At 43.2% G+C, this 288,358-nt stretch overlaps 1 protein-coding gene across 2 annotated transcripts; it reads right to left on the bottom strand.

Moving 5' to 3' along the window:
• Positions 1-110,430: 110,430 nt before the first annotated feature.
• Positions 110,431-238,005, bottom strand: gabrg2 (gamma-aminobutyric acid type A receptor subunit gamma2). 2 transcript variants are annotated; one of them, XM_078231573.1, is made up of 10 exons: positions 237,786-238,005; positions 230,678-230,826; positions 230,479-230,546; positions 218,232-218,452; positions 213,476-213,558; positions 210,105-210,245; positions 148,713-148,865; positions 131,054-131,259; positions 129,867-129,890; positions 110,431-110,942 (listed from the first exon to the last, which is right to left on the bottom strand). In XM_078231573.1, exons 1-10 carry the CDS (start codon positions 237,890-237,892, stop codon positions 110,667-110,669), a joined length of 1,428 nt encoding a protein of 475 aa, XP_078087699.1. In that variant the 5' UTR covers positions 237,893-238,005; the 3' UTR covers positions 110,431-110,666. The 2 variants fall into 2 exon arrangements, with proteins under 2 accessions (XP_078087699.1, XP_078087700.1); XM_078231574.1 differs by lacking the exon at positions 129,867-129,890 and having other exon boundaries at positions 110,667-110,942.
• Between the last annotated feature and the right edge of the window lie 50,353 nt (positions 238,006-288,358).

The raw sequence follows: 288,358 nt of genomic DNA on the forward strand, positions 1-288,358 counted from the left end.
AGGAGCTTGGACATCCCAGAGGCATTTGAGGTGGAGCCCAGGCTGTGGGGGTGGCTCATGGGTGATATGGGTTACCCACTTTGGACATGGCTGATGACACCTGTGCGGAGGCCTGTGACTGAGACGGAGACCCGCTATAATGAGGCCCATGTAGCCACCCGCAGGATAGTGGAGAAGTGCATTGGGCTCCTCAAAATGAGATTCCGGTGCCTGGACCAATCTAGCAGGGCCCTCCAATACAACCTAGTGATCTCTTCCGGCATTGTGGTCGTGTGCTGTGCCTTGCACAATCTGGCTCTGCAGAGAGGTGACATATTGGAGGTGGAAGAGGACATGGAGGCTGACCAGCCGGATGTTGCTGGGGAGGATGACCAGCAGGAGGAGCTGGAAGAGGAGGAGGAAGAAGAGGAAGAGCACGGCGAGGAACACCACTCAGGTTCTGGAGGGCTGGCAGCTCAAATGAGGCATGTGAGGGCAGCAAGGGAGGCCCTGATCACCAGGTGGTTCAGTCACTAGGGGCTTGTGGGTTCCATCCGCCTCCCCTCCCCCAAAATTCCTTCTATATTCTGCACATTGTCACACCAGAGTGGTGGGCCTGGGTACTCTGTGTTAGTGAATTTTTTGGCAGGCAGGAGGGTGATGATGACTCACTAAGCACCATTATGATGATGCCCTGGTGCAAACTAGTCTGACTCCTACCTGAGCTCTGCATGCATGCTGGCACCTGGGCCCACATCTGTGTAATGGGCAAGGGATCTGAAACCCCCATACAGGGCCCTGGGATGGGTGAGGTGGGGGATGGGAGGGAATCGCTCGTGGGATCTGGGGAACCAGTGCCTTCCTTTTCTCAGTGACACAGCATTGAGGGGCCTCCCCAACTGACATCAACATGAAGCATCCCTCCAGCGATCATCAATGGAAGAAGATTCCTATTCGAGACAAATCTGAGCCAAATTAGTCACAGGTGGGTGGTGAAAAACATTTAATTTCAATAAAGGCGTTTAAATAAGATGGTCGAACATAAAAACTCGTGAGTAGAAAACATTAAGGTGCTTCGATATCTTTCTAACTAGTGCAGCTCTTCACACGTGCCATCTCAGTGCAACTACAACTACCTAATCTTATGTGGCCTACCATTACGTCTCAGTGACTCCCCAGAATGTACATCGGAGGTGGAGGGGGCCAGCTGCCTACCTCGCCCCATGGCCTGTGATGCTCATGGCGGGTGTCCTCTGGAGGCCCTGGACCTTGAGGGCCCTGGCCTGCTTCCACGTGTCTGGGATATTTCCATGACACCCTCTTCATCCCGTTGCTCCTGAGATGCCCCGGTGTCAGGAATGGGGGAGTCAGAGGATGTTGCCGCAGCCACAGTCTCCAGCTGGTAGGGCTCGAGCCCTTCCTCCTCCCTTGGGGTTCCTGTGGGCCCCTGGGTCACTCCATGGGATGGTGATGCCGGAGCTCCAGAAGCTCCGACATCACCTGGCACTGCCAGTTCTGGGGGATCACCTGCGTCCTACCCATGCGCTGGCCACTTGATTCAGGGGCCATCCCTCAATGGCCGCAGCATGTGCCCTCTGATACTGGGCCGCACTCTGCAAGCCCTCAGCCATGGCCCTCTGGGACTGGGCCACGGTCTGCAACCCCTCAGCCATGACCCTCTGTGACTGGGCCACGTTTCAAGGGCTGCTCCCATAATCCGCTGTGCCTCAACGCTGTCACACTGGGTCTCCTGCAAGCTCTCGAGCCTTTCAGCCATGGGCTGCAGAACCTCGAGAATCCTGTTCAATCCCTCAGCTGTGGCCTGTTGTGACTTGGCCACGGCCCTCTGGGACTCTATTGTGGCCTGCTGTGACTCGGCCATCACTTGGAGCCTGCCACTCATGGTGAGGCTCCCCTGCCCCAGGCTTTCCACTGCATTGTTGGCCTGGGAAGAACACAAGACAGACAATAGTTGGTTCACCTGAAAGCTTTGGGACTCCTGCCAACAACCTCGCAGTCAGCCCAGTGTGGCCATCAGCCCCTCCTGCATTCCCTGGCTCTCTTGCTGCATCTCCAGCAGCTGAAGGGGAAGTGATCTCAGAGGCCCAGCATGTAGCCTGGGACAAGCTGAGTCCTCACCTCTGACAGGCCCCCACGTGCCAGAGGCCTCGGACGTTCCCTCCTCCACCCGATGTACATTATTAGATGCGTCGTGCTCACCATAGAGTCAAAGAGTCATAGAGGTTTACAGCATGGAAACAAGCCCTTCGGCCCAACTTGTCCATGCCGCCTCTTTTTTAACCCCTAAGCTAGTCCCAATTGTCTGCATTTATCCCTCTATACCCATCTTACCCATGTAACTGTCTAAATGCTTTTTAAAAGACAAAATTGTACCCGCCTCTACCACTAAGTCTGGTAGCTTGCTCCAGACACTCATCACCCTCTGCGTGAAAAGATTGCCTGTTTAGACCCTTTTGCATCTCTCCCCTCTCACCTTAAACCTATGCCCTCTAGTTTTAGACTCCCCTACTCTTGGGAAAAGATATTGGCCAACTGGCTGATCTACGCCCCTCATTATTTTATAGACCTCTATAAGATCAGCCCTAAGCCTCTGACGCTCCAGAGAAAAAAGTCCCAGCCTATTCAGCCTCTCCTTATAAAGTCCCGGTAGCATCGTAGTAAATCTTTTCTGCACCCTTTCTAGTTTAATAATATCCTTTCTATAATAGGGTGACCAGAACTGTACACAGTATTCCAAGTGTGATCTTACCAATGTCTTGAACAACTTCAACAAGACATCCCAACTCCTATATTCAGAGAGTGACCCAGTAGCATCACCACTAATTGGACCCACTGATGTGTCAGTATCCGGGATGGTGAGTTGTGAGGTGGAAGCTGACATAAAAATGGTGCCACCCTCGGAGGTCCCTTCACCCATATTCTCCGAGGACTCATCCGAGCCATCTGGACAAGGATAGGCGGGAGCTGCAGTACAGTCCTGAAGTCCAGAAGGCCCCAGGGCATCCGGATCTGTCCCTGCAACACAGGACACAAGGTTAAGTGCAAGGAAGGGAGAGGAATTTGGGATGCCAAACGCGTGATTCATATTTCTCCATTGAACATAGAACGAAGCACCAAGAAAATTACATCACAGAAACAGGCCCTTTGGCCCTCCAAGCCTATAGCGACCAGGCTGCCCATCTGATTTGTAACCCCCTACCCTTCCATGGACCATATGCCTCTATTCCCATCACTTTCACATAGCTGTAAAGACGCCTCTTAAAGGTCACGACCGTATCTGCCTCTGTGGTCTCCCCCGGCAGTGATTTCCAGGCACCCACTACCCTCTCTGTGCAAATAAACATGCCTCGTACATCTCCTTTAAACCTTGTACCTCGCACCCGAAACTCGCGCCCCCAAGAGATTGCCTCAAAGTGAGTGGAGGAATGACAGATGCTCACGTCTTGATGGCAGCTCGACCATGCTGTCGCTGACAACCCGCATCTCCCCTTCTCTTGAGAACTCCAGTGCCCGCTCCTCCAATGGGGTGAGGACCCAGAGGTCTGGCTCACCATCCTCTGCCTTCGCCCTCTCACGGGTGTTATGCTCGCTGTTCTCCTGTGGAGACAGAAAGAGCCATGAAAGAAATGATGGCGTGACTCCTGCAGAATATCAGGTGGTGACCCTTAGAGGGCAAGCACAGCGGGGCTCAATGGGGGGGATAGGAAGGAGCTGCTTGGGGGTCAGGAGCTGGAAGCATGTAGGGTACTGGGGATGGGAGGATCTGGGGGAGATTTGGGGGAAGATGCAAAATAGGGTTCAGCACTCACCCTTGCTGCCCGGGTGAGGTCATTGATTTTTTTTCCGGCACTGCTTCCCGGTTCGGGGGGGTTAGTGCCCAGGCACTGACCAAAGCGGCGACTGCCTCCCAGGCCGTATTTCCATCAGAACCCCTGGGTCTTCGTCATCCTGGGGGGAAGAGGGTGTCCCACCGCGCCTCTGCTGCATCCAGTAGCCTGCCCAGATCACCCTCAGAAAAAGGGGGGGGAAGGGCTGGTCTTGCGCATATTGTCCTGTACTGCCTGCCTGTCCATTCTTGAGTTTTTAATGGAGTTGCCCCTCATTAGGGCAGATCAACTGCAGGCAGTTTGGCAGAACATTCCAGAAAGTTCCATGCAGTTTGCTTGTTAGCATTGAGGGGAAGGCAAGTGAGCACTTGCAGGTCTGCTAATGGTGGGGGGGGGGGAAAGGGGGGGGGGGGGGCGGTTGGCAGGGTGGGGGGGGGGGGGAGTGCCTCAATGATTGGGGACAGGGGAGAGAGAAGGAGGTGTTACACAGCCATCGGAGTCCGGAGGAGATGGGGGCATTGTGCGGGAGGGTCCAGAGTGGGAGTGAAGGGGATCACTCTACCTGATGTCTGTAGGGTGGAGGGTGGATCGCTCTTCCTGAGATGAGTGAGAGGGGAGGGAAATCTGCTGCCACTCTACCTCAGTTCAGTGGGGAGAAGGGGGTGGGGGGATAAGGGGGTCAGTAATGTTGTGGGGGTGGGGCAATGTCTGTGGGGGCCAGGAGGAGGCATTATTTGGCCTGGGAGGAATGTGGCAGGGGAGCGTTATTCTATCATTCTTTTTCTGCACATGCGCAGTTGGAGGTGCCGATCGGAGCTGCATGATTTTGGGTGCGTTAAACCCCACCCACAGGCTTATGCAGCACGATTCGGGCTCGCTGATATTTTGGCAGGCAGAGTACGTATGGGGGCGCCTGAGAACGGGTCTAAAAGTCGGATCTGAAACACTCCCAGTTTCAAGACCGCTCAGCATTTAGAATCAAAATGGTAAAATAGGGCCTGATGTATTCCAATGCTTGCTGTTATCAGGGATTATGCACTTGAATGAAGTATTTGTTGTTATGCCACTTTCTCTTGAAGGACCGTAATAATTATTTTTCAATAGTTTAAAGTCAGCAATAGGTAGTTTATTTTACATTATTTTATTTTATTTTATGGGCCCTGAAGCCAATGTGGCTTCCATGGGGCTGAGGAGAACCAGGTGTTGTCAGAACACAGAAGCAAACTTGTCCAGTGGGCACAGAGCATGACTTGGATTTTAACTCAATCTATCTGGTGGAGCTAAGCCGTCAAAATTGTAAAAGTTGAAATGTTGCCACATTTCTGTTGGAAACCCACCACCTGCCATCCGAACACAGATCATGATGTAGGTGAAAAATTCACCAGTTAGAAATAAGCCGGTACTTCATTAATAAATGCAAATTTGGGTTATATGATAGTAAGAGGACTCCAATGGGACTACAGTTTTAACCACATGCATTAGAAGACTCCCCTAGCTGTAAATCTGCTGAACCAAACCAGCAAACTGACTGACATGGCTGGAAGAAATGTTTAAAAGTACTATTCTGCACTCAGGTCAGCAGGGACCATGTGCTGTAGTGATTAATGGATTTCCAAGGCAGCTCTGAACTTGCGTGCTTCCTGAAAATACCGTTTGAAGAATCGTATTTCACCGCGGGAGTGCATGGGTTGTGAGTTATAGAATTCTAAATTCACTATCAGCAGTTACATGACTATCCTCCAAATTGAGAAGGTGAAAGCCCTCACTCTGTCATGAAATGACGTTAGGTCGAATAATCTCTTATCCCAGATGGGCATGAATCAACATCACAAAACTGCATCAGGATCTCAGTTCAAATTGACACTAATTTGTCTATAACATTGGTAGAGTGGTGGCATTGAGAAGTGGGTATACATCACTGGTGTATGGAGGATACTCTTTTGCAGTTTGTGTTAGGCACATTTATGGTCCAATTTACCATGCATTTCAGCCAAACCAATTTATTTATTAGTCTCACTTTACCGCTGCAATTAAGTTACTGTGAAAATCCCCTAGTTGCCACACTCCGGCACCTGTTCGGGTACACCGAGGGAGGATTTAGCACAGCCAAGGCACTTAACCAGCACATCTTTCGGACTGTTAAAGGAAAATGGAGGAAACCCATGCAGACACGGGGAGAACGTGCAGACTCCACACAGACAGTGACCCGAGCCAGGAATCGAACCCGGGTCCCTGGCACTGTGAGGCAGCAGTGCTAACCATTGTGCCACTGTGTGGCCCCCAATCAGTTTTGGGAGAGCCTGATATGAACAATAAATAGAAAAAGTTTTCAAACACTCCACTTCCCGGTATTCTTTTCACCTTGATCAGTATGGATCAAAAAAGAAAAAAATTTAAAAATACGTATGCAAATGGAAAAGATAACCTTTAAATATTATGATTTTGTTCATGTGTGCAATCACAGCGAAACATAATTAGATGTGACTCCTACATAACAATTAGCTTATTGGCTGACTGGATTGCAGGAACAGAATACTTATTCTGATCATATTTTTTGTTCATTGTGTCCTTGAAATGAAATGATGTAATGGCCAGAAGTACTGAACATGTTCATCTGAAATGTCTCTATCTGTTATTTTAATCAATATGTTAATCCACATACTTTAAACATTTCAATTGTGGAAAAACCAGCTGAAAGAAAGCAGCTGTCCAAAATGGAACACGTTTAAGGATGTTGTTGATTGTATTCCAGTTGAATTAACAACACATTTCAAAACAACACTTGAATCAATTTTGCCCTTTATCCCACCGTCCCATTTTTGAGTATGGCAATTTAGAAACTACAAAGAGTAATGTTGCAGATAATCACTTAACTTTAATTACTTCACCAATGGCAGACTTTGATTAAGCATCTAGCTTAAAAAAGGAGTGAAGGAGATGAATTTACAATCTTGTTTCTTTTAAGTCTACTGTCACCTCTCTACCTCTTTTCTGAGAAGAAAGGAAGACTTGAATTTACATTGCCTCTTTTAATGAACGTAGATGTCCCAAAGTGCTTTACAGCCAGTATACTTTTTTTTTTAAGCATAACCACTGTTGTAATGTAGGAAATACAGCTGTCAACTTGCATGTGGCAATTTCTTTCAATTCCAGCTTATCATTTGAATTTAAGATGTGGTGGGATTTGAACCTCAGATCTTTGGCCTGTGCCTCTGGGTTACTAGTTCGCCAATGTTACCACTACACCTTCATCATGGGATGTTTTGCACCCACCTGAGAAGGCAGACAGGTGGTGGGATTTTCCAGCCCCACTCATCCTAAAACTGGAAAATCCCACCCGAAGTCAAGGGGCCTTGGCATGGTCCATCCCCTGCCCGCTATGATTCCCATGGCAGCTGGGATGGGAAAATTCCCTCCCGGGTCTCAGTTTAACATTTCATCCTTAAGGCAGCCCCTCTGTCAGTGCAGCACTTCAGGTGAATGTCATTTTTTTTTCCCCACATCCTGAAGTGGGACTTGAACCCACAACCCTCGCGACACAGAGACAAGAGTTCTACCAATTGAACCACAGCTGACAAAAGACAAATGGGTGTTTAAATTACAGATACCGTTATCACAAAGAAATAACTGCTCAACATGCAAGAATCGAATTACATTTTGTTTAAATATTGTACCTCTGTTATTCACCCACTACCTGTCTCTTCAGGTCAGCCTACTTATTACTGCTTATTTTGTTTTGTAGGCGGTAACAGTTTGAGTGGTATAGACAGCTGTTTTATGTTTCAACTCCTTCATCTCCCAAACTCTGAACATTATTAATGATAAACTGCTCGTCAAAAAATTTGTACCTCCAATGTCTTCGATCGGCCTCCTCAGAGCCATCCCTGCTGGTGACATGACAGATAAGGAATGGAGAATGTTATTGCGAGAGGAGAAATGCATACCCTCTGAGGATACTTCCAAATTCAACACTGTGCTGATGAATTCTGTTTGCTGGCGACTGAGTTTTGTTCTTCTTTAATGAAAATCATGGTACCCACATTTCCTTGATGACATCTTTATTGCTTTTTAATTGCATTCATTACAAATCTAATTAGCTTAACTGTGCACATTAATTATTTTTTTCTCAGGCTCCTGTTTAATATATGCGATGTGCATTGAGTCTATCACATCAAGCAATGGCCACATTGTTGAAAAATGTCATTTCTAATGTGCTGAGTCCCATAGTCAGGATAATATCAGCATCTCAGCCACAAAGTCATTGTGGTCAGCAACAAGGCAACAGCACTCACTGTTGACCTCAGTCGATGTCTAAAGCTCTGCTACAAGAGCATAAGCAACTGAAATATGAAGATTGATACGGATAATTGGGAGCTAAGTTTAAAGTTTATTTATTACTGTAACAAACAGGCTTACATTAACACTGCAATGAAGTTACTGTGAAAATCCCCTAGGCGCCACACACTGGCGCCTGTTCGGGTAACACTGAGGGAGAACTTAGCATGGCCAATGCACCTAACCCGCACACCTTTCGGACTGTGGGAGGAAACCGGAGCACCCGGAGGAAACCCGCGCAGACACGGTGAGAATGTGCAGACTCCGCACAGACGGTGACCTAAGCCAGGAATTGAACCTGGGTCCCTGGCGCTGTGAGGCAGCTTTGTACTCTAGAGGCTGACTGTCTGGAGGAGCATTGGAAGAGGCAAAGCAAAACAGAGAGCTTAGCCAGCTGAGAAATAGGGCTCAGAGAAAACAGAAGTGAGAAAATCCTGCACCTCCTCAGCCCACTCTCAGGGTGGAAATATCCCATGCTTCCTTGGCCCTGCTGTCGTGTTCAATGGCAGGCGGGGGGGTTGGGGATGGGGGGGGGGGGGGGGGAGAGAATTTGATGGGAGTGAAAAATCAGTTTCACACCAACATGAATTTCTCATAGTATCTTCCGCTGGTGCCAACCATGGCAAATCGGGAAACCCGCTGGAGGCTGGCATTAAACTGATTTGCATCCAGCTAAAGGGATGCAGATGAAGGCCCAACCAGAATTTTCCATCCCACGCCTGTTTGGGGTGGCATGGTGGTACAGTGCTTAGCACTGCTGCCTCACAATGTCAGGGACCCGGGTCTGATTCCCGGCTTGGGTCACTGTCTGTGCGGAGTCTGCACGTTCTCCCCGTGTCTACTTGGGTTTCCTCTGGATGATCCAGTTTCCTCCCACAGTCCAAAGATGCGCTGGTTAGGTGCATTAGCCATGCTAAATTCTCCCTCAGTGTACCCGAACAAGCACCAGAGGATGGCGGCTAGAGGATTTTCGCAGTAACTTCATTGCAGTGTTAATGTAATCCTACTTGTGACACTAATAAATAAACTTTAAAAACTTAAACTCCTCCACGATGCCAGTGGGAAAACGTGCTGATGCTAAACACGTCTGGCCTCCGCAGTGGGAAAGACTCTGCGTCCCTGCCCTCTCCACAGGATTTAGTCCCAGATGGAAGAATTCCACCCGGATTACCTGGAATAAATGCAGTGAAGACTTCCTTGCCAGAGTGGGATTTCTGGGCCACAGCAGCTGATGTTTAACATGGGGTGGGATTTTCTAACATTTCCTGACATCAGGATTTTTCAGTCCCACTGAGGGCGGCCCTTTTAAGCATACCCTGGATGAAGGCCGGGCGAGTCACGCAAGACGCCACAGACATCAGTGGGACCAGAAGATCACGCCAGCAGCCAATGGGTGAGCTCCCTCACTGCTGGAAATATGCTGCGAGAGGCCAGTTGACCACTAAGGAGCAAACCATTGTCTGACGAGATAGAAGGCGGTCAAAGAATGTCAATTTGAGTCTGGCAGCTTTCAGCAGCTCTTCCGGTAACAGTGATGTCATCAAGCGGAGTAAGCAGCCAATCACCTCAAATTATTCTCACAGACAGCAAACCAGGAAGTAACTCACACCAATTATCTTTCACCTTTTTATAAATTTTAGCGAGAGCTATAGGTTATCTTCGAAAGCTGTGATAAAGTGCCCCTTTAGGGAGCAAGCTCTTGGAGGGAAATGTGACCCATTCGGCCAAATTGTTCAGAGTGCATGAATCCTGGAGCTGAGCATGGGTTTTACTCACCACTTGGGAGTCTGAAGTCATGAAGTACGGTAGCCTTTATAACATTCTCTGTACATCGCTACTTACCTTAACAAACTGTTCATTCATTAATCTGTTTGGTGGCCACCCATCTTTGCAAGAACAATGGAATATTTTTATCATAATGAAAAGATTTAACAATTATAAAAATTGTACAATTATAAAGAGGTTGTTCAGAAGCCGTCGTGGTTTAGTATGTAATTTAAAAACCTACTTGCGCCTTGTTTACACGGTGTAACTTTTTCAGGGCATTCTAAAGACAAATGGGTAGTTCTCGTTCGTTCAGTAAAGATGCTTCAGATTTTTTTCGAACTGCGCATGCGCAGTTCAGAGCTCTGATCATTCCGGCAGCGATAAGCCCCGCCCACAGCACGAATCGCACTGGAGCTGGCAAAACGCATATGGGCGCGCTGGAAAGAGGATTGCGGGCTCAGATCCGTATTACCCCTGGATCCCACCCTTAGGCTCCAATTGGTAAAATTAGGCCCATTGTTTTACCAATTGTTCCAAAATTCTCATTATCAGATGTAAAGATGAATAGGAAGACCTTCAATATTATTGTCCTCCCAGTAATATCCATTATATTGATTATGGATGGGATTCTCCAGCCACGCTTCCCCCAAAACCGGAGAGTTTTGCCCGAGGTCAATGGATCTTTGCGTGGTCCACCCCCCATCTCCCCCCCCCCCCCCCCCCCCCACCCCGTCCTGTTATGATTCCCGTGGCGGGAGTGATGGGAGAATTCCCCTCGTTGTGGAATTAAGTGTGAGGAATGCACAGTTCTCATGCTCATAATGTTAGACATCACTTTAACATGTCTCGTGTTCTAACTCTGTAATCGGCAGGAAAGGAAAGTTGAAAGCAGAGCACAGGCAATGCTGAAATGGTAGCCCCTGCAGTGCTGTATCTTATCATCATAACTCATGGTGCTAACGTGTCTTTAATAAATAGTCTCTCTCTTGGCTTCTACTTCTAGACAGGTAGCGAATTACATCTGCAACGACAAAGTTGACCTACAAGTTTGCAGCATCAAACTGAATAATGAACAGAGAAAATATTTCTGGAAGTAAAAAAGAAGTCTATGTATTGCTGTCCAATATACAATCTTTATCACGTACATTTTTTAATTGACAAGGTCACATATTCCTGGTTTCCAATTTTGGGCTTGACTTGACTCCCAGGCCTCCCGATGGAGTTTTGCTCATTGTAAGCACATACCTGGTGCATAAATAAGCAGGTACCATTGGAGTTTTGATCCATTTATTTGACAGAATATGCTCCTCCCTAAGGTTTACTTTTGTACATTCTGCTAGTAGAAAGTCCTCTTCTTCTATCAGTTAACCAGTCTGCAATTTCCTTATTAAATCTGTCCTGATTTGAGTCGTAAAGCTTCAATTTTTATGAAAAGATTCTATTTTCTCATTTTGACAATTTCTTCCCAATGCACAGCTTTCCACAAATCCTCCATGTTTCCAACGCTGACCAACCTTTCAGTTCTCACTCCCTCCATGACACCACCAGCTGCTACTGTTTGAGCCTTTATTCCCTGAACTCTCTGAAAAGCCATCCCTCAGTATGTTCCCTCTCCATCTTTCCAAAGGTCACACAAAGACACTTAATTTTAACAGTACCTTCCCTTCCCTCCTGTCTTTGTCATGCACTGCTCTTTAAATTGCCTCTGAAATGTCTCTCTGTATTTGAGGCCTGCAGTGGAAATAAGAACATAAGAACTAGGAGCAGGAGTAGGCCATCTGGCCCCTCGAGCCTGTTCCGCCATTCAATAAGATCATGGCTGATCTTTTTGTGGACTCAGCTCCACTTACCCGCCCGCTCACCATCACCCTTAATTCCTTTACTGTTCAAAAATGTATCCATCCTTGCCTTAAAAACATTCAAGGAGGTAGCCTCAATTGCTTCACTGGGCAGGGAATTCCACAAATTCACAACCCTTTGTGTGAAGAAGTTCCTGCTCAACTCAGTCCTAAATCTGCTTCCCCTTATTTTGAGGCCATGCCTCCTAGTTCTAGTTTCACCTGCCAGTGGAAACAACTTCCCTGCTTCTATCTTATCTATTCCCTTCATAATCTTATATGTTTCTGGAAGATCTCCCCTCATTCTTCTGAATTCCAGTGAGTATAGCCCCAGTCTACTCAGTCTCTCCTCATAAGCCAACCCGCTCAAATCTGGAATCAACCTAGTGAATCTCCTCTGCACCCCCTCCAATGCCAGTATATCCTTTCTCAAGTAAGGAGATCAAAACTGTACACAGTACTCCAGGTGTGGCCTCACCAGCACCTTATACAGCTGCAACAGGACCTCGCTGTTTTTAAACTCCATCCCTCCAGCAAAACAAAATTCCATTTGCTTTCTTAATTACTTTCTGCACCTGCAAACCAACTCCTTGAGATTCCTGCACAAGGACACCCTGGTCCCTCTGCACAGTAGCATGCTGCAGTTTTTTACCATTTAAATAATAGTCCATTTTGCTGTTATTCCTACCAAAATGGATGACCTCACATTTACCAACATTGTACTCCATCTGCCAGACCCTCGCCCACTCACTTAGACTATCTATATCCCTTTTCAGACTTTCAGCATCCTCTGCACACTTTGCTCTGCCACTCGTCTTAGTGTCACCTGTGAATTTTGACACACTACACTTGGCACCCAACTCCAAATCATCTATGTAAATCATAAACGATTGCGGTCCCAACACTGATCCCTGAGGCACACCACCAGTCACTAATCGTCAACCAGAAAAACACCCATTTACCCCTACACTTTGCTTTCTGTTAGTTAACCAATCCTCTATCCATGCTAATACATTACCCATAACACTGTGCACCGTTATCTTATGTAGCAGCCTTTGGTGCGGCACCTTGTCAAGTGCCTTCTGGAAATTAGGATACACCACATCCACAGGTTCCCATTGTCCACTGCACAAGTAATGTTCTCAAAGAATTCCACCAAATTAGTCAAACATGACCTTCCCTTTATGAACCCATGCTGCGTCTTACCAATGGGACAATTTATATCCAGATGTCTCGCTATTGCTTCCTTGATGATAGATTCAAGCATTTTCCCTACTACAGAAGTTAAGCTAACTGGTCTATAGTTACCACCTTTTGTCTACCTTGTTTTTTAAACAGTGGCGTCACATTTGCTGTTTTCCAATCAGCGGGAACCAACTCAGAGTCCAGCGAATTTTGGTAAATTACCACCAGTGCATTTGCTATTTCTCCCGCCATCTCTTTTAGGACCCTGGGATGCATTCCAGGAGACTTGTCTACTTTTAGCCCTATTAACTTGCCCAACACTACCTCTTTTGTGATAATGATAGTTCCTAGGTCCTCACCTGCCATAGCCTTCCTGTCATCAATTTTTGGCATGTTATTTGTGTCTTCCACTGTGAAGACCGACACAAAATACCTGTTCAATGCGTCAGCCATTTTCTCATTTCCAATTATTACACGCCCCTTCTCATCCTCTAAAGGACCAACGTTTACTTTAGCCACTCTTTTTTGTTTGATATATTTGTAGAAACCTTTGCTATCTGATTTTATATTCTGAGCTAGTTTACTCTCATAATCCATTTTATAGAGTCATCGAGGTTTACAGCATGGAAACAGGCCCTTCTGCCCAACCTGTCCATACTGCCCTTTATTTTTTAAACCACTACGCTAATCCCAATTGCCCGCATTTGGCCCATATCCCTCTATACCCATCATACCCATGTAACTATCTAAATGCTTTTTAAATGATAAAATTGTACCTGCCTCTACTACTACCTCTGGCAGCTTGTTCCAGACACTCACCACCCTCTGTGTGAAAAGATTGCCCCTCTGGACACTTTTGTATTTCTCCCCTCTCACTTTAAACCTATGCCCTCTCGTTTTACACTCCCCTACCTTTGGGAAAAGATATTGACTATCTAGCTGATCTCTGCCCTTCATTATTTTATAGACCTCTATATGATCACCCCTCAGCCTCCTACGCTCCAGAGAAAAATGTCCCAGTCTATCCACCCTCTAGTCCCGGTAGCATCCTAGTAAATCTTTTCTGCACTCTTTCTAGTTTAATAATATCCTTTCTATAATAGGGTGACCAGATTTGCACACAGTATTCCAAGTGTGGCCTTGTCTTGTACAATGTCTTGTATAACTTCAACAAGGCATTCCAACTCCTGTATTCAATGTTCTGACCGATGAAACCAAGCATGCCGAATGCCTTCTTCACCACTCTGTCCACTTGTGACTCCATTTTCAAGGAGCTATGAACATGTCCCCCTAGATTCCTTTCTTCTGTAACTCTCCCCAATGCCCTACCATTAACTGAGTAAGTCTTGCCCTGGTTCCATCTAACAAAATGCATCACCTCGCGTTTGTGTAAATTAAACTCCATCTGCCATTCGTCAGCCCACTGGCCCAATTGATCAAGATCCCATTGCAATTGGAGATAACTTTCTTCACTGTCCACTATGCCACCAAACTTAGTGTCATCTGCGAACTTACTAACCATGCCTCCTATATTCTCATCCAAATCATTAATATAAATGACAAATAACGGTGGAACCAGCACTGATCCCTGAGGCACACCGCTGGTCACAGGCCTCCAGTTCGAAAAACAACACTCTAGAACCACCCTCTGGCTTCTGTCAAGAAGCCAATTTTGTATCCATTTAGATACCTCACCCTGGATCCCGTGAGATTGCTTACAACCTTATGCAACAACCTACCATGCGGTACCTTGTCAAAGGCCTTGCTAAAATCCATGTAGACAACATCAACTGCACTGCCCTCATTTACCTTCTTGGTTAACCCCTTCAAAAAACTCAATCAAATTTGTGAGACATGATTTTCCACTCACAAAGCCATGCTGACTGTCCCTAATCAGTCCTTGCATCTCTAAATGCCTGTAGATCCTGTCTCTCAAAATACTTTTCAACAATTTACCCACCATAGATGTGAGGCTCACTGGTCTGTAGTTCCCCGGCTTTTCCCTGCAGCCCTTTTTAAACAAAGGCACAACATTTGCCACTCTCCAATCTTTAGGCACCTCACCCGTGACTATTGATGATTCAAATATCTCGGCTAGGGAACCCGCAATTTCCTCCCTAGCCTCCCACAATGTCCTGGGATACACTTTATCAGGTCCCGGGGATTTATCTACCTTGATGCGCTTAAAGACTTCCAGCACCTCCTTCTCTGTAATATGTACACTCCTCAAGACATCCCTATTTATTTCCCCAAGTTTCCGAACATCCATGCTTTTCTCAACAGTAAATACTGATGAGAAATATTCAACTTACTTTAAGATGTGAAAGAATTTCATTCTAACCAGCTGCAGATGTGATTAAATTGGTGACCGTCTGAAAAGGGAAGAGTCAATTAATTGGTTCATATTCATATGTCCTGAGAATTTGTTTTTTCCTTCCTGCTGGGGAAGCTATGGCAAGCTTGGTGATTTAATTGATACTGCCTGAAAAATCATTCTAATACAGTGACATGTGGCAGTCCACATGAACAGCGTTGCAGCTGTTGTAGCCAAAATATTTGAACATCAGCAGCAGGGGTTTAATCAATTGAAAATGGTTGAATTGATATTTTGCTGATCAGTAGCAAATGTGCTGCAACTCAGAGAAAAAAAAGACAAACATTACAGTAATTAGCGACAAGAGGGATTAGAGCTTTACTTAAAACTGTGATCCCATAATTATTGCAATTTTATAACCCTCACCCCAAATATAATTGGCTGCACGAAGAAATGACTCATTTGAGATATAAAAATAGATAAGTCAATTCAATTGAATTTAATCTTCTGCCCAGCACTGCGTCTCCTGTATGGCTTCATTATTTAATTTAGGATAATGTGACAAATACTATTGTTAAGAATGGAACATACCTCCATGTTTAGAGTACAGCAATAGTGGCAGTTCATTTTTTTATTCATTCGCAGGACATGGACGTCGCTGGCTGCCCAATATCCCTAGTTGCCCGAGGATAGTTGAGAGTCAACCACATTGCTGTGGGTCTGGAGTCACATTAGGCCAGATGAAGTAAGGATGGCAAATTTCCTTCCTTAAAGGGTGCGAGTGAACCAGATGGGTTTTTCTGACAATTGACAATGGTTTTATGGTCATCAGTCGATTCTTAATTCCAGATATTTTTTATTGAATTCAAATTCCACCATCTGCCGTGGCGGGATTCAAATCTGGGTCCCCAGAACATTAGCTGAATTTCTGGATTAATAGTCTAGTGATAACACCACTAGGCCATCACCTAGTGGTGTTATTGACATGATGGACTTGACTGTAAAGAAGGGCAACATTCATAAGTGGTCTAAGTTCCACATTTTAACTGAATGAAGAAGTTTTTCCTGAATTCCTTCTTGGATTCAATGGTGACTATCTTGTTTCTGTGTCCTTTAGTTTTGGACTCCTCCATATGGAAACATTTACCCTAACCCCACTCTCTCAAACACCTTTATTATTTTAAAGAGCTCTATTAGGCCACCCCTCTTTTTGACAGAAGAGAGTCTCATGCTGTTCAATATCTCTTGGTAGTTATAGACAGGAATTCTCCGGTCTCATACACTCTGCCACCACTGCCAACGAGAATGGAGAATTTGGCGCTCAGCCAAATCTCCAGTCACTACAGTGGGGCCAGAGAATCCCAGCCACGGGCGAGGTTTGAAAATTCTGCTATAATCTCAGTGCCAGTATCATCCTTGTAGTTTTCTTTTTCAACATCTTCTCCAGTTCCTTCATTTCCTTTTTGCAATATGGAGACCAGCGCTATGCATGGTACTCTAAACGCAGTCCAGCTGAAATTCTATACAAGTTCAACACAGCCTCTCGAAATGAACCCCAAGGTAAAAGGTCCAGTTCGTCCTTCCAGTCTTTCCAGTTTGAGAGAAGTGTCCTTTTGTTTTGAATGCTTTCTGTTAAGCTTGCAGTTGTTGTGCCAGGTGCCAGTCTATTTCAGATCTTGATCATTAACAATAGGAAATAGTAGTTGCTTAAGCTTTGCCAAGAGTTGAAAGGGAAGATTATTGTCAGGGAAATTCTTTCAATGTAAAATGTGATTTTAAATCCCCTTATCTATCAGCTAGGAGCATTCGAACATCTTAGTACACCATTGGAACTATATTAAAACCTGACATTTTATGCCTACAGTTAGCAATGAATCATGAAGCTCTCATGAGTGAGATGTCATTAATTTTAACATTTATTTCCAGCTAGGTACAACTTTAACCATTAAACTTGTTCCCCTAATACCAATGTTCCTGTCCTCTTTGAGTTATAATTTATTTGACTTTTTTTCCCCAATAATGATTACCCTTCTTCTTTTGACTTTTCACACACAAAATCTGCCCACGACCATCCCACCATGACTATCCAGTGCGACTCATCAAATCAGAGCCAATGGTACAAAAAGGCACCTGTACTTAGAGTGCACATTTAAACAAAAACCTTTTAAAGGGTGTCCATTAGTGCTTTTTTCTTTAAGAAAAAGTTTCATGCTGATAGTAACTGTTGTGTGGATTTAGTGGGCTTCTAGCAGAATGATTCTTAAACCAGCACAACAGATCACAAAGGAACTTTGCATTGAGCTAATTACACTTATGATTCTGTTATAAGAAGATAAGAACATAAGAAATAGGAGCAGGAGTAGGCCATCTAGCTCCTCGAGCCTGCCCCGCCATTCAATAAGATCATGGCTGATCTGAAGTGGATCAGTTCCACTTACCCGCCTGATCCCTGTAACCCCTAATTCCCTTACCGATCAGGAATCCATCTATCCGTGATTTAAACATATTCAACGAGGTAGCCTCCACCACTTCAGTGGGCAGAGAATTCCAGAGATTCACCACTGAGAGAAGAAGTTCCTCCTCAACTATGTCCTAAACTGACCCCCGTTTATTTTGAGGCTGTGCCCTCTAGTTCCAGCTTCCTTTCTAAGTGGAAAGAATCTCTCCACCTCTACCCTATCCAGCCCCGTCATTATCTTATAGGTCTCTATAAGATCCCCCTTCAGTCTTCTAAATTCCAACGAGTACAAACCCAATCTGCTCAGTCTCTCCTCATAATCAACACCCCTCATCTCTGGTATCAACCTGGTGAACCTTTGGCTTATCCTTTGGCTGATTTTTGGGAGAATAGTGCTGAAAATAGTAATGCAACTTAGTGAGCACCTTACAATTCAAATCATCTATAGATTTATTATAATAAGAACAAAATCAGGCCTCATTCTTTCTTTCCTGTTTTTGTCCAATGTCAACAAAACTAATTTACTTAAGTTGTTTTCTGTTTTACAATTTTATTCATGCTATTAGATTTTCTCATTTCAGATGCGTTCAATTTTCCTAACAAGTCTCTTGTGAGAAAATTCTGAAAATCAATACATTACAAATATTGTATTCCCGTATATTTAATCAGCCAGTTCTTCAAAAGAAATTTAGTCTATTTAATTTGTCAAACATGACCTACTTTTAACAAATTCTTGCTAATTAACCCTGATATACTCATGCAGATGGCCATGGATTTTTTTTTCTCATAGCCTAAGCTGTATTATTGTTGAATCAGTCACCATCAACACCAAAGATTCAAAGGTTAACGTGAATGAACACTACTAGAGCAAAAACTGGCACAATTCCTGACCCTTTCCTAAGCTTCTCTGCTATCTACAAGGTTTAAGTCAAAGGTATGGTGCAATATTCACCAGTGATAACAAAATGTAAGAAGCTTGACTCCACCAAGGGGAAAGTCGTCCACTTGATCAGTGCAAGTGCCACTATATCTACCCCAATCACCAATGGCATACTGTATCTCAGCGTGGTATACACCGAGCAATTCGCCCAGATGACTTTTCCTTTCCTAAAACCATTACCATTAAGAAGGATCAAAATAGCAATTTCATGAGAACGCCATCCTTGTTCCGTCCAAGTCACCCACAATTCTTGCTTCAATGTATAATGTCATCCCCTGATCATCACAACATATAAATCCTGGAATTCCTTATCTAACACCATCATGGGTCTACCATCACCACAAGGACTACAGTAGTTCAAAAGGTAGTTCTTTAATCATCTGGAAAATAAAAATGCAACCTTGCCAGTGGTTGCCCACAACCTGACAACAAAATTTTTGGAAGCAACAGCTCTTTAAAAGTAATTGATTATCTGAGGCATTTTGAGACATTTTAATGCGATGAACACAAAAAGTACAATTACTATTATTAGGAAACCACAGGTATAGATCTCCAACCTACTGTTTCTTGGCTTAGTATTGTGGTAAATTAATAGACTGTGCTGGCTTGCTGCCAGTTTACTGAATTCATAAAATTCCCGGGTATATTGGTTTTCTGTAAAAAGCTTCTTTCAAACTCCAATTATTGACTAAATAGATACTTTCATTTCCAGTGAGGTTACTTGGAAAGAGGATTAGTAATCATCTGGCATGTATCTGCGTGTGGGTTGACCAACTGTTGTGAACATAAAAAGTGTGAATTGTAAAAACGCAGTAAGACAAACTCCGTGGAGGAGTAATTGTTGGAACACAGATGGTTTTATTTAAGTACAGTATGATTTAAGAAAGTACCTTTCAAGTTTGAAATGTTTTGAACTTTTTCTGTACATTGGACAAATTGTTTGGACAAACTGCTTCGGCTCTGTGAAAAACATTTACCACCAGTCAACCAGTTAACGAGACTGTTTTCTCTGTGTCCCTGAATAAGGAAAATTGTGCATATGTTTACTGCATGTGTCAGGGTATGGTACTTTGGCTATGCGGGCGGCGCAGTGGCACAGTGCCGCCCGCATAGCCTCACAGCGCCAGGGACCTGGGTTCGATTCCCGGCGTGGGTCTCTATCTGTGAGGAGTTTGCACATTCTCCCCATGTCTGCATGGGTTTCCTCCAGGTGCTCCGGTTTCCTCCCACATTCTGAAAGATGTGCTGGTTAGACACATTGACCCGAACAGGCGCCAGACTGTGGCCTCTAGGGGAATTTCACAGTAACTTCATTGCAGTGTTATTGTAAGCCTTACTTGTGACTAATAAATAAACTCTAACAAAAGTTTAAAAGAGACTCTGGTGGTAATCTCTAAGTACAGCTGGTTGTATGGGCATGTCCCACCTCCTTTGTCGAATAGAAGGTGATAGTTTGACTCTTCAAAAAATGGAATCCAATGCCTTCATTATACTAATACTTCAATGCTCGATATTAGGATTTACAAGGCAGTGTCTGCTTGATTTTAATGGTCAGACTCACTGTCAGCAGGGGTGCCTGAGTACATGAGTGAAATCTGGAAGTATGTAAAATAATGGTTTTTAACCCAACATTGCTTTGCAAAGTGGTACTATCATAGTTTACGAGGACTAACCGGGGTGTAGTTACTCCTTTTTGAAGCTTTCCCATTAATATATCATTTCCAGATTTCTGGGCCAATTAACATCAGCAGGCATGGTGGCACCCCAGAGGATATGATTTCTACTGTAGTATTTAAAATGATATTCCAAACAGACACTTTAAAGGAGTTGGGAGCCAAGGGAAGGAAGTGGAATATTGATGTCACACGCATATTGGAGAATTACACATTCTCAATATATTAAGTTTTCCCTGTGTATGTGAGTCACATAAATATGATTGTCTTTTTTTTATTCATTCGTGGGACATGGGCGTCACTGGCTGGCCAGCATTTATTGCCCATCCCTAGTTGTTCGAGGACAATTGAGAGTCAACCACATTGCTGTGGCTCTGGAGTCATATATAGGTCAGACCAGATAAGGGTGGCAGATTTCCTTCCTTAAAGGACATTAGTGACCCAGATGGGTTTTTCCGACAATCAGCAATGGTTTCATGGTCATCAGTGGATTCTTATTTCCAGATTTATTTTTTGAATTCAAATTTCACCATCTGCCGTGGCAGGATTCGAACCCAGGTCCCCGGAACAGAGTTTCTGGATTAATAGTCAAGCGATAATACCATGAGGCCATCGCCTCCAACTTGCACTACTTTCATAGCTTGCCCATTCTTACTTGCTGGCAGGTGACAGTTTTAGCTGAGAATGGGAACCCATATGAATGGTTATTGAGCAATGGGCAATTTTTTAAAAATTCATTCATGGGATGTGGGCATCACTGGCTGGGCCCACATTTATTTCTCATCTCTGACAGTATTTAAGAGTCAACCACATTGCTGTGGCTCTGGAGTCACATATAGGGCAGACAGACCTGGTAAGGATTCCTTCCCTGATGGACATTAGTGAACCAGATAGGTTTTTATAGACAATCGACAATGGTTTCATGGTCATCACTTCACTTTATTTTCACTTATCTGCTTACTCCAATTCAGGGTCATGGGGTGTCGGAGCCTACTCCGAAAGACACTGGGCACTCAGCAGCATACACCGAGGAAGGGATGCCAGTCCATCACAGGACACACACTCACACACTCACAAACAAACTGAGGGGCAATATACCATGGCCAATCCATTTAACCTGCATGTCTTTGGATTGTGGGAGGAAACTTGAGCACCCGGAGGAAACCCACGCAGACGTGGGGAGACAGACACCCAAGGCTAGAATTGAACCCAGGTCCCCAGAGCTGTAATGCAGCAGTGTTAATCATGATCCTTTCATAATAATCATTTGAGTTTTAATTCCGGATTTCACCATCTACCGTGATGGGATTCGAACCCTGGCCCACAGATCATTACCCTGGGTCTCTGGATTACTAGTCTGCTATGCCACTGCCTCCCCCTAAATTGAATTACTTGTCTGAAGCATTGCTTTATCTTAGTGGCATTGGAGTGAGGAGGGTGATGGTTCGGGGCACAGTGTTGGCAAATGGGGGCTTTGTATGTGGTGATTAGATGGATGGGCCGGTAGAATGAAATGAAACGCATCATAGTAAAGGCCTCCAAAGCATTCTTCGCAACAATACGTGCCACTGGTGGTGCACTGCCAGAGTACTATCTGTCTTTCTCCTCCTCCCCCTATTCCTTCTCTCCCTATCCAGCACCTTCTTCCTCCCCCTCGAAATCATTTGAAGAGGTTCTGTCCTCTTCGTCTTCTTCCTCCTGCAAGTCCAAACCTCGCTGCTGCACCACGCAGTGTGCAGAAAATCACAATCTTTCTGATTAACCTAGGGTATGGATTAAAGGACACCTCCAAATCTGTCCAGGCACCTGAAGCGCATCTTCAGCATGCCGATAGTTTGGCCAGTGACACATCTGGTGGTCATATGTCTTTCGTTGTATCGCTTCTGTTCCCCGGTGATCAGTTTCTAACGTATATCACCGGCCAGTCAGTAACTCTCTGCTTTCCAGGTGTGAATATGTTTGGGAGAATGAAACCCAACATGATGAAAGCATGGTGGCAGCTGGTGTTGCTGTGGTCATTCTGATCTTCAGCTGAGGTTCAAAGTAAATGGTACTTCAAAGCTTGCTGTGTGCCATTGGCTATAAAGTGTTGTGTAACATTCTGTAGTCTGCAAAGGCGTTATATCAATGCAAATGCTTTGTTTTTAAAAAAATCCTTTTTCTCTTGTCTATGAGATTTTGGTGTGGGTGGCAAATGACATTTCTCTCTGCTCCTTCCTCATTGACAAGTCCCTATCAATGTCAAAAGTGTATTTGACTGTCATTCTTCCGCTGCTAAAGACTGCTGTGATTTTTAGTGAATAGAAGTTTCAGACAACCAACAAAAAACAAAGCCCCAACTCACCGAGGGACAACTGACTTTCAAAAGCCATCATCCAACACAGAGTTAGACAAATATTGAACAGTCATCAGCTGTGACATCTGCCCTTTCAACTGTTTGAAGAGAAAAATTATAATCATTATCTCAAAGTCTTAACTTGACAAATAATTTCAACTGGCATTTATTCACCATGACAAGTAAGATTAGTACTTTTGTGCTCACTCGGGGGTTGGGAGTTTGCTTTGAACCATTTCAGCTATTCTCTCTTTTTATATTAATGATTTCAATAGCATTTTATTGTGGTGAATTTGCATTATATTTGTGCAGACAATGCAACTTTGAGGAAAAGTCACAAAATAATTTGGATCCGTATAAAAGCATAACAGGATTAGAACAAAATCGTATGCTCAAAGCAATATTATGCTGAGATCAGGAAGTTTTAAAAACTGCACACGGAGACAACAAATTCAAGAACTCTGTTTTGTAGCCCATTTAAACATTCCTTTGGTTGCACATTTATTCAGAAGAGCTAGCAGAAGTCCAATGATAATCATGGAGTGATTAATGACAAATCTCCACATTTGCAGAGCTGGATAACAGAAGCACTTCAACTTACTATATAAAACAAAAAGTTAAAAAATCTATCGTAACAATATTGAGTCAATTGAGGATGCCCCCAGGGAAAGAAATGGGAACATGCCTTTGTTGCAGAACCAATGTGACTAGCACTGCAAAATACTGAGCACTTTTGTAAATTGTTGTTTTGCCTGACACATTAAGGCTCCAAAACCTTGTAGTTTGTAAAGGCAACAGATGCTTTAGATGTACTATATGTGAGTGAAAATTTCACTATCTTTGGTTACAGCAACTTCTTGATGGTGAAATTTTGATATTCCATCTTCTTGTAAATTATGGTAACGTGAGCCAAATAGGCAACTTTTCCACTTTTTCTCCTACGTGCTGAACCAGGCGGGAAAAGTGGTGCGCAGCTCACCAGCTGCACAGCTAGCTTTTCTCGCCATATTGTCCAGCATTTTGAAGAACAAAATTCTGGAAGCATGTCCCACTCCATCAAGCTGACAGGGCCTGCAAGAGCCAGCAGCGTTGGCTCTCTGGAGATCAGGGAACCATATTTGAAGGGTGCCCCGATCCAGGGAACAAAACAGAATGAAGAACCACCACACACCCAGACCCCACCTCTCCCCTCCCACGAGACCTCTTCCACGAGACCCCTCTCATGAGACCCCTCTCTGCATACATAGGGACCTCCTATGGAGCACCCCAGAGTAACTGCCCCAGAACTTGTCCTCTGGCACCCTTACACTGCTTTCTAGAACTCTGGCACTGCCTCATGGCACTGCATCCTGACACTGCCATTTGGCATCTGGTTATTATTTTGCAGTCTATGCCTGAGGGTTAAAAGTTCAGGAGATATCCGTGGAACTACCAGGAACTTGTGTCACTTGAGTGGGCATAATTGCCACAGAAGCCAGACTCCAAGCATGTCAATGGAGCTGATGCTGAACAATCTCAGCTGCGGAGAATGCTCAGTCTCAACATGCTTTTCAAAGTATATGGCCAATTTCTTCAATACCACCCCTACATCATGTGCTTGTGTACTTCCTTCAGTGTGTGCCACCTCTGGTCTTCCCCCTGCACTAGAGCACTTGCCCTGGCACTGCACTTAAAGTTTGCGGTGTCGATGGTAGTCATGATGTGGAGATGCCGGCGTTGGACTGGGGTAAACACAGTACGAGTTTTAACAACACCAGGTTAAAGTCCAACAGGTTTATTTGGTAGCAAATGCCATTTGCTTTCAGAGCGCTGCTCCTTCGTCAGATGGAGTGGAAATCTGGTGTTGTTAAAACTCTTACTGCACTTAAAGCCAGCCACTATGAAGATTTGCCACTGGCCCCCATCCCTACCCCTGAATCCGCAATGCCACCTCTTGATATCCCTGTGGGGGATCCTTGCAAGCGCTGTGCTAAGTTGTGTGCACTCACTTCTAAGTTCTCCTTGACGTTCATGCCACTGGATGCATGCCTTTTTAATGATAGTTGTAAATCATGCTGTTCTGAAGGCATACTGACATGTGATTTAAATTTGATGTGGGTGGATGATTCCAGCATGTGCCCACAATAATGAGATGCAAAATTATTAAAATTAAATTCTAGACATTTGATGGCGGGAATCTCAGACCAGCATTGACGGGGGGAGGGGACAATTGCGTCTTGGGTTTACATCAATGGGAAGTGTGACTGGGGCCTTCTGCTGTGTTCAATCACCCCATTGAACATGCCCGACCCAATCAGACATGGAAAATCCCAGCCTAAGGTCTCACTCTTTCTTTCTCTATAGCTCTTGTATAGAGATATAGAGTGACACTGATAATTTTAAATTCCCGTGGTTAAGGCAAATAATTATATCAGGGGCGGTGGAATCTATCGCTGTGATGCCACCTTCTTATTTGTGAATCTGGCATTAAGTCTGTTCTTGGGGACTACAGCCACTCACTGGAAAGTTTTTAATTTTCCATTTATGCATCTAATATCAACATCTGGCATGGTTTGTGCTCTTGTGGTTCAGATGTGCTTTTTTGGAAAATTAAAACCAGGGAACTTCTGCATTGGTTTTTCACAAGCTGCTTGTTTGTGATCTCTTGTGAGTTCTATTTGGAGATCCAAGCTTCTACAAAGTTGAATTTGCATCATTAAAGGTTAAGATTGTGAGCCCAAAATGTTCGCGCAACTTCAAATAGTTTTGAGAGATATTGGTGGGATTTTCCAGCTGCGCTCACCCCAAAACTGGATAATCCCACCCAAGGTCAATGGACCTTTGCGTGGTCCACCACCTGCCCGCTACAATTCTCGTGGCGGGCGGGACAGGAAAATTCCCCCCATTTTTGAGAACCTGATGGACAAGGGGAATTTTGTGGTTTTTCTAGATCTACTGGAGTTCAGAAGAGTAAGAGGTGACTTAATTGAAACCTGAGGGGTCTTGACAGGGTAGATGTGGAGACAGTGGTTTCTCTTGTGGGAGAGTCTAGAAGCAGGGGTCACTGTTTAAAATAAGGGATCACCGATTTAAAACAGATGAGAAAAACGATTTCTGCAGAGTAACACGAATCTTTGGAACTCTCTTCCTCAAAAGGCAATGGAAGCAGAGTCTTTGAATGTTTTTGAAGCAGAGCTAGATAGATTCTTGATTAACAAGGGAGTGAAGGGCTATCGGGGGTAGGCAGGAATGTGGCTTAAGGTTACAATCAGACCAGCCTTGATCTTATTGAATGGCAGAATAGGCTCAAAGGTCTGAGTAGCCTACTTCTGCTCCCAATTGATATATTTGTATGTATGTCCTCTTCCTGGAAAGTATCAATCTCCATTGAATCAGCACTCATTTCGATTCAGCAATCGTCAAAGAATTCTGGAAAAAATCCCAGTTATTGCAACCCAGTATTTGACCTTACAACACATGTCAAGGTTGAATTCCAGAAGAAACCAAGACCTGTGCAGTATTTTTAGACCTATTATATGTCTACAACTTAGTCTGAATTAAAGGACAGGTGTAGCCAATTGGCCTCTCCAACCTCCATTCAATAAGATCATGGCTGATGTGATTGGAACTTCAACCCCACATTTCTGCCTATGCCCAATGATCTTTCACCCCCTTGTTAATCAACAATCTATTTAGTTCTGCCATAAAATATTTAAATATTCTGCTTCTACAGTTTTTTAAAAGAGAGTTCCATAGATCCTCTGAGAGAAAAAAAATTCTCCTCATCTCTGTCTTAAATGGGTGACCCCCATTATTTGTCATTTATATTAATGATTTGGATGAGAATTTAGGGGGCATGGTTAGTAAGTTTGCAGATGACACCAAGATTGGTGGCATAGTGGACAGTGAAGAAAGTCATCTCGAATTGCAACGGGATCTTGATCAATTGGGCCAGTGGGCTGACGAATGGCAGATGGAGTTTAATTTAGTCAAATGCGAGGTGATGCATTTTGGTATATTGAACCAGGGCAGGACTTACTCAGTTAATGGTAGGGCATTGGGGAGAGTTACAGAACAAAGAGATCTAGGAGGACATGTTCATAGCTCCTTGAAAGTGGAGTCATAGGTGGACAGAGTGGTGAAGAAGGCATTCGGCATGCTTGGTTTCATCGGTCAGAACGTTGAATACAGGAGTTGGGACGTCTTGTTGAAGTTGTACAAGACATTGGTAAGGCCACACTTGGAATACTGTGTGCAAATCTGGTCACCCTATTATAGAAAGGATATTATTAAACTAGAAAGAGTGCAGAAAAGATTTACTAGGATGCTACTGGGACTTGATGGATTGAGTTATAAGGAGAGGCTGAATAGACTGGGACTTTTTTCTCTGGAGCGTAGGAGGCTGAGGGGTGACGTTATAGAGGTCTATAAAATAATGAGGGACATAGATCAGCTAGATAGTCAATATCTTTTCCCAAAGGTAGGGGAGTCTAAAATTAGAGGATATAGGTTTAAGGTGAGAGGGGAGAGATACAAAAGTGTCCAGAGGGGCAATTTTTTCACACAGAGGGTGGTGAGTGTCTGGAACAAGCTGCCAGACATAGTACTAGAGGCGGGTACAATTTTATCTTTTAAAAAGCATTTAGATAGTTACATGGGTACGATGGGTATAGAGGGATATGGGCCAATTGCGGGCAATTGGGATTAGCTTAGGGGTTTTTTAAAAAAAGGCGGCATGGACAAGTTGGGCCAAAGGTCCTGTTTCTATGCTGTAAACCTCTCTATGACCCCTTTTTGTTAAACATTGACCCCCCCTAGTTCTAGATTCTCTAACAAGAGGAAGCACCCTCTCCACATCCACCCTGTCAATGCTCCTCAGCATCTAATTGGTTTCAATCAAGGCACCACTTACTGTTCTCAACTCCAATGAAGACAAACCTAACCTGTTCAACCTTTCCTCATAAAACAACCTGCCCATTCCTGGTATTAGTCTAGTAAACTTTTACTGAGCTGTTTCTAACATATTTCCATCTTTCCTAAATAAGGAGACCAATACTGTACACAATACTCCAGTGCCGGAATTTTACCGCCTCACCTGCCCCAAGACTCATAAGATCCCACCCGAGGCCAACGGAGAATATCGTTCTGTGAGCCACAATAAAATTCTGGCCATGGTCTCACCAGTACCCTGTAAAACTGAAGCATAACCTCCCAACTTTTGAATTAATTCCTCTCACAATAAACAATAAAGCCTCCACCCCCAATCCAAACATCCCGTTCCCCCCTCCTGGTTCAACCTCTGACACCTTTCTCCTGGTCTGACTCTCAATCCACCCCCACCCCCAGTCCAACAAACCCCACCTCCTTGTCAGTCTGACCTTTTGAACCCTGCCCCTCCTCACTTCCCCTCGCCCAGTCTGACGGCCTCCCTCATCACCAGGTCTCCTCCACTCCCCACTGGGTCATGGGAGTTGGATCAGATAGCCCGGTGGAGTTAAAGAGGAGGAGCGGAGACAGTAGGAAGTTCTGGTTGATGAAATCGAATGGAACTGGAGGTTACCCACCCGTCACTCCCTTTACCTCGACCAGCGGATGCTGTGCTTATGGCACATTGTCATAGCACTGAGGAGACTGAGGCTGAGGCTAACTTTGATAATCACAGTCCACATCAATCATTTGCTGCCCCTGAAAGCATGCTGTGCCATCCTTGTGGCATTGCTAGCAGCAGTTACCGTCACCATGTCCTAATTGTTAATACTAATGGTACCTCATGTTTCCCACTGGCAATATCTGCACTTCAGTCAATGCTGCATCAGGGAAATTTCTGTCACACGATTCAGTTGGTCAGCCACATCTGCCAACGGTTTCCTCTTTGACAAACAGACGCAGCAACACTGGAAGGACTATTTCTGCCACATGTCTGGGTTCTCCGAGGTGCAGTCAATCATTTATTGCATCCACACGCCCATTCAGACACCAGCCACAGTTCCAGAGCCAATCCACTCTCCCAAATTACAAAAGGTTTATGCAATGATTATGATTAGGTTTATTAGTGTTACCAGTCGGCTTACTGCAATGAAATTACTGTGAAAACCCCCTAGTTCGGGTACACTGAGGGAGAGTTGAGCATGGGTAATGCATGTCTTTCGGACTGTGGGAGGAAACCGGAGCACCCGGAGGAAACATATGCAGGCACAGGGAGAACATGCAGACTCTACACAGACAATGACCCAAGCCGGGAATCGAACTGGGGTCTCTGGCGCTGTGATGCAGCAGTGCTAACCACTGTGCCGCCCTTCCACCCCTGGAGTGCTGGGACTCTTTTAGGAACTGGATTTGTGCTCCGACCAAGTCCAGAATGGTGAATAAATTCCTCTTTCTCGCTCCTGAGGCTGGCTATTTGAATTTTTAAAAAGCTGTGATTTCTTTTCCAAATCAGAATATATTTGACCGTATGCAAAACTATATGAATAAACAGGCCAGCCAGATATTCTGAGTTCACAAGTAAGCAGTTAGTTTTATTATTAAAAACTCACTCAGGTAAAAATATAAGAAGGTAAGTACAAAATTATAAAAAGATGAAAAGCTCCTGAGTACTGCAACGTACATGCACAGATACATTAGCATGCCAAACAGAGCAAGTTACAGGGTGGAATTGATGAATTAAAAACAATAAGAAAAGAAAAATATGCGTTTCAATGTTACTTTGCTTGTCCTGAAATTCCACTTATTGTGGTTGATGTATGTTCATTATTTTTTCTTGGGCCATAACTTCCAGCCCGAATCGCAACTCAAGTCGCTTATGCTTCACACATGCGCATTGGGATTTCTTTTGGGACAATAACAGAAATCCCAGCACAAGGACATGCATGCCAAGTTTAAACTTCCGATTCTGCTTTCTAAAGATGCCGGTATTGAAGTACTGAGCTACAATCTCTCCCTAACTTCCGCCACTTGCGCTGATGATAGGTGAGTGTTTACACTTACTTATTCGCACACTTTTAGTTTAGTCTAACTGCGAGTTGAGGCAGCAGACGTTCTTTGGGTGGGTTAATTTTTTTGTCAATGCTTTAAAAAGATGTTTAACATATATGTAATGAACAGAAGGTGAAAGAAAGGTGTTTATTAAAAAAATTTACAACTTTATCATGACAACTAATTCCAGTAAAAAGCATATTCGTATATAACAAGGTGGATATCAGTTTCTGGATTAAGTTTCAGCTAATGGCCTTTTGGATTTTGCTATATATTTTAAGCAGTGTTTATCCCAATTTTAACAGTCTCCCTGATGCAATGTTGATCCTTCCAAGTCTACATTTACAGTGGGAAGTATGCAACTTGGCTAATTTAAATGCTCCAGGAAAGTGTATTCCTTAATATGAGAAGTGCAAGCCTCCTATAAGATGATGTGGACTATCTGTCTGATAGGCCATTGGGTTGCATTTAAGCTTCATTTTCATATGAAGCAATTTTTAAAAGCGGCATCTCGGCCTTTTGGCTAAGATGCAAATGAGATCAAGCCTTGGGGGTGGAGACATCTGCCTACTCCAATCAGCTTGGCTCATGTAGATCAGGCCCAGGACAGGGTACAGGGTCGCATACCTTGTCTTGTCAGCTTGGATCGGAGATGTCTCAACTTGTTGAGACTCTGAATTGGACTTGACTTGATTGAATTGGAAAAGTAAATTTAAAAAATGTTAATTTATACATTAAATAATACTCATCCTCAATCATTAAAATAAATAAAAATTACTCTTTAAATGAGCCAACAACAATAGGATGAACTACTTAAAATAAATAGCATTTAGAGTATTGCGTGCAGTTCTGGTCACCACCAGAAGGACATGGAAGCTTTGGAAAGAGTGCAAAGAAGCTTCATCAAGATGTTGCCTCATCTCGAGGGCATTGGCAATGAGGAGAGGTTGAATAAACTCGGGTGGTTTTCACTGGAAAGACAGAGGCTGAGGGGAAACCTGATAGATATCTACAAAATTATGAGAGGCATAGACAGGGTGGATAGTCAGAGGCTTTTTTCCAGGGTGGAAGTGTCAAATACAAGGGGGCACAGGTTCAAGGTGAGAGGGGGAAAGTTTAAGGGAGATGTGCAGGGGAAGTTTTTCTCAGCGAGTAGTAGGTGCCTGGAACACGCTGCCAGAGGAGGTGGTGGAAGCAGGCACATTAGCAACTTCTAAAAGGCATCTGGATGGGTCCTTAAATAGGAAGGGAATAGAGGGATATGGTCTGATTAAGGACAGAAGGGTATTTTTGGTTTAGTTAGGGCATCATGATTGGCACAGGCTTGGAGGGCCGAAGGGCCTGTTCCTGTGCTATACTTTTCTTTCTTCTTTGTTCTCTTTGTTCTTTACTTTGATTGAAATGACCCGGGTGGAATCGTGATGAGTAAGAAATATAGTTAAACTGATCATTTATTTTCCTGTCACACTGTCATTTGGGTTAATTATGTGGTGATAAGTTTAATTTGATCTTTAAGTAAGGCTGCTGTAATATTACTGTTTATTTCAGTCCCCTAATGTCTTTTTAACAACATTAGACATTTTAGAAAAAAATCCTATGATAAGGAAAGGCTTTGACATGTGTCCACCTAATAGTATCACTTCATCCTTGCACAGATCTCCAGCTGTCTCAAACCTATTTATTTGACTGAGTTTAATTGAATCGCGGTTTAAATAATTGATCTGATTGGTTTCCACTTGTGTTTCATTGGGTCATTACATTGATTTTTTTTCCTTTTAAATTCTGCTCTCAGTTGCATCCCACTGTTTCTTCAGTCGAACAGCAGTCAGCTTGCCCAGTATCACTGGCGGGAGTGGGTAATGTGACTGAAGGAGGAGGAAATGAAATATTCATGACTTATCCTGATTCTTTGTGAGGAGACGGAGTCTTGCAAAAAAATACTTTCTTCATCATTTCAGTAAACCTGCTTAGCTCACTCCATATCCGCCTCCTCCTCGGTGTATATTAGGTGATGTTGTGTTTGTTTTATGAGCTTGTGAGCCCAATGAATGGTCCTGGCAGGTTGTGCTGCTAACGAAAGGGCGGCACAGTGGTTAGCACTACTGCCTCACAGCACCAGGGACCCAGATTCGATTTCCGGGTTGGGTCACTGTCAGTGTGGAGTCCGCATGTTCTCCCCGCATCTGCGTGAGTTTCCTACAAGTTCTCCGGTTTCCTCCCATGGTCTGAAAGACGTGTAGGTTAGGTGAATTGGCCATGCTAAATCCTCCCTCAGTGTACCCGAACAGGTGCCGGAGTGTGGCAACTGGCGGATTTTCACAGTAACTTCATTGCAGTAATGTAAGCCTACTTGTGACTAATAAATAAACTTTACTTACTTTAATATGATGAATAAAGACCATTGTGACCATCAACTCACTAACATGAAGCAAAGGGTTAGCAGCAGAGAAGGAGAATTGTTCGTCCCTATGAATCAATGCAATTACCACCCGAGGGAGGGTGGGGAGGAGATAGAAGCTGGAAGTGTCTTGAGATGGATCGAAAGCTAGTTGGCAGATAGGAAGCAAAGAGTTGGCATAGATGGGTATTTTTCTAATTGGCAGGCAATGACAAGTGGGGTACTGCAGGGATCAATACAGTGCTGGAAAATGATCAACCCCGAATCCACTATTTCTAGGGCCATTTCCTTGAGTACTCTGGAATACAGAATCAGGCCCTGGGGACTTATTGGGTTTTAATCCCAGCAATTTCCCCAATACAATTTCCTGACTAATAAGGATTTCCTTCAGTTCCTCCTTTATGCTAGACCCCCTGTCCTGTAGTATTTCTGGAAGGTTATCTGTGTCTCCCTTAGTGAAGAAAGATCCAAAGTATTTGTTCAGTTGGTCTGCAATCTCTTTGTTGCCCATTATGAATTCACCTGATTCCAACTGTAAGAGACCCCCATTTGTCTTCATCAGTCTTTTTCTCTTCACATATCTATAGAAGCTTTCACAGTCAGTTTATATGTTTTCTGCAAGCCAACTCTTATATTCTAATTTCCCCTTTCGAATTAAACCCTTTGTCCTCCTCGGCTGGATTTTAAATTTCTCCCGCTCCTCAGGTTTGCTGCTTTTTCTGGCCAATTTATATGCCTCCGCTTTGGCTTTAACACTGTCCCTGATTTCCCTTGTTAGCCATGGATGAGCCACCTTCCCCATTTTACTCTGATGCCAGACAGGGGTGTACAGTTGTTGAAGTTCATCCATGTGTTCTTTAAATATCTGTCATTGCCTATCTACTGTCAACAAAGAACAAAGAAAAGTACAGCACAGGAACAGGGCCTTTGGCCCTCCAAGCCTGCGCCGATCATGGTGCCTGCCGAAGCTAAAATCATCTGCACTTAAGGAGTCCATATCCTTCCATTCCCATCCTATTCACGTATTCGTCTAGTTGCCCCTTAAATGCCGCTATCATTCCTGCTTCCACCACCTCCCCAGGCAGCGTGTTCCAGACATTCACCACCCTCTGTGTAAAACATTTGCTTTGCACATCCCCTCTAAACTTTTCCTCATGCACCTATGTCCCCTAGTACTTGACTTTTTCTACCCGAGGAAAGAGCATCTGACTATCCACTCCGTCCATGCCACTCATAGGCTCAAAATGGTAAAATTCCCCCCCTAAGTACCGAATCTGGGCATCAAATAGATCCGCGCCTGGAATCCTCTTTGCAGCGTGCCCATACCCGTTTTGCCGGCTCCGGTCCGATCCACGCTGTGGGCGGGGCTTAGCACTGGCGGGCCGATCGGAGCTCTGAACTGCGCATGCGTAGTTTGAAAGAAATCTGACAGCGCGCCCGGGCGCGGGAAAAAAAAGCAGAAAGCGGAGTGAGCGGCTCTCTGACGTTCATCCTCTGGTCGGGGGGCGGGAGGGGTGGGCAGGGGTGGGGGGGGGGGGCAGGGGTGTGACCGATCATCCCCTGGAGGGCGGGGAGGGGAGGGGGTGTGACCGATCATTCCCTGGGGGGGGGGAAGAGAGAGAGGGAGTATGACGTATCATCCTCTGGTCGGGGGGGCGGGGGGGTGGGAAGGGAGGGAGTGTGACCGATCATCCCCTGGGGTGGGGGGAGAGGGGATGTGACGTATCATCCTCTTGTCGGGGCAGCGGGGGGGGGGGAGAGGGGGTGTGACGTATCATCCTCGGGTTGGGGGGGTTCCACTACAAGCCACAGATTACTCTTCCCTGTAGGTGTGAGAGAGCAGGAGAGATGGCTGTGGCTGGTAGTGTACCAGTGATGGTGCCAGGAGGGATCGGCCGCAGACAGGCAGCGGAATCCCCCCAACCAGAGGATAATACGTCACACCCCCTCTCCTCCTCCCACCCCCCTCCCGTCCTGACCAGAGGATGACCTGGGTCAGAGAGCTGTTGCAGTCTCTGACCCCGCTCTCCGGAGGCTGCAGCGGAGACTTCAGACTTTTATTTTGCAGGTCGGTAACAGCGCGGACGCGGATCGGGCCAGAAGACGGTAAAGTGGGATTTGGCGGTAGAGTTGGGCGCGCAGTTCATTAAGTCGATTTAAATGCATGCAAATGCATTTAAATCGTCGCGCCGCCTGATTCGGTTGCACGCCGGACCCGCGCCCAAATCGGGTGTCGGCAAAGGCGCGATCTGCTCGGATTCGGGTGCAGATCGCGTTAAAGGCCCGACGCCCAACTTTATCGCGATTTCGCGCCCGAAAACAGGCGCAAAGTTTTGGTAAAATCAGGCCCATAATCTTGTAAACCTCTATCAGGTCATCCCTCAACCTCTGTCGTTCCAGTGAGAACAAACCAAGTTTATTCAACCTCTCCTCATAGCCTCTCCTCATACCCTCCAGACCAGGTAACGTCGTGGTAAACCTCTTTTGTACCCTCTCCAAAGCATCCACATTCTTCTGGTAGTGTGGCGACCAGAATTGTACACAATATTCTAAATGAGGCCTAACTAAGGTTCTGTACAGCTGCAGCATGACCTGCCAATTTTTATATTGGCAACCCCTTAAGTATCCTTTGCCAGCTTATCCGAGACAATGCCTGTCTCATACCATCCAAGTTAGCTTTCCCCGAGTTCAGGATCCTAGTTTCAGACTGAGCAGTGTCACTCCATATTAATGAAGAATTCTGCCATATTATGGTCACTCTTCCCCAAAGGATCTTGCACCACAACGTTGCTAATTAATCCTCTCTCATTACACAATAAGGAGAGGCACTGGCCAAGTGGTATTATCACTAGACTATTAATCCAGAAATGTTCAGCTAATGTTCTGGGGACCCAGGTTCAAATCCCACCACCCCAGATGGTGGAATTTGAATTCAATAAAACAAAATCTGGAATTAAGAGTCGACCAATGACTGTGAAACCATTGTCAATTGTTGGAAAAACCCATCCGGTTCACTACTATCTTTTAGGGAGGAAATCTGCTGTCCTTACTTGGTCTGGTCTACTTGTCACTCCAGAGCCATAGCAATATGGTTGACTTTCAACTGCCCTCGGGCAACTAAGAATGGAGAATAAATGCTGGACAGCCAGTGACGCCCATGTCTCATGAACGAATAAAAAAAATTAAGGTGCAGTTCTTTGAGGCTCTAACGAAGCACTTATCTCCATTTTATACCCCAATCTGCTCCAAAATGGTGATAAAGCGTGGAGAATTCAGCCCAACTAAAGAACAACAGGCACACATTTAAAGGAGAAAGAATTCTGTGTCATTTTCATGGCACCTCTAGCTATCATACTTCCCATTGCAAAATATGCATTGTGCATTGTGCAGTAACATCTGTATGGAGCTTAAGGAATTGTAACATTTTTTTGCCACTGAACTGCATTTCATTTGATTAATGTTTTCTGCGTCAGGACCAAGAACTACTTTCTTATATTACCCAACCTACAAAAGCCACCTCTGTCGAAAGGAGTGTGATTCAATGATTGATGAGATAGAATTAAATATCTATTTGCAGCTGCACTTTAGAAATACAAATTAAAATAGATCAGAGTAAGAACTGAAAGGTGGGTATACTTTTATTCTAACATTTGGTGTTTAGATGAGTCATGGGGTTAGAAGTTCAAACTACAACTATGCATGATTCTAGCAGTATGGTTTATCAATGTATTTTTTTTACTGTGTTAATGTACGTGATGGCATGATGCCTCTGTCAATTCAAATGCATCAATATGACAAATGCACTTTATATGAAGCTTCTTCCGTCTTTCTTCAAAATGCTTTGCTATGCATCTTAAGCATTAGCCAACCCTGCCAGGACTTTAGCTCCAATCAGTGAAATGTGCATTTTAAATACCCCAGGCAAAACACCGGGGAGAAGGATGAACCTTTTCATACAACGGCAGTGCATCTCTCTTCTTGGTTCACCGACGGAGATGTTGGGGGCTATTTCACTGTTATTGAAGGATAGACACTGAGTGACAGTGAATTAGCAAGCTGTTGTACATCTCATCCAACCTCTTCCAGTTAAAACTCCCCCGTTGTGCCACCCTCTGAACCTAACTGGAACAAGTATTGATTTGTGGCAATAAAATTATACTGCTGAAACTTCATTTTGAAATATTTTGTTCCACACTTGAGGGATAAACAAGATTTTCTAAACTAATTGTTATGTATGGATTTAATTTTATTCACAGACTTGAACAACATATCTCACCTGCAGTTTATGACCATTATGTATGAGCTGAAGTTTAGTGAATATTCAGTGGTTTGGCATCATAAAGTTCTATATTGATTTGTTGTGATATTGGATGAGAAAAGCCAATTACTCAAAACTGCAAGTTCCTGAGGGAGGGAAAGGTGCGGGCTTTCTCGTTATACTTGTGAGTGTTTTTATTATTCACCACACATAACAGAACAGGAATTTTCTCCTTTTGTGTTCATAGAAAATATAAATGTTGACCCTCACCTTAGAGATGTTAAAGTAAATACATGTTGCATGTTGCACAGAAAACAAATTCATGTTGCACAGAAAAATTAATTGCAAAGAAAAACAGCGTACCTCTAGCGCATTAGGATATGTTAATGTGAATGGTGCACTGACTTAACCCTTGTATGTCAACAAATTAGTAATTAGCCTTTTGGCCAGGAACAAGTAAAGTGTTTTGAAGATCATTAATATACATTACATTCAGTCCCAACAGTATCAGAGGAGGTAGATGTTATGCCTTGGGTGGCTCCCAGCCTATGAGTTTTCAATTGCAGTTTCCCTTCTGGGATGGAGAGACAAACCAGAGGTGAGGCCTGTCCTCAAATAGAAAAAGTGAAGTTAAAATCAGAAGACATTTCATGCTATAAGGTGCAATGTACTTCTTAACGTCCGGTTCCGATTAACACTGCCAGGAAGTTAGGTAAAGGGAATGCATTAGGGGTTAGTGCATATCTAAAAATGATAATAGTGTAGAAGGCCTTATAAAATATCAGGTTGCATAAAAATAGTCTTACAGTGTCAGCCTTTTCTTTTCAAAATGATGGATTGAACCAATTGGTTCTGTCACATTTCAAAATAAGGGCAGTATTCATGATTGTATCATTAAAAAGTTAATTTGGTAACTTTATGATTACATCTCTCCCTTGTTAAGGCCCAGACCAGAAACTCCAAGGTATGTTATGACATTAGCCTAGACCTCAACTTTTGCATTCGATTTTGGCATTGGTTCACTCCAGGTATGATTCAAGTAATCCACTCGGAACGTTTTATCAAAATAAATTTTATTTAAGTACACAGTTAGAATAAAACAAAAAGAATTAGCATATTTTTACCAATTAAGATACTTAGACATGGCAAAATATAATCCTTAACAGCTAGCTATCTCTGTTGTTCCAATTTAAAGCAATGCCCCATATACATGCCCCTTCTTCAGAATTAGTTAGCACAAAAACAAGTATGCTCACGTGATGCTGCATTTTCAGCATTTTAACACTTCTGGACAGAGATCCAGGCAGCAGTTTCCAGAGAAGGATATATCCTCAAAAGAGCAAAACATCAGAAAACTAAGCTTAGTCTCTGGCAGCTCCCTGACTCCAGACTTCAGAGACAGTAAGGGATACCTCTCTCTCTGCAGCTCCAAAAGCAGCTGCTCTCAGAGTAAGATCCACTCTCATATAGCAGAATCTCCAAAAAAGAGATTTATCTCCTGACAGATTCTGGTCTCCAACTTCAGAGAGGGAAAAAGAGAGGCACTGCTCTCTCTCAACTTAAAAACAGCATCTAAAACAAAACACTCAAAGCGGGAATTCTCTGTATAGGCTCAACTGTACCCAGTCATATGACCATGCATGTCAATCAACCCAATCAAGCCCCACTCTGCAAAATCCCGGGAGAAAACCATTAATTCAGATTAAGCAATTATACTGCTGTAGTAGCAATACAGGATAATGGTTATAGACAGAACAGCACCAAATATAAAATGGAAGTGACTGCTAGAAACATCCTGCACAGAAACATGACTAAAATACTTGACTTAAAGGCACAGTATCGCCACACCCTTATATTGTTTGTTATTTTTTTTGTATATTAGGTGCTATTTTATGTCACAATTTGTACATTAAGTTTTTTTGGCTGATCAAACCAGTTGAATTTGGATTTTGAAGTTTTATTAAAAGAAAATGAAGGTTATAACTGAACTGCAAGTTGAATACTAGAGAGAATCAATAAAATGATATAATGACAATGAAATCCATTATAAAGGGACACATATAGTTGTCTTGGAATGTAAGGGTTAATACTCATACTTTTTCCTGGTTGGATTCAGAATATGGTGACAGCATTTCATGTAACAGCTCTTGCCAGACATTGCATCAGACTATCAATGAACCTATTTATACAAGCTAGAATGTATAAACAGCTTTCTCAAATAATGCCTTCTCCTGCCTGGGACATGGTTCAAAATCAGATTATCTCATTGAATTAATTTTTACAATGTTTATATGGAGAAATATCAGCTGAACTAAAATCTTTCCAGCTTTTGGTACGACATTACAATGACAAATTGAAACAATCAGTTAGTTTCCTCTGTAGACTACAAAGCAAATACCAAACGTAATTGAAAATATGCAACAGCTATAAATAGAATGCATCATGGCCTGTGGTGAAAGATAAATAGTTCCTCTTTTGAGGCCAACCATAGCCATTTTGTGAAAGTTATATAGACAAGCTTTCCTTATGTCAGGAAATTTACTCTATGCCGCAGTTACCCAGGATTAAGAGAGGTAGCAAGCCTGCCACTGAGTCTGAAATTCAAAGGTCAGAGCCAAACTTCAGAGAGTCCTGGTGAGTGGAGACGAGAATATGGGGCAAGATTTTCAGAGGGTAATGGAGAGGGAACTGAGCTGGGCAAGCTGGCAGTTGACACTGAGGCAAATTGCTGCGGATGCTGGAATCTGAAACAAAAACAGAAAATGCTGGAGAAACTCAGGTGGTCATCCAGACTCGAAACGTTGTCTCTATTCTCTCTCCACAGATGCTGTCAGACCTGCTGAGTTTCTCCAGCATTTTCTGTTTTTGTTGCTGGCAGTTAACATGCTGGTTTGCAAGTCCCAACTCGCCATTCCCCCATTCTGTATGTCCACCACCACAACTCCCCCTCGCCCTTCCCCTGCCCCCCCTTCCCCAACCCTCGCCAGCCATTTTTGGGAAGTCCAGATCAGGAATAGTTTCCCACCCACCAATGTCAGGTAGTATGTTAAGGTCATTTAAAGGCCAATTAAGACCATTGATCAGAAGCCTACTGATATTTTAGAATCACTACAGTGTAGAAGGAGGCCATTTGGCCCATCGAGTTTGTACCCACCGCAATACCACCCAGGCCCTATCCCCGTAACCCCACAAATTTACCCTGCTAATCCCTCTGACAGTAAGGGGCAATTTAGCATGGCTAATCAACCTAACCTGCACATCTCTGGAGCATGGGAAGAAACTGGAGAACCCAGAAGAAACCCATGCAGACACAGGGAGAATGTGCAGACTCCACACAGACAGTGACCCGAGGCGTGAATTGAACCCCTGGCGCTCTGAGGCAGCAATGCTAACCACTGTGCCACCATGGCACCCGTTCTAGTTCACCTACGGATTCCCTGTGGCACCTGCATCATTGCAGCTACCTGAAGGTGGCCTCCCTGCAGCAGCCAGGGTGCCAGCAATCTAAAATGACTTTGAGGCCCTTACCACCCCTTTCTGGTCACAGTTGTAGGCACCAAGCATCCAGAGGAATTGTTTGCCCTCTACAATGGTGGTCCAACTGCCGTGACCATTTCTTTATTTGCAATATTTCCAAAGTGTACAGAGGGCACCACAAGATGGAGGCATCCTCTCTCTCTCTCTCTCTCTCTCTCACTCTGCTACCTGGAATGACAGGTTGCAGCTCTTTAAGTGCTAGTGTGCCTCCAATTGGCCCTCAAGCTTTGCAGGCCTGCCAACAATACTTAATTGGATGGCAAGCATGTCATCAACTAGCCAGTTCAGGCAATGTCAATATCAGGTGACTGCTCGCGATGCAGCAAGAGCTTGGCACCTGCATTTGACTTCGACATCAGGATCCCAACACAGAACAGAAAACCCTACCTCTAGTTTCTAAATACTGTTTTGATACAAGCAGAGTGCTTGTGTACAGAAGCAATGACCACAGTTCAGTGCTGATATTCCCATCTCTGAGTCAGATGGTTAGGTTTAGGGCCCTAGTCCATGAGGTTCTGGCTAGAAAAGACCATAACACTGGTTCCGAATGCTGGGTAGGCAACTAGCAGATATACTTGCATTCAATAGGTGTGAGTGTCTCCCAGTGTAAAGGATAGGTGCAGCTCCTTAGCCTTAGTCACAGCTAATATAGAAGAAATTCCATAGATATAAACTTTGAAAAAAAAACAACTTGAGTTGGGATCTGCCTTGGGGAAGAACACAATAGACAGCTCGAATGTTGTCCAAGACAATGGGTTGGATGTTCATTGACGCGGGATGACTTGGAAGTCCTTTGAAAATGGTGGGCGGGACAGGATTCCAAAATTGGTGACCCCATTACCGGGGTTTCTGATTTTCAAGACTACCTTTTTAAGGGTGCTGTTTCGTTCAAGTCGCAAGCCTACCCCCCTACTCTCTGCATGGCTGGCTCCATTGTGGGGATAGGCATGATCCAGTCCTCCCCAATTTTTATGCAATCAGGCTATCCTTTCAAAGAGTTATGATCTGTGGCACCTCAGATGTGTCATGAACCATAGATTGCAAGAGGAACCTTTTTAAAGATGAGTTCAAAATGGTCCCCATATGACCCCATGCCAAGGTGTGCTCCACCTCCCCCCCCCCCACACCCCGTTTGATCCCCCATGTCAAATGATGCTCCCACAACCAAACCCTATGGCCCCTCATGATCCCAGCCAAATGATGGCACTTCCATGCACACTAACCCACTGTACACTGTATAGCAGCAATTAAGCAATGAAGGGTTTGTCATATGAGGAGCGGTTGAGGAGTCTGAGTCTATACTTGATGGAGTTTAGAAAGATGAGGGGGCATCCAATTGAAACTTACAGAACACTGAGAGGCCTAGATCAAGGGGACATGGAGAGGATGTTTCAACTGGGGGGAGAGGGCACAAGCTCAGAGTGAAGGGACGCTCCTTTGAAACTGAGATGAGGAGGAATTTCTTCAGCCAGAGGGTGATGAATCTGTGGAACTCATTGTCATGGAAGGCTGTGGAGCCAGGTCATTGAGTGTCTTTAAGACAGAGATAGATAGGTTCTTGATCAATAAGGGGATCGAGGCTTACGGGGAGAAGGCAGGAGAATGGGGATGAGAATCATATCAGCCATGATTGAATGGTGGAGGAGACTTGATGGGTCAAATGGTCTAATTCTGCTCCTACATCTTATGGTCTTGTAACCCTTTTGTGCCAGTGGGATGCATAACAAAAGCTTAAAATAATCATTCATTGTTAAGTTACCACTTCCTTAAAAAAAATCTTTTTACTGCAACCCAATAAAAGTAACAATCATCTATACCCTTCAAAGTATAAATAGTTGTAACTGCAAGCAGAAATAAGCATTATGAAGTTGACAGCATAAATCAGAGAGCCAGAGCAGTCAGTCAAGCAATGTTTTCCCTGGGCATAGGCTTTTCAGCAGATTAGTGGAATTCTGGGCTCTCAGCTAAGCTACATTATGTATTCTTGGCTGTTGTTAACCCAGTCTTCTGCTCCACAAGTGCTACCAGACCTTCTGAGTACAAGCAGTTTTCTGCTAACTTTTGACCAATTTCCGAAAAGGGTTGCAATGAAAGGCAACACTGGTCTCTTGCAAGTCCTTTTCCCAGTTACAAGGTATGCCCCAGTAAGGGGGAGCTATACAATAAATGGCAGAACCATCCGGAGTGTAGACACACAGAGGGACCTGGGTGTACAAGTCCACAGATCCTTAAAGGTGGCAACACAGGTGGAGAGGGTGGTGAAGAAGGCATATAGCATGCTAGCCTTTATTGGACGGGGCATAGAATATAAAAGTTGGCATATGATGTTGCAGCTGTATAGAACGATGGTTAGGCCACATTTGGAATACTGCATCCAGTTCTGGTCGCCACACTACCAGAAGGACGTGGAGGCTTTGGAGAGAGTACAGAGAAGATTTACCAGGATGTTGCCTGGCATGGAGGGTCTTAGCTATGAGGAGAGATTGGGTAAACTGGGATTGTTCTCCCTGGAAAGACGGAGGATGAGGGGCGACCTAATAGAGGTGTATAAAATTATGAAGGGCATAGATAGGGTGAACAGTGGGAAGCTTTTTCCAAGGTCGGAGGTGACGAACACAAGGGGTCACAGGTTCAAGGTGAGGGGGGCAATGTTCAACACAGATGTCAGGAGGATGTATTTTACACAGAGGGTGGTGGGGGCCTGGAAATGCACTGCCAAGCAAGGTGATTGAGGCGGACACGCTGGGATCGTTTAAGACTTATCTAGATAGCCACATGAACAGACTGGGAATAGAGGGATACAAAAGAATGGTCTAGTGGGCACATGAGCAGCGCAGGCTTGGAGGGCCGAAGGGCCTGTTTCTGTGCTGTATTGTTCTTTGTTTGTTCTACACAGAAGAGCAGATTAAAATCGGTGACAGTGGGATATTGATGGGTAAGTTATCCTGTCAGTTTTAACTGCTTATTTCTGCTGGGTCAGTAAGTTTCAATTCACCACTCTAGTTATTTATCTTATTTCTGTTTTTGAGACCTTGCTGTGCACAAGTTGCCTGTTTGCTTTTCACGTACATTACAACGTGACTCACTTCAACAGTACTTAATTGACTGTAAAGTCATTAAGGCACACTGTGATTGAGAAAGATGCTATATAAATTTAAGTTCTCTCTTTCAGTCAGTTGAACAATAATAGCTGTGTGCCATCATGCAAGAGCAAAAAATTGGATACAACACAAGAATCTGAATATTCTCATTTGGAAGATGGAAACAGCAAGACTTCACATAACAGTACATTGCCTTGGGCTATGTTTTGTAAGCAAACATTTGAACTTTTTTGTTAAAGATCTGCCTTGTGCGACATGTTTCATTCTCCTACATTAAATTATCTTTGTATCAACTAAAATTCAGGAGGGTAAGTTCCAGTGACCCCTGATCGGGATGAAACCATGATCAGGCGGGGGACGAGGCTAGCCCATTGCACGGGGGTGTGCTGACGCCTGCGATGGTGGTTTGCCTCAGCTAGGGTAGAGTAAAGGATCAGGGTAACCAATGAGGTTAAACCGAGGCTTTACCTGATGCAATCTTTCAAAGCCATCCTGGCCTTTCGGCTAAGATAAAGTGTTAGATCAAGCCTGGGAATGGGTGCAATGCCTCATCCTGTCAGCTTGGAGCGTATTTGATCGAGCTCAAGATGAGATGCAATATCCTTGTCTTGTCAGCTTGGATCAGGTTTGTCCCTCAAGTGGGGGCCATGATTGGACTTAATTTGAATTGGCTTTTTTGATTAGAAATAAAGTACTGAAAAATATCCCAAAGTTCCACCTAGACCAGAGAACCTTTACTCTGCACGCTAAAACTTGGGAATGCTGAACAATGACAATGGAGTTTCAAAATAGAATAAAAAAACAACTCCTTAACATCAATCACCACTGAGCACAAATTCCAAAAACAGACATGGGTGAAATGTGGAATGTGAGAAAGGAGACTTCTCTCTGAAACTGTTACATTGTGTTCTGTATGCTTATACTTGTATGATTGCTAAATAATGAAAATTCCTGCAGGAAAGACATCAAACCTACAAAAGAATAAACAACTCACTCATATTCCGTTTTAAATCTCTGGAGAAGGTGTCAAGACGAAGCAATTATTGTAAAAAGATATCAGGAAGTAATGAGACCAACAAGTTTTCCAAAAAAAAATCTAAAGGGGGCAACAGATCCTAAAGTGAATGGGTTTTGCAAGCAGCTGTGGAAAATGAAAATAGTAAATGATCTGTACTAAATTATATTACATTTCATACAATGTGTGATGCATCATTGAGTACAGTTTATAAGATATCCAGTCAGAAGTGGATGTGATACATAATTCAAATCATAATACATAAAGATGTATTACAAAATAATTTCAATTCCTTGTCATGGTAATTAAAAACCAATAAATTAGTATTGCTTATTAATTTTTATAAGCCAGACTAAAAACATAATTCTCAAAATGTTTGCAGCATTTATTGATGTCCTTTGGAATGATATACTAGCATTGTATTATTTTGTTTAGTATACAAAAGTTCATGGAAATGTATATCGCAGAAGGAGGCCATTTGCTTTGTTGTGCATGTACTGACCTATTTAAAGAGTATGTAAGTAGTCCCACTGTGCAAATATATTTCCCTTCAAGTATCTCTTTTGAAGATTATTGTTGATTCTGTTTCTACCATTCTTTCCAGCAACGCACTCCAAACCAAGGTATGGGATGTATTCAACATATTCCACACTCTCTCCTTCAACATATTTGAGTGGAAGAGGCGGTGCAATATTTGGCTGACTAGATGTGGAAGCCAACCTTGGAGTCTTTGAAAAATACCTTCAAAGACGAGAGTCGACTTACACTCTGAGTATAAAGGTGAACTACCAATGTGCACAATTCATTTTTTAAAATTCATTCCCAGGACATGCGCGTCACTGGTTGGCCAGCATTCATTGCCCATCCCTAAGTTGCCCTTGGAGGACAGCTGAGAGTCCCATTGCTGTGGCTCTGGAGTCACATGTAAGCCAGACCAGGTCAGGGTTTTTCCGACAATCGGCAATGGTTTCATGGCCATCAGCAGATTCTTAATTCCAGATATTTGTTATTGAATTCAAATTCCACCAGCTGCCTGAACAGGATTCGAACTCAGGTCCCCAGAACATTGGCTGAGTTTCTGGATTAATAGTCTAGCGATAATACTACTAGGCCATCGCCTCCCCCGGGAGCATGTGGATAGTCACCATCTTTGTCATTCAACATGCAGAGTCTGCTGTGTGTGGATGTGTCTTAAACTCCTGCACATCTTCGCAACCAGCCAGTATCACCTTTTTCAACCCTCACATCCAGTTATAAGGTATTGGGAAGTGCAGTAATTAAAACATCCACTTGTGGGATGAAAGAGTGAGGCTGACTGCTGATGCGAGGACAGAATGTCATGGCTCAAAAGGACCAGTTATATGCTAAGCATATGCAAGAACATGAATTTTGGGTCTAAAAGGTGAGGTAATTTTATACGTTGGGTTGACTTATACACAGTGATCTATGGTATATGAGTTTTGCTTTGGCAACATTCAAGGACAAACCGAGTTTCTTGCACGCAGAATTGAAAGAGATCAGAACAGGCACAAAAGCCTGTGCACTCTTACCCCTGGATAAACGCAAAACACTGCAGATGCTGGAACCTGAAACAAAAGCAGAAAAATGCTGGAAAACCTCAGTAGGTCTGACAGCACCTGTGGAGAGAGAGCAGTGCCAACGTTTCGAGTCTAGATGACCCTTTGTCAGAGCTCTGATGGAGGGTCATCAAGACTCGAAACGTTGGCTCCGCTCTCTCTCCACAGATGCTGTCACACTCTTACCCCTCTTCAGTTCTGAAGAAGAGTCATATTGCGCTCAGAATGTTAACTCTGTTTCTCTCTCCATAGATGCTGCCAGACCTGCAGAGTTTATGTCGAACTCCTGTTTTTATTTCAGATGTCCAGTATCCGTAATATTTTGCTTTTATTGAAGAGATCGGAAGTGGCTTGCTAATCTGGTGCAGAGAGGGCAACAACATTGCAGTCATCTGAAAACTGCAGATCATGTATATCTATGTTGGCAGTTTAATTTTGGCATGGAGGTAACTGAGGTTAAAGGGTTTTCCACCTGGATGGTATTTAATACCTACACCCGGGGGAGTTGATCTTTGAAGAGGTGAATAACCACTGTCAAGTAGATTGTAAATGGTACAGGCACTATAACACGGCCTGGTCTGGAATTTTAAGGCACCTGTTTCAGATCTTCCAGTCAATCATGTCATCCTGAAGCAGTTGCGGGATTGTCACCTAGTCAGCCAAATCTTTGGAGTACAATCTACGGACCGTCATGATTTACTGAGTCAAATACTTTCATCAGGTTGATGAATACAATGAAGAATTTCTGATGTTGTTCACAACATTTTTATTGGAATTGTTTGGCAACAGGGACTATTTCAAAGGTTCCAAAGTCATATTGTGGAGAGTTTCTTCAGGCACATTCAGGAGAATGGCTCTCAGCATTTTCCCTGCTATGGAGAATCGGGAAATGCCTCAATGGTTCCCACAGTGTGATTTATCTCCTTTCTTGCAGATAGTTACAACTGTAGCATTTCCCCAGGGGGAGTTATTTTTTTCGCCCAAATCCATTAGATGAGTGCACAGAAACTTAATGTGAGCAACAGTCCTCCAACCTTGAAGACTCTGAGCTGGAATGCCAGGTGGGCCAGAGGCTTCATTGCTTTTCATCTGGTTGATTGCTTGTTGCAGCTCTCCTACTGATGTTTGTTCACTGGTGGATTCTACCACAGGGTGCAGGGTTGGGGGGATAACCTGGAGAATATTAGCTGTGTAGGGTGGAATTTAATGTTGGTGGCAAGGGTCGCGCCCACTGGCTGGAGAGCCGGTGTGAACTCTGTGTTGTCTCTTTTCAGGAAGGCCCGCAATAATATTATGTATATATATGAAGGAGGCAGTGGCACAGTGGAATTATCACTGGACTAGCAATCCAGAGATCTAGGGTCATGCTCTGGGGACTTGAGTTTGAATCACACCATGGCAGAAATTTGAATTCAATAAAAATCTGGAATTGTAAGTCTAATGATGACCATGAATTGTTTGTCGTAAAAATCTGGTTCACTAATGTCCTTTAGAGAAAGAAATCTGCTGTCTTTAACCAGTCTGACCTACCTGTGACTCCAGACCGCAGCAATGTGGTTGACTCTCAAATGCCCTCTTAAATGGAGGGCAGTTAGGCATGGGCAATTAGTGCTGGCCCAGCCAACAATGCCCACATCCTGTAAAAATGAAAATATGAATAAATTATGTTGGGGTTTGGGGTGTGGACTGCCCCTTTAAGAGTGTGGGTCAGGTGACCCCTGGGCAATTAGCTCCTCCCAGTTTGGTACTACATTGGGCAGTCTTAGACCTGACTGTAAATCATTGCACACCTTAAATAAAGAGCTCCCAGTGGTCAAATTATGAAGCCTACCTTGTGATTCTTTATGCATCCTTAGTCCACAGGGCGTACATAATAGACAATTTATTGATTGCTTAGTGATTGCATTCTGGAGGGAATTCAATAGTGCCCCTCTGGAGAAGCTTTGAATATCTGACAATAACTTCTATATTCCTACATTGAACTGAGCTTGTGCAGGCTCCAGGAGTTGCAGTCGGTTTCATTAAAGTAACGATGGTGAAGATTGACAGCTTTGTCGTCATTATTAGCGCAAAATCCATGGTGATGTTAAATTTTAAACATCTTCGGATCTGTTGACCCAAAAGAAGACAGAGAGCTGGCATGCTTTCAACATTAATATGATATGAATAGCTCAGTCCCCCAAGTGTTCTTTCAAGATATAGTGGAATATACAGAGTCATAGAGTCACAGAGGTTTACAGCATAAAAACAGGCCCTTCGGCCCAACTTGTCCATGCCGCCCTTTTTTTTAACCACTAAGCTAATCCCATATCACTCTATACCCATCTTACCCATGTAACTGTCTAATTGCTTTTTAAAAGACAAAATTGTACCCGCCTCTACTACTACCTCTGGCAGCCTGTTCCAGACACCACACTCTGTGTGAAAACATTGCCCCTCTGGACTCTTTTGTATCTCTCCCCTCTCACCTTAAACCAATGCCTTCTAGTTTTAAACTCCCCTACCTTTGCCAAAAGATGTTGACTATCTAACAGATCTGTGCCCCTCATTATTTTATAAACCTCTATAAGATCACCACTAAGCCTCCTACGCTGCAGGGAAAAAAGTCCCAGTCTATCTGGTAGTCTGGTGTGCTGGCCTTTATCAATCGAGGGATTGAGTTTAGGAGTCCGGGGATAATGATGCAGCTATATAAGACCCTCGTCAGACCCCACTTGGAGTACTGTGCTCAGTTCTGGTCACCTCACCATAGGAAGGATGTGGAAAAGATTGAAAGGGTGCAGAGGAGATTTACAAGGATGTTGCCTGGATTGAGTGGCATGCCTTATGAGGATAGGCTGAGGGAGCTCGGTCTTTTCTCCTTGGAGAGACGAAGGATGAGAGGAGACCTAGTAGAGGTGTATAAGATGTTGAGAGGCATAGATCGGGTGGACTCTCAGAGGCTTTTTCCCAGGGTGGAAATGTCTGCTACAAGAGGACACAGGTTTAGGGTGCTGGGGGGTAGGTACAGGGGAGATGTTAGGGATAAGTTTTTCACACAGAGGGTGGTGGGTGAGTGGAATCGGTTGCCGTCAGTGGTGGTGGAGGTGAACTCAATAGGGTCCTTTAAGAGACTCCTGGATGAGTACGTGGAGCTTAATAGGATGGAGGGTTATAGGTAGGTCTAGAAGGTAGGGATGTGTTCGGCACAACTTGTGGGCCGAAGAGCCTGTTTGTGCTGTAGTTTTTCTATGTTTCTATCCAGTCTCTCCTTATAACTCAAACCATCAAGTCCCAGAAGCATCCTAGTAAAGCTCTTCTGCACTCTTTCTAGTTTAATAATATCGTTTCTATAATAGGGTGACCAGAACTGTACACAGTATTCCAAGTGTGGCCTTACCAATCTCTTGTACAAGTTCAACAAGACGTCCCAACTCCTGTATTCAATGGGCCTGATTTTACCATTTTGAGTCTAAGTGCCAAATCTGGGTGTCAAATAGATCCGAGCCTGGAATCCCCTTTGCAGCGCGCCCATACGCGTTTTGCCGGCTCCAGTCCGAACCGCGCTGTGGGCGGGGCTTAGCACTGGTGGACCGATCGGGCAGTTCAAAAAAAATCCGACAGAGCGCACCCGGGCGCGAAAGAAAAAAAAAGCAGAAAGCGGAGAGAGCAGCTCTCTGACGGTCATCCTCTGGGGGAGGGGGGGCGGGGGGGGGTTGCGGTGGGGAGGGGGGGGCGGTGGTGGGACCCAGATCATCCTCTGGGGGTGGGGATGGGACCCAGATCATCCTCTGGTCCCGGGGGGGGGTTTGGGAGGGGTGGGGGGCCGCCACTCTGTGGGCGATCCCTCCTCCCCACCGGAGGAATGAATCCCTTCTGCCGGAGTGGACGTGCGGCCACGCCATCCCACAAAACCTTCAGGATGAAGCGATTCCTCGCTAAGAAGATGAAGCAGAACCGGCCGATTCCACAGTGGATCCGCATGAAAACCGGCTACAAAATCAGTACAACTCCAAGAGGAGACACTGGAGAAGGACCAAGCTGGGCCTGTAAAGGGATGCACCATCACTGGTACACTACCAGCCACAGAATACTCTTCCCTGCAGGGGCAAGAGAGCGGGAGGGATGGCTGTGGCTGGTAGTGTACCAGTGTACCCCCTCCTCCCACCGCCCCCCCCCCCCCCGCCACCCCCCCCCCCCCCTTCCCCCCACCCCCAAACCAGAGGATGACCTGGGTCAGAGAGCCGTTGCAGGCTCTGACCCCGCTCTTCGGAAGCTGCAGCGACGACTTCAGACTTTTATTTTGCAGGTCGCTTACAGCGCGGATGCGGAACGGGCCAGAAGACGGTAAAGTGGGATTTGGCGGTAGAGTTGGGCGCGCAGTTCATTCAGTCGATTTAAATGCATGCAAGTGCATTTAAATCGTCAGGCCGCCTGATTCAGGCATGGGCCGGACCCGCGCCCGAATCGGGTGTTGGTAAAGCCGCGATCTGCTCTGAATCGGGTGCAGATCGCGGTTTAGGCCCAGCGCCCAACTTTACCGTGATTTCACGTCCAAAACGGGCGCGAAGTTTTGGTAAAATCGGGCCCAATGTTTTGACCAATGAAACCAAGCATGCTGAATGCCTTCTTCACCACTCTATCCACCTGTGACTCCAATTTCAAGGAGTTATGAAGCTGTACCCCTAGATCTCTTTGTTCTATAACTCTCCCCAGTGCCCTACCATTAACTGAGTAAGTCCTGCCCTGGTTTGATCTGCCAAAATGCATCACCTCGCATTTATCTAAATTAAACTCCATCTGCCATTCATCGGCTCAGTGGCCTAATTGATCAAGATCTTGTTGCAATTCTATATAACCTTCTTCACTGTCCACTATGCCACCAACCTGTGGCAAGAATCAAAAATGGTGAGTGGCAATCTCAACATAATTGCCAAATGAAAGTTTTTCGATGCAAAGTTGTCCATTTGGGCTCTTGTGGAATCTGTCCTGAATTATAAACAGAGCAGTCCATAGTACAATTGACCTGAAGCACTATTGCAGAACTTCCTGAAGTAATTCCAATGAACACAGAGGAACATAGGCCGGCAACTTCTTTTGTTTAAGATTTTCAGAATGATGTTGAAAAATCTCCAACAATAACTAAACTGTCACGTGAATGTAATACTTTCCTGATTTGATGAAGCCTCAAACATTATTAACTAAAATAATCTTCTTTCTCATTTCTGTAAAGTTTCTACAATATGATTGATGATTGATGAGAGTAGGGCAGTAGATGTTGTCTACATGGACTTCAGTAAGGCCTTTGACAAGGTCCCTCATGGCAGACTGGTGCAGAAGGTGAAGTTGCATGGGATCAGAGGTGAGCTGGCAAGATGGATACAAAACTGGCTCGGTCAAAGAAGACAGAGGGTAGCAGTGGAAGGGTGTGTTTCTGAATGGAGGGCTGTGACAAGTGGTGTTCCTCAGGGATCAGTGCTGGGACCTTTGCTGTTTGTAATATATATAATTGATTTGGAGGAAAATGTAACTGGATTGATTAGTAAGTTTGTGGACGACACAAAGGTTGGTGGATTTGCGGATAGCAATGAGGACCATCAGAGGATACAGCAGGATATAGATCAGTTGGAGACTTGGGCGGAGAGATGGCAGATGGAGTTTAATCCGGACAAATGTGAGGTAATGCATTTTGGAAGGTCTAATACAGATAGGAAATATACAGTAAATGGCAGAACCCTTAAGAGTATTGAGAGACAAAGGGATCTGGGTGTACAGGTACACACGTCACTGAAAGTGGCAATGCAGGTGGAGAAAGTAGTCAAGAAGGCATACGGCATGCTTGCCTTCATCGGCCGGGGTATTGATTTTAAAAATTTGCAAGTCATGTTGCAACTTTATAGAACCTTAGTTAGGCCGCACTTAGAATATAATGTTCAATTCTGGTCGCCACACTACCAGAAGGATGTGGCGGCTTTGGAGAGGGTACAGAAAAGATTTACCAGGATGTTGCCTGGTATGGAGGGCATTAACTATGAGGAGAGGTTGGAGAAACTTGGTTTGTTCTCACTGGAGCGACGGAGGTTGAGGGGAGACCTGATAGAAGTCTCCAAGGTTATGAGAGGCATGGACAGAGTGGATAATCAGAAGCTTTTTCCCAGGGTGGAAGAGTCAATTACTAGGGGGCATAGGTTTAAGGTGCGAGGGGCAAGGTTTAAAGGTGATGTATGAGGCAGATATTTTACACAGAGAGTAGTGGGTGACTGGAACTCGTTGCCAGGGGAGGTAGTGGAAGCAGATACGGTAGTGACTTTTAAGGGGCGTCTTGACAAGTACATGAATAGGATGGGAATAGAGGGATATGGTCCCCGGAAGGGTAGGGGGTTTTAGTTAAGTCGGGCAGCATGGTCGGTGCAGGCTTGGAGGGCCAAAGGGCCTGTTCCTGTGCTGTAATTTTCTATGTTCTTTGTTCTAATATATCTTATCTGATCCAGTTGTACTGTGAACGCTTATAGATCTATTTGTCTGCATTTGTTAATTTTATCAAATAATTGGATGTGAACTATAAAGTGCTATTGCTGCTTTAAATTTTTGTCCATCTTTTCACTAAAATTAGTGGACAGAAATAACTCTTTAAAGCGTTCAGTCTATTCATACCATATAATGATGCCTACCTGTCTTTCTGAGCCAAAATAACTGGAGCCGTAATTTGGTCGCTGCCTTTATTCATCAAGATGGATGTGCACAATCTATTTAATGGATCTGCCATTTGCAGAATCTCTTTCTAATGTATCCCTTAAGGATCTATTTGCTCTTTAGCACACAGACTAATACTAACACAGCAAAGAAACATTTCTTGCTGCTAATTAGTCTTCCGATCCCCTTGTATCCAAACTGGCAGTCAGTTATTCCTCACTATATTTGACTGAGTATCAGTCTTCTTAGCATGTATTCTTTCCTTCTAATTTGAAATATTTCTATTTGATATTTGGGTTAATTTTGAGTTCTCTGTTTGTTGAATCTGTGCAATATTTTAACGTTATTCAAAATGGCCCTAATATTTCTTTTTCTTGTTTTACTTCCTAATTCTCAACTTATTCTCCTCTGAAGCTTTCTTATAGTTACAAAGCCTGTGTTCCTAAAGCCATAGATTCAGTGGTAAGTTTTGACCTCGGCCTTTAATAAAGTATTGAATCTAACCAAGCAATAATGCCTAAAAGTCGCACACCAACACACATTCTGTTATCCATTAATTGGTTGATTGCCAATCACAAACATGGGGTGATATTTTCCGGCCGGGCTCACCCCAAGACTGGAAAATCCCGCCTGAGGTCAATCGACCTTTGCATGGTCCGCCCCCGCCCACTACAATTCCCGTCAAAAGAGGCCAACAGCTTCCCAGTGTGACTGGGGCAGAGGGAGATTTAGCTTGGGTCAGATTTTCCCCTTTTCCAGAGGAGATTCCAGGTCATACACTTCCAATGACTGTGTTGTACCAGTTCTGAGAATACATGCTGCAGTCAATTTGTGCACAGGAATAGCGATAAAAGAGTGCTGGATTTACTGGACATGGAGGTCTTGCAGGAGAGTCAGCAAAAGCCCTGCATTTTTAGGGAAGGTCTGTCGTGTTAAGTGTCACTGATGTCCTGCCATTGAGAACTGTTGGCCAATCAGAAACAAGCAGTTTGAATGGCAGCACAAAGGCAGATGTGGCTGCTTCCAGTACTGCACCCACCCAATGCCTAGCATCATCGCCAGACCCCGGTGAGTGATGGCAGTAGGAAGGTCATGAGGTGGAGGTCACAGAAGAGGGGGGTGGTGGGTGCTGTCGGCAGCAAAGGTATGGGTTGGCTCTAAGCAAGCCTGCTTCCTGATGCTGGGTCCCTCAATCAGTTGCGGACCTTTGAACAAGGGACTGCCCTCCCCACCCCCACCCCACAGGAGCCCCCAAGCAACTCTGCACATGTTTGTTCTTATGCTTCTTGCATGGCAAGCTCCCATGCCTGCTGTTGGGTTAATGCCAGCAGTGGAGGGATGAGAACCTGAAGTGGGCATTGATCATCCACTTATGGAGAAAGTGATGTTGGGACAGGAAGACCAGCCAACATCCACAAACTTTCCCATCATCGGACAGAGGCAGGAAGGTGATGGGGCCCTCCTCCCCACCACCAAACCTATCCTGGGGTAGGGTTCTAAATTCCACCCGAAATAAACAACAATTTTTACCGCATGAGAAAAGGGTGGTTGGCAAGTGAATTCTGATTTTGGTCAAGGTGTTGCTTCGGAGAATGCAGCAAGAAACTGTTATTCCCTTTTTTTAAATTCAAATAGTTTTTAAGTTTATTTATTAGTGTCACAAGTAGGTTTACATTAACACTGCAATTAAGTTACTGTGATAATAAGGCAAGTTGACTCTGGTTGAGGCTTGGCCATGGGGAATGCACCAGTTGTTCCCCCATACTCTTGTTTAATTGATAAAGGTGTAATGCCTGAACATGTTCTTCCTGCTTGCAGAGGACAAGGCCCTGATTATGAGTATATATAGCCACTAGTAACTGTGATGAGATGGTGGTGTAGTGATGGTGTCACTGGACCATAATTCAGAAGCCCCAGCTAATGCTCTGGGGCATATGTTTTAAGCCCACCATGGCAGCTGCCAGTGAGAACGGAGAATTTGGCACTCAACCAAATCTCCATTCACTGCATGGGGAACCAGAGAATCCCAGCCGCAGCCAGGGCAGAGAATCCCAACCATTGCCTCTTTTAGGGGTGGCCTGTCATGTTAAATGCCACTCAGGCATTTCACTGGACAGTGGCGAGCCTTCTTCAGGATAAAGGATCCTGGCAGCAGAAGTCCAGCTAGTTTCACTAATAGCAACCATGGAACTATCATCAACTGTGGTAAAGACCAGTTGGGTGTTCACCAATGATCTTTTGGAGAAGAAATCTAACAAACTTACCCAGTCTGGCCTGCATGTGATTCCAGGCCCACTGAAATATGGTTGACTATCAACTGCCCTCTGTAATAACCTAGCAAACCATTCAGTTCAAGGACAATTAGGGATGGGCAACAAATGCTGGTCTTGCCAGTGATGCCCAAGTCCCATGAAAAAATTAAAAAGGTGCAAGTGAGCCACAATGGAAGCTGAACTGACAATCTTAAATTGGTAACAGTGCAATTCTGGGTACTCTGGGGATTGTTCAACTAGCTGCTCTTCCATTGCAGAATCATATCTAATATTGGACACAATGAGTGGAATTTTCTACAGAGTGCTGGAGTAGGCGAGAGAAACTGTGAAACTCGCTGGTTTCCCAGCTGCCTTTTCTAGCCTAATCGAGCTCTGTACAATTTCAAAGTGCTGGCGAGAATTACACAGCCAGCTGGGGGTGGCGGAGCTTAAACTCATCAACAAATCTGACATTCAGAGACCTGGCTGCGAATCGCAGAGTAAAGTGAAAAGCCACCCTCCCCTCACGGACATCAGAACACCTCCTCCCACCAAGAGCATCGGGAACCCCCACCACCCACCCCCTCCCCACCCCCTGCACATGGGGACCACCCCAAACTCTTGCATTTGGAGGGGCAACACCCCCACAACCACTGAAAAACTGGGACACCACCCCCTCTCACACATAAAGGACCCCATCCAATGGGGTGACACACAGGACCCACCCATGGCAATGCCAAACTGGCAGTGCCAATTTGGAAGTGCAAATTGCCAGAGTGCCGGGGCACTGCCATGCCATGTCCCTCACCACCGGGGGCTATACTTACCTCCGCGTGCCCCAGCATGGTCATCACAACTGATTTTCAGTCTTGAAAACCAGTAGTAATTCCTGCCGGTATGATGCCGTGTCGGTGGGTGGAGTATTCAATGCTCCAAGAAACCGTTTAATTATATTGAAATCATTTCAAATCAGGAGATCAGGTTTACTTCCCTGATTATGCCACCGGCGAAGGGGGGGATTGGGGAAGATTTCAAACTGAGTTCTCCCCACTATAAATCCTGTTATGCCTCTTACGAGAGTCAGCAGCCATGAGAGGATTTGGGCCAGGGTGAATGGACCCTGAGAATTGCCCCCTGTTCTGAGTTTTGCAAGCATTCAATAGTTGAGTACACTTCTGATGAGCACAAAAAGACATGTTGCTTTTTTTAGCAATATTAAAGTCTGGTACTTTTTAAAAAATATACCACACCCCAGTATAATTTCCTACTGAAGAGTGGAATAAAAAGCTCACACCAGTAGCTTGCTAATAACTACCACATAGCCATTTACGAATAATTTGAGGGAGAAAACCTTAATGTTTACAATCTGAGTTAGCATTTCAAATGGCAATAATGGTTCCTGTAATAATAGTAATTAAAAGTTTTCCTCCGTTTCATTAGTGAAATATGTTCAGAGTTTAATTTTAATGTTGCAGATTTTATGATGTCCTAAAAATTATGAAAATTAAAAGTTGGTAAAGCACTAAAATGTGGGATGCTTAATATAAATAGCATCATAAAAATGCTATTACAGAATAAATAAAAGGCACGACATGTACAATGTTTTTGAAGAATAAGCAATGGATCCTTTTACTGCAAAGCATTTTGAACTTGCAGATACAGGCCTCTGAGGATTAGCAATATATAGAAAATGAGCTTCCAGTGTCTCTGCGATTATGATCCAGTTTTATGTTTAACCAACTGCCCCAATCCAAAAAAATCTGTTTCATCTTGTATTCAGAAGATAAGAATACTGTTGGCATCAGGTTCCAAGCGCTGGAGTGCCAAAATCTTGATCTTTTTCCCATTGGCAGGCAGTAAATACTCAATCCCTTCCTGCAAACCTGTCTTTGAGATTAACGGGGTCAAAGTGAATACATTATTTCTTGTGAGAGTTCCTTTCAGTTTTATATTATCAAGTTCCAAAGTGATAGTCATAAATGCCTGAGTCCCAATATTTATTTTCTCAAAACTTTTTTTTTAAGGTCACGGTGGTTTAAAAAAAAAGTTTCAGCAGAAAATGTTGGGAAAGCTCAGCAGATCTGTCAGCAACTGTGAAGAGAGAAACGGTGTTAACGTTTTAGTCCGTATGACTCTTCTTCGGAACTGAAGAAAAGTAGAAACATGGTGGGTGTGATGTAGAACCCATACATTTTTACCTCGGAGTCGGACAGGTTCGCAATGTTAACTCTGTGTATTCCTCCACTGATGCTGATATACTCTCCGAGTTTTTCCAACACTTTCTGTTTTTATTTCAGATTTCCAACATCCGCAGTATTTTGCTTTTACGACAAAGGACAAAGAAAATCATAGCACAGGAACAGGCCCTTCGGATAATTTAGACAATGTTTCACCCTGCTGTCTTCCTACCCTGTGCCTTAACGTTTATATTTCATTTTGGAATCCACTTTATTTCAACTTCCGGGTCCCCTGCATGGTATAACGTTGGCAGATTGAAAAGATGGAAAAACTGGTTGTTTCCACTTCTCTATTATTGTTAAGCTGGCTAATTGGTAAGAGTTGTGTAAGAATAATGCTACAAACAAATGTAGTTGTGATTCATAGAGCTTCTGTCATGAAAATCTAATCTTCCATTTAATTGGACACAAGAAGCCTTAAGGATGACTGCCAAAGTCATGTGACTTTTTTAAGCTGTAATGTGGTCAATCTCTGGAAGGCTCCAATTGCTCTGTAAATAGGCACATCAAGACATGTCAAGATATTTGAAATCCAATTGCATTTCCATAGAAAGTCATAGAAACCCTACAGTGCAGAAGGAGGCCATTCGGCCCATCGAGTCTGCACCGACCACAATCCCACCCAGGCCCTACCCCTAAATATTTTACCCGCTAATCCCTCTAACCTACACATCCCAGGACACTAAGGGGCAATTTAACATGGCCAATCAAGCTAACCCGCACATCTTTGGACTGTGGGAGGAAACCGGAGCACCCGGAGGAAACCCACGCAGACACGAGGAGAATGTGCAAACTCCACACAGACAGTGACCCGAGCCGGGAATCGAACCCGGGACCCTGGAGCTGTGAAGCAGCAGTGCTAACCACTGTGCTACCGTGCCGCCCCATGGAAACTCATTGTGGCTTCCCTGGAGGTGTGAATAGCTGTTACTTATCTGTTCAAATCTGGGAGAATGGGAATATTCAAGTTGATCGCTGAAACTGTTAAAAGGTTAGTTATCTCTGCTAAAAAGGCAATGGATGGGACTATCCTCTCCAGACTGGGACTAATCCAGCACCTAATATTTAAGCATGATTCCACAGTGATGGATAGCAGCCAACTTAAGTTGTGGAATTGGATAAAATCTGTTTGAGAACAGCCATTTTGTGTGCAAAACCCCAGGAAGAACTCTGAGAAACAACAACTGTAAGAGTTCTTGGCCAAGGGAAGACAAAGAGTGTTAAGAAATCAACTGCAATTCCACTGAAAGACCCCAGCCAATCTGCAAGTGCCGTAAGTTCAGAACTAGTGAGATTCAGGAAAGCTTCTTTCTCCCCAAAAACTGTGTTGACCTGCTGAGCCTACCTGAAAAGGCAAACATCTGAACAGTTGATGGAAAAGGCCATCTCAGCTGCTTAAGAGAACCTCAAATTTCAACCTTTTCACTTTGGAAAAAAAGGAATTCAAGCAATGGACCTGTAATGATATATCCCAGAGACTGATTTAACATCTCGGCCGGGATTCCCAAATGTGTGGGAAAATGGGAGTAAGTCCTGCTAGTTTTTTAGTGTGATTTACAGAATGAATCTCTGACGCTCTTTACATCACAGAGTGCCCTGGCGCGATTCACTCTGAAAATCAGTGGACAGGGCCTATTCCCGCCCGACAGGCCGGCAGCATAGCGCTGAGCAGGCCACCGTGCATGCACCGATTTTTCAGTGTGGAGATTGGCACATGTGCAATGACACCTCATTGCCAGCCTCCAGATCGCTGGCCAGCCCCATCATCGGCCAACTGACCTTGCTCCACGCCCACCCCACCCCCGATCACTGGCCTCCCAGACTTCCATGGGCCAGTCCCTCCGACCCCCACCTGGACAGTCCTGGCTGCCCAGCCCTTGATCTCTGGCCTCCTGGACATCCCCGGGCCAGCCCCTATGTCCCCCTACCCTGGCCAGCCCCAACCACCATCCTTCCTCCCTCTGCCAGTGACCCTAGTGCAGAGTGGCAGCAGGATGCCGACCCCCATGATCTCACCCTATAGGCCCATCCCCCAATAAGCTCTGGCCCAGCCCCCTTGGCAGTGCCTAATGCCCAGTGAGCAGTGCCAAGGTGCCCAGTGGACATGCCTGTTTGCGCCTTGGGCAGCGCCAGTGGGCCAAGCTGGCATTGCCAGGCTGGCACTGCCCAAGGGGCATTCCCCCCTTACCACCGACCTCCTGTGGGGGCCTGAATGGCTAATCTTCACTCCAGCAGGATCGGGCCACCTGTTCCCCATTAGTGGGGAGCAGGAGTAGATCCCACGGGAGTGAACCACTCCCTTCAGGGGGAAGGGGGTGTGTACGGGGGAGGGAGATGGTGTGATGCTCGAGGGCCTTGAGACTTCAGTCCTGGGCTCGCTAATGAATGTAAATTTCAATATCGAAATCAGCTCTGCGTCAATCTCTGGCATCCGCTGATGTCTCAAGTTTCGCTACGCTGTTCGGGCAGCGGAACGGATGGGGGAATCTCCCCCTCATGTTTCCTTACATTTTTCAATCATCTGCCTTTTTATCTTTGTATCTGTATTTTAGGTGCAAGTTTTATCAGCAGTAGTGTTATCAGCAGTAGTGTTATCAGCAGTAGTGTTTTGTGATAATCTGACCTTTATCTTATTTAAATTCGACTACACATGAATTGTAAGGGGGCTACACACACACATACAAATCCTTAGCTCATAGACCACTTTAAGAAAATACGTTTTACCTGACCGTGACAATAGTCTAAGATTGAAGGTAGATTTGTCTGTTGATTATTTCTCCTTCCTCGTTTGAGAGAATTGCTCACCCGCTGAGTTCCTATTCCACTCTCTGGCTATCTAATGTATAGTCATGATGTGGAGATGCCGGCGTTGGACTGGGGTAAACACAGTAAGAAGTTTAACAACACCAGGTTAAAGTCCAACAGGTTTATTTGGTAGCAAAAGCCACACAAGCTTTCGAGGCTCTAAGCCCCTTCTTCAGGTGAGTGGGAATTCTGTTCACAAACAGAATTTATAAAGACACAGACTCAATTTACATGAATAATGGTTGGAATGCGAATACTTATTCGCATTCCAACCATTATTCATGTAAATTGAGTCTGTGTCTTTATAAATTCTGTTTGTGAACAGAATTCCCACTCACCTGAAGAAGGGGCTTAGAGCCTCGAAAGCTTGTGTGGCTTTTGCTACCAAATAAACCTGTTGGACTTTAACCTGGTGTTGTTAAACTTCTTACTGTATCTAATGTATAATCAGGAACCCACTGTGTTGAAACCATGACTGCCTATTGTAGGGTTATCTCATAATGTGTTTGGAAGGATTTATTTTACGTTTACACTCTGCGTAGGGACCCATCCACACAGAGTATGTTGGAAATTTGTTTTACCCTGCAAATGAGGAAAAGGCCTCGCAGCAGCCCTAACTCAGATTGCCAGAATCTACAAAAGGTTGTGAATGTAGCCCAATCCATCACGCAAACCAGCCTCTCATCTATTGACTCTGTCTACACTTCTTGCTGCCTCGGCAAAGCAGCCAGCATAATTAAGGACCCCACGCACCCCGGACATTCTCTCTTCCACCTTCTTCCGTCAGGAAAAAAGATACAAAAGTTTGAGGTTGCGCACCAACCGACTCAAGAACAGCTTCTGCCCTGCTTCCATCAGACTTCTAAATGGACCTACCTCGCATTAAGTTGATCTTTCTCTACACCCTAGCTATGACTGTAACACTACATTCTGCACTCTCTTGTTTCCTTCTCTATGAACTGTATGCTCTTTCTGTATAGCGTGCAAGAAACAATTTCACTGTATACTAATACATGTGACAACAATAATTCAAATCAAATACGTTCAGTCAATAGTAGTCTGTCAAAATCACTGTGACCATCCACCATTATTTAAATATGCCAGCTCCAACTGCATTAGCAGTGGGGAAATCTGCAGCGTTGTTTAATTTGCTGTCTGCAGATGCCACAAATTTACTGATCAGCAAGGCCAATAACTTTATCTCTTCTTGAGCTGAACCATGTGAAATGGCAATGTAATTCTAAAGAACAGGTAGTTTTTTACCTAGAGACCTCAGCCACCTTGTTAACAATGTTATGCTCTGCTTGATGGCAACAATGTCAACTTGTATTTACATTGTGCATTTTATGTATTAAAATATCCCTCGCTGTTGCACGTTGACGTGTAATATTTGACCCCAACCAACTTGAAGTGATGTTAGGATTGATGACCAAAAGCTTGTCCAAAGAAGTAAATTTGTTACAAATATCTAAGGTGGTATTTTCCACCCCCTCCGCAGTGTGTTATGTGGCGGGAGGTGGTGCGCCACTCACTGGCAGCAGGATTTTATAGTCCCACCATTGAATGCACCCCTTGCCATCAGGAAACCTGTGGCGGAGTTGCACTGTTGGTGAGACCAAAAGGCAGAGAATTTCTTTCTTCCACAGGGTCATGAGTCTTCAGAACTTTCTTCCTCTCTTCCTCAGTGGCAGCAGTGTCTTAGAATATTTTTTATGCGACCCCCACCCCCACTTCCACATACGCAATGGGAAACCCCCCACATGCACATGGGAACCCCCAATGGAACACCCCAGAGGGACCACACAGCACTGTTCCCTGGCACTGCCTCCTGGAACTTCATTCTGGCATGACTACCTGGCACCCTGGTACTGCCATTTTGGCACTGCCTTTTGGCATTGCCTCCTTGCACTGTCCCCTGGCACTTTGGCAGTGTTCCCTGGCACTGCCCCGACACTCATAGGGGGCAGCAAGAAGCAGGGAGAATCAGGAAATGAGATCTCACCGGTGACATTCTCTTTTTCCAAGTCTCGCAATTTGTTGCACCCACATCACCATTTGCACTCATAACAAATGCAGGAGCAATATTGAGGCCAGAGTATAATATCCATCTCTGTTTAGGAGCATTTTATTGAGATTATTAACTGCATTGTTAATATTAAATGATTGCTTATTTGTTTCTTATGCTTTGCAAATCAAGCAAAATTACTACTATTCCAAATATGACAAGGTGCATTTATATAGTAGTTTTAATCTGGTAAAATGTTTCATGCACATCACATGAACGTGGTTCAACAAAAATTAACAACAAAGGAGATATTTAAATAGGTGACCAAAGTTTAGCTGTACATACAGCACCTAAAATGCCTACTATGCAGAGGAAGGCCATTTGGCCCATCGAGCCTGTACTGACAACAATCCCATCCGGGCTCTATCCCCGTAAACCCAACTGCTAATCCCCCTAACACTAGGGGCAATTTAGCATGGCCAATCAATGTAACCTGCACATTTTTGGACTGTGGGAGGAAATCGGAGAACACAGGGGAAACCCACGTGGACACGGAAAACGTGCAAACTACACAGTGACCCGAAGCTGGACAGAGAAAAATGGAGAGCATTAAGGAGGACATTCCAGGACCTAAACAGCTGAAGCTACATTTTTTCCTCCTTTAAGACACTCCTTAAAATCTATCCCTTTGACCAAAACATTGGTAATCAGTCCAAATAGCTCCTTTGTGGTTTATTGTCAATTATTGTGCTAATGACGTGGCAAAGGAAGTGGGGGGAATGCTTGGAAGGCTACATTTGAGAGAGCACTGAGATCTTAGATAGTTGTAGAGTTGGGAGATGTTATCAAACAAGGGATCAGCAAGGCCATGGAGAGATTGGAGTATGAGGATGAGAATTTTAAATTAAAGCCATGAGTGAACCTGGAGCCAATGTAGGACAATGAGCATGAGGGAGATGGGTTGATGGGACATGATGAGGATGGGGGGTCAGAAACTTCACTGAGGGTAAACAATATTGGTCAAATGGCAAGACTAAAAATAATCTGATTCAACCTCAGGCAGTGGTCAGGGAGCGGGCTGGAATTGATGGTGTCTGCATCAATGGAAGAAGGCTGAACAGGTGTTTTATTTTCCAGATAGCCTCATTATGAATGCTTGGCTGAGTTTTAAGCATGGCCTCATGCTGGCAGGGGATTGTTCACTCAGCCTCAAAGGAGATGTTAACTTTGTTTCATTGACAGTTTTATGAGCTTATAAGAACTTATCTTTCTTTGAAGAATGTTTTTAATGCTTGTGTCTGTTTTATCGGACAAGGTTAAGAGGTCTTCTATAGGTGAAAGGTTTCTGCAATGGACATTGATTGGCTGTGTTTGATAGTTTTAAGAGAGGATAAGAGATGGATTTTTCTTCAAAAGGAATGCTGAATGTCTGATCATTTGTTGTTTGTAATTTAAGGAGCATCTCAAAGACTTGCCAGTTATATGGCTCAGGGGTTCTGTACCTCATCAATTGTGAATGACTGAGCATGAAGTGTGGATGGGAGAGGGGAAAGTGGGCAAAGAGGAAGAAGAGGAAATATGAGGGAGCATGGAGGGGAGATGGGAGATATGTGGGGGCATGGATTAGGCATAGAGAAATGGAGAGTTCATGGGTGATTGGTGGAGGTGAGGTGGAGTGACGTCTAGACAGCCTAACAACCATGAATTGATTTGGAGACAAGGAAGGGAGATGGGAGATATGTGGAGGCTTGGAATGGGCATAGAGAAATGGAGAGTTCACGGGTGGTGGATGGGGGGTGAGGTGGAGTGAGGAGTGAGGACTAGACAGGCTAACAGCCAGAAATTGAATTGGGAAAGTGTCCCAGTAAATGAAGGTGGGCCATCTCACCTTATGTCCTCGTCAACCACCACCCCCCCACCACCAACTCACACCCACCACCCCCCAGCTCCATTACTATCTTGGGCCTGCCTTGGAAGGAAGCAACTCTGACTCTAGCCTGTATCTAAACTCCCAGAGACCAAAATACTCGGTGAAGGCACAACGTTTTAGAAGTCAGGAATCTGATGTCAGGAAATGTGATTCCCAAACTGAGGTTGTAAATCAGGTCCTTCAGCTCATCAGTCCTTGGCTCCACAGTTTGATGGAAAACAATACGATGGTGAGGCCTTCCATTTGATAGACAGGAAGGTGAGTGAACAGAACCTGAGAGGCCAGAGTGTAACTTCCAAGGACTTTGCTGATCTACTGAAATGTGTTTTCAACATTGAACCTAAAGAGACTTAGTTGGAGATTGTTTTCTTCCATTAATTGCAGAATTCTTTTCAGTAAAAGCTTTCTGAGTGGGAGGGCTAATTGAAATGCCTCCCTTATCTAGCCATAAATCTATGGAGAGCTTTGCTGTCCAGAGGATCCTACTCACCTGTTGAATGATAACAGTTCCTTGTTAGAGAGGAAAGGGTGAATAATGCGGCTTACATGCGAGAAATGGACCCTTTGTCAAGAATCTATAGTCAACAGCAAAATTAAGCAATCTGTTTACAAATGTTAAGTCCTCCTCGTGGTGGGTTTTCTGCCTACCTTCTTTACAGAACATGTGCACATTTGTAGACTATCAAGCCCTGATTTTAAGTCACAACAGAAGTTTTATAATTCATTCATGGGATGTGGGCTTTTCTCATTTGTCTAACTCACTTGCACATTGGAGCTAATGATCACAGAGGCAGCACTGTAATATGATGCCTCCAGAAAGGCTGGAATTCTCTGGCCGTTGATGCCCCACTGTCACTGGCAGCCAGAAGAGGGAATTTGGTACTTAGGTGCGGTCAAGGTTGGAAAATCCGGCCCTTGCTTTAAGCAGTGGTAATAAACTCCAATTCCAGCATCACTGGCTAGGCCAGCACTTATTGCCCATCCCTTTGGGCAAGTGGAGAGCAGGATGAATTCCCTAACATTGCATGCATGAGGAGTCAGTGATGTTCCAACAATGAAGAGCTCTTCACAGTCATTTCAATAATTCTGTAAAGGCCCATTATAGTCTCCAGTGATGCCCGGATCTCCCACAATAGAATTCAAACCATGTACAGACCTTTGACAGTAGCACTCAAATCATGTAGATCTATCCCAATATTCTGAAATCAGATGAGGAGCTTATTTCGGAAGTGAAATTTATTATCGCTCTTAAATCAAACCTCTGTATGCATCATATTACGATGCTGCCTCTGTGACCATTAGATCCAATGTGTAGGTGAGTTATACGGTGTGGGTGACAGCTGTGATGCCTCCTCAGGAGGCTGAGAAGTCTCCCTCGGAGCTGCTTGATTCCTGTGAGACTGGAGGACGTGAGGATGGTCCGGCCTGTTCAGCTGCTTTGCCTGCAAGAGAAGGGAGATGACATTGGTGCATTACAGTGGATAAAGAGGGGGAACATTAACCATTCACTTGAGACTTAAGGAATGACAGTATGTCTTGAGGATTCTCATTTTTGTCTGCTGCCCCCACTTCATCATCAGCACAGGCGCGCTCTTCCTTCTCCCTGGCCAGCTCAAGGGCTCTCTGCTCAGATGGAGTGAGGGTTCTGAACTCTGGCATTACCCTGGCTGAGCGTGTTTGCTGATGCTTATTGTGTTTGAGTTTGTCCTGCAATGACACAGACAGGGAGAGTGTAGGCAGTGGTCTGGATATTTAAGATGGTGATGAGGTTGAGCGAGATCTGCTGAGCATTTCTGGCACTTTCTGTTTTCATGTCAGATTTCCAGGATCTGCAGTGCCATAAGGCCATGAGACATAGGAGCAGAATTAGGCCACTCAGCCCATTGAGTCTGCTTCACCATTCAATCATGACTGATATTTTTCTCATCTCCATTCCCCATAACCCCTGATCCCCTTATTGATCAAGAACCTATCTATCTCTGTCTTAAAGACGCTCAATGACCTGGCCTCCACAGCCTTCTGCGGCAAAGAGTCCCACAGATTCACCACTCTCTGGCTGAAGAAATTCCTCCTCATCTCTGTTTTAAAGGATCATCCCTTTTGCCTGAAGTTGTGCACTCTGGTTCTAGTTTTTCCTACTAGTGGAAACATCCTCTCCACATCCACTGAATCCAGGCCTCGCAGTAGCCTGTAAGTTTCAATAAGATCCTCCTTCATCCTTCTAAACTCCAAAGCAAGTACCTTGCTACTGTCTTAGCCGGTGCTGTTTTGAATCCAAATGTATCGTAGAGTTGAATATATCAAAATGATTAATGAGAGTGAAACATCAATCTGCCAGAGACGTCCAGCTGGTATTAATGATGTCATATTTTGTTGCTAAATTATGTTAACAATGGAATTTAGCACCTCTGTTCATGACTTGTCTCACATTAAAATTAATTAACACTATCAAAAGAAGTAATTATTTATGGACATTTTGACTATTTTTTATTCTTTCTTTGGGATGCAGGCATTGCTGGCAAGGCCAGCATTTTTGTTGCTCATTTCTTCAGCCAGAGAGTGGTGAATCTGTGGTGAACTGAGTGGGTTTCCAGGCCATTTCAAGGGGCACTTTTGAATCAACCACATAGCTGTGGATCTGGAGTCACTTATCGGGTAAATTCAGCAGAGTTTCTTTTCCAAACAAGACTAGTGAGCTGGATGGGTTTTTACCGAGAATTAATGCTAGTAGTCATATTCACCATTACTAGAACCAGTTTTCAGTTTAGATTTATGAATCAAATTTAAATTACACCCACTTAGTATGGCAGGATTTGAACCCACGTCCCCCAGAGGATTAGTTCCTAGCCTTTGAGTTACCAATCCAGTGAAATCACCATTATGCCACCATCCCTGATGAGTGGTATCACTACCTTTTCTTAAAGCTGCAGTTTACAATCGATGGCTGGCTCAAAGGGATTAAATGCCTCAGGAGCAGATTTAAAGACATTATCCAAAATGCAAAGGAGAATGCCAGGCTCATTTTCAGCCTTCTATGTTTTTATTCACTTGAAAGAAAGAAGCCTGGATGGCAGAGTAACACCCCAGTGATCTATCATTCTCTGCCATAGTGGAGATTATCTGAGGAGTATTCATTGATCAGAATATCAGAGCGATGAGCATTACTGTAGCATTAACCTCTCAAGCTTGATGGTGCTCACAGACTGTATCCAAGTGCTGACATCCCAGTCAAACAAGATGGATGCCATCTTACCGCCTCGTCCCACCCATCGACCAGCATGGTGAGGTGGGAAGATGACATGCGATGTTAAAAATCAGATTCACACCAGTCAAACAGTTTGCTATCTTCCCAACTCCTTTTTACAGGCACGAGACTTATTAGCATGAATTTGAATGCATTTCAATATCATTAGTGAGGTCGGCACACTATTGTTCCCCCCTCATGGAATCTCCCCACTTCACCATTGTGCCGTTATGCTAGCGGGGAGCAGTATTGGGCTGTTAAAATCTGGTTCAGGCACAACAGTGACGATGGGAAGCAAGGAGGTGAGTACCACTGAGCACCAGTCCCCGGGGTGTGGGGGTGGGGGGATCTCAGCGGCTGCCATGGTGCGGGATGGGATGGGGGGGCTTCATGGGTGCAGGGGTTTGTGTGGGGGAGGTTGTCACAGTCTGGATGTCTTCAGGTTAGGAGTCAGTGCTGGCTTGCGGTTTGTGTTGTGCACATTCCCCCCTTGCTGCTGCGCGACCACTGAAGGGTTGCTAATGAGGGCAGCTCCCAATCCCACTGATGTCACCATGGTCACCCTGCCATTTGTCTGCTGGGCAGACTGTGCAGTTTGGATATTCCATCCCAGGCCCACTAACAGGAACAAGCAGCAACTCTGTCAGTCAAGGGACCTCTGGAGGTGTTAACACGGCTCCTCACATTGTGTGGACTCTGTCTTTGATTGGGAACACATCCCATGAGCACCAGACATACAGGTGGGTGCACTCATGTCTGATGCAGGAGGTCCTTAGTGTCAAGGGGATTTGCAGGGTAAATATGTGGGGGTATGGAGAAAGGGCTTGGGTGGGATTGTTGTCGATGTAGGCTCAATGGGCCGAATGGCCTCTTTCTGCACTGTAGGGATTCTATGATTCTGTCCTGACCCACTGTTCCCAGCTTTTGTGCACAACGCCTCGGAAGACAATCGTCGAAACTCTACCGCCTTGCCCACCACGGATTCAAAGCAGGTGGAGGATGGACAACGGAAATGTCAATTGACCTCGGGTGGGAATTTCCATCTTGCTCAGGCGAGGCTGTAAAATCCTAGCCAATGTGCCTTCAGGGAATGCGACCTGGAGTTTAGAGGGACATCCCTACTTTAGATAGTCTTCAGGAGGGCATCCAGAAATCCAGAGGGCAGGCTGTTCACTTCCTGGCCTGACAAGGTGGGGAGTCTGTCAATTATAGTGGAACGAGCCTAGGTCCTCAAGTTGACAACATCCCCTTCTTGCTCGCCAGAGGTTTGACTGGTGATAAAAGTTTCAAAAATACTTTGCATGACAATATGACTGAATTAGTTACAATTTTACTTTGGTTTATTTAATGTACTGCAGCATTAGCGAGAGTTTGTCCTCCATCTTCATATAACCTCTCTCCAGAGCAGTTGTTGTGATGTAATTATGGGACTTTTAATCAGTAAACCAAAGGAACTCAAAAGCATATCATCTTTTGCATTGTCTCTAGTCTTGTTCAGTAGTCCCTACTGTCTTTCCATTAAGTACATATTGATCAATAGTCTGCGGTTTCCAAGTGGATTGAATGCACTCTCACAGGGCTTGTAAATCACATTAACTATCCAAAACAATTAGAGCCATGACCAAAACAGCTTACTTTCAGATATATCTTGTTTTGAGTTCCAAGTTATTTGAATGGGATTGTATTCTAAAAAAAATAGCCTGGAAGAGATATTGTAACTGTTTTGTATTCAATAATGTGGAGTGGTTGTTCTTGATGAAATATTTACTCCTCGTATGGGCTTCAATATGAATACATCCCATGTAAAATGTTCTGCGAGTTCTGCGCAGAGGGCAGTTTTGCATTCTGCCACAACAATACCCTCAGGAAATATTTCCAATTGCATCTACATAACATTTCTGTTTAGCAAATCTTGTCAGCTCTCAAAGTAAAGTTAAGTTAAAGTTTATTTATTAGTCACAAGTAAGTTTACATTAACACTGCAATGAAGTTACTGTGAAAATCCCCTAGTCGCCACATTCCGGCATCTGTTTGGGTACACTGAGGAAGAATTTAGCATGGCCTATGCACCTAACCAGCATGTCTTTGGCTCTCTTGATGGAACTAGCAATTTTGTACCAATGAATGTCAATTTATTAACAGTTTTGTGCAATAAACCTATACCTATTAAGAGCTGAATAAGGAACATCTCAAAATTATTTCACAGAAGTGCCAAATAATTGTGGGGAGAAGTATTTCTATCCCACTGGATTCAACCATATTTCCCAGTCGTGGGAGGATAATATTTCAGCCTAGTCCTTCTTGTTTTAAATAAATCATGAAAATAATTGGGTGTACATGACTGTCAAGCAATGACAAGATCAAGCTGAGTTTTGATGACTTCTATCAACAGTCGCTTTGGTGGTATATACATGATGGGTAATCACTGAGGCAACATACCAGAAGGAAAGCAAAGCAGCAGTTGTAGAAATATTTATAAGGGGTCAATGTCTTCTGTGCGAGGAGATGGGTTTGGTAATAGGAGACAATTTGTGGTATTAAAATGGCAATACAGTCTTTATCACTAGATATATCAAAACCAATGTACCTTATGCTTAAAGCTTATTCCATTATTAATTTTAATATTTTTCCTGCTTTTGATTATTAGCTCTTCACATTCTGTTCCCTTCAAATCATGCTCTTTACTTCACTTGGATGGAAAAGCAGATGTTTGTATGCTCAAATGATATTGTCCAATTCAGCTCACTGTCGCTACCTCAGGGATCAAGCTGAAAGTGTTAGGTCTATCTGAATTCCACCATTATATTTGCAATATTTTTTCTACCAAATCAGTTGATAACAATAATTATTACATTGCACAGGTTAGTTTTAGGAATTGAACATGTTTGAAGTACTTTCAGCAGTAATTAATCAGACAAATTTATGACCCACCAAGTTTTTTAATTAACGCTTTTTATTCCTTGCATGAAAACTACAATGGTTGCAAAGTCAGAACAAAATTGAACCCTCACTTCTTCATCATAGAACTAGGTAACCTTCGTATTGTATAACCCTGTTTTTTCATTACACGCTGTGGCAGTTACTGGGGAATAGATTGAGCAAAGTAGGTCATTCGGATGAAAAGAAGGCAAACTCCCTCGAGATCAAATCAACCCCTCTTCACTCCACTTAATCTTCACTTGATTTTATCTCGTTTCCAAATAACTCACCTTAAAGGATGGGAGGTGCCCGTTTTAGTTCAATCAGAGGCAAGTTAGTATTTGTTGTCTTGAACAAACAGGAGATTTAAGTCACCTCAATGGACATTTTGGGACTGATGTTAATGCAGTAACAATCATCTTTAACATAGAAAAAAATGGCCCATGGATGTCAAAGGAAAGTATCAGCTAAAAAAACACTTTAAGGAAGAAAATGGATATGGAGCAGCGCAGTTTAATTTTAAATTCATTCTTGGAATGGCAGTATGTGTACAAGGCAAAGGGGCGTGTAACTTGGAAGTGATAATGTCCCCTGCAACTGCTCCCTCGTCCTTCTAGGTGCCAGAGGATGCAGGTATGGAAGATGCGTTGCAAGTGTTTTCTGGGGATAATGCACACTGCAGCCACGATATGACATGGCTGTGAATGTTTAGACTAGTGCACGATGCTGGACACCATAGAGTTTTATGTTCGCCACCTTGGAGAGTTTATAAGAATTAAGATTCAAATTTCCTATATTAGGTTTCTTAGGAAAATAAGTTGAAGCATGTCGTGTGAAAAAAGCATGGTTTATATTCTGCCTTGTGCAAGGAAATAATCGACTCTTCATAAAACTCTTCAAAGGATTCAAGCACAGGTAGGCCTGAAAGCCTTGTCGCAGAGAAGTGTCTTTGAAGGGAACAACTATGGCTGTTTACAGAAAAAGGTCATTTGCGATGGATCCAGGAACAGAAACACCATGGGGACTGAAGTCTCCAGGCCCTCTAGCCCCTCTGCCCCCACCTGGAGTGTTTCACACTGGAGTGAAGGGGGGCCATGGAGGCCCTCCAGGGGGACGGAACTGCAGGGGTAGGGGGTGGTTGAGACTGGAGGGGGGGGTGGTGGGCGGGTGGTTTGGGGCTGCCGTGGGGCGGTTTTTGAGGCTGGCTCAGACACATTTGGGGGGCCAGCAAAAGTGGGGGGGGGGAGGTTCTGCAAACCAGCAATCCAGAGTTGCTGTGCTGGCCAGTGATCGAGCTGGCCAGAGAAGGAGCAATGGGAGGCTACTGCACATGCGCCGATCTGTCAGAGCGGAGGTCGTCGCATGTGCAATGGCCCCCTTAGCGCTATGCTGCCAGCCTCTTCAGCGGGAATAGGCTACGTCCACTGATTTTTAATGAGATTCATGCTGACCCATACTGAACTTCCTGTGACCTCTGCCACCACCCAATATGGTGTAATCTCCGGGAGGGACAAAGCGAAACAATGGTAATGTGCAAGCAAAAATCTGGAAACTTCCTCTCCACCCTCAACAGACATATACATTAACTGTTAATCCACTTGAGTGGGTAAAAATCTGGCAAATGGAACATTTTGTGGGCAAATGTCCAACTGTCGATTTTGGCAGGAAGAATGCAAAAGCAACTTATTATCTAAATGGTGAGACATTGCAGAGCTCTTATGGTACAGAGGGATCTGGGTTTCTGTGTGAATGAATGTCACAAGGCTAGCATACAGGTAGAGCAAGTAATTAGAAAAAGCTAAAAGAATGTTTTTGCTTATTATGATGGGAATTGATTACAGAAGTAGCAAGGTTACTCTTAAGTTGTGCAGGCACTCGTGAGACCACGGGTGAGATTCTTCCCAAAAAAATTCTAACTGTCGAATTTGTGTGAAAACTGAAATAAATCCCGCTGTTTTTTTTCAGTGGGACTTACAAAATGAATCTCCCACACTCTGTGAACTGTAGAGTGCACTGGCGTGAATCTCCTTAAAAAGTTGCGGGGAGGCCTATTCCCGCTGGAGAGGCCAGCAGCATAGCGCTGAGCAGGCCACTGAGCATGTGCCGATCTGTCAGAGCGGAGATTGGCGCATGCACAGTAGCCTCCCTTTGCCTGGCCTCCCGATCGCTGGCCAACTCAATCACTGGTCAGCACAACAACCCTGCATCGCTGGCTGGCAGAACTAGATAGAATGTTGATTAACAAGGGGGCGAAAGGTTATTGGGGGTAGGCATGAATGTGGGTTGACAACAGATTAGCCATGGTCTTATTGAATGGCGGAGCAGGCGCGAAGGGTCGAGTGGCCTACTCCTACTCTTCATTTGTTTGTTTGTACATGATGTGATCTCTTTCACAGCCAAGAACTTGTCCAGCTCATCCCTTGGAAGTATGCAGGGCCAACACGCACTATGTGCACCGCAAATCATCCCAGTGGTTCATCAATCTCTGCAATATGAAAGAAAAAACTGTGCGACATCTAGCCGTGTCCTACTTTTGTGATGTTTAAATACATGTCTCTGGTCCTCCCTAATCTGTTAAACTGAGATAATCTATCAACAGTCAGATAAAATAATCCTTTAAGTTTATATATTTCATATATCTATTTGTATCATTGTCATGTCATTTCTAATTATATGCTGCTGTAATGTATTTACATTACAGATCCAAGTCTTTAAGCTGTGATTCACTTGACAACTTGACAGTTGTCATCCAATCTTTGCATGCTCATACAGCAACAATGGGTGAGACAAGGCGAGATGACCCACACTGAACTTCCTATGACCTCTGCCTCCATAAAAGTTAAAATTAACCTGCTGTCCATTCTGCTGTTTGAATTACCAAGTAATAAAATATTCATCTTATTTCATTTTCAATCAAAAATCACAAGATTTTAAAGTCCATTTGCTATATCAATTTGCAGGTATAATTAACGATTCGGCAATTGACCTCTAATTGACCTTTCTCCTAAAAACCAAAACTTGGCAAAGTTGAACGAAGACGATGGGTGGAATCTTCCGAGAATTTGGCAGAGTGTTAGTTCCGGTGAGAAAACCAGCGTGGAAATCTCCAGGTCCACTGCCAGTTTCCTCTCCAGATCTTGTCTCTTTAACAGTTGAAATAAAGAGTGGAGAAGCGAGGAATCTTGAAGCGGGGAACATGCTCCACTGAGATTGGGGTGCCTTTTTTAAAGGTTCCCCCGATAACTAACTAAAACAAATATTAATTCCAACCCTCACTACCATGGAGATATCTGTGGCCGTCCCCGCACCCCCTCCGATCAACCCGGAATCCACCCCATCTCCCCCGGTGATCATCGCCAGCATCACCTTCACTCAGTGTCTGCTCGCCACCACAAATAGATTATTCCCCACACGTGAAACTCCCCCGAGGGCCCGCCCTGGTACTGCGCCCTGGCACAGATTGGCATTGCCATGTTGGCATTGCCAACCAAGGGGTATTGCCATGGCTGTGCCAGGAGGCATTGCTAGGGCAATGCCTGACCAGGTCCCTCTCCTCGGGGGCTAAACTCACCTTTACACCTCCAGGGGGGCTCCCCACAACAGGTTCAGATCTGGGTGAACCTGTCATAAGCAGCACTGATGTAACCTCACTTTGGCGTGGTTTGAATACAGGGCAGGGGGTTAATATACGTTGGGGGGGGGGGGTGGGAGGAGGGGGGGGAAGATTAATGAAATGTAAATACATGTGATGCGCGATATAACTCACGAGGCTAGAGGTACTCGGGGAAATAAAGGCTTTTATTGACTACAACAATAGAGCTACCATATATAATACACGATCCCAGACTAAAGGGTCCCAGACAGAGCAGTGACCTTTATACCTCTCCCAGGAGGCTGAGCCCGACTGGGATGTACCATAAGAACTATATTACAGGTAGAACAGCCCAACCCTAACCCCAACAGTAACATGTAGAACAGCCCAACCCTAACCCCAACAGTAACATATATACAGACTCATAGTACTGGCCAGACCCTGGTGGGAACCAACAATGGTTCACCACAACATGAAAATGAAGAAGGCAAATCATGCACCCTCTCCCCCCATTGTCTTCCTCTGAAACGAATGTGGCAGAAACTGCCTTTCCACTATGAACCTCCTGATCCACACCAGGCAATGCTTGCTGTTGACCATCACGTGCGAAACAATGTCTAACAAGATGGAAGGATGCCATTGAGAGCAACTTGTATATCTATACAAAGTGAAGAATTTCATTCAAAAAGCATCTCTAAATTATGAAAGTAAGTAACATATGGCATCTATGATAGTTGCAAACCCTGCTCCCAAAGTGGAAAGCTATTTTTAATAGTTGGACTTTGTTTTCTCTCACTATGAAAGAGGTTCTCTCTTCATTTAAAATGTGGCTGGCCAATCTTTTCACAGGAATGGAAAACAAATTTTAATTTTCAACATGAGTGGGTGATGTGTCCAATCCAATTTAATTCACGGTGATAGGTGTTTGGAGGAAAATGAAGAAAAGATTTGCATTTTTTCTGTGAAAGTGTTGACCTAAAAGAGGATAATTGAACCCTGCTAGGACCTTTCAGGTGGGATCTTACCCGCTCGCCATGCCGGTCGATTAGCGTGGAAAGCCGGTACGATAGGAAAAAAGGTGAAAAATCAGGTTTGGGCAATCTTTCCGGCCCCATTCAGCTGTTGAAATCAACCTCGCACCCGGGAATGGGGGAAGTGCAGGGGTGAGAGGGATTGCTAGGGATGGGAGGAAGGGGTGATCGGCTGGGGCTGGGGGAGGGGGGGCCATCAGCCGGTGTGGGGGGAGGGGGGCGGCAATGTTTGGGGTGACGACCAGGGGGGTGGGGAATTGATGTTTGAGTGATCATGCAATGCAGCAACTTTTCAAAGTGTTTTTTTCTCTTTCCTTACTGAGTATACATTAAATATAAGACATCCAGTTCAACAAAATACCACCTATGATATTTTCAGAACAGTTTTAACTACTTAGACTTGAATATAGGGCGCACGGTGGTACAGTGGTTAGCACTGCTGCCTCACAGCGCCAGGGACCCGGGTTTGATTCCCGGCTTGGGTCACTGTCTGTGTGGAGTTTGCACATTCTCCCCTTCTCTGCGTGGGTTTCCTCCAGGTGCTCCGGTTTCCTCCTACGAGTTGGGTGGATTGGCCATGTTAAATTGCCCCTTAGTGTCAGGGGGACTAGCTAGGATAAATGCATGGGGTTATGGGGATATGGCCTTGGTGGGATTGTGGTTGGTGCAGAATCAATGGACCGAATGGCCTCCTTCTGCACTGTTGGATTCTATGATAGATGTTAGAAAATTAACCTGGAACTTTTATACAGTTATATCTAAAGTACAATCAGAACAGGATGTTAAATTAAACAAATGCTACATGTTATTATTCATTTTTAATACTTCATATTTTCACACAAGTTTAATTAATGGCATTAAGTTAACCTGCTTGCAGATTAACTTACAGATTACATTTAATGTAGCTATTATACTTTTCCATATGCTGATTCCCTTTGAAATTTCTCTGCGTATCCTAAAATGGACTCTAATATATTCATTAATTTATTCACCCTGTGCTCCTGTTTAACATATTGCCTTATATCTAATCTCTCTTGGCATTTGGCATTTCTGCAATTCTCCCTTTATGTCATCTCCGCATATAGATAATATATAAACGTTGTTTCTCCTGGTTAATAGTGCGTGGCTCTGTAATCAAAATAATAATGCCAGTCATAATTTCACTTGAAGGATTTCAGTAATAACATACTTTCATGGAGGTGTTTGTGTTTATGAGCCAACAAGCCAACTGTGTTAAATCCCCTCTGCAATCTGCTTTGAACAGAGATCAAACAAATTTGGGAGAAAGGCTGAAGATGAAATCTAAAATGACTGATTTTAGGAATGTTCTAGAATGTTTTAAACACTGCGCAGCTTGACTGGTTAATAATGTTGTAATGGTGGTATGGTAAAAATGACAAGATTGTTCAGAAGGGGGATTTTCCAGTCACCCAGTGGTATGTTGTCCAGCGGTGGAGACAGCTCACCATTGGCCACCTGAGGGATTTTCCAGTCCCGCCGATATCTACGGTCTTGTGCATGGCTCGCCCATCCCACCACCAGGGAACCTGCTGCACGGGGTTGCCATCGGCAGGACCAGAAGATTCTACCCCCCGGGAAGGGCCAGAGAATCCTGTCCAATATTGTGAATACTCTTGAGACGATGTTCTCCATCCACAGGCATGGTGGCAGGGTCTCAAGATCCAACTAAACGCAGAATTCACAAATCTCGCTGGAGAGATTGCAATTTCTGATTTTCGCTCCTCCTCGCCAATGACATAATTAAGTTCAAGCCCATAAAGAACGAGAACCTCATTTTAATGTATTTTACTAACATCCCCCACCTCCTCACTCCCCACACCCCACCACATATTGACCCCTGCTGTATTTTCAAACCTCACCAATGTGGCGCAGTTTACAACAGGTTCACCCAGACGTGAACCTGTCGTGGGTGTCTCGCCAGGAGCATAAAGGTGATTATAGCAGGGGAAAGGGACATGGCTAGGCATTGCCCTAGCACTGCCCCCTGGCACAAGTCAGCACTGCCAGGTGGGCACCATGCCCATACCAACCTGGCAGTAACAAACTGGCAATGCCAGCCTGGCAGTGCCAACCTGTGCCAAGGGGTGGCCCCCAGTGGGAGCCTCTTGGGACAGGAGGGGACTTATTTGAACTTGCTTGTGGGCCAGGAGCAGACAGAGGAGCAAGGGATGTCAGTGATGGCTGTTGTGGGGTGGGGGGCCCTCTGACTGTGTGGGGGTGGGGGAAGGGGCTGATGATTGGGGGTTGGGGTGGGCTGAGAAGGGGTCGATTATAGGGGGAAGGCGGGCGGAGGGGGCTGATAATCAGATAAGGGACTAATGATTGGGAGCAAGGGGAGGAGAGAAGTGCTGAATCCAAACAGGGGTGGGGAGTGGAGCCTCTGAGACCTCCACGGTGGGCTCGGAGGGGGTGCTGGGGGAGGGGAGGGTTTATTCCAGTTATAATTGCGGCGCCCTTTAAGGATGGCATCTTAATCTCAGTGGAACCTGGTTTTGATGGCCCCCACCTCCTGTCCTGTATGATAGCGAAAAACACGCCCCCTTAATTTTTTTTAGGCAGTGTGTCATAAGATCTGGAGAGAAACACCGGTTTTCTTGCCGGAAACAACACTCCGCATTTTCTGGTACGATTCCGCCATCTGTAATGTTGGTGAAGCTTAAAAATAGATCAATTTATTTTTATTGTGTAATCCACCAATATTCATGTTATCAGGGAAGATTAACCGCTGTGTCCCAAAACTGAAAACTATGCAACTGTTATACATTATCTGGCATAAGCCATATTATTCCATGAGCAAGGCTGAAGAGTTGATTTGTGTTTTGTTTTTGTACATCAACATTCATTGGTAGTTGAACTGGAAAATAATGAGCACTTTTCTGAGCAGATTTCACAATATAGAACATAGAACATAGAACATAGAACATTACAGCGCAGAACAGGCCCTTCGGCCCACGATGTTGCACCGACCAGTTAAAAAAAAAAACTGTGACCCTCCAACCTAAACCAATTTCTTTTCGTCCATGAACCTATCTACGGATCTCTTAAACGCCCCCAAACTAGGCGCATTTACTACTGATGCTGGCAGGGCATTCCAATCCCTCACCACCCTCTGGGTAAAGAACCTACCCCTGACATCGGTTCTATAACTACCCCCCCTCAATTTAAAGCCATGCCCCCTCGTGCTGGATTTCTCCATCAGAGGAAAAAGGCTATCACTATCCACCCTATCTAAACCTCTAATCATCTTATATGTTTCAATAAGATCCCCTCTTAGCCGCCGCCTTTCCAGCGAAAACAATCCCAAATCCCTCAGCCTCTCCTCATAGGATCTCCCCTCCATACCAGGCAACATCCTGGTAAACCTCCTCTGCACCCTCTCCAAAGCCTCCACATCCTTCCTGTAATGTGGGGACCAGAACTGCACACAGTACTCCAAGTGCGGCCGCACCAGAGTTGTGTACAATTGCAACATAACGCTACGACTCCTAAATTCAATCCCCCTACCAATAAACGCCAAGACACCATATGCCTTCTTAACAACCTTATCTACTTGATTTCCAACTTTCAGGGATCTATGCACACATACACCTAGATCCCTCTGCTCCTCCACACTATTCAAAGTCCTCCCGTTAGCCCTATACTCAACACATCTGTTATTCCTACCAAAGTGAATTACCTCACACTTCTCCGCATTAAACTCCATCCGCCACCTCTCGGCCCAACTTTGCAACCTGTCTAAGTCTTCCTGCAAACTACGACACCCTTCCTCACTGTCTACCACACCACCGACTTTGGTGTCATCAGCAAATTTGCTAATCCACCCAACTATACCCTCATCCAGATCATTAATAAATATTACAAACAGCAGTGGCCCCAAAACAGATCCCTGAGGTACACCACTTGTAACCGCACTCCATGATGAATATTTACTATCAACCACCACCCTCTGTTTCCTATCCGCTAGCCAATTCCTGATCCAATTTCCTAGATCACCCCCAATCCCATACATCTGCATTTTCTGCAGAAGCCTACCATGGTGAACCTTATCAATAGTCTGTTGCAGCTCCAAAGCTGTCTCTCCGCATGATAAATCAACATTGGTCCAACATATATAAGATTTTAAAAATTGGAAAAATATCTTTCTTTGTTTTTCCATGAACATGATACATACTTTACTTTCTAATGTGATTCTAATGTCCACGTGGTTGACTTCATTTTCTCCCACTTGCGAAGAAATAACAATGAAAATGATATTGGATTTTTATAGATTACAATTACAATGACAGAGTGCATTACAAAGCAGCTTCAACTGATTTTGGAGTACAAACTATTCAATTTAATTATTTTGTTACTGTAAACATATTACAAGCATTATAAACATAATATTTTTGAAATTGCAATGGCTCATAATAACAGACAACTGCTTAACACCTTCATGTCAAATGGACTTGTCTGCTATTTTAACTTAATGTTTGTGGGTTTAAGAGGCCTTAGGCATACACAGGCATTAAGGTTAAGATAAGTGCAGGAATGCAACTAGACACATTCACAATTTTGTTTTTTGGCTAACTGAGGGAGGAATATTGAGCAAGTCAATCTGTTTGGGTGAGTTAGAATAGGGAACAGGATTAAAAGCAGCTGAGATAGGCTAAACCATGTTAACAAATGAATTTTCTATATGGTTCACACCATGAGAAATAAGAAAGCTTGATGGTAATGGTAAAACACTGGGGTGAAAAGCTGTTGAATAACTTACTTGAGTTGTCTCCACTTTGAGTGTAAATGTCAGGATATTTCAATAGTTGCGGGTGGCTCCAACTGAAGGAGGTCAAGCTCAGGGTATAGTAGGTTCATCCAAAGGGCTTTATGTATATAAATATATGTAACCTTCTTGCCTATTATGACCACTAATACTCTAAAATAAAATATTTGACCTGCTGGTTTGAATGTATTAATGAATAAAATTGCCAGATGCTAAAACCTAATAGCATTAATACATTTATTTATTGTAAATGGGCTACAGCTTTAACTGAGGTAGTGGTCAGAGGAATATCACATAAATATGCTAAACTTTCCTCAATAATTGTCAGCAAGTACCATGGACCTGTTACTCATCGCTGAGAGATTCTTATCAATGAAGAAAACCTCTCCGGGCACTGGATTACTGAGGGTCAAGGGCAATTATCTCTCTCTCTCAGAATGAATTCCTTATCTCCTTCAGATCCGGGGCAAACATTGGCAGGTCAAACGCAACAACTTAGGTTTGGTATAGCTGGAGGCCTGAGCAAAAGGAGTCATGGATTATGAAGAGTCAGCAACAAGAACATTATTCTGAGAGCAATTATGCAGCAATAGCTGTGTGACTATTCTAAAACATTTTTTATGGAGAAGAGCAGATAAGCCATCGGCTGGTCAGTTTAAATTCATGAGCAGTCAGAAAACAAGTTATTGGGACTGATGTAAATAATTTTCAGGACTCTGATAACTCTGCCTTCTTAAATATTTTTCTTCTGCTTCTGTGTGCCCATCAGTTCTGCACTATGCACAGGCTGCTGTTGAGAGGTTGCTCCCTGAGCATAATATCAAGGCATCAACCTTTATGTTCCTTTGTGGTTTAGTTCTACTGTGCTGGAGGCAGTATGAATGCCACGGCCCCTACGAATGTGTCTTTTGAATTTGAAATGTTCATTACTTTAAATATTCCTCCTACTTGGCCATGTGACATTATCATCCCTATGATATTTGAAAAATAATGTGGTAGAAATTATCCTTTTGGTATTTGTGTTTCTTAAAGAATAACACTTTGATCATTCATCTTCATTTAAGGGATGGGGTTTTTTTTTGTAATAGACCGTTGGTTAAGACTTTATTTGTTTGAGAAAAGAACTGGAGGAAACATGAATCAATTCTGTCATAAAGTCCTTAAATACAGGGGATGTATTAATGCATTTTGACATGACTTATCATCCTATAAAATGATTATAAACTAGCCTGAAATAAATGATGCACAGAATGTTTTTGGGTGAGCACAGTGTGGCTTTAAAAATAAAAGATGGCTGCCAGGGTGGGATTCAAACCAAGGTCCCCAGAACATTAGCTGAGTTTCTAGATTAATAGTCTAACGATAATACCACTATTAGTAGTCTCACAACACCAGGTTAAAGTCCAACAGATCTATTTGGTAGCACGAGGGTTTGGAGCATTGCCCCTTCATCAGGTGACTACTTACTGTGCCTACCCCAGTCCAACGCCACATCACAGATGTAAGAATCACATCACTGTAAGAAATCTCACAACACCCCGTTAAAGTCCACCAAGTTTATTTGGTAACATGAGCTTTCGGAGCACTGCTCCTTCAATGATCCTTCGATAATACCACCAGACCATTGCCTCCCCATCTGATTTTCTTTCCCCTGCCTCACTCAGCACTGAAGTGCTCATTAGAGATATGGCCTAGACCTTTGGAGGCTTCTTCTCCCTGCAATCAGGCTTCCACTGCTTCCATAAGGATGGTAATAGAAGAAGTAGTGAAGGGAAAGAAATATGTCAGTGGTCTTTGGATGAGGGAATGAGGCCTTAAGCGAAGGCCTTTGTGTGATAGCCTCCTCTCCCTCTCCCTGTCCATTCTGGCCTCATTCAATGTGCTTTTCAGACATCAGCCTCTGCGAATCTGACTCGAATATCAAGCTTCTACTCTGTGGGACGCTCCTGCCCATTTAACTTGCCAACTGGATGATGGTGGGCTCCACCTTGGCAACAGGAATTGTGTCTGGAGCCTGCCGGGTATCCTTCAGGAAACCCAACCCAAGAAATGAGGTCATGTTGCAGCAATGTTCAAGGGGCAGGCTGAATGATTGTCTCACCAGATTACCGTCACTGGAGGAGAGTCCCAGCCTATAATTGTTAGCTAGTCTAACACTTGAGTAACTTTGTGAGCTGCATTACAGTTGCAGCATTTAGTCATTGAGAACATTTCTTTGTACACATATTTGTGAGTATTGAGCAAATATTGGTAACTGATGTTATTTAGGAGATGATGTGGAGTTGCCGGCATTGGATTGGGGTAGGCACAGTAAGTAGCCTCACAACACCAGGTTAAAGTCCAATAGGTTTATTTGGTAGCACAAGCTTTCAGAGCGCTGCCCCTTCATCAGGTGAGTGATGAAGGAGCAGTGGTCCGAAAGCTCGTGCTACCAAATAAACCTGTTGGACTTTAACCTGATTTAGGAGATGACATCTATCAGAAAAACATAGCATCTTTAACTTTAATAAAAACAGGAAATGCTGGAAAAACTCAGCAGATCTGGCAGCATCTGTGAGAGAGAAATGACTCTGCTTATGTGATAGAAGAGATGCTTTCTTCTAAAGATTTAAATCATTGTTATCGGGATGTGGATGGCTGTATTGCAAAAACACTCAACAAGCTCATTGCTGTTCAAGACAAAGCAGCCTGCTTGACAGACAGCCAACCTAACGCCTTAAGCAGTCGCTCCCTACAACACTGGTGGAGCGTGGCTGCAATGTTGACTGCTGCAGAATGCATTGCAGTAATTTACCAAGACTTCTTTCACCACATTGCTTACATCTGTGACTTCCACCACCTCAAAGTCAGAAAAAAGGCAGCAAGTGCCTAAGAACACCATCATCTCGGCACGGTGGCACAATGGTTAGCACTGTTGTCTCACAGCGCTAGGGACCTGGTTTCAGATTCCTGGTGTAGGCCACTGTCTGTGTGGAGTCTACCTGTGTCTGCGTGGGTTTCAAAGAACAAAGATCAAAGAAAATTACAGCACAGGAACAGGCCCTTCAGCCCACCAAGCCTGCACCGACCATGCTGCCCGACTTAACTAAAGCCCCCTACCCTTCCGGGGACCATATCCCTCTATTCCCATCTCATTCATGTATTTGTCAAGACGTCCCTTAAAAGCCACTACCTTATCCGCTTCCACTACCTCCCCCGACAACAAGTTCCAGGCATCCATTACTCTCTGTGTAAAAAATCTGCCTCGTACATCTCCTTTAAACCTTGCCCCTCTCACCTTAAACCTATGCCCCCTAGTAATTGACGCTTCCACCTTGGGAAAAAGCTTCTGACTATCCTCTCTGTCCATACCTCTCGCAATCTTGTAGACTTCTATTAGGTCTCCCCTCAACCTCTGTCGCTCCAGTGAGAACAAACCAAGTTTCTCCAACCTCTCCTCATAGCTAATGCCCTCCATACCAGACAACAACCTGGTAAATCTTTTCTGTACCCTCTCCAAAGCCTCCACATCCTTCTAGTAGTGTGGCGACCAGAATTTCCTCCAGATGTGCTGGTTTCCTCCGAAAGAGGTGCTGGTTAGGTGAATTGGCCATACTAAATTCTCCTTCAGTGTACCCGAACAGGCGCCGGAATGTGGCGTCTAGGGATTTTCACAGTAACTTCATTGCAGTGTTAATGTAAGCCTACTTGTGATAAATACATAAATAAAACTTTAAACTTTATCTCCTAGTTCCATACCATTCCTACTTGGGCATATACCGCTATGCCTTCATCAGCACTGGGTCAAAATCCTCTTGCAACCTAACAGCATTGTGGATGTACCTTCAACAGAAGGACAGCATCTGTTGAAGAGTAAAGCTCACCAGTACCTTTTCACTGGCAATTAGGGATGAGCAATAGATACGAGAATCAATGTGTTGGTAGCTTTACGCTCCAGCCTGCATAAAGTGTAAACTGTAGTGATGTTATTAATGGGACAGAAGACTGATGGCAGTAATCTTCATTGATGATATAATTAAATCAGAATTTGATTGATGGAGAGCACATTCCATCATGATACGTGTGTACAGCACTCTTACTCTTCCACTCTCACACACATTCCCCTGCAACAGGTTTTCTTTTCATTCCTACACTGTTATCTTCGGAATCTCAAATTATTTATCTTTCTGTGTCTACATACTAGCTTCTGGCGGCATCATCCATAGATATGCGGCCAGCTTCTACAAGTATTGTGAAGACTCCAGCTCTGTCTCTTCACCACTTTTCTTGAAGATTCCAGTATCTCCGTATTGTCTGACTGCTTATCCAAAATCCAACTTTGGATGGACTGCAATTTTTTTCATTAGAAAATTGGGAAGACTGTCGTCATGATCTTCAGCCTCTACCTCAACTTCTGTGCATTTGTCACCAATTCGGATACCTTTGTCTGCCACTGCCTTAGATTGAACCGGACTGTTTGCAACCGCGACATCCTATTCTTTCCATTACAAAGGTCAGCCACTTTTAACTCCACAATGGAGAGGTGGAGTTCAAAGTATTCAAAGTAGGCAGATTTTAATGTCAGTCAGAGTCTAACACTGATTTGACACCATCTGCCATTTTGGACCATTCCAATTAAATTAGCGCTCTCTCTTAAAAATGCTAAGCTGAATGCACATTCAGCAGAAAAGAACCTCTCCCCCATCCCCCCTCCCCCCACCCTGCCACCCTCTCCCACAAGTGTTCATCAACAATTGCAGGTTAGTTGCTGATCATTTTCTACCTGCTCCAGTTTGAGTTTGTGGAAGGACTGCGTGTTTGGAGGAGTAGCTTACATTTGGTGAAGTAGGCAGGGAGTGGAACAGCACATTGCAAAGGTATTGCTTGTGACTGCAAGGCCGCTGACCACCCTAGTTGGTTCCAGATAGAGGGGATTTCACAGTAACTTCATTGAAGTGTTAATGTAAACCTTACTTGTGACTAATAAATAAACTTTACTTTACTTTAAGAAGTCACCTTTAGATTGCAACATGAGGTGGAGGGAGGAAGATGGGTGCAGAGGCAGGCAAGCTGCTGAAAGGGGGAAGAGGCGATGGGGAGAAATCTCGCAGACTAGGGTGGTCAGCGGCCTTGCAGTCACAAGCAATGCCTTTGCAATGTGCTGTTCCACTCCCTGCCTACTTCACCAAATGTAAGCTACTCCTCCAAACACGAGATTTCTCGCCAGAGGCTTTACACACATAGGGTCTTCCAGAACGGTGTCTTCTACTTCTACCTAAGCCAAGAGCAGTGTGTTTGGCATCTATGGTTTGTGTGTGTGGCGCTCACAGTACTCTGCCAGTTATTAGAAACAGGCCTGCAGTTAATATATAGGGCAACAACTGCACAGTCAGTGACTGAAAGCAACTGTGGCCTGTGCTCTGACAAATGGTCACCCAGACTTGAAACGTTGGCTCTATTCTCTCTCCACAGATGCTGTTGGACCTGCTGAGATTTTCCAGCATTCTCTATTTTTGTTTCAGATTCCAGCATCTGCAGTGTTTTGCTTTTGCTTTTAATTTTTTTGAAACCAGATCCCTCCACACTGGAACAGGTGACATGTCTAATATTTCTCAATGTGCCACCCACTGAATCAGAGAGATGGTGGGTGTTCTTCATGTCAGATAAGAGGCTTTATTGTGCTCTCCCTAAACAGACAGAAACACATGGAGCTTTGCTCGGATAGCAGGATTTCCCATGGTGCAGGATGCCACTGTAAGAGCAAATAGATTTAGTCAAAGGGGGAATAGATCAAACACCCCTGCATTAGATTAAAATGATGTGGAGATGTGCAGAGTTTCACTGGCTGTCTTGTCTGGAGACAATACACATCTTTTTAGCCTGTCTTGATGCTCTCTCCACTCCCATTGTTTTGTTTCTTAAAGACTGGATTAGTTGTAAGTATTCGCATTCCAACCATTATTCATGTAAATTGAGTCTGTGTCTTTATAAGTTCTGTTTGTGAACAGAATTCCCACTCACCTGAAGAAGGGGCTTAGAGCTTCGAAAGCTTGTGTGGCTTTTGCTACCAAATAAACCTGTTGGACTTTAACCTGGTGTTGTTAAACTTCTTACTTAGATTAAAATTACATGGATGGCATGGTGGCACAGTGGTTAGCACTGCTGCCTCACAACGCAAGGGACCCAGATTCAATTCTGGCCTTGGGTGACTCTGTGGAGTTTATGCGTTCTCCTTGTGTTTGCATGGATTTCCTTCGGGTGCTCCGGTTTCCTCCCACAGACTAAAGATCTGCAAGTTAGGTGGATTTGCCATGCTAAATTGCCCCTTGGTGTCCAACAATGTGCAGGTTAGATGGATTAGCCATGGTAAATGTGTGGAGTAATGGGAATAGGCACGGTGGCACTGTGGTTAGCACTGCTGCCTCACAGCGCCAGGGACTTGGTTTCAATTCCCAGCTTGGGTCACTGTCTGTGTGGAGTTTGCACGTTCTTCCCGTGTCTGTGTGGGTTTCCTCCAGGTGCTCCGGTTTCCTTCCTCAGTCTGAAAGATGTGCTGGTTACATGCATTGAACCGAACAGGCGTCGGAGTGTGGCGATTAGGGGAATTTCACAGGAACTTCATTGCAGTGTTAATGTAAGCCTATTTGTGACTAATAAATAAACTACTTTACTTTACTGGGAGTGGGCATGGGTAAGTTGCTCTTCTGGAGAATAGGTGCAGACATGATGGGCTGAATGGCCACCTTCTGCACTATCGGGATTCTATAGATTCAATGCTAGGTAAATGCTATTCGTTAAGGACCTGATGTGGAGATACCGGTTTTGAACAGGGGTGGGCACAGTAAGAAGACTCACAACACCAGATTAAAGTCCAACAGGTTTATGTGGTAGCACGAGCTTTCGGAGTGTTGCTCCTTCATCAGGTCACCTGATGAAGGAGCAGCGCTCTGAAAGCTTATGATTCCAAATAAACCTGTTGGACTTTAACCTGGTGTTGTGAGACTTCTTATTAAGGACTTGAGATCAGCAAAACTCGCCAGCAAGCTTGCTTGAAGAATAAACAGCCTTCCAGCTAACAGATTACAAACAAGCTTTTCGGTGAAGGTTTGATAATAAATCTACATTGGCAAAATTGGAATTTTAAAACAATGTTCTGTGTGCTGACTGACTGTATGGCAGTCTGTTTCTGTGACTTGGTAAGAGTTTTAACAACACCAGGTTAAAGTCCAACAGGTTTATTTGGTAGCAAATACCATTAGCTTTCGGAGTGCTGCTCCTTCGTCAGATGGAGTGGAACTCCATCTGATGAAGGAGCAGCGCTCCGAAAGCTAATGGTATTTGCTACCAAATAAACCTGTTGGACTTTAACCTGGTATTGTTAAAACTCTTACTATGTTCACCCCAGTCCAACGCCGGCATCTCCACATCATGACTATCTGTGACTTGGAGCAGAGAGCTGTATTTGAATGCTGTTTCTGTGATCACTGTATTAGAGCTGTATCAGAGGAGGGTGTTCTTCTAGAGGTTTCTCTGGGGAAGTATCCTGTCCCCACACTACCACCCCTCCCCCATGCTTGAATAATGAATAAACTATTGTAACCTATCCCTCAGTCTCCTGTGGTTAGTTGGAAGAAGTCTACCACAACATCATTGACAATACACACATGTTGCTTTACAGCTGGAGCATCTCAATGCTAAGGTGTACCAAAACCACAATCATTATCATTCGGCGAATGAACAGTTGGTGAACATGTGAGGGTTAATCGTGTATTGCAAACCATGCACCCTACTTCAGTGTTGATCTAATTTTGCCAACCTGTAGTATGGAACACATGGGCACTGAGGCAAAGTGCCGTGGGTGCGGCATGGTGGCACAGTAGCTCGTACTGCTGCTTCACAGCGCCAGGGACCCATGTTCGATTCCTGGCTTGGGGTCACTGTCTGTGTGGAGTTTGCACGTTCTCCCTGTGTCTGCGTGGGTTTCTCAGGGTGCTCAGGTTTCCTCCCACAGTCTAAAGATGCGCGGGTTAGGTGGATTGGCCATGCTAAATAGCCCCTTAGTGTCGGGGGATGAGCGAGGGTAAATGCATGGGGTTATGGGGATAGGGCCTGGGTGGGATTCTGGTCGGTGCAGACTCGATGGGCCAAATGGCCTCTTTCTGCATTGTAGGATTCTATGAATTAAGGATCAGAGGAAATCCTCCAATTATTACTGGTACACATCGAGCATGGCAGGAGATGGCCAATTGTTTGGCCACTGTCTTTATAGTAGTCATTCATACTGTCAAGATAAAGAAGACTAATAGGTACCCACTAAATGCAAGGATATGGCAAAATAACACAGACATCAAACACTCAATGTACGGAAATATTTTCATATCCACATGACAATCCACTTCTCACTTTCTTCTGAACTTTCTTCAAACGCAGAAGCTGGGCTTTGCTTGGCAGCTGCCAAAGTAAAAGGCTCCCTCACACTGACAAAACTTTGCCATACTTTTTTGCCAAGTGTCGATATGGATTTTAGAACTGCTACATAGATCCTGCTGACCATTTAATGTCAAATGTAATGTCAGCTGTTCATTTAGTATCCCTTCTTTGAAAGAGGGCAATTTCAGTATGAGAAGGCAACAAGTGGGTTATTTGCAACAAAAACAGAAAATGCTGGAAAATCGCAGCAGGTCTGACAGCACCTGTGGAGAGAGAACTGAGCTAATGTTTAGAGTCTAAATGACCCTTCGTCAGAATGGGTATTTGCCCTGTTTAGCTAACATCAGCTAAACTGAAAGCTTAAGGTGAATTCAAATGAAATGTTTTGAATTCAAGAAAGTATGAAAGTCTCTCTATTCCTGCTGTTTACAACATGTTAGGAAAAAGAAGTCAAAGAACCAGGTAAACGTTGACTTGATAACAACATGCCTACAGCAATATTATCCTGGGCAGCTCATAAAAAGAAATAGAGTGTTGATTGACAGTCAGAGATGCTCATCAGCTACTGATTCAATGCCCCTCAATTTATTTCAGCGGAAAATAAAACTGAACTGGCATGAGAGATTAAAAACAAATCTCATTTTCAGTCATTCATCAAAAAAAAATTCGACATTATTGCGCATTGATTGGGAATCAACAGTCTATGGGCACTTGGTAAACATACATCAACTCGACTGCAATTCATAACTCTTCATGTCATCCTATATTAGTGACTCTGAGTACACTGGCTGTCAGAAAGGGCCATAGGGCCAAATTTCTGTCAGGGTTTGGAAGCCTGTCTCAATGCACGAAAGAACACCTTCAGTTTATTTTTGGAGGAAATCTAATTGATCGCCGCATTCCCAACCTTGCAACCTGGGCATTTGTGGATCCGGAATATTGAGTGCACCAAACGCACACCATGCATCGCCGATGTTGAATTCCTAATTTTAAATATATTACAAAATTCAGATTTCCACCACCACACCATTATCATCTGGTGGTGTGGAGATTTGAAGTCGATGACTCGCGAAGCAAATGGAAAGCTTGCTGAGGATTCTGGAACATTCTGAAAGATAAGTGTAAAATGTTTTCACACCTTCAGATGTCACTATTAGCAGCGGTATTGTATTATCTAAATGGTGGGAGATTGTAGAGCTCTGAGGTGCAGAGGGATCTGGATGTCCTGGTGCATGAATCACAAAAGGCTGGTATGCAGGTACAGCAAATAATTAGGAAAGCTAATAAAAAGTCATCATTTATTGTGAGAGGAATTGATTACAAAAGTAGGGAGGTTATGCTTTAGTTGTACGGGGCACTGGTGAGATCATATCCACCACGCAAACCAGCCTCCCATCCATTGACCCTGTCTACACTTCCTGCTGCCGCGGCAAAGCAGCCAGCATAATTAAAGACCCCACGCTCCCCGGACATTCCACCTTCTTACGTCGGGAAAAAGATACGAAAGTCTGAGGTCACGTACCAACTGACTCAAGAACAGCTTCTTCCCTGCTGCTGTCAGACTTTTGAATGGACCTACCTTGCATTAAGTTGATCTTTCTCTACACCCTGGCTATGACTGTAACACTACATTCCTCTCGTTTCCTTCTCCATGAACGGTATGCTTTGTATGTGTAGTGTGCCAGAAACAATACTTTTCACTGTATGTTAATACATGTGACGATAATAAATCAAATCAAATCAAACACTTGGAGTATTGTGTAAACTATTGGTCTCCTTATTTAAGGAGATGTGAATGTGTTAGGAACAGTTCAGGGAAGGTTTGCCAGGAATGCGCCGGTTGTCTTGTGAGGAAAGTTTGGACAGGTTAGGCTTATTTGCACTGGAATTTAGAAGATTAAGAGGTGACTTGATTGAAACATTTAAGATACTGAGGGGTCTTGATAGAATGGATGTGGTGAGGATGTTTCTTCTTGTGGGAGATTCTAGAACTAGTGGGTCATAGTTTAAAAATAAGGGGTGACTCAATAAAGACAGAGGGGTCATGCATCTTTTGGAACTTTTCTTCAAAAGGCAGTAGAAACAGAAGGCCGGATTTGCCAGCCCTTCCCACTGATGGGATCTACTGGTCCTGCTGAAGGCAAACTCCTGTGACAGGTTCTCTGGCAGTGGGATGCGCGAACCATGCAGAATGCCACAGGCATCGCTGGGACCAGAAAATCCTGCTGGTAGACAGGAAGATGGGTTGAAGTGTGTCTACTTCAATGCAAGGAGCATCCGGAACAAGGTGGATGAACTTGGGGCGTGGATTGCTACTTGGGACTACGATGTTGTGGCCATTACGGAGACGTGGGTAGAACAAGGACAGGAATGGTTGTTGGACGTTCCGGGGTATAGATGTTTCAGTAAGTGTAGGGAAGCTGGTAAAAGAGGTGGAGAAGTAGCATTGTTAATCAAGGATAGTTTAACGGCTGCGGAAAAGCACTTTGAGGGGGATATGCACACTGAGGTAATATGGGCTGCAGTTAGAAACAGGAAAGGAGCGGTCACGTTGCTAGGAGTTTACTATAGGCCCCCAAATAGTAATAGAGATGTGGAGGAAGAAATTGCTAAGCAGATTATGGATACGTGTGGGGGTCACAGGGTAGTTGTCATGGGGGACTTTAACTTTCCAAATATTGATTGGAACCTTTGTAGGTCGAATAGTTTGGATGGGGCACTTTTTGTGTAGTGTGTGCAGGAGGGTTTCCTGACACAATATGTGGATAGGCCGACAAGGGGTGAGGCCACATTGGATTTGGTACTGGGAAATGAACCGGGCCAAGTGTTAGATTTGGTTGTGGGAGAGAACTTTGGAGATAGTGACCACAATTCGGTGTCTTTTGTTATTGCAATGGAGAGGGATAGGGCCGGACGGCAGGGCAAGGCTTACAATTGGGGGAGAGGTAATTATGATGCGATTAGGCAAGAATTAGGGGGCATAAGATGGGAACAGAAACTGTCAGGGAAAGGCACTGATGAAAAGTGGAACTTTTTCAAGGAACAAATACTGGGTGTCCTTGATAGGTATGTCCCTGTCAGGCAGGGAGGAAATAGCCGAGTGAGGGAACCGTGGTTCACAAAAGAGGTGGAATGTCTTGTGAAAAGGAAGAGGGAAGCTTATGTAGGGATGAGGAAACAAGGTTCAGATGGCTCGATTGAGGGTTACAAGTTAGCAAGGAATGAGCTGAAAAAGGGGCTGAGGAGAGCTAGGAGGGGACATGAGAAGTCCTTGGCGGGTCGGATCAAGGAAAACCCCAAGGCTTTTTACTCTTATGTGAGGAATAAAAGAATGACCAGGGTGAGGTTAGGGCCGGTCAAGGACAGTGGTGGGAACTTGTGTATGGAATCAGTAGAGATAGGCGAGGTGATGAATGAATACTTTTCTTCAGTGTTCACCAAGGAGAGGGGCCATGTTTTTCAGGAAGAGAAGGTGTTACAGGCTAATAGGCTGGAGGAAATAGATGTTCGGAGGGAGGATGTATTGGCAGTTTTGAATAAACTGAAGGTCGATAAGTCCCCTGGGCCTGATGAAATGTATCCTAGGATTCTTTGGGAGGCGAGGGATGAGATTGCAGAGCCTTTGGCTTTGATCTTTGGGTCCTCGCTGTCCACGGGGATGGTGCCAGAGGACTGGAGAGTGGCAAATGTTGTTCCTCTGTTTAAGAAAGGGAATAGAAATGACCCTGGTAATTATAGACCGGTTAGTCTGACTTCGGTGGTTGGTAAATTGATGGAAAAGGTCCTTAGGGATGGGATTTACGACCATTTAGAAAGATGCGGATTAATCCGGGATAGTCAGCACGGATTTGTGAAGGGCAAATCGTGCCTCACAAATTTGATAGAATTTTTTGAGGAGGTAACTAGGTGTGTTGATGAAGGTAGGGCGGTTGATGTCATATACATGGATTTTAGTAAGGCGTTTGATAAGGTCCCCCATGGTCGGCTTATGATGAAAGTAAGGAGGTGTGGGATAGAGGGAAAGTTGGCCGATTGGATAGGTAACTGGCTATCTGATTGAAGACAGAGGGTGGTGGTGGATGGAAAATTTTCGGACTGGAGGCAGGTTGCTAGCGGAGTGCCGCAGGGATCGGTGCTTGGTCCTCTGCTCTTTGTGATTTTTATTAATGACTTAGAGGAGGGGGCTGAAGGGTGGATCAGTAAATTTGCTGATGACACCAAGATTGGTGGAGTAGTGGATGAGGTGGAGGGGTGTTGTAGGCTGCAAAGAGACATAGATAGGATGCAAAGCTGGGCTGAAAAATGGCAAATGGAGTTTAACCCTGATAAATGTGAGGTGATTCATTTTGGTAGGACAAATTTAAATGTGGATTACAGGGTCAAAGGTAGGGTTCTGAAGACTGTGGAGGAACAGAGAGATCTTGGGGTCCATATCCACAGATCTCTAAATGTTGCCACTCAAGTGGATAGAGCTGTGAAGAAGGCATATAGTGTGTTAGCTTTTATTAACAGGGGGTTGGAGTTTAAGAGCCGTGGGGTTATGCTGCAACTGTACAGGACCTTGGTGAGACCGCATTTGGAATATTGCGTGCAGTTCTGGTCACCTCACTATAAGAAGGATGTGGAAGCGCTGGAAAGAGTGCAGAGGAGATTTACCAGGATGCTGCCTGGTTTGGAGTGTCGGTCTTATGAGGAAAGGTTGAGGGAGCTGGGGCTGTTCTCTCTGGAGCAGAGGAGATTGAGGGGAGACTTAATAGAGGTTTATAAAATGATGAAGGGGATAGATCGAGTGAACGTTCAAAGACTATTTCCTCGGGTGGATGGAGCTATTACAAGGGGGCATAACTATAGGGTTCATGGTGGGAGATATAGGAAGGATATCAGAGGTAGGTTCTTCACGCAGAGAGTGGTTGGGGTGTGGAATGGACTGCCTGCAGTGATAGTGGAGTCAGACACTTTAGGAACATTTAAGCGGTTATTGGATAGGCACATGGAGCACACCAGGATGGTAGGGAGTGGGATAGCTTGATCTTGGTTTCAGATGAAGGTCGGCACAACATCGTGGGCCGAAGGGCCTGTTCTGTGCTGTACTGTTCTATGTTCTATGTTCTATGTGACCAATGGTGAGCTCCTTCAGTCACTGGAAGATCTCACCAGGGTCTTTGAATATCTTTAAGACAGAGCTAGATAGAAAAAAGAAATAGGTTCTTGATTAATAGGAGGGTGAAAAGTTATCAGGGATAGCCAGGAATGTGGAATGGAGGTTATAATCAGATCAGCCATGATCTTATTGAATGATACAGCAGGCTTGAAGAGCCGAGTGACCTACGCACGCTCCTTATTTGCATGTTCACATGAAAATGTGCACTTACTACTGTGAGTCATCATAGAGATCTGTCCTTTAAAGGTGAGTTGATCCTTACATTAAACAGCCTTGTGTATTTGCTCAGATGCATTACAGCACTTTTCCAATGGAGAAAGGACCATAATGCAGTGAAAAATATTATAAAATGTCCTGTCGGCCCATGCTGTCATCTTTTTGACTTTAATTTAAATGGCCCTGGCTGATTACAAATAATTAAAATGTTTAAAAATTAGCCTGGTTTTGAGTGATATGGAGAATTCCTTACTACTACATATTGCAAAAAATGTATAGCTTTTATTCTAACATGTTTTAAATGACTACGTATGTTCATTGGGCATTAGTCATCCAGGTAAAATTGTAGAACAACTGTTATTCCTGAAAAAGTCATGGCACTATTTTTCAGGTTAGATCATAAAGAGCAATTGCTTGTTAACATCATTGAACATGTTGGATGAATAGAAGTGGCAATAGATGCTGCAAAAGGTCATTTTCCTTGTCATAATGTGTTCGCTTTGATGAGATTTCATCTTCCAGTCCAAAGGTTAGCTTCGACATCAGAGGGAATGGCCAATGCAAAAGCAAGGTTTGAAGTCAAGCAAGAACAGTTACTGCGAACAGTGCTTTGTTAAATGGTGCATTCTAATAAATTGCCACCTAAATGTCGAGACTTTCAAAGTGAGAGATATTTGTTCTTGAATGTTAAGTATTGCAAAGGGTAAAACTGCAGCAATATTGCAATGAGATGCAGCGGCCCAAACATCGGAAGCATCTACAGGACCAATTCCCGCACTAGTCTTTTTAAAATCTCTTTGAGTGAGAGACTACCGAATTACACACATTCTTCTGACAAATGTATTCCCTTTGAAACTTATGTAGGCATCCGACTGAAAGAAAGCTTTTCTCCATCAGTCTTGACTGGTTTCTGAACGGAGGTCGTGTAGAATGAAGAACGGATTCACCTAGTTTCTGTACAATGAACTTTGATTATGTAAGTGCTTTAAGTAGGATCCATTGTGACAGATGATAGATGATCAAACGCGGGCAATATTACATGCTTGAGAGTTTTTTTGGTCTCTTTCAATTGCTATGAAGAAAAAATCAGTAAAATCAGAAACTATTGCGTGTCGACTATTAATGCAGCAAAAGTTCAACGACAGCATTTCACTTTCCTCAGAATACGTTGAATGAGGTTAACTAAAGGTTGATAGAATAACTAGTCAGCAGATAGCAAAGGTGAAAAGAATGAAATTGTAAATCTGAACATTCGAAAAAGAAGCAGAAAATGTTTAGCTGATTTATCAGCAACCGCGAAGAGAAATTCAACGTTTGAGTATTTATTCTGATGACATTCTGTTGAAGTAATTATCATTGAGACAAAGGCTCAGAGATAAGGCTGGAGGTGAGTTATATGTGGGGCTGAAGGGGAGGGGGAAGGTGGGGGGGGGGGGTGCTTGGTGGCTGCTGTACATTCGCCAAATGTGGAAGAATATATTTCCTGCATATCGTGCACAATTTAACTTTAAGCTCCTTTAGGTGGGGTTCGTGCCTGAAAAACATTAAGCCTTTTCAACAAGAACTTCCATCAGCAGACTAAAACCTATCAGAGTAGAGAGGGTATTGTAGCGGTGAGAGAGATCATTGAAATGCTGCAGGTCCAGATTGGGGGTATCTGAATCGTGGAGGGGGGATGGGAATCCCAGTCGTAGAAAAGGATTCACCTGAAGGCCCTGGAGGCCTCAATCCTAGGGTTTCAATGGTAGTCAAGGGGGTCCAGATCATGGAGAGAGGGTCCAATGATGTGGGTGTCCCACTTGTAGAAGGAAGGATCTGAAAATATCCTGGGGCCTAGAATGTGGAGGGGAGATAGGGTGGGATCCTGATTGTTGGGGAAGTGTCTGAAGATGGTTGGGGTGGTTATCCCGAGGTCTGTGTGCTCCAATTTCAGGAGGAGTGTCACATGGCAATCTGAGTGGGGTCCCAATTAGGGGGTGGGGGAGCCAACATTGGTTGGGATGAGCAGATAGTAGTCGGGTTCAATGGTAGTGGGGAGGGTTGGGGGAGGGAAGGGGTGGAGGGTGGAAGATTTACAATGTAGCTTGTTGAGCCTGGAGGAAGCACCCCTGCTGTAAAGCTACTCACCCCCTGGATTCAGTCACTTTGCCTCCTTTAAGCTGAGTCTCCCAGGGCCCAGACAACCTGATTGTGTGTGATTAAACATAGAATGAATGTTAAAATGAAGGCAGAAGCCTAATTGTAATATTTAAATTTGCAAAATGATGTGGGGTGTTGGTTCCAGCCTCTTTGGTTCTTGTTCCAGATTTTCTGTACCTTAACCTTTGACCCGACACCAACCCATCACTTTTTAAAAGTGCACCAAACCAATGGGCTTGCTGTGGCATTTCTGTTCTCAGCGAAGTTTGAAGTTTGATTAGAATAAAGGGGTTATAGAAGATTACTGCAGGATCAAGCACAGAATTTCAAATAAAGCTGCACAATTAGGGATTAGTATTGCTTCCTACTGAGAACGATGCCAAGCTGGTGATAGGGAGTATGTAGGGTAATAGGCTGCAGTATGTGGCACCTTTGACGCTTGGGAAATGGGCAATGAGGTGAAGCCCACTGCTTTCCCATTCTGTTCTCTGAGGAATGCGATGCAGCTGTCCGTCCTGGTTTAACGAGTCCTCCTGACACAACAGTGGACAACAAACTAGGTGGTGTCATTGATGACACTTGCAGCAAGCTGGGACAAACCTGTGGCGTAAAAGTTAAATATCACGGTGACCTTGACAAACCTGATTTGGGGAACCAGCTGTGACTCCAACAAGTGACATCCAACAGCTATTTTGGCCCTGTGGAAATAGAAGTGGAAATGGAAAATAGCGAGAGGAGAGATTGGCCTTGGCAGCGTAAGCATCCCCTTAGGGAGGTCATTCCTTCATAATGCAAAGAAAGTTACTCCAGGGCAGAAATTTTACCTTTATATATTTTATGATTGCTCAATAATATATACTGCATAGATGCTGCATAGTTCTATTGCAAAGACATTATGTGGCTGTTACATAATGCTTAGAATGATGGGTAGCCTGGATTGATTCGAAATTGGCACCGTGACAAAATTATTGTCCTGAAAATTTATGAGTTGCACGTTTTGTCAAAGGCAGTGTCATCAGTGCAATATGTAACTACTGAATTCAAAACAAGTGTGAATTCCTACCCAAACGGACACCCAGAAACTAATGTGCATTAGACATTTTGCATAATTTACTTAGGAACAGAAGTCACTGACTTTTGGGCAAGGCAGTTTGTGCAGTTAATTGGAATTCCTTTATGCACTTATTTCTGTTGGCATGGCACATGGGAGTGAATACCAAGTCCCACCTTCAAGTGAAGCAAGGTTAAGGGGTAAGGATTAATTGGACCAAGGACCACCAATATAATATAATCTTCATTTCAAAGTAATTCATCCTGTTCTTATGTTTCTGTAATACTTTGATTATTGTTGTAAAACGCAGAGAAGCAGTATAGTACAGCTGGTAAGAGGATAGGAACTTTTCTAGATTATGACGTAGGGTAGGTGAGAACCACAGAACCTAAACACTAGAAATAACTCCACTGATGAGAGGTTCTAATGCTTACATAAGTAAATTTATTTTGATGAGTGTTCTGATTTTCTTTGAAAAATAGAACACCATTGTTTACTGGCAGGTGTGCATTATTTTGTGCATCACTTTGCTTCACACGTTATGGCGTTTCAAGAGGAAATCAAAGGGCAAATTTGTCTGGGCTATAACCTGGCTGAGTAAAATGCAGAACTAATATTTAATATCTTATTTGTGTTGGTACCAATGGTTTCAAAAGAACCCACATGAGAGATTTACATAATGCTGTAAATCTTAAATGTTTATTTATTAGTGTCACAAGTAGGCTTACATTAACACTGCAATGAAGTGACTGTGAAAATCCCCTCATCGCCACACTCCGGCACCTGTTCGGGTACACTGAGGGAGAATTTAGCATGGCCAATTCACCTAACCAGCACATCTTCCAGACTTTGGGAGAAAACCAGAGCACCCGGATGAAACCCATGCAGACAAGGGGAGAACGTGCAGACTCCGCAAGTCACCCGGGTTCCTGCCGCTGTGAGGCAGCAGTGCCAGCTACTGTGCCACCATGCCACTATGCCAACTTTAATCTTAAGAGTGATATTTCAGTGGTTTTAATCTAAATGATGAATTATTACTATAATGTTTCATTATACATCTTGATTTTGTGAAGAATTTTATTTTGGATTTATTCCATCTTTCTACTGGCATCAGCTGTCATTACAGATGTTGACTATCAGTGTGATGTGTACCCTTGATGGTTGCTGGAATTCACAACAGAACATCATCAACTGTTATTACTTCACTTCAATTGAAATATAATCTGTATTTATTTTGACCAGCATGCACATTGTGTGATTCATTGAGAAAGTAGATACCATAGAACATAGAACAGTACAGCACAGAACAGGCCCTTCGGCCCACGATGTTGTGCCGAGCTTTGTCTGAAACCCAGATCAAGCTATTTCCTCCCTATCATCCCGCAGTACTCCATGTGCCTATCCAATAGCTTCTTAAATGTTCCTAAAGTTTCTGACTCCACTATCCCTGCAGGCAGTCCATTCCACACCCCAACCACTCTCTGAGTAAAAGACCTACCTCGGACATCCTTCCTATACCTCCCACCATGAACCCTATAGTTATGCCCCCTAGTTACCGCTCCATTCACCCGAGGAAATAGTCTTTGAACGTTCACTCTATCTATCCCCCTCATCATCTTATAAACCTCTATCAAGTATCCTCTCACCCTCCTCCGCTCCAAAGAGAAAAGCCCAAGTTCTCTCAACCTTTCCTCATAAGACCTACCCTCCAAACCAGGCAGCATCCTGGTAAATCTCCTTTGCACTCTTTCCAGTGTCTCCACATCCTTCTTGTAGTGAGGTGACCAGAACTGCACACAATGTTCCAAATGTGGTCTCACCAAGGTCCTGTACAGTTGCAGCATAACCCCACGGCTCTTAAACTCAAACCCCCTGTTAATGAACGCCAACACACTATAGGCCTTCTTCACAGCTCTATCCACTTGAGTGGCAACCTTCAGAGATCTATGGATATGAACCCCAAGATCTCTCTGTTCCTCCACATTCTTCAGTCTTCTTTGACCCTGTAATCCACATTTAAATTTGTCCTACCAAAATGAATCACCTCGCATTTGTCAGGGTTAAACTCCACATGCCATTTTTCAGCCCAGCTCTGCATCCTATCTATATCTCTTTGCAGCCTACAACAGCCCTCCACCTCATCCACTACTCCACCAATCTTGGTGTCATCAGCAAATTTACTGATCCACCCGTCAGCCCCCTCCTCCAAGTCATTTATAAAAATTACAAATAGCAGAGGACCAAGCACTGATCCCTGTGGCACTCCGCTGGTAACCGGTTTCCGGTCCGAAAATTTTCCATCCACCACCACCCTCTGTCTTCTGTTAGATAGCCAGTTACCTATCCAATCGGCCAAACTTTCCTCGATCCCACACATCCTTACTTTCTTCATAAGCCGACCGTGGGGGACTTTATCAAACTCCTCACTAAAATCCATGTATATGACATCAACTGCACTACCTTCATCTACACACTTGGTTACCTCCTCAAAAAATTCTATCAAATTTGTGAGGCAAGACTTGCCCTTCACGAATCCGTGCTGACTATCCCGGATTAAGCTGCATCTTTCTAAATGGTCATAAATCCCATCTCTAAGGACCTTTTCCATCAACTTACCGACCACCGAAGTAAGACTAACCGGCCTATAATTACCAGGGTCATTTCTATTCTCTTTCTTAAACAGAGGAACAACATTCGCCACTCTCCAGTCCTCTGGCACCACCCCCGTGAACAGTGAGGACCCAAAGATCAAAGCCAAAGGCTCTGCTATTTCATCCCTTGCCTCCCAAAGAATCCTAGGATATATTTCATCAGGCCGAGGGGACTTATCAACTTTCAGTTTATTCAAAATTGCTAGCACATCTTCCCTCTGAACATCTACTTCCTCCAGCCTATCAGCCTGTGACACCCTCTCTTCCTCAAAAACATGGCCCCTCTCCTTGGTGAACACCGAAGAAAAGTATTCATTCATCACCTCTCCTATCTCTTCTGACTCCATGCACAAATTCCCACTGCCTTCCTTGACCGGCCCCAGCCTCACTCTGGTCATTCTTTTATTCCTCACATAAGAGTAAAAAGCCTTGGGGTTTTCCTTGATCCGACCCGCCAAGGACTTCTCATGCCCCCTCCTAGCTCTCCTAAGCCCCTTTTTCAGCTCATTTCTTGCTAACTTGTAACCCTCCATCGAACCAACTGAACTTTGTTTTCTCAACCTAACATACGCTTCCTTCTTCCTCTTGACAAGACATTCCACCTCTTTTGTGAACCATGGTTCCCTCACTCGGCCATTTCCTCTCTGCCTGGCAGGGACATACCCATCAAGGACACGCAGTATTTGTTCCTTGAAAAAGTTCCACTTATCATTAGTGCCTTTACCATGGCGTAACCTCACCAAAAGGTTCTGATGATGTATTTTAACTCCGACATTCCCTTTTGCCTGTGGATTTTAGTTCTCCACATTGCTCTCATCCTGACCTCTCTGTTTATGGCCACTTGCAGTGTTCCAGAAAAGCTCAATGTAAGCTCAATACCGCATCTTTCGAATGGAGGCTTTACAATCTTCTGGATTCAACAATGAGTGCAACAATTTCAAACTGTACACTCTCCCCCTCCCCCCCCCCCCCCACCCCCATTTTGTTTCCTTTCCCTTTGTAGGTATTTGCTTTGAAACAGCATCTGTTCACCATTCTGCCATTCACACTTCCTCTAGACACACCCTTTGTTCCTTTGTTTCTTTACTTGTTCCATTGCCACTACCTTTCTCCCTGCTCCATGAGCATTTTTGCATTTAATCAACATTGTCTTCCATCCGTTCCCCTTTGTTTTATTTCCATCCTCCGCGCCCCCCTCCCTCCCCCCCACCCCCCCCCCCCCCCCCCCCACCCCCCCGCTCCACCAATGTTTGCTGAAAACCATTTAAATCTTTAACTTCTCTCAGTTCTGGTGATAGATGATCAACCTGAAACTTTAACTTTGTTTCTTTCTCTCTCTATACTTGCTGCCTGGTTTAAGTATTTCCATTATTTTCTATTCTTATTTCAGCATCTGCAGTATTTTGTTTTGTTATCAGCCTTGATCTTATTGAATGGCAGAGCAGGCTTGAGGATCTGACTAGCCTCATCATCCTCCTGTTTCTTATGTTCCTCTGTGATGTTCTTATGTTGAGAGCTGCAGTAGTGGGGGAGTGCGACATTATCAGAGGTATATCTTTCAGACAGGAAATGAAAGTGTGGCCTTTTCTGCCCCATAAGAAGGGAATTCTTCTGGTGCTGGTCCAGTCTCCCTCCCTCAACAAACAACACCAATAATAAAGATACATCAGTCAATTATCCCACATGTTGTTTGCCGAACCAAAAAGTAACGACCCTTTACTTTAAAAAGTGATTTGATGTGAAAATCTTTCGGACATATTGATGATTTGATAAGCTACTGCATAAATTGCTGACCATTACAGCAAACCTCAACTTTTATTAGGAAGTAATGGAGTAACACGTTGAAGCAACAAAGCATGATGCCACAGAATATTGAGAAATTAGATTGAACCACAATGAAACAAAGTCCCTATCATCACAATCTGTATGAAAATTAGACGTTCATTCTGCAAAAGAAAATGAGCTAAGTAGAAAGATGCGTTGTTCAAGAGCACTCCGTGATACTTCCCAGCAACATTTCAGAATATGTTCCTTTCACCTGCAGAGGACAGGTCTCTGCGAAGCCTTTGTCATCAGGATAGATGCAAGAATGCCAAATTTCAAAGAGAGCACCATTTAAGAATAACTGTGGTCAAAAACTAGAAGTAGGTCAATTACACACCCTCTGAGTTAAAAACGTAGAGGCTTAGAATCTTTACAGTGCAGAAGGAGGCCATTCAGCCCATCAAGCCTGTACCGATAACAATCCCACCCAGGCCCTAGCTTGAGGTTTGGTTCTAGTACAGAGATACTTAATAATGTGTTCATATGAAGTCCCTTTTTTGGCTATTTTTAACAAAGGAATTAACCGGCAAAAACTCTCTCAGCAATGTTTGACAATATATACTATGCAAAGTGTGGCTCCAGGTAGTTTTATAATATTAAAGTCGTAGGGGAGGATTCTCCGATCTAACCTGTGGCCGCTCCGCTGCAAGTGAGAATGGAGAATTCACTTTCAGTGTCACTGGAAAATCCCAACCACAAAGGCGGACAGAAACTTTCAGCGATAATTTCTCAGTAACTGGAATTTCCCAGCTCCCCGTGGCAGAGGCCATTGGCCACATGTAGAATCTTCCGCTCCTACCGAAATCAATGAAATTTGCGTGGCTCATCCGGCGGTGGCGGTCGACCTGGGCAGGACCAGAAGCTCCTGCCGGTGGGAGTGGCCTGAAACTCCCGTCCACTCTGGCAAACCAGAACCAATGCAGCCAGTCACTTTTATTAGTTTTACAAAGGTTCCAAAGGAAAAAGATTTTCACTTAAATTCAGCAGCATTAGATGAATTAAGGATCAAAGAAACATCATCTGAAAAACTGGAAACATTAAGAATGCAACATTTGACAAGTGGGAATTTAGATGTAACTATTGTTCTTTCCATTCTAATAGGATCACAGATATTGTGGCTATCATCCAAATGACCTCTGAAGAGGCATTTACATAAATACAGCGCTGTTCCTGCATTGGCAGCTGGCACCAAAAATATATCATACATTATTACAGAAATCCATTCAAATGCCAACTGGAATAACCAATGGGAATTCTCTCAATATAAGAAGGTTGACAGTTATTTAATATTGGGCACTAATAGACAACAGTTTACTGGTAATAAATTGCATTGCTCCAGGTAATGAATTATATATATATAAAGATTTAAACTTGGTGGCTTCCAATACATTGCAGACTGCCAAGGTTCCAGTGGTACTTTTCAGGAACCCTTGCTCAAGCTAGCTGACAGCTTAGGATGGCGGCTTTGGATAGCGAGGTGTATCAGAAGTTACACTCTGGAAAATCTCACGGCTTGGCTTTGTTGCATTCCTGTGTCATGAACACATTGATGGACAATACCACATGGAGATGATGTTGACTGGTATTAACTCCAATGCCTAGGACGTTTATTCCCCACCAGGCCTAGCACAAACAATCAAAGCCAAGTCAAACCTTCGCCTTCATTCAATGGGGGAAAATCTTACCAAAAAATGGCAGTGTTGTTTCCAGCAAGCAAACAGGCCTGTTTCTCTCTGGAGACTGGACTTGCAAAGTCTCACTGGCTGTCCCGTCTGGAGACAATGCACATCTCTTTAACCTGTGCTAATGCTCTCTCCACTCACATTGTCTGTACCTTAAGACTTGATTAGCTGTAAAGACTCGCATTCCAATCATTATTCTGTAAATTAAGTTTGTGTCTTTATGTGCCCTGTTTGCTGTTTATGAGCAGATCTCCCACTCACCTGACGAAGGAGCAGCGCTCCGAAAGTTAGTGGCGTTTGCTACCAAATAGACCTGTTGGACTTTAACCTGGTGTTGTTAGACTCCTTACTGTCTCTGGAGAAACATGCCAGTTTTCTCTCCAGATCTTATCACACTCTGATAAAAAAAAATCAAGGGGTCATGGTTTCACGCCATCATGTAGAGGGCCTCTCTAGATTGGCAAAACCTGACTGCACAGAGATCAGGATTCCATATTTAAAAGGCACCCCAAACATAATCTGAATAAATCTTGCCCCCACTCCCCCTCCACCCACCCCCCCTAGCCTACCATGGAGGTAGCAGGGGCTCCCCTCTTCACTCCCAATCACAGTTGGCACTTCTCTACCAGCCACCCAATCATCGGCCCTTTCTCCCTACCCCTCCCCAATCATCAGTCCCTTCCCCACACGCGCCTTGCCACAGTCTGAGCCACCACTCACCTCCAACCCTCCACCTTCCCAACGGCCATCACCGGCATCCCAAGCTCCTGTGTTCGCTCCTGGCCATGACCACATCAAAATGTATCCCACCTCTATGAAGCTCCCGCTAGGGCCCACCCCTTAGCGCGGGTTGGCATTGTCAGGTTGGCATGGGCATAGTATATGACATGAGGGTTGTACGGTGTTTACCTTTTTCATTAATGCGCTGTAATCCTTGCATTTATATATTTTTTGGTATGTGTTTTGGTACCCTTCACTTTATTTGTAGCTGAGTGGCACCATAATAGGGTGATGGTTAGGTGATTTGGTATAGAGATGGTTCGTGTGGCCTTATAACTCCTCATTGTGGATGAGCAAAACCCCCATTAAAACTATTGTTGCTGTGATTTTATTTTGTATTTCTGTTATTTTGGGATTAAAGAATCTTTACTTGTCTCCTATGAAGGTACAGACGGATCATACATCCTGGAAAAGACTGGATTCTTTTTTTCTGTCGTTGGTACCTCTGATGTTCCCATTTCATGATCCGTATGAAAGGAGATGCCAACTACAATGATGACAGTGATTGAGAATTTGAGCCATTTGTATGAATATTTGCTGGTCTTTTTTCTATGTATATGTGGAATAATGATCACTCTGTACTGTACTAGAATTTAGGGATTTATTGCATCTTGTCTAAAATGGGAAACTCTCAATAAAAACATTTATTAAAAATTGCAATTGTTAATTGAAAAGTTAAACACTGAAATAAGCAACATTATAAAGGATGCTCCAGCCATTCCATTCCATCCTTATAAGTTGCTGAATCACAGTCAGGCAAGTGTATAAATAATGTGTCCCCTATGTGGGAATCCATATGAATAGTTGAGGATCTGATCATAAAAGAAGTTTTAGAATGCCATTTGCTGTAAGTTTCTTACACAAAATATAATCACAAATTTGCTTTTATTTTGCAGTTAAAATTTTCCCCCTGGCAATAGTTTGGATAAATGCTGCCTTTGTGGCCATTACACTGTGATGTTTGAAAAAGAGGTGTGAATTCAGACCATTGACTTCCCATGTGCCTGCATGCCTTGAACATACACCCGGTGGTAAAGTTGAAGGTGATACAAGCTCATGAGCCTCAAAGCAAAAAGATAGGGGTAGGCGATTCCCCCATTCCGTGTGCTAATTTTTTAGCATAGTGGGCCGTGAGATTCTCGTGTCGGCCGATTCACAGGATTCGCATTCCCTCCCTGATAGCGTCTCCCAACCCAAGCTTTTTGGCGCCGACGGAACCACGCTGAAAATCAGCGTAACGGATATTTGCATGTGTTCACAAACCTTACCATCTGATTAGCGGATCTGCGACAACAATCTCCACCCTCGTTAGCGTCTCCCAAATCTCTGGTGTGACGTCACGCAGGCGCAGTTCACAACTTCTATACAAAAGTCGGGATTTGGCATGGCAGCGTTGAACAAGAGTAAGGAGGTATGTTTTATGGAGTTGCAGCCCCCGGAATGCTGGGGAGGTTGAAGGTCAGGCCTGGAGATTTGGTGCCCATTGTGGGGAGCTTCCAGGAGATCTTCAGGTGCTGTGCCCTGGCCCTGTGGGGTAAGGTAAGGCCCTTTAATGGAGTGCTGGGGTAGATGCAAGCAATGACATGAATCTATCAATCTTTCCCTCTCCGTAACGCCCTCCCACCGTGCCGAATGGATCTCGGACAGATTGATTTAGGGATGGCATCATGGTGGGGGCTCAGGAGGTGGAGGGTGTGGGGAGGCCACGGGAGGAGCAGCCAGTAACAGGTCCTCAGGAAGGAGGGGAGGGGGGCTGCCATGGAAGGCCAGGAGGTGGGATAGCAGCCTCCCAAAAGAGTGGCTCGAAGAAGGAGGATGGGGAGGCAAAGGTAGTGCCGGACCAGGCATTCATTGGAGGGGCTGTTGGGGGTTATGTGCCGTCACTGGCTCCACCTATCCAAGGACACAGTCTGGCACTTGTGTGAGGTGCTTGCACACCTAGCACTGAGGGGAGGGACGGTCACCCGCTTCCAGTGGAGGTTAAGACGACATTGGCCCTTAACCTCTACGCACCCAGTGGCGGCGACCTCTGTGGGGTCTCACAGGCCTCAGTACACAGATGTGTTCACCAGGTCACGGGTGCCTTGTACGTCCGGGCAGGACAATACATCAGTTTTGATGTTGGGCTGGCTCACCAGGAGGCCTGGGCTGCAGGCTTCACCGCCATTGCAGAGATGCCCCATGTCCAGGGGGCAGTGGACGGGACACACATCGCCCTGCAGTCCCCGTGAGGTGAGGGGCAACCATTCATCAACGTCAAGGGGTTCCACTCCTGAACATCCAGACCGTCTGTGACCACCGAATGATCATCATGCATGTCTGTGCATGCCATCCAGGGAGTGTCCACGACAACTTTGTGCTGAGGCAGTCGGACATCCCTGGGCTCTTTGAAGGCCAGCCCAGGCTGCCGGGATGGCTCGTGGGGGACAAGGGCTACCTACTGAGATCACAGCTGATGACGCCAGTATGGAGGCCCGAGACTGAGGCGGAGACCCACTACAATGAGGCCCACACTGTCACCCGGTCCGTAGTAGAGGTGCATAGGCCTGCTCGAGATGCGGTTCCGCTGCCTGGACCACTCTGGGGTGCCCTGCAGTATGACCCTGTGCGTGCCTCATGCATCATCATTGTGTGCTGCGTCCTGCACGACATTGTGCAGCAGCGGGGAGATCAGTTGGAGGAGGAAGAACAGGAGGAGGAGCGGTGACAGGCCGAAGTGGACATCCTGTCATATGAGGAGCCAGAGGATGGAGGGCATGCAGCGATGGCATGTTTCCAGCAGGGCAGGGCAGCGAGGGAGGCCTTGTTAGCAGTCTGCTTCACATAGCTGGTGCTGTGCAGTGTGACGGCTGCTCCAAAGATAAGTCCACCCAGGAACCACTGTAGCCGACAATCCCAAACTGGTCCCTCAACCGACACGCCCCTTCCCCTTCACCACCCTCTCTCATCCAAACCCCCACCCTTCCCCACCCTCTCTCATCCCATCACCCCGACCCCAAGAAACATCACAACCGGTTAATGGGGCTGGTACTGGTATTGTTTGGGAATACAAGTGTGTGGGGCAATGAGTTGGGGGCACCACCGGGGTGGGGGGGCGGCATGACAGGGGGTCCTGTTTGACTAAAGGTCTGGTGGATGGTGGGGAAAGTAGGGCAGGCAGTCTGTAACATTTCACCAAGAACGAGCAGCACAGCAGTCAACGCCTCGCTGCATGGATAAAAGCAAATTACTGCGGATGCTGGAATCTGAAGCCAAAAGAGAAAATGCTGGAAAATCTCAGCAGGTCTGGCAGCATCTGTGAGGAGAGAAAAAAGCTGACGTTTCGAGTCCAGACGACCCTTTGTCAAAGTATGGAATTGGGGAACACTCAGCTCTGTGGGGGGAGAATCAGAGTCAGAATAGTCACAGCTGTGAAGGGCAAATAACAGTTTATTTTGCTCTTAACATTGAACAAAACTTAACCTTGATTACTGGTGACCTTCACCCGTGCCCTCTTAGTGAACCTACAGCTTTCTAATCTTGTGTGGCCTACTGCTTCTTCTAGGTGGTCTCCCAGGATGCACATCGGAGGTGGAGGCGTCCAGCTGTGATCACGCCCCGTTGCCTGTGATGCCCTTGGCAGACATCCCCGGGGTGGCCGGGACCTGGAGGGCCCTGGCTGACTTGCGGACGACACCGTTTCTGTACCACCCTGTTCATCCCGCTGGCCCTGAGATGCCCTGGTGTGAGGAAGGGGCGAATCGGAAGGTCTTGGGACGTCCACCTCCACCCAAGGTGCATCAACGGCTATGATGTGCTCAGCCCTAAGTGAGGATTCTTCAGGGCCTCCCTCCGAAGTGTCCTGGGGAGTTTCTTCATGAGCAGCGGGGTGGGGGGAGGGGGGGGGGCGCTGACACCAGAAGGGCCTAGTACGTCAGGGTCCACGACTGTAACAAAGAACACACATTAGGGGAAGGGAGGGAAAGCAGCCCGCGCAGCATAGCACTTACCTCAAAGAAGACTTAGGAAGAGGGTGAAGCTGATGTTCACTCGCATGCCGGACGCCGACCTGGCTGTCGGTTGCCATTTTAGGCATTGATTCTCCCCCTACCAGCTCCAGGACAGGCTGCTCACAGACCGTCAGGTGCCACAGCTCAGGCACTCTGCCACCTATCTGTGCCCTCTCTCACCAGTTGTGTGCTTTTCTCCTCTGGGGACATAAGAGGGATTGAAAGCATGGATATTTTGAAGTGCATGAGATGCAATGTGTGCCTGTGTTTTGGAGCCTGTGTTGGCCGTTTTGGGCAAAAAGGTTGCTGATTGAAGGGGGGGAAGGGGTTGGATGCAGTTCTTTGGGGGATGTGGGGGTCTATTGTTGGATGCCCTTCAGGTGTCTGAGCATGGTTTGCCATTGTTGGTACAGCACACATGCAGGTTTCAGAATGGGATGCAAACTCACCCTTGCTGCCCGAAGAAGGTCGTTCAGCTTCTTCTGACACTGTTCCCTGGACCGAGGTGTCAGGGCCCTGGCATTAACTGCAGCTGCTACCTCCCCCAGTAATGCCTTTGCGATGTGACTCCTTGGGCGATGCCCCTGAGTGGGGAACAGCAGCTGGCGCCTCTCTTCCACCACGTCCATCAGGCGGGCCTGGTCAGCCTGGCAGAACCTCAGGTTTCTTTCCAGCCATCTTCCTGGTGTGACTGGCTGTATGTCCATTATTGCAGCTTATGTACAGCTCTGGCTTGTTAGGGGAGTGCAGGAGCAGTCAGTTTGGGCCACTCATGGGCCTGGTAGTAAAATTTCCTTGTGAGAAATGTAAAGGGAACCTGGTTTCAACCAAGGTGCTGATTGGCTCATATTCAACTGTGTCCAGGGGGTGCAATGGTCAAGGTTCTCAAACAACAAGGGGGAATGTTTGCAGGCAGGGGTTGTGCATGACAGCACAGCGCTATTTGTGTGAAAGGCAGCAGTGAGGTTAATATGTGTGAATTGGGGGGGGGGGCAGGGATGGGGAGTCCAGTGATGTCGGGTCATTGGGGGATGGGGAGTCCAGCGACGTGGGGGATGGTGGAGGCCAGCGATACCCAGGTCATTGGGGAATGGGAAAGCCAACGATCTCCGTTGGCGGGGGATGGAGGGAGGGGAGGAGGTGCAAGGCCAACGATGTCCTCGGGGGCGGGGGAGGGGGGTGATGGGGTGAGATGCCAGCAGTGTCCGTTAAAGGGTGGTGAGAGGCCAGCGATATCCGTGGGGGGGGGGGGGGGGGGGGGGGGGGGTGAGAGGCCAGTGATATCCGTGGGAGGGTGAGAGGTCAGCGATATCCATGGGGGGGGGGGGGTGGTGAGAGGCCAGCGATATCCATGGGGGGGAGGGGGTGAGAGGTCAGCGATATCCATGGGAGGGTGAGAGGTCAGCGATATCCATGGGGGGGTGAGAGGTCAGCGATATCCATGGGGGGGTGAGAGGCCAGCGATATCTGTGGGAGGGCGAGAGGTCAGCGATATCCATGGGGGGGTGAGAGGTCAGCGATATCCATGGGAGGGTGAGAGGTCAGCGATATCCATGGGGCGGGGGGGGGGGGGGGGCGGGATGAGAGGCCAGCGATACTCGTGGGGGGGTGTGGGGAGGGAGAGTGGGTGAGAAGCCAGCAATGAGGCTAGCAACGTCTGTGGGGTGGGGGGGTTGAGGCCAGCGATCTCCCAGAGATGTGCACATATTCAGGGTCCCACTCATCGCGCTGATTTCAGCCTCTTCAGCAGGAGTAGGTCCCACTCCCTGGTCTTTAACGATAATCCGCTCGTGGCCTCTGCAGTGCACAGTGTGGGGGACATTCATTTTGGGAAATACGCTGGAAAAACTGCCTTGATTTACTCCTTTTTCACGCAAATTTGACACGTGGATTTTTTTTGGTAGTATTCCGGCCAGGAAGTTTTAATTCCTGACCCTAGCAAGCACACTGCCTTGGTACATATATCCAATGACAAGTGATGAAAACCTTAAAATATCTGGGCCCCATGAGGTCAGCAATGAATATCCTCCATAGAAAGCAACGGTGTTCCGTCACAATCAATGATATTTATGTTGCAGCAAATAGGCATGAATGAATAGTCTGGCACATCTGGATTGGGCTATCCCAGAATTTTTTATTAGTATCACCAACTATGAGGCTGCTACAGCTGTTTAAGTACACATATTGTTTAAAACTTTACATGAAACTGTCAAGATGTGCATCAGTATCTTAACAGTGCAACACACGAGTACCATGTGTGCAAGGGAGTTGAGAAACTTAAGGTCAGATCTCAAAATAGGAAGTACATCTGTGATCCTTACAATGGCACTATGGTACCAATACTTATCCATACAGCACCTGTGCTGTAACTCTTGCTAACACGGGTTAAATCTCAACCTGTGGCTGCAGTTGTCCACATAACAGATGTTTCAATCTCAGAAGATAAAGGGAAGGAGGGGGGGGGAGGTGCTAAATATAGACCAGGGCACCTCCCCATGGTGAACAACAGAAAAGATTAGCTCATGTCCTCCATCCTCGGACTCTTTAGCCCACTTCATCTCCGAACACCTGGTTATAGGGCAGAACTGGCAGTGGCCTAGGGGCAGGTTACCAGCCTGCCTCCTTTGCTGGGCAATGCGATGAAAAGGAAAGGTTACTTTTAAAAAAGGTGGAATCATAAGTGAAACATCACCTACACGTAACAACTAAATCTTCTTATTAATGCTCCTCCTTATTAGGGCTACATCTCCTCAACCAGTTAAAATTTGTAATTTTATCTCCAATGGGGACAGTTTCTATTATGGCAGAACACCTTACAGTCAAGGGAATAAAATGGCATTGGAAACATACACCCAATCTGCCAGCATCTGAAGATGTAATACAATAATGCAACTTTCTCTCCTTTCCTTATTCAGTTCTGATGAAAGACCCCTCCTTGTTAAGTCGTCATTTCTCTGGATTCGTTAACAGGCGCTCTGCACACTTTATCATTTTCGGTAAAAGCAAATTACTGCGGATGCTGGAATCTGAAACCAAAAGAGAAAATGCTGGAAAATCTCAGTAGGTCTGGCAGCATCTGTAAGGAGAGGAAAGAGCTAACGTTTCGAGTCCAGACGACCCTTTGTCAAAGCTCTGACAAAGGGTCGCCTGGACTTGAAAAGTCAGCTCTTTTCTCTCCTCACAGATGCTGCCAGACCTGCTGAGATTTTTCAGCATTTTCTCTTTTGGTTATCATTTTCATTTTTGACTGTAAACCTTGCCATAATGAGGCTCCATCATATCCACTCATTTAAGAATTTGTTCCAATATTATTCACTAATAGCAGTTGCCCAAATCATCACAAAGAATACACAACACAATGGAAATAAATCATAGATAGATGAGTTTGTTTCGGACTTTTTCACTTCTTTGCCCACTACTTCAGAAAAACGTAGTGCCAAGCAATGTTCCAAAGCCATAGGTATCCATTAACCTGACTCCAGTGCAAATCTGACTCTGAAAGTGCTTTTCGGCTGATTTTTGAGCCAAGAAAACAGATAGGCCATTGAGTTTGGCTTGCCACACGCTTCATTTATAATACAGTCCTCCAAAAACACAGAATTTTTTTAAAAAAATCCATTGCTATTTTGGCCCAGAAATTAAAAACATGCACTGAATTTTCAATCACCAATCTGTGTAAGACATGCTTAAAATTTACAACATTTTTCCAATTAACTATTTTTATATGTGACTTTTAATGACCAACAGCAGAAAATGCCTATATTTCTGCCTGCTCCCTCTATTTACAGATAAAGGTAGCCTACCCAGTAGACCAGATTAAATAAACCAAATGCTGTGGGGAAGAAGATACGAGCATACGAGTCGACTTTGGTGACACGGATGTGCAGCCTCCCCTGCCTCCACGCTCCTGTGCGGCACTCGTCAAAACAGCAAAAGAAACTGGTGCAGTCTTTGCCATCCAGACATTCGTATCCGTACTCTTCATCCCGCTCTTGCAGGTGTGAGGCATTGTTCATCTGGACAGCAGATGATCCAGGGCGGATATCCACAGTAGGCGCCTATAACCATTACAAGAAAAAAAAACTTTGGTTTGGTTTTTGTGAACAAAAAATTACACTCAAAAGAGGAATTGTGCACGTATTTATTTATTGGTGTCACAAGTAGGCTTACATTAACACTGCAATGAAGTTACTGTGACAATCCCCTATCGCCACATTCTGGTGCCTGTTCAGGTACACTGAGGGAGAATTTAGCATGGCCAATTCACCTAACCAATACACTTTTAGACTTTGGGAGGAAACCAGAGCACCCGGAGGAAACCCACATAGACACAGGGAGAACGTGCAAACCCAGCACAGACAGTGACCCAAGCTGGGAATCGAACCCAGGTCCCTGGTGCCATGAGGCAGCAGTGCTAAATATTGTGCCACCGTGCCACTCTTTTAAGATGGAGGGTGTCATTGCTGAGGAAGGTGTCCAGTATCAAGCATTTTTATATCATGCATGGTTTAGGTTCGACACCGGATTAAATTTCCTCGATTGTACCTGGCAATTTGCCTTGTCCCCAAACTTGGAGAAAACACGCAGGATAATATTAAATATTGGATGATTTGTAAGTCTAAGCTGTTCACACATATCCACACACTCGAAATAAGATTTTGTTCGTGCTCCTACAACGAGAACACTTATCCTTTCAATCTGGGCATACTGAGGGAATGCTGTATTGTTAGAGCTGCGTCCTTTCAATGAGATGCCATCTGTGTTAAATTCAAGTATTAATTAGTATCAAGTCATAAACATGTGGTGATTACGCCCAACAATTAGACAGCAAACTTCAGATTGTACACACCCCTTCCAATTGCTGCCACTAACACCCGTCACTTCCCAAGTTGGCTGGTGGGATTTCTGTAGGCAGCTCTTTTGCCATGTGGTGTTTTGGTCATATTCTACAAGAGTTTTTGCTCTTTCTACAAGAACCACTGTAAAATAGAATATACAGGAATGTAGTACAATCCCATTATGCATTCATACATGAACTTCTTCAATCAAAGGTTGCATCTTTTTTAAAAAACATTTTTATGGGATGTGGGCATCACTGGCTGGGCAGTATTTATTGCCCATCCCTAATTGCAGTTGAGGGAGCAATTTAAGAGCCAACCACATTGTTGTGGATCTGGAGTCACATGTAGGCCAGAGCAGGTAAGGACGGCAACTTTCCTTCCCTCAAGGATATTAATGAACAAGATGGGTTTTTAATGACAATCAACAATGGTTTCATGATCATCATTAGACTTTTCATTCCAGATTTTTATTGAATTCAAATTCCACCATCTGCCATAGTTGGATTGGAACATTACCCTGGGTCTTTGAATTATTAGTCCAGTGACATTACCACTACGCCTCTGATTCTGCTAAAGTTAACTTAAGTTATATGAGGCTGGTAACTACAGTATCTTGAATCATGCATTCTGGATGATAGGAGCAGAGGGTACTTTAGTTCACAGATTGAGAATAGGCTGAAAATTGTAAACCAGATTAAGATAAAATAATAGGACGAATGCATGAAGAATTGCTTGAACAATAAACATGTGCAGTAATGTCATCTCTGCTTAAACTTATCAGATCATGATCATAATACTTGAAAGAGATTGCGTAGCTTTCTATGTTTGGCCTCCAATGCCTGTTGAAGAGATGCATAACGAATCATGTGTGTCACTCATAGGTATTTAGTTTAATAATCCTCACACAGTGAGAGCTTAATATGACAGGTAGGGATTGGCTACATTCCTGATATTTCTGCCTCCTCCCCTTAACCAGAGGGGAAAGCTGTCTGCTCTAGAGAAGAAAGGAACAAATATAAATAGTGAAGATGTTGCCTGATGACATTATTGGGACCAACACACCATGTTAACCAAAAGCCAACTATGGGCCACGAAGCTTCAGACCTGCCAACCAGACTGAGTGATACGCTGTGCCAATGGCCCTCAAAGTCACCACAGCCATGTATCTTTATACCACTGAACCCTTTCAATCTGTCACAGAAGACATTAGCCACATCCCATAGTCTGCGGTTCACAGCTGAATTAAAACGATTGACAGCTGATCAATGCCCTCTTTGCAAAGGCCAAAGAGTTTATCGTCTTCTGCACCGACTCAACGGTCAACAAGGGAAAGCTCTTGGTTTCGTAGCAGTACCTCACTTCACTACAAGCAGAGTGAGATTGACTGTACACCAGACAATGGGAAAGAAAATTGAGCAACGTGTAAAATGGCTTAGCCTCCACCATCGCCTATTTTGTCTCATAGTTTGAAATGCATTTCACCTTCAGATGTTGACTACCAGTTAGATAGTCAACGCCTTTTCCCAAAGGTAGGGGAGTCTAAAACTAGAGGGCATAGGTTTAAGGTGAGCGGAGAGAGATACAAGAGGGGCAATTGTTTCACACAGAGGGTGGTGAGTATCTGGAACAAGTTGCCAGAGGAACTAGTAGAGGCGGGTGCAATTTTATCTTTTAAAAAGCATTTAGACAGTTACATGGGTAAGATGGGTATAGAGGGATATGGGCCAAATGCGGTAAATTGGGACTAGCTTAGTGGTTAAAAAAAAGGGCGGCATGGACAAGTTGGGCTGAGGGGCCTGTTTCCATGCTATAAAGCGCTATGACTCTATGACCTTCCCTTATGTCCCAGTGCCTTTCGGGCTGCACAATAATACTTCATGTTTCTCCCACCTCTAAAGCATATAATTTATAGTTTTGTCCACTTGTACTGCACAGACTGTGGTATAATAGAAGTGATTCTGCATTCTTGTGCACTAGTGGGAAAGAAGTGCGAACAGGAGTACAGCTTGGTGATAAGGATGTAGTACAGCCTTGATTCCCAAACATAATCCACTTATAAATACAGCTTCCCACGAGGAATGAAGCACCCTGAATAAACCTATTTGAGAAACTTAAATGATATGCTATTACATTTTGAAATAAAATACAGAGGTTCTGAACCTTCCCAAGTGGGTTTCAATCACATTTTGCGGTAATACTGAAATTTCCTACAATGCATTCATTATAATATCACACAGCCCAGGTAAAAAGCCTTTCATACTTTCCGATGTAATAAATGTATTTTAGGAATGCTTTTAATTATGGATTATGGATTGCTGGTTTCAGGCACTGTTAATAATCAGATAAAAGCTGAAGTCATTACGTTAGTTCTACCTAAACTGAGAATCAAATGAAATTAATGCTACGAGATTGACTTGTTTGAGAAAAGGTGGTAATTCCCATTACCCAATGGGAAGGGTAAGAGTTCAAGACGTTTTGTAAGTTATAGATCGACTTGATCAGGTTGCTCAGAGATTCTGGAAAATCAGCAGGAAAAAAACAAATTGACTGTGGGGATAGACAGGCAGAGATAGATTCACTGGAAATCAAAAGATCCAAAATTTTTATTTTTAGAAACACTCATCAGCTCTAAGAAAGTCCATTCACTGAACTCAGGTGGTTAGTATTTTATGCATTTGTCAAGAAAATTTGCATTTAATTATCCTATGCTGCGTCTGATATTCTCTCAATTATTAAGATATGCAAATAAGGATCTGTACATAATCTCTTTTGTAGTTTCAGGAGCTGGAGAAAATCTCCTTCATTAGTTTCTCCAGTTTTAAAAGCAGTATCTTCAGCCATGGGGTGCATTGATATAATGCAGTTTGATCCATTTATACATACTTGCCCATGAAGTGATGAGTAGGAGGTAGGTTTCATTAAAGCATATATTAAGTTTAAGTCTATTTATTTGTCACAAGTTGGCTTGTATTAACATTGCAATGAAGTAACTGGGAAATTTCCCTAGTCGCCACACTATTAGATATTATTAGATGTTTAAACTGGGGTCCTATCTATTTCTCCTGGTGATTCAGGTGCATGTTAAATATCCCACAGTTACGATTTTAAAAAGGCAGAATGTTTTCATCTTGCTCTGGCCAACATTCTTCCCACACTCCAAAGATGTGTGGATGACGTGGATTGGCCATGCTAAATTGTTCCTTAGTGTCAGGGGGATTAGCAGGGTAAATAGTTGGGGTTACGGGGATAAGGCCTGGGTGGGATTGTTTTGGTGCACGTTTGATGGGCCGAATAGCCTCATTTTGCACGGTAGGGATTTTATGATTCTATGATTCATACACACTACCAAAAAGGGCACCTCATTGCTATTTTCCTTACTGTGTTCACTAGCTGTTGTATTTAACTACTGGAGGAACATGCTTTTTGTAAAATTGGAGACATTTTGGACACTAAAAGTCTACAAGTTTAATTCTGGGCTATGAGTATGCCTCATTTTTCAATAAACCACAGGTCAACATCTAAATATCCAGCTAGGATACCTGAGCATGACACAGTGGTTAGCATTGCTGCCTCACAGTGCCAGGGACTCAGGTTCGATTCCTGGCTTGGGTCACTGTCTGTGCAGGGTCTGCACGTTTTCCCTGTGTCTACATGGATTTCCTCCAGGTGCTCTGGTTTCCTTCCACAGTCCTAAAGATGTGCTGGTTAGCTGCATTGGCCATGCTAAATTCTCCATCAGTGTACTTGAACAGGCGCTGGTGTGTGGCGACTAGGGGATTTTCACAGTAACTTCATTGCAGTGGTAATGTAAGCCTACTTGTAACTAAATAAACTTTAACATTGATGAGAGAAGTGTTACTTGTTTATCTGAGTTAAAAAGGAACTGCTGTTGCTATGCTAGAAAACCCGCACTGATTAGTTGAAAATTCCTGTCCTGGGAGAAGTATTCTCAGAACGGTTTATTCATTTTGAACTGAGTCAGAATGGTCATGTGCCTTGAGAGAAGGCTGCAAAAGGAAGATTCTCTTTTTCTCTCCCTCGCCATCACTACCCTTGTGTTACATGCATTTCAGAGTGAGTTAACCTTCAGTCAGAAAATTCTCAAAATCCTATCTGTATTTTTTAAGTCGGCAAAGTTGTGACAAACAAGAGTCATCAAAAATTCACCTGAAAGGACTCCAAGATCTAAAGTGGCCAGAATCCTGCTAGATCAACAGCATTGAGATCTTTTTGAACTTTATCCTTTTTTTAAGTAACATTCTCAACCTCTACACAGACCATGGCAGGAACTTTCCAGCCATTCATGCCGTTGGGATCTTCCGGTCCTGCCAACAGCACACCCCCACCATGGGTTTCACAGAGGCAAGGGCTGCATTCAACAGGATAGCTCGTTAGCAACACTGGAATCAGAAGATTCTGGCACCGGCCAATGGTAGGACACCTTCTGCCACCATGAAACACACGTCCGGTTGCATGGTAAATCCCGCCCCATGATTGTTTTGTCCTGTTTTTGTGATTGTATGTGGGTACGTGTTGGGATATCTGTTTTTAAAGAAGGGGAAATTCGATATACCTCCAAATTACAAATTGTGTGTTAATCCGTCTTGCAACTTGTTTTAAAGAGTTTCTTTTACAGTAGATCAATTATTTTATGTTTATTGAAGAAACTTGGTTAAAGGCTTTTTTATGCTGAGCATAGCAGCAGCAAAGGTAAACAATTAGCCATTTTGGTGAGTGAATTTATATCTATTGTTATGACCTGTTGGGAAGTGGGGCTGGAATTAACAGCGTACTTCTCCCATCCCTGTCATAATCCTACAATAAAATAGTAATTGCACTTCAATGGGAACTCGTGTATGTAAAATGATTTAAACAAACATTTTTATAATGCACTTATCACAGAAAAACATCCCAGAACATTTTTGGAGCTAATGAGTGCTCCTGAAAATAAACATCCTGTTTTCGCTTGAATAATTTACCGATTGATCTCTCCCCATTATTGATTTGCTGTAGATAGGAATTTGGAGCGATATGAAGAAGCACAGTGATTTACTGAAGGAAATCCTAAGCATGGAACCTAGATGGTCCAAAGGGTGACATGGTGGCACAGTGGTTGGAACTGCTGCCTCACAGCGCCAGGGTCCCAGGTTCAATTCCAGCCTTGGGTCACTGTCTGTGTGGAGTTTGCACTTTCTCCCTGTGTCTGCGTGGGTTTCCTCTGGGTGCTCCGGTTTCATCCCACAGTCCAAAAATGTGTGCCTTAGGTTGATTGGCCATGCTAAATTGACCCTAGTGTCAGGGGGGTTAGCAGGGTAAATACATGGGGTTATGGGGAAAGGGCCTCGGTGGGATTGTGGTCAGTGCAGACCTGATGGGCCAAATGGCCTCCTTCTGTACTCTGGGGATTCTATGATTCTATGTGCAAGTTAGGTGGATTGGCCATGCTAAATTGCCTCTTAGTGTCCAAAGATATGCAGATTAAGTGAATTAGCCATGGTAAATGGGCAGGGATACGGGAGTAGGGCAGAGGGGAGTTTCTGGGTGGCATGTTTTTTCAGAAAGTCAGTGGAGACGCGATGGGCCGGATGGCCTCTTTCTGGACTCTAGGGATTCTAATGCACAGCTGCAAATAATGGAGTAAACTGAGATGGATACAAAGTCAATGAAGGGTTGGAAGAGGTTATAGATATAGTGAGAAGAGAGATGATGGATGTATTATAATATACAGATGGGAATGATCTGTAATGCTATGGGGATGGGTGCGGGGGAACAACCGTGGGTCAATGAGGATGGGGGAATGGGCAAACAGGATTTAGTGCGGGATAGCAAATAGGGAACAAAGTTCTGGGTGAAATGAAGTATTGAATCAAATCACCTGGTGAAAAGGACATGAAAAATGGTTTCCATTTCCCACCCTCCCCCGCATGAACTTAATCTATTGATGGGGTGGAGGTGGAAGTTAGGTGTTTCTTGTGATGTAGGAATGTCAGGTTAGAAACAAACTCAGGATAAAACAAGGTGGTGAGGCTGCAAAATGTTTGCTTCAACCTAAGTCAATGGCAATGGGCGGAGTTGGTTGAAACGGGCCTGAACATTCCAGCTGTTCATGCTGGCAGGATCTTCTGGGCCCACTGATGGAGCAGCCCCCGCCATGGGTTTCTCGGTGGTGAGAGGAGCGTCCCATTAACAATGGTGCAACCAGAAGGTCCTGCCACCAGCCAATGGTGGGCCGTTTCCGCAAAACACGCTGTGGGTTTTGCAGAAAATCCCATCCATGGACATTGCCCTGGTGCAGAAGACAACAATTTAGATCTTCCTGTTATTTAGCTGACAGCACAAAGGTGGAGAAGGGACCCAGGGAGGTGGTGGTGAAGTAGAGCTGTGCATTATCCGTGCATGTGTAAAAGCTGATTCCCGTCTCTGCAGTTGATATTGCCAAGGGGGTGGTATGCAAATGAGGAAGAGGAAGGTATTTAGAATAGATCTTCAGGACATTCTCACTTTAACAATGCAGGAGTAGGAAAAGGAAACAATTCCTAAAGATGCTTCAGCGATGGTTGCGTTGTTCAGATTGGAAACAGGCAAAGGCAGTCCAACTGAGCTAGAAATTAGGGGCTCGGAATTTCTCCAATCGCTCATTTCAAATTAATGATCAGTTCAATTTTTACAGCGGGTCTAGCTGTTTATGTCCTTCTTATTAAGCTGCTGCACTGCATAAATTAAAAATGCATTTTGCAAAGTTTTTGAAAATTGTAACTGTCATGGGGTTGCTTAGAGGAAATGTGTCCACAAATTCTTTGCCACTTATGACCTGTGCTTATGATCTAAGAGATAAAAGCTATCCAAGTCCTTTTAATCAGTGCCGAGTTAATTTGAAACAATTGTCAGCAACTCGGATGGGTTACCAAGATGAGTGCACAATAGTACAAGCTTCTTTCGTGAAACTGACAAGCTGCAGAGGCCTTGATCAGTAAAAGTGACGAGCTCCAGCCATGGCCATTGAGAAACTATTGTGCGAAAGCAATTCTTCCCTCAGAGAATGCTCTCACTGCTTGACAGATATTATTTCAAATCCATTCATGGGATGCTACCATTGTTGGCCAGGCCAACATTTATTGCCCACTCCTAATTGCCCTTGAGAAGGTGGTAGTGAGCTGCTTTCTTGAACCGCTGCAATCCATGTGGTGTAGGTACAAGCACAATGCTATAGAGAGGAAGTTCCAGGATTTTGACCAGAGTCAGTGAGGGAACGGTGATATATTTCCAAGTCAGGATAGCGGATAGCTTGGAGCAGAGCTTCCAGGTGGTGGTGTCCCCATGTATCTGCCACCCTTGTCTTTCTAGATGGTAGATGTCGTGGGTTTGGGAAGTATTGTCAAAGGAGCTTTGGTGAATTCCTGCAGTGCATCTTGTAGATGGTACACACTGCTGCTACTGTGCATCAATGGTGGAGGGAATAAATGTTTGTGGATGGGATGCCAATTAAGCAGGCCACTTTGTCCTGGATGGTGCTGAGTGTTGTTGAAGCTGCACCCATCCAGGCAGGAGGACAATATTACTTCACAATCCTGATGTGTGCCTTGTAGAATCTGGATAGACTTGGGGAGTTAGGAGGTGAGGGGTGGATACCAAGATCTAGCTGGAATGAAGCTGTCTCAGGCAGAGTCTGCAGCTCTCTCAATAAGTTTGAGCACCAAGAGATCCAGGCTATCCTGGTGGGTCATTGCTGTCATTTAAAGCTTCCTGGAATATAATCTCCTTCAGAGTTTAGTTGGCCAGCAAGGTACCTGCAGGGCCACCACTTGCTGAATCTCTGCTTCTCTCCTGTGACGGAGGATGTGACTGGGGAGAAGGCAGTTGGTGCTGCTGCTGGCATTGTTCCTTCTGCTGCTGGGGCTGTTGGCAGTGGTGTGACTCCTACGCTCATCAGAGGTACAAGGTGGAGCTGCATAAGCTTTCTAAAAGATATGGTGAAGGCAGGCAGCAAGGAAATGCTTCTCACCAAGACATGTGCTCCTGCATGGGATGAAAGCAGAACACTGTGTGTGTGTTCGTAATGGCTTGTGTAGAGAGGAGCGAAGGACAACGTTTGTGTACGGTGACTGGTGAATGGAATTGAGAGGACTATACGATGTGTGTGAATGGTAACATCTCAGTTGGGGATGTGAGGAGGTGCCTGGAGAGAGAAGAATGAGTGGAGCTGCATGGTGAGTTCTTCTGAGCAGTGCTGTGCAGGAGAATGCTGGGAAAATCAGAGTGTGGGGTTTGACAGCTGAAGGATAATGTCAATCACCTTTCTCATCCTCCTGAGGTCCTGGATCCTCTGGGTGCACTGTCTCTAGTTGGAGTGTCAACACTTATGCTGTTGACCTCCTTGGCCACTTCCATCTGTTCCTGCTTGGTTGGAGAGGTTGTCCTCTTCCTCCCATCCTTGAAAGAGCTAACCTTGCCACAATCTCTCAAATCCCGCAGCAGAGCCTCCTGATAAGTGTGAGAGACCTGGGGATCAGCTTTCCCAATGTCTCCTCACCATTCCTGTGGTTGCTGTACAATCACAAAAATTTATGTGCTGCTACGTTCTTGTGATCCGTGTCCTTTTATTTAGAAATCCTTCCTTTGACAGGATGGGCGCGTCATCCAGTCCACTTCCCTCATGTGAAAGTGGGATTTGAATGCTGTGGTTGAGTAAAAGAGCCAGAGCTAAACTCACCCATTTGTAAATTGGGTTCCCATTCCGGCAAGGACTAAGTCCAAAAAATTACACCCTAACCTTCCTAAATCTTAACATTTGTCGTGATCGTTTGGCATCTTAACTTTTCATTTCTAGTTGGAATATAGTACATAACTTTAACAGCCTGTTGAAGGCTTGGCCTAGAAAAGAGATAGTGGGTGGGATTTTATAGCCTCGCTCATCCTGAAACCGTAAAATCTTGTCCAAGGCCAGCGGACCTTTCCATGGTCCGCCTCTCACCCACAACGATTCCCTTGGCAGGCGGGACATTAAAATTCCGGCCATTGAGTTTAAAAGCATACAGGTAGATTTTAATTTGGCCACCCAGACAGAAAGATAGCTTTCAATTCCTGACTGTTATAAAAACAAGAGAGCGTTATTTGTGGAAATGAAAATAGTGGGCTGCTGATTCATAATGCAAGCTTTATGCCCTTGAAGCAAATTGAAAATCTACTCTACAGTTCTTTATGGAAAGAAAATCCGGTGGGTTATATAAAGGATGAATGACCCATTCCATCAGATTACCACCCAGGTAGTGAAGACAAAAATATATCTCATTAGGTTGTAAGGTATCATCAATTGCTCTGTCCAAAGCCTCGAGAAGAGGTACATCGTCGAGATTTGTTAATGTGCACGTCTCTCAAAAGCTAAGCTCTTGGCATAATGACACAATTAAAAGACTGAGACAGTGAATTTGATTGTTTCTGTGAAGTGAATGATTTGATTAAATGATTCAGAGCACAAAAGGAGATTAACTACCTTGGAACATTAGAGATTACAGACTGATAAAAGTCAATCAGTCCACAGAGGCGTGTGAAGTCGAGGGAAAAAAAAACATTCAAAGGGCTGTTATTGGTTTGTGATATAATTTCATAAAATGTGTTTTCAAGTTAATAAACGGGACCTATTCCTGGTGTAATATCTATTATTGAATCATGGTGGACAATCGTTAAATTATTTATTATGCTGACTGAGGCAAAACGCATGGACAGGATTTCCCAAATAATAAAATTCTGGAAAATGTCTCTGACTTCTGAAAGCAATGGTTTACAGACTTTTGAACTAGCATTTAAACTAAATCCATTGATTCCACATATACCATTGTTATGGTTACAATGGGAATGAACTATAATCTTACATTGGGCATCTGAAAGTCTTTAAAATATTGATCTCCTGAATTTAATGCAGACCTATTCGCCTAGCCTCTTAAAAAAAGAGCTAATTGACTCGCTAACCGGTTTTGGTGTGATTTTATTCCATAAGATTTATGTTTGCAAGCCATAAACTTCTTTTCAGTGAAAGAAATGACTTTGTTTCTTAAAGCACATAATGATTATTTCTTCAAATTCTGTTGGTCAGGTGAAGTGAAATTATGATGGAAACATAGGGCGGCAAGGTTGTACAATGGTTAGCACTCCTACCTCACAGTTCCAGGGACCTGGCTTCAATTCTGACCTTGGGTGACTGTCTGTGTGGAGTCTGCACGTTCTCCCCATGATGGTGTGGGTTTCCTCTGTGTGCTCTGGTTTCCTCCCACACTCCAAAGACGTGCAGGTTGCGTGTATTGGCCATGGGAAACGTGTGGGGTTCCGGGGATAGAGCGGGGGAGAGGTAAGATACTCTGTTGGGGACTTGATGGGCCAAATGGCTTAGACCATAAGACATAGGAGCAGAATTAGGCCATTCGGCCCATCGAGTCTGCTCCGCCATTCAATCATGGCTGATATTTTTCTCATCCCCATTCTCCTGCCTTTTCCCCAAAACCCCGATCTCCTTATTAATCAAGAACCTCTTGAGTGTCTTAAAGACACTCAATGACCTGGCCTCTACAGGCTTCTGCGGCAAAGAGTTCCACAGATACACCACTCTCTGGCTGAAGAAATTCCCCCTCATCTCTGTTTTAAAGGATTGTCCCTTTAGCCTGAGGTTGTGCCCTCTGGTTCTGGTTCTTCCTACTAGTGGAAACATCCTCTCCACGTTCACTCTATTCAGGCCTCGCAGTATCCTGTAAGTTTCAATAAGATCTCCCCTCATCCTTCTAAACTCTAAATTTTAAAGCTTCTCCTGCACTGTCGGGATTCTATGATTGGTCTGTTCAAACACATGTTTATTTAACAAGGGCACTATTAGCAATGCTTGCCACTTTGTTTGACAGATGATTATGCGGGGCTTGCTGCAGTCAAAGCATTTTATATATCTCTGAGCTTATATAATCTGATGCTAGGAACCTGTCAGAAAAGATGGGCATTCTGTGTCAGCAACAGTTTAAGAGGTACTGCTGAATGATAAAGGAAATGGGCACTTTAATGCAGAAGGCTGTAAAGATTATAGTGCAACCATTTCATGGGCTGTTTGTAGCAACATATGAAATACTGACTGTCAAGATTGGCTGGCAATCCACGTGGTTTTTTGCCTGTGCAATCTCCACTGGTATCAGGTCAAAAATCAATCCAATGACTTTATCATACTTCCACTACGTCTATTGAAAACAAAACATTCCCAAAATTGAAGGAGTCCACCATACTTAAAATGAAGAACATCTTAGATTCATTTTTACCACTGTGGTGCTTCAGCTTAGAACAGTTTTCAGAGGTAATTTAATTTGAAATGAAATGTACTGAAACACGCTTGAAAATTGCAATTACATCTTCGTATTTTACATAATTATCATAATTTAATTTAAACTATTCCTTACATGTATTATTTTAATCTTAGGCTAATTTAATTGTTCGTTTATATCACTGAAGGCCAGACTTGAAACAATTGAAAAATTCTGCAAAAATTGCATGGCTTGTCAGGTCCTTAACCATGATCGACATTGCCTTGATATGGAAGTTTGCGTATTTCAATTAAATAGCCAATAGCGGTTGGGCATTTACCCCCATTTCTGGCTCCTCTTCCACAGATCTGTATGGGCATTTCCAAAATTCCATAGATTCTGCAAAGGTCCCATCAGTTTGTAAAATAGCCAATGTAACTCCTCGGTTCGAGGAGGGAGACAAAGAGAAGGAAGCTACAGGCCAGTTAGCCTAACATCTGTCATAGGGAAAATGCTGGAGTCAATTATCAAGGAGGTTATTGTTGTGTCCGCAGGATTGATGCCAGGAGGCATGGAGGCTGACAAACTAAAGGAGCTTTATTAATGAGGTGTGTTCAGTACAGACTGCTTCTTTACTCTGCACTCTAGTTACCCACGCTAGCGATCGATGATGTTACTTCCGGTGATGTCATGCATTTTCCCTCTTGAAGGAGACATGTTCCTAGTCACAGTCGATGCTCATTGAAAGTGACCAGCGGTCGTCATAATGAAGTCAACTTCATCAGAAAAGATGATTGAGAGATTAGGAGAAATCTTTAGTAGATTTTGCGTTCCTGAGCAATTAATGAGTGATAAAGGACCGCAGTTTGTCTCTCAAGAATTTGAAAGTTTCTTGAAAGAGAATGGTATACAACCTATTAGGTCTGCACTGTACCATCCTGCTAGTGCTCAGTGCAGTTACAGTGCTGCTTCTCCGAAATCTGTATGAATACATAACATTTCCTCCCTTTTTAAATTGAACGTCTACAACAAATTTAAACAGGTACAACATGAAGAATAATCCAACAATAAGCAATAAGTCAGACGGACTGGAGGTCATCATTCTCTGAGTGGTTGCCAATGGACATCAGGTGTCTGCTTCTTGACACTATTTGTAACTTGTGGGGTGTTTTCGGCTTTTTACAATTGTCGCCAATGGTTGTTTTGATGAGTGTCAACACTGTAACTAGAGGTTGACTCTGTGCTTGGTCTGAAATTCAGGAGTTGTCTTCCTCAATTGGTTCTGTCGGTGTCATGATTTCAGGTCAGAACCTCATAGAGTTGAACTTGGATTCACTGCAGATTGTATCTCCAATGGATCAGCTCTCCCCACCAATAGCTGGTCCACATGCCTCTTCCGGAAGACAGCATCCCAGGTCTGGACAGTATATGAGACAGGTGCAGTCTCTGCGATGATTGTGGCAGTAACTCCTGTAGTCGCTCCTAGCCAGAACTTCTTGTCCTTGGCAGGAGACACGATGTTTAGCTTTGTTTCCCCACTGTTCGATCTGACCTTGTTGTTTCTTTTGGATGATTTCCTTCACCTTTGAAGCTTTCAGTAAGTCGAATGTAATTGTTTCATCATCAGTAATGCTGGAGAAAATGTTGTCATTCATTGAGCAGTATTCCTATACATGAGTTGTAATTGATATAGACATTTGGTCAACACACCTTGTTCCCTGGGAGCCTTTAATGTTTGCTTCATTGTTTGCACAAAACGCAACACTAATCTGTTTGTAGCAGGATGGTACAGTGCAGACCTAATAGGTTGTATACCATTCTCTTTCAAGAAACTTTCAAATTCTTGAGAGACAAACTGCGGTCCTTTATCACTCATTAATTGCTCAGGAACGCAAAATCTACTAAAGATTTCTCCTAATCTCTCAATCATCTTTTCTGATGAAGTTGACTTCATTATGACGACCGCTGGTCACTTTCAATGAGCATCGACTGTGACTAGGAACATGTCTCCTTCAAGAGGTCCTGAGTCAAAAGGTCAATGTGTACCTTCCGACCACTCCCAAGAATGTAGCAGTGCTAACAGGGCAGGGTTCACACCTTCAGGCATGAAGTACATGTTCCTGCCTTATCCTTTATTTTTGTGTCCAATCCAGGCCACCAGGAATAACACCTCTCTATCTCCTTCATTCTCACAATTCCACAATGCCCCTCGTGTAATTTGTTCAATACTCATCTTCTCAATGGTGACAGAATGATTATTCTGAGTCCCCAAAGAAAATATCCTGCCCATACAGATAACTCCAATCTTCTAGTGGAGTACAGTTTCAAGTCAGGTTTTGGTTCTGAGGTCTTGCCTCTTAGCACTATCTCCATTATCTCAGAGAACATTGGATCACTCTGGGTCTCCTTCTTATCTTGTCCTTAAGTGACAGGTGTATGTTCTATCTCTTCAAAGCAGAAGATGTTTCCACTCGAACTACTTGCTGATGAGCGACTTGATAATCATAATCAAGAAAGCCCATCTGCATTACAATGAAGACTTGATTGTCAATACTTAATGGTGTAAGTTTGTGCAGACAAAAAGCAATGCCCATCTCTGCATTCTACCCGTTGCCAGTGATGGAATTCCTGTGTATGGTTTGAAAATTGTTGTTAATGGATGATGGTCTGTCAACAGTGTGAACTTTCTTCCATACAAGAATTGGCGGAATCGCCCTAATCCAAAGATAATTCCTCAGGTTTCTCTTTCAATTTGTGCATAGTTACTTTCAGCTTTGCTCAATGCTCTGGATGCAAAGGCAATGGGTTTCTTTTCACCCAACGGCACGATGTGGGATACCACCTGCCCAACACCATAGGGAGATGCGTCACATACGAACTGTGGAGGTGGTTTTGGATCAAAATGTGTCAGGAATTCAGGTTTGAACAACCCCTCCTTGGCTTGCACAAAAGCATAGAAGCATAGAATCATAGAAACCTTACAGTACAGAAGGAGGCCATTCGGCCCATTGAGCCTGCACTGACAACAATCCCACCCTATCCCCATAACCCCACATATTCACCCTGCCAATCCCCCAGATACTAGGGTCAATTTAGCATGGCCAATCAACCTAACCAGCATGTCTTTCGCACTGTGGGACGAAACCGGAGCACCTGGCAGAAACCCACGCAGACACGGGGAGAACATGCAGTCTCCGCACAGACAGTGACCCAAGGCCGGGAATCGAATCCGGGTCCCTGGCGCTATGAGGCAGCAGTGCTAACTACTGTGCCACCATGCCACACTGTTGCACTGATCTGACCACTTCCACTTCTTATTTTGGCACAACAGACTATGCAACGGTTTTTAAATAATCACTAAATTTGAAACAAATTTTCTGTAACAGTTCTATAATCCTAGGAAGGATTACAACTGGTTAACATTCTGAAGTACAGATGCCTCTATAATAGCCTTTACCTTCGAAGATTTGTGAAGGCCCGTGGCATCTATCACACGTCCCAAATACTCGACTGAAGACTGAAAGAATTTGCATTTGTCCTTGAAGACTCTCAGTCTGTAGTCCTCCAAGTTTTGAAGAATGTTATCCTGATCCCGAAGATGTTCTCATTTGTCTTTACTAGTAACCAGGATGTCATCCAAATAACACTGGACTCCACGTAGCCCATTCAGGATTTGATCCATTGCTCTCTGGAACAATGCCTGAGTTGATATGATATCAAATGGTGATCTTTGGTACTGACACAAAACCTTATGGGTGGGATTTTACAGCCTTGCTCATCCCAAAACAGTAGAATCCTGCCCAAGGTCAATGGACCTTTCCATGGTCTGCCCCTCGCCCGCTCCGATTCCTGTGGCGAGCGGGGCGGTAAAGTTCTGACCTATGTGTCACAATCATCAGAGGTTCTTGAGGCTGCTGGTCTACATTCATATGTAGGTATGCCTGACTTAGGTCAATTTTGAATGCTTGACCTTCTGCCAATCCTGCAAACAAGGCATTGATATGGGGTCGATGTTCTACATACAATATTGGATTTAGATTGACTTTGAAATCTCCGCAAATCCGTATTGATCCATCTTTTGTAATAACTGGTACAGTAGGTGGAGCTCATTCACTACTGTTGACAGGTTTCAAGACTCCCGTCTTCACCAATCATTCCAAGTTAACCTCTACTTTCGACCTTGTTTTTGTTGGGCTCCCTTCTTTATTCTTCAATTTAACTGTGATGTCTTTCATTACTTCCCAGCTCTCCATCAAACACGCTGTCATGTTTCTTGAGCATTTTTGTAAACCTGATTCTGCATCAGCCATCAAGTTAACTTCGGCCCAATTGAGTCAAATCTTTTCCAACCATGCTTGACCCATCAATGCCAGATAATTGTCCTATACTATAGGTAAAGACAAATCTACCGTTTGTCCATTCAGTTGTACAGCTATGTCAATGTGGCCCTTTGATGGAATCACATCATCAGTGTTATGTCTTCAACACTATTTTTGAAGGTTTCAAAAGGAATGTGTCTGAGGTTTTGTTTGTTGACAGTCTCTGACAACAGCGAGACTGCTGTCCGGTGTCAACTTCCATCTCTACTGGCTGTCCATCCTGCAGTGGAGTGACCCAGTATCTATCCATAGCACCAGCAATGGCTAACACATTCAATGACGATTCATCCTCAGACTGCAAAACATCTCATTTCTCTCAGACTTTTTGCACAGAATGTACGCTTTTTCTTTTGTTCTGTTTACATGTTGCTTTGTTCTGCTCTTGCTTCTTAATACTTTTGCTCAACACTTGCTTTTTGATCCAGCAGGCACACTTGATGTCACCTTTTGTTCCCCACAACTTCTGCATTCAATATCCTTGCACCAGCATCCCACAGCTGAAAGTCCTGTCTTCGCGCATCTGTGGCATGTATGAGTTTGAGTTTCAAAGCTCTTAGGTCTCGCTTCAGCTGACATTTTGTGTACCCAAATGTTCAAACTCAGTTTTGTCAGCTATTAAAGGTGCACATTGGAAGCAGAAAGAAGTAAAACTGAGCAACTTCTTTCGCAGCTAGCTCCATCAGAACATCAATTTCTATGGCTTCTTTTAGAGCAAGGTTACTCTCGGTTAGCAACCGTTTCTGTATTTCCTCACTTCTTAGGCCACAGACCAGTCAGTCCCGAATTGTATCATTTAATACATCACCAAATTTACAGTACTCTGCAAGTCTTTTTTAATACAGCCATGAATTGTACAATCGATTCTTCTTTTTCATCTCTTCATGTTTGTGAAATCAGAAGTGCTTTGCAATCACTAAAGGCTTTGGTGAATAGTGGGCTTGCAGAATCTCTTTGATTTCTTCATATATCTTAGTGCCTGGCTTCTCTGGCTGCAATACACTTCTGAAGAGATCAAGCTTTTTTCCTCTCCATTATGTTCAAGAATGTGGGGAACTTAATATCTTCTGCTATTTTGTTTGTTTGCACAAAATATTCGAACCTGCTCAGCATCGGAGCTCCGTCACTTCACATTTTCATCGAAGGGCCCCACGGCACTGAAAACTCCTGTCATTTTCTTCCTAATGGAAGGACCACCTAGTGCGCAGTTTGCAATGTATTTTCAGCAGCTACCTTACATTTCTCTTTTTAAACAGGGAACAACCCAAGCTTCAGCCTGTATTTACACACCCCCAGCTCTATTCTTGCTTCTGCAATCGCTCTTTAATCACCTCGGAGGGCGATCGTTACTCATGTCCACTGAGCCCATTCTATCCGGAACACATGGAGAGCTCCTTTCTCTCAAAAGATATTTTCCTCCTCCCCAGTGGCTAGCAAGAACGATTCAACGTCCCCATCACCAGTTTCTCTGTTGTGTCCGCAGGATTGATGCTGGGAAGCATGGAGGCTGACAAACCTAAAGGAGTTTTATTAACGAGGTGTGTTCAGTACAGGCTGCTTCTGTACTCTGCACAGTTACCCGCGCTAGCGATCACTGATGCCACTTCCGGTGATTTCATGCATATATTATGATACACTGCTCAGTGCAGCTCCTCCTAAATCAATATAAATACATAAATGATACAGTAGGGACAATCTTAATACAATTAGGCAAGTTATATGAACTCAAATGTGGTTTTAACTGGCAGATCAGAATTTCTATCCACTATGAGGTGGTGGTGGGGGCAGATATGATAGGGGTATTTAAAGGGCTTTTAAATAAGCATATGAAAATGCAAGGAATAGAGGGATATGGACCCAGGGCAGGCAGAAGAGATTAGTTTAATTTGGCGTCACGTTCGGCTTAACATTGTGGGCTGAAGGGCTTGTTCCTATGCTGTATTGTTCTATGTTCCATATTCAAAATGTCAAACATTTGAGTAAGGTTTTTTGGTATCACTTTACAATGATAACAAGAAATAGCCACACAGGGAGGGGAAGAGGATGGTGATGGGAGATAGAAGAATGTTCAGCTGCAGTGATAGATGTGTAATCACAAAGATACATAAAGAATAGGGAAATACACTTGCAAGGTTATGAAGTTTCCTTTATGTGACACCATCCATGTCCCCAAAACTGTGCTGGGCTTTGGAAACATGTTGCAAGTTTGGGCGTCCTGTCCTGTTTTGTCAGCTATTTAAGGTGCACATCGGAAGCAGAAAGAAGTAAAACTGAGCAAAGAACCTCCAATTATTTTGAACCCCACCTCAAAAGGCGAAAAGACACATTTTCCTTGTGATAGTAATAACATCAACTCATTGGTGAATATAGACATAGACAGACCTCATCTCTGGCAGAAAGGACACACATTCGAGCAATAAACATTGTTCTAGAAACAAACATATATTCAAAAATTAAATATATTTATTTTTATTGTAAAAATAAATATAAAGTACCTTTGATGAAAACATCCGAAGAAGCTTTTTGTTTAAGAAAACAAAACAGAATAAAAATATTTAATGAAAGCTTAAAGGGACATATTATGAAGACAATGCAAACAAAATCAGGAAATACAGTAGAAAGAAGTGCAGACTCAACTCAAATAATTAACAAGTAGTAATAAATTCATTGTAGAACAGGAAACAAAGGTTCATGCTGAATAATCTGGCACATTCATGGATGGAATACATTGCGGGCATTTGAAATTGAACGCATGGTGTTGAAAACCTCATAAAATGCATCTTATTAGTTACACAGTGCATGAGTACATTTCCTTATTTTTTATTGCTGCTCATAAGTAATAAATGTGTAAAAGTTATTTTGAATGCATTAATTGAAAAGTATGATGGTATGATTAACACACAATTATTTTGGTACAATGAACAGCCAACAGGTACATTGGTTAATTCTCAAGTCAAAGATTGTAAAAACTGGTTCAGGCCCAACGAAAGGTTTGGTAGATGTGTAAACATGAAACAGAATTAGAATGTGATGGGAGCAAACTTTAACAACACATACTTTGCAGTTCCTCATGGCGATCCAAGGTTAGGTCACTAAAATGCCACAGAAAAGGATGAACAAATCATTTAATTAAATGACCATATTTCATAAAATGGGCAACATTTTCATTCTAAATGGAAGAAGAACAAGGGCTTATGAAGGCCAAAATGTGCCATATTTACGCCCAAAGAAAATTTCCCTTCCAAACATATACTATATTTCAGTATAGTGACCTATATTTCTTTTCAAAAAATGTGCAGCATTACAATCTTTGACGGAGTCAGTGCTACAGCAAGAAGCTATGACAAAGCTTTCGAAGAAGTGCTTCCATGCCTTACACCTATTATGTGGAGTTGCTGGTGTTGGACTGGGGTAGGCACAGTAAGTAGTCTCACAACACCAGGTTAAAGTCCAACAGGTTTATTTGATAACACGAGCTTTCGGAGCACTGCTCCTTCATCCAGTGAGTGCCTCCGGAAAGCTCCGAAAGCTCGTGCTACCAAATAAACCTGTTGGACTTTAACCTGGTGTTGTGAGACTACTTACTGTGCTTACACCTATTGTGCAGCATAGTTTTATCACATTTATAAATCCAGTCATCAATAATTGTGTCTAAGAATATTAGTATGATAAGGGTACATACTCGATTCTTCTTCTTCTTGTCCTTGTCTTTACTGGGCTTTCTGTTACTGACAAAATAGTGCAAGGTCCCATATTCAATCAGTGCAGCAAACACAAAGATAAAGCAAACAGACACAAAGAGGTCCATAGCGGTCACATAGGAAACTTTGGGCAGGGATTTACGAGCGATCGTACTCAGTGTAGTCATGGTCAAGACGGTTGTGATGCCTGCAATGAAAGTAAGACCATGAAGAATGATAAGTGATCAAACTCCCTTACTCAGTATTTAAAACTATAACTTGATGCAGAGAAATGATAATGAAAGGTTCTATTTGTTTATGCCTTTCACCTTCACATTAACATTTCCTTGATTTTAAACAAATTGCACTTTAGTAATGGCATTTTACTGAATTTAAATATATCACATCATTTCTTTCACAAACACGTCATCTGGCAAATAATTTCAATCCCATGAAACCAAAATTGATACATTGTTGTTATTGTGTAGGAGTGTAGTCCCTCTTTAAAACATATTGGTGTGGATTTAGTGGTGAAGAAACGTGTTGCTGATTTGAAGAAAGCCACCTGCAAAGAGTTAATGGTCGTTGCGGTCTGGATTTGATCTTTCCCGCTTCTACTTTCTTAGAAGACTTAGGAAATTTGGCATGTCAGCTACGACTCTCACCAACTTTTGCAGATGCACCATAGAAAGCATTCTTTCTGGTTGTATCACAGCTTGGTATGGCTCCTGCTCTGCCCAAGACCGCAAGGAACTACAAAAGGTCGTGAGTGTAGCCCAATCCATCACGCAAACCAGCCTCCCATCCATTCTACACTTCCCGCTGTCTCGGCAGAGCAACCAGCATAACTAAGGACCCCCACGCACCCCGGACATTCTCTCTTCCACCTTCTTCCTTCGGGAAAAAGATACAAAAGTCTGATGTCATGTCATGTCAACCGACTCAAGAACAGCTTCTTCCCTGCTGCCATCCGACTTTTGAATGGATCTACCTCGCACTAAGTTGATCTTTCTCGACACCCTAGCAATGACTGTAACACTACATTCCGCACTCTTTCGTTTCCTTCTCTATGAACGGTATGCTTTGTCTGTATAGCGCGCAAGAAACAATACTTTTCACTGTATACTAGCATGTGACAATAACAAATCAAATCTAATCAAAATTGAATCTGACACTGAGCATCCAATAACAGCGATGTCAGCAAACAGGGTAAGCAGCAAATCACATTGAAGAATTCTCACAGACAACAAACCAGGGAGTAAAATGCACTGATTACCCTTCATTTTTTTTTCAATTTTACAGAACAAAAAATAAAGGTTGGGACATGCAGAATGGGAGCAGAAATGAAAACATTTTTCATGATATGTGAAAACCACAGATCTTTTATCATAATGGGAAACTTAGACAGAGCAAAATTATAAAATTGATTTGCCAGGACCGGAGAGGTTCTTCAGGAGGAGTTACACCTCATTAATAAGGCAGAATTCTTTTTTGGACGGGGGCGGGAGGGTTAACATTGATATTACAGCACGAAAAAAGAGAATTTCCCACCAGTTCAGTAATTTCTAATTGATTTCCAGCTGTTGAGACTTCAACAGCGTACCCAGTAGAGCAACGAGAAAACCACTGACAGTAACTTCTGGATTTCTGCACACATGCAGATGCCAGAGGTCACAGTGAATTTCACAATTGTAATAACAGTTTCATGCTCATCACCACCCAACTTTGTGTCATCTGCAAACTTGGAGATAATACATTTAGTTCCCTCTTCCAAATAATTAATACATGATGTAAATAGTTGGGGCCCTAGCACAGATCCCACTGGTCACTGCCTGCCAATTGTAAAATGACCCATTTATGTCAATTCTTTGCTTCCTATCTGCTAACCAGCTTTCTATCTATCTCAGGACATTACCTGCAATCCCACCCGCTTTAACTTTACATAGTAATCTGCTATTTGAGATCTTGTCAAAAGCTTTCTGGAAGTCTAAATAAACCACATCCACCGGTTCTCCTCGGCCAATTCTACTAGTTACATCCTTAAAGAATTCCAATAGATTCGTCAAGCATGATTTCTCTTTTGTAAATCTAGACTGACTTTGTCTGATTATATCACTGCCTTCCAAATGCTGAGCCAGGAAACCTTTGGTAATGGACTTGAGCAACTTCCCCAGGATGGACGGCTCACTGGTCTATAGCTGAGCAGCAGGAGTATGAGGGAAAGAAGAAATGGAGGAGGAGGAACATAAAGAGGAAGGGGAGGCTACAATGTAGATAGCCCCTTTCACTCCAGTTCCACTGGATCAAAATAGTTCATAACCCACATCAGTATCCTCTACCACATCTCTCTATTCACCAACAGCCCACTTTCTCTTTTCCTCCATCTTTTGCAACATTGCAGTTGTAACCCATGGTTTCTTGATGCATTTTCCCCTGAAAACATCTCTGAATTGAATGAGGAGTTTGACAAGGGTATTGTTTATCACCTGTCCTCTTCAATATCTATGCAGACAAAATGTATAAGAAGCGTTTGAAGACACAGAATCTGGCATTAAGATTGGGGGGGGGGGGGCAAATGATAACCACAGTTAGCTTTACAGATGTCAAAACATTTGTAGAAAGCACAGAAGAAGAAATATAAGAACCAGTAGATCAACCAGCAACCATGAACTTTGGAATGAAAATCAACATTGGCAAAATCAAAGTAATGCACATCTCAAAATCACCAAGAAATATTCATATATTCATAGAAGGAAAATAACTGGTGTGAGAAATCAAATATTTAGAAAGCATAAGTATCTGCAAATGGAAGTTGCAGAAAGAAATAAGAACAAGGAGAGCAATGGGAAAGGCCTTATTTGGCAAGAAGAAGCAATTGCTAACCAGAAAACCAAATAAATAACTCAAGAAGTGTGGTATTTTTAAAGGACAGGCCTGCAGACCATAAAGGTACAAACAAACAAACAAGAGCTTTATTGGAAAGGTGTTTACTCTACAGGCTGTTAGAATAGACTGCCCATTTGCCCAGACAAACAGCCAATGATGTCATCAAGACGTAATATGGTTGGTCCCTTAAAGTGCCCTTGTTCCATCTAGGAACAACTAAAATACATAACACTTTCCTCCCCCTTTATATCAAAGGTTCCTGAGATGAAATACAGTATAACGTTAACAATCAAAATTCTCAGTATGAATAATTAATAAACACAACAGTCAATAGTTTAGATGTTTCGGAGGACTGATTTCTGGGTGGTTGGCGGTGAACCTCAAGTGTCTGCTTTTGTCGACTGCAGCCTCCTGCGTTTTTGGTTTAGTTTGGTTGTTTTCAGTGTCAGTGTTGAAGTACTGAGTTACTGTCTTTCCCAACTGTTTAGGGTATTGTCCAAGTCTTCACTTGGCACAGCTTGTTGTGGATTCTAGATTGATTCTGTCTCTGGCAAACTGCTTGGTTGCCAAAATCTGGTCCACGTGTCTTCTCTATATTACATTGTCTAAGGTTTGTACGGTGTAGGAGACTGGTCCTGACAAGGGTACACATCCACTTCTCACTGGTAGTATAGTTCCTTGTTAATCCTTCTTGACTTTATAAAAAAAACAGTGCTTAGTCCTGCTCTCACATTGTAATGGCACTAGTGGCGATACTTTCTGAACTTCTGCACAAGGTGAACACGTACCCAATTTCAGTATTGAGCCTTGGCCACTAAAAATGGCTTCTGGCTACCTCCTTCATGCTTACTATACCACAGTGACCTTCATGTAGTTGGTTGAGTACACATTTCCTTAATAATGATGGAATGATGACTCTCATTCTGCAGAGGAGGCAAGCAGCTTGTACAGGTAGTTCAAGTCATCGGGTGATACATGGCTTCAACTCAGGTTTGCTCCCATAGTCTTGCCACAAAGTGCATGTTCATAACTTCTCAGAGTAGTGGATCATTTCTGTTGCACTTAACTTGTCATGCCATTTCAGGAATGTTATCTACTTGCTCGAAGCATAAAATGCTTCTACTCAAACTGTTTATTGACGACTTGTTGGATAAAGATAATCGGGAGAGTCCATCAACGTCCCCATGGAGATTTGACTGACAATATTTTATCATATTTAAGTGACAACAGCAATGCCCATCTCTGCATTCAGCTCACTGCCAGGGATACAATCCCGGTATGAGGTCCAAATATCATTGTCATTGGTCAATGGTCCATTAATAGAGTAAATTTCCTTCTATAAAGGTATTGGTAAAAATGTCTGATTCCAAAACTGATTCCTAGAGCTTCTTTCTCTATCTGTGCATTGTTCATTTGTGCTTTGTTCAAGGACCTTGATGCAAAAGCTTCTCTTCATCACTGGGCATTTTGTGAGAAACCACCGCCTCCACTCCATAAGGTGATGCGTCACATGCCAGTTACAAAGATAAGTTTGGATCAAAGTGTGACAGGACATCTCATTTTAGTCGTGCCATTTTAGCTTGCACAAAGGCTTTCTCACACTTATCCTCCCATTTCCATTTCATGTTTTCACACAATAGATTGTGCTAAAGGCTTAAGCATAGTCACGAGATGAGGGACACACCTTCCATAATTATTTAATAAGCCCCCAAAACATTTTGATTGATGTTTTGAGGTGCAGGTGCCTCAGTGATGGTTTTGGCTTCTGAAGGTGACTTGTGCAGTCCCTTTGCACCTATGACATGACCCAGATATTCAATAGAAGATTGGAAAAATTCATATTTATCTTTCTATACTCTTAATCTATAATCTTCTAGTCTCTGGAGTGTGGCTTCTAGGTTATGGAGATGTTTTTCCCAATTCTTTCCACCCTCATTTCCAGGAGTTAGCCAACTACAGGGCAGCAATGGTGGCACAGTGGTTAGCACTGCTGCGTCAGTGCCAGGGACCTGGGTTTGATTCCTGGCTTGGGTCACTGTCTGTGCGGAGTCTGCACATTCTCCCCGTGTCTGCGTGGGTTTCCTCCGGGTGCTCCAGTTTCCTCTCACAAGTCCGAAAGACGTGCTGGTGAGGTGCATCGTCCGTGCTAAGTTCTCCCTCAGTGTACCCAAACAGGCGCCAGAGTGTGGCGACTAGGGGATTTTCACAGTAACTTCATTGCAGTGTTAATGTAAGCCTACTTGTGACACTAATAAATAAACTAAAAAAAACTTCTCCCCCATTGCACATGTGTTTAATTCCATCAAGCCCCATTTGTCAGTGATGGGATGTGTGTTTGAGCCCTTTACATCCCACACCATACAAGTTCCAATCTACGTCCTACAAGATTTCTCTGAGCTGAAATAAGTTTGAGAATGAGAACTTAGCACTGTGTCAGGTTTTGAAACTGGGCCCTATACTTCATGATTTCATATATGTTCAATTAAAAATGTGTAATTAAAAAAACGCATTTTGACAGTTTAACAAATAATATAACATACTGCGGAATAGGAAGGCCTTCAGATTCCTGGGAATTGAGAGCACTTCTGAGGCAGGAACGTCCTGCTCCAGACAGAGGCAGGTTGGCTATCCCTCCACAGAGCTAGACTAATATCCTTCGGAAATGGTAAACTAGTATAGAGGAGGATATAAACTAATTTGGCCAGCGTATAAGCACCAGGATGAAATGTTTTCAAGGAGAAAATGGTACACATGGGACTGAGAGACATGAATGGCAAATGGAGTAGGAAGGATTAGAAAGCAGATAGATGTTTGCAGTGCAATATGGGCTTGGACTGCATAAGTGCATGCAACATGATAAATCAGGCTGGTAAGCGCCGGGTACAATTCATTATCTCGGATCATGAAATAGAGGCAAAAATAGAACTCTGGCTCAAAGAAGGGGAGGGCTGGCAGCTTAATATTCTTGACTGCAGAGTATTCAGGAAATTTTAAAGAACAAATAGAGGGGGCAGCAGTATTTATCAAATAAATCATTACAGCATTGGAAAGTGATGATGTTGTTGAGGGGTGAAAGAATCTATTTGAGTATTGTTGAAAACAGAGACATGTCGAAACTTTTCATCCTGCACTCATCAGGACACTTCATAAGAATACCAGTATAAGGGGAAAACAACAATTTGTACTGTATGAGAAGATTGGTTGGTAAGTGGATTCTAATTGGTAGCGACATTGCTATGGAGAATATGGTGATTGAAAGATAAAGCTACAATTATCTCAACAGGGGTTCTGCATTCACAGTTTGACTGACAGTTTAAAAAGGCTATTAAAGAATAAAAGTTTAAAGTTTTAGCTTATTTATTAGTGTCACAAGTCGACTTACATTAATACTACAATGAAGTTACTGTGAAAATCCCCTAGTCATCACACTCTGTTGCCTGTTCGGGTCCACTGAGGGAAAATTTAGCTTTGCCAATGCACCTAACCAGCACGTCCTTTGGACTGTGGGAGGAAAGCAGAGCACCCAGAGGACGTGCAGGTTCTGCTCAGATAGTGACCTAAACCAGGAATTGAACTCAGGTCCCTGGAACTGTGAGGCAGCAGTGCTAACCACTGTGCCACCGTGCTGCCCTGTTAGCAGGCTTTGATGCGACTGTTTGCTTTTATAAGAAATTATCCACTTGAGCAGATTTAAAAGTTCTGAATGGAGCTTATGAATGGGAATTTTTTCACGATCAACTGTGAAAGACTGAGACCTGCATCAGATTGTTAACAAGTTTATTTTTTCATCCCTACAGGCTCCTGACTTGCACCCATGATGGATACTGGGTAACTGGATATGGGGGTGGCATGGAGGTTATGTGGAGTCGTGGGGGGAGGTGAGGGCGAGGGAGGTTAACACCTTTCAAAACAAGACGGACAATGTCCTAGAGAACTGAGACTAGCCCATCTTGGTACTCATCTGCCCCTGTGGCACCTTCGATCTGCTTCCAGAGTCAATGGGCATAGCTCTATCTCACATCTGCTGCATACACACGCCATCCCCACCCACCTGCCAGAGTGAAAACTGTGCGTTTCTGTGTACTTTTTTGCCAGGTGGGCAAGTTACCTGCCTCAGTTGTGCAAATCCGGTCCATACAGTACAAAAACAATGACGTTAACTAAACCTTTATATAACACAGGCTTGGACTCACCTGGAGTATTGTGTTCAATTCTGGACACCACACTACAGCAACAATGCCCAGGCTTTAGGGAAGATACAGAAGGGATTTACGAGTGCGGTTCCAGGGATAAAGGACTTCAATTATGTGGAGGGACAGGAGAAGTTGGATTTGTCCTCCTTAGAGTAAAAAACTTTAAGGTGGGATTTGACAGAGACATTCCAAAGCGTGAATAGCTCTAATGGAGTAAATGTTTTCAGTGGTAGAAGGGCCGGTAACCATAAGAACATAGGTTTCAAGTGATGGACAAAATAACGAGACACAATATGAAGTATTTTATAAGTCACAAGTTGACATGACCTTGAATGCAGTACATGAAAGGATGGTAGAATCAGCTTTCCAAAGGGAATCAGATAATTATTTGAAGGGAAAATAATTGGTAGGCCATGGGGACAGAGTTGGGAAATGGGACTAATTGGACAGCTTTGTCAAAGAGCTGGCATGAGCACAATGGGCTGACTGGCCTCCTGTGCTGTATCATTCTATGAAATCTTTTCTTTTAATGAGCTGTCATCACTAATGTTGAATATTATTTTCAAATGATTTGCATTAACTGCTTTCTCAGGAAGATTAATTATATACCTATTATAATGGATGTTTGTGCTTTTTGGTTTGGCAGCTAAATATATCACCCTTCTCTTCCCTGGCAATTGTTCATGAAATGAAGTTCAATGGCCTCATTAGATCCTGCAACAGTAAAACTAAAATATTTTACTAATTATTGCAGTCAATTCACAGTATGATTCTGGAAAGATTGGACATGTAAAGTTTAAGTCACAGCTTGTAGTGATGGCACACACAATGCCTTTTACAAAGACAGTATTGACGTTTATTTACTCAATTGTTTTCTGGCGATGTGCTAAGTGACGAATCGATGAGACTAAATGCCTGTCAAAAACTTTACCAGCATAGGGAGAGATAACTACCCATCTGGACCCCACTTTAAAAGCTAAATGACTGTCTGCAATAGGTCCCACAGGATTAAAACTGAAATCAGATTGCATGGCAATTGAGTTCTGCACATCACAGAAACTATTCAGCTCTTATGTAAAGGATATATGCTGGTGGTCCCACTGGACTTAACATTCATCCCATGAACACAGCTGGCCAGCAACACATGATAATAAAGTCCTGAGTGTGTTATGACATTCATTCTGCTCAGTGGATAAACATTAGATCCAGAGGGACTTCCATCTTTATCACTGCGCTCTAAAATATGTTTATGTTCTGGGAATTATGCTGTAAATTGTGAAGAATTGTGTCCAATTGAAGTCAGAAATACTTACTGATGTTCTAGCCACACATGACCAAGTAATAAGGGAGTACAGGCAGAAAGGTCATTGTTATAACGCAGAATGGTGATGCTGTGCCAAGGTGTTAGAGTGGACTAATTTGTGGGGATTGTCAGTCAGTTTACAATGGGCCTGTGGCTGCACAATGGTATAAATATAGATTCAGCCTTGGCACTCTCCCCTCTGAGGCAGGTTGTGGGTTCAAGTTCCAGTCAAAATACCTGAGCTCATAATCTCGGCCGGCAGTTCAGCGCATCACTGAGTGAGCACAGCACAATCAGAGGTGCCATATTTCAAGTGCTATGCCAAAGCAGATTGTCTTCTTCAGATGGTTTGAAAAAAAATCACAGGGCATTATTCAAAGAAGAACGGAGGAGATTTCCCTATGTCCTGGCTGACATTTATACCCTTCAACTGCTGCCCAAAAACTGATACTCGGGTAACTCGTTCCATTGCTGTGTGTAAGAACTTGCTGTGTGAAAATTGATTGGCATGCTTCCTAATATGACAGAGAATACAATTATAAGTACTTCATTGGATGTGAACTGCTTCAGGTGTCCTCGGGTTATTAGAAAGGTGCTTTAAAAAATGTCTTTATATGGGGATAATATATTAATAATGATTTTATACAGGCAAAAATCACACCAAAATACCTCCACAACATAGAATAAATAAACAATAAAAATTGCTCGCAATTGAAATATTGTCTGGCATTTTGAAATTTGACATGTTAATGCTCCACACATTTCACGTTTAAGGTCGGAGTTGCTGTTTCAGCTTGAGGTTGCTGAAACAGTTGATTGATAAGAATCAGAGCAAATCATGTAGCTATCACAACTTATAGAATATAGAATCCCTGCAGTGTAGAAGGAGGTCATTTGGCTCATCAAGCATGCACCGACCTCAATCCCATCCAGGACCTATCCCCGTAACTCCATTACCCTAGCTAGTCCCCCTGGCACTAAGGGGCAATTTAACATGGCCAATCCACCTAACCCGCACATCTTTGGACGGTGGGAGGAAACCGGAGCACCCGGAGAAAACCCACGCAGACACGGTGAGAACGTGCAAACTCCACACAGATAGTGATCCAAGCCGGGAATCGAACCCAGGTCCCTGTCGCTGTGAGGCAGCAGTGCTAACCACTGTGCCACCGTGCTGCCCAGGCGGCATATACTGATGTGGTATCAAATTTTACACTTCCGTTATGTATTATTAATTTACAATAAGGGGCGATCTTCAGCAGTTTTTTGGAGGGGTTCAGCACAGTCTATCTGGCTATATTATTTTCATACATTATGTATAAACTCAGTCATGAATTTATTAACTGGGACCCTGCTGATGCTCACTACCACCAATATCAAATGGACTGTAAACAAAAAGGAAATTAAGTAATTTTGATTGCGATGTTAAATTAATATTCTGGGAATATTTTGATCAATTATGAAAAAAAATGAGTTTTCCATTCTGTGGTTAATTGCCTACTTCATAAAATTTAAATTGTGCATGATCTTTGAATAGAATGGATTTGATGGATTGAAGGATATTTTCTCTTGATTTCTTGTGCTCTGTAGAATGTGCCATAAACTCCACAGGATACAAAAATAAAGAAAACAAATGCCAAGGATTGGCTTTGAGGTCGTGAGACAATCTCTGGCATTCACTCAAAATTCAGTGCCCTTGCTGACAAAATTATGAGGGCGATTCTCACATCTTGTTATGCCGCTTTTGTAGCGCAGCAGGCTGGGAGATCCGAGCGGAGGCCATTTTGTGGGCTCCCCACTGGGTGCCACGACCTCCCTGTGTCTCCCAGTGCAGGATTTCCGGAGCCGTCAGCTCAGCTGCACACCAGAAATCGGTGCCGAGCTGCGTATTAGATGCAGATTTGAATATAATTGTAATCTCAGTGGGTCCGGGACTGAAGTCTCTGGGCCCGCTAGCCTCTTGCCCCCCCTGGCCAGGAGTGGTTCACTCCAGTGGGGTTTGGGATAGTTCCCCACTTGTGGGGAGCTGGTGGCCCAACCCTGCTGGAATGAAGTGAAGGGGGGCAATTGAGATCCCCCAGAGGTTTGGATGCCGGGGATGGGGGGGGGAGCTGCTTCCTGGCATTGCCACCTTAGCAATGCCAGCCTGGGCCTCCTCTGTCTCATTCCCAGTGACTCACTGTGCAGATATTATTCAAGATGGCGTCAGAGTGTGGTGACTTCCTGTGAGCTGTCCCCATAGCATCTTCTAATTCAATCTTTTGCTCTCGTTCTATGCTTTTAAAACTGTACTATATTGTTCATCCATAGCGAGGCAAAGAGGAGTGATTTGTTGCAAGAGTCTGGGGTAAGAGATCGACTTTTTTACATTACTTTATTTGCGGGCTTTATTTTTTAAAACTTCAAACTACAAATGGGAGGTAGCCGCGGGGTATTGTGGGAAGGATGTAGGTTTTTTTTTCAGCACGTGAGGTTTAAAAAGCAGGTCGCACTACCCAGTGGGCAGTGTCGTTAGCGGGCAGCGGAGTGAGCAGGTAGTAGAGTGAAGGCTGAAGGGCTTTGGCTCAACGGGCTTAGTCGGAAACGGGCGAGGCAGGCTAGGTTCATCTCGTAGTTTTACCAGTGTACTTGAAGAAAGGGGAATTATGAGTGAAAATCCAGTTTGTTGTTCTCGGTGTCGGATGTGGAAGTTCCTGGAGTCAGCTAGCCTCCCGGACGTCCATATCTGCGCCGGTTGCATCGAACTGCAGTTCCTAAGGGACCGCGTTACGGTACTGGAGCTGCGGCTCGATGACCTTCGTCTGGTCAGGGAAAATGAGCAGCTGATAGATAGGAGTTACAGGCAGGTGGTCACACCGGGGCCACGGGAGGAAGACACGTGGGTCAGAGTCAGGAAGGGGAAAGGTCAGGTACTGAAGAGTACCCCAGTGGCTGTGCCCCTTAAAAATAAGTACTGCTGTTTGAGTGCTGTTGGGGGGAGCAGCCTACCTGGGGGAAGCAACAGTGGCCGTGCCCTCAGCACAGAGTCCAGCCCTGTAGCTCAGAAGGGTAGGGAAAGGGAGGATGAGCAAACTGACCACAGCACCAGGGTACAGGGAGCCGTTCAAGTGGGGGGAGAAAAAAAAAATGTAGTAGAAATTGGGGATAGTACACTTTTGGATGCTGTTGGGGGGGGGGGGGGGACATAGCAGGGGTAAGCCATGGGGTACAGGTCGCTGACTCAGAGTCTGTCCTTGTTGCTCAGAAGGGAAGGGGGGAGAGGAGTAGAGGCTTAGTCATTGGGGACTCCATTGTTAAAGGGACGGATAGGAGATTCTGCGGGAACGAGAGAGACTCGCGGTTGGTGTGTTGCCTCCCAGGAGCCAGAGTCCATGATGTCTCGGATCGTGTTTTCGAAATCCTTAAGAGGGAGGGGGACCAGCCCCAAGTTGTGGTTCACATAGGCACTCAAGACATAGGTAGGAAAAGGGATGGGGATGAAAGGCAGAAATTCAGGGAGTTAGGGTGGAAGCTTAGGGCTAGAACAAACAGAGTTGTTATCTCTGGTTTGATACCCGTGCCATGTGATAGTGAGGAGAGGAATAGGGAGAGAGAGCAGTTGAACACGTGGTTACAGGGATGGTGCAGGAGGGAGGGTTTCAGATACCTGGACAATTCGGGCTCTTTCTGGGGTAGGTTGGACCTCTACAAACAGGATGGTCTGCAGCTGAACCAGAGGGGTACCAATATCTTGGGGGGCAAATTTGCTAATGCTCTTCGGGAGGGTTTAAACTAATTCAGCAGGGGGGGTGGGTACCTGAATTGTAGCTCCGGTGTACAGGAGATTGAGAGTAGTGAGGTCATGGATGAGGTTTCAGGGTCGCAGGAGTGTCCTGGCAGGCAGGAAGGTGGTTTGAAGTGTGTATACTTCAACGCCAGGAGCATCCGGGATAAGGTGGGAGAGCTTGCAGCATAGGTTGGTACCTGGGATTTCGATGTTGTGGCCATCTCGGAGACGTGGATAGAGCAGGAACAGGAATGGTTGTTGCAGGTTCCAGGGTTTAGGTGTTTCAGTAAGTGCAGGGAAGGTGGTAAAAGAGGGGGAGGTGTGGCATTGTTAGTCAAGGACAGTATTACGGTGGCAGAAAGGACATTTGATGAGGACTCGTCTACTGAGGTAGTTTGGGCTGAGGTTAGAAACAGGAAAGGAGAGGTCACCCTGTTGGGAGTTTTTATAGACCTCCGAAAAGTTCCAGAGATGTAGAGGAAAGGATTGCAAAGATGGTTCTGGATAGGAGCAAAAGTAACAGGGTAGTTGTTATGGGGGACTTTAACTTTACAAATATTGACTGGAAAAGCTATAGTTCGAGTACTTTAGAGGGGTCAGTTTTTGTCCAATGTGTGCAGGAAGGCTTCCTGACACAGTATGTAGATAGACCAACAACAGGCGAGGCCACATTGGATTTGGTACTGGGTAATGAACCAGGCCAGGTGTTAGATTTGGAGGTAGGTGAGCACTTTGGTGATAGTGACCACAATTTGATTACGTTTACCTTAGCAATGGAAAGGGATAGGTATATACTGAAGGGCAAGAGTTATAGCTGGGGGAAAGGAAATTATGATGCGATTAGGCGAGATTTAGGTGGCATAGGTTGGGGAAGGAAACTGCAGGGAATGGGCACAATTGTAATGTGGAGCTTGTTCAAGGAACAGCTACTACGCGTCCTCGATAAATATGCACCTGTCAGGAAGCAGTCGTGTGAGGGAACCATGGTTTACTAAAGAGGTTGAATCGCTTGTAAAGAGGAACAAGGAGACTTATGTTAAGATGAGACATGAAGGCCCAGTTAGGACGCTTGAGAGTTACAAGTTAGCCAGGAAGGACCTAAAGAAAGAGTTAAGAAGAGCCAGGAGGGGACATGAGAAGTCTTCATAGAATCATAGAAATCCTACGGTACAGAAAGAGGCCATTCGGCCCATCGAGTCTGCACCGACCACGATCCCACCCAGGCCCTACCCCCATATCCCTACATATTTACCCACTAATCCCTCTAACCTATGCATCTCAGGACACTAAGGGCAATTTATTTTAGCATGGCCAATCAACCTAACCCGCACATCTTTGGACTGTGGGAGGAAACCGGAGCACCCGGAGGAAACCTACGCAGACACGAGGAGAATGTGCAAATTCCACACAGACAGTGACCCAAGCCAGGAATCGAACCCAGGTCACTGGAGCTGTGAAGCAGCAGTGCTAACCACTGTGCTACCGTGCCGCCTGGGCAGGTAGGATCAAGGAAAACTCTAAAGCTTTCTATAGGTATGTCAGGAGTAAAAGAATGACTAGGGTAAGATTAGGGCCAGTCAAGGATAGTAGTGGGAAGTTGTGCGTGGAGTCTGAAGAGATAGGAGAGGCACTAAATGAATATTTTTTGTCGGTATTCACACAGGAGAGGGACAGTGTTGTCGAGGGGAGTACTGAGATGCAGGCTGTTGGACTGGACAGAATTGAGGTTCATAAGGAGGAGGTGTTAGCAATTCTGGAAAGGGTAAAAATAGATAAGTCCCCTGGGCCGGATGGGATTTATCCTAAGATTCTCTGGGAGGCTAGAGAGGAGATTGCAGAGCTTTTGACTTTGATCTTTGGGTCGTCATTGTCTACAGGAACAGTGTCAGAAGACTGGAGGATAGCAAATGTTGTCCCCTTGTTCAAGAAGTGGAGTAGGGACAACCCTGGTAATTATAGACCGGTGAGCCTTACTTCTGTTGTGGGCAAAGTTTTGGAAAGGATTATGAGAGATAGGATTTATAATCATCTAGAAAGGAATAATTTAGGGATAGTCAGCACGGTTTTATGAAGGGTAGGTCGTGCCTCACAAACCTTATTGAATTCTTTGAGAAGGTAACCAAAGAGGTGGATGAGGGTAAAGCGGTTGATGTGGTGTATATGGATTTCAACAAAGTGTTTGATAAGGTTCCCCATGGTAAGCTATTGCAGAAAATGGATGATGGGGAGTGGGATAGCTTGATCTTGGTTTCAGATAAAGCTCGGCACAACATCGTGGGCCGAAGGGCCTATTCTGTGCTGTACTGTTCTATGTTCTTAAAATACGGACACATGGGATTGAGGGTGATTTAGTGGTTTGCATCAGGAATTGGCTAGCTGTAAGAAAACAGAGGGTGGTAGTTGATGGGAAATATTCATCCTGGAGTTCAGTTACTAGTGGTGTACCGCAAGGATCTGTTTTGGGGCCACTGCTGTTTGTCATTTTTATTAATGACCTGGATGAGGGCATAGAAGGATGGATTAGTAAATTTGCAGATGACACTAAACTCAGTGGAGTTGTAGACAGTGTGGAGGGAAGTGGCAGGTTACAGAGGGACATAGATAAGCTGCAGAGCTGGGCTGAGAGGTGGCAAATGGAGTTCAATGCGGAAAAGTGTGAGGTGATTCACTTTGGAAGGAGTAACAGGAATACAGGGTACTGGGCTAATGGAAAGATACTTGGTATTGTGGATGAACAGAGGGATCTGGGTGTCCATGTGCATAGATCCCTGAAAGTTGGCACCCAGGTTAATAGGGTTGTTAAGAAGGCATACAGTGTGTTAGCTTTTATTGGTAGAGGGATTGAGTTTTGGAGCCATGAGGTCATGCTGCAACTGCACAAAACTCTGGTGCGGCCGCACTTGGAGTATTGCATACAGTTCTGGTCGCCGCATTATAGGAAAGATGTGGAAGCGCTGGAAAGGGTGCAGAGGAGATTTACCAGGATGTTGCCTGGTATGGTGGGAAAATTGTATGAGGAAAGGCTGAGGGACTTGAGGTTGTTTTCGTTAGAGAGAGGAAGGTTAAGAGGTGACTTAATAGTGGCATACAAGATGATCAGAGGATTAGATAGGGTGGATAGTGAGAGCCTTTTTCCTCAGATGGTGATGGCTAACACGAGGGGACATAACTTTAAATTGAGGGGTGAGAGATATAGGATAGATGTTAGAGGTAGGTTCTTTACTCAGAGAGTCGTAAGGGCGTGGAATGCCCTGCCTGCAGCAGTAGTGGATTCGTCAACATTGAGCATTCAAATGGTTATTGGATAAACATATGGATGATATTGGAATACTCTAGATTAGAGGGGCTTTAGATTGGTTTCACTGGTCGGTGCAACATCGAGGGCTGAAGGGCCTGTACTGCGCTGTAATGTTCTATGTTCTATCTATATTCTGCACCCTCCCTCTTGCCTTCTCCCCTATGTACTCTATGAACAATATGTTTTGTCTTTAAAATGTGCAGGAAGCAATACTTTTCACTGTATCCCCCAATATGTGTGACAATAATAATAAATCAAATCACTGCTAAGGCCAGCATTTGTTGCCTGTTTGTTGAACTGAATGGCTTATTTGATTTGATTTATTATTGTCACATGTATTAACATACAGTGAAAAGTATTGTTTCTTGCATGCTATGCAGACAAAACACTGTCCATAGAGAAGGAAACGAGAGAGTGCAGAATGTAGTGTTACAGTCATAGCTAGGGTGTAGAGAACAATCAACTTAATGCGAGGTTAGTCCATTCAAAAGTCTAATAGCAGCAGGGAAGAAGCTGTTCTTCAGTCGGTTGGTGCGTAACCTCAGACTTTTGTATCTTTTTCCCAAAGAAAGAAGGTGGAAGAGAAAATGTCCGGGGTGCATGGGGTCCTTAATTATGCTGGCTGCTTTGCCAAGGCAACAGGAAATTAAGAGATGGGAGACTGGCCATTATGCTATTCAGAGGGCAGTTAAGAGTCAACCAAACTGCTGAGGCCAGACTGGGTAAGGACAACAGATTTCCATCCCCAAAGGACATCCGTGAACCAGATGGGTTTTTCCAACAGTTGTTTCCATGATCACCATGACTGAGACTAGGCCCGAGATTCTTCCAAAAAAATTCGAAGTGCCTGAATTCGCGTAAAAACTGGAGTAAATCTTTTTTAAGCGGGATTTTCAAAATGAATCTCCCACACTCTGTGCATCACAGAGTGCCCTAGCACGAATCTCAATAAAAATCAGGTGGCGGGGCATGTTCCCACTGGAGAGGCCGGCAGCATAGTGCTGAGTGGGCCACTGCGCATGCGCTGATCTGTCATAATGGAGATCGGAGCATGTGCAGTACCCTTGGACTCCCGGCCTCCCAATTGCTGGCCAGCTCAATCACTGGCCTGCACAGCAACTCCCTATCACTGCCCCTGACTCCGCCATGCCCTGATCGCTGGCCTCCTGGACATGTCTGGGCGAGCCCCTCCCCTATTCCCCAGCCCCGACACCACCCACCACCCCGATGGCCAGCTCCGATAACTGTTCACCCTCCCTCTGTCACTGAACCCAACTACAGAATGACAGTGGGACACCCTACCCCCACCGATTGCCCCCCCACAGGCCCCGCCCTCTTGGCACTGCCCAATGCCCATTGAGCAGTGCCAAGGTGCCCCCTGGAAATTTCCCCTTGGGCAGTTCCAAGGGGCCAGGCCGGCGCTACCAGCTGGCACCCCGTCTTACCCCCAACCTCCTGAAGGGCCTCCATGGCCTCCCTTCACTCCAGCGGGGTTGGGCTGCCAGCTCCCAGTTAGTGGGCAGTTGTTGTGACCCCCCACTGGAGTGAAACACTCCTGGCGGAGGCAGGAGGGTGTGGGGAGGGGGTGGAGAGAGGGAGAGGCTAGGGGGCCCGGACACTTCAGTCCCGGGCCCGCTAATAAGATTGAAATCAGAACTATAATATTCAACTCAGCTCCACACCGTTTTCTGGCATGGAGCTGACGATGCCAGAAATCCGGCGGCCAGAGATGGACGGAAGGCAGAAACCCACTACACGGACTCCACTTCTGTCGAGAATTGCCCCCAAACTTTCGATTCCAAATTTTATTGATTGGATTTAAATTCCATAAGCTGCTGCAGTGGGATTTGAATCCATGTCCCCAGGACATTAGCCTAAGCCTTTAGATTACACGTCCAGTGACATCACCACTACACCACCATCTCCTCTTGGCACCACAATGCATACAAGTCAGAACCCTGGGCAGGCAGTGTTGTGGGTCATGGTCTGCATGCTCAATCGGTGATCTTCATTGATATTATCAAAGATCACTGCTTTGGCTGTGCTGATATCAATCTTAGTGCTGTCTTTGTACTCAGACTAGATATGTCTGTGCAGTGACAAATGGTGTATTGCAAAGCAATTTCTCCCCCAGTATATTTCAAATAACAATTAGAAGGGATAAAAATAGTTATTTTTACATCTTAAAAATAAATCGTTGTCGTGATGTAATTACCTAATGATGTTCTAGCCGGTACTGCATCCTTGTTGATCCAAAATGATACCCAGGATAAAACAACAGTCAACGTGCAAGGGATGTAGGTCTGAATGGTGAAGTAGCCCATTCGTCTGCTGAGATCAAAGTACACGGACATCACAACGTAATCTCCTACAAAAAAAAAATGAACGTCGCAAATCAGTCCTCCGTCCATAATAAAACAACATTAGTGTTGATTTTGTGACCAGTGCTGAATGAACAATGCCAGCAGCTCATTACGCATACAGCTCTAAGGGTGGCACGGTGGCACAGTGATTAGCACTGCTGCCTCATAGTGCCAGGGACTCGGGTTCAATTCCTGGCTTGTCATGGCTGAGTCTGCACGTTCTCCCCGTGTCTGCATGAGTTTCCTCCGGGTGCTCTGGTTTCCTCCCACAGCCCAAAAGATGTGCTGATGAGGTGAATTGGCCATGCTAAACTCTCCCTCAGTGTACCCGGACAGGCGCCGGAGTGTGGCGACTAGGGGGTTTTCACAGTAAGGTAAAGACCAAATGTTGGAATCTGAAACAAAAACAGAAAATGCAGAAAACATTGAGTCTGGATGACCCTTGGGTTGGCTCTATTCTCTCTCCACAGATGCTGTCAGACCTGCTGAGTTTCCCTCGCATTTTCAGATGACAGTATCTTCATTGCAGTATTAATGCAAGCCTACTTGTGACACGAATAAATAAACTTTTAAATATACTTTGAATGAGCTTTGGTGAAACAACCAAAGATAATTCGGAAGCCATTTCAGTGCGCCACCCTCGACATGAGATGGTGGACCTCTAAGAGTAAGGCAACAACGGGATGCCTCTTCCACCAATCAGACTGAAGCATCCTCACTGTGACATGTAGCTTAAGCACAAGTTGTAATACGTAATTCAATGTAATCATATATAGAAAATGGAATAAAACAGAATGAAAAGATGGGATTAGTAAGAGAGAGAGAGATATTGAAAAGATATGGACAGCATTTTCCACGTGGTGGGGTTATCCGCCTCGCACCCAAAGAGTCAGCGGGAAATGCATCCCCACTGATCTACTGCCAATTAATGCTCCAAGGACTTTAGTTACCTGGAGATGGGACTTCTGTTCCTCACTCAGGAAGAAACCCTGATTCAGAGAGTTGCCGGCTTAGAAGTCCCAGCAGTGCCAGAGGTAACATTGGCCAGGACTAGGACTACAAACAGTCCCCATAATCAATGCGCCAGAGTCCAGGACCAAGTAAGGTGAGGGTGGTCACACACAGTGTAGGGAGGTCAAGCCCAGAGAGGCGAGGGGAAAGGGATGGGCTCTAGATAGAGAAGCTGGGAGTGAGGGAGTATCCATAAGGGACAGATCTTGTAGCTTGTGCCAAATGAGGAAAGGAAACCGTTGAGGGAGGCCAGAGTAGATGATTTGCCTAGTTTTCCTCCTGCTCCTGAACTCCTCCCAATAGCATCAAAATTGAGGCCGGGCAGAAAATGACCCTTCAGTGTTCAGTTATTACCCACTAGAGGGTCTCAATTGGAGCAAGGATGGGGCAGGCCTATTGTAAACTTGTGGACAGGTTGGGGTGGATGGGAGGGCAGTGAGTAGACCATCTGGAAGGTCTACAGGCTTCCTTACCTTTAAACCAGCAGGCCAAGGAACCATCAATTCTGCTCGTATGATTAGTAAAAAATTACTTCAATTTTAAGTTTAAAAATCTCCAGCAATAATTAAAATCTGAAGAACAAGACTCCACATTTGTAAAAATACATTTTCAGTACAAGATGGAGTTTGTTTGATAATAATTAAAACATATCACACAATTAAATATTGTTTGGGACCAGATCAGAAATCCCAAGGTTTATTAGGAAGTTAGCTTACACCTCAACTTTATTTGATTTTGGCATTAGTACAAGCATAAGGTGTTTCACTCCAGGTGTGATTCTACTGACCCACTAGGTAGTTGTCATCAAAACAAACTTGATTAAAGAATACAGTTAGTATATAACAAAAAGAATTAGCATAACTTTTGCCAATTAAAATACGTGAACATGACAAAGTCTAATTCTTAACAGCTATCTACCTCTATAGTTCCAATTTAAGCAATGTCCCCAAAGGCATAAATCCTACTTCAGAACCAATGGGCACCAAATAAACAGATATGCTGACTTGGATCCTAGATTTCCAGGCTTTTAATCTCTCTGGACAGATACAGAAATATACCTGTTTTCTGACTCCCATACAACAGTTTCCAGAGAAAGATCTACTTCAAGCAGCAGAACTTCAGGGGAAAAGACCTATTTTTTGGCAGATCCCAGTCTCCAAATCCAGAGACTGGGCGCTATTTCTTCTCTCTACAGTTCTCAAACAGCAACTGAGCTGGGTTTCTCTCTGTGAGCCTAGCCCCACCTTGTCACATGACATTACTTGTCAATCAACCTAATGAAGCCCCACTCTGAAAATCATTAAAATAATAGCCCTGCATCAGTCGAGATTAAAACAACCATTCCTACAATTAAGATTAATTATGCTGTTGCAGTAACAACATGGGCTGCCAGTTACAGACAAAATGGCAACGGTAATGAAGCAAATTGCTAAAACAAATCCTGCACAAGAAAGATCATACAAATACATTTCTTAAAGGCACAGTATCATCACAATATCCACTTCTGAATGCATAACCCCTAGCTTTTCCAGGTGCTGTCAATGGGGAATTGGAGGGTAAATTCCATATTTTCATGTCCTCCTTATGCTTTAATACTGAATCTCTCGACAAAGTATTAGTGGAGCAAAGCTTGTTAAAGAGCAGGAATCACAGAATCTTCGCTGTGCAAAGATTCAACCTAGTCTCACTCCTCTACCTAAACCCTATAACCTTGCGCATTTTTTCTTTCTGCAATCCAACTTGCTTTTGAGTACCTCAATCGAACCTGCCTCCATCACCCTACCTGGATCTTCATTCCAGACTCTAACCACTCTCTGGGTGAAAAAACTTCCTGACATCATTTTTACTCCTTTTGTCAAATATTTTAAATCTGTGCCCTTTAATTCTTGATGCTGTCTTGAGTGGGAAATGTTTCTCACTATTTAACCTATCCATTCCCCTTAGGATCTTGAATAACTCTACAAATCTCTTCTCAGGCATCTTTTCTCCAAGGAAAACACTCACAATCTCTCCAATCTACCCTCATAGCTACAATTCTTTTACTCTGGAATCATTCTTGTGAATCTCCAATGTCTTCCTTAAGTATGGTGTTTACAACCTGAACCCAGTACTCCAGATATTGCCGAACTACTGTCTTATACAAGTTCAACATGATCTCCTTACTTGCGTACTCAATGCCCCTTTTAATCTAGGATACTGTATGCTTTATTAACTGCTCTCTCAACATGCCCTGCCATCTTCAATGATTCATGTACCTATACACCAATATCCTGCTGTTCGTGCACCTCCTTTAGAATTTCTCCATTTATTTTCATACTGTTTCTTCATGTTCGTTCTGCTAAAATGAATCACCTCACACTTCTCTGCATTAAACTTCATCTGCCACTTGTCTAACCAATCCACCAACATGGCTATGCCCTCTTGAAGTGCAAGACTATCCTCATCACAATTGACAATGGTTCCAATCTTCGGACCATCTGATTTTTGAAATCAATCCCTGAACACCACAGTCTAGGTCATCAATATGCACCATGAAGAGCAAAGGTCTGAACAGTGATCTCTGGGGAACTCCATTACAAACCTCCTTCCAATCTGAAAAAAACAACTAGTTAACATGAATTGAACTGTTTCCTGTCACTCAATTTATTATTCAAGTGTCTCATTTCTTTTTTATTCCATGAGTTAGAATTTTGCCCACAAGTCTGTTGTGTGGCACCAAATCAAATGTCTTTTGAAAATCCATATACACCACATCAAACAACATTGCCCTCATCAACCTTCTGTTACCTCCTGAAAAAAACTTCAGCAAGTTAGTTAAACATGATTTTCCCTTAATGAATTTCCTAAATTATCCTGTACTTTCTTTTTTGTCTCCAACAATGGTTTCCAGAACTTTCCTCACCACTCAACTCAAACTGATTGGTCTGTAGTTGCCAGATTTATCCTTTTTGAACAAGGGTAGAATATTCACAATTCTCCAGTCCTCTGGTACCACTCTTGTGTATCAGGAAGACTTGAAGATTGTCACTAATGTCTTTGCCATTTCCACTCTCCCTTCCCTCAGTATCCTTAGATTCATCTCATCTGCTCCTTGCACATTATCTATTTTAAGTAAAGATAGCTTTTCTAAAACTTCTTCTTTCTCAATTTTAATTTCTTCTAGTGTATCAGTTACCCTCTCTCTCGCCTGGGCCTGGATAGCATCTTCTTGCTTTGTAAAGACAGATGCAAAGTATTTGTTAAATCCTTCCACTATTTCTCCCATCCCGACATGCAAGTCCCCCTTTGTGTCTCTAATCAGCCCCACTCTTTCTTTTACCACCCTTTTATTATTTATATGCTTGTAGAAGTCCTCGGAATTCCCATTTGTGTTAGCTGCCAGTCTCTTTTCGTGCTCTCTCCTTGCTTTTCTTAGTTTTTTTCACTTCCACTCCAGTCATTCTACATTCAGCCTGAATCTCCACTGCATTTCTAACTGACGTCTGTCGTATGCGTACTTCTTCCTTTTCATTCTCACCTCTATCTCTCTCGTCATCCAGGGCACTCTGCATTTATTTGTCCCAGCTTTCCCTTTCAAGGAAATATACCTTGACATCACCTGCAATACTTTTTCTCTGATGGTGGCCCATTGTTCAGCCATCGTTTTTTAGGCAACAATTGATTCCAACTCACTCGACTCCGACGCATTCTCATCCCATTGAAGTTGGCTTTCTCCCTATTAATTATTCTTGCTCTGGATTGCTCTCGTCCTTTTTCACGGCCAACCTAAACCTGATGATACAATAGTCACTGTCCCCTAGATACTCTCCCACTGATATTTGATCCACTTGGGCCAACTCGTTCTCCAGAGCCAGGTCCAACAGTGCCTGTCCACTTGTTGGACCAGAAACATATTGCTGCAGGAAACTATCTTGAATAAATTCCAGAAACTCACGCACATCTTGTCCCTTTGCACTATTCCTATCCCAGTCTATGTTTAGATAATTGAAGTCCCCCATTACAATTACTCTACAATTCTTGCACCTCTCTGTAATTTCTTTTATAAAATTGGTTCTCTACATCCTTCCATTAGTTGACAATCTCTATACGATATTGATCAATATTATTGCAGCTGTTTCATTCCTTACCTCTAGCCAGAGAGATTCCGCCCTTAACCCCTCTGGAACATCCTCGCTCTTCAGTACTGTAATGCCATCTTTAATCAATAATGTCAGTCCTCCCTTTACTTTCTTTCCCGTCTCTCTGAAACACCTTGTACCCAGGAATATTTAACACTTAGTATTGTCCTTCTTTGAGCCAGGTCTCTGTTTTGGCAATAATATCATAATTCTATTTGTCAACTCGTGCGCGTAGTTCACCAATCTGATTAACTACACACCATGCTTTCATATACATGCACATTAACCCTGATTTATGCTTCTTTACTTTCCTTTTTATCTGACCCCATCTAACGGTTCACTATTGCTGAGTCTAATTCGATCAAACGCTTCATGTATTCTGTTTACCTTGACACTACTCGCTGTCATATTCTCCTTATTGGTTAATGTGAATGTGTGTGTCTCAATCTTCTATATTCAGCCCGACACCCGTCATATGCTTCATCTTACTTTCTGTACCTTTCATCATTCAGGGACTTCCAGATTTCTTTATCCTACCTTTCCCCCTGTGGAAATGTACCTTAACTGTGACTGAACTATCTCCTCTTTAAAGGCAACCCATTGTTCTGTTACAGCTTTGTTTGGCTATCTTTAATTCCAATTTACCTGGGCAGATCCTTTCTCACTCCATTGAAGTTGGTTTTCTCCCAGATAATTAGTTTTTCCCCTGGATTGCTCTTTGTCCTTTGCCACTGCTAACTTAAACCATACGATATTCTGATCACTGCACTCCTAAATGTTCCCCTCCTGATACATAATTCAGTTGGCTCCGTTGGACAGCACGGTAGCACAGTGGTTAGCACTGCTGCCTCCCAGCTCCAGGGACCTGGGTTCGATTCCCAGCTTGGGTCACTGTCCATGTGAAGTTTGCACTTTCTCCCCGTGTCTGCGTGGGTTTCCTCCGGGTGCTCTGGTTTCTTCCCACAGTCCAAAGATGTGTGGGTTAGGTTGATTGGCCATGCTAACTTGTCCATAGTGTCCCGGGATTTGTAGGTTAGAGGGATTAGCGGGGTAAATGTCTGGGGTTGTGGGGATCGGACCTGTGGTGGGATTGTTGTCAGTGCAGACTTGATGGGCCGAATGGCCTCCTTCTGCACTGTAGGCTTTCTATGATTCTATGACTCCCCCTCAGAACCAGATTCAGCAATGCTTCCTTCCTCATTGGACTGAAAATAGCTTGATGTTGAAAATTCTCCTGAACACATTCTAGAAAGCCTGAGCCTCCCCACCCCTCTGACCCCTAAACTACTACTATTCAGTCTATATTAGGATCGCTAAAGCTCACCATTATACCCATATCAGAATTCTTGCACCTTTCTATAACTTCTTTGCAAGTTTGTTCGGTATTGTATATCAAAGCAGTTTTTAAAAAAAATATAGGCTCTATAGTTTGAAACACATTTTTCAAAGCATTAGCTTAATAACACTAACCAAGTTTGGCAATCAGTATGTGCTGAGTGAGTTAGTCTGAAGGAGATTAGTCATTAGCATCAGTGATCTAATTTGAGCTGGAAAAGTATAGCCTGAGTTTTCAATTCTTCTAATAACTAGTGACTCCTGCTGATAGTCCATGTGCATACAGGCCAGGTAGGGACAAGGTCAGGTTTGGCTTTGAGTCCCCATTTTCAGCCGAAAATCTCACTGACATTTATTTTCAAGCCTCACGCATGAGGCACAAGAATTTGACCAAAACCGAACAAACCATTACCTTGTGCGGCATTAATGGTTTCTGGAGAGGTGGTAGGTGAAGAGGACAGGCAGAAAGAAACAAACTGGTGATTAAAAATAAACAGCATCAAATGCTGAGAAGGTATAGATAACTCAAACACCAAAACAAAGGACTGGGGTAAAATTAACAATCTTACAATTTCGAAACATGACGCAAGAGATTTGAAGACACTCTCTTCAGGAGTGGAACAGGCTGTCTGAGAAAATAGTTAATGCTATTTCGAGAAAAGTTCATAAAAGCCTTATGTAAGTACCTGGTTAGAAATAGAGGATTGAAGATCATATGGACAAGTTTAAGCAAATATGATTAAAGTACTCCTGGACTATCACAGTTTCTGCGCTGCTGACAGCTTCAATACGTGATTTGCAGGGAAAAGAAAATCCAGTGCTGTACAATAGGGATGTAAAGATCAATATTCCAGACTTCAGTTTAATTACCTTTGTGGTGACAGAGAGAAACAAATTGCAATCCCTCGACAAAAGAGATTAAATATGAAAAGCCTACATTTGGATACATGGCAGGAGTGAGTTTGCTGGCTAAATCACCTTTCTGTTGTTTTCTTGTGTTGTGAAAGCCAACATGATATACAGAATGTCAAATAGTTTGCTGCAAAGTAAACCATAAGTACAAGCCTAGGAACTGAACATTATTGCACCCATTTTTTAAATTCATTCAGCCAGCATTTATTGCCCATCCATAGCTGACCTTGTTCAGAGGGCAGTTGAGAGTCAACCACATTGCTGTGGTTCTGCAGTCATATGGAGACCAGACCGGGTAAGGACGGCAGATTTCCTTCCCTAAAGGACATTAGTGAGTTTTTCCAACAATTGACAATGGTTTCATGGTCATCAGTCAATCCTTAATTCCAGGTATTTATTGAATTCAAATTCCACCATCTGCTGTGGTGGGATTCGAACCCGGGTCTCCAGAACATCAGCTGAGTGTCTGGATTAATAGTCTGGCGATAATACCATGAGGCTATCGCCTCCCCACCCATTTTATGGATGTAAAGTGGATGCTACAGGGAGCAATTTCAGGAATCACAATCCTGCGATTGGGGAATCTGAAAAATCTTTGACCTGATACTGGAACAAAGCATTTTTATTTTTCCAGTTATCAGAGCAGCTGAATAAAATTAGACTCTGCATATACCAAAAAGGGGCCTAACATTTGCTTTTGGATCTATCGGTGCAATTTGTTGCCTTGAACACAGCAGATGCAAGCCTGTTTTATTAAAAAAGTGATGGGTACAGCATAAATGGCACTGACAAAAATATAGGTCAAACATTGAAAACAAATTTTGATATGAAACCATAAGGAACAGGCCTGCTTCTCCAAGCTCCACAGGATTAGTAAGGCCTCATTTAGTCCTTCCCTCTTTTCCGTTCTAGAGAGCCAGGGGGTGAAGCTAATCTTCACATTATAAGCCTTTAATTTAGAGAGATACACTTTGTAAAGCACACACCTCCAGACTTACAAAACACAAATTTAGAAGCACAAGTGAATCCTCAGTTAATGCCCAGCACCTGAATATAATTAAACATTCACTGAACATACAATTAGCCCCCTCCTGCTATTTTTTCCCTTCCCACTACTTAGCTAAAATGGAATTTGATGCTACAGATGGGCAAGTTGCAGTTTTCTCAGAGTATTTAGATGTCCTTCAGTTTTGGCTAAGCCATGCATCTGCACCGCAGCTGTCTTTGCATTGAAAGCCAGAAATATTGAATTTTTACACCCTTAGTACATGAAAACAACTTAACAGCCTGCGATAGCACTGAAGACTTCAGGCAGGATCATTCTTGGGACCGTCTGCATTGGAACCTTTTGTATCACTTTGACTTTCAGACCAATTGCAGCTCGGGTAAGACTTTTGTGGTGTTTTTAAACTTAAATTATTTAATGTTTTAAAAATGAAAGTTAAAAATTGTTGTTGGCAAAGTATAGCCCTGTAATGATGACATTGCAGAATAAATCACGGGCCTGAATTCTTGGCCCATCGGACACGCGTACTCGGCGGGCCTGGAAACATGCGCACACCGCCTGCCAGGGAGTACAGGAAAAGGATGGGCGGCGAGAAAATGCAGGATGTGGGCTGGTGCCTCTAATGTGCTCCTCAGTGGAATGGCTGCTGTGGAATGGTCTGAGGAAGCTAAAGACCTGTAAAAAATAAATTGCGATGGAAAAGTGCCGCAAAGAGTGTTAAGGCAGCAAATTCAAACACAAAATTCTGACCACAGGCACCTTTTCAAACTTGATTTCAGCCTGGACAGTTCATCCCTCCCTTGATCAAGGTTGCAGCTGAAACATAAAGGCTGCCTGACCAATCGGCCCTTCCGCCAACCGTGAAAGCAGACAGGCCAGGTAAAATTGTGTTCTATTAGCCCCTTAATGGGTTAAGTTTCCTGCTTGACTGTTGACGTGTGCACTTGCCTCTGCTCCCCAACCAAAGTACTGCGCGATAACATAAGGGCATGTGCCCGACCTCTTTCTCTGCTATTTCCTGCACTTCCAGGTCAGGCACATAAATGCCTGTCCGACCAATGTAAAGTTCTGGCCCCATGATATTGTTAATGGGGAGGGAGGAAAACAGAGTTACGGGCCGGAATTTTCTGGCCCTTTCCGTTGGTGGGACCTTCCATTAAAGTTAAAAATTAAAGTTTATTTATTAACAAGGCTTACTTTAACACCGCAATGAAGTTACTGTGAAATTCTCCTAGTTGCCACACTCCGACGCCTGTCCGGGTCAACGCACCTAACCAGCACATCTTTCAGAATGTGGGAGGAAACCAGAGCAGCCGGAGGAAACCACACAAACACGGGGAGAATGTGCAAACTCCACACAGACAGTGACCCACGCCGGGAATCGAACCCGGGTCCCTGGTGCTGTGAGGCAGTAGTGCTAACCATTGTGCCACCATGCCGCCCCTAGTCTGGTCCCGCCAACGGTGAACCCCCCCCCCCCCCGCGGGGTTCCCAGCAGGGGGGAGGGAAACATAAAACGGGAAACCCCGTTGACAGAAAATCCAGCCCAAGGTTACCTCAGAGCCATATTCAATTCAAAACATCTACTCTGTTTCTCTTCCACACCTCCCGTCTATTACCAGCACTTTCAGTTTCATTTCAGATTTCCAGCAACCACGGTATTTTGCTTTTATGATATTACTCATAGCCTTATTACAGGTTACTTTATTGGATCAAGAAGCTTATTTTTTGGACTGCAATAAACTTAATGCTACTTTGTCAATGTGGAATTTGAAATTGTACAATAGTGTCTATTAGATTTATGATGATTACATTAGAGTAAGTAATGTTGCAATATTCTCCTCCTTCCTCCTACTGTGAAATTGCTGTAACTATCCTCCCAAGTTCTCAAATAAGAGTTTGCTTCCGACAAAATGCAAATTTAATTGCAATTTAATACTTCCTTATAGATTAATATTCTTACTGAATGGATTTACATAAGTTTACTGGGGAAGAGAAGATTCAGCAATGATCTCCAATAGTAATCCTTTCCTGGTCGAGGTTTTACACGATTAAATGCTTGGAAACAAATCTGGATAATTAATGGATGGGGCATATAGAGATTAACCGGTCTTTGGACAGCAATTTGTCGAACATCTGTTCCTCCACTGGGATCTTTAAGCAAGTCCTTCGATAATTTAATTTGTTTGTGGTTAATAAGCCACAGAAATCTCCATCATCATTAAAATATCAATAATCTGTAAAGGTTTTTTAAGTGAATACCTCAAAGGCAGAAAAGTCAATATTGCCAATACAATGGCCAAAATTTTATGGCTGTTCCCGCCGGTGCGATATTTTGGTCCTGCCAATAGCGACCCCTTGCCACAGGTTCCTTGGTGGTGAACAATGAGAAAACCCATTCTTAGCGGCGGGACTGGAAGATCCTGCTGCTGGCCAATGGAGGGCCATCTCCATCACTGCAAAGCACACGGTGGGAGTATGGAAAATCCAGCCCCAGACTGGATTTACTGTTCAGGTGGATGCCAGGATGAAAAATGGTAGCATTCAATTTGGACTCAAGCAATGAGAAATTATCTGATCCTTCCATTATTTCCAGAGTTTAATCATTAGCACTTATGTCATTATAAATACCAGTCTTTGGGAGTTTCCTATTGCAATGGGGGAACAGGGGGTAGAGGTGCGTGAGGTGGGGACAGTTGCATGAAAGAACACATTACTGCATGAATTAAAAATCTGCACAAGATAGAACATGGGAGCACAATACAAAAGTCATGTTCGATGCACAATAGAAAGTTAGTTTATTGAAGAATGCCTTTGAAGTTGAGGTCTGCAGGAAAATTCAAAACTCCCAAGGTTACCGATGAAGGTGGAGATGCATTTCTTTATGAAGTTAAGCATTATTTTACGTAGAGTGATACAGGTCCACAAGGAGATGGCCAGAACATTTACCTCCAATCAATCAGCCTATGGATGGCAATTTAATGCTTGAAAAAAGTTTATTGATCTGGCCAAGATGGAGATACTGAATGGTGCAGGCTAAAAGCTTCAACACTGGAAATGTGCCAAACATATTAGATCTTTGCAGTAACCTCCCTTCAAACTCTATTAAAGTACTTAAATTACAGATCAAAACTGCCCCAAAGACCTTTATCTCAGTTAGATCCTTGATTCAGAGCCTGACCTGTAATATTCCTATTAAAAACCCTCAAGCTCGCTGTTTGTACCTGTCATTAACACCCAGTGAGAGTTGAATGCTGACACCTCAAGTTGTATTACACTGTACGCTAAAGATCATTAACTCTTCTGCTTCCTGTTTAAGTACAAGACAATTGTGATTGATGATTAACTGTTTGTCTTGTCACCTCTTGTAAGGAAAAACCTTTTCATATCCTGGGATTAGAGATCAGGGGCGGAATTCTCTGCCCACTACCCCCCCCCACCCATGCCTCCCCCCGTGGCATGATTCTCAGCAGCTGTTGGCCAGCAGCAGAATCTCCTGGTCCCACCACTGTCAATGGGATTGCCATTGAATCCACCAGGAAACCCTCGGCAGGGGGGCATGCAGTCAGCAGGATTAGAAGGTCTGGCAGGCGGGAAAGGCAGGAAAACCCCACCCATAGAGTCAATCAGGGTGAGCTGCAGATTTATCCTGAACCCTATTCTCCTCTTGCTATTGCACTAGTTCTCAGAAAACTGCACAGTGAAATCTAATGAAAGCACTCTGTTCAACAATCTATTCTTTCTGTTTCTTTTCTATATTTGCCCAAAGAAGCAATGGATGAAGAATAGCTGGGCCTCTCTGAATGCTGCTATGCCAGCACTTCACAGCATGAGCCATCATTCACCAGCTCCCTCACAAGAACAGTTCAAAGATAAGCACTCAGTGGACAAGGTTGAGCCTGTAGATAGCGTCCTGAATATACAAAGAATGAGTGAAGTGAAGTAGCTCTCTGTGGAACATGAGGAAGATATCTGAACCTTGCTTTTCTTCTCTAAAAGGCGCCTCAAAGCTAAACACTTTGACCAAGATTTCAATCATCCACTTTAATATCACCTCATGTGACTCGGCACCATGTTTTGTTTTATGATGCTTTTTTAAAAAGTTTATTTATTAGTGTCACCAGTAGGCTTATATTAACACTGCAATGAAGTTACTGTGAAAATCCCCTAGTTGCCACAGTCACCAGGTGGTTGCCACAGTCGCCAGGTGGGCGCCTGTTTGGGTACACTGAGGGAGAATTTAGCTTGGTCAATGTACCTAACCAGCACGTCTTTCACACTGTGGGAGGAAACCGCAGTACCCGGAGGAAACCCACGCCGACATGGGGAGAAAGTGCAGACTCCGCACAGTGACCCAAGCCGGGAATCAAACCCAGGTCCCTGGGGCTGTGAGGCAGCAGTGCTAACCACTGTGCCACCGTGCCGTTTTTGTGAAGTGCCTTGAAATGTGTTAGTATGTCAAAGGTGCGCATGAATACAAATTGTTGTTGTTGTTGCTCAGGCAAATGTATTCAGAAAAGGGCACAAGGTAATCATGGAGTTTTGTATTGTACAGAGCTGTTCTCACCTAATGCTTACTTTGTCATTGAAACTGGGCATTCCAAGCCAACAAGGTTTTTAGGAATTGGGCAGCAACCGCTTAAATTGTTCTTTTCTCTCTTTCTCATTTTATGGCAAGTGCCATGCCCAGTACAGGCTCATCATATTATGAACTTTCAGACAATATTTTTAAAAGTTGAATACAAACAAGCTATTAAAATTGATGCTGCAAATCATCTGCTCTTTGGCATTTGAGGTATAGTCAGTATCACGTCTCTGATGAATACTTGATATGGATTTAGTTGAGGTCACTTCATAGCCCATCCAGGGAATTTGTACTTCTCTTTGCTTAAGGATGGGCCAACACAAAACATTATGGAGTTTCCAGACTGCCTGTCCCATTGTTTCATGCCAGACAAAAGGGAAGATCGAAACACAATTTTTGGCACATGACCTCTATCAATCCCCCATTGTATCATAATGTCCTCCCCCATCAAAACTAGGCTAGGTGGGCCTCAGAAATGTTAACCCCAGCACAGGATGTGGAATCTGCACGACCACAGCATCTTATTCGGAAAAGATCTTGAACTTGTGAAAAGCCACATGGTGAGACAGCCATGTTCCCTTTGTCTTTTTCAAAGATCAGATGATAGCAGTTCGCTGACCAGATCCAATGGAACCATCAAAACCATCAGTTCAGCCAATCTGTGAATCAGACTCAGAAACTTGCTGCAAGACATCAACCAGCCAAAATATTTACAGTTTTCAAAGTTCACCAACGAACCAACTTCCTGGATATTCAACTACAAGAAACCTCACAACCTGCTGTGAACAAATCCAAGACCCTAACTTCAACAATAAAGCGTCAAATCCATTCAAGAAACCAGAACCGCCACGAGTGATCAGAAATCATGAACTAGGGACTGATTTAACTACAATCTAGAAACATCCACTATCTTTATCTGTATCTAATCTTCTTTGCATCTGGGTGTGTATGTGAAACAAAGTGTGACATGTTACAGTAATTTGGGGTAATTTTGTGAGAATAAATAACATCCCTTATTTTTTATGTTTTATCGGCATGTTTAAGCCTTGCCCCCTCTGTGATGCCGTGAATCACGCCCCCTTGATTTTTTTTGGCAGAGTGGTAGAATCTGGACAGAAGACCGACCGGTTTCTCTGGAAAGAAACATGCTGGTTTTCTCACCAGAAACAACACTTTGCAATTTTTTGGTAAGATTTCACCCACGAGATTTTTTTTATTGCTGTTTCCAGGAACATTATTAAATATATCAGAGGATTTTCAGATATCTATTACACTTCACAATTCAATTCTATCTTATCCTGACCTCACCTGGATCCCCACATGTATGCCTTCCTACATGAGTCCCTTAATAACCATCAAGTCCATAACTCTGCCTCATTTCTGCCCTCCTTAGCCCTGAGATACTAAGGCCAGGAGTAGATTCCACTATAGCCCAAGGTGAGATCAGCTAATTTAACACAGGCTCACTATTCACTCACTTGTACATTTACAGTCATGACATATTTTTATTGGTATAGCAACTGGAAAATTGTAATATAAAATAAATATTGTTTAACTCCCTTCGTCTACCTGTCTATTCTATTCAGCTCCAGATAGATCCTAACTCAAGCTTCTCACATAAAATTCTTGAGTCACTTATGGGGAAAAGGTGCTGAGGCATTTATTAATGTCTTCCTCAGTTTTTGGCTGGAGTACCTTCTCTTAGATGAGTTTGCACTAAGGCTAAAGAACTCAATCTATCACTTATGAATGCAAAGTCCAACTGTCAATCCTCAGAATGCCTGTGGGAGGTCAATCGACTGTCGAGAGTAGGTATTCTGATCTCTATTCACCAGAGGTTCTAGATTGCGACCTCTCGTCTCAGAGGTTTGAATACTACCACTGAGCCAGTGTCACTTCACACAGATGGGGATTTTTTTTTTAATTCATTCGTGGGACATGGGCATCACTTGCTGTCCAGCATTTATTGTCCGTCTCTAGTTGCCCTTGAGAATGTGGTGGTGAGCTGCCTTCTTGAATCGCTGCAGTCCACGTGCTGTGGGTTGTCCCACAATGCCGTTAAGGAGGGAATTCCAGGATTTTGACCCAGCGATTGCGAAGGAATGGCGATATATTTCCAAGTCAGGATAGTGAGTGGCTTAGGGGGAACTTGCAGGTGGTGGTATTCCCATGTATCTGCTGCCCTTGGTTTTGATTTGATGTATTATTGTCACATGTATTGGTATACAATGAAAGTATTGTTTCTTGCCCGCTATACAGACAAAGCATACCATTCACGGAGTGCATAGGAAGAAGGAAAGATGTTGCAGGGTGTAGAGAAAGATCAACTTAATATAAGGTAGATCCATTCAAAATGGCAGCTGGGAAGTTTTTCAGTTGGTTGGTACGTGATGTCAGAATTTTGTATCTTTATCCTGATGGAAGAAGGTGGAAGAGAGCATGTCCAGGTGCGTGGGGCCCTTGATTATGCTGTCTGATTTTCTGAGGTAGCAGGAAGTGTAGACGGAGTCAATTGATTGGAGGTTGGTTTGCGTGATGGACTGGGTTATGTTCACAACCCTTTGTAGTTTCTTGCAGTCTTGGTCAGAGCAGGAGCTATGCCAAGCTGTGATACATCCAAAAAGGATGCTTTCTATGGTGCATCTATAAACATCGGTGAGAGTTGGAGCAAACATGCCGAATTTCCTTCGCCTCCTGAGAAAATAGAGGCATCGGTGGGTTTCCTTATTTATAGTCTCGGCATGGAGGGGCCAGGACAGGTCATTGGTGATCTGGACATCTAGAAATCTGAAGCTCTCAACCATTTCCACTTCATCCCTATTGGTGTAGACAGGGGCATGTCCTCCATTACGCTTCCTGAAGTTGATGACTATCTCCTTCATTTTACTGACATTGAGGGAAAGATTATTGTCATCGCACCGTTCCACCAGATTCTCTTTGTGGAAGTGGTAGTGGGTTTGGAAAGATCTAAGGATCTTTGGTGAATTTCTGCAGTGCATTTTGTTGATAGCACATACGGCTGCTACTGAGCATCAGTGGTGGCGAGAGCAGATGTTTGTGGGTGTGGTGTCAATCAAGTGGGCTGCTTTGTCTTGGATGATGTCAAGCTTTTTGAGTGTTGTTGGAGCTGCACCCATCCAGGCATGTGGGGAGCATTCCATCACACCCCCGACTTGTGCCTTGTAGATGGTGGACAAGCTTTGGGGAGTCAGGAGGTGAATTACTCACTGCAATATTTCTAGCCTCTGACTTGCTCATGTAGCCACAGTGTTTATGTGGTGAGTCCAGTTGACTTTCTGATCAATGGTAACCCCAAGGATGTTGACAGTGGGGCATTCAATGATGGTAACACCATTGGATGCCACTCTAGATGTTAATCCCAGCATTTAAAGTCCCATAGTCCAGTCTTCACTCTCCTGAGTTTTCTGGAGTCGGACTAAAACCCTTCTCTTCTAACTCTAAGGTGGAAATATTACAACTAATCCAGAGGCACAGTGAGCAGTGAATGAAATACATTTGGAGAACCCCCTTCTAAAATAAAAACTGAAGTAAATTGAAAGAACTTTTTAAAAACGACAATCATTTATTGTTCAGCTATTTTTGTTTCTTCAGGAAAACTGCCTCCAGATGTTTCACATCAACATACCACGTGATCACCACTTTGTGGTTCTGCAAGAAGTTAATATGTCTCAAGGGTCTTTTGATTCAAAATTAATCAATCAAATTGACTAAATTGGATGAGAAAAGTATAATGCATTCAGACTTTGCAAACATTTGCCTCTCTGTCATAAAACAAAATTGGGAATTGATATAATTTGAAACAATTCCTCAGCCCTCAACTAAATCATCTTTCCTTTACAAGGATCTGATTTTGGACTTGAACATGATATAAATCACCCTGTGCAAACAGTTAAAGTGGATGCCTCACTATTCATCTGAGTTACTAACACTATAAGTCAGCTATCTATAAAATGATTTGTTGGCAAGAGATTATCTTAACGCATGATATTTGGCAAGAGTTTTGTCAACAGCATTCATTTCCATTAATTTCATGAATAGGGTGGGTGCTGGTCGCAGTCATAGATTTATACTTATTCTAAAACTGTCTCTACTGAACTCAGATTATTGCTTCTAGAAGATTGCAGATCTTGTTATGTTTATATAAAAGCCAATTCTGCAATCTTGAATGAAATGATTGTTGCTGGGAAAACTGTACTGTCCCCATAGACAGCTGAGCTCACCAGATTCAACAAGGTCAGATCACGACAATCTCATGAATATTCCCTCTGCAAGCTTTGCATGTGTGCAGTGAGTACTGGGATTGATTAGAGGAGGATATCCTGAGAACAACAGCTTTCCAAAAGCTGCTACCTTCTGTTCGCAGTAAAGCTACCATGTGGCCAATGAAAGCAAGACAAGAGAATGTGACCCAAAGATTCTGAATACACATAGCAATAAGTTACTAGCATAGTTACATATTCAGAATATTCTATATTCAGAACAGAGGAAAGACCCCCTTCTGCGTCACCTTGTACAAGAATGACAAGTGGTAGATTATTGTGTCAATGCTTTTCCAACCATGACCATGGACCTTGGAAGCAGATTAGAAATAAAGTTCTCTGATCTTTGTTGCCAAGGGAAATCATGCCACAGTTTGTCACATTTAATTAAGTCTATGGTTATAGTATGTAGGCCACAAGTACTCCAAATATGGTGCAGCATAATCCTTCACATCCAAATTTCCATATCTGTCATCATGCAAGCAGAAATTTGTATCTATGGATAAAAATAGTAATATCGCAAATGATTTCTGTACACTGCAGAATGAGGGCACCGGTATGGATTGATTCTTCACAGAATCACGCAATTAATACGGCGCAGAGGGAGGTCATTTGGTCCATCGTGTCTGCACCAGCTCTTCACGAGAGCATCATGACTTAAATAAATAAGCTTTAAACTTTTTATACTCCCATTCCCTAGCCTTTTCCCCGTACCCCTGCACATTGTTTCAATTCAAGTAATCATCTAATGCCCTCTTGAATGCTTTCAGGCAGTGCTTTCCAGACCTGAACTACTTGGCGTGCAAAAACATTTTTTCCTCGCATTACATTTGCTTCTTTTCCAAATCACTTTAAATCTCTGCCCCCTTGTCCTTCATCCTTTTACGGGCAACAATGGTTTCTCCCTATCTACTCTGTCCAACCCTCGTGATTTTGAACATCCCTATCAAATCTTATCTTAGCCTTCTTCTCTTCAAGGAGAACAATCCAAACTCTTCAGTCTATCCCCATAACTGAATTTTCTCATCCCTGGAACCATTCTTGTAAACATTTTCTGCACTCTCTCCAGTGCATTCTCATCCCTCCTTTAGCGTGGTGCGCAGAAGTATACACAATATTTCAGCTGAGGTCTAACCAGTGTCTTGTATAAGTTCAGCATAGCCTCCTTACTCTTGTATTCTCTGCCCCTATGAATAAAGCCCAGAATACAATATGCTTTATTAACTGCTCTCCACTAGTTCTGTCACCTTCAATGATCTGTGCAAAAATACACCAAGGTCTCTCTGCTCCTGCACCCCTTTAAGAATTTTACCCTTTGTTTTATATTGTCGCTCCCTGTTCTTCCGACCTAAATGCATGACCTCACGCTTCTCTGCATTGAATTTCATCTGCCACTAATCTGCCCCACTCCACCTTTTGAAGTTCTACACTGCTCTCTTCACAGTTTATAATACTAGTGTTTTGTATCATCTGCAAACTTTGAAATTGTACCCTGCACATCAAAATCTAGGTCATTTATAATATATATTAGGAAAAGCAAGGGTTCCAATAACGATCCCTGGAGAACACCACTACAAACCTTCCTCCAACCTGAAAAATAACCATTGCCCATTACTCTCTGCTTCCTATGATGCACAGTAAGAAGTTTAACAACACCAGGTTAAAGTCCAACAGGTTTATTTGGTAGCAAAAGCCACACAAGCTTTCGGAACTCTAAGCCCCTTCTTCAGGTGAGTGGGAATTCTGTTCACAAACAGAGCTTATAAAGACACAGACTCAATTTACATGAATAATGGTTGGAATGTGAATACTTACAACTAATCAAGTCTTTAAGAAACAAAACAATGTGAGTGGAGAGAGCATCAAGACAGGCTAAAAAGATGTGTATTGTCTCCAGACAAGACAGCCAGTGAAACTCTGCAGGTCCACGCAACTGTGGGAGTTACAAATAGTGTGACATGAACCCAATATCCCGGTTGAGCCGTCCTCGTGTGTGCGGAACTTGGCTTTCGGTTTCTGCTCAGCGACTCTGCGCTGTCGTGTGTCGCGAAGGCCGCCTTGGAGAACGCTTACCCGAATATCAGAGGCCGAATGCCCGTGACCGCTGAAGTGCTCCCCAACAGGAAGAGAACAGTCTTGCTTGGTGATTGTCGAGCGGTGTTCATTCATCCGTTGCCACTGCATAGTTTCCCCAATGTACCATGCCTCGGGACATCCTTTCTTGCAGCGTATCAGGTAGACAACGTTGGCCGAATTGCAAGAGTATGTACCGTGTACCTGGTGGATGGTGTTCTCACGTGAGATGATGGCATCTGTGATGATGCCATCATCTCACGTGAGAACACCATCCACCAGGTACACGGTACGTACTCTTGCAATTCGGCCAACGTTGTCTACCTGATACGCTGCAAGAAAGGATGTCCCGAGGCATGGTACATTGGGGAAACTATGCAGACGCTGCGACAACGGATGAATGAACACCGCTCGACAATCACCAGGCAAGACTGTTCTCTTCCTGTTGGGGAGCACTTCAGCGGTCACGGGCATTCGGCCACTGATATTCGGGTAAGCGTTCTCCAAGGCGGCCTTCGCGACACACGACAGCGCAGAGTCGCTGAGCAGAAACTGATAGCCAAGTTCCGCACACACGAGGACGGCTCAACCGGGATATTGGGTTCATGTCACACTATTTGTAACTCCCACAGTTGCGTGGACCTGCAGAGTTTCACTGGCTGTCTTGTCTGGAGACAATACACATCTTTTTAGCCTGTCTTGATGCTCTCTCCACTCACATTGTTTTGTTTCTTAAAGACTTGATTAGTTGTAAGTATTCGCGTTCCAACCATTATTCATGTAAATTGAGTCTGTGTCTTTATAAGCTCTGTTTGTGAACAGAATTCCCACTCACCTGAAGAAGGGGCTTAGAGCTCCGAAAGCTTGTGTGGCTTTTGCTATCAAATAAACCTGTTGGACTTTAACCTGGTGTTGTTAAACTTCTTACTGTGTTTACCCCAGTCCAACGCCGGCATCTCCACATCCTATGATGCAGCCAAGGTTATATCCATGCTGCTACTCTCCCTTTAATTCCATGAGCTCTAACGTTTCTCACAAGTCTGTTGTGTGGCACTGTATCGAATGCCTTCTGAAAATTCATGTACAGCATTACTCCCATGGACCCTTTCTGTTATCTCCTCAAAAGTCTCCAACAAGTTAGTTAAACACAATTTCCCCTTTAGCAATCCATGTAGCTTTTTCCTAATCAACCCACAATTTTCCATGTGATTACGAATGTTATCTCGAATAATTATTTCTAGAAGCTTGAAATTCTTGTCATCAGTTACCTGCACATTAATGGAATGAAGTCATTGTCTATTGTTGCAAACCATAAAACTGTTGTTAGAGCAGCAGATGGCCACGTGTATGCTGTAAACAAGACCTGCACTTGGGAAAATCTGCCACTTGGTACAAATACTGGCCTCTTTCCACTGTGTAAAAAAAATAGGCATTTTGTTTGGCAAAGAAGGTTTCTGTCGTTTGTTTAATACAGCAATGCACAGAAGACAGATCAATTTGACAAATGTCAACAGTGATGGCTAGGGAGGATCCAGTATCAAAAGAAAACTGAATGCTGTGTTCACCTTCTTAGTCACAGGTTGGCCCTTGATGGAACTTGTCTTGGTGTCCTATTCAGTGACAGCATGCCATGCGAAGCATAAACAATGAAGACAGGTCCCTACAGACAAAGCCAGGCTTAAATGCATTCTTCTTGGTTGACAACATCTCTGGTACAATTCACCTGCCTTTGTTTGCTCCTCGAAGACTTGGACTGTCATAGGAATGCCAAAAGGAAACCTCACATTGCACAATCCCTTTGGTCTCCTTGACAGTGAAGTTGGTCTGATATTTTACCTGGACAATGTGGTTCATTATGAAACACAAGTCGGTCGACACTAAACCTGTCCAGATTATACAAAGCTTTCACTGAGTTGATGAATGAACAAGCTGACTGTAATAACTCAGGAAGCCCGACCGGAAAGGAATGGTATTTATTGTCAAACACAAAATAAAGCCACTACTCCATGGTGTACATGCATAAGTCCCTTCCCGAAGTCTGCCTTATAAAGTGCTCAAGTGACAGTTCTGGTCCCCACATTACAGGAAGGATGTGGAGGCTTTGGAGAGGGTGCAGAGGAGGTTTACCAGGATGTTGCCTGGTATGGAGGGGAGATCCTATGAGGAGAGGCTGAGGGATTTGGGATTGTTTTCGCTGGAAAGGCGGCGGCTAAGAGGGGATCTTATTGAAACATATAAGATGATTAGAGGTTTAGATAGGGTGGATAGTGATAGCCTTTTTCCTCTGATGGAGAAATCCAGCACGAGGGGGCATGGCTTTAAATTGAGGGGGGGTAGTTATAGAACCGATGTCAGGGGTAGGTTCTTTACCCAGAGGGTGGTGAGGGATTGGAATGCCCTGCCAGCATCAGTAGTAAATGCGCCTAGTTTGGGGGCATTTAAGAGATCCGTAGATAGGTTCATGGACGAAAAGAAATTGGTTTAGGTTGGAGGGTCACAGTTTTTTTTTAACTGGTCGGTGCAACATCGTGGGCCGAAGGGCCTGTTCTGCGCTGTAATGTTCTATGTTCTATGTAACAGGACGGCACGGTGGTACAGTGGTTAGCACTGCTACCTCACACCACCAGAGGCTCAGGTTCGATTCTCAGCTCGGGCCACTGTCTGCGGAGTCTGCATGTTATCTCGAATAATTGTCATCAGTTATCACCTTGTCTGTGTGGGTTTCCTCCGGGTGCTCTGGTTTCCACCCACAGTCCAAGATATGCAGGTTAGGTGCCATGCTAAATTCTCCCTCAGTGTACCCAAAGAGGCGCCAGAATGTGGCAACTCGGGGATTTTTCACAGTAACTTCATTGCAGTGTGAATGTAAGCCTATTTATAACACTAATAAATAAAATAAAAACCTGGGTAGGTCACTGCCTATTACTGAGGGAACTTGTATTCAAAGAGGCCCACAGGGAGATCAATTAGAGATTCCCCATGGAGCTCATGTTATCGCACTCACATTAAGCCTAAATGGTGCAGTAAATATTATTTACAGCCCCAGAGTGAGTCTTAAGATGCTGCATCATGATGGTTTCTTTTATGGGCTACCCATTATTTTACTAAGAAGGGACAGGCCTTCACTTAGCCCATACTGATGCTGAACAGTCTTGAACTAGAGTTTATATAAAAGCAAAGCAATACAGAAATAATAATAACGTGCTGGAAATATTGGGCAGCTCTGGCAGCATCTCTGGAGAGAGAAACAGAGTAAATGTTTTGAGTAGAAACGCTTCTTTAGCACTCAAAATGGTTCAGATATTTCGGAAAGAGAGCAAGCTGGGAAAAGATGGTGGGGTAGCTCTACTGACTGAAATTGGCAAAAGTAGCATGGAAAATGAATTCATAGAATATATTTGAGGCAATTTCTTAGAGCAGTATATTCGAGTGCCAACCAGATATTCTAGGCATAGAAACGTAGAAACTAGAGGCAGGAGTTGGCCATTTGTCCCTTCAAGCCTGCTCTGCCATTCATTTTGATCATGGCTGATCATCGAATTCAATATCCTGATCCACCTTCTCCCCATATTCCTTGAACCATAAGAACATAAGAAATAGGAGCAGGAGTAGGCCATCTAGCCCCTCGAGCCTGCCCCGCCATTCAATAAGATCATGGCTGATCTGAAGTGGATCAGTTCCACTTACCCGCCTGATCCCTAGAACCCCTAATTCCCTTACCGATCAGGAATCCATCTATCCGTGATTTAAACATATTCAACGAGGTAGCCTCCACCACTTCAGTGGGCAGAGAATTCCAGAGATTCACCACCCTCTGAGAGAAGAAGTTCCTCCTCAACTCTGTCCTAAACTGACCCCCCTTTATTTTGAGGCTGTGCCCTCTCGTTCTAGTTTCCTTTCTAAGTGGAAAGAATCTCTCCATCTCTACCCTATCCAGCCCCTTCATTATCTTAATTAACCCTTCATTAACCCTTTATCACCAAGAGCTTTATCTAATTTCTTCTTGAAATCAGACAATGTATTGACTTAAATTTCTTTCTGTGGTAGTGATTCCACACATTCTTTACCCTCTGGGTGAAGAAAATTCTCCTCACATCAATTCTAAAAGGTTTACCCCTTATCCTCAAACTATGACCCCTAGTTCTGGACTCCCCCACCATTGGGAACATTCTTTCTGAATCTACCCTGACTAATCCTGTTAGAATCTTGTATGTTTCTATAAGGTCCCCTCTCACTCTTCTAAACTCCAGTGAATATAATCCTAACCGACTTAGTCTCTTAGACCTGATAGTGTGCAATGAGACAGAATTAATTAATAATCTTGCAGTAAAGGACAGTGTTCATAACATGATGGAATTTCACATTCAGTTTGAAGGTGAGAAGTGTGCATCCAAGACTAATGTTTTAAACTTAAATACAGATACAAATTTTTATGACTACATTTTTAAAATTCATTTGAGGGCCATGGGCATTGCTGGCTGGCCAGCATTTATTACTCATCCCGAGTTACAATCACATTGCTGTGGTTCTGGAGTCACGTGTACGCCAGACCAGGTAAGGACAGCAGATTTCCTTCCCTAAAGGACATTAGTGCACCAGATGGATCTTTCCGACAATTGACAATGATTTCATGGTCATCCATGGATTCTTAATTCCAGGTATTTTTTATTGAATTCAATTCTACCATCTTCTGTGGTGGGATTCGAACCCGGGTCCCCAGAACATTAGCTGAGTTTCAGGGTTAATAGTCCAGTGATACCACGAGGCCATCGCCTCCCCCTAAATGAACTGGGAACCTAGGTTATGAAGTAAGTTAACAGAAATGCAGTGGCGGACTTTGAAGGTGATATTTAATAACTCACAGCGAAGATTTATCCCAGTGAGAAAGAGTCTTTGAAAAGGATGCGTTATCCATGGCTAAAAGAGGGAGTAAGGATAGTATCAATTTTTTAAAGAAGACTGTATAAGTCTGTGAAGATTAGAGGCAAGTTAGAAGATTGGACAGATGTTAAGAACTAACAAAGACTGAGTAATAAAATAAAGCTGGATAAATTAGAGTGCAGAAATATAAAACAGGTATTAAGAGTTTCTACAATTATTGAAAAAGGAAAAAAAAAGTAACTAAAGCGAGTGCTGGTTTCTGGGAGTTAATAATGGAAAAGAGGAAAATGGCAGAAGTGTTGAACAGGTATTTTGTGGCTTTCTTCACTGCAGAAGCCTTAGAGAAATTTCAAAGATCCTTGAAAATCAGGGAGGAACATAAATCAATCACAACCATCAGGGAAAATGTACAGAGAAAATGATTAGTCCACAAGACCTGATAGCCTGCATCCTTAAAAGAAATGGTTACAGAAATTGTAGAGACATTGGTTATAACCTTCCAAAATTCCTTAGATTCCGGAAGGGTCCCAGCAGATTAAAAAATAGGGTAACACCCTTTACTCAAGAAAGGAGGGAGACAGAAAGCAGGAAACTATAGGTCAACTTAACATCTGCCGCAGGGAAATTGCTAAAATCAGTGATTACAGAGGTCATAGCAGGATTCTTGGAAAATCATAATGGGATCAGGCTTAGTCAACATGGTTTTTTGAAAAGCAAATCATGTTCAACTTATTTATTGTGTTCCTTGAGGAAGTAACAAGAAAGGCTGATCAAGGAAAACCTGTGTTTGTGTTGGACTTGGATTTTTAAAAGGAATTTGATAAAGGGCCACGTCAAAGTTTACTGATCAAAGTAAAAGCTCATTGTGTAGGGGGTAACACATTAATACAGATAAAGGACTAGTTTGCTAATAGGATGCAGAGAGTACGGATAGATGGGTCTGTTTCGGATTGGCAGGCTATAAGTAGCGGAGAGGCACAGGGTTCAGTGTTAGGGCCTCAGCTGTTAAAAATCTATATAAACGACTGGATTGAATGAATTAAATGCATGGTAGCTACATTTTCTGATGGCATAAAGATTGGTAGGAAAGTTAGTGGTCAAGAGGAGGTGAATGGGTATAAACAATTTCAGTGAGTGGGCAAATATTTGGCAGATGGAGTATAATGTGGACTTTCCTACTTTGGCAGGAAGATAGGAAAACAGTATTGTATTTAAATGGAGAGAAATTGCAGAACTTGGTGGTGCAGAGGGATCTGGGTGTCCTGGTACATAAATCACAAAAGGCTAGTGGGCGGGATCTCGAGTCCACATTCACCGTCCACGGGATTGGTGGTGGGCCTTAATATCCGGAGAAACCCGGCAGTTGCGAGTGGGTGGATTCATTTATTAGCGGTGGTGGGGGAAAGCAGACGCAGGATACCGGTGATAGCTGTTTGGGGCAGGGAGTGCCGGCAATGGCAGTTTGGGGGGATGCTGGTGATGGGTGTTTGGGGGGGGGGGGGGAGGAAGGGGTCCAAGGTTTGGAATGAAAAGGGGGGGGGTGCGGCACTGGCTGTTGAGGGGTGGGGGGAAGGGGTCTGATGTTCGTGAGGAAGGGTGCCATCTCCGATTGAGAGGGTGAGGGAGCTCATTGCTTGCTCTGATTGGGACGCCCTTTAAACATGGTGCCCCAATCTCAGTGCAGCCGGGCTTTGCTGGCATATTGAGACCCCGCTCTCCACATGACGGCGTGAAACACACCACCTCTTTTTTTTATGGCAGAGCGCAGTAGGATCTGGAGAGAAAGCGGGTGCGTTTCCCTGGAGAGAAACACACAGTTTTCTCACTGGAATCAACACTCTGCCATTTTTTGGTAAGGTCCCCCCAGTATGGAGGTACAGCAAGTGATTCGGAAGGCAAATGAATGGTAGCATTTATTACAAGGGGAATGGAATATAAAAATAGCTAAGTTTTATTTAGCAGCTGTACAGGGCCTTGGTGAGGCAACATATGATGCACTGTGTACAGTTTTGATCTCTTTATTTGAAAAAGGAAACACTTGTGTTCGAAGCAGTTCATAGAAGGTTCACTTGATTCATTTCTGGGATAAAGGATTAATGAGGAAAGTTTGAACAGATTGGGCCAATACCCATTAGGATTCAGATGAATGAGAAGTGAACTTGTTGAAACATATGATATCCTTAGGGGACTTGACAGGCTGGATACAAGGAAGATGCCTCCTCTTGAGGGAACAGTATAAAAATAAGAGGTTTCCCTTTTAAGATGGAGATGAGAATTTCTTTCCCTTACAGGGGCATTCGTCTGTGGGATTCTATTCCCCATAAAACAGTGGAGGCTGAGTCACTGAATTTATTCATAGCTGAGTGAAATAAATTTTTGATGGACAAGGGAATTGAGGGCTATAGGAGGAAGACAGGGAAAGTGAGTTGAGACCACAATCAGATCAGCCATGATCTTATTGAATGATGAATCATAGAATCCCTACAGTACAGAAGGAGGCCATTTGGTCCATCAAGCCTGCACCAACAACAATCCCAACCAGGCCTTATCCCCGTGACCCCACGTATTTACCCTGCTAATTCCCCCTGACACTAAGGAACAACTTAACATGGCCAATCAACCTAACCTTCACATCTTTGAACTGTGGGAAGAGACCAGAGCACCTGGAGGACACGGGGAGAACGTGCAAACTCCACACGGTAACTCGAAGCTATAATTGAACCTGGGTCCTTGGTGCTGTGAGGTAGCACTGCTAATCACTGTGCCACCGTGTCGCCCATAGGTAGTTGAAGTAGGGTTCAAAGTAGTGAATGGCCTACTCTGGCTCCTAAATCCTATATTTTTATAAGTTACCTACAGCTCTGAGAGTTGTGTAAAACAGATCCTAGTGCTAGAAAATGCTAAATATAAGTATTCCAGTGATTCTTTCAGTTAAAAAGACCTTAATTAGGTCATGACTTTCCATATGATTTATTAATATAACATTTTTAATTCTCCACTTCATAAAACTGAACTGAACCACTTAATCACTCCTTCATAACATTGCCAGTACTATGCATTCTGTTTGGAATTAGTTTTACTTTGGGTTATGTCATGCAGATAGAATTATTCATTTTGAAATTCATTCTTGCATGGAGAAATTGCACCAAAATGAACTTTACTGTTTTCCATTTTATAATGAGATTTAGTTGGAACTGCATGTAATTCTTTGCGAGGCATAGGAAACAGAAAATATTTTTTCTCGGCTAGCTGTCTATCATTCATTTTTTAAAATCTATCCATTTCTGAAAAGTGGTTGACAGCACGGTGTAAGCTCCCAGTGCAGCTGCCCGCAGAAGGGGAAAGAAAAATAGCACAAGCACAGTTTCGTGAGCCTGAGAAAACAGTTGTAACTTGACAAGCTTTTCCAAAGGCACATTTCAAATAATGAACAATACACAATATGTGACTGCTGAAGTCAACAGCAGATATCAGATGCCTGCCTTACAAAGTGACCTGAAAATGAATTATTCATTTCTTTCTCTGCCACTCTACTCCATCAAATGGCAAGAAAAAAACGACAGGGAATCCACCAAAATAAAAACGAAGGAAAATTTGAGAAGCAACACCAACAGCAAGTTTAACGTACTGTTTTTTTTTTTACTGAGTGAGAATTATCGACTTTCCAACTGTAACAAAATGGTAGGTTAACCATCTGCTCACCCAGAGGCTGAAAGAGGCTGGCCAGCCTAAATTTTTTGAGTCCCAGGATCTGATTGCTGCGTGCGTACTACCACATTTTCAGTTTGCCCTTTAGTTGAACTGTGCAGCTGGGCCCTTTCCGATCTTTCCAAAGGCAGAGGGCCGGATTTTCCCCTCCCGATGCTGAGCAAGCCTACAAGCATGCGAGACTGCAATTTCAAAGCAAACCCCTGCTCGCTGCCATTTTCCCTCAGGCTGGGAACATGAGTGGGGAGGAGGGGGGCTTGTGGCCCAATGTGCATTTAATGTGACGTTTGATTCGCAATTCAACTCTCTACTGAACGTTCAAGTTTCACTTCCCATGGCATTCTCCCTGAGGCGGGTGGGTGCCTGAAGGCTACAGGAACCCCGCCAGTTAAGTCTATTCGTAAAACTGCTGTGCAGTCAGGAACCTTTGAACAGGTAGGTTTAATATGCCTTGCCAATGCCCTCTCATATCCACCATGTCCCCTCCATACCCCTTTCATTACCCCTATTCACCTCCCCTTCTCCTCCACACCTACTCTTCAGGTATTCACTATGTACAGATCAAAGTGCCATATTATAATAATAATGGCAAGTCAATCAAACAGTCATTTGTTACATTAATGCAAACACTTTAATGCTTTAATACCTTTTAATCTTGTCCAAATAAGCAAACAGGCATTGAAGAGTCATATAAAATAATAATTATTATTCTAACTTTGTAAAGCTATCAAACAAAGCTAGCATTTCACTTTGCAACAGTGTAAATATAGCCCACAGAACTCAGTCAATTTTTCATCCTTGGTGCTCAGCCAAGCATTCAGAATGAGGCCATTCTGGCAACTGTATCAACAGGAGCAGGCTGAATAGATGTTTGAAAAAGGCCTGGCTCGTGGCTAAGGATTTGAAGGGGAAAATCCAGATCAGATAGTGTTAGGTTCAAAGGAACTAAGCAGGCCATTCTGTCTCATGAGCCTGTTCTACTAATCAGTTAGATAATGATGGTTTTGAAACTTAACTCCATCTATCTGCTTTGGTTCCTTGTTCCTTTATACTCTTCCTTCAGCCTGTCAATGATATACTTCATTAAGGGTGGGTGATGGTCTGGATCTCTATATTTTATTGCTATATACAGGCTTTTGATTAATGTCAGAGTGATGAGGGCAGTGATATTCAATTCTAAAAGCCAGCAATCTCAACCTGCAAGAGAGTTGCAAAATAGTTGAGTGCTGCAAAATAAATGAGTCATACACCTCGGGAAACAAGTGTTCACACGCGGGATTATATATCTGCTGTCAGTATTTAGAGAATCATAGAATCCTATAGTGCAGAAAGAGGCTATTCAGCCCATTGAGTCTGCACCGGCCACAATCCCATGCAGGCGCTATCCCCATAACCCCACATATTTACCCTAGTTAGTCCCCCTGACACTAAGGGGCAATTTAGCATTGCCAATCCAACTAACCTGCACATCTTTGGACTGTGGGAGGAAACTGGAGCACCCAGAGGAAACATACGCAGACACGGGGAGAACATGCCGACTCCGCACACTCATTGACCCAAGCTGGAAATCGAACCCTGGTCCCTGGCGCTGTGAGGCAGCAGTGCTAACCACTGTGCCATCGTGCCACCCCGATTTATTTTCACCTTTATAGAATGGAAGGCATTCCTATTCATGAAAACATTTGGTTCTCAAATAAATCGCTAATGGCCTGACTGGTTCCATGAATAATGCCCCTTCACTCATGCACAGCCGCCATTCTGAAAAAGTTTGATGTACTCTATAGCTGGTGGATTCTTCCCCCCATTGGCAATTGCTAAAGGTGTCCTCCCTGGTAAAGCTGCCAACTGTGACGAGCTTGATGCGTTTCTGCACTGATCTGACTGATTCCCGCTGACGTGCTCTGGAAATATCCTGCATCATAAAATAAAGTTAAAGCTGTTGCGACATTTATAGCTACTGAGAAGCAACTGCATTCCTGGAGGTAGCCGATCGATCAGCCCGCAGCAGGTAGCACAGCTTAGCCACTGCCTCTCTTTGAAGTGGCAATACTGAAAACAAGTTTACTCAGGCATACCTAGGAAGGGCTACTACATCCTGTACTTTGGCCCCGGGGATGCTGACAGAGTTAATATAGCCTCTGCAGTACTCTTGCATTCAGAGACATTTTGTCCTCATAAATTGTTTATTTCCATCCAAGTCATGAAGCCTAGTTGGTATCCCCAGGGGATTCTTGTCCTTTCAGTGGCAGCAGCAGGAACCAGGAGTCCAGGTCAATGTGATTGGTAAAATTTCAACTTTTTTGCCAGCAAGGCCAAAAATAAATTCCTTATAATGTGCAAAATCTCCAGTACAGACAGTAAATGCTTAGCGAGTTTAAGTTGTGTGTTGAAATTGTGACAACTCAAACTGTGGCAAGCCATCTTTAAGATGAGCTTCAAAGCAGTCTGGATGCTATCAAATAAATACTCCGTTATATAATAGTGAACAAGTCACTGAGGGGACAGTGCGCTCACTCACCCTCCCCACTCTTATCCCCATCACCCAAACACACTGAAAAATCCAGCACGGGCAGTGATTTACATAATTTTAATAGATCATCTGAATAATAGACGTGAGGTTCAATGGTCAATTATCTGAGCTAACAAGTGAAGCTCCATGAACTGTGCAGTGATTTGGGAAATTTATTCCTATCTGTTAAAGTTGTAGAGTTGCCCGAGTTGCCTCATTTAGTAATCAAATTGCTAAAAAGAATTCTGGTTAATATTAATGTTTTTTTTAATAAGTCTGTACTAAGTCTTCGGAGGCAGAAGTCCCTTCACCAACATCCCTTTATTTACAATTACAACAGCAGTGCACAGAGCGCTATCAGTCAGCAGTCTACCTTCGGGAGCGTCAGAGGAACTGACACTCCCGGTTATGATGTGGAGATGCCGGCGTTGGACTGGGGTAAACACAGCAAGAAGTCTCACAACACCAAGTTAAAGTCCAACAGGTTTATTTGGTAGCACCTGACGAAGGGGCAGCGCTCTGAAAGCTAGTGGATTTTGCTACCAAATAAACCTGTTGGACTTTAAACTGGTGTTGTGAGACTTCTCCCGGTTAAATACAAGGAAAAGACTCCCTGATTGGGCAGTTGACTCCTCAGTCAGGGAGTTCATATTCCAATAGGCCAATCTCAATGGCCTGATTGAAGTCATTCCAAAGTCCAATTATAGCAGTTCCTGTTGATTAAGCTATACATCCTGGTTAAACAGCATCACTGTCCCAAACAGTGCAACAGAGCAGAACTAACATTAGTTGATTTGCAGTTCCCAACTGGACCAGCCACATAAATACTATGATTGCAAAAGCAGGTCAGAGACTGGATGTTTTGCAGCAAGTGACTCATTTCCTGATTCCTCAAACTCTTTCCATCATCTCCAAGAGGTAAGTCAGGAGTATAATGGAGTACTTATCACCTGTCAGGAGAATTGCAGTTTTAGCAATATTCAAGGAGTTTGACACAATCCAGGACAAAGCAGTCCACTTCATTGGCACATATTCAGCACATTAAACATCCACTCCCTCCATCACTAGTAGATGATGGCAACAGTGCTTACCATCTGAAAGATGTACTGTGACAATTCGCTGAGGATTCCTCAATAGCACCTCCCAACTCTGCTGTGTAGGAAGACAAAAGCAGGAGCATGCCAACACCATCCACTTGCAACTTCCTCATCAAGTCACACCACCCTGACTTTGAAATGTATCGTAGTTCCTTCATCATTGCTGGATCAAAATCCTGGAACTTCCCACTGTAGTGCACCCATAATAAGTTGTTCAAGAAGAGACTCAGTATCACCTTCTCAAGAGCAATTAGAGATGGGAAATAAATGCTGGCCTTGCCAGTGACACCCACATTATGTGAATGAATGCATTTTAAAACAAAAGTTCTTCCCCATAGCCCTGTAAATTTCTCCTTTTCAAATATATATCCAATTCCCTTTTGAAAGTTACTACTAAATCTGCTTCTACCTCCTTGTCAGTCAATGCATTTCAATTCATAACAACCTGATGAATGAAATAATTCTCCTCATTCTCTGGCTTTTTTACCAATTATTTTAAATCTCTGTCCTCCGGTTATTGGCTCTCCAACAGTGGAAACCATCTCTTCTGATGTACGCTATCAAAACCCCTCATCATCTTCATGCTTCTGTAATTAACGTTTCCTACAGAAACAAGTACAATTTAGATTTAAATAGCATTTTCAGTGCCTAGTGAAATGTCGCAAGGCACTTTATAAAACAAAGTATGACACCAAGTCACATGAAGAAATATTGAGACAGATGTTCAAATGCTTGATCAGAGGTAGGTTTTAGGGGGTGTCTTAAAGGAAGAAAATGAGGCAGCAAGTTTAATGGGGGGGGAGGGGGGGGCGGTGGGGGAGGGGGGGGTGGTATTCCAGATCCTGGGGCTTAGACAGCTGAAGGTGTGGTGACGAGTGGCAAAGCAGTTAAAATTGGGGGTGCACAAGAGTACAGAATAAGAGAAACATCCCTACAAGAAGGGAAACAATTCTCGATTCCCTACTTCATCAATCCATAAATTTAAGTCCTTTTGAGACATTGACTGGTGATGAAACAGTGTAGATTGGCAAAACCATGGAGGGGGTTAAGGAACTTAAGAACACTGCCACTTGTTCAGGGCTGCAATGTCAAAACCATAGATCTTCCTCCCCAACTGCAGACTGAAAATATCTTTACCACACGGACTGCAGTGGTTCAAGAGGGTTATAGTCTATGAACGAAAGAATCTCAATGTTCCTTTGTGACCTTATCAGTTTGATCATTTATAACAATCTCTTTTTTATTCATTCATACGATATGGACATCACTGGCAATGTCAGAATGTATTCCGCATATCTAATTGCACCTGAGAAGGTGATGAGCCTCCTTCTTGACAATTGAGTGGCTTGCTAGATCATTTCAGAGGAGAGTCACATATGGACAAGTCCAGGTAAAGATGGTAGATTATATTTGCTAAGAACATTAGTGAACCAAACAGAGTTTCACAACACTCCAGTTGTTAAATGGTCACTATTTATTTCCGCATTGATTTCATCAGCTGAATTTAAATTGCCCAGGTTGAACTCATTTCTCTGGATTGTTAGTCCAGTAACATCTACCAACCCCTTTTCATTCCAACCTCTTGCTCTGAGTGCCCTTTCAAAAATTTAACAAAGGTAATTAATTAGCATTAAAGTTAACATGCTTCCATTCCTTTCTCTCTGCAGTAATATTATTTTGTTTGAATATTTTCGTCCAAGTAATGAGTGGAGCAACACGACCGTGGAAATTGTCTGCAAGGATTACCAAATACAAAGGAGCAGAATAAACATCAATATGGATAATCATTAACCCTCCATGCATCAGGCATATTATCACTCCTACCAGCCATTCTGCCAATAATTACATCAGCACTCAACCCTTAATAAAAAGTGCTTGCAAATACATTTACATTTTCAGTAGCATTCTTATAAACATCCACAGACGTGCTGGTTAGATACACAAGAGATTAAAATACCTTTCTCGAAACAAGTTGCCCAAACAATAAATAGGCCTTTTAGATGAAGAACTCTTTCATAGATTTCCATAATGTAGGAACATAGGAAATAGGAGCTTTCCCTGCTATTCAACTAGATCATGGCAGATCTTCTATGCAGATCTTCTCCCTCAATATACCCGAACAGGGGCTGGAGTGTAGTGACTAGGGCATTTTCACAGTAACTTCATTGCAGTGATAATGTAAGCTGACTTGTGACGCTAAAACATAAACTTTAAACTTTAGCCGAGGTACATAGTACGCTGAAGATCACACGTAACCATTGCATCATATTTTCCTCTGCATTTTGAAAGGCAGAAAATACCACTGGGCTAAACTGCGAGGCTAAAATGAATAGATTAATTTATTTACAGGTGGAATCAGTATGATACTTTTAGACACAAAAGACACATTTCTCAGAAAATATCAAAGATAGAATCAATGCACAAGAGATTAAAATATCTTTCTTAAAACAAATCGTCCAAACAATAAGTAGATCTTTTAAATGTAGAACTCTTTCATAGATATCCACACTATATGAACATAGGAAATAGGAGGGGGAGTGAGTCGCTTGAGTTTTCTCTGCCATTCAACTAGATCATGGCTGATCTTCTAACACATTTTCCTGCACAATCCACATATCCCTTGATATCTTTCATATCAACAAATTTAATGATCTCTATCTTGAATATACTCAATGACTGAGCCTCCAAAGCCCAATGATTGAAAATTCCAAAGATTCACCATCCTTTGGGTGAAGCAATGCCTCCTCATCTCAGTCCTAAATGGCCAATCTCTTAAACTGAGACTGTGTCCCCAGGTTCTAGGAACACATCTACCCTGTCAAGCACTGTAAGATTGCTGTCTGCTTTAAAGAGATCACCTCTCATACTTATAAATGCTAGAGGATATAAACTTAACTGACTCAATCTCTCCTCAGAGGAAAAATATGCCATCCCAGGGATTAGTCTGGTGAACCTTTGTTGCATTCCCTCTATGTTAAGTATATCCTTCCTTAGGTGAAGAGATCAAAACTGTACACAAAACTCCAGGTGTGACCTTACCATGGCTTTGTACAATTGCAGCAATACTTCTTTACTCCTGTATTCAAATCCTCTTGCAATAAAGCCCAAAATACTGTTTGCCTTCCTGATTGGGGCGGCACAATGGTTAGCACTGCTGCCTCACAGCGTCAGGGACCCGGATTTGATTCCCAGCTTGGGTCACTGTCTGTGTGGAGTTTGCACTTTCTCCCCATGTCTGCGTGGGTTTCCTCCGGGTGCTCCGGTTTCCTCCCACAGTCCAAAGATGTGCAGGTTAGGTTGATTGGCAATGCTAGATTGACCCTAATGTCAGGGGGATTAGCAGGGTAAATGAGGGTTATAGGAATAGGGCCTGGGTGGGATTGTTGTCGGTACAGATGTGATGGGCCAAATGGCCTTCTTCTGTACTATAGTGATTCTATGATTGCTTGCTGCACCTGCATGTTAGTTTTCAGTGACTTATGAACCAGGCCATCCAAGTCCTTTTGGTCATCAACATTTCCCAATCTCCCACAATTTAAGAAAAAAATCTGCATTTCTGTTTTTCCTAACAGACTGGATAACCCCACATTTTACCACATTAGATTCAATCTGCCATGTTCTTGGCCACTCACTAGCCTGTCTGAATCCCCTTGAAAGCCTCTCTGCACCATTCCTACAACTTACATTCCCTCCAATTGTTCTGTCATTGGCAAATATGGAAATATTTTACTAGTCCCCACATCCAAATCATTGGTACAGATTGTAAAAAGCTGGGGCTCAAACACTGATCCTTGTGATACCCCACTTGTCACTGCCTGCCAGCCTGACCCATTTATACCTCTCTGCTTTGTCTGTTAATCAATCCTCAATCTATGCTAATATACCCTTGTCTTTTTCTGTAATAGTTGTTCGAAGTTTCAGCACCATGGACAGCTGTTCAGTTGGAAAGCAAACAAATCAAAATATATACCAAACAGCAACTTTACTGTGCTAATTGCTGACGTAACATCAATATTGTTATTACCACATTTTACTTAAAATATTTAACACAATGCCACTGTTTTCAGTGCTATCTTTTTATCGTTGGGCCCCCAAGTTAAAATCCTAGCATAACCTTATTTTCTTGGATGATTACAAAGGTTTGAAATAAATTGGGTTTTACATTTTCTCACTAGTTCTTTCATAATTAGGATATAGAATCGGCAATCTAACAAAAAGAAGTAACTGGCAAATTAGGAAATGTTTACATCTTGCTGATAAGGAAATAAAGAGCAAGGTAAGTAAAGCAGTTAGACATGTTTAGGAGGAGAATGTAATTGAGGCAATTCTCTCTAAATATTTTTGCCTCTCCACCACCTTGCCCCTTTTTTAAAACTTTCCTTGGGATGCCTATTGCTTTAACAAAGCTTTTGCTCACTCCTAATATTTCCTCAAATGTCCAATTTTTATCTGATTGCACCTCAGAAATATCTTCCACATGAAATTCAGTAAATTTATGCAAGTTGTCTGAGTTTACAGGGAATTTTATTCTATGTCCAATGTTCACTATACCCAAAACAGCAACGCTTAATGACAATGAATATTTAAAAACCACTGGGAATGATTCTCTGGCCCCACACGCACAGGCGAGACTATAGCCAGAGGGGCCATAACGAAATTTGTGCTGGGAAGAATTTTGAAGTTCTCCCCAGTCAGGGTGCGAACCCGACTAACATATTTACACCCTTATTTAAATATGCATTTGCTGTTTTAAGCTGGATTCACCCGGCTCCCAGAATTCACCCACCTGCCGGCTTCACGTTGCACCAGCGGGGATCGCGACTGGTCTCCACAAATGAAGATCAGATGTGATGACCACGCCAGGGTGCATGGGAGCCTTTCGAGCCCCCCAGGTGGTCAGGGACGTGGCTGGACAGTGTCCTGTAGCTGGACAGAATCCTGGAATTGACTCCTGGCACCCTGGCAGTTCGCATCATCAGGATGACACCACCAGATTGGCACTGCCAGAGAAGGGGCTTGAAGGAGGAAATGCCGGGGTGGTGGAGGCTGAAAATGGGGGGCCCTGAAAGGCGAGGGTGGGGGTTCATGAAGCGGGGCTGAAGGGGGTGCCTTTGGTGACTTAATGGGTGTGTTTTGCTCATTTGGGGGTGGGGGGTGAGGAGGGGGAACGTTTGAAATAGCACTTTGAAATTTTTTGGGAGAATTTCATCCATTGTTTCTAACTCTGGTGGCAAACTAATTTGGAAAAGCAGTGCTAAGTAATTTTCATGCGTGATGTAGACTTGTGTGTTTCTTTTTGTATAGGGATCCATATTTGTGCAGCTTTTAGTATATATAGCGCCAATCGGTGTGACAGGTTTATGACATGGCTGTAAAAATGGGCCAAGAACAAACAATACTCCAAGCTTTGGAGGTTTTCACAGCATTTCTCAAACAAGCTGTGATGTTGGCACGCTGTACAAATCTCCCTAACTGGTATTCACTCTTGCAACCTCTTTTCACACATCTTTTAAGAGTTCTCACACTGTGTTAGCAACTCCACACCAAACATAGACTTTGTTAATTCTGTCGGATGACACTCATTCTTTCAAAAACATTTAACTATCAACACATCCTTCAGTCGATCATTATTTATTTGTGGGAGTTTAAAGATTTCTTTTAAGAGTGGCCATCTCTATTGCACCCTCTTGCCAGCAATTGTTTGAGCCTAAGCCTGAACTATTCACATATTCACCCTCTATTTAACAGCAAGCTAATCTTCTGATCTTGTAATATCTCAATCACAAATATTAGCTTTCTCCACCTCCATTAATTTCCCTGCCTCTGTCCCTAATAAACCTGCTTCGACCATCATCAAATATCCAGACTCAATTAAAACAATTCTTTGATCCCTGGCTTCCAATCCTCCTCAGCTCACTCAGAACTCTTGCTGTGTGCATATTGTCGGCAAAATCCATTCCCCAGCATTTCTTTCCTCGCTGACATACATTGTTTCCTAGTTAATTTTAAAATGTTCATCCTCCTGTTTAAATTTCTTCAATATCTCGTACCTCTCTGTCACTGTAATTTTCACCAGCACTGTATTCCACATCAAACCTTAAGCTTCTCCGACTCGAAGCCTTTGAGCATTCACTCTCGTAAACACACTATTGATGATCATTCCCTTTAGTTATCTAGGCTGCACACACTGGAATTCCCTTTCTAAGCCATAATTAAATGAATATATGGAATATAAGATTGGTCCTACAATCTTCTATATGCTCGATCCAGGCTATTGTTTATGTTCAACTGTAAATTGTAACAGAATAATCTAAATGTTCTGCCCTTTATCAGCATGTGTATTCTGTCAGTAAAGCTGTCGATTAATTAAAAAAAATAGGGTTTGAGTTAAATGAGTTTCTGTTCTGTTGAAGCATGCCCCATTCACACCAGACCTTTGCGCATTCCCTCCTTTTATGCTTACTATTAGTGGCCAAGCTTCTGGCTGGAAAGTTTAATATTAAAGTGCTGGGAAACTGGGAGTCAATTTTGGTCAGCACAGTGCAAATCATGTCTACCTGCTAGATGCCATATTATCTGCTTTCAACAGCAGAAAAACTGGCACTTCTAAAAAAAACAGATACACCAAAATCTTGTTGCCGTTCATGCCAGCGGGATCTTACGGTCCCACCGACGGCACGGTCTTGCCATGGGTTTCCCGGTGGGGAGGAGTGTATTCATTGGGAAAGCCCAATGATAACCATAAGACCATAACATCCTGCCAGTTCTGAGGAGACTTGAGACTTGACATAGTAGACGCTGGCCTAGTTTGTGGCTGGGATATCTAGGACATGATGCACAGTCTCGGGATAAGGGTTCAATCATTCAGGAGTAAAATGAGATATTTCTTCATGCAAAGACAGGTAAACCTTTGGGATTCACTACCCCAGAGAACTGGGAATGATCAGTTGTTGAGCATACTCAAGATAGAGGTTGATATATTTTTTGGATAAAGGGAATCAAGTAACATTGGGATAGTGCAGGAAGGTGGAGTTGAGGTAAAGATCATCCATGATCTTATTGACTGGGGAGCAGGCTCAAAGGAATGGATGGCCTGCTATAGCTCTGATTTCTTATGTTCATCTCTCTAGCAGTGCTCCTCTGATCCACGAGATTCTCTGGCTTTGGAAGATCTAATCGCACAGAAGGTATTCTAGCTGTAAGGATACAGGGATTCAGAAGGTATTTGGGATAAATTTAAAAAACTACAACCTTGCCTGGAACAGCAGATCTAGTAGCAATGAATGATATGCTTCACCAGACTAATGAGTATTTTGTTTCTAAGCAAAGGAGGAACTAACTTTCTTAATATTGCCTCCCCAGCAGTCATGTGTACTATAGAATTCTTATTCCTTTGCCCAATTTATAATCTCTTTAATTATTTTTCAGTATTGGGCCTTTGTAGACTACATTTATTTCTTAGCTTTGCGAGGCCATAGTTACATTCATTCTCTAGTTAAAGAAAGCAATATTTTAAGACTTGATTACAGTTCAGCAGGGCCTTTAGTTTCAAAGTCTACAAGATTAAATCAGAGACAACAGAAGCTTGCGTTGAGACTGAAGGGATAGATGATGGGGGGGGGGGGGGGGCAAGCACTGTCTGTGTCTGCACAGGTACATATCACCAATAGAATTGGTTAGCTTTGGGGGAGTATAGGAGAAAATGTGATTGAACAAATTCTGATGCAGTTTTTGTTTTTATGATGTGTCCAGGGGCTTGAAGCCACTCTCGATGTAAATGATAAATGTTAATGTAACAGAGAGCACCTGGCTGGTTAGCAAGACTTAACTATAGAGGGAACACGGAACAACAGTCACAACCTTTACCCAAGGAACACTGGGGTAACATAATTCTCAACTTGTAAGTACCATGACGCATGAAACCTTGCTACTCTCATATAAATGCCACCACTATTACCAATATAACATCACATTTGGTCAATTTGAAACAGTCGAAAATGATAACACAACTCAAAGTCCTCTCCTGCCTTTGCTCAAGACTCCAGCTGCAAGATATGAAAAAGCCAGAAAAATTGCTCACCTGCCTTCACTCACAAGCCCAAGCGCTCATGAAGGTGAACATTCCAAGTGGCATGCACTCACCTTTAGTGGCCTCTGTTAAAATCAGTGCCGCTGAGTTGGCAATTTTAAAATCAACAGAGACACTGTCTGCTTAACTAGACATTTGTGACATTGACTGACACATGTTTTGAATATTTCTTTGCAAACTGACATTGCGTGCAGCAGATATTCCACTCAGTGGAAGCAAATGTAAACATCAAAGCTCTCTTTTTAGCAGCTCCACTTAGATGAACTTCGCAGCGGCTGTTGATGGAATTGCTGGAGGCAAGTACATCTGCCGCTAACATTAGGTAGGGACCCTAGTTATAGTCAGGGGAGTATGATTAGTGAGCTCTCCAAGGTCTGGCTGTTGGAATACTGGCAGCTATGGGAAGGGATGGAATCTGAGCTTGCATCCCACTGTCAAGTGATCTTGCCAAAAAAAAACAGAACAAGGCAAGCAAAGAAGAAAATAATTGTCTGCAGCCTTGGCAGCCACTAGTTTCTCTTCAGCAACAGAAATCCTGAATAACAGTACTCATAGCTGCAGCTGTACTATAATAGAGAATTGGGAACAATAGTAGCATGCGGTCCCTGGCAGTTTGATGTGAGCATTAATGTCCAGTTGTAGCGATCCTGTGGGTTACTAGGATTGGATAAGCTAATATATCCTGGACTCATTGTAGAGAGAGAATAATGTAGCAGCATTCTCTAATTACATTAATGGGAATGGGTGTTAGTTACAGTTTCACAAACAATTTAAAATAAATAGAGGTTCTGTCAGTTCACCATCTCAAAACCTCAAAATTGGAGAACACAGAGGTCTATGACACGAAGAGGTAATGTTTATCTTTCAGGAGCCCAGATCAACTCAAAGGCAAATGGCAGACAAATCCTATTAAAATCACCGACAGCATTTTTACAAATGGTAAACTCATCTAATCTTTTTCAACAGATTATCAACAGTTCTTCCACAGATGGCAAACATGCTTACTACAATGCAGACAGTCCTTTTAGAAACAGCAAACAATTGTCATTATGTACAAACAGCAGACTTCTCCCATACAAATGTCAGACAGACTGCCCTTGTACAAATCACCACAAATACAGATATCAGTGTCTATACATGGTTTACATATTTCAATGTTATTTTTGTGCTTAAACAATTGTACATACACATTAAAGTGACTAAACGGCTTGTTAAATAGATTTGAAATAAAAGAGAGCAATAAGAAAGGTAATTTAAGTGTAATTTTAACTTAGATGGCAGTATTCTTATTCTGAATTAAAAAGATGTAGGTTCAAGGTTAATTCCAAGATTTGAGTATTTCATGTAATTTGACATTCCACTGCAACATAGAGGGAGAGCAGCATAGAGGTCATAGAGGTTTCCAACATGGAAACAGGCCCTTCGGCCCAACTTGTCCATGCCGCCCTTTTTTTTAAAGAACTAAGCTAGTCCCAATTGCTCGCATTTGGCCCATATCCCTCTATACCCATCTTACCCATGTAACTGTCTAAACGCTTTTTAAAAGACAAAATTGTACCCGTCACTACTACTACCTCTGGCAGCTTGTTCCAGACACTCACCACCCTCTGTGAAAACATTGCCCCTCTGGACACTTTTGTATCTCTCCCCTCTCACCTTAAACCTATGCCCCCTAGTTTTAGACTCCCCTACCTTTGGGAAAAGATATTGACTACCTACCTTATCTATGCCCCTCATTATTTTATAGACCTCTATAAGATCACCCCTCAGCCTTCTGCACTCGAGAGAAAAAAGTCCCAGTTTATCCAGCCTCTCCTTATAACTCAAACCATAAAGTCCTGGTAGCATCCTAGTAAATCTTTTCTGCACTCTTTATAGTTTAATAATATATTTCTATAACAGGGTGACCAGAACTGTACACAGTATTCCAAGTGTGGCCTTACCAATGTCTTGTACAACTTCAACAAAACGTCTCAACTCCTGTATTCAATGTTCTGACCAATGAAACCAAGTATGCTGAATGCCTTCTTCACCACTCTGTCCACCTGTGACTCCACTTTCAAGGAGTTATGAACCTGTACTCCTAGATCTCTTTGCTCTTTAACTGTCCCTAACGTCCTACCATTAACTGAGTAAGTCCTGCCCTGGTTCAATCTACCAAAATGCATCATCTCGCATTTATCTAAATTAAATTCCATCTGCCATTCGTCAGCCCACTGGCACAATTGATCAAGACCCCATTGCAGTCCAAGATAACCTTCTTCACTGTCCACTATGCCACCAATCTTGGTGTCATCTGCAAACTTACTAACCATGCCTCCTATATTCTCATCCAAATCATTAACATAAATGACAAATAACAGTGAACCCAGCACTGATCCCTGAGGCACACCACTGGTCACAGGCCTCCAATTTGAAAAACAACCCTCTACAACCACCCTCTGGCTTCTGTCATCAAGCCAATTTTGTATCCATTTAGCTACCTCATCCTGGACCCTGTGAGATTTAACCTTATGCAACAACCTACCATGCAGTACCTTGTCAACGGCCTTGCTAAAGTCCATGTAGACAACATCAACTGCACTGCCCTCATCTACCTTCTTGGTTAACCCCTTCACAAAACTCAATCAAATTTGTGAGACATGATTTTCCACTCACAAAGCCATGCTGACTGTCCCTAATCAGTCCTTACGTCTCTAAATGCCTGTAGATCCTGTCTCTCAAAATACCTTCCGACAACTTACCCACCGCAGATGTCAAAGCATTGTCAAATGCATTGTCAAAAGCATTGTCAAAAGGTACCATCAGATTTGTGACTTAGCCATTTTTGGAAATCCTGATGGAATTAAGTCTGCAATGAAACAGTGAAGGTAAATGCCTGTGTTGCAGTGGCATGTCAAATTAGATCATATATTCAGGTCTTGGGATGAATCTTGAACCTGCGGATTTTTAATTCAGAAGCAAGAATGCTACCATCTGACACTTAAAATTACCTTTGATATTGTCCTCTTTTATTTCCCATCAGGAATCTATTTAAGTTGGAATTCGTCAGGGAAGGAAATCTACCGCCTTTACCCATTCTGGTCCATACGTGAAGCTGGACATAGAGCAACATTGGTTGCCTTTAATAACCTTCTGAAATGGCTGAGCAAGCCACTCCAATGGGAAATTAATAATGGACAATAATTAATGGCCCTGCCCTTAACACCTACATCCCATGAATGAGTTAAACAAAAGTTTTCCGCTGTAACTAGGAATAAAGCTATTTTAGATTTAGTGTTGTGCAATGAGGCAGGGTTGATTAGTAATCTCATATAGTTATTATTGATCATAATACCATTGAACTCCATATTAAGTCTGAAAACTCCAGTCCAAAACAACAACTTAAATGTAAACAAAGACAACGACATAGGAATGAGGGGAGAGCTGGCAAAGGTTGATTGGGTAAATAGACCAAAAGGTATGGTGCTAAATTAACAATGGCAAAGCTTTAAAGAAATAATTCAAAATGTTCAACAAAAATATATTCCATTAAAATATAAAAATGCAATAAGATCCATCCATGGCTTACTAAAGGTGTTAGATTTTAAAAACGAGAGTTATAATCTTGCAAAAAATAGTAGTAAGTTTGAGGATTGGGAAAGTGGTTATGGAAACCAACAACTGGCCAACAAAGGTTGATAAAAAGGAAAAAGTAGAATGAAAGTAAATTAGCCAGGAATATAAAAGCAGATTGTAAGAGCTTTCTCCTGTGTACAAAAAGAGTAGCTGGAGCAATCATTGGTAACTTAGAGACAGGGATGGGAACAATTATCAAGGGGAATGGAGAAATTGTGGCGGTATTGAACAGATATTTTGTGTCTGTCTTCACAGTAGAAAGCACAAATTGCAAACCAGAAATAAAGCATATTCGAGGGGCTAACAAGAGTGTGGAAATGAAAGTAACTAATATCAGCCGGGAAAAAACTACCAGAGAAACAGAAGGGATTAAAATACAACATATCCCCAGGACTTGATGGCCTATATCTATGATTTCTATTTCTATATCCTAGGGTTCTAAAAGAGGTAGCTGCAGTGATAGTGAATGATGTGAAGATGCTGGCGTTGGACTGGGGTAAGCATAGCAAGAAGTCTCACAACACCAAGTTAAAGTCCAACAGGCTTATTTGGCAGCACAAGCTTTCGGAGTCTCGCTCCTTCATCAGGTGAGTGAGGAGTTGTGTTCACAAACGGCACATACAGACAAACTCAATTTACAAGATAATGGCTGGAATGTGAGTCTTTACAGGTAATCAAGTCTTAAAGGTACAGACAATGTGAGTGGAGAGAGGGCCAAGCACGGGTTAAAAAGGTGTGTATTGTCTCCAGCCATGACAGTTAGTGAGATTATGAAAGCCCAGGCCCAGGGTTACAGATGGTGTGACATGAACCCAAGATCCTGGTTGAGGCCGTCCTCATGTGTGCGGAACTTGGCTATCAGTTTCTGCTCAGCGATTCTGCGTTGTCGTGTGTCGTGAAGGCCGCCTTGGAGAACGCTTACCCGAAGATCAGAGGCTGAATGCCCGTGACTGCTGAAGTGTTCCCCAACTGGAAGGGAACACTCCTGCCTGGTGATTATCGAGCGGTGTTCATTCATCCATTGTCATAGCGTCTGCATGGTCTCCCCAATGTGCCATGCTACCATACCTCGGGACATCCTTTCCTGCAGCGTATCAGGTAGACAGCATTGGCCGAGTCGCAAAAGTATGTACCGTATACCTAATGAATGGTGTTCTCATGTGAGTTGATGGCATCCGTGTCGGTGATCCGGCACGTCTTGCAGAGGTTGCTGTGGCAGGGTTGTGTGGTGTCGTGGTCACTGTTCTCCTGAAGGCTGGGTAGTTTGCTGCGGACAATGGTCTGTTTGAGGTTGTGCGATTGTTTGAAAGCAAGAAGTGGAGGTGTGGGCATGGCCTTGGCGAGATGTTCGTCTTCATCAATGACATGTTGAAGGCTCCAGAGAAGATGTCGTAGCTTCTCTGCTCTGGGGATGTACTGGACGATGAAGGGTACTCTGTCCACTGTGTCCCGTGTTTGTCTTCTGAGGAGGTCGGTGCGGTTTTTCACTGTGGCATGTCGGAACTGTTGATTGATAAGTCGAGCGCCATATCCTGTTCTTATGAGGGCATCTTTCCGCATTTGTAGGTGTCTGTTGCGATCCTCCTCATCTGAGCAGATCCTGTGTATACGGAGGGCTTGTCTGTAAGGGATGGCTTCTTTAACATATTTAGGGTGGAAGCTGGAGAAGTGGAGCATTGTGAGGTTATCCGTGGGTTGCGGTACAGTGAAGTGCTGAGGTGACCATCCTTGATGGAAATGTGTGTGTCCAAGAATGCAACCGATTCCGGAGAGTAGTCCATGGTGAGTCTGATGGTGGGATGGAACTTGTTGATGTCATCATATAGTTGTTTCAGTGATTGTTCACCATGAGACCAAAGGAAGAAAATGTCATCAAGTATCTCGTGTATAGCGTCGGTTGAAAGACAAGCCCTCCATTTACACAGGATCTGCTCAGATGAGGAAGATCGCAACAGACACCTACAGACGCTGAAAGATGCCCTCATAAGAACAGGATATGGTGCTCTACTTATTGATCGACAGTTCCGGCGTGCCACAGTGAAAAACTGCACCGACCTCCTCAGAAGACAAACATGGGACACGGTGGACAGAGTACCCTTCGTCGTCCAGTACTTCCCCGGAGCGGAGGAGCTACGAAATCTTCTCCGGAGCCTTCAACATGTCATCAATGAAGACGAACATCTCGCCAAGGCCATCCCCACACCCCCACTTCTTGCCTTCAAACAACCGCACAATCTCAAACAGACCATTGTCCGCAGCAAACTACCCAGCCTTCAGGAGAACAGTGATCACGGCACCACACAACCCTGCCACAGCAACCTCTGCATGACGTGCCGGATCATCGACATGGATGCCATCATCTCACTTGAGAACACCATCCACCAGGTACACGGTACATATTCGGCCAAAGTTGTCTACCTGATATGCTGCAGGAAAGGGTGTCCCGAGGCACGGTACATTGGGGAGACCATGCAGACGCTACGACAACGGATGAATGAACACCGCTCGATAATCACCAGGCAGGAGTGTTCCCTTCCAGTCGGGGAACACTTCAGCAGTCACGGGCATTCAGCCTCTGATCTTCGGGTAAGCGTTCTCCAAGGTGGCCTTCACGACAACGCAGAATCGCTGAGCAGAAACTGATAGCCAAGTTCTGCACACATAAAGACAGCCTCAACTGGGATCTTGGGTTCATGTCACACTATCTGTAACCCCCATGACTTGCCTAGGTGTGCAAAATCTCACTAACTGTCCTGGCTGGAGACAATACACACCTCTTTGACCTGTGCCTGGCCCTCTCTCCACACACATTGTCTGTACCTTTAAGACTTGATTACCTGTAAAGACTCACATTCCAGCCATTATCTTGTAAATTGAGCTTTTGTCTGTATGTGCCGTTTGTGAACACAACTCCTCACTCACCTGATGAAGGAGCAAGACTCCAAAAGCTTGTGCTGTCAAATAAACCTGTTGGACTTTAACCTGGTGTTGTGAGACTTCTTACTGTGACAGTGAATGCCATGATTATGATTTTTCAAAAGTTCCCCAGATATTAGATCAGTCCAGCAGATTGGAAATTAGCAAATGTAATAATGACATTCAAGAAAGGAGAGAGAAAACAGGGAAGTACAGGCCAGTTTGCCTGACATCAATCGTCAGGAAAATCTTTGAATCCATTATTAAGCATAATATCCTGAACAATCCAAAAGAGAAAATGCTGGAAAATCTCAACAGGTCTGGCAGCATCTGTAAGGAGAGAAAAGAGCTGACGTTTCGAGTCCAGACAACCCTTTGTCAAAGCTCAGAAGAGTTCAACATCATGTCAACACCGGAATCCATTGAAGTGGGGATGTAAGGGTGCAAAGCTGAGTCCTTTGCTGAGAACAGCACGCTCAGCCTCAGCGAGGGGAAGGTCGGAGGGTACGGTGAACGCACGGCGAGGGCTGGGGCTAGAAGAGATGGAATTTGAGGGATTGAGACTGGTGAAGGGCCTGGGATGGGCAGTGGTGTTGATAAGTTGTTGAAGCTTGCGTTCCTTAACATCTGCAAGAAACAGGAAAAGTTTTTTGTTAAGACATCGAATGATGCAGAGGATGAAATGAAACTGGGGACAGGGGCAGCTTTGAGGGAGAGTAAGACGGTGTTGCCAGAGAGAGATGTCAAGTGTCTTCATGTGGCGGCGCATGGCACTGAGTGTGGCTTTCAGGATGCGGCGAGAACAGCAGTTCAAAGAATGTTGTATATCCTGGAGGTACCTGTAATCCTGGAGGTTACATGTGGGATGGAATTTGAGTTGAAATCCACATGGGGTATGTCGGAGACGAAGACAGTTATTGAGGAATGAAATGTTGCTGTGGAAGCGAGTCTCGGTAAATACCTTGTCAACACTAAGAGAGAAATGGAAAGCAGTGGAGGTGGATGGGGGGGAAAGAGACATATGGAAATCCTGTTGGAGAGAAGAGCAGTACTTCTTCAGGGTAGACATTCCTGGAAGAGGAGTGGCAGTGAGTTAAACACTGGATAAAAGCAAATTACTGCGGATGCTGGAAGCTGAAACCAAAAGGGAAAATGCTGAAAAATCTCAGCAGGTCTGGCAGCATCGGTAAGGAGAGAAAATAGCTGACGTTTTGAGTCGAGATCGCTCTTTGTCAAAGCTTTTCTCTTCTGGTTTCAGATTCCAGCATCCACAGTAATTTGCTTATATCCTTAACAATGTGCTTAGAAAATCATAGTATGATTTTAAAAAGTTAACATGGTTTTAGTAAACAGAAGTAGTGTTTGATAAATTTATTATAGAGTTTGTTGAAGATGTAGTAGGATAAAGGGAAAGTGGTAGATGTTGTGTACTTGGATTTCCAAAAGGCATTCCTTAATAGACAAAAAAATAACATGCAAGGTAAAGGTTCATGGATTTGGGGGTAAGATGTTAGTATAGATAGAGGATTGGTCAATGGACAGGATGCAAAGAGTAGTGATAAGATGGGCATTTTCAAATTAGCAGTCTGTGACGAGTAGGATGCTGCAAGGATCAGTACTGGGGCCTCAGCCAAAGACAGAGAGTTATGTATCTAAGTTAGCTAACAATGCAAAGCTTGGTGGGAATGTAAACTGAGAGGAGGACACAAAGAGGCTGTAATAAGATCAAGACAGATTAAAGGTGCAACAAGGAGGCAGATGAAGCATAATGTGGGGAAATGTGAGGTTATTCACTGGTAGCAAGAAAGACTTGAAATTTATAAATGTTGACTTTCAGATGGACTTGGTTGTATTTGTACAAGGAACACAGAAAATAAGTATGCAAGCAATTAGGAAAGCAGATGGCATGTTGGCTTTTATTGCAAGGGGACTGAAGTACAAGAGTAAGGAAGTATTGGTAAGGCCGTACCTGCGCCATACTTAAGGAAAGATATGCTCGCCTTGGAGGTAGCAAAGAGGTTGGTCTCTGGGATGAGAGGGTTCATTGGTTCTACTAATTTATTCTATATATTTATTCATCTTTCTGAGAAACAATGCTGCCTGAATTCCATATTTAGTTACAATTTTTAAATTGCATACCCTCGTTCTTTTCTTAAATGTGCCATTTTGCCTGAGTATGCTTAATCAAATCCCTTCACTATTTTTCTCCGTGTTTCCATGTGCCTCCGAATTTTATTTTTCGATACTTTTCAGTCTTGATTTCCATAATTAAGAAAAGCTATACCGACAAACCACTGTAAATTTCTGTTTATTGTGGGAAAATTTGAAGAACCATGGATAAGGCTATCGGATTAATTGGATAGCTTTCAAAGAGACAGTATCAGCCTGATTGACTGGATGGTCTCACTCTGTGTTGAATGATTTCATAATTCTCTTGTTTAGCATATTTGGCCTTGTTTTCATATCCTTTCCAATTTTCCACTTTTCCCATTTTTTATGCAGTTTTAAAAATTTATTTTAACTTAATGAAGTTAAACACTTAGCTTGTCTTTGTGTTTGCTTCAGTTACTCTCTCTGCTAATTCATTAGGCATTATAGTTATTGGATGCAGTAGCACAGTGGTTGCGATCCAGAGGTCTGGGTTAATAATCCAGTAAGAAGTTTAACAACACCAGGCTAAAGTGCAACAGGTTTATTTGGTAGCAAATGCCACTAGCTTTCGGAACAGGCTGTCCCTTCGTCAGGTGGAGTGGAGAAATGCTCACAAACAGGGCATCCAGAGACACAAACTCAATTTACAGAATAATGATTGGAATGCAATCTTTACAGATAATCAAGTCTTAAAGGTACAAACAATGTGAGTGGAGAGAGGGCCAACCACAGGTTAAAGAGATGTGTATTGTCTCCAGCCAGGACAGTTAGTGAGATTATGAAAGCCCAGGCAAGTCATGGGGTTTACAGATGGTGTGACATGAACCCAACATCCCGGTTGAGGCCGTCCTCATGTGTGCGGAACTTGGCTATCAGTTTCTGCTCAGCGGCTCTGAGCTGTCGTGTGTCGTGAAGGCCGCCTTGGAGAACGCGTATGCGAAGATCAGAGGCCGAATGCCCGTGACCGCTGAAGTGCTCCCCAACAGGAAGAGAACAGTCTTGCCTGGTGATTGTTGAGCGGTGTTCATCCACCCGTTATCGTAGCGTCTGCATGGTTTCTCCAATGTACCATGCCTCGGGACATCCTTTCCTGCAGCATATCAGGTTGGCCGAGTTGCAAGAGTATATACCGTGTACCTGGTGGATGGTGTTCTCATGTGAGATGTCAACATTGTCTACCTGATACGCTAATGCTCTCCCCACTCACATTGTTTGTACCTTTAAGACTTGATTATCTGTAAAGACTGCATTCCAATCATTATTCTGTAAATTGAGTTTGTGTCTCTGTATGCCCTGTTTGTGAGCATTTCTCCTCTCCACCTGACGAAGGGGCAGCGCTCTGAAAGCTAGTGGCATTTGCGACCAAATAAACCTGTTGGATTTTAACCTGGTGTTGTTAAACTTCTTACTGTGTTTACCCCAGTCCAACGCCGGCACCTCCACACCATTAATAATCCAGAGCAGTGAGTTCAAATCTCACCATCACAAATTGTGAATTTAAATTAAATAAATCTGGAATATAAAGCTAACTTCAGTAATTATGCCCATGAAGTTGCCAAGCAAAAATTCAATTGTTCACTAATGTTCTTTAAAGAAAGAAGCTTGTCTTCATTATCTATTTAAGTTTAAGTTTATTTGTTAGTGTCACAAGAAGGCTTCACTGCAATGAAGTTACTGTGAAAATCCCCTAGTCGTCACACTCCTTCGTTGCATACACTGAGGTAAAATTTAGCATGGCCAATGCACTTAACCAGGTATAGTCTTTTGGACTGTGGGAGGAAATCGGAGAACGTGGAGGAAAGCCACAAAGGCAACGACCTAAGCTGGGAATCAAGCCCGGATCCCTGGTGTTGTGAGGCAGCAGTACTAACAATTGCACAATGGTGCCATCCATATTTGACCTAGATGGGACGATAGACTGACAGCAATGTGTTTAACTCCTAACAGCTCTCTGAAAAGATGTAGCAAGCTACTCAGTTGTATCAAACCACTACGAAGAACTACAAAAAGTATAAAACCAGTTAACATTGGCTTACACATTGGATTTAGACAAAATAAAGGCACTGAGCAGAAACTGATAGCCAAGTTCCGCACACATGAGGACGGCCTAAACCGGGATGTTGGATTTATGTCACATTATCAGTAACCCCCACAGCTTGCCTCCTGGACTTGCAGAATTTCACTAGTTGTTCTGTCTGGAGACAATACACATCTCTTTAACCTGTGTTGAATGCTCCCTCCACCCACATTGTCTGTACATTTAAGACCTGGCTGGCTGTAGAGATTTGCATTCTAATCAGTATTCTGTAATTTGATTTCTGTGTCTGTGCACTGTTTGAGAACAGATATCCACTCCATCTGACGAAGGAGCTGTGCTCCAAAAGCTTATGGTATTTGCTACCAAATAAACCTGTTGGACTTTAACCTGGTGTTGTGAGACTTCTTACTGGGGTGACCAACACCCAGAGAAACATTTAAGGGACACTTTGGCATGGGAAACCTGTGAGAGCTGGGGGGCGTTGGCAAACCTGTCATATCAGGCAGCCAGGACTGAGCACTCAGGGGCGTACTGTATATGTGCTAAAGTAAATTTCCTAAGTAAGGGAAAAACAGTGTCTCAACCACGTATAACCTAGGCCACAGGGCAATCACCCCATAGGAGGAGTCCATAAAACCCAGGAAGTTTGGACACCCAGCCCATTTTGCCCACCAGTCCACCTTACTAACATCCGGAGACTTGTGCCAAAATTGAGAGAGTTATTCAGCAAATTAGTCAGTCACACTTTCAGAATTATTTGTATCAGCTACAGCCCCAGATTCCTCCATCACCATTCCTGATGTGCTATTTTACCATGACCTCTTCCAGCAAAAGAGAAGATCCACCAGATATGGTGGAACAATGGATATATAATAAAGAGGTGGTCACTATGGGAGACATCAACTGTGGCTCTGGTTCCCAAGAGGTCTGATGGTGTTATGTCAAGGATGGGAAAGGGAACTATGAGCTGATTGCCATCCAACATTCACTCTTAGATGATGAATGAACATTAGTTGGAAAGAGAACAGAGAGAAGCAAGTTCACAGAATCTACTCTGGCTAGGAGACTTCAACGTCTATCACTTAAGATTGGCTCAGTAGTTCTACTAATCATTGTGTTGTTCAAGTCCTGATGAACACAGCTGCCATTCTGGGCTTCTGGGAGGTGGTGAGGGCACCAACACTAACTTAACCTCGTCCTCATTTATCTGCTGCAGGTGCACCTAACCACCATAGTATTGTTGGAAGTGACCACGACATAGTCCTTGTGGTGCCTTCGTACTGAGGACACCCTCCATTGTGCTGTGTGTACAATTGTGCTAAATGGAATAGATTCAGAACAGATCTAACAGCTCCAAGCTGCGCATCCATTAGGCACTGATTTGATTTGATTTATTATTGTCAAATCATAGAAATCATAGAAACCCTACAGTGCAGAAGGAGGCCATTCGGCCCATCGAGTCTGCACCGATCACAATCCCACCCAGGCCCTACCCCACATATTTTACCCACTAATCCCTCTAACCTACGCATCTCAGGACTCTAAGGGGCAATTTTTAACCTGGCCAATCAACCTAACCCGCACATCTTTGGACTGTGGGAGGAAACCGGAGCACCTGGAGGAAACCCACGCAGACAGGGGGAGAATGTGCAAACTCCACACAGACAGTGACCCGAGCCGGGAATCGAACCCAGGACCCTGGAGCTGTGAAGCAGCAGTGCTAACCACTGCGCCACCGTGCCGCCCTGATGTATTGGTATACAATGAAAAGTATTGTTTCTTGCATGCGAAACAGACAAAACATAGCATTCATAGAGAAGGAAAGGAGAGGGTGCAAAATGTAGTGTCACTGTCATAGCTAAGGTGTAGTGAAAGATCAACTTAATATAAGGTAGGTACATTCAAAAGTCTGATGGCAGCAGGGAAAAAGCTGTCCTTGAGTCTGCTGGTAATCAGCAGCAACAGAGCTGAATCCCAAGACAAACTGCAACCTCAGAGCTCATAACCCTCAGATCCCTTTACACTAACATTACAATAAAGTAAGGAACCAATTCTGGTTCAATGAGGAAAGTGGAAGAAAATGTAGAAAAAAGCACTCTGAAAATGAGGTGCCAACCTACCAAAGTTAAAGTCGAGTTTGATAGACAGAGATAATCAATCCCACAAGCAGTAGATTAGCAGTCCTGCCACATCCAGTTGTGAATAGTAGTACTCAGTTAAACAGCTAATCCAGGAACATTCCTATCCTCAACAGTGGTGCAATCCAGCAAAAGAAAAGGATGAAACATTTGAACCTTGTTCAAACAGATGTACCAACAGATGATTTACCTTTGATTCGCATGAGGTCCCCCCAATAACAGATGTTAGCCTTTAGCCAATTCAATTCACTCCACACTATACCAAGAAATAAGTAAGGCCAGATTTTCTCGTCCTCTTGGAATGGAAAATGGGGTCCGGAATCACTGATACAATGGGTGGGATTTTCTGACCCCCTGCAACATGTTAGCCGGCGGTGCAGGTGACTCACCATTTGCCGGCAGCGGCATCTTCCAGTCCCACCAATGTCAATGGCATTTTGCTTTGTTTACCAGCTGCACTGCCAGGCAACCTGCTGTGGAGGGTCACCTTCGACAGGACTGGAAGATCCTGCCAGCAGGAAGCAACGAAAAATTCAACCCTTTTTTTAATGACGATTTTAAATTTCTCATATAAAAATAGACCAGACAATCTTCCCATAGATAGGAGGAGGTTCATGTTATGTATTTTCTCTGTCGCCCAGTATTTTCATCAGGTCAGGTAGGTATTGGACAATATTTGAAGACTGGCCTTGTTTGAGAGCTCGAGAATCTTAGAAGAAGCCTACCAAGGAGTTAGGAAATTCTGGCACATGAGTGTTAAATGTTTTGACATTAGATACTTTATTACAAGTTAGGGGTGTTTTTGCTGCAGTAATTAACCTTAGAGCTCCCTCCTGCAAAGGAAAGTTGACCCTTACATTGATTAGTGTTGTGTTGGTGTTGAAGCATATGGTTACTTTTCCAATGGGAAAAGTACTATAATACATTCAAAGCTGAAAAGAAAACAGTGCCTGTAGACCCTAGTGTCATCATCTAAATGCCTGTGATGCCTTGAATTTAGAAAGAAAATATCGTCTATGGCTTTCACATAGATAAACTCCCTGACAATTGAAGGACTCTTAGTGAAACAAGCAATCCTGACAGGTAAATTTCAGACCCGATTTTTATAGTAGGAAAATCTCTTATATAACCCAGCCTCATTATAAGGCTGCCAGTAATAAAAGTAGCTGTTTATCACCCACTTTCAATTATAAGTCCCCCTGTGATAACAGCAACTCTTTAATAAGGCTTCCAAATTTGCCCTGGATGCTGACTTGTTCCTATGCATCCTCTGTTTTCTGCAGGCACTTCTGATATGTTGCATATCTCATTATGAAACTAAAATAGTCGGCTTCTAGGTGGAATGCTATAATGAGCAGTGCGCTTAGAATAGTGCTGATTGGGCAATTATTACCAAAAGCACAAAATTACCTTAAAGGGAAATTTAAAGATTTAAATAAAATATATCACATTTATTCATTTCTGAGGGGATGGTTGTCTACCAATCTCACTCCAATGATAACATAGTTGTGTGATTTTACTACCAAAGTACATGCATCAATTGTGATTGGGTGGCATGGTGGCACAGTGGTTAGCACTGCTGCCTCACAGCGGATTCCTGGCTTGGGTCACTGTCTGTCTGGATTCTGCATGTTTTGCCCGTGTCTGAGTGTGTTTCCTCTGGGTGCTCCAGATTTCTGCCACAGTCCGAAAGACGTGCTTGTTAGGTGCATTGACCATGCTAAATTCTCCCTCGGTGTACCCGAAGAGGTGCCGCAGTGTGGCGACTAGAAGATTTTCACAATGACTTCATTGCAGTGTTAATGTAAGCTTACTTGTGATGCTAATAAATAAACTTTTAAGATGCATGCATGCAAAATTCAGTTCCTCATGAATAAAGGGCAAGCAAGGTGGAATCAGCATAATGGGGCAATAAGTTTTCTCGATAACAAATAAAAAACTGCACTGAACTGGAGTAAAACAAGGAGCACACGTGACACTTGTATGTTGCTACACATTCGGTTTAAAGTATGCACCTTCCCATCAACTGAGACTAAAATGTTTTATTTTCATCTTTCCCACAGGAGAAAAGAAAACAAACAACATGGAACTGTTTAAAATTCATTCTGCGTATGAGTTGATTAACAGCTGAAACTAAAAACCAAATCCAGAAATGTGGTCAATTCACTGGAGAGAAGGAGCAACAAAAATCTTTTGTTTCAAGTTAGTTAGTTGCAAAAAGAAAATCGTTAACTCGCTGAATTAGGCAGAGGGGGATGAAATGAACTAACCTCAAAAGAGATTTTGTAATCAATTCAAAGTGCTTCAGTTTCAGCAGTGCTGAATTACCTTACATTAGAACGTTCAGCATGTCTCAATCATATATCGAAGAAATTCAAATAAAATTAATAATGTGTTAATGTTCTGATTTTAACCTTAATCTGTTTGAGAAATAATCATTAAATGGAACTAACAATTAATATTACAATAACAAAACAGTTCAACTACTGAGAAAAGCTTTGTTACTCAATCATAATGACTTCAGGTACGCAAGAGTAATTATTTTTATTTGAAGTGGCTTTTGAACTAAACAGTTAGTTTCTGCTTTCCGAATATAACTAATTCCCCCGCTCTTCTATTTACGTTCCTTAACTTCATAAAATTGTTGAACGTTACAGTACAGAAACAAGCAATTCAATCCATAAAGTCTGTGTTGGTCTTTTTCTCCCAGTAGGGCTACTTAATCTAATCCTACTTTCTTGCTAGCCCTCCATACTCTTTCAATTTTACTCAATTCACTTTATGGAGCTGATTTTATTTCAGCTACCATCCATTCCAGAGGTAGGATAGACACTGACATTTTAAAAATGGCCTGTCATTTACCACAGGATGGGCTGCTGATGGCATGAATATACATCCAAATGAGTAAATTCATCTGCGCTGTGTTAATAAGTAAAGGTAATATTTACAAGCCAACTCCAATTGCCAGTGGAGTAGAAAATGAAAATTCCAAATCATTTTCTCCTCGCATCTCAATGCATTCCTTCACAAGTAATTCAACAATGCAGAGGCAGGTTCTTCCCTTCTTTTGTTTCCTTCTCCCCTTGAAGTTCAAAGTCTATATAATGTGCAAATCAACCTCTGTGCAGCAACAAAAATGCTCAATTGTTTTATATTCCAGAGAATCTATTACTAAAAGAAAGGAACTGCATCATAAACATGCTTACTGAAACTGGACCTCATTTCCTGGCAGGTAGAGAGCAATGTATAACAGACATTCACTTGGGGAAAACAGAAAGGCCAGAGAGTGGTGGAATATAATAATGGACTTTTGTCTGCATTGCACCAAGAAGCTGAGGATGACATTCCTGCCTGTTTTGAAATGCGCAGCCTATCATCACTTAACTTTACTAAATAACATCATTCTAAATGTAGAAAAAAATTCAAACTTTTAATACCCTGTGCTGACAGGGTAGAATTGATACACTGAACTTGTTGTACTGCATGGTATCACTATATTTCCGAATAGCTCACATTCAAATAATGTGGATAATTCAAGATACAATGCAACAGCTGCAATATTTTGTCACTTTGTGGGTTACTGGAGTGAAGACCTAGTGATAATATTGTTTATGTCAGTGTTCTGGATAGTCTTAGAGTAGGTGACCAAAATGGAGCTAAACATTGACATTAAATTTGTGTTACATAATTTTTGTTGGTTATTTTCAAAGTCCATTGTAACTATTCAGGGAAGTTCTATTAGCATTCTTCAACATGATTGTTATTCTCAATAGCTTCTAGAGGCGCTGTACTGACTGGAAGGTTGAAAGATAATGAAGGCAGTATTATATATGAGGAAAAAATCTTATTATCAATTAGCTCCACTGAAAGACTGGTGGTAGCACAGAAAAGAGTGTCACACATGAAGCTCATCACTGTACTGGTCAGTAGATGCATCATTAAGAAAGCTGACTGAAAGACTAGGGCTAGCCCAATGAGAGCGTCATTCAGGAGAATCACCAATGGACTGATGCTAACCCAAAGGATGTAACACTTAGGAAAATCACAGACTAAACCAGGATGAGTGTCATATAGGTGGGTTTTGAACAGGCTGATATAATTTGTAGCAAAGCTCATTCAACAGTTGTTAAATGAACTTGAACCAGTCTCTGGGGACTGGATTACTGAAGATTAACTGCAAATCGCCATGTGTCCAAAAGGAAAGACATTCAGGAGATTCACTTGAATTGGTAGTTGAATCACTCAGCATGCACACTAATAGCCATGGGTCAAATATAGTGTACGTCTGTGTTTCTGGTATCTAAACTCCTGCTGTTTGTGGAAATTTCTGTGGGATACGATTCCAATTATCCCAGATACCACAACAGTAATATGACTCACTGCATAACTTGTCAATACTAGTTAGTGCTGAGCAGTTGTGCAGTAGAGCAATTGCATTTTTCAAAACGTTATACCTGCAAACTTTCCCTTCAGAATTTAAGCTTTTCCATTCCACGAGTCGACAAGTCAATCTATACATAAAACAAAAGATTTCTTGTCTCTGGGGGACCACATATAAAGATACCAGAATAATACATGTTTTATAAGCTATCTAGATACATCTCCTGATTAACAAAACCACTACCTATAACATACTGTTTATTTTACTTCACTTCACCACCACAAACAAGCAAGTTAATAAGTACAATTAATTAAATAAAAGAAAAGTAAAGCTTTAATTATTTAACCATTGTAATGATGTTTATTATGCATTATGATTAGGCATCACTGAAGCAACGTTTATACTTATATAGTTCCGTACAAATATATATTAATGATTCATTCCTGTAAACTGTTAGTTCTATGTTGCATAAATTACCAATAATTACTTCAGTGTTTAAAAACTCAATGCCTTTCGGTTTTAATTTTAAGCCTCATTAAACAAACCTGTGAATGCTGCCATCCCAAAGAAACAATACACCTTCCAAAAACAGAGACCTGAGAGAAAGCTGTAAGAAAGTAGATACAATATTGAAGCTTGAATTGCAGTTAAAGCTGACTGAACCATGATACCACTCCAGCATGGTGTAGAATGGGTACTATGCCAAGCTATAATACTCACTGCATTGAAGTAATAGTAAAAAGATAGTGCAAGAACGGTAGTGTGGTAGCATTACACTGTACGGAAATTAGGAACGTCTTTTTGATTTCCAGAGAACTATATTTACACTGAATCCAACACCATTCTGAATCCCCAAGACAGATATTTGAAGCAATGAGGCATTTCCAAATTAAAACTCACGTCCTTAGTTAAAATATCAAACAACCAAAGCAGTATCCTACAGGCAGATACCAGAACAAAACCGCCATACAAGGAAGGTGGTAAGGATGGAATCTGCTGCAACTAGAATTAAACTAGTACGTTAACTGTCTTATGATATGGCTGCTACTCAAAAGATTCAGTATTAAAGAGCTAAAAATTGACCACCATCTATTTATTTCCAGAAACTCCATTGATATCTTCCATTCACCCATGGTAATGTCCACTTTGCACAACTGAGCAGTTACAAATCCCACTGTCTAAGTTCCTACTCGATCTGTGAACATCACGAGAACTGTGTCCGTGACTTCCATCAATGGGGTGAAGGGCTACTGAGTATCAGTGAAACACTTAGAGAAAGGATATTAAGAAATAAGAATGTTACCAAATGAAGGAAGAGGACCTCCAAGGCAATCTGTTCGATCATCTATTTTCTATATTACAATGTAGCTTGATTATATTAAAGGACAATATGAATGCAAATTGATCTAAAATATTTGTCATTTGTTTCAGCTAACAAGTGGTGATCTCAAACTCAAACGTTACAAACATAATATCTGTAAATGTTATGAACAAACAGCTGATGTCTGATTAGTAATGGATTGTTTTAAGGAGGATCAACATTGTAGTCTGTTGTTCCAAGAGAACAATCCAGGTGACAGTGGAACACAAGCAAGGAGAAGTGTTTAAAATTTAAAGAGGGAAAGCTTAGAGTAAAGTAATAGACTGCATCAGAAGTAATAGTAAAGGTGAAATATAAATGTGAGAGATAGAATGGGGTAGCAGAGAAATAAAGCAGAAGAGGAAAAGAGTGTGAATCAAAAAAGGAGGGAATGATGGACGGCATGGCGGCACAGTGGTTAGCATTGCTGCTTGACAGTGCCAGGGACCCAGGTTTGATTCCTGGCTTGGGTGACTGTCTGTGTGCAGTTTGCACGTTCTCCCCGTGTCTGTGTGGGTTTCCTCAGTTTTCCGGTTTGCTCCCACAATCTGAAAGATGTGCTGGTTTAGGTGCATTGGCCATGCTAAATTGCCCCTTAGTGTAGGGAGATTAGCAGGGTAAATACATAGAGTTATGGGAATAGGGTCTGGGTGGGATTGTTGTCAGTGCAGGCTCGATAGGCCGAGTAGCCTCCTTCAGCACTGTTGGGATTCTATTCTATGATGAGGGAATGTACAAAGATATTTTACATTAAAATATTTACTTATGGGATCATTTGCATTGTGTAACTTTATTTCTCCAATGTTATCTAAGTATATCATTAGATTGTTACATGGCATTGTAAATGGGAACCATTTTAAATTAGATAGCCCTGACAGCATGGAATTTCTTGGATCGATTGACCTCCAAAGGTCAAGTTAAATTCTCAGAATATATTTTTGGGTTCACATATATTGGGTGCAATTTAATCCAGACCAATCTAGCAAGAACCATGGTAGCCTGGCCTGTTTTATCATCAGATGGAGATGCCGGCGTTGGACTGGGGTGCACACAGTAAGAACTCTCACAACACCAAGTTAAAGTCCAACAGATTTATTTGGAATCATGAGCTTTCGGAGCGCTGTTCCTTCATCAGGTGAGTCAACCACTCATCTGATGAAGGAGCAGCACTCCAAAAGTTCATGATTCCAAATAAGCCTGTTGGACTTTAAAGTTTAAAGTTTTTATTTATTCGTCACAAGTAGGCTGACATTAACACTGCAATGAAGTTACTGTGAAAATCCCCTCATCGCCACACTCCGGCGCCTGTTCGGGTACACTGAGGGAGAATTTAGCATGGCCAATGCACCCTAACCAGACTGTGGGAGGAAACCGGAGCACCCGAAGGAAACCCACGCAGACACGAGGAGAACGTGCAAACCTCACACAGATAGAGACCCAAGCCGGGAATCAAACCCGGGTCCCTGGCGCTGTGAGGCAGCAGTGCTAACCACTGTGCCACCCTGCCACCCCAACCTGGTGTTTTGAGACTTCTTATTATTTTGTTATGGTAAAGATCCCCCAGTCTCCCAGCAAAGGCAACCTCCCACCCCGTATTAAAACAGAGGGTGGGAAGGGCTGACACATGATTCCTGGCCGCCAGCAACAGGATGTCAGTGAGGTTCATTCATGAAGCATCATGCCTGGGCCTATTGTAGTTCAACAGTGGCTCAGGGATTAAATGGGAGTCACAAGGGTTTCCCACATCTCTGGAATGTGGCCCAGCAAAACAGTTGAGTTTGCAAGTGGCCTCCCAGGGATGAGTCACTTGTTATCATGCACTCTGTGCCTGATCAAAGGACCTGGCATTCGGGAGATGAAAAAGTGGATGGGCATGGATGGGGGTACAGGAGGGCTGCAGTTCCTCATTGCTGGCAAGACCACTGGGAGAGACTGAGGGATCACCAAAGGACCCCAGTTCAAAGTAGGGATTATAGGGTGGGTGTCAGGGGAGTGGGAAAGGCAAGATAAGGTCAGAGGTAAGTTTAGCCTCTGGTTGGCTGGCAACTCTTGGCCTATCTGACTTCGGCTGTCAGCTTTCTGAATCCCGGGGAAGGTGTGAGGGTGGTCACATAAGTCCCGGATGGGCACCTATAAAGCCAACGGGTTTCCTGTATGGAGCTAACCAGGATTCTCCACTGGTTCATCTCCCAGTGGGCAAGACTTCTTTCAGACTGATTAAATCCTGTACATTGTATAAGAAGAGTTCAAAGTGGGAGCAGGCAGTACAGCATGAATTGTCCATGAAGAAACTCCAGCTTTAACTCAAGTAAACTACATGTGCCAGCCACAGATATTAGTTAAATTATAATTTTGAATTCCGTTATCATCAGCCATAGATTGCAACTGTGATTTGTGAATGTTTGCCTTAAGGCAAACTCAAATTGATTTCCAAACCATGTTGACCTTCCAGAAGATCAGCCAGGAAAAGGTTTCAGGTATGGTACAGACTCACTTAATCATTATGCTTGAATTTATGTATTTTGGGTTCAGTTCCATTAGTTTCATAACATATCAATACAACACTTCATGCTAAGTGTGCTGATACCTGTCATATCTGACATCAGAGCATCCCAACATTACTCATACAATTTCAAAAGAGAGGTGTATAAAAACCACCATCTTGAGAGTGACATTTTGCATCATGTATACATGCCAAAAGTGGCATGTCACATCCAGATAGTTTCCCATAAGTTTTGACTATACTTCGCTTGTGCCAAAGCATCAAACTAATCATCAGTTATCTTTCACATTCTCACACATTACATGCCTCAGCGCATGACTGCAGACATTTCCAATTGTAAATACCAAGTTTTATCAATCGCAGAACAAAAACTCAGCAGGATAAGCCAACTTGTTACTAATATTCTTGTTAAACAAATATTTTCGTCCACAGTTCTCAAGGACTCTCCGCTAGAGCCTGCACAAGTACTCAAATCTCAATGTCCTTTGATGGGAAGAACTATTTTGCTGGCTCACAGTTTCAGAAAGTGACTCACCAGAAGTCGTCCTGACAAGATCTGTCGTATTTCTCAATCCAAGAAATGCAAACTGATACAGCCTCCAAAAGCGTGGCTCTCCAAAGATAATAGAATGGTATCTCGCCCACTGGTATATGATTTCATCCTTGGGGTAGCCATCTAAAATTTGGATTAAAAAATAGTTCACTATTTTTCTATTAAGACGACAGTTTTGAGTGAGCATATCATCTTTTATTCAGGAGATATAAGAAATCATGAAGGAAGAAAAGATGGCCAAATCTGCAATTTCCACAAGCCAAGTACATCACCCTACCATCAGCACTAACCCATCTATCCAATATCCAGAAGCAAATAATCAGAGGAGAGTTTCAATCATAAGATCAAAATGTAATTATGGATAAGTAATGCCATTCAGCCCACAGTGAGTAATCCATTTAGAAAGACACTGCAGTCCTATGATTGCTTCTTCTAATTCTTTCTTAAAAGACTTTGAAGTTTTTTTTTGCCTCCACTTCTCGATCTGAAGATTGATCATTCTTGGTGTGAAGAACTTCCTGATATCAGGTGTGAATTTAACTTCTACCAGCATGAACCTGTGCACTCTTGTCACCGACTCTTACAAGTTAATTTAAAGTAAAGTTGCAGGTATATCTCCTTAATCTTCTTAACTGTTGTATACACCTTTAGCCTTTCTATGAACCTAACAAGCTCCCCCTCCCCAGAATGTATTATCAGTATGCTGGGCTCAAACATATAGGTCACTGCAAAGGCTGAAAGTACAGATATTCACTGGGGTATCTGAAAGAACTTCAATTTTCTAGTGCAAGTTCACCTGGATTCTAGTTCACCTGGATTCAAATTTCTGTTCCTTTTCTCTAATGTTTTGTGAATGAAACCCCTTGAGAACTATATTTAACTTAATAGCAGTATTTTTAGCATGAGTTCTGCCAAAATCCTCCCATGGTGGCAACAACTAAAACAAACATCTAATTTGTTTCATTAAGACCCTCCACCTGGCCTATGTCCTAAACTTGGCTTCTCTATCTTGAACCTTAGTTCATTTGCTTTGTGCCTGAACGGTATTGTTTCATTCTGCGTAAACATTCATTAATATTCAATTGAGCAAAATTTCAGAATATTTATCCATTCCAGCAACAATACTATTCTACCCTTGTCTATTGCAATTCACAAGTGCCATTAAACTCCCCACTGCCCTTCTGCCTAATGAATGTCAGCAATGTATTACAATGGGTAATTATAAATATACAACCAGATATATATATTCATAAAGATTATTTTATTTTAAATTAATTCTTGGAATGTGCGTGTTGCTGATAAGTCCAGCATTTATTACCCATTCCTAGTTGAGAAGGTGAAGATGGACCTTCTTCTTTGGACCAGTGCAGTCCATTTGGTGAACATCCTTACATAGTGCCATCAAGGAGTGAGCTCTATGATTTTCCTTCAGCAATAATGAGGAATGGTGATATAGGTCCAATTTAGGATGGTGTGTGAATTGGGAGGGAACTTGGAAGTAAAGCTGTATTCATGGACCCGCTGCCCTTTTCCTAGTTGATATAGGTTGTCAGTTTGCAAGGTGCTGCAGAAGGGTCCTTGGTGAGTTACTTTATCCAACAGATAGTGCGTATCAGAGACATGGGACCCCAGTGGTGGAGGGGGGTTCGAAATTTAGGTTAATGGATGAGTGCTGATCAAGTAGACGGCTTTATTCTGGATAGTGTCAGGAATTCAAATTTTGTTTGCAACTACATCCACCTAGGGAAGTGGAGAGCATGCTGTCACACGTCTAACATGTGCCTTTTTGTGGAGAAAAAGCTTTGCAAAGGCAGGAAACAAACTAATATGTTGCAAGCACAATCACTGAACTGCTTTAGTAGCCGCAATACTTAGGTGTTGGTGATGAAACATGATTACGAAACAAATCTTTGCTGTTACCAGTATCATGTGTTTGTGGAGCAAAGCTATTTAGTATTACAAATGCAAAGCTACTAAATGGAATAAGTTATTTGCCGGAATTCTCTGGGCATTCACACCATGCCGCTGCTGCCAGCAGGAAAAAGTAATTTGGCACTCAGCCTAATCTGCTTTCACTGCAGCGGGACCATTGAATGACAGCTGTGGGTGAGGTCGGAGAATCAAACCTGTTGGGTTCTGGTGCCATCACTTCATGTACATGGGAACAATCTGTTACAGGGTCTATTTTAACTTGGGAGGAGAATAGGCATGCAAGGACCAAAGCATGATGTCACCACTGCTGGGCAAGAGTCAAAACTGGTTGAGGGCATCACGTCTACATAAGGTAAGATAAAAAGGAATTTGGTGAGGTTGGCAAGTTGATCAGTGGAGGAGAGAAGCCGTGGGTGTGAAAGGACCATGTTATCCTCATGGCCCACAAGGAACAGTAACTCCAAAAAAAGAATGGGGCCTTACATACTTGCTCTGTCAGCAATGCTGAAGCTGGGAAACTGTGAAAGGCACGCAATTAAAATAACATGCACATCCCTGAAATATCATCAAGACATGAGCCGCAATTTAAATTGTGCCTCCATGCCTCTGGTGTGGTTAACCTTCTTGTGCCTGAAGACAGGCCAGTAAAACAATTAGAAGGCATGAGCAAGTAACAAATCTGCCCCCCCGCCCCCCGCCCCGCCGCCTCCCCACAGCCCCACCATCCTCCTGCCATAACCCTCATCTGCATTGTTGATCCCAGGTGCGGGCAGGTTCAAAACTAGGAGCATCTCGAGATGAGCATGGATATCACCAATAAAGAACAACTGGGAGTTTCCATTGCATTAATGGGCAGCACGGTGGCACAGTGGTTAGCACTGCTGCCTCACAGCACCAGGGACCCGCATTCAATTCCGGCCTCGAGTCACTGTCTGTGTGGAGTTTGCACATTCTCCCTGTGTTTGAATGGGTTTCCTCCGGGTGCTCCGGTTTCCTCCCACAGTCCAAAGATGTGCGGGTTAGGTTGATTGGCCATGCTAAATTGACTCGAGCATCAGAGGGATTAGCAGGTTAAATATGTGGAGTTATGGGAATAGGGCCTGGATGGGATTGTGGTCGGTGCAGACTCGATGGGCCGAATGGCCTCCTTCTGCACTGTAGGGATTCTATGATTAAATGAAACGTTGAACTGTTAGTTATTGACAAATCCCACAGATTAACACTTTCATTTCTACTATATTTGCTACAATGTGCGCTTTAAATTAGCTCAGAAAATGTTGCTATGCACTAAAATTCTGAAGTCAATCTTTTACAGCTTTCTTTGTGACAAAATACTCTTTCAAGCATTCCACAATTTTAGCAGATGACAGTGCCACTTTATAAGTGTGAAGTTAAATTATATATTGTAAACTTATACGTACAGCTTGAGAATGCCAAAGGACATGAATGCTCATCCATTGGGAAGTTATGCAGTTGAAGCTGGCACTCAGCGTCAATTGTCAACCTATAAGTAGTAAAAGGTCATTGTATGCATCAAAGTAATTGAGAGGGCAATCTCGTTACGACAGAAAGACTCTCATTGAAAAGAAATGTATTCACCTACATATGACACGTAAAATTCTGAGTCAGGTATGAATCAAAGATATGGGCATGTGTTGCACATTTAAGACACAGAGGACATAAACGGCGAGATTCTCTGGCCTCCCAGACATGTGTTTCTCGCCAGCGTGAGGTGACAGTTGTTTGCTAGCAGCGGGATTCTCTGGTCCCAGTGCTGTCAATGGGAATGCGCACTGACGCACCCACCAGTAGGGGTGCGCTGCCAGCGGGACTGGAGAATCCCGCCAGGGTGAACAGCCGGAGAATTCCAACCAAATAGTTAACTTGGGATGCTTCATAAGGTACACAAGAGATGGTAGATTCCACAATACAAAGTAAGGTGATATTATTATGCAAAACCCAAATGGTGGGAATGTTGCACACAACTCGTACTCAAATTTTATTTCGACAAGGAGAAATTTAAATCTTATACTTCATGATATCTTTAGCAATCAATCATAATGTTGGAATTGTATCAGAATATCAAAGATAAATCTTGCTGATATAACTAATTTTATTTCCTGAGATTTTCCCTTAAAGGAAATAAGACAGTATCTGCCAGTTGGCTAGATCACCATTGAAATACTTTAATATGCTGCATGTCTAATGTGATAAATTTCTTAGCTTTTAAATATAACCGGAATGCTCTAGAATTAAGGGAAAGATAATCTTTTCACAAATATTTTTTCACAGGACATCATTTCACTGGCAAGATCAGCATTTGCTGCCCATCTCTAATTGCCCTTGAGAAGATGAGAATGAATCACCTTCCTGAACTGCTGCTGATCATGTATAGGTACACCCAGTGCTGCTCGGGAGAGTTTTAGGATTTTGACCTAATGGCAATGAAGTAACAGCAATATAGCTCCAAGTCATGATGGTACGTAACCTGCAGAGGAACTTGCAGTTGGTGGTATTCCCATGCATTTGTTGCCCTTGTCCTTTGAGGTGGTAGAGGTCATGGGTTGAGAAGGTACTGTGGAAGGAGCCTTGGTGAGTTGCTGTGGTGCATTTTGTACATAGTACACTGCTGCCACTGTGCGTCACTGGTGAAGGGAGTGGATGTTGAAAGTGGTGGATGGAGCGCTAATCAAGCAGGCTGTTTTGTCCTGGATGGTGTCAAGTTTCTTGAGAGTTGTTGGAGCTGCACACATCCAGGCAAGTGGAGAGTCTTCCTTCACACTCCTGGCTTGTGCCATGTAGATGGTGGACAAGCTCTGGGGAGTCAGGAGGTGAGTTACTCTCCACAAAATTCCAGCATCTGACCTGCTCTTGTTGCCATGGTATAAATATGGCTAGTCCAGTTCAGTTTCTGGTCAATGATAACCCCCAGGATGATGATAATGTTGATTCAGCAAGGGAAATGCCTTTGAATGTCAAGGGGACTTGACTGGATTCCCTTTTGTTGGAGATGGTCCTTGTCTCACACTTTTGTAGCATGACTGTTACTACCTAAACATTGATTTATTACCAGCAGCAAAATAATATATCACATTCATTAATCTTTATTAATAGTCATTATCATAAATGAAGTGCCCTGTTGAAGTTATAGATTTGAATAATTCAAACTACTAGTCGAAATATCTAAACCTTCTGCAAAAATATCCATCGTTGTTTGTTGGAATTTGCTGTGGTCTTGGTTAGGCTGTGAGTGAATACGCTATCACCTAACCAACTAAAGCATGTTAAAGCCCATAACTCTCAATATCACTTCATTATGGCTTCATTATTGAATGGTGCTTTATGATTAGCTGAGCAAGAGAGAACAGATATAATGGCCCAGAATTTGCTGCCAAAATAACAGCAGGCTTAATAGCACTCATCATTCTTCATGTGTAAATGATCTAGCAGCTTGTGACCAGGAAGAAATACCTCATGAATTGCAAATCATCACATGGTGCTGGACAATTTGTGGTGTTCTGTCATTAGGTTTGCAAAAATGGCCACTTACCCTCCATCTCCCAATTTTCTTTCAGGAATTTACTAGATTTTGAAAATTAAACTTACACTGAACTCACTGCAGAAAGTCAGAATGCATATTTAGAACCACAAATACCATTTTAATGATGTTCTAACAGAAATATAATGCCAATCAACCTTTCTGGCCCCAAAACGGAACAACTTAAGCTGTTGAGTCCCATTCCTACACTCAATAAATTCTTCTTTGAGATACAAAGCTTTCAAAGTTAAAATTATTTTTTCCTACTCTTCTGAATCTTAATACTATCTTTCCTTCCCCCTTTTCATTTCACTTTCTGTACTGGATTTGATTGTAATTCAGCCTATTCCCCTCTCGTACATTCCTAGGTTTCTTTCACAATGTTTAAATCACACTGGTTAAGGAGATATTCTGTTAATCTTATTTTTCACCAAGATTTAATTTTACATTCAGTTTGAGGGAGAGACGAGTGGATTCGAGACTAGTATTTTAAGCTTAAATAAAGGAGATGAAAGCAGAGCTAGTGAAAGTGAACCGGCAAATTAGGTCACTAGAGATGCAGTGGTAGACAATTAAAGGGATATTTCAGAAAGCAATGAGAGGGTAGAAGCCACTGTCCGCGGCTAACTAAAAAAGTTAAAAATTTAAAGAAAAAGCATATAATTGCGCAGAGGTGATTGGCAGGTCAGAAAATTGGATGGGATGTAAAGGACAGCAAAAAAATGACAAAACGATTAGTAAGGAGGGAAAAATTAGAGTATAAGGGAAAGCAGGCTAAAAATATAAATATGGGTGGTAAGAGTTTCTATAGATATTTAAATAAGAGTGAGCAAAGTGAGTGTTCGCCCGATAAGAAATGAGTCTGGGAATTAATAATGGAAAATAAGGAGATGGCAGATGTATTGAAGTCTTCACTATGGAGAATACAAGTAATATCCCAGAAATAGCTGTAAATCAGGAACTGAATGGAGGAGGGAACTCAGGAAAATTGCCGTCACCAGGGAAGTGGTATTGAGCAAACTGTCGGAGCCGCAGGCTGACAAATCCCTGGGTTCTGATGGACTTCATCCAACTATTCTGTACAAGGATCATGTGGATTCAAAACGTTAATTGTGTTTCTCTCTACACAGATTCTGCCAGACTTGTTGCGTTTATCCAGCATTTTCTGTTTTAATACCTGGAATGAGTGAGTTGTCTTATGAGGAAAGCTTGGACAGGCTAGGCTGGAATTTAGAAGGTTAAGAGTCAGCCTGATTGAAACCTTTAAAATCCTGAGTGCTTTTGACAGGGTGAAAATGGAGAGGATGTTTACTCTTGTGGGAGAATCTAGAACTAGGGGTCACTGTTTTAAAATAAGGGGTTGCTTATTTCAGACAGAGACGAGGAGAATATTTTGCTCTGAGAGGTTGGTGAGTATTTGGAACTTCATTCCTAAAAAGTTTAAAGTTTATCTATTAGTGTCATAAGTAGACTTACATTAGCACTGCATAGATGTTACTGTGAAAATGGCAGTTGAAGCAGAGTGTTTGAAAACTTTTAAAGCAGAACTAGATCATTTCAAGACAAGTAATGGGGTGAAAGGTTGTCAAAAATAGGCAGGAATGTGGAGTTGAGGTTACAACCAGATCAGCCGTGATCTTATTGAATGGCAGAGCAGACTCAAGAGGCTGAGTTCGTACATTCCTGTGTCCCAAGTACCCCGTTGGCTTCACATTTCCAGCAACATACTTTTTTTTTACAAGTTAAACAGTAAGGTACAAAGTCTAACTAATGATGCCGTGTTCCAGAATATTCTGTGCCAATGATTTCTTCGGAGTGAAAGTGTGATGGGACCCTGTTTATGCATGTAAATAGGGCTTCCAACACGTACACTGCAGTTAAGACGGTGAACAGTGACAAACTTGAGGAAATTCAAAGCTAAGATAATCAGATTTTTTTTTGTATTTCTCAGTTAATGTGGGGTCATGATTAAGTTTTGCGAACCAGGATTATTAGATTTTTACAAAGATTGTTCATCGTAGGGAGGATGCAGCAAAGGTTTAAGCTTCACATAGCAACTACGCAGCACCTTGCCAGTGTTCATTAGCCAGCCTTGACTGTCAATGCCAGTGAGCTGTTCACAGCTAAACCTGGTCCTGCCCTCAGTCAATATCCATGCACTTTGGCGTGGGCAATGCTCAGGAGCAGGATCCCTGGATGATTCTTTTCTCTCTCTAACCCAGGAACTCTGAAACCAATCGCAGTGTCCTTGATGCCACCTTGGCCGTGATCATCATTATTTTGTGTTTCAATCTGTGGCATCCCTGTTCTGTATGAATGTGCCACTCACTGCTGGATTCTGCTCAGCAGTGCAATGAGCAGGAGACTTATTCTACACAGTCACTAATAAAAATAAATCTCAATTTCACAGGTCATGTTCAAAACAAATAATCTTGAATTGAATCAAAGCCTATTCTCTATCTTCTCCATGGGAATAATTACAACAAAATGAAAATTTACTGGCATTAAAAAAATAAGCAAATGAAATGATTGAGTTTGTTCTACAACTCTTAAAAAGTGCATTCAGTTGGTCTGGAAACAAAGTTAATTTTTTTTCATATTTCTTTTAGCAAAAATATTGATAAGTTAACTCAAATTACCTGAGTGTGTATAATATTCTTCCATCATTCCATATCCTCAGCATTCTGTTTGGAGTTGTTATCCAATGGGCATCAGCCTTCTTGGAATTTCTAAAGAACGTATCCGGTATCCATATTTTGCCAACCATGTTGCTGTTGAGTCTGAGAACCTTCATAGTGCTGTTAAATTTGAGACGTCTGTCATACCATGTTTGTGCAAAAAATATGTCAATGGTATACTCCTGTTGAAGAGATCAAATATGTGTGAAGTAATCAATCTTTGTATTCAGGGACAAAGTTTCAGTACTATACACAAAGCTTCTAAAACATTATTATCTTTCCCATAATGTTAAAGCCATGGAGTTACCTCAACTGTCAATTAATTCAGAACAGAAAGTCTGAAACACTGGAGTGGATTAAAAACTAATGATAGGTTCCCCGCTTCCCAGTGTAAATGTCAGAGGCAAGCTCACCTCTGGTTGACTGACTCCCCCCACTTTAATTTTTCAGGCAAGGGTCCATGAGTTGTTATGAGGCAGGACTTCTGCCTCTCTTCAGGAGGAAGTCCCACATTGTAGGATCATAGACCAATCAGATGTAGTAAGTTCTACAGTACTACAAGTACCACCAGAGGTAGTGGGCACTGCCTGTACTGCAGCCAGGTGAGGTGAGGAGGCGGGAAGGGGGGGGGGGGGTGTGGTAGGGGGGTGGTGGAGGGGTGCATGTTGGACAGACCGAGGAGGGGAGGGTAGAGTTCAGAGGGAAAAGTGTAAGGGGTTTCCTCCAGTTGGTATTGTGAACCCAGGAAGGAGGCATACCGACACCCTACCAACTTTTTACTGGGCCACAGGGATGAACCTATCAGCCTACACATTGGGTGCAGGTCTCTCCCACCACCCATGAAATCTGGGCAGTGGGAGTAGGATCCCCTTAAGAGGATAGCTCACCAGACATGCCCCTTTGTAAAATACTGTATAGAGCATCAACAGTATTTTGCTTTAGTTCAAATGATAAGTCTGTTGACCCAGCACACATAGTGAGAATTATCTGGTTCTACAGGGTCAGTAACAATCTATTTATTTAAGTAAACATAGTGCTAGTCTTCTCACTAAGCTGCTTTCATACTGAGCTCCTTTAAGTTGGATTCAAGGCATTTAGCATTCTTGAACTTACTCTATAGACATTCGCTCTGTTAAAGCCAGATTTATAGACCAGCAGCAGCTTTGCAAATCTTCCTTCATTTCTATAGCGTGAGTCATGAGCAATTATAGAATCGGTAATGTATGGACAAAATTAGCTGCAAACGTAACTGTGATGCCATATATTTATAGATATTGATTCTCAAATTATAAGACATGAAGTACCTGCCTCCAACAATTTTAACAATTAAGTAATCACGCAAAGGGAGACATGATCCATTAGTTAAAACTGCCATCTATGTTTTAACCGTTCAGTGAAGAAAGATACTTTACATCCCGTGAAAGGGCACAAGTTTGCATCCTGCTGCTAATGACAAAGAAAATATAACCGGCGGCCAATCAGGAATGTTATGCCTCGGTGCAAAGTTCAAAATCAACCCTTAACATTTAGTCCAATGGTTAATATGGGCAGGATTTGCAAGCCATTGGCCGGCGAACGGATCTCCCGGTCTCACCAATGCGACCCCCCCGTCGCAGGTTTCCCAGTTGTAGGGGCTGGATGCAATGGGTGATCCAACAGTGCGCCACCGAGAAACACGCCGGGGGCGGCGGCGGGGGGGGGGCAAAATTCCTACCGTAAGATTTAATGACTGTCATTTTTGACGTTGAAACATTTCTACCTAACATCAAAGAAAAGCTGCATATTCAGCTTTGCATCCAAATAAAAGCTGAGCTAAAACGCCTTAATAACATCAAACAAATTAACCTTTTAGGACAGTATTATATTGAATTGATACAATGTACATTAATATTTAAAGTAGTGATGCTTCTGCACTTATCTCACACGAGTGATATATCTGGGTGCGATAAATGTGTCAGGACCACTTCTGTCTTAAAGTCTGTTAGGTCGAGGCATTAATGGAAGGATGGGGGACCCTATGACCTGCTTTACTGAATTGAAATAAAACAGAGAGATTTCTCTCCCTATAACAGGCAGTGGAGGCTTTGTCATATGACATACTTCTCTCATGTTTTTGATTCATGGAGAAACTCCTGACTCATTCTGAAAGAAATGAGGCTGCGAAGGCCGCGTGAATTGAGTCATTGCTACACAAAGTATTTTCAAGAGATAGATGGTCAGTCACCTCTGGGGAGAGCCGGGAGCTCGTTCATAAATTACGACGGGAGTTAGTAAATACCCTTCGCACTTGTAAAATAATTTAAGAACAGATCAGCTTTAATGATCATCACACATGGCAGAGGCACAGAACAGGGAGCAGAGCAATCACAAATTATTTCAATAATGAAGGTAACATCCATCCGCTGCCATGAGCATTACATCTATATTTATCCCCTGAGAAATTTACATTTATCCAAGAAAATTGTACGCAATTTTGAAATACTAAATACGTTTATGATTCAACAAGTGGATGGGATAATTTATTTCTGGAAATGAAATCTTGGAAGGCATCCTACATGTGTATAATTTCAAAAATTCACTCAGGGTAAATATTTTGCAGACTATGTTAATAAGACAAGTATGAAATGTGTAAATACATTTCTTTAAATAAAAATAAGTGGGATCAGCAGGAAGCCACTAGTCAGTTTAACTGCAGATCAATCAGAAATTTAAGTTAATGCATTGAACTCTACGCAGCCTCCCGGTGGTCCGAGGATGGCGTCACACTTTAATAAGAAGAGGGAGGTCTCAAGACCCATCTCAGCTACAATTGGGATTCAACCTATTCAGCTGGCACACTTTAAATGAACTGGCCCCTTCCTACATAGCTAGAAACAAGGAAGTGGTTATATATTGACATGAACTTTATCTACTATTGTCAAATCCAATTAGGATTTTAAAAGCCTGCTTAAAAATTGATGTCTCATGGGCCGAGCTGATTCAGTCCACCAGATCTTCAGTGAAATGAGTCGGAATCTGTAGGATCAGATTGTGTCTAGAATTGCTGAAATAGTAGGGAGAGTTTTACAGTCCCCCTGTCAACATGTATGAAGATGTGGCAGATGGGGAGGAACATATAATAAAATAGATGGCTAGCCATTGCCTACACACCTATCCCTGAGTTGTCCCCATTCTGTCAGAATGTTTCATAATTTTAAGAACCTTGATTAGATCAGCCCTCAACCTTACTTTATCAAGAGAGAACAGACCCAGCCTGTCAATCCTTCCCTGATATGAATACTCAGGCAGTTCTGGTATCAGCCTTGTAAATCACTGCTCTTCATCTCTAGTGCCCATATATCATTTTAATAATATGGCAGCCAGACCTGCACGCAGAACTTGAGATGTGATATAACCAAGGTTCAACACTTTGAGGATGATTTCCCTGTTTTTCAAATCTATCTCTCTAGAAATAAAATTGAGTTCTTGGTTTGCATTTGCATGGACTTGCTAACTAACATGTAGCACAACCTTTGGTGATTAGTATATTTGTACCCCAGGATCCCATTGTTCCTCAAACCCACTGAGACTTGAGGCTTCCAAGTAATTAGTGACCTCCCTGTTCTTCCTATCACAATATAACTACCTCATATTTATCTGTGCTGAACTTCATTTGCCAATCATTTGCCCATTCTGCAAATTTACTCACACCCTCCTGTAATTTGTTGCAAACCTCCTTAGTATTGACTATTCCTCACAGTCTGGTATCATCTGCAAATTTAGAAATTGTTTTTGATTCCAAAGTCCAAATCGTTAATGTAAATTTTGAAGAGCGGTGGTCCCAGCACTGATCCTTATGGAGCACCACTTCCTAACTTCTGGCACTCTGGATAACTACCTTTTATTTACACTCTCTGCACCTTATCAGGGGCCTTTTGAAAATCCAGATGAATTACATCCACAGCATTACCAAAGACTTCTCTCTCTGTTAAGACCTGCTGGTTAGGTGCAGTGGCCATGCAAAATTCTCTCTCAGTGTACCCGAACAGGAGCTGGAGTGTGATGACTAGGGGATTTCCACAGTAACTTCATTGCTGTGTTAACGTAAGCCTACTTGTGACACTAATAAATAAACTTTAAACTCTGTTAATGCCTCAAAAATTCATTAATGTTGGTCAACTAAGGCCTTCCATTTTGAAATCCTTTTGTGGTGCACAGCAAGAACCCGAAGAATTCACTGGGTTCTGCAACAAGGACCAACATAACAGCACCAGGTGAGATAGTCCGGCATTGAAAAAGGAACATAAAAGACTAATTGCTGAGCAAATTAGACCTTTGAGCCTCAGCAAAAACCAAGGCCCACAAAAGAAGGTATGCTGGTACAAGATCGGGGGAAGGACACAGCTACAGTGCTTTCTACCTCAAATAGAAGATTTCAGAACTGTTACTGCTGCCCTTAGGAGCCAACCCTCATGGTCCACATGATGGCAGTGCTGGGGTGTGAGGTGCGCAAGAGCAAAAACCTGCACTCCACCTGCAATATCATTTATAATCTGCAAGTGTGGGATTGCATGAGATTATGCGCAAAGGTAGGCCATTTGGCCCAACAGCATGCTATTACATGAGAGGCTGTCCTGCAAACAGCAGGGAAGGAAAATCCAGCTTAAAACTTTGAGGCAGCTGCAACACTCACCACCCAAAAATGCCTTCCTCTTCTGTACAGGCCTGACTTTGTGGAGGGTTGCAGATGGGAATCCAGCCAGTAACTAAACGACAGCAGAACTTTTGTAAGTGCTCTGAAGTACTTTATGAAAGACTGAATGGGCTAGTAATTGGATAGCGCTGTATTTTGAGTGAGGGGAGGGGGGGGGGGGGGGGTGGGGGGGGGGGGGGTGTTACGTTTTGCAACCTGCTCAAACCATATCCTTCGTGTGCACATCCCACTTTCAGTGTGGCCCCAAGCAAATTTGGCACTTTACTCCTCTCTGCAATACTTTCAGTGGGTTCTGTGGTTCACAAAACACATGCTCCAGGCAACCTTCCCTTTTTATAGACACTGCCCCTATATGAGGGAAACTGCACTAATGCACTGCAGACTGCTGGGTAACTCTATGTCACATTGTGGTTGGGAAAGCGGACCCTACTTTAGTGATGCCGCCTTGGCACAAGTGAAGACTAGGAGAAATGCTTTATTTCCATGGGGAGCCCGGAAGCCTTCCAGAGACTCTGAAAGGAATGGGATCAGGTGGCAAGGGTGTTAATGCCCAAAGCATCTCCCTCAGGACGTGGCAGCAGTGCTGAAAGAAGTGTAATGACCTCAATTGGGTGATCAAGGTAAGTGAATGCATCTGCATTTCAAGCTAATGCTAACAGTGACAGCAACCAAAATTCAAATCAACTGCATAATTCCTATAAATAGATAACAAAATGTGTAAATATTATACATAAAACCATAATTATAATTTGAAATGAGGCTCAACATCCTTATTCATTGATTCAGTCCATTTGACCCAAACGGCCTGGACCAGTGTTTATGCTCCACATTGGCCTCCTCTCACCCTTCTTTACCTAACTACCTGCATTACTCTCTATTCCTTTCTCCTTCTCATATTTATTTCATTAGCCCTTAAATGTAAGGTAAAGGTAAAGTCACCACAGTCCCAGATGATCATTGGCTGCTTTTCCCTTTGAGGGGTGGGAGAAGAGCTGACTGGTGGTGATTTAACCTGAGATCGTCACACCTCAGTCGAGGGGCAAGGTTGAGAAAGCAGGACCTTCATGAATAACCTGTAATCACAGGAATTGAACCCACACTGTTGGTGTTGCTCTGTGGCATTAACAACCCATCCAGTCAAGTGAGCTAAATCGACCCTTTAAATATACTATGCTGGTAAGCCGAGGATTAGGGGACACTTTTTTAAAATTAGGGGTTGCCCTTTCAGGATAGAGATGAGGAGAATTTTTCTCTACCAGAGAGTTGTGCGACTTTGAAACTCTCCAGGTGGGATTTTACAGCCTCGTTCATCCCAAAACCGTAAAGTCCCACCCGAGGTCAACAGACCTTTCCATGGCCCCCCCCCCCCCACCGCCCCCCTCCACACCTGCTCCGATCCCTGTGGTGGGCGGAACGGTAAAATTCCAGCCTCTGGCTCAGAAGGTGGCAGAAGTGGGGGTTTTGAATATTTTTAAGGCAGAGATAGATAGATGCTTGTTAGGCAAGGGAATCAAAGGTTATCAGGGAGTAGATGCTTAGGTGGAATTTGGAACACAAACAGATCAGTCATCACCTTGTGAAAAGGCAGTGCAAGCCCAAAGGGGCCAAATGGTCTACTTCTGCTCTTATTCCTATGTTTGTATTCACCTCAACTACTCTTCGTGATTGCGATTTCTTACCATTCCCTGGATTAAAAAAAACTTTCTCCTGAATTCCCTGTTGGGTTTATTAGTGACTATCTTGTGTGTATGACAAGTGGAACTATTTTTCTCCATTTTTACTCTCTCATTACCTTAAAGATCTCTTAACATTTCATCCCTTGGCCAATTTTTCCCAAGGGACAATCGACCTGTACAGAATAAATTCTATACAATATCATCATTTTGAATAGGGTGTTCAATAATCAGAATGTACATCAAAATGTTTCACTTCCCTGCCTAATAGCTTCACAATTTGTACAATGTCGGGTGCCCAAAGTCTCAATAAAATCCATGTGGGAGTCCTTTTAAGGGTTGAACAAATACAGTGCGTGGCAGAAAAACTGAATGTGTCTGGGCGACTGTGATGTGATAAATATCTATAGTTGTGAGGTGCATCATAGCCCACTCACAACTTCACAGATTATCAAGTCAGATTGCGCTTATATTTATCACATTCCACAGCAATCTATGACACAGCACCTATTTATAACATGAAATATCTTGTCCACCTCCTAATATTACATATCAGACCAAGTCTTCCTGCACCATCAGTTCTGAATCACTGAACCATCCTCATCTGTGCAATTCTGTATTCTGCTGTATCTCCGTGCCATTAATTATGCCAATTTTGTTTCCTAGTTATCAAGTGCAGATTTGATTCTGGTAAACTGTAATAAGGTAATATCTCAACAAGGAAGCCATTATGCATCAATTATAAAGAAATACAACTTCCACATCAGAATATCTCAAAATGCTTTATACAGTGAATTGCTGTTCTGAAGAATCATAGAACCTACAGTGAAGAAGGAGACCAGTTGGCCCTTCAAGCCTGCACCAACAACAATCCCACCCAGGTCCTTTCCCCGTGACGCCTCTTAGACCCCCTGACACGAAGGGACAATTTATCATGGCCAACCAACCTAACCCACACATCTTTGGAATGTGGGAGGAACCAGAGTACCCCGAGGAAACCCACGCAGATGCGGGGAGAACATTTGATTTGATTTGATTTATTATAGTCACATGTATTAACATACAGTGAAAAGTATTGTTTCTTGCGTGCTATACAGACAAAGCATACCGTTCATAGAGAAGGAAACGAGAGAGTGCTGAATGTAATGTTACAGTCATAGCTAGGGTGTACAGAAAGATCAACTTAATGCAAGGTAGGTCCATTCAAAAGTCTGACAGCAGCAGGGAAGAAGCTGTTCTTGAGTCGGTTGGTACGTGACCTCAGACTTTTTTATCTTTTTCCCGACGGAAGAAGGTGGAAGAGAGAATGTCTGGGCTGTGTGGGGTCCTTAATTATTCTGGCTGCTTTGCCGAGGCAGCGGGAAGTGCAGACAGAGTCAATGGATGGGAGGCTGGTTTGCGTGATGGATTGGGCTACACTCACGACCTTTTGTACTTTCTCACGGTCTTGGACGGAGCAGGAGCCATACCAAGCTGTGATGCAACCAGAAAGAATGTTTTCTATGGTGCACCTGTAAAAGTTGATGAGAGTCGTAGCTGACACGCCAAATTTTCTTAGTCTTCTGAGAAAGTAGAGGCGTTGGTGGACTTTCTTAATTATAATGTTGGCATGGGGGGGATCCAGGACAGGTTGTTGGTGATCTGGACACCTAAAAACTTGAAGCTGTCTGACCCTTTCTACTTTGTCCCCGTTGATGTAGACAAGGGCATGTTCTCCTTTACGCTTCATGAAGTGGATGACAATCTCCTTCATTTTGTTGACACTGAGGGAGAGATTATTGTCGCCGAACCAGTTCACCAGATTCTCTATCTCATTCCTGTACTCTGTCTCGTCATTGTTTCAAATCCGACCCACTACGGTGGTGTCGTCAGCAAACTTGAAAATCGAATTGGAGGGGACTTTGGCCGCACAGTCATAGGTTTATAAGGAGTATAGTAGGGGGCTGAGAACACAACCTTGTGGGGCATCGTGTTGAGGATGAGCATGGAGGATTATGCAAACTCCACACAGACAGTGACCCAAGGCCGGAATTGAATCCAGGTCCCTGGTGCTGTTAGGCAGCAGCGCTAACCACTGTGCCGCCTTAGTAAACTGTCACTTATCAAGTCTGCACCAACTCTCTGACAGAGAGTATCTTACTATCTCTGTAACCTCACACATTTTCCATGGCTAATCCATCTAACCTACACATTTTAGGACACTAAGGGGCAATTTGACATGATCAATCCACCTAAACTGCACATCTTTGGGCTCTGGGAGGAAACTGGAGCACCCAAAGGAAATCGGGGAGAACGTACAAATGTGCACGCAGACAGTCACCCAAGGCCAGAATTGAACCTGAGTCCCTGGAGCTGTGAGGCAGCAGGGCCACTGTGCCACCGTGCCGTCCATATAGGATAGACCAGGTAAGGATGGCCGATTTCCTTCCTGATTAGACTTTTAACTTGAATTCAAATTTCACCATCTGCTGTGGCAGGATTTGAACACGGGTCCCCAGATCTTAGAATCATAGAATCTCTACAGTGCAAAAGGAGGCCATTTGGCCCATCGAGTCTGCACTGATAATAACCCCATGACCAAGGGAGGAGGGATAGACTTTTTCATCTTTTCCCTCTCCCCATTTGGTTATAACAGAGGTTCTGATTTTTAAAAGGATACTGGATTGTCAATTCAGTGTGCACTTAACTGAGTCCATTCAACATGGAAGGATTAGTTATATTGTGCTGAAACACACCCACGCAAAAATATTAAAAATGTTAAATATGTCCTGCTTCCAACTAACACACGCAAACACACACTCAAATCCAAGGCACGCAGAATTAATACAGTTTTACAGAATGTCAGATGTTAAACTTGACCAAGTTTAAATGCAGATTAAGAAAAAGCAAAGTCAATAAAGGTTCACTGATTGATTCTACAGCAGGAACAGTTGGTTTCAAGCCACGTTTAGTATGTCAGTTTTCTTTATGAAACACTGTTGTAGAGATCCAGTGGTTTTTGATGGAGAATTTCTGTCTGATGTAGTAATGTAGACACACATTTAACTCAGGAAAATAGGTTTCAAAGCTTAGATGGAATGCTGTAGAGAGAGCGAGTCAGAGCAAAAGACAGCCTCTCCCTCCAGCAGCTAAAACATCTCTGTCAAATCCCAAATTTAACATCCACACAAAAGGCTGTATCTCCATGCTGATTGTATGTTCCAAAAGGAAGTTGATCAACTCATGACTGGCACAGCCTCTCCTGCTCAATTTGATGACTGATGTTATTAATTTATAATGTTCCAGCAACTGACTTCTGAATAGTTCATTCTTTCATTTGGATGATAGGGGAAAGAAGTTTTCCACACCTCCAGAAATCGCCTTTAAATGTTGCTGGCGTGTGACTCTACCATCAGTACAATGTAATTTTCAAATAAGCGTGATGGCGTTTTTCTGGTCAGAAGGTGTGAACACTTCCTGCCTGCCTTATTTGGCCTTAGGACCGGTAGAGCCTGAAATATAGGTGCTGCAAATCCAAATTTCTGGACACATGTCTCAAATATGCCAATAGATTTATCTCGGTATGGCACACAGGAGTGCAAAGAAAATCAAAAGTAGAAAATAAATCATGAAAATTGATTTGCCAGCTGGGAAACATGAAAGTTAGCTTTCCTGAGTAACTTGAACATTCAAGGAATCTTGAATTACCCATGCACGATAAGCTTTTCTGCACTGATGTCAAAAAGGTAAAATGTCTGGCGTGCTTAGATATAAAATGGTCCTGCCACATAAACACTCTGTGGATACAAGATTAGGTTAAAGTCTGGGTATTTTGTGGTGAGTAGCTTACCTTTTGATTGTTAATTGTATTTTAGTTATATTCATTCTATGCTGATGGTGGACAATTACTGGGATTCACCTGGGCGTTCATAACAATTAACAAAGCTCACACTAAAGTTGTGGTAGTTGGGTGAGGAGATCTACATTTGTCATGTCAGCCTTTAAATAAATCTTATAAAAGTGTGTTAGAACGGATTCCAGTTCTACCCTTTACCAACTGTTCTTTTGGATTATATCACCAACTCCCAAAATCTTTTCACCCTCTTCAAGGCGTAAGTAGGAAGTGTGATAGAATACTCCCCACTGAACGCCTGTAGCTCCAATACACAAGAAGTCTGACACCATCTAGAGCAGTCCACTTGATTGGCAATCCATCTGCCATTTATTCCCTCAACAACATGCGTACCATATCTGCCAGACATGCCATCTACAAGATGCACTGCAGAAACTCACCAGAGCTCCTTTGACAACTTGTTCCAAACCTACAAACGCTGTTCCCTAGAAGAACAAGGCTGTGGGCACACAGGAATATCAGCACGCACAGGTTCCCTTCCAGATCACATAACATCCTCCTTTGGAACTGTGTTGCCATTCCTTCGTTGTCACGGGGTGAAAATCCTGAAACCCCTTACCTAACAATACTGTGGGTGCACCTACACCACATGGACTGCAGTGATTCAAGGGCAATTAGGTATGGACAATAAATACCATCCTTGCCATAAAACACCATGATTGAATAATGTTTTAGTCATTAGAACATAAAAAATAGGAGCTGTAGCAGGCCATTCAGCTTCTCAAGCCTGACTTACCATTTGATAAAATCAGGCTGATCTGATTTTGACTTCAACTCCACTTTCCTGCCTGCCCCTCCCCCTCCCCTTCCAATCATCCCATGATTGAATTTAAAGAATGATCAACTTTAGCCAGGCTTACTGCTACCAGTACCTCTAGCATGTGAAACATTAGTCTATCAAAATATTTTTGTGGAGTTTGACCACAGTCACCAAATTTCCCGAGGATAGGAAGGAAAGCAAGTTGTGAGGAGGACACAAAGGGTAGGATTTTCCGGCCGCCGCCAACAGGACCATCCGGACCCATCGACGGCATGCCCCTGCCGCAGGTTATCGGATAGTGGAGGGTGCGAACAATTGGAAACACGTGACAGCAGTGGATCCCCAGAGCATTACCCTTCCTGATCTCTGGATTACTCATCCAGTGACAATACCACAAGCCAGTGCCTCCTCATGTGTGGGAGGTCGATAGCTTAGATGCTGAGAAGATGCTTCCCCTCCTGGAAGAATCTAAAACGAGGACAGACAGTTTCAGAATCAGAACAAGGGATCTTTTATTTAAGACGGAGATGGGGAGAATTTTTTTTCCCTCTGAGAGTGGTTAATCTTTGCAATGCTCTTCCCCAGGGAGCAGTGGGAGCTGGCTCATTGAATATAGTAAGAAGTCTCACAACACCAGGTTAAAGTCCAACAGGTTTATTTGGTAGCAAATACCATAAGCTTGGTATTTGCTACCAAATAAACCTGTTGGACTTTAACCTGGTGTTGTGAGACTTCTTACTGTGCTTACCCCAGTCCAACGCCGGCATCTCCACATCATTGAATATAGCCCGGGCTGAGCTTTTTAAATCTACGAATGATGTGGAGATGCCGGTGTTGGACTCGAGTGGGCACAGTAAGAAGTCTCACAACACCAGGCTAAAGTCCAACAGGAGCACTGCTCCTACATCAGGTAATCTATGAAAGTGTCAAGGATTATGGAGGATGGTACAGAGGGACGGAGGGAGGGGGAGGCAGGAAAGTGGAGTTGAAGTCAAAATCAGACCAGCCTGATTTTATCAAATGTTAAGTCAGGCTTGAGATGCTGAATGGCCTGCTCCAGCTCCTATTTCTTATGTTCTAATAACCAAAAAATTATTCAAGACTCAAAGTTCCAAATCAATCAGAATTGCACATATTAGAATTACAGCTTTAATAATACAAAAGTGAAGACTGATATTGGTATCACTTACCATATTGATAGCATTCACTGGACCAATGCTATTTATATACATGTCAGTACCAATTATTGTTGGCTTCACTGCAATGAAACATAGCAAGTTATCAGGATGAGATCTCTCATTTAGAGTCACACAAATGAAATTTTGAAAATAAATGGAAGATTAATTTAAAAGTGAAAAAATATATAAATAGAGCCTCAAGTGCACGTACCTCCTATATCAGGCCTGAGTTTATTGTCATACCCTTCCAATAAATTGTTTAAAATAAGAGTAACATCGCTTTCATAAACTTTTGGAGTCAATACCCATGTTTTGTTAAGTATCAAATCTTCATAGTCTTCATCTTCATTTTTGCCAGAACTTGGAAAATAAAGAGATCAAAAAATACAAAGAAAGGAGTCACCAATCAATAGTGAGATACCACAGGAAAGAGATATTCTTTTTTGGGAAATTTATTGCCACAAGCCAGTTATGTCAGATTTCCTGCCCACAATTTTCACATTACATCTGCTGTTTCACACGATGTATTAGGGCAGCCAGAAGAGAGAGAGAAATAATAAGGATATGTGAGAAGGCAAACAGCTGATGGTGAGAAAGCTCCTGAGAAGGATTACTTCATTCGATATTCAGAAGGCAACAGGAAAATAATACACACAATAATTAATTTAATTAATCTAAAAAAGATGAATTTATGATATGGAATACTCAATGATGAAATAACATTGATATTCTTTTTAAACCTCATAGACCCCAACATTGAACTGCTTGCTTCTACCTTCATCCCATATTTACAAATTGGACAGTCCTGTTAGACCTCTTGTTTTATCCTGCTGCTGCCCCAATGTGCTGATTCCTTCAAATCTTGACTCTATTTTTCCTTCTCCCCTTGTCCAGTCTTTCCCCACCTAGATCTGTGACTCTTCTAATGCCCTTTGTTACTTTAACATTCTTTAATTTCATGGCCCTCTCTGTCTCCTTTTCATGATGGGCTGCCGACATCTCTACACCTCCATCCCCATCAGAGCAGTCTGAAGGCTCTCCATTTTCCCTTGGATGGTCCAACCAGTTTCCATCCACCCTCCCCCCATCCTCTGGAGGTTATACATGTTCTCTCCTTGAACAACTTCTCATTCAGCTCATCTCACTTTCTCCAAATAAAAGGTCTTGCCACGACTGATTCATGGCTATGTCTGTCTTTTTGTAGGATATGTGGAAGATTCCTTGTTCTCTTCCCCTCTTCAACTTCTCTTTTTCCATTTCAGGAGAGAGGCTATCAGCAAATATTCACCATAAACCCACAAATTTTCCACAGCTAACTTGTCCACATTTTCTGACCGGTTCGGTAAGGACTCCATTCCATTCTCCCAGTCTCTCCATTTTCATTACATCTTTTCTCTAGATGCAACATTCCACATCAGTGCTTCTGATATATACTTTTTCCCCAACTGTTCCCCGCACCTCCCACCCACCTCCCCCCCACCCCCCCAACTCCCCCGCACACCCACCGATCATGGATGACTGGATCCTTGACTGTGTCTGTCCCATTTCCGCACTTCTGCTTTCAACCCTGTCCCTCCCTCCCAGAGAGATGATAGGATTCACTTTGTCCTCACCTTGCACCCCACCAGCCTCTGTATTTAATGGATGATCCTCCACCATTTCTGCCACCTCCAGTCTGATGCTGCCAAACACATCTTTCCCTCCCCTTCCCTTTCGATATTCCAAAAGACCATCTGCGATGCTCTGGCCCACTCCTTAATAACCCCCAACAGCCTATCCCTTTCCCAAAACACCTTTCCTTGCAAGCGCATGAGATTTATAGAATCCCTACAGCGCAGAAGGAGGCCATTTGGCCCATCGAGTCTGCATCAACCACAATCCCACCCAGGCCCCATTTCCGCAAACCTATATATTTACCCTGCTAATCCCCTGACACTAGGGTCAATTTAGCATGGCTAATCAACCCAACCTGCACATGTTTGGAGTGTGGGAGGAAACTGGAGCACCCGGAGGAAACTCACGCAGACACGGGGAGAATATGCAAACTCCACACAGACAGTCACCCAAGGCTAGAATTGAACCTGGGTCTCTGGCGCTGTGAGGCAGCAGTGCCGCAGTGTGATCCACTATTCCACAGGTAGTTATACGAGATATAACACCTGCACTTTTACCTCCTCTCTCCTCATCTTTCAAGCTTCCAAATACTCCTTCCACTTGAAACAGCAATTTAAGTGTACTGCTTTCAAATGTTCACACCATATTCACTGCTGACATCACGGTCTGCTCTGTTCTGCTCTGTGGGAGGCCAAATAAAGTAAAATAAAGTTTATTTATTAGTCACATGTAAGGCTTACATTAACACTACCATGAAGTCACTGTGAAATTCCCCTAGTCGCCACACTCCGGCTCCTGTTTGGGTCAATGCACCTAACCAGCCCGTCTTTCAGAATGTGGGAGGAAACCAGAGCACCCGGAGGAAACCCACGCAGACACAGGGAGATATGCAGACTCCACACGGACAGTGACCTAAGCCGGGAATCGAACCCGGGTTCCTGGCGCTGTGAAACAGCAGTGTTAACCACTGTGCTACCGTGCCGTCCCAGATGGGGTGACCATTTTGTGGAACCCTCCATTCAGTCTGCAACGTGAACCCCAATTTCTGTGAGTGGCTGTTTCAATTCTCCACCTTGCGCTCACACTGACATCTCGGTCCTCGGCCTACTGCTGGGTTCCTATGAAGCTGAATGTAAGCTCGAGGAGCAGCACTTCATTTTGTACATTCCGACCCTTTGAATTAACATTGAGATTAACAATTTCAAACCACAATCTCTTTCTTACATTTTATTTCCTTTTCCTTGCATGTGTTAATTTTAATCTCATTTTTCTTGGGCTGGGTTTTACAGCAACCCACTCGAAGTATTTTCCACAAGGAGCATGTAAAGGGTGTCATGTGCTGCACCCAGCTCCACTCCCTCCCACCCCCAATCTGTTCCCCATAATACAGAGGGTGGGTAGGCCGCGCACTAGACCACCCGCCCCTAGGCCTAGTGAAGACTTTAATTGCTCAACTTGTTGACGAATAGTGGGCAGTCAATCCTCCCCATTGATAGAAAAAGCAGATGAAGGAGGGGGTGGAGGGGAACACATCAATCCGGGGGTGCCCTGAGCACATCCAGGGCACTTCCAAGATGTCACCTTCCTGTTGTTCCTCATCGCCTGCCCTCCAAAGCCCAGCACTCCAGCCCACCCATCCCCCTCCCTTAGATCTCCAATCCTTTCCTGTTCTAAAAGCCCGGGTCGTATCTGTCTCCAGCCATCACTCTTCTTCCTGTAAATCCTTGCAGTCCCAGTAGCCACCCATTACTGAGTTCTAGCGCATGTGACCACTGCAGGACCGGCCTTAAAAAAATTGGTCCATTTGAGACTGACTTTCCTTCTGCGGTGGGGTGAAAAGTGTCCTGCCCACCACGGGAATCTGAGCAGGCGATGGATGGAGCATTGGAAGGTCCGTTGACCTCAGGTGGGATTTTACGGTTTCAGGACGAGTGAGGCCATAAAATTCCACCCACATTTCTAGACCGTATGGTTCCCCTACAGAAGAATCGTACAAAGGTGAATAACTCTGTTTCTCTCTCCACAGACGCTACCAAACCCATTGAGTTCGTCCAGCAATTTGTTTTTATTCCTTTTGTTTCTTTGTTTATCCCATTACTGCTCTCTTCGGCTCTGCCCCAACATCATTTGTCTCAAGTAACTTGTCCTTGAATGTTCTCCATCTTCTGCCTTATCACAGACCTCCCATTTTGTAATAAAAACAGAAAATGCTGCAAAAGTCAGTAGCTCAGCTGACATCTGTGGGGGGAAACAGAGTTGACTTTTCAATTCAGTAATCCTTCCCTTTTCTTCTTTTTCCACCCTCCCTCATTTGACCTATTTAAAACCTATTAACCTATTTCTAACTTTCTCTAATGAAAGGTAATCGACCTAAAATGTTAACTCTGTTTCTCTCCTGTTTCTCAGGTCTGCTGAGTATTTACATAATTTTCTGTTTTAATTTATCATTCAGTTTTTTTTTATGTTGCGGTTCGTCTTAAGATCATTTTACCACTTGTCTTATTTCATACCAGCACATGAAAGTATTACTAATTACCCTTGATGGATGAATCATATTCCTTACAGTTCAGCAACTAAATTTCAAGTGAAAGAATGGAAGGCCTAATTGAGAAAGTCTTGCATTTTACATAGTGTCTTTCACAACCTCAGGAAATCTCAGAACACCTTATAGCCAGTGAAGTACTTGCAAACTGTGGTCACAGTTTTGATGTTGGAGAAGTGACAGTCAGTTTGCACACAGCAAGGTCCCACAAACAGAAATGAGATCATGAGCAGATGATCTGATTGTGATGTTGGCTGAGGAATAGGTTTTGACCAGGATACGAAGAAAAACTCTGATGATATAGTGCCATGTAATCTTTTATGACCACCTAAAAGGGGAGGTGAGATTTGTGTCTAATTCTTCATCCAAAAGGGAGTACCTTGGACAGTGCCCTTCCTCAGTACTGCGCTGGAGTGTGAAATTCAAGTCTCCAGAATATGCTTTTGTAATTACCATGCAAGATGTTGACTCTTAAGATATGGAGTGATCAATGAATATATAACATTGACTTTTATATGCATGCTCCCATTTATTTTTAGGATAACTTGACTGCTTAACTTATTTCATACTAACACATGAATGTACTTGCAAAGCAGAAGTGCCATTTCCTGAGCCATGGCTACAAAGCATTATGTAAACAAAACTAAAGGTTGTAGGTCAACTGTGGAGACATGTCAAAAATGGACTATGAACTGTAGTTTTGCATAATTTATAGCATGGTTTGTTTTGTAATTGAAAGCATATTGGTAAAGTTACAGTACAAACTTCAGTCATTACCCAGCGTACTACATAACTTATTAAAATCACTTTATGTAAATTTCATGGAATCATAGAATCTATAGTGCAGAAGGAGGCCATTTGGCCCATCAAGCCTGCACCAAACAATCCCACCCAGGTCCCATCCCTGTAACCCCACATGTTTACCCTCCTAATCCCCCTGACACTAAGGGGCAATTTATCATGGCCAATCAACCTAACCTGCACATCTTTTGATTTAAGTTATTACATCAAATTATATTGGTTTAAGGTATTAGTTATTATATGAGGCTGGAAATGGCCATAGTCAATCTTCAGTACACTATTGCGCCTGTAATAAAGAGACAATTGCACAACCAATGACTCACATCATTGAAGACTGCCCCTGACAAAATTTGACAGAGGACTCAGAGAGCTTCATTTAGCTACTGTAGAAGCTATTGCCTGGCTTTAGCACACACTAAAGAAAAAAGTGCCACTGTATAGTCTTACAATCTTTTAAATACTATGTAATAGACACAGTCACTGAGTTAACTAGAATGTCAAAAATGACCAGCTTTCCTTTATTCTTGATAGGCACCATGATGTTAATGCTTAATCAGGCACAACTTAAAATTATCAAAAAATGAAGGAGGATTTTTTAAAAATGAGGTTCAGCATTAAGGTCATCAGTTTGTAAGTTTCAGCCCAAAAGCAGCACAGAAACTAATAAAATATTGCATTAGATGTCACGGTATTTCTGTAAAAATATACAGTGCAGCACATTAACATTTGCTCATTTTTGAAAACTGTTCAGTGTGTAATGTTGTTCAACATTTCCATGTGTGTTTATCCTCACCCAACTTAAAGAAAGTACTTCTAAATTATGTGTGTAGTGTGGTGGGAGAGGAAGGGATGGGGTGGTGGAGGGAAAGGCAGCTCTGAGTGTTGATCTAGTATTCAAAGGCTTTAATTGCAAAGAAAATTGCTTGTCTTCTTTTTTTTGTGGGATTTTAAAAAAAGACATCTAATAAAATGAATGCATTATCTGGCCCCAGGCCTAGAGATCAGCAACATGCTCTAGAATGCAATGGTGTGATGTAAGGCCACTTTTCTGCTTTTGTCAGGCTCTGTAGTCAATCCACAAAGGGCAAACTGATTTTGGAAAGTAACATGCGTACTTCTCACCAATCCCTACATAATTGTTTTAACTGCAAATATCCCTACATCACTGTTTGTGTAATGGAGATCTGAGCATGGCTAGATGGGAGCTACTTGTAGCCTACTCCGTGGACTAACTATAAAGTGCAATTATAATATTCAGCCATCAAATCAATTTAACCTAGTACTTGTCCTCTGTAACCCCAATACAGGGAAACCTCTGTTGTGTTGCCTAGTTTTGCAAATGCATTTTTTCCTATTAATTGTTGGGGACAGCCACACATGATGTATTTAATCTGTTAAGCATGAGGAGAAATTGGATGCAACATTCACTCATCTCATGTCCTCACCCTATCATCAATAAACTTGGAAATCCCAAACCTCATGGCAGATTTCCAAAGCTAGAAACCTGACAGGGCCTGTATTCCCTCTGAGCCATTCTTTTTTAAAAAAAACTTTGCTCTACTTTTCCATCTGACCTCACTTTTGGGTGGAGGATGTGTAACCTGGATTCATGGATACTTTGCACTCCATGCTGAACAGCTGTCAAACAAAGCATCTACATGTACTGTGTGTGTGTCTGTGTAGGCACATATGTTTGTGCCACTGCGTTGGGTGCAAGTATGTGTGTATCAACTGCTGCTTATTTGTCAAAAGTATGTGAGTAAGGATGCACTGAATCCGCCTTTACTAAGAGGGTGCCTTTATGTATGTGCAGGTATGAAGCTAACTGTGACCTACATAGGAGAGCACACATGGGCAATGGGGAATAGGCAAGTGAAGGCGACCACAGTAAAACCTGTACACGGAAAGCGAGGCGGCTAGGATCGAACAACCCTCCTTTCTGGCATCCTCTACAAACCCTTCCATGTCAAACCATGTTTTAAGCAATAGAGAGAGGAGCCATGCAGATAAACCTTATGATCCCCTTTGAAGGATATACGTGGATGATGGAATCCCGAATTTTGTGCCCAAAGGCGTGCATTGAAATGTGATACAGAGATGCTTTACATATTACGATATTCAGAGAGAGAAAAAATCATAAGTTTAAATGTGAACAGTCCTGACCATTCATAACAACGGGAACTGTGGAACACCTGATAGGAATGTAATGTGTGGCGATTGAGGAATGTTACCAATGCAGTAATCGCCGATTAGAGAGAGCAGGAGAAGGAGGGGGGGGATAAAGGGGTTTCCAATTCTAATCATATTGTCAAGATGTTAAATACACACACAACAGAAAAAAAAACAATTGGCAAATACTTACCAGGGTGGGAGACACGCGATCAGAAATGTCCAGAAGATTACCTTTCTGGGGAAAGAGACGGTGTTCGAGGCGACGGGACGTTGGCGATGTGTTGTGCGAGAAGCCATCTCGCCTTTTCATCCGTGTGGTCGGCTGCCTCCCTCTCTCTCTCTCTCTCACCGCCGATGTTGACTGAGAAGCATAGCACACAGCAGCTTGTGCTGGCTTCCTGGCGGGCGGCACAAGGAACGGGCAGCCTGCTTAAAGACAATCCAAACGTCAGCCCATACAGCCCAAAGCGTCTCCCAGGCAATGACACAATTACAAGTGGAGAAATAAGTTTATTATGTTTTAAAGCCCCCCACACACATACACAATTCATATAACCGGTGGAGTCACCCTGCGGGAAGCATCCAGGTTTCTTTAATGTGCTGTGTAAAATTATATCTCTTTATTACATGTGTTACATTTACCTTATATTCCCGGCTTTTTGTTTAGAATTGTGACACTAGTCCAGATATTATAGGAACCTTCCCCTTTGCAAACCAATAAAATCCACGACGTTTCCTGCTCGTCACAAGCCCCCCCAGTATGGTTGCTGATTTGGCTGTTTTTTTTTTAGCTTGGTCGCTGCTCTAACTGTAATGGATGCGTGAAAGCAAAATACAGAGAGAGAGGTAGAGAGAGAGCAGCAGCAGTACAGAGGGCGAAGTGTGTCATAGCAACCTCCTGTGATTCAAGTTTAAACACAGCCTTAAATCTCCACCACATTCCCTCCCTCCCATCCTAACACAGGGAAAGGTGGTGATTTTATTCAGCACAGGCAGTGTGACAACAATTCCCCAACTATTCCCCAAAAGGTCTGTGCCATCCTCATCCCATCCCATTACGGATTGGTATGTCAAGTGGTCTGAACCACTTAAAAACACTGACTGACACCCACCTCTTGCTTTCAGACTCCAGTCCCATTATCTCTGTGACAAGCCCGCTTGCAATGTAATCCCCAGTGACAGGCAGGGACAGAACGAGCGGGGTGATTTGATTAAATGAATGTGTCTCTGGAGCTGATTCCACGCTCCCCACCTCAAGTGCTGACTGTTTTCCAATAAACCCCTTTCGGTTTTGACTGAGATGATCTTTTCAATTTAAGCAGGTTTGCAGTCAATACACATACAGGGCTTTGTAAAAGAAAAGTTAATTTGTTAAGGTCACTCTAACTGTTGACAGCAGCTGTCCAAGAACACAAGCGCTCAACTATCACTTAGGATGGATTTAGCTTAATTATGTTTATCCAAATAATGTTAAATTTTCCTCCAGTAAGCATGACGTTTCTAGACATCTCCCTGTAATAGACAATAGACAATAAGGGGTAACTTTTTAAGGAGGTATATAGAAGATAAGAGCAGGAGGAGACCATTTGGCCCTTCGAGCCTGCTCCGCCATTCATCACAATCATGACTGATCGTCCAACTCAGCAGCCTAATCCTGCTTTCTACCCATAACCTTTGATCCCATTCGCCCCAAGTGCTACATCTAGCCACCTCTTGAATACATTCAATGTTTTGGCATCAACTACTTCTTATGACAATGATTTCCACAGGCTCACCACTCTTTGGGTGAAGAAATGTCTCCTTACCTCTGTCTTACCCTGTGTCTTCAGACTGTGACCCCTGGTTCTGGATTCCCCTACCATCAGGAACATCCTCCCCGCATCTACCTGTCTAGTCCTGTTAGAATTTTATGTCTCTATGAGATCCCCCCTCATTCGTCTGAACTCCAGCAAAAACAACCCTAACCGAGTCAATCTCTCCTCACACATCAGTCCCGCCATCCCCAGAATCAGCCTGGTAAACCTTCACTGTACTCCCTCGAGAGCAAGAACATCCTTCCTCAGAAGGGGAGACCAAAACTGCACACAATACTCAAATGTATATGTGCATAGATCATTGAAGGTGGCAGGGCAGGTGGAGAAAGCAGCTAATAAAGCATATAGTATTCTGGGCTTTATTAATAGGGACATAGAGTACAACAGCAAGGAGGTTATGCTGAACTTACGTAAGATGCTAATAAGACCTCAAATGGAGTATTATGTATAGTTCTGGGTGCCATACTACAGGAAGGATGTGAGCACATTGGAGAGGGTGCAGAAGAAGTTTACAAGAATGGTTCCAGGGATGAGAAACTTCAGTGGATGTTTTAACTTGTGGATGGGGTGCTGATTGCTTTATCCTGGATGGTCTGGAGATTCATGAGCATTGTTGCTTTTGCAGCTGCAGCCATCCAGTTAAATAGAGAGTATTCTATCATACTCCTTACTTGTGCCTTATAAATGGTGGAGAGGCTCTGGGGAGCCTTACTGAATTCAAACCTCTGACCTGGTCTAATTAGAGCGATATTTATGTAGCTATTCTACTTGAGCTTATTCAGTCATGATCCCTCGGATGTTGATGGTGGGGGACTTGGCAATGGTAATGCCATTACAAAAGCAGCTTGCTCGATTTCTACCCCTTCTAAAAATATTCAACCCCTCCACCATTGACAGACCATGGCAGTTGTGCACACACTAAGGTTCTTTAAGTAGCACCTTCCAAACCTTCCTGACCATCTAGACAGAAAGAGCAGCAGATATCTGGAAACATCATCATCTGGAGGTTCCCCTCCAAGTCACTCACCATCCTGATTTGTAAATATATTGCCATTCCTTCACCATCGTTGGGTCAAAATCCTGACTAGAGCTGAACAATGTGCGATCACTAGTGTACTGCCCCATATCTGACCTTATAATAGAGCATAGGTCATTAATGAAGTAACTGAAGATTACTTGTTCGGCCTTGGACATTGCTCTGAAGAACTTGCTATGGGATTATATAAGGGAGAATCCAGGTGCTGCAGCTCATAACACTACAGCACAGATTTAATTTTATTTTTAAAATAAAGAGAGGACATAGCCAGATTCTTTGTAGCTTTTGAATTATTAGCAAACCAATATACATAGGATAAAGAATGTTTGGCAAAAAGACACAACCATCATTTAGTTGTAAAACACCGAATATATTTTCGACTGTAAACCTTAAGAATAGTCAGATTGTCATATTGTAAAGTGAAAATTTCTCATAATTATATAAATATATATGCTTTTAAAGATTACTGAAAGTTCAGAGAGGTACCTACAGAGAACTGGAAATAGACATAGGTTAATCTATGGTCCTTGTGATGAGTCACCACAGTATGATAGAATTTTATATTATCATAGAATTCCGACAATGCAGAAGAGGCCATTTGGCCCATCAAATCTTCTCCGACTCTCTGATCGAGTATCTTACACAGGCCCTCTCCCCTGCCCTATCCCCGTAACCCCATACATGTACCATAGCTAATCCACCTAACCTCCACATCTTGTAGGGTGATAAATTTGAACAAAGGTAATTATGAAGGATTGTGGGGATAAATAGCTGGGGTGAATTGGGAAAATGCATTAAAGGATATGATGGTACAAAGGCAATGGGCAGTCTTTAAAGAACTAAACCATAGTTTGCAGCAATTATAACTTCCTTTCAGGCACAAAAACTCAAAAAGAAATGTCAGTCAAGTGTGGCTAAGAAAGCAAGTTCAGGAATGTACAAAATTAAAAGGAATGGCCTAGAATGTTGTCAGAAATAGGAATGAACTTGGGAGAATTTTAGAATACAGTAAAGGAGGACCAAAAATCTAATAAAGAAAGGGAAAATAGCATATGAATGTAAACTAGCAAAAAACATAAAAAGCTTCCATAAGTATGTTAAAAGAAAATTTATAATGGGGAATAGAGAAATGGCAGAGAAGCTAAATGATTACTTTGTGTCTGTTTTCACTGAGGAAGCTACAAGAAATCTTCAGGATGAGGGATTATGAATAATTGACAGAAAATTCTACTAATAAGAAGGATAAATGAAGTTGATAAGTCCGAGATCTGATTACTTATACCTCAGAGTGTTGAAAAAGGTAGCTATGGAAATAGTGGATGAATTGGTGATCATCTTCGAAAATCCTCTAAATCCTTGGAAGGTAGCAAACGATACTACTCCACTATTTAAGAAGGGAGGGAGAGAGAATGCAGTGAATGCAGCCTTATGTTGGTCATAGGGAAAATGTATTATAAAGGATGTGATAAATGGACACTCAGATAATATTGATCTGATTCAACAGAGCCAACATGGATTTATGAATGGGAGGCCATGTCTGACGAACCTGTTGGAGTTTGTTGAGGATGTTGCTAACATAATTGATAAAGGAAAGTCTGTGAATGTAATATAATTGAATGTTCAGAATACTTTTGATTAAGTCCCCCACAGTAGATTGCTTAACAAAATTAAGGCACGTAGGAGGTAATATACTGGCATGGATTAAGGATTGGCTACCAGGCAGTAAACAAAGAGCAAGAAAAAATAGGTTATTCTTGCATTGGCAGGCGGTGACTAGTGGGGAGCTACAAGGGTCAGTACTCTGGCCCCAACCGTTCACAATATATACCAATGATTTGGATGCGGGAACCAAATGTAATATTTCAAGTTCATGGATGACACAAAGCTAGGTGGGAATGTGTTGTGAGGAAGATGCAAGGGGACTCCAAGAGGCTTTGGACAGACTTGGTGAGTGGGCAAGAATGTGGCAGATGGAATATAATGTGGAAAAAAGTGAGGTTATTCACTTTAGTAGGAGGAACAGATATGCAGAGTATTTCTTGAATGGTAAGAGGTGAGAAAGTACAGATGTATAAAATCACCTGGATCTCCTCATCAATAAGGAACTGAAGGCTAACATGCAGGTGCAGCAGACAATGAGGAAGGCAAGTGCTATGTTGGGTTTTATTGCAAAAGGCTTTATGTACAGCGGTAGTGAAGTCTTGCTTCAATTGTATAAAACCTTGATTAGATCAAAACCTTGATTAGATCACACCTGGAGTACTGTGTGCAGTTTTGGTCCCCTTGCCTTAAGAAGAATATTTTGCCATAGAGGGAGTGCAATGAAGGTTCACCAGATTTGTTCCATGGATGCCAGGACTGTCCTATCAAGAGAGATTGGGGAAACTAGGCCTGTATTCTCCAAGAATGAGAGGTGATCACATTAAAATCTGAAATACTGAAAGGAATAGACAGGATGCATGCAGTTAAGATGCTTCCTTTGGTTGGACAGTCTAGAACCAGGGACACAATTTAAAATAAAGGGAAAAGCACTTAGGACAGATATGAGGATAAATTGATTTGCTCAGACAGTTGTGAATCTTTGAAATTCTCTACTCCAGAGGAGTATCTTAGTCAATGAGTATTTTTAAAGTAGAAATTGAAAGATTTCTAAATGCCAATAACAGAAAGGGATATGGGGACAGTGTAGGAAAAAGGCATCGTGGTGGTTGATCAACCATGATCATATTGAATGGCAGACAGGCTTAATGGGCTGAATGGCCAACTCCTGCTCCTATGTTACTATACAGGAAAAACAGAAATTGTGAATAGTGATGTACAATGTAGTTGATTATAAGAATGGTTTCAGGGAACAGTTTAAAACGATTTCTGGCTCAGGAATAAACAATGCCTAATAAGTTCTCCAGTCGGCAAATCATGTTGTGGAAAGGAAAGCAACAAGTAGGTGAAAAGGCAGGTGCTTCAACCCTGTAGTTTCACCTTGCAACCTGTTATCCCGTGTTGGTCCTGTGAATTTGGGGGTTTGCTCCCCTTTTGAAGCAGGAACACACTTAGCAGCTAGCACAGCTTAGTTGAGTATCAATGTCAGGACATGTTCATCTAGTTTCAAGCAAACTACAGTGATACACTTGGGCAGTGATTTATAGTTTAACACAGATTATACTACTCGTGTTGGGAACTGGATGGTACAGTGCAAAAAGAACTTCCCACAGCTTCAATAGCATGGTTCTTTAGTCTTTAAACTTCTCTCTCTTTCTGGGTCTTTATTTACTCATTCTAGTTTCTCTCCACCATATAGTACTCATCGTAAGGGGTTCTTTTATTCTGGCTCTTATCCAATTAATCCCTCTCTCCCCAGTCATCTTCAGCACTGTGATGCCCATGCCCTGAGCATGCTTTTCTTCATCAACCAGGTACAGGTCATGTGGCTGTTGCTAACCATACCCACTAACCTTCATATTCACCACTGTATCTCATTGCATAGAGAGAGACCTCTACATTCTACTTCTGTCTCTAGCACAGCCAACGTTATTTAACTTCTAGCTTTTTGAAATGCGACATAAACTCCAGAATCTCTTCTCTTTACAGGTGGCACGGTGGCACAGTGGTTAGCACTGCTGCCTCACAGTGCCAGGAACCCGACTTTGATTCCCAGCTTGGGTTACTGCCTGTGTGGAGTTTGCACATTCTCCCCGTGTCTGTGTGGGTTTCCTCCGGCTGCTCCGGTTTCCTCCCACGGTCCAAAGAGATGCGGGTTAGGTGGATTGGCCATGCTAAATTGACCCTTAGTGTCAATGGGACTCACTAGGGTAAATGCAAAGGGTTATGGGGATAGGGCCTGGGTGGGATTTTGGTCGGTGCAGACTCAATGGGCTGAATGGCCTCCTTCTGCACTATAGGGATTCTATGATTCTATACTCTTCCCTATTTCTTAAGTTTCCCCATCCTACCTTACTACTGAGGTATGTTTCTAATGAAGGTTAGGTGTTAGTTTCTAATAATCGTGTTAAATGCTAACAATTATCTTGTTCGTAACCTGATAATATAACAGTACAGAAGGGTGATGCAAGCTAAGTTAAGAGTTATAGATGGAATAAGGTGAGGCACAAAGAAAATTGCTGGTCTGAAAGCATCTGGGCAATATCTGCTGCTGTGAGACATGAATGTGCATTGACCCTGAAAGTAAGGAATCAGGCACCATTCTTGCTTCCAATCACAGTGAATGACTGGCTAACAAAAGGCTTGTGCGATGTACTCATATATAGATGTGTTGTATCCGGTATAGAGCTCTCAGTATATAGATTACCTTTTTCTTAGTTTTGTAGGTAATGCAATCCCTGACTAGGATGTAACTAAAGGAGTTCAACACATATGGGACAGTGGAAGCAACCAAAGTGCATGGACCTGATGGTCCACAGAATTTACCGGGTCATTCCATTCAGAGAATGTATTATTCTCTAATCAATAACAGTCAATAAAGCATGATACTGATTCAAAACTGCTTTTTCTCATGGTGAGTTAGCCTTGAATGTTTTGGCTGCTTATTAAAAAAAAATCAGGATTTGCATAATTGGTACTTTAACCAGCCATTTAGTAAATATGCTTGCCTGCATTGAGTACAGGAGTTGGGAAATCATGTTGCAGCTCTATAAAACCTTTGTTTTGCTGCATTTGGAGCATTGCGGGCAGTTCTGGTCACCACATTATCAGAAGGACGTGGAAGCGTTGGAGAGAGTGCCAAGAAGGTTCACCAGGATGTTGCCTGGTCTCGAGGGTGTTGGCTATGAGGAGAGGTTGAATAAACTAGGATTGTTTTCACTGGAAAGACAGAGGCTGAGGGGAGACCTGATAGAGGTCTACAAAATTATGAGAGGCATAGAGAGGGTAGATAGTCAGAGGCTTTTTCCAAGGGTGGAAGTATCAATTATAAGGGGGCACAGGTTCAAGTTGAGAGGGGAAAGTTTAAGGGAGATGTACGGGGTAAGTTTTTCATGCAGAGAGTGGTGAGTGCCTGGAACGTGTTGCCAGAGGATATGGTGGAAGCAGGCACATTAGCAACATTTAAGAGACATCTGAATGGGTATATGAATAGGGAGGAAATAGGGCGTTATGGACCGAGTAAGGGCAGAAGATTTCTTTTCAGTTCGGGTGTCATGATCAGCACAGGCTTGGAGGGCTGAAGGGCCTGTTCCTGTGCTGTACTTTTCTTTGTTCTTTGTATCATGGAAGGCAAAACAGCTAGAGAATCTTTGGCTTTGATCTTTGGGTCCTCACTGTCCACGGGGATAGTGCCAGAGGACTGGAGAGTGGCAAATGTTGTTCCTCTGTTCAAGAAAGGAAATAGGAATGATCCTGGTAATTATAGGCCGGTTAGTCTTACTTCGGTAGTCGGTAAGTTAATGGAAAAGGTCCTGAGGGATAGGATTTATGACCATTTGGAAAAATGCAGCTTAATCCAGGATAGTCAACACGGATTCGTGAAGGGTAAGTCTTGCCTAACAAATTTGATTGAATTCTTTGAGGAAGTAACTAAGTGTGTGGATGAAGGTAGAGCAGTTGATGTCGTATACATGGATTTTAGTAAGGCGTTTGATAAGGTTGCCCATGGTCGGCTCATAAAGGAAGTAAGGAGGTGTGGGATAGAGGGAAATTTGGCCGATTGGATAAGTAACTGGCTATCTCATAGAAGACAGAGGGTGGTGGTGGATGGAAAATTTTCAGACCGGAGACCAGTTCCCAGCGGTGTACCACAGACATCAATGCTGGGTCCTCTGCTATTTGTGATTTTTATCAATGACTTGGAGGAGGGCGCTGAAGGGTGGGTCAGTAAATTTGCTGATGACACCAAGATTGGTGGAGCAGTGGATGAGGTGGAGGGCTGTTGTAGGCTGCAAAGAGACATTGATAGGATGCAGAGCTGGGCCGAAAAATGGCAGATGGAGTTTAACCCTGATAAGTGCGAGGTGATTCATTTTGGGAGGACAAATTTGAATGCGGATTACAGGGTCAACGGCAGGGTTCTGAGGAATGTGGAGGAACAGAGAGATCTTGGGGTTCATATCCACAGATCTCTGAAGGTTGCCACTCAAGTGGATAGAGCCGTGAAGAAGGCCTATAGTGTGTTGGCGTTTATTAACAGGGGGTTTGAGTTTAAGAACCGTGGGGTTATGCTGCAACTGTACAGGACCTTGGTGAAACCACATTTGGAATATTGTGTGCAGTTCTGGTCACCTCACTATGAAAAGGATGTGGAAGCATTGGAGAGAGTGTAAAGGAGATTTACCAGGATGCTGCCTGGTTTGGAGGGTAGGTCTTATGAGGAAAGGTTGAGGGAGCTGGGGCTTTTCTCTTTAGAGCGGAGGAGGATGAGAGGTGACTTAATAGAGGTTTATAAGGTGATGAGGGGATAGATAGAGTGGACGTTCAGAGACTATTTCCTCGGGTGGATGTAGCTGTTACTAGGGGGCATAACTATAAGGTTCATGGTGGGAGATATAGGAGGGATGTCCATGGTAGGTTCTTTACTGAGAGAGTGGTTGGGGTGTGGAGTAGGACACTTTAGGAACTTTTAAGCGATTATTGGATAGGCACATGGAGCACACCAGAATGATAGGGAGTGGGATAGCTTGATCTTGGTTTCGGACAAAGCTCAGCACAACATCGAGGGCCGAAGGGCCTGTACTGTGCTGTACTGTTCTATGTTCTATGTTAAGTCTGAGGAAAGGTTTAATGCTTTGAATTCTGTTTCAATTCAAATGCTTTAATTCTGTTTCAGTTGCCACCTGATTTGATCTACTTATTATTTCCAGCATATTCCTTTCTTTATTGGCTGTGTAGCAGTTATGCATCAAAAAGCTGTGTAGTATTTACTTTGCCCTTAATCGCAATTGCCGAACGGAACTGGCTTGTGAGCCGATTTGATTGACAACCATTGAATCCCAGCCAGGCAAATCTGGTATCCCTCATCCTGCATTGCATGAGAGCTAGGCTTGCAAACCCTGTGGTGTCTCCAGGAATTAAAGATCAATCTCCAGGACACTGCTGTGTGTAACTCCCTGGAGAAAAATCATAAGGACATTAAAAAGGATAGTTAAAAAAAAAATTATTTGAATATTTCTCTATAAAAAACATTGAAAGCTGCTTGGTGGACACCATCCAATTGGGTAATGAGTATTTTACTTTCCAATTGGCGTAAGGGGTCGGCAAAGCACAAGGAGGGAAGTGTTGGCCCATGAATGACTGGAGTGTGGGCGACAAGTTATGAGATGAAACATTTAGTCACAGTTGACAATGCTAATGAGAGCAGAAAAATAAGACGCAGGTGTTAGGTGCAAAGGAGGCGTCATACAGGTAAGATTGCATACGAACATTTCATTTGTAATGGGAAGTCCTCACATTCACTGTATGTTGCCATTCGCAAGGCGTTCATCAGCCCCAGAAGTAACCATCAGCCTCAGACAATAGTTACCTGGTGGATTGAAATTTGTCCATGTTTCAAATTACATGAATTCTTATAATAATCCATTGTTTCTTACACAAACTTGGGGAAGGTCAGAGCACCAACATTTAAAACATAGAAGTGTGATAGCTACCACATGAGGTATTTTTAGACCTTGTCCTTTGATTAACCTGTCAGTGGTGGAAAATATGCAAAGCTGTCTGGAATTTGAATCTAATTAAATCAGAGTTTGTTTGGCTAGAGTTTAGTTGCTGAAGTTGTTTATATTGTCAAGTTCATGGACTGTTGACGGGAAGTAATTTGACATGACGCAGTTTTGATTATTGTGAAGATACTTTTCAATCTGCCAGTTTGCTTTCCATTATGGACTTGCATTCAAAAATAACTAGTAAGACTTGGCCCAAAACAGAGAATGCTGGAGAAACTCAGCAGGTTTGACACCCTCTGTGGAGGGAGAATAGAGCTAATGTTTTGAGTCTGGATGATCCTTCGTCAGAGCTGGTAAGACGTGGATATGTTTATTGTTTTGAATCAGTTTAGCGATGGTGAAAGTTAAGCATTTGATTTCACCTATTGTGGAGTAAAGAAGCACCTGACACTATTGATGTAATTATGATGCAATGTCGCATAACAGAGATCTGGTGGGAAGCAAAAGTACAAACTTGTGTAGAGCACTGAGAGGTACATAGATCTATAAATACACAAGAATAGTTTTGACAAGTAACAGTCTATGGTAGCATTCTTCGGGTAACAGGCAAAACCTAAAGAAACCCATCTGGACCCCAAAACCAAGACTAAACCTTAAGTGTAAATTATGAACAAACAATCCATAGCTTAGCTTGAAATAGAGGTCTGCAGGTATAATGTTTTTGAGTCTATCGGAGAAATTAGGAGCACATTATAGTATTGCATGCCACTTCTCATCTATAAACAACACAAGAGTAAATTATATGCCCTGCAGAACACTATACATATAAACACACAAATACAAGTCTTTGCTCACAGGAAACTTACTTTTGTAATGAACACAGGTATAAAGCATAAGGAAAGCAGGCTGGGTTGCAAAATAATGGGCATTGCAATGGGAAATGGATGCAAAAATTGGGATAGCTCAATCGCAGCATTTGGTGCATTGTGACAGCATAACCTTCCTTAACAGGCCTCAGAGAATCCTCAATAACACCTAATAACCAATGTCTTATGACAGCCCACATATTGAAGTGAATAAAGTTATTGCTGATGTTATATTTATATAATATGGCAGCAAACTTATTTTTAAAAATGGACATGCTAATTTTTTAAAAGAACAGAATGAAATGGCAATTTACCTTGACACAAGATGGAGTCTGGGGATGGTTAGGGTGGGGTAGGGTGGGGTGGTGGGGGGTAGTTCAGTTGACTTTGTGTGTTTTGGACAGCCACAAAGACAGAAAGGTCAGGATGTACCTCAAGGAAGACACTTAAAATACAGACTATCCTGACAGGTGTTGATGACCGCCCGTCCCCCTCAAAGTGAAAATGGCTGCTCGAACATATAGAGCACAAGGCACTAGAAGTACAAATAAAGGCATTTGGAGACTATTCATAGCTGAAATGTTGATGGGATATCAAATATCCTCCATTGCGTCACAAATTGTTTAGCAATCAGCCCATTTGTGCAGACAATGGAAGCCCTGATACAATGGTCACATGGCCGGAACTGGCTTATGCAAAATAAGCCTTATTAACCAATATTTTGGAAAAGCAGCAAGCAGTCTGGGACAAGCAACACAGCGAGAAGAGAATTCATCCAGTAAAAAGAAGGCCCCTGCCTAGAAATTTATTACGGGCAGAAGAGTGGGGCTAATTCATTTTACCTGCAAGACATTTCTTCACCCCTGGAGCTTGTCCACAACTTCATCTGGAGCAAAGTCAGGGACCAGCTGTTGCAGGTATTCAGCCATTGTGAGTTCATCAGCAGCCATTTCCAACCTCCATCATCCATTCAGTGCACCAAAGGAAAAGCCTCAGGCCAGCAATGTATCCAACTATCATCTTGAAGAATCAACATAATATGGCTGTTGATTTTTGTTAAAAAGATAACAGTGCATGAGGCTTTTTTCCTGTAATCATCTTTTCTTGTGGGTGTGTCTTGTGTAAATGAGGAGTGAGTGTGCTTGTGATTGCATCACAGAGGGGAAAATAAACGGTAAAACTGGGAAATAAGAATACTTGTTTGAACTGGTCTTGTATACTTCATGGGGAAATAAGAATACTGGTTCAAACTGCTTTATCCTTCTGGGATTTCAGGTGTTGAGAAAATAATCACAGCACTCAAGGGGTTAAAACTCTCCTGTAAAATACATCTTGTTGCCATCTGTCAAGAGGTGGGAAATGGGAGATTTATCCCATATCTCTCCACATCTGTAAAACGGACTTATTTCAGTATGGGTGCTTGACTGCTAGCTAAAGGTTCCTACGGGAGACTTTGCTGAGGGTTTTCATGAAGGACATCCAATTGAAGGCAGGGGACAGTGACCTATGGCTGGACGAATGCTGCACATGAGAATGTATGAAGAATTCTAGATGGCACTGAATTTTCATTTAATTTTCCACTGTATGTAAGATCTTCACTATATCTCTTATTCAGGTGCTTGAAAGTTGGCCTCAATTGCCATGGTTGTCAAACCTGCTTAAAGAATTCATAAACTTTAAACTAGTCAAGACTAAAGCAGACTAAAAAAAATGACAAATGCCATTTCCACTTATGAACAGTTAGTAATATGATCTGCCTGAGCTAATTTATCCACACTTCGTGATCTTGCACTTTTCTCGCTAGAATGCGTCTCTGATTTTCAATTTCAAGTTGTCTAATGTTATAATTCTCCCTCCTAGACTACATCCTTTGAATCTTCATTCAATCACCTCCTTCAGCATTTGGCAAATCCAAACTTCTTGCCCTTTCTTGATGATGATCTTTCATCCTCTGAGAATTTCTTCATGGCTCCCGTGTTCTCTCCAGCTGACCCGCTTCATCCATCTCCAGAACCACATTTCTTGTCTTTGGATGTCCACTTTTCTCAAGATCCATGTTTCAGTCCCAAACAACAAGCAGGCTCACTTTAACACTGTAATGAAGTTACTTTGAAAATCCCCTAGTCACCACACTCCGGCGCCTGTTTTGGGTACACTGTGGGGGAATTTAGCATGACCAATGCATCTAACCGGCACGTCTTTCGGATTAATGCATTATGTTGGACAGCAGTTCAGCCAAAATTCAGAAATCAAATACATATTTGCCCATGAGAGGAACACTTTGAATCAGTGCCACCAGTTTCCCTTCCGACTGTGTTTCAATAAAAATATCCAGAAGACTTTATTCCACAGGTATGTTGAAAGTAAATCAATGTCTAGAATATGATGATTGCATTGAATATGAAGAGAAATACGCTTTGTAGCTTATGAGGTTCACACACCTATTGTGAAAATGATCCTGCCACTGAAAATCCGCTTAAATCATTAGAACATTTTAAGGTGGTTGAGGAAACCGTGAAATCAATATCGTTTTAGCTCTTAAACAATCAGCGTGAATGCAGATTGAGAGTGTCATGAGAGATAATTCACTTCAATTTGATAATGTTGCATCCGGAACAATGTCATGATGTTGAATGTGATCAGAACCTACTTTGTTATCGACAGCTACAGTCAGTTTTCAGGAATATGAAACAAACAGGTGCCAAATTTATTCCTTCTTTGCCCATTTCTCAGCTGCAAAAGGGTTCAATTTCAGAGGGCAGGTTTCTGCATCTCAAGCATTGCTGAAATGCTGCGTTGATTCAGGTGATATTCAGGCATCCATAGCATCTGCATTAAGCAGGCATTAGATCCTTTGACTACGTTAACAAGGGAACCCTCCTTGAAATTGCTCTGAAACAAAATGGAACATGTGGCCAGATATGATATGCAGCTTTTATGGTTCCTTGGGGATACCGGAGATCACCAACAGAATGCAAAGTTTACCTCTCCCATTTCCCAATCCCCCCCCCCCCCCCCCAATCACACTCTACCTCCCCCATCTTCGTCATTTCCCAACCTCACCCCCACCTCCATACAGGATTTGCTGAGCAGATGTCCCACTTGGCCAGTTCCCCACCGTCAATTCCAACAGTGCTGAGATGAGGCCCTCCATTTATAGCAAGAATTGCTCACATCACAGTTAAACTGGGCTGCAATTCATATTTGTATTGATTAAACAGCCAGGTAACTAATTAAGCAGAATTATTGCAGGTACTTTCAGATTGGCCTATCAGTTGAGAGCTATTTTTAACACAGCTTAAAACAGCTGTACCTTCAAAAAGTGTGGTAAATAAAGTTGTTTGTTCCTGCAAGTGAATTTTAAAAAAGCAATTCATCCTCAGTCAACAGGCATGTGAATTTCACCTAATTTTGCATGGTACATTGGTATCCTTCAGATAGCTGTTGTGATTTCAACCTTATATTATAGTTATCCTCATCATGTTTCTTACATCACAACAGTGATTACATTTCGAAAGTATTTAATTGGCCATCAAGAACTTTGTGTGATTTTAAAGTCATGAAATTCCATAAATGTAAAACTTTCTTTCTATGTCCTATCTATATATATTTTGCAGATAAAATGCCATGGCTTGTGCTATAAGGAATATTTTGAATACCACACAGGATGGATATCTGGAATGTTACAAAGCTGCATGCGTTGTTTGCAATTTTAAAAAATTAGCTTCAATGCTTGAAAGTGAATGACATGTTCAGCACAATGATTGATGCCATTCCCATGCCTCACAGCACTGAAACATGTTGACACTTGTAATGTTTGGATGATTTTTCATTTTGTGCACATAAGTTAAGATATTAATCTCTTCTACCCCACCTTCACATAACTGCATTCTGCAGCTGTTGTGCTCTGAAAATCCAATGAAGTGATTAAAGTTTGTGCAATATTGATGACCTGCCATTAGATGTCAATAACCGCTTTATAACTGCAATCAATCATTCATGTTAAATATGGCTCATGGGGGTATGCATTTTGTACACGGTACATGGCTTCTCTTCCTGCTTCTGCACCTGTATTTCTCCTACATCCCAAAGATCTATCCTTAGCCCCTTCCTATTTCTTATCTAAATGCTATCCCTTGGTGACATCATTCTAAACAATGGCATTAGTTTCACACGTATGCTGACGAAAGCTTTATTTGCTACCAAATAAACCTGTTGACTTTAACCTGGTGTTGTGAGACTTCTTACTGTGTTCACCCCAGTCCAACGCCGGCATCTCCACATGATGAAATTAATGTCAGATTGCTTGTTCGACGTTCTCTGCCGGATGTGTAGAAATTGCCAACAGGTAAATATTTGGAAGACTGAAGTGATCGATTTTGGTCCCCGCTCCAAACGCCATTCCCTAGTTTTGGAATCCATCCCTCTCTCTGGTAACAGTCTGAGGATAAGTGACGCTGTTCGCAAACTTGGTGTCACATTTGTTCTCAGGTGAGCTTCAGGCCTCATATTTGGGCCATCACTAAAACCGTCTATTTCTACCTCCTGAGCATCACCTGACTTTGCTGCTGAAACTTGTTCACCAAATTCAACCTCCACGCCCACCACGGGAATTGGAGCGGGCGAGGACGGACAATGGGAAAATCCGTTGACCTCGGGCAGGATTTTCCAGTCTCGGGTCGAGCAAGGCCATAAAATCTCACCTATTATCTCTAGCCTCGACTATTCCAGTGCACCTCTGGCTGGTCTCCCACATTCTCAGCAGGATTTTCCAGACTCGGGTTGAGCGAGGCCGTGTGGTCAACGGACATTTCCATTGTCTGCCCCTCGCCCGTTCCGATTCTGTGGCGGGTAGGGCGGTAGAATTCCAGCGTCTATCTTCCTTGAAATTGAGGTAATCCAAAACCCTTTTGCTCATGTCTTAACTCGCACCAAATCCCATTCACGTATCGCCCCTGTGTTCGCGAACCTACATTGGCTCTCAGTCTAGAAGTCTAGCGATTTTAAAATTCTTAGCCTTCTTTTCAAATCCATCCATGACCTCTCCCCACCCCATCGCTGTAATTTCTTCCAGCCCCACAGACATCTAGGATATCTGCACTCCTTCAATTCTGGCCTCATGAGCACCCCGATTTCAATCATGCCATCTTGTTGCTCATCCTTTCAGTTACCCATGTCTCAGGCTCTGGAATACCCTCCCTACATTTCTCTGCCTCTCTACCTAATTTTCCGCTTTAAGTCACTCCTTAAAATCTAAACTCTTTGATCATCTGACCTAACATCTCCTTATTTGGTTTAGTGTCATATTTTGTTTTTAAATGCTCCTCTGAAATGCCTTAGGATGTTTGCTTATGTTAAAGGCACTACCTAAGTTGTTGTATTAAACTTCAATATAAGTACCATTGCTCCTGTGTTAAAGAAGGCACTCAATGTGACATGCATTGTTGCGATTTTATAGTGAGAGCATATCTGACTGCCAAATTCCCACAAACCACTCAAAACGCTTCTCTTCTTTAAAATTTATTAGCGCTGTAACGAAAATCTACAATGCCCGAAATAAGGATTTAAGGTTCAAATAAATGTATTTCGCTATGGCATGTTAAGAGTTATATGCTGAACTCTCTTTGATCACTTTTGATGCCTTGATAAGGCTTTGCTAAAGGATTTACTCTCTCTCTACAGCTGGGCCTTGGACTTATTGGCCGAGATTTATTCATCAGGATTGGAAACCCTCTCCAAAATCTTGCTGGCATTTATACCAGCAGGATTTAGAACATAAGAACTAGGAGCAGGAGTAGGCCATCTGGCCCCTTGAGCCTGCTCCGCCATTCAATAAGATCATGGCTGATCTTTTCGTGGACTTAGCTCCACTTACCCGCCTGCTCACCATAACCCTGAATTCCTTTACTGTTCAAAAATTTATCTATCCTTGCCTTAAAAACGTTCAATGAGGTAGCCTCAACTGCATCACTGAGCAGGGAATTCCACAGATTCACAACCCTTTGGGTGAAGAAGTTCCTCCTCAACTCAGTCCTAAATCTGCTTCCCCTTATTTTGAGGCCATGCCCTCTAGTTCTAGTTTTACACTCCTGCCAACAGCACACCACCGCCATGGGGTTTCCCGGCAGTAAGGGCTGTGTTCAATGGGAAACCCCATTGACAATGGCAGGACCATAAAATCCCACCACCAGGGGGTGACATGCTGCCTCCTGACGCTGCAAAACATGCCGCAGACGGGGAGGAAAATTCCGCCCCTTATTACCAACCTTGATTAGACAAAAAATAGCCTTTCCTTCCTCTGATTTTTGTGAGTAGCCTTCCAATGGAGGATCCTTCACATCTGGCTGAGCGCAGCAAATCTTGTAGGGGGCAGCACGGAGAGTGATTGCAGACACAAAACCCCTTTTTTACTGTTGCCTTATACCAGTAGGGTTTAAATGTCCCAGGTCATCTTTGAAAACAGCTATGGACAGAAGATAAGTGTATAAGATAAGTGGGTAAGGGGCTAGGGTTGGTGAGCAGGCAGGGTGAATGAGGGGGTTTGGTGGATAAGGTGTGGGGTAAGGGGGTAGGAGGGTAAAAGTGTAGAATGGGATGTGGGTAGGAGAGTGAAATGGTTAGGTTGGTCAGAGGTAGTCAGGCTGGATGGAGCTGACAGTTCAAGATAGTAGGGACTAGTCAGGATGAGTCAAGGGTATTTGGAGGAAAGCGGGTAGGGGAGTCAGATAGTGGGGTCGGATCAGGGAGAGGAGTCAGGTTGGGGGCTAATCAGGTTGGGTTGGATTAGTCAGGACGGTTGAGTGAGGGTGTCAAGGGATTGTTCACCGTGCAGTTGAAGGGTTTGTATGTCCCTGTGTCACGCTACCTGTTACATCCTGCCAACCACAAATGACCCATTTATGCCAATTCTCTGTCAGGGGTTCAATGTGATTAACTGGGGGTCGGCTCTATAGTTACCCATGAGTCAGACCTTATTTCTCTGTCTAACATTTCCTGCATTACTATCCAGTTATTATGCTGAAACAGTTGGGCGTCGGGCCTATACCGCGATCTGCACCCGATTCCGAATCGGGCGGCCCGACGATTTAAATGCATTTGCATGCATTTAAATCAACTTAATGAACCGCGCGCCCAACCTTACCGCCAAATCCCACTTTACCGTCTTCTGGTCCGATGCGGATCCGTGCTGTAACCGACCTGCCGAATAAAAATCCGAAGTCGCCGTTGCAGCCTCCGAAGAGCGGGGTCAGAGACTGCAATGGCTCTCTGACCCAGCTCCTCCTCTGGGGGCAGGGGGGGGGGGGGGGGGGGGGGGGGGAACCAAATGGTTCATTAATGTCCTTTAGGGAAGGAATTCTCTGTCCTTACCTGGTCTGGCCAAATGTCACTCCAGATCCATAGCAATAGAAACATAGAAACATAGAAAAACTACAGCACAAACAGGCCCTTCGGCCCACAAGCTGTGCCGAACACATCCCCACCTTCTAGACCCACCTATAACTCTCCATCCCACCAAGCTCCATGTACTCATCCAGGAGTCTCCCAAAAGACCCCACTGAGTTCACCTCCACCACCACCGACGGCAGCCGACCTCACTCGCCCACCACCCTCTGCGTGAAAAACTTACCCCTAATATCTCCCCTGTACCTACCCCCCAGCACCCCAAACCTGCGTCCTCTCGTAAGCAGACATCTCCACCCTGGGAAAAAGCCTCAGAGTCCACCCGATCTATGTCAGGTGGGTGGGAGTTCTATAACGCAGAGAACTCCCACCTACCTGACGAAGGAACAGCGTTCCAAAAGCTAGTGGCTTTTGCTACCAAATAAACCTGTTGGACTTTAACCTGGTGTTGTTAGACTTCTTACTGTGTTTACCCCAGTCCAACGCCGGCATCTCCCCATCAAACTCCACTGCCAGACTTGTACCTCTTTAAGTTTGCTGTCATCCAGAGATAGAACCTCCAGTTGCCTCAGGCCGCAGATTTGCTTGGGGAAGGGGAAGTATCTGAGGACATTCTGACTCAAATCCAAGAGGCGAATGCCTGTCAAGTCAGATGGACAATAAATGCTGGCCCAACCAATAACGCCCAAATCGCATAAACAAATAACAAAAAATATTCAAGCAGCTCAAATAAGCCACAATCTGCATGATACAGCAGTAAATGCGCTCAAAAAATATTTTGAGCCAAAGAAAAGGGTGATGATTAAGCAATATATATTCCGCCAGCAATCCCAGGGAAATGCTGAGCCCATTAAAGTATACATGCCAGTGTTGCAATTAGCTTTTACATATAAATTTGGATTACTAACCAGCGAACTCATTAATGGGCAATTAATTGAAAAGATCTATAAATTACAAAATGGCTCCCTGTAGAGGATAATGATTTAACCCTGGAAAAAAACTCTGGACAATTTGGCAGTCAAAATCGAATCTGCCCTGTCTGAAGGAGATTATAATGTGGAGATGCCATTTGTAGAAACTTGATGTCTGTGTCGATATGCGCGATCTTCTTGGAGATCCTCTCCACTTGGAACCGGCAGTTTGCGGTGTCGATGGTAGTCATGATGTGGAGATGCCGTATGACGTATAAGGAGATTATACAGAAAACTCTGACACTCAGGATTGCAGACACAGCTTCTCCAACCAGTTCAATGCAGGGACTATGGGCTAAAAGATCTCTCAGAGGAATCTCATCAATACATCGTGGTCAGATACCTTAACAACCATGCCTAAGTTGTGGAAATACTCATCGATTCCAAATGCCATGTATAATTCGAGGGGAAAAAATGTAACTTATACTTAAAATGGAACCATTTTGCAAAAAAGTGCAGGTCTTCATAGTTAGGTACAATTACTCAATTATTCTGGTTCAGGGAATGATCATGGTTCCAATACATTACAAAAACGCTGAAGACAAGTTTACATTTTATGTAGCTAAGGGCTACATGCCGTTTACAAAATGGGGCTTGGTGGAGATTATCAATAGAGACAATAGAACACAGTTTGTCCACAGAGTTCCAATTAAGCAATGGGATTTACCACCATTTGACATGGTCATACAATCCACAATTGAATGGTGGCATCAAGCAATTCATGGGGTGACAAAGGACATTCTGGGAGCTAGTATGTGGGAAGGGACAACATTTCAACTCTCCATTCATATCCTACTTCGCACATGCACTCTGACTGGAAAGACATTCACCAAATATATGATAGGTTGGAACTTTCACATCCGCTGACCATTCTTAAACCATCACTGACGTCATGTCCAACAAGCATGTCAGCGTAAAAGCAGAAGAAATCCCAAAGCTATTGCTGAAGCATGTAGCAGACATTTTAAGAAACACTGTAAATAAAACCTGTTCCACACATAGAAACTCGTGTCATCTCAACGTGGACCCAAGTTATAAAATATACAGTGGTTTTCAAGTGGAAACTGCTTTAAATTGACATGTAAATTGCAATGCATCATACAACTTAATAGCTTTGACTCATGTTTAAGTTTTCTTGTTTGCACCACTGTGCAATTCTTAGATAAAGTTAAGCTTCTTTATTATCTTCTTGCACTTGGTCTTGCATACTAAATAACTTCACCAACATTGTTCCTTTGCAGGGCACTGACGTAATCTTCTTCACCACAAAATCCTGATTATAAAAACAAGTTATCACCGCATTAAAGAATGCCTCTTTTTGGTCAATCCTTTAAAATTTCTCATCAAAGATTAAAAAAAAGACACTGACATTTAGATAACATCTTACATGATGCCAGGACTTTACAAGTACTTTACAACCAATGATGTATCTTTAAAACATAATCTCTGCCGTAAAGTCGGAAATGTGGCAGCCAGTCTGCACACAGTGAGTTCCCACAAACAGCTGTGTGATAGTAACCCCATAATTTGTCATTATTGTGATGTTGACGGAGCGATGAATATCCCATACATGTATTGCCCCAATGCAAACACCCTACCGCCCCCCCCCCACCCCCCCTTCCTGTCTCACACCAGGCCATTTGTCTTCTGTTTAAAGTTGCTACTTTTTGTTGCAGCTTCTACAGTTTAATACATTCCCCCTCCCTTCAGTTCTGATGAAAAGTCAAAGAACTCAAAACGTTTACTCTGTTTTTCCCTTAATAGATGCTGACAGGCTTGCTGAGTTTTTCTGGTGTCCTCTGTCCTTGTTTCTGACAAATGGGGATCTGGCAAACGGTCCCTGCCATTAGTACAGCCCCTAGGGGGTAGAGGGTCATGCTTGGGCAGTACCCTGGCACTGTCCCCTGGCAGTTCCCAGGCATTGCCAAGGGCACTGCCGGGGGGGGGGCTTCAGCTGGGGAGGTTTGGGGTGGGGGAGGGTTCCGGGCCCATGGGAGGTGGCTCCATGGGGTAATTGTGTTTTTATTTTATTTTTATTGTTTTCAGATAAAAACAGCACTCCGACCTGTCAGGGGTCGAGGTTGCTGGCAGGATGGGCTCTGCCAGTGTGATGTCGTAGGACCTACCACCAGGATTTCTTTTGACATTGTGTCAAAAAATGTGGTGGGCAAAGCCGGCAGTCCAGCTGGTGGACAGCACACTGCTTTTCACACTTGATTTGACACGTTGTCAAAAAAGGAGAAAGTTTTCCCGGATGGGTGGGAGGCGGTGGCCTAGTGGCATTATCGCTAGACTATTAATCCAGAAACTCAGCGAATCTTCTGGGGACCCGGGTTTAGGTCCCGCCACGGCAGATGGTGAAATTTGAATTCAAAATAAAATCTGGAATTAAGAATCTACTGATGATCATGAAACCATTGTCAATTGTCGGAAAAACATATCTGGTTCACTAATGTCCTTTAGGGAAGGAAATCTGCCGTCCTTACCTGGTCTGGCCGACACGTGACTCCAGAGCCACAGCAATGTTGTTGACTCTCAACTGCCCTCTAAGGGCAACTAGGAATGGGCAACGAATGTTGGCCAGCCACCAATGCCCATGTCCCATGAATGAATAAAAAATAAAGTTCTCTGGCACCACCACCCGCACCCACCCCCCCCTCTCCCGATCCCCCCCCCCCCCACGATGTGTTTCTCGGTGGCAAGAGGCATTCCAACATTGGTGGCAGGATCTTCTGATCCAGCTGCTATCATTGGGATTTACCATTGAATCCACCCCTCGTCACCAGGAAACCCGCAGCAGGGTTGCGCCGTCCCCGCCGGGGTGAACAGCTGCAAGATTTCACCCACAATGTAATTTAGATAAATTTATAGTTTCCTTTTGAATTGAATTGTTTTGCTTTTTGGATCGTGTATGAAGTACCATTTTGTATTTAGTATACATGTTTCAGCCATTAAGCAGCCAAAACCTAATGTGGGATCAGGATATTGATTTTGATGATCAACCGTGATCAAAATGACTGGCGGAGCAGGCTCAAAGGGCCGAATGGCCTACTCCTGCATCTTTATTCTATATTTCTTTTTATGAAATAATTTTTATAACAATTAACAGGAAAATCTATGAACGGCAATCTAGTTGACAATGAATTTATCCTTCTTATTAAGTGTTTGAAAACAATTATGTAACGGAATATTTGCTTGAGTGATTGGAATGGCTTACCTGGAACCTGAGATGACACTGCAGTACAGATTTTTATACTCAAGAGGTTTCTCCTTTTGTTTTTTTCTTGTGTCCCCAACTATCTCAGTTTGTCTAGTCTAAGTGCTATTGCAGTCATTCAGTAGATATTGGTACATGACACTGATGTCACTTCTGTTGGTTATTTTAGTGTCTTTGCTTTCAAAGTACAATACCTACTCTGGAGCTGTATAAATATTTCAGTATGCTAGGGATTTGAAAAAGCTTGATCTGCAAGTGTACTCATTCAACTTTAATTCCTTTGTGATTGCAGGGTCTGGTTGATTTGATCATTAAGTTATACACTGTGTTCCAGAAAAATAGAACTTAAATAAGGAGATCCTACTTCGAATGTGAATCTGTATTCTTTTTAGCAGTCAAACTATTATAAGTTTGAAAAAAAGTTCTTATTTTTTTCAGCAATGACCCTTTTGTGTTGGTAATGATTAACATCAGTTGGAAGCAATCACAGCATGTATCTATCACAAGTTAGGCAAATAGTTTAAAGTTTATTTATTAGTCTCAAGTAGGCTTACATTAATGAAAAACCTCTAGTTGCTACATTCCAATGCCTGTTCGGGTACACTGAGCATGGCCAATGCACCTAACCAGCACATCTTTCAGACAGTGGGAGGAAACCAGAGTACCCGGAGGAAACCCACACGGGGCAAACATGCAGACTCTGCACAGACAGTGACCCAAGTCGGGAATGGAACCCAGTCCCTGGAGCTATGAGGCAACAGTGCTAATCACCGTGCCACCATGACGCCCATATAGCTCAGTCTTTGATGCATACAGCTTGGAAGATTCTCGATTCAATCCCTGGTTGGTTAATTCCAATCTGAACAGTGATGTGGTAAAATTACCATCAGTTTTTTAACCAATAAACAGAGAGCATTGCTTCAAAAGTAAGAGGAAATAGCTGAGGAGTTCAATGTGGCAGCTCAACTCCCGAACCCTGGTTGCAACAGTAAAATAATTTTAATAACTTTACCGAATTTGTCAAGATTAGAATTCCAATTCTCAGTTCAAATATTCTATTTGTCCTCACACCTACACCACCCACAGTCTGATTACTCACAACCCTCCTCTCCCTCAGATCTCTACTTTCCAATAATCGCTGTACCTCCTCTTTCTGATCCTACTCACACACACTGTTCACCTCCTACTCTCAGTATCATTGCAATCCTCACTTTATCTGACCTGATTCCTTGCGCATAACATCTGCAGTTTTTGGCCCAAAAGGTACATTCTCAATACAGTTCAAAAAAGCTACCACCAAGACACTCCTATATTTCTTGCAAGAGAAGATGATAGAGAACATAAAGGGATAGGCCGCTGCTGGAATAGGCCAAAAACAACGCATTTGTTTTCCCAGCGGAGAAACGGGAATGACAGACACAGGGTGAGTTATGACTGTGGCATGAAGAAATACCGGAGATATACTGCAGAGCGTCCTCATACCTTCCCATCTTTTTCTCTTCCCTCTTCAGTCTCACCTGATATATTCTGCATGACAAACTCCAACTACTTTCTTGCTCCCCCTAACACCAAAAGTTAATCCTCGTCCCCCTCTTTCACTTCAGGTGCAAACAAATGTTGAGGCTCAAGATGAAACTTGAGGAGAGGGCAACCTTCCTGAAGGTGTTGTGTCAATTGATCTGGCCCAAGCAAGCACCAACTCAGAGAATGGCACAGTAGGTATGTTCGAGCATAGGCCAAAAGAGGGGTCTTCACACAATCATACACTGGGCAGTAACTAGGGCAAGGGAATGGAGCAACATAGAAGCCAATGCTCCCAAGCCTAAGATCACATAATAGCTCTGCTGCCAAGACTCAGATGTTGTCCTTGAGGACCTAGACTACCGAAGAAAGCTGGTGGCCATAGACATGGAAATGCTCAGAACACTGCCAGTGAATCTGCACACATTGTTGAAGCATGGAAAAATCCAACTTGTATTGAGGCTCCTTGCCAGGATGGATCTTCTGGAGACAACTTCCATGGCAGCTTGCATTGCTGTTATACCTTTGCCTCAAAATCATAGAATGGTTACACAGCACAGAGGAGGCCATTGAGCCCATCGTGTCCATGCCAGCTCTCTGCAAGAGCAACTCAGCTAGCCCCACTTCCCTGCCTTTTCCCCATAGGCATGCAATTTTTTTCTCTTCAGATAATTAACCAATATCATTTTCAAAGATGTGATTGAACCTGCCTCCACCAGACACTGCAGTCCAGGACCTGACCGCTCACTGTGTAAAACAGTTTTCCTTGTGTCATCTTTGATTTTTTTTTGCCATTCACCTTAAATCAGTGTTCTCGGGTTCTCAACCCTTCCGATGGGCAGTTTCTTCCCATCAACTCCATCAAGGTCCATCATTATTTTGAACACCTCGGTTTTCAATGCAGCTAGCTTTTCTAATGCCTCCTCGTTTATCAAATTTTAGTCTATTCACTATCTCAATTATCTCCTCTTTAACTCTGACTTCAGCAACATCTTCTCCTATGATAAATGTAGATGTAAAGTACTCATCAGTAGCCCTGCCATGCCCACTACCTCCATTAGTACATCTTCCTATTGATCCCTAATCAGCCACATTCCTCCTCTTACCACCTTATATTCCGACAAAAGTATTTTTGATTCCCTTTATCTTAGTTGCCAGCCTCTTCTCATACTTGCTCTTTGCTTCTCTTATTACTTCTTTTCAATCCCTCGATGAACTTTCTCCAATCAGTCTGGTTCTCACATGTGTTATCAATCTGAAATCTATCATATGCATGTTTTTTTGCTTCATCTTACCCTCTCTTTCATCATCTCGGTTTGTTGGTCCTCCTTTTTCCCCTTGTAGGAATTTGCCTTGACCTTTGCCAAACCATCTCCTCTTTAATGGCAGCCTGCTGTTCTGTGACAGTTTTGCCTGCCAATCTTTGATTCCACTTAACCTGAGACACCTGTTCAAGTAACTGGAAACAGAGTCAATGAGCCTCAGGGATGGTGGGTTTCCTGCGGGTGCTCTGGTTTCCTCTCACAGTTCAAAAGACGTGCTGGTTACGTGCATTGGCCAGGCTAGATTCTCCTTCAGTGTACTGGAACAGACTCTGGAGTGTGGCGACTGGGGGATTTTCATAGTAACTTCATTGCAGTGTTAATTTATAAGAACTAGGAGCAGGAGTAGGCCACCTGGCTCCTTGAGCCTGCTCTGCCATTCAATAAGATCATGGCTGATCTTTTTGTGGACTCAGCTCCACTTACCCGCCTGCTCACCATAACCCTTAATTCCTTTAAGGGTTATTTAAGCCTACTTGTGACACTAATAAATAAACTTTAAAAAACTTTATCTGGGGAGTGGTGGTATAATAAGCCAGTGAGACAATGTTACCTTCAGTGCGAGGCTAAAGATGGAAAAGGATACAACTCTCCTTCTGTAGAAAAATGCCACATGGCCTGACTAAACTGATTGATTAATTTAATACACAGTGGTAGTGAATGGTTTCAATCTAAGTATTGTGCAAATTGATTGAAGAAACTGCACTGATCTGATTAATTAATTTGAATCTTCAAAAGGTTGAGGCCCAGTGAGGCTCGACGAACTTGTGTTTGATTTTGCACAATTTTCTATGCTGGTTTATCTGATTTCACGCAAATTCCACTGCTAAATCTCGCATAAATTAACAGGAACCCGAAGCCCCTGCTGGTGATTTAGGAAGAGATAATTCAGGTGAAGTGCTGTTGGATGAGTTATTGTTGGAGAGGTCTGGTAGCTATTGGCACTGACAGATTCCTGCTCTACTCTCTTCATGTCTTATTTTTTCCTCCCCCTCCTCCATTTTCTCCCCAGGAAGTGGTAAAGGGCCGTTCCGATTGTATTTTAAAATGACGCATTTTGAGAATGGCTGTCTGACTGGCTCCTCCAGAAGGGACAATGGAATTGATGTTTCAGCATGATCTCCTCAGTAAGGTTTCCGATGGTAGCATGGCATTCATTGGAAGCCAACTTAGGATCTGTGCCCAGGTTCCTGTCAGAGGTCATGAGCTATGTCTGGTGGGGTTATTTCTGTTGCCAAGGAGTCAGCCTGTGACCTGAACACTTGGTTAGAGCAGAAGTGGATGGGACGACGGGCGCAGGGCGAAAGTTTCAAAGCTGCTTCAACAAAACTGGACAAAGCGCTGCATGATGCTCATCCTGCAGCCACCAAAATGTTATACATTGAAGGAGTGGTATCCCTTTCTTCCAATGAAGATGCCAGGCTAGTGATGGGGAGCTCACAATCTAACTTCTTGGATTCTAGAAACCTTCAGTGAGTACTGTATCATCCTGCTACACCTAAAGTTAAAAGTTAAAGTTAATTTGTAAGTCACAAGGAGACTTACATTAACACTGCAATGAAGTTACTGTGAAAATCCCCTAGTCGCCACACTCCGGCACTCGGGTACACTGAGGGAGAATTTAGCATGGCTAATGCAACTAACCAGCACATCTTTCGGACTGTGGGAGGAAACCAGGGGAAGCCCACACAGACACGGAGAGAACGTGCAAACTCCACACAAACAGTGACCCAAGCCAAGAATCGACCCCAGGTCTCTGGCGCAGTGAGGCAGCAGTGCTAACCACTGTGCCACCAAGCTGCCCACTTGTCCATCAGAATTGATATGTAGGTTTGTCAAGTGCCTCTTGATATTCAGTGAACTAGGTGGTGTCACTGATGTCACATGCTGCAGCCTGGCATGATCCCCTGGAACAAAGGATAAGGGCCCCAATGACCGAGACAGCAACAACTAGTGCAATCACTGTCCTTGTTTAACCTTTAGCCACGGCCCAGTTGATGTCAGACTCTTACCTCTGAGTCACAAGTTTACAAGCTAATGTCCCACTCCCTGGCTTGAGTATGGAAGTCAAGGCTGATACTCCACCGCAGAACCGAGGGGGTTGCTGCAAAGTTTGGAATGCAGGCCGGAATTTTCCAGCCGTTCATGCCCCTCTGCCACTACAGGCGAGGACTGAAAACCTGGTGCTCAGGCAAATCTCTGTTCACTGCAGTAGGGTCAAAGAATCCCTCTGGCGTGAACGTCCGGAAAATGTCGACCGCAGTCTTTTGGATGAGATTTTAAAATTCAGCCTCATCTGCCTGACCAGATGAATGTAAAAGATCCCGTGCCATAATTTTGAAGAAAATGTGGGTAATTAACCCTGCTGTCCTGGTCAATATTTAACCCTCAAACAACATCACAAAAAAAAGATTGTCTTGTTACTATCTTGTTGACATTTGTATTAGTTTGCTGTGTACAAATTTATGTTTCCCGCCTGACAACAGTAAGCACTCTAGAATGGTAGTTCATTTGCTGTAAAGCACTTTGAGACATCTGGTGATTATGAAAAGTGTTACGTAAATACAAATCTTTCTTTCTTCTTGCTCCCACTGCTATCTTTTTTGCTGAGCCCACTGCTTCTGCAAACCTGATAGACAATGCTTGAGTGGAATCAAATATTTCTAAAGGCCAGCAGTCTTGCGCCAGTAAAATGGAGCTCCCAGAACTCACGAGTCAATAGTGGATTGGAGATAAATGGTCCAGAAGTCAAGCAGCAGCCTCGAATTAAAAGCAGCATCTAACCTTAAGGAGGAGAATAGTCCTTTAACTAGCACTCCTGTAGGGTCTTTGCTGTCTGTTAGAATAATGATTTGCTGGGTGAGTTCACAGCATCACAAGCCAGGTTTTGGAGTTAGTTGGAACCATAGAAAAGGTATGGTACCATTCAGCCCACCGGCCAAAAAAGAAACTAACCGTTCATTTTAATCCCAATTTCCAGCCTTGCAGGTTACAGCACTTCAGATGCAGATCCAGGTATCCTTTAAATGAGTTGAGTGTTTCAATCTTTAGACAGTGAATTCCAGATGCCCACCACCCTCTGGGTGAAAGGTTTTCCCTCATGTCCCCTCTAATCCTTCTACAATTACCTCACATCTATGCCCCCTGGTAACTGACCCCTCAACCCAGGGAAACAAGTCTTTCCTGTCTACCCTATCTAGGCACCTCAATAATTTTGTGCACCTCAATAAGGTCATCCCTTAGCCTCCTCTGTTCTTATAAAAACAAACCTAGTCCATTCAGGGCAGCACAGTGGTTAGCACTGCTGTTTCACAGCTCCAGGGACCTGGGTTCGATTCCCAGCTTGGGTCACTGTCTGTGTGGAGTTTGCACATTCTCCTCGTGTCTGCGTGGGTTTCCTCCGGGTGCTCCGGTTTCCTCTCACAGTCCAAAGATGTGCGGGTTAGGTTGATTGGCCATGCTAAAATTGCCCTTAGTGTCCTGAGATGCGTGGGTTAGAGGGATTAGTGGGTAAATATGTAGGGATATGGGGGTAGGGCCTGGGTGGGACTGTGGTCAGTGCAGACTCGATGGGCCGAATGGCCTCTTTCTGTATTGTAGGGTTTCTATGATTCTATGATTCAGCCTCTCCTCATAGCTGCAATTTTCAAGCCCTGGCAGCATTCTTGTAAATCTCCTCTGCACTCTCTCCAGAGCAACTGTGTCCTTGCTGTAACGTGATGTCCAGAACTGCACATAAAATTCCAGCTGTGGCCTAACCAACATTTTATAGAGTTCCATCGTTACATCTCTGCTTTTATATGCAATACCTCTCCCAAGGAAGGACAGCTTTCTTATGCTTTCTTGACCACCTTGTCCACCTGGCCTGCCACCTTCAAGGACCTATGGATATGCACTCCAAAGTCTCTCACTTCCTCAACCCCTCTCAATATCTTTCCATTTCTTGAATATTTCTTTGCATTGTTTGCTCTCCCCAAATGCATCACCTCACACATTCCAGATTGAATTCCGTTTGTTACTTTTCTGCCCACTCAACTAAGCCATTGACATAATTCTGAAGTTGACAGCTATCCTCTTCACGATCAACTGCATGGCCAATTTTGGTGTCATCTGCAAATTTCCCATTCATGCCGCCCACATTTTGGGTGACATAATTGCAGCCTATTTGAACGGTGAGGGAAGGGAAGACACACTGCATCCAATGCTGGATACAATACTATTTTTTGTGGCAAATGTTTGAAGTAATGTTTTGGGCAAGAGGGGGAGAGAAGGGAAAAATTATGCTTTGTTAGATGGAGTGGAAGAGGGGAGGAGTGTCAAATGGAAATGGAGAATAAGGGCAAGAGCTTGGAGAAGTGATTCTTGATGATGCTCACAGCCAGAAATGTAACAGAAGCTAGGAGGAGCATTATTTTGGGAAGTAGAGAAACCAGTACTTTCGAGGATTAAGGAAGGAAAGTAGTAGCTTCAACCAAAAGACACTGGAGACATTTCACAATGCCTGCTAGAGTTGCTTCGGGCCTTTTCTGCAAGTTACTGCCAAATGAACCACAATACATTGAGTGATAGTTGTAGAAGACCCTGTAGCAGAAGTCTAACCCATACCTAGGGAGCACAGTTCAGCTTGGTCATTGCCAAATAGGTGGGCTAGGCCTTTCAAAAATGATTAATGGTATCTTGATTGATGATGCCAATAAAGCTACATCGGATCTTGTTCACTCTGGCATACCTTCTTTCATGGTGTGCCATTGATTTCTTTATTATTTACACAAAAGATCAATTCCTGCATACTTCCTATATACTTCAGATTCAGCATTTAGGGCATTTCTCTGCAAATCTCTATAGCAAGCTATTCAATTTGTTGCAGTGTACATCTCCCATCCAATATCCAGACTATGCCATCACAGTTCTAAGGATACTGAGTATATTTCTGTGCTCTAACCCCTTTAGAAGCCCAGAAGTCTAAATTATCTGGATCACCCATGTAACATCCACAAATTGTTATAGTCCAATTCCAAAATGAAAGAGCCATAAACCTCATTAGATGCATAAGAGCACCAATAAACTCAACAGATAGCAGCATTTGGAAGGATGTTGCCCCCAATGGTTGTAGAGTAGATTTTTACCTCGCCTAATAGTTACAAATTTGTTTGAATTACAAACTGTCATCTTAAAGCTGCACAAAGATAGTGACTAGCACTGGAAGATAAACACGATCCACTCACCTCTGGGAATTGGGTCAAAATGTGGAGATGCCGGCGTTGGACTGGGGTGAACACAGTAAGAAGTCTCACAACACCAGGTTAAAGAAGTTCACTAGCTGTTCTGTCTGGAGACAATACACATCTCTTTAACCTGTGTTTAATGTTCCCTCCACCCACATTGTCTGTACATTTAAGACCTGGCTGGTTGTAGGATTCGCATTCTAATCAGTATTCTGCAACTTGATTTTGTCTGTTTGCACTGTTTGAGAGCAGATTTCCACTCCATCTGACGAAGGAGCAGTGCTCCGAAAGCTTATGGTATTTGCTACCAAATAAACCTGTTGGACTTTAACCTGGTGTTGTGAGACCTCTTACTAATTGGGTCAAATCCAGAGCTGGATGATTCTACTTGAAATGTGTTTGGACAATTTCAGACCAAGTTCTTGAGGGTATGGTGTTACACAGCGGAGGTTGTCTCCTTTTTGAGACGTGATGCCAAATTCCCCCAAAGAGTAGTACCTCGCCTCGTAATCTGTTAAAAGTGTGCGGGAAGGTGAACTGTCCTTCAGTAACGTTTAATGGCTAACTAACAGAAATACCTGACACTCACACTTAGTAATGTATTTATTTAACTAACCGGGAAATGTGGAATTGTATGAATTAAGGAATAGCATGATGGGAAAATTGGTACAATATAAGAAAGACTGAATCCACATAACTTAAAACATGACTGACCTCCGTGTAAACCTGATAAAGCTGACTTCGTATAACTTATGATGTGAATGAGATCAGAGAAGGTCAAGCTATTCTAATTTCCTGACCTCTAAGGCCTGATAAGATTGATTCCTCATAGCCTAAGGCTATTGATGCGCGTTATCACAAACGAGGCTTGAGATGCTCAAGGAAATAAAGGCTTTTATTTACTATTACAACAAAGCTACCATGTATAGTACACGATCCCAGACTGAGGGGTCCCAGACAGAGCAGTGACCTTTATACCTCTCCCAGGAGGCGGAGCCCGACTGGGATGTACCATAATAACTATAATACAGGTGTAACAGCCCAACCCTAACCCCAACAGCAACAAGTAGAACAACCCATCCCTAACCCCAACAGCAACATATATACATACTCGTAGTACTGGCCAGACCCTGGCTCAGTACTACCTAGTGGGAACCAACGATGGTTCACCACAGCTATAGGAGTAAATAAAACAAGATAAGGTCAGGGATGACGGAAATCACCGACCTTCGTCTGTTACATCAATGTGCAAGATAAGGGTATGAATGATGCGACAAAAGGTTCTAGGAGGTCAACAGGTTATAACATGATTAATGGTATTGCTTATACTTCTATTAATGATCGAATTCCTGAATAAGCTCTGGTCACGCTAACTGATAATGATTATGTATAAATACTGAACTGTTTCTTTCTGTAAGTGCGGACTTGGGGAGGAATTAGCATATTGCAATAACTGCTCTCTGAACCCAAGTTGCAGCCAAAACTGCATGCAGTCTTTTCGTAAATAAAGGCTTGTTATTTTGTCTGAACTAACTTTGTTGAGTTTTTCTATCACAGTCAAGAAGCAGGAAAGTTTCCACTTTAACCGAACTTTAACTAAACAAGCAACATATCAAAAAATAAGATTCTACTGGAATGCTGTTCAAATAAATACAATATCCATTCATTAACAAATAAAAATTAGAATTTAGTCACTCTCAAAAAAGTATACAACCAAATTGTATCTTTCGGAACCTTCTGGAGTTTCTCAGTTGATTTCCCTGTCTGTCAGTTCTTTTTGAATTCGGTATCTTTTGATTGTTAGATGGTGCGTTCTCTTAAGACATATACAAAGCTGGCAGAGTGGAGAGCTGCTCTCTCCCTCTCAAGACTTGGAAGGTGGCAGTTGCTATCTGATGTTTTTCTCCCTTTGCACTCTCTTTTATACCTATGATGACCTAACAATTTTCCAACAATAGGATTGGCCTGATTTTTTAAACAAATTTAAATCTTATACATTCTTGGTAGCTGAGTATCTGTTTTAAATTGATTGGAAAAAATTCAAACATTCAAATGCCTGAAGTCTGTTACCAAGGAAACCCTGTTGCCTGCCCTTTGATACCAATGTTTCAGATGGGTTCAGCATGTACTTTGCATTTTAAACCTCAAGCATTGAAACAAAATACACTAGCTTTTAAAAGGACCACACAATGTTTTTTTTTCCTCTAGCATTTTTACAATTTTTTAACATCTTTATCAACATCACATTCTAACTTCACAAACTCAACTTCGCAACAATGGACTGAAAAAAACAAAGCTGCTTGTAGCTTCATGAACAATTCAGAAAAGCTGGAGTATAGCTCATATAAGAAATCAAAAGTTTGTCATACCTGTGGAGAAAGTGGTGCTCCTTTCAAATTAAAATTCAGCTCATTCTTCTCGCCAAGCAGATCAACAACAACTTGTACTTACAGAGCATCATTGATAAAATAAAACGTCCCCAAAAATGACTCAGGAGCATTAGAAAACAAAACTTGACACTGAACCATATCAGGAGCTATCAGGGCAGATGTTCAAAATCTCGGCCAAAGAGATAAGTTTTGAGGGTTGGCTCAAAGCAGGAAGATGAGGTGGCGATTGAACCAAACTATTCACAACTTTGGTTTCTGTTACATTTGACCCTGCCATGAGCTTCCATCCACTTAGCCACACTATCACTAAGAATCCCCTTTTTTCACTTCCATAACATCATCCGCTTGTGCCCCTGCCTCAGTTTGTTCTGCTGCTTATTGAGGGATTTCCAGAACTTAGCAACCAGGCAGCAGAAAGCCCAGCCACAAATGGTGGAATGAGGAAAATCAAGGATGCTTAACAGATTGAAGTTACAGGTGTATAGATATCTTTGAGAGTTATGAGTCTGGAAGAGGTTACAGAGGTAGGGAGTGGTGAGGCTATTTGAAAAGAAGAATGAGAATTTTTTAAATAAATTGGAGCATTGTTTAACTAGGAGCCAGTGTAGGTCAACAGGCACAGGGTTGATGGGTGAATAGAATGTGGGGCAAGTAAAGGCATGGGCAGCAGACTTTTGGATGACCTCAAATTTAAGAAGGTGAGAATGTAGGAGGTTGGTTAGGAGGCAATTGGAATAGCTAATGTAACAATGGCATGAATGAGATTTCAGCAGCAGAACAAACTGAGGCTGGGACACAAGCGGACGATGTTATGGAAGTGGAAATAGGCGATTCTTAGTGATAGTGTCGCTAAGTGGGTGGAAGCTCATGGCAGGATCAAATGTGACAGACACCAAGGTTGTGAACAGTTTGGTTCAATCTCAGACAGTTACCAGGGAGAGGAATGGAGTGAGTGGCTTGGGAATGGAGTTTGTTATCAGGACCAAAGACAATTTCCCAATATTCAGTTGGAGGAAATTTCTGCCCATTTAGTTCCATTGAAGTTTTTTTCTGAACCTAGCAATGAAAATCTTTGCTCGCCTTAATGAGCACAAAAGTTTTCACACAAATTAATCACCAATTTAAAGTTCTGCATCCTGACTTGCTGCTAGTTTTAGTTTTGTTGAAAACACTTGTAGAAATCTGCCAATCTTACAACGTGATCTGAGACTGTGTGGTATATTTATTATAATGTAAACTCCTTGGAGATGCATGTTTCTACATAACATGCTTAAAGCCCAAAGTAATCATCACAGGTTGGAGAGTGGGCTTCCCATCAAGCTGAAATTGCAAGTAATTTACAGTAAATGTTATCGTCCCACAATTACACTGAAAAGGATGTTAAGAAGTGAATCTCATCATTTTTTTTGGAATAATGATTCACTTTCAAGGAACAATCTGACGAAGGTCATTGAAGCTGTGGAATGGTGTGTGCAATGAAAAAGACAAGAATAGCCTTCAAAAAACAAAAGAAAAATGCAGACTGAATAAGTAATGCTCTTATTGGTGTTGATTATCATACTGTGTCTAAGAAAACATTATTCATCACAATTTACTCCTTCACTGATCTTCTTTCTTGGATGAATCCCTCAACTCTTGTTAAATCAGCACTGTATCTATTTTCATTTTGAGTGCTAAAGATGGGCCGTCACTCAATACAATTAAGTGCCAGTAAATTCCATAACTGGATGAATAAATAATTATTAATATATCTTAATTTACATGTAGCTTGTGGATTCCTTCACTTCTAATTACTTTCCTTGCTTCCATTAAACCAGCTCTGCACAATATGATTCCGTGCATCGAATATAAAAGAGTTTTGATAAAAAGCCATCGATTTGAAATTGTTCCCCTTTTTACAGGTGCTGCCTGACCTGCTGTATGTTTCCAGCATTTTTGATTTCTGTTTCAGATTTCCAATCCTTCACAGTATTTTATTTTTGTTCTCCCTGCACCCAATGATATTCTTTGTTGAATAAAATCAATCTTAACTTTTGTTCATTTGAGAATAACTTCTTTCTTCTGCCTTCAAAGTTCAATATCTAAAACCCCATTTAAAACCTTTGTTGCTTTTCCTTGACCACCTTGCCACTGTGAGTCGATCTGTGTAACAGCACTGTGGGGCATATTTACCACTTACATCCGAGCATTAAACCAATGTTGTAGATCAACTCCTTGTTACTGAAACTGCCCAATTTGCAGTTGCCATGAGGTAGAACAGAATGTTATGATTATGGCTAGATATTAATGGATATCATTTACTCATAATGTGATGTTTTCAAAGTCATGGAATAGTACAGCATAGGAGGAGGCATTTGGACCCATCTAGTTTGTGCTAGCTCTTTCAACAAAGAATCATAGAATCCCTACAATGTAGAAGGAGGCCATTCGATCCATCGTGCTTGCACCAACTTTCCGACAGAGCATCCTTGGCCCTATCCCTGTAGCCTGACCCATTTACCCTGCTAATCCCCCTAACCTACACATTTTTGGACACTAAGAGGCAATTTAACATGGCCAATCCACCTAACTTGCACATCTTTGGACTATGGGTGAAAGTCTGAGCACCTGGAGGAACCCCATGCAGACATGGGGAGAAGATGCAAACTCCACACAGTCACAGAAGCTAATTTGTCTCAGTTCCTGGTTCTTTTCCCATATTCTTCAACTTGTTTCTCCCTGAAGTATCTATCCAATTCCCTTTTCAAACCTCCTACTTGTATCTATTTTTACCGCTCTATAAGACAGTTCATTCCAAAACCTAGCCACATGTTGCATAAAGATGTTTTTCCTCATGTCACCTCTTTTTTTTGTTTATCACCTTAAATGTGCACCCTTTGGTTGGTGAACCATCAGCCATTTGAAGCAGCATCTCTTCTTATTTATTCTATCCAACTACTTACTCAATGGTATAAGCATAGCATAATCCCTATCTGTTACCTTCTTTTGTTAAACTATTCACATTACATTCCAACTGTCTGTAAACCTCATGTGCTGTTTACAGTTTCCTTCCTATTCCTATCTCCCCCCTCTCAGTCGCCGTCACCAAAAGCTTCATTTCCTCTGTGTTCTTGACTATTTTGAAGGGCATGTAGGACTTAGGTATTCCATTATCCACTCCTTGGAAGGCAAAAACATTGTTGAAGTAGAATATCAGCTCCCATGACTGTTGATTTCTGGGATGTGGTTCTTGTGAAGGCCTGAGTGTAAAGACCGTGAAAAACATTTGAGGTAGAACTGATTCAAGAGAGAAATTTTCAGTATTTGGACAATTGTGACTCCTTGAAAAGGAAGCGAACCAACCAGCAATTTCCCTGTAGCCTTCTTGTGTGTTGATGCATGACATCAGTGGATTTAATACCAGACATATTCACCTCTTTATTATCATCAACAAAAAGCTAAATTTACTTCAAATTAATTCTTGGGATGTTAGCTTCACTGGCTTGGCCAGCATTTAATGCCCATCTCTAATTGCCCTTGAGTAGCTGGTGGTAAGCTGCCTTCTTGAACTGCTGCAGCCCATGTGGTGCAGGTTTTTCAGGGTTGAGAGGGCTGAGTTTGCCATTGTCGTTTTCAGTCCCTATTTCATTGCCAGGTAGGCTGTCCAGTTGTAATTCTTTCAGAATTTTTACCTGAGTATCTTTCTGGGCCTTTTGAGCTGGTATTTAAGAGTCAACCTTAAGAGAGACTTCAGAGGCATTGGCAGTGGAGTCTTGGCCTTTTGGCTAAAATCAAGTGTCAGATCAAGCCCAGGATGGGGTGCAATGCCTCAGCTTGTCAGAGTCATGGAGTCATAGAGGTTTACAGCATGGAAACAGGCCCTTCGGCCCAACTTGTCCATGTCGCCTTTTTTTAAAAACCCCTAAACTAATCCCAATTGCCCGCATTTGGCCCATATCCCTCTATACCCATCTTACCCATGTAACTGCCTAAATGCTTTTTAAAAGACAAAATTGTACTCGGCTCTTCTACTACCTCTGGCAGCTTGTTCCAGACACTCACCACACCCTGTGTGAAAAGATTGCCCCTCTGGACACTTTTGTATCTCTTCCCTCTCACCTTAAACCTATGCCCTCTAGTTTTAGACTCCCCTACCTTTGGGAAAAGATATTGGCTATCTAGCTGATCTATGCCCCTCATTATTTTATAGACCTCTATAAGATCATCCCTCAGCCTTCTACGCTCCAGAGAAAAAAGTCCCAGCCTATCCAGCCTCTTCTTATAACTCAAACAGCTTGGATCTTTTATTCATTCGTGGGACATGGGCGTTGCTGGCTGGCCAGCATTTATTGCCCTTCCCTAGTTGCCCTTGGAGGGCAGTTGTCAATCACATTGCTGTGGCTCTGGAGTTACATGTAGGCCAGACCAGGTAAGGATGGCAGATTTCCTTCCCTAAAGGACATTAGTGAACCAGATGGGTTTTTCCAACAATCGACAATGGTTTCATGATCATCAAGAGATTCCTAATTCCAGATTTTTTAAATTGAATTCAAATTGCAACAGCTGCCATGGAGGGATCTTTGTTTGCCTCCCTTGTGGGGACCTTGAATTGGATTCGATTGGATTTTGAATTTGGATTTTGGAACAAGCATGGAATGGATTTGGGTCAGCCTGGTCCGGTCTGAGGATTTGTAACTTTAAGAATGGAGTCAAAGAACGTAATAAGATCTCGGACCTCTTCTTCCAGCAGATCATTTGCTTCTGCAATAGTTTAATTCCCCTGAGCTCTGTGCAGAAAGAGCCAACCAAGGTCTAGAAGCTGCTGTAGCAGATAGTTACCATCTTTTTCAGTGTCTCCACTTTCTGCCTTTTCTAGCCTGTCTGCAAAGACAAGTGAGAGATCTGCAATCTTCTCCTGTGGTCTCTTTGATGCCTTGACCATCATCAACTATGGCTCAAAATACAATGAAAAGGGTGCAGACTTTGTAATCATCAACTTTTTCTTGCAAACATGAAACCATCCAACACCTTTCAAATTGTCTCTTCCAAGACTCTGCTGTGGAAGGGGTGGAGGCCATTGGATGTTTGTCAACATTGTGCAAGGCTCACTATCCCTTACCAAGGTACATTTTGGTTTTGTACTTCTTTGTTGTGAAGGTGAGCTGTTTAAAGGCTTTTACTGTGGGTTACCAATCTGTGGCCTCCAGCGCTGCCACCATGTTTAGAGGTGTTCTCCGAGTAGTGTGAGATAGCCAGTATATAGCTTTCCTGAAGCTATTTTTTCAGGATACACATACAATTTCCAGGACACAGATTGCTCTGAGTCTTGCTCTCTTGGAGCCTCATGGTCATCTGACTTTTGATGTCATGCCTCTATCATCATTACCATCATCGTCTCATTAACATAACCAGGAACCCTTTACTCTACACCTTGCTTTTGTACAGCCTTGTGTACTGTTGTCGCCTGGCATTTAATTGTCTCCCTAAACCCATTTACCAAACAGCTTTACACTGCCCTCAACAGTTTTTGGTCATTGCACAAGGTACTCCTTCACCTTTACCCTTCACTTTGCAGATACAGCCACATTAAGAAAAAAGTTCATACATCCCCCAGCTAGGGTGTAGTTCTCATGACATGTTTGGCCTTCTCTAAGGTCAATTCCTCTTTGGATTGAAAAACATCTGATAGCGAGTCATTGAGCATACCAACTATGATGCAGTCATGAATTATCTTGTGATTTAAGGCTCTTTAGCTGCAAGTATTAGCCAATAGATTAAAAAATGTTCCTTCCTTGAGCAGACAAGATGCATACAGTGTGATGCCACAATATTCCTGGACCCTGTCAGGTGTCTAAGTGATCCGGCAACATGTTCCAAAGCTAGGATAAATATTTGAACCTAGGCTGCATTGAGAGGTTTGAATGCTCTTTTTTTTTTCCCAATCCCTGATGTAGAATGAGCTAACTGTACCCGTTTTGCTTTCTTTTCATTTACATTGCCTAGGTTTGCCCGAGCAGTTACATCCCAAATGTCTTTTGCCATCAATCTTGCCCCTAATTTGAAAACCTTTCCTGTGCTCCATCTGAATCTATGGTGGCCTCTGATTTTTGTTGGGTTGCTGCAGCCTATGAGCCTGCACCACCATATCAGCGATCAATTTAACCAACTACCCTGAACTAACAAAGCCTGTATCCCAGATCTGTCCAGCTCCAGTAAGCAAGCTGGTTTTAACTCCTTCACTATCCAACTTATTCTGAATTTAATACATTGAATATCTTGGGTGCTGAAACCACGGCTTCTTTCACTATGTCTAGATTAACTTTACCCTAATTTAGAAAAAACTTGCTGATAATATTCGTTCCTCTCCAAGTTCAAGTGCACATTGGGATGACACTTTCCTCTCCTTTCTTCCACCTGCCAGGAATCAATGAACCAGCCTTTAATTTGCTGTTTTCCTTTGTCTGCTTGTGTTTCCAACATTCCTCCTGGCTCCAGTACCAATACTCCGAATTGGTATATCCAGGAGCATTATTGATAAGCAAGGGGGTGAAAGGTTATAGGGCAGAGGTGGGAATGTGGGATTGAAGTTACAATCAGATCAGCCATAATTTTACTGAATGGTGGAGCGGGGCCGAGGAACCTATTCTTGTTTCTAATTCATATGTCCATACGTATGTCGATCTGAAACCTTTACTGCTCCTCTATCCACAGATGCTGTCTGACCTGCTATTTCCAATATTGTTGCTCCCAAAAGGTACATTCTACCCATTGGGTGGGATTTTACGGCCTCGTGCGGGCAAGAACGGAAATTCCCACCCGAAGCCAAAGGAGATTTCCGTTGCCGGCCACACACCCGCGCCGATTCCGTGGCAGGCAAGGTGGTAGAGTTTCCGCTATTGTCTTCTTCCTTTGGGGCCAAGCAGGTTCACTCTAACACACTACTAAATCTTTCTAAGCCTTTGAGGTAGTTTGTAGAACTATTGTTTCTACAGCTCAGCTTGTGTAAATTTAGAACATTTGATTAGCCTCTGGGCTTTTACGCTGAATATTCTCCTTAGGGTCAGTGTCTCTCGCTACCAATTGCATTCTGCATGAGCCAAACTATGTCTTTACCAGTCCAATATCTAGGTATCTGTAGCAAGGTGTAGGGCTGAACAGAGAATCCTTCCCAATAGACTCTAGCTTATTGGAGTATATCACATGGGGCCACTTAGCAAAGAATGCACATTGTCACAATGTACTTCACTTGAAAGCTATAATTAGAGCAAAATTTGAATTCTGAAATAAACTTTAAGATATGCAAATGCTTTGCATTATTTAGCCCAATTTAAACCTTACAAATATTATGTTTGCTTCATTCCTCAGTAAAATGTTATCAGTCTGGAACATTTTCAGCTGCCCATAGAGTTTCAAAGTGTTTTATTCAAATTTATGTAAATATTAAAGTAACATTAAAGCAAGCATGTTTTTCAGGAAGTTATAAGCACTGCATGAAAGAATTACACCGAGTTGTTTTACAAAAATGAAAAGGAACAACCTATAGAACTAATTTCTCTTGCAAATATCAATGTTCCCATGTTAATGAAAAATCACTCATTAATTAATGATTCACATAAGCTGCACAATGTGAAAAATATCTCTATACCATTATATAGAAGGGAATGCTTTCTTGAACTTGATGAAAGATAATTCAATCGATTATCTGCAATATAGATAGACAATATTGGTGTGCCTTTTTATCTGTCCCTCACCCATAAACATTGAATCATGCTGGAGTATGAATGTGAAGAAGTTAGCTACACATTTTGGCCAATGCTTTTTGATGGTGTTGGGGTTTACAGTACTTGATTAAGCTGAAGGGAAATTTCACAACAGAATTTTATTATTGCAGCTCATTACACACTGTCCCGTACTGTCCACTGTTGAATTATATTTTTATTATCTGTAATGATCATTTTCTGACTACTTCTGATTTTGTTTCTAATTACCTCCAATATAGGAATGGGTTGGGTGGACAAATTCACTTCGAATCATAGAATCATAGAATCCCTACAGTGCAGAAGGAGGCCATTCGGCCCATCAAGTCTGCACCGACCACAATCCCACCCAGGCCCTATCCCCGTAACCCCATGCATTTACCCTAGCTAGTTCCCCTGACACAAAGGGGCAATTTAACGTGGCCAATCCACCTAACCCGCACATCTTTGGACACTTCATTTTGTTCAATCATCCTTAAAGTCCAACTCCATTATTTTAATTTCAATGTCCTGCTGCATTGGCTCCAAGTTCAAGGTTGATTTTGTCTTCTTCTTTACTTAAATTGACTGAAGATACATTCATAAAATAACATTTGTGAGTCATAGACCTGAATTTTCCAATGGAAAGGGATCTCCGACTTAGTCAAAATTATGCCAGCGCCCTGATTCCAGAAGTCCCACCCCCTAACGCAGTACTTACCTTTCTCGTGGTTGGAAATGGGGGCAGATAGTGCTTTGCTCCATAGTTCATGGAGGCAGCTACCTTCAAACAACTGCAATTTACATTAGTGGAATGTGTAAAACAGACTGGTGGGTTTTAGACATTTGAACAAAAGATTCTAAAGCTACCAAAGTCATTAAGAGAGGTAGGTTGCCCTTTTCGATAGGTATTGGAAGAGGTAAGTAGTTTGTGGCTTGGTTCTATGTAGAAGAGCACTTGCATGTCTCTTTGGTTATCTCATGTCCAAATCTGTATTTGGTGAGTTTCCCTCTATTCATGAGTGACTCATGATAAATGACTCAGATAGGTTTACTTTATTAACACTTTATACATAATAAGCCTCTATATTTTTGCTGTGCACAGACTATTCCATCTTTCTTCACAGCTTCTGCACATGACTGTTGATGTTACCATTATGTCATGACTATCTCATTGCCATAACTATTACCCTATTATTCTACAGTATCTATCCCTTTATTCTAAATCTTCCCCAAGTATAATCTCATTTTTAAAATAATGATATGAATCTATTTTGTAAACTCTTCATATTACATTCTAGAACTTGTGTCACTCTCCTTTACAATTATGGGTTTTATCCAATCCCAATTCTCCACCCCCCCCCCCCCCCCCAGTCCTACCCACCCCACTCCTCAAAAGTCATTGTCTTAAAGAGTTTCAATCTCCCACAGTGTGCTTGCCTGTTTGGGAGGATGTTGTGGACATATGCAGTTCTTCATGGACTAAACGAAGACAAACCAGTGGTGGAGTGGGATAGCAGATTTCCATGACTGCTGGCAACTGGGCTGTGATCTCTATGACAACTGTACTGTAAGGGTCGTGAAAAGTGAAAGACTAATCCAAGAGAGATGACTTCAGGATATGGAGAACCACAACTGAGCAGGAAGAGAACACACTAATCAATCGTCTTCTCCCTATTAGCACGCTATTTAAAGGTCTGAAGAGATGTAGTACCTTCAACTTCAACAAAGAATTGCATAACTGAATCAGGCACTAATGCATCGAGGACAAGAAAGGTATTCAGTCTCTGAAAGATGAACAAATCTAGAAGGTGAGAAGAAGAATGAAGAAAATCCTATAGGCATTGGAGGATATGAAGAAAATATGGCTTTCCTACGACAGTCAGGATAATACTTGCACATTCCATAGGTAGCGGTAACGTGGTAATATTGCCATACTTGACTCATCATGAGGCTGCTCCATTGTAGGCAATGAGATGACTGTGTGAGCATAGAAAGGTAAGACCACGCCATTTTCAACAGTGGAATGAACTTCTAGGACTGAATGTAGAGGAAATTTCTGTTTAGGACTCTTCAGCTGTAGACACAGTAAGAAGTCTCACAACACCAGGTTAAAGTCCAACAGGTTTATTTGGCAGCACGCGCTTTCGGAGCGTTGCTCCTTCAGCAGGTGATGACGGAGCAGCGCTCCGAAAGCTTGTGCTACCAAATAAACCTGTTGGACTTTAACCTAGTGTTGTGAGATTTCTTACTGTGCCTACCCCAGTCCAACGCCGGCATCTCCACATCATTTCAGCTGTAGGAGCTCTGCAATTCTGGTCTCTGCTTTTAGATTGAAAGACAACATTAGTGGAAGAACAACTTCCTGATGACATTGAAGTGTGGGCGCCAAATTAATTTCAGACAAAGTAAAAGGCTCTACCATTGCACTGGCAGTGTACGCTGCCATGGAATCAGGTAGCTTGTTGCCCTTGGACAGTTCACCTTGTTCAGCCAGCGATCTGCAATGCATCTCATTGGTGGGTTCAATGGGACAAATGTACAACAACAAACATAGCTGACCCACAAAACAGGCAACAGAGATTTCTTCTGCTTCAGCAGTAGATCCAAAAAGTGTACCAAGCACCAGGTTCGCATCTCCCAACAGATCACTCATTGCTACAATGGCCTCTTGGGCGGCACAGCGGCACAGTGGTTAGCACTGCTGCCTCACAGCTCCAAGGGCCTCGGTGCGATTCCCGGCTTGGGTCATTGTCTGTGTGGAGTTTGCACATTCTCCCTGTGTCTGCATGGGTTTCCTCCGGGTGCTCCGGTTTCCTCTCACAGTCCAAAGATGTGTAGGTTAGGTGCATTGGCTATGCTAAATTGCCCCTTAATTTCCTGGGATGCGTAGGTTAGCGGGATAAATATGGGGGGTTACGGGGATAGGGCCTGGGTGGGGTTGTGGTCGGTGCAGACTAAATGGGCTGAATGGCCTCCTTCTGCACTGTCGGGATTCTATGATTCTTTCGCATAATTTTCTTCAGAAAGAGCCAACCTGGATCTAGAAGCTCCTCCAGTCAGCATCTTCTTCAGTTTTACAGCCTGTTTTCAAAAAGAATGGAGAGATCTACAATCTCCTTCTGGGATCCAGTGACAGCTGCCTCTGTAATGGAAACTAACCAACCACTTGATGAGTAAATCTCACCAGCTGCTATTAAATTCAAATCCATAGGTTCTGCTCCTGGCTTTGGACATTCCTCCATGAAAAATACCTGATTGTCCTGCTGTTGGATTTCATCTACTATTTCCAGAATTCCCAGTTGCATTCATACATTCTGTTCAGTAAAGATTGTCTTTGATTATGCACCATTAAGACTACATTAGTGGAAGGACAACTGTCTGATGACAGTGAAGTGTGGACTCCAACTTAATTTCAGACAAACTAAAAGGCTCTACCATCGCACTGGCAGTGTAAGTTCCAATAAAATCAAACAGTTTGTTGCCCTTGGCCACCATGGCACAATGGCACAGTGGTTAGCATTGCTGCCTCACAGGGCCAGGGACTCGGGGTCAATTCCAGCCTCGGGTGACTGTCTGTGTGGAGTTTGCACATTTTCCCCGTGTCTGCGTGGGTTTCCTCCTGGTGCTCTAGTTTCCTCCTACAGTCCAAAGATGTGAGGGTTAGGTTGATTGGCCATGATAAATTGCCCCTTAGTGTCAGGGGGATTAGCAGGGTAAATATGTGGGGTTACAGGGAAAGAGCCTGGGTGAGTGTCGGTACAGGTTCGATGGGCCAAATGACCTCCTTCTGCACTGTAGTGATTCTCTGATTCTAAATAGTCTCTGTAATCTGTCGCCTGTTTTGGTGAAGAGTGGTGGTTATGTGACTGTGTATACTTAAAGATCTGGACCACCTGGACTTTGCAATTTAATACTTGATGGCTGGATGCCTGAGACATTCCAACTGATCAGCTATTACTGTAACACTGGCTCCGGTAACAAGTTTGAAGTCAGTTTCAAAGCCTAATTTCCAAAGTGACTCACCAAAAGTCTTGTTCTTGATCCTATACCTCTCATAGGAAATCTGCAATCTCATTCCTTTCCTTGTTCCCAATTTACTGAATTGTTTGCAATTCATAGGTATTCTCTTGTTTTCATCCTTTGAAGAAATTGTTCGATTCACAGGACTGCTTGAAGTGTCCTATCCTTTTACATGAGAAACACCCTGCTGGGTAATCCTGCCTTCTGTGCTGCTTTTTAGCAGCACACCATGAGCATTTTAACATGGCTGCTGTAGGGTTTCCGACCCTTTTACCTGTTTTGGCCAGCTTCTGAGTGGGCATAGCTGCCGTCTTTGTGCTTATCCAACTAGCAGACTCATCCAAAGTCTCAGTTTTTCCATGAATTATAGCCTGATTTTGCTTGCTAAGTTCAACCTGCCTAACATATTGAACTGCTTGACTGAGTGTTAGGCATTCATTTGTCTGTAAAAAAATTTGAAGCTTTTCATCGCGAACTCCAATTACAATGTGGTCACAAATAGGTTCATCTTTCATTGCGCCATACCCATAGCAACTGACTTGCCTGGTTTGTAAGGAACAATTCAATAAGTTCCCCTGGCCTTAGGGATCTCTGATTGAATTGCAGCCTTTCAATTACAAGGATTTCTTTTGGGCTGAAGCATGTATCGAACCCTCTTAGGATAGTTTCAATGTTTGCAGAGATCTCTTCTACCATCTGTTTTATGAGAACATTGTTGGCCACAGACCCCACCGCGTAGAAAAGTTAACTAACCTGGTGCTTCTACTCTTTGGCATGCAAATCCAACATTGTTCGATACCTCAGGAAGTATTTTTTCCAGATTTTCCAATGCTGGTCTCTCTGAGGATCCTCAATGTCTTTGAGTGGCTGTGCAAGAGGTGACTGCTTGACTGGTGCTGACATTGCTACCAGTTCTCAGTGTGCATCTCACCCAGATAAGTCTTCTGATTCTTCCTCTGAATAAGTCTTCGACCAATTCTTCCCCATGGGTGTTCAATGATATCTAATTGTTGTTAGTTTTATCTGTGGTTAGGTTTCACTAGTAATAGTAGTTGGGTGTCTCTTCATGTATCTTGTGGACTAATCTCTGTTAAAAGGTTTCCCTCTGCTCATGAGTGACTCAGTTCTGACTGAGGTAGATTTCTTCCAAAACTACTTCATTTACACCAGATTCAAAATAAACATTTTGGAAAGTATATCTCTCTTTTGTATGGATGATTCCTCACACCCTCGTTCATAACAGCTCATGTCAGCATTACATCATGATACACATCACTTGCTCATTATCATAACTATTAACCTATTATTCTACAGTAAGGTTCCTATTGTGAGAAGTCAAGTGCCCTTTGTTAAAATAAACATAAATGTGAGAAGTGGATAAACTCATTAAAGCGTAACTGTTACCTCCTCTTTATCATTTTTTTAGCCCACCCAGTGCCTCAACTACTTATTCTTTCACTATGCCTTCAACATGACTTGGTAAAGAACTCAGTTAGTAATTCAGCCATGCCTTCTACCTCCATGTGTAGATCCCTTATTGATCTCTAATCAGCCCCTCTCCTCCTTTAACTACCATATTGATAGTTATATGCCGATAGAGGACTTCAATTCCCATTTATATTAGTTGCCAGCATCTTCTCATAATCTCTCTTTGCTTCTCATTTCTTTTTGCATTTCCCCTCGAAACTTAAAATATTTAGTCTGCTTGTCACTTGTACTATCCATCTTTCATTTGTCATGCGCATGCTTTTACTGTTTCATCTCGCTCTCTGTAGCATTTAGTTACCATGTGTTTGCTTATGTGAGTCTGTTTACCTTTTTTCAGTAAGAAGTCTCACAACACCAGGTCAAAGTCCAACAGGTTTATTTGGTAGCAAATACCATAAGCTTTCGGAGCGTGCTGCTCCTTCGTCAGATGGAGTGGTCTCTGTTCTCCAACAGTGCACAGACACAGAAATCAAGTTACAGAATACTAATTAGAATGCAAATCTCTACAGCCAGCCAGGTCTTAAAAGGTACAGATAATGTGGTTAGAGGGAACATTAAACACAGGTTAAAGAGATGTGTATTGTCTCCGGACAGAACAGCTGGTGAGATTATGCAAGACCAGGGGCAAGCTGTGGGGGTTACTGATAATGTGACATAAATCCAACATCCCGGTTTAGGCCGTCCTCATGTGTGCGGAACTTGGCTATCAGTTTCTGCTCAGCGACTCTGCGCTGTCGTGTGTCGTGAAGGCCGCCTTGGAGAACGCTTACCTGAAGATCCAAGGCTGAATGCCCGTGACTGCTGAAGTGTTCCCCCACAGGAAGAGAACAGTCTTGCCTGGTGATTGTCGAGCGGTGTTCATTCATCCGTTGTCGTAGCGTCTGCATGGTTTCCCCAATGTACCATGCCTCGGGACATCCTTTCCTGCAGCGTATCAGGTAGACAACGTTGGCCGAGTTGCAAGAGTATGTACCGTGTACCTGGTAAATGGTGTTCTCACGTGAGATGATGGCATCCGTGTCGATGATCTGGCACGTCTTGCAGAGGTTGCTGTGGCAGGGTTGTGTGGTGTCATGGTCACTGTTCTCCTGAAAGCTGGGTAGTTTGCTGCGGACAATGGTCTGTTTGAGGTTGCATGGTTGTTTGAAGGCAAGAAGTGGGGGTGTGGGAATGGCCTTGGCGAGATGTTCGTCTTCATCAATGACATGTTGAAGGCTCCGGAGGAGATGCCGTAGCTTTTCCGCTCCGGGAAAGTACTGGACGACGAAGGGTACTCTGTCCACCGTGTCCCGTGTTTGTCTTCTGAGGAGGTCGGTGCGGTTTTTCGCTGTGGCGCGTCGGAACTGTTGATCGATGAGTCGAGCGCCATATCCTGTTCTTATGAGGGCATCTTTCAGCGTCTGGAGGTGTCTGTTGCGATCCTCCTCATCCGAGCAGATCCTGTGTATTCGGAGGGCTTGTCCATAGGGGATAGCTTCTTTTACGTGTTTAGGGTGGAAGCTGGAGAAGTGGAGCATCATGAGGTTATCCGTGACTTCTTCACCGCACAGGACCTTCAACCGATGCTATACACTAGATACATCGATGACATTTTCTTCCTTTGGAGTCATGGTGAGCAATCACTGAAACAACTATATGATGACATCAACAAGTTCCATCCCACCATCAGACTCACCATGGACTACTCTCCGGAATCGGTTGCATTCTTGGACACACGCATCTCCATTAAGGACGGTTGCCTCAGCACCTCACTATACCGCAAGCCCACGGATAACCTCATGATGCTCCACTTCTCCAGCTTCCACCCTAAACATGTAAAAGAAGCCGTCCCCTACGGACAAGCCCTCCGAATACACAGGATCTGCTCGGATGAGGAGGATCGCAACAGACACCTCCAGACGCTGAAAGATGCCCTCATAAGAACAGGATATGGCGCTCGGCTCATCAATCCACAGTTCCGACGCGCCACAGCGAAAAACCGCACCGACCTCCTCAGAAGACAAACACGGGACACGGTGGACAGAGTACCCTTCATCGTCCAGTACTTCCCCGGAGCGGAAAAGCTACGGCATCTCCTCCGGAGCCTTCAACATGTCATTGATGAAGACGAACATCTCACCAAAGCCATCCCCACACCCCCACTTCTTGCCTTCAACCAACCACGCAACCTCAAACAGACCATTGTCCGCAGCAAACTACCCAGCCTTCAGGAGAACAGTGACCATGACACCACACAACCCTGCCACAGCAACCTCTGCAAGACGTGCCAGATCATCGACATGGATGCCATCATCTCACGTGAGAACACCATCTACCAGGTACACGGTACATACTCTTGCAACTCGGCCAACGTTGTCTACCTGCTACGCTGCAGGAAAGGATGTCCCGAGGCATGGTACATTGGGGAAACCATGCAGACGCTACGACAACGGATGAATGAACACCGCTCGACAATCACCAGGCAAGACTGTTCTCTTCCTGTGGGGGAGCACTTCAGCAGTCATGGGCATTCAGCCTTGGATCTTCAGGTAAGCGTTCTCCAAGGCGGCCTTCACGACACACGACAGCGCAGAGTCGCTGAGCAGAAACTGTTAGCCAAGTTCCGCACACATGAGGACGGCCTAAACCGGGATGTTGGATTTATGTCACATTATCAGTAACCCCCACAGCTTGCCCCTGGTCTTGCATAATCTCACCAGCTGTTCTGTCCGGAGACAATACACATCTCTTTAACCTGTGTTTAATGTTCCCTCTAACCACATTATCTGTACCTTTTAAGACCTGGCTGGCTGTAGAGATTTGCATTCTAATTAGTATTCTGTAACTTGATTTCTGTGTCTGTGCACTGTTGGAGAACAGAGACCACTCCATCTGACGAAGGAGCAGCACGCTCCGAAAGCTTATGGTATTTGCTACCAAATAAACCTGTTGGACTTTAACCTGGTGTTGTGAGACTTCTTACTGTGCTTACCCCAGTCCAACGCCGGCATCTCCACATCATGACTACCTTTTTTCATGCATGGGATGTGGGGGTTGCTGGATGGTCCAGCATTTATTGCCCATCCCTGAGGGCATTTAAGAGTCAACCACATGTAGGCCAGACCAGGGTAAGGACGACATAATGTCCTCCCTGGAGGACATTACAGATGGGCTTTTAATGACAATGAACAATGATTTCATGGTTATCATTAGACTTTTAATTCAAATGGGGAATTTTCCAATGTATCTTGAAGGAAAATCTATTATGTTGGCGCTATCTATGGACTCAGCTGTACTCTCAAAAATTTCTAGAAATCTGAACTATTACTCTAAAATCTCGATTAGTTTGGACTTTTTGATGTGTTCTTGAATCATTTTCTTTGAAGTAAAAAACAATATTTCTGCACAATAGATTTCATGGTCACAATCTTCTTTGAATGTTTTGAACTCAGTGATCGCCAAGGCTGACAATGTTAGAGCCCATATAATGGATTTATATAAGCTATTTTATATCTAGATCTCGTATAATGCATCTGTGAGGTCATGTGGAGCAAAGGTTTTAGTAACTGCTTTTAAAAGAAATGAAGAAGTACCTAAAAGATTTTGAAAAAGAGTAATAAAGTTAGTTCCAGCGATTAAGTCATGAGATAGCTCAATCTGTTCTTATTGGAAAGTGTGTAATTGTCGTGGTGCATCTGAATCAACCCGAACCACTGGGCATCATTGCCAAACATATGTCTGAACTCACTGGAATTAGTTTCTAAGTGACAATGAGAGAAAAGGAGAACCTTCTGTATCAGTCAAAGACAACAGGCAGAATTTTCCCCCAAAAATGACACAAGAACACAAGAAATAGAAGTTGGAGTAGGCCACTAAGTCCTTTAAGCCTGCCCCACCATTCAATATGATCATGGCTGATCTATGTCGGCCTCAACTCCTTTTCTGTAACATTTCCTCATCGCTATCTATTCCTCAATCTATCACATATTTATCCACCTCCACTTTAATTACTTCTAATGATCCAGTCTCCACCACCTTTTGGGGTACAGAATTCAAGGGACTCACCACCCTCTGTGACAACACACTTCAATGCGCCTCAGTTTTAAATGACCAGCCCTTTATCTTGTAGCTATGTCCCCTTGTTCAAGACTCTCCTGCTAGTGAAAATACCTCACCTGTCAAGCTCCC

This window comes from Mustelus asterias, chromosome 16 (genome assembly GCF_964213995.1).
Source record: "Mustelus asterias chromosome 16, sMusAst1.hap1.1, whole genome shotgun sequence".
Lineage (NCBI taxonomy): Eukaryota > Metazoa > Chordata > Chondrichthyes > Carcharhiniformes > Triakidae > Mustelus > Mustelus asterias.

What these genes read in the sequence shown, in the direction of transcription:
- gabrg2 (XM_078231573.1), bottom strand. Translation starts at nt 237,892, where the DNA reads ATGGCTTCTCGCACAACACATCGCCAACGTCCCGTCGCCTCGAACACC. An exon ending in ATCGCGTGTCTCCCACCCTG is followed by an intron (nt 230,827 to 237,785) that starts GTAAGTATTTGC and finishes TTATTTTCCAAG; the next exon opens with TTCTGGCAAAAATGAAGATG. An exon ending in TCTTGTCAGGACGACTTCTG is followed by an intron (nt 148,866 to 210,104) that starts GTGAGTCACTTT and finishes TTTTTTTTGTAG; the next exon opens with GAGATTACGTTGTGATGTCC.